This window comes from Mobula hypostoma, chromosome 20 (genome assembly GCF_963921235.1).
Source record: "Mobula hypostoma chromosome 20, sMobHyp1.1, whole genome shotgun sequence".
NCBI lineage: Eukaryota > Metazoa > Chordata > Chondrichthyes > Myliobatiformes > Myliobatidae > Mobula > Mobula hypostoma.
In genome coordinates this window covers 57,883,737-58,147,786 of record NC_086116.1, presented here as the reverse complement: position 1 = coordinate 58,147,786, position 264,050 = coordinate 57,883,737, and the positions used below count along the sequence as shown (strand labels likewise).

Sequence of the window (264,050 nt, the reverse complement as noted above, 5' to 3'; positions counted from 1 at the left end):
CACCTGTTTATATTTTCACAGATGCTGTTTGACGTACTGACTATTTCAAGCAATTCTTGTTTTTTTTTCAGCCTTTGTACTCCGGGACGCGGAGTTACTGCCTCTGCTGCCTGAGAAGATGAATATGGGCTCAAAGCACAAAATAAGCCACTATCCCCACTGCCCCCTCTCTACCTCAGAATAACCTTTGCAAGTCAGTGGAAGGTGATGCGGAAAGTGAGGAGTGGGCAGGACAGGGGTTTCTCACTCCAGACTTAGCACCGCCAGACCTACCTTGGCTTCGTTTTACGGTGTTCGCAAAAGCTCCGATCCCTGCCATCCCTCACACCGCACTGTCGACGCATGAACACAGCGGGAGCATTCTTAGGCCGTTTCCTCTGGATTGAGGGTTACCGGCCTCCATTCCACGCGGTTCCTGAGGTGGCTAACGGGGCAAGCACTCCCGCCGACTGGCAGGGGTTGAATGACTTCACTTTGCGTGGATGTGCGCGTCCTCACGCCCTCCGCCGCTTCGTCCGCACGGTCCCGCGGTTCTCAATACCACCCCGAATGTTCCTTCGCTACAGAGCGGCTGAAACTCTTCGGAGGGCTCAATTCTCGGCCATCTCACAAACAAGAGCACCGCAATATAAGAAGATGGTGGATATCTGAAATGAAAACGGGTGTGTCCGAGGAACACACATAAAAGTTGCTAGTGAACGCAGCAGGCCCCTCCCACTTTCAAACTTCAGTTCAGTTAGTCCTGACGAAGGGTCTCGGCCCGAAACGTCGACTGTACTTCTTCCTAGAGATGCTGCCTGGCCTGCTGCGTTCACCAGCAACTTTGATGTGTGTTGCTTGAAATTCCAGCATCTGCAGATTTGCTCGTGTTTGTGTCCGAGGAAGGCCTTTGCGTTGAAATACACGTATTAACCCAGTTTCTCTCAATGCGGATGCGGCCTGACTTGCCGAGGATCTTCTACACCCCCCGTGTTTATTTATTCGATAAATAAGAATCGGTTGATAATATCGATATCGGGATGTTAATGGGTGAACTTCGCAGCCGGAAAACATCAGTAGAGAGGAACAATTCTAACTAAATTGCGAAAAAAAATGTTTAAATCGGCAAAGAAAGGAGTTGCGTTTTATACAACACACAACTTCTTTCTGTGTTGCTTGGAATTCCAGCATCTGCAGATTTCCTCGTAGTTGCGTTTTATAGATGGATATCGGTGTTTTTATAACACAACCGAACTGCAGAAATAGTTTAATTTATTTTCAAGGCCTAAAGTACTCAGTTCCCTGTTTTATGTTAATAATTTAAATCTTTAAGGGATGCGGATGTAATAAGAACGCGGGAAACAAGGTCCTACAATATTACTGTATTAATTTAAATATAACCGTTAGTTAGAACCGCTTTACATTTCCACCAATGGCCGTGGAACTCATAAACGCGATAGAAAATGCGTAAACGTTTGGAATATTAAACATCTGGTGAATTTTGAGATTCCCAGCTGGCGGGCGCCCCGGCCCTATAATGCACACTGGGTTGGTTCACCTAGTTAATCCGATCATTCATATGTAGAGTAATTCGCAAGGGGCTTTAACAAAATGACAAAATCAAGGTTATTCTAAATATTAGGACCATTATTTACTTCGCAAAGTTATAAAAGCGAATCGAGGAAACGTATTTCCAGAATTAGTCAATTCCAACTCTACCTCACGGCTAAAATCTCATTTAGTTTTGATGTGATCTTATCCAACAGAGAGGGTCTTTTAGGGAAAAGGTTGTTGCTCATATTCCTAAAGCCCTTCACTTTGTGGCGATCGGTCTATAATAATTCTGTGTAACATGGTGCATTTGTTCGCTATAAAAGAAAACAGATTTCCTTCCTTCGCGAGGATTTTATTTTTATGGGAAGATCTTGTTGAAGTCGGGGCAGTGAAGATAACTCCCTGATCCCAGCATCCCTCCGAGTAAAATTGCTCACAAACTCTCCTGAGATCCCAGTCCCGGTGAAGGGTCTCGGCCTGAAACCTCGGTCTGTTTACTCTTCTCCATAGATGCTGCCTGGCTTGCTGAGTTCCTCCAGCATTTTGTCTGTGTTGCTTTGAATTTCCAGACCTGCAGATTTTCTCGTGTTCTGAGTCCCGGCTTGCAGTAAGAACAAGTGAAGAGAGAGATTTCTAACGTTTTGTGTCCAACATAGTCACTTCCTTTTACCAACACACACAAAAATGCTGGAGGAACTCAGCAGGTCGTGCAGCATCAATGGAGGGAAATAAACAGTCGACTTTTACGGGCCGAGACTTTGATCTGGACTTACTCTGTATTCGCTCAGGGAACGGGGTTATTTGCCCACTTTCTGCCGTTCTGAGCCCCGCCTTGCCGTCGACCCAAACTCGAACCTGTGGTACGCTTCTAGCGATCGTGACCCGGTGGATTGCGAGACAAATTGTTTCCAAGGCTGTAACTCCGTTTTCCAACACGTCTGTATCGACATTTGAATTAAACGATTCAAATGTCGTTCGTGTTTAAAAAAAATATTGTCGACGCTGGAATTCAAGAATAAAGTGCAAAAAATCCCAAATCCGAATCATTAACTCTGCTTCTCTCTCCAAAGATGCTGCCTGACTTGCTGGGTATTTTGTTTCTCATTCTGGGCATCTGAGTTTGGGTCCTATCACCGCTGAGAGAGACAGTTCCTGCTCTCGCCCAATATTTTATGAAGCCATCCTCGGCGAGAGAGGACCTGGAACGGGCTGCAATGGCCGAAGCCGTTGGCGGAGGGTCTTTATTATGCCTCTGCATGTTGGGGGAAGGTCTCGTCGGCTGGAAGCACCGCGTTTCTGTCGAATGACTGGCTGCTCTCCGCGGAAAGCGCCTCATGGACCGCCGTAAGTGGGCCCGTGTCGGAACTCACCTGTCCTTGGAGAGTTTAATCAGCGACAACTCCAGAGGAAGACAGGTGGCATCGATCTTTCCTCAGAACGGAGGGAAATGCTGATAAAATCAAAACGCGCCAGTTGCTGGCCACAGAGTCCTTCTGTAACAGAACACTGGAACACAAGAAAATAGGAGCAGGAGGAGACCACTCGGCCCCTCCAACCTGCTCCACAATTAAATAGCGCCATGGTGATCTTTGCTGGCATCCACTCCACTCCTGTGCTAGTTGTTCATAGCCTTCAATTCCTCAGCCTTTCAAATCGTTATCTATCCATGCCTTAAATATATATAAAAATCTGACCTTCCTGTCAGTGAGAGTAGAAACGTCTATACTTTTCAGATTTAAACGATACTCTTTATTTTGTAGGGATTGTCCACTGGTTCTTGCTTCTCCCACTGTGAAAACTTGTTTCATTTTTGAGCTGTCTTTCCCTGCCTGATTCTGATAGTATTTCTAATTCTTTGCTATTATACTAAGCAATATTTATAAAACATTCACTGAGCCAAATAATGATTATAAAGAAGCATCTTGAGTTTTTGAGATTGATTTCTGTTATTCTGTGCTGCCTCCAAGGTCTGCTCCCCCAAATCTAACACCTGCTTCTCTTTATCTGCCAGGTATGTTTCTATCCACCACATAACCTTTGGTTAAAATGCAAATCAGTTTGCTTTGAAATGAGTTCACTGCATTTAGGGAAAGTCTCTAATTTATGAGATAAGTTAAACGGAACTAGTTCCTATTTGATATCTATACTTGCTGTCCTCCCAGTCCTTGGCCATGAAGAAACCATTGCTACATAGCTTAAGATGGCAGTGCAGAGGGTAGTATTAGACTGAGCCTTTACATGTTTGTGATTCTAGTCTCACTCTGTAGACAGAGCATGATGCACTGCAATACACAGGCAGTGTGACAACAGGAAAGCATTACCTTTCTGTCTGCCCACTCACATATAAAGGACTGATCAGCATAATTTCAAGAGCTAGGAAACTGGCCCTAGTGTTCCCAACCGTGGTCACGCAAGTAGGTTTCCTGATGAAGAATCACTCATGTGCAACTTGAAATTGTTTCAAGATTAGCTTTATTTGTCACGTGTACATTGCGACATTGAAACATATGGTGAAAGGTATCATTTGCATCAAATCAAATCAGCAAGGATCGTGCTGGGCAAGTGTCTCCACACTTCTGGTGCCAACATAACGTGCTCACAACTCACTAACCCTAACTCTACGTCTTCGGAACATGGGAGGAAACTACAACAGCCGGGGGAAACCCTCACATCCACGGGGAGAACGCACAAACTCCTTACAGTGGCTTGTTTCAATCTCCCCACTCAATCACATGTTTATCTTCAGAAGGAATTGATGTCTCATTGGAGCAATTTTATGCTATGGACTCTCACTCAGGATCCTTATAGTCAAAGAAACCCATTCATCTGAGCTGAAGAAAGATATGGACAATAGACCTATATAATAGAAATACGTGGAATTATGCAGGGCACAGTTTCTGTCAAATCCCATGCGCAAAATCACTATCCTTGCTTTCTAACTACAGCTCTGCCTTCAATACTATTATTCCAAGTAAACTCATCACCGAACTCAGATGTGGGAGTCTGAGTTCTGCAAATGGATCCTCAATTTCCTGACCAACAGACCACAATCAGTAAGGACACAATTATTGCCACAATTACTCAAAACACTGGTGCTCCACAAGCTTGTTCCTCAGCCCCCGACTCTACTCCCTGCACATTTGTGACTGTGTGGCCAGATTCCGGTCTAACTCCATCTACAACTATACAGCTAATACCATTGTACTGCCACATCTCAAATAATGATGAGCTACAGAGTCATAGAGAAGTACAGCACAGAAACAGGCCCTTCAGCCCATCTATTCCATGCCAAAACCATTTGAACTGCCTACTTCCAATGACCTGCACTGGACCATAGTCCTGCATTTCCCTATTATCCATGTACCCATCCAATCTTCTCTTAAACATTGAAATCGAGCTCACATGGACCACTTGTGCTGGCAGCTCCTTCCACACTCTCACGACCCTCTGAGTGAAGAAGATTCCTCACGTTTCCCTTAAATTTCTCACCTTTCCCCCTTAACCCATGACCTTCAGTTGTGGTCCCACCCAATCTCAGTGGAAAAATTCTGCTTGCATTTAGCCTATCTATACCCCTCATAATTTTGTATACATCTATCAAATCTCCTCTCGATCTTCTACATTCTAAGGAATACAGTCCTAACCTATTCAGTCTTTCCTTATAACTCAGGTCCTCAAGACCCGGCAACATCCACGTAAATTTTCTCTGCGCTCTTTCATCTTTCACATAAGTAGATGACCAAAACTACACACGATACTCCAGATTAGGCCCCACCAAAGTCTTATACAACTTCAAATAACGTACCATCTCCTGTACATAATACATTAATTTATGAAGGCCTATGTGCCTAAAGCTTTCTTTATGATCATATCTACCTGTGATACCACTTTCAATGAATTGTGTACCTGTTTTCCCAGATCCCTTTGTTCTACTACACTCCTCAGTGCCCTACCGTTCACTGTGTAAGACCTACCCATGGTTGGTCCTACTGAAGTGCAAACCTCACACTTTTCTACATTAAATTCCATCTGCCATTTTTCAGCCCATTTTTCCAGCTGATACAGATCCCTCTGCAAGCCATGATAGCTTTCCTGCTTTCCTCACTGTCCACTACAGTTGGTGTACAGGAAGAAGGTTATTACAATATCACGACAACAGGCTTACTCAATGTCAAATAAACCAAAGAGCTGGTCAATGACTTTGGGAAGGGGTGGGGTGAAGGGGGGATATACAAATTCCTGTCTTCAACAGTACTGAGGTTGGGAGGGTTGTGAGCTTCAAATAGCAAGGAGTGAATGTAACTCCTGGTCCAACCACGTAAATTCCATGGACAAGAAAACTCACCAATACCTTCTACTTCACTAATAGATGAAATACATTTGGCATGACCCTGTCAATGTTCATCAGTTTTTATCACTGCACTGCGGAAAACATTCTATTTAGATACACAGTAGTCTGGTATAGAAACTGAAGAAACTGCAGAGAGTTATGGACACAGCTCAGCACCTCACAGGGATGATCCATGGACTCTTGCTGTCTCAATGAAAGTGGCCAGCATAACCAAAGACCCCAGCCACCCTGGGCATTCCTTCTCCCCTTTCCCATGAGGAAGAAGGTGCAAAAGCCTGAAAAACCAATTCCAATTCTACACAAGTTATTTTTCACTGGTTGATCACAGTGGACACATTAAAAGAATGAATCCACAAAAGTAACCTCGAAAGTAAAGTGAAGGAAGAAAATAACAGGAAGTTCAGAGAATGGGAGGAAGGAGAAAAGGAGGCGATATAAAGGGATAGAGAGAACTAGTAAGGAAGGCAAGGGGGAAGGTGAATAAAAGGGGAGTAAGCCAGTGTTAGGGTGGTCCTGACATGAGAAAATCTTCAAGGGTGGTCCAACTTTGGCTCAGCAGGCTTGGGTAAGCACAGGTGGAGATTGTAAGTAAGTTTCTATTATTCTTTTTAGCTACTGTGTCGAGAATGGGTCCAGAAGTAGCTGTATATTCTTTGTCTGAGATGTGGGAACTCTGGCCCTGATAACTATATCTGTACAAAGTGCATCAAGCTGCAGATCTTCAGAGACCACGTTAAGGAACTGGAACTGCAGCTGGATGAGCTTTAGCTCAAATGGGAAAATGAGGAGGTGACAGATAGGAGCTCCAGGGAAGTAGTCACCCCCTGTAGGAGGCAGGTACCTGGGTGACTGTCAGGAGAGGGAAAGGGAATAGGCGGCCAATGAAGAGTACCCCTGTGGCCGTTCCCTTCAATAATGTATACTACGTGGGATACTGTTGGGGCTACGACCTACCGGGGAAGCCACAGCAACCAGGTCTCTGGCACTGAGTCTGGCTCTGTGGCTCAGAAGGGAAGAGGGAGAGGAGGAGTGCAGTAGTGATAAAAGACTCCACAACTAAAGGAGCAGACAGCAGATTCTGTGAACGTTAAAGAGACACCCGGGTGGTGTGTTGCCTCCCAAGTCCCAAGGTCAGAGATGTCTTGGATTGGCTTCGTGGCATTCTAAAGGGGGACGGTGAACAGCCGGAAGTCATGGAACATATTTGTACCAACCGCATAGGTAGGAAAATGGAAGAGGTCCTGAAGAGAGAATGTAGGGAGTTGGGTAGAAAACCAAAAAGCAGGACCTCAGAGGTAGTAATCTCTGGTCTGCTGCCTGTGCCATGCCCCTACACAGGTAAAAATAGGATGATTTGGCAGATGAATGTGTGGCTGAACAATTTATGCAGTGGGTAGAGTTTCAGATTTCTGGATCATTGGGATCTAATCTGGGAATGTATACTCTGTACAAAAAGGACAGGTTACACCCGAACCCAAGGAAGACCAATATCCTAGCAGGCAGGTTTGCTGGAGCTGTTGGGGAGGGCTTAAACTAATTTGGCAAGGGGATGGGAGCCGGGGTGATAGGGCTGAGGATGGGGCAGTTAGTTGGTATACAACTTGATGCAGTGTGTAGTGAGACTGTGAAGAAAGACAGGCAGATGATAGGGGGAAATTGCAGTCAGTGGGATGGGTTAAAGTGTAACAGGGACCAAAATCGAAAAGGGTGACGAATACAGGACTGAAGTATACAGAATCAGGTAGATGATCCTGTGGCACCGTTAGAGATCGGCAGGTATGATGTTGTGGGTGTCTCTGAGTCATGGCTGAAAGAAGATCATAGTTCGAAGCTCAACATCCAAGAATACATTGTATCAAAAGGACAGGCAGGTAGACAGGGGAGGTGGGATAGCTTTGTTGGTAAAAAATGAAATCAAACCCTTGAAAAGAGGTGACACAGGAACAGAAGATGTAGAATCCTTGTGCATAGAATTAAGAAAAAAGGCCCTGATGGGATACAGGCTTCCCAACAGTAGCTCAGATGTAGGTTACAAATTACACAAGGAGATAGAGAAGGCTGATAAAAAGGGTGGGTGGATTTCAATAAACAGGTAGATTGGGAAAATCAGGTTGTTTCTGGATCCCAAGAGAGGGAATTTGTAAACTGCCAAGGAGCTGGATTTTTAGAACAGCTTGTGGTTGAGCCCACTAAGGGACTGGCAATTCTGTATTGTTATTATTGTTATTATTCCTTTTTGTGTCTTGTGGTGCATCAGGCGGCATTTTTTTTTGCTTCCTTAGCATTTGTCTGTTTTTTATGAGGCTGAGTTGTTCACTTGATGCTCAACCCAGCAGAGATGGAAAGCATGAAAGGAGTCAGCCAGATTCAAATCCAGTACTGATGCCACTACATCGCCAACCAGCTAATTCTGTATTGGGTGATCAAGATTTTATTAGGAAGCTTAAGGTAAAGGAACGCTTATGAGACAGTGATCATAATATGATAGAATTCACCCTGTAGTTTGAGAAGAAAAGTTCTAAGTAAGTTTATTATCAAATCAGCCAGATGTCATGGTGCACATCGGTACCAATGACATAGCAAGGAAGAGTGAGGAGGTCCCGATGAGTGAGTATAGAGAGCATGGTAGGAAGTTGAAAAGCAGGACCTCGAGGGTGGTAATCTCAGGATTTCTACCTGTGCTACGTGCCAGTGAGGGTAGGAATAGGATGCTCTGGAGGATGAACAAGTGGCTGAGGAACTGGTGTAGGGGGCAGGGTTTCAGATTTCTGGATAATTGGGACCTCTTCTGGGGCAGGTGGGACCTGTACAAGAGAGACGGGTTGCATTTGAACTACAGGGGGACCAATATCCTTTCAGGGAGGTTTGTTAGTGCTGTTGGGGAGGCTTTAAACTAGATTTGCAGGGGGATGGGAACCAGAGTGCCAGAGCTGACAGTGTGGCTGGGGTGAAAATAAATGATGTTAAAAGTTCAAGCAAATCCGCTAATAGAAAGGTTGTGAGTGGTGGTAAAAATCTTCTGAGGTGTATGTATTTCAATGCTAGGAGTATTGCGGGGAAGGCGGATGAGTTGAGGGCGTGGATTGGCAAGTGGAATTATGACGTTATAGCAATTAGTGAAACTTGGCTACAGGAGGGGCAGGACTGGCAGCTTAATATTCCAGGGTTCCGATGTTTCAGATGTGATCGAGGCAGAGGAATGAAAGGTGGGGGAGTAGCATTGCTTGTTAGGGAAAATATTACAGCAGTGCTCAGGCAGGACAGATTAGAGGGCTTGTCTACTGAGTCCTTATGGTTGGAGCTGAAAAACAGGGAAGGTATGTCCACATTAGTGGGATTGTATTACAGACCACCCAATAGTCAACGAGAATTGGAAGTGCAAATCTGCAGAGAGATAGCAGGCAACTGCAGGAAACATAAAGTTGTGGTGGTAGGGGATTTTAATTTTCCATATATTGATTGGGTCTCCCATACTGTTAGGGGTCTAGATGGTTTAGAGTTTGTAAAATGTGTTCAGGAAAGTTTTCTAAATCAATATATAGAGGGACCAACTAGAAGGGATGCAATATTGGATCTCCTGTTAGGAAACGAGTTAGAACAAGTGACAGAAGTCTGTGTAGGGGAGCACTTTGGTTCCAGTGATCATAACACCATTAGTTTCAACTTGTTCATGGACAAGGATAGATCTGGTCCTAGGGTTGAGGTTCTGAACTAGAAGAAGGCCAAATTTGAAGAAATGAGAAAGGATCTAAAAAGCGTGGATTGGGACAGGTTGTTCTCTGGCAAGGATGTGATCGGTAGGCAGGAAGCCTTCAAAGGAGAAATTTTGAGAGTGCAGAATTTGTATGTTCCTGTCAGGATTAAAGGCAAAGTAAATAGGAATAAGGAACCTTGGTTCTCAAGGGATATTGCAACTCTGATAAAGAAGAGGGAGTGTATGATATGTATAGGAAGCAGGGAGTAAATAAGGTGCTTGAGGAGTATAAGAAGTGCAAGAAAATACTTAAGAAAGATATCAGGAGGGCTAAAAGAAGACATGAGGTTGCCTTGGCAGTCAAAGTGAAGGATAATCCAAAGAGCTTTTACAGGTATATTAAGAGCAAAAGGATTGTAAGGGATAAAATTGGTCCTCTTGAAGATCAGAGTGACTAGTGGTGTGCCACAGGGATCTGTGCTGGGTCCATTGTTATTTGTCATCTATATCAATGATCTGGATGATAATGTGGTAAATTGGATCAGCAAGTTTGCTGATGATACAAAGATTGGAGGTGTAGTAGACAGTGAGGAAGATTTTCAGAGCCTGTAGAGGGACTTGGACCATCTGGAAAACTGGGCTGAAAAATGGCAGATGGAGTTTAATACAGACAAGTGTGAGGTATTGCACGTTGGAAGGACAAACCAACGTAGAACATACAGGGTTAATGGTAAGGCACTGAGGAGTGCAGTGGAACAGAGGGATCTGGGAATACAGATACAAAATTCCCTAAAAGTGTCGTCACAGGTAGATAGGGTCATAAAGAGAGCTTTTGGTACATTGGCCTTTATTAATCGAAGTATTGAGTATAAGAGCTGGAATGTTATGATGAGGTTGTATAAGGCATTGGTGAGGCCGAATCTGGAGTATTGTGTTCAGTTTTGGTCACCAAATTACAGGAAGGATATAAGTAAGGTTGAAAGAGTGCAGAGAAGGTTTACAAGGATGTTGCCGGGACTTGAGAAACTCAGTTACAGAGAAAGGTTGAATAGGTTAGGACTTTATTCCCTGGAGCGTAGAAGAATGAGGGGAGATTTGATAGAGGTATATAAAATTATGATGGGTATAGATTGAGTGAATGCAAGCAGGCTTTTTCCACTGAGGCAAGGGGAGAAAAAAACCAGAGGACATGGGTTAAGGGTGAGGGGGGAAAAGTTTAAAGGGAACATTAGGGGGAGCTTCTTCACACAGAGAGTGGTGGGAGTATGGAATGAGCTGCCAGACGAGGTGGTAAATGCGGGTTCTTTTTTAATATTTAAGAATAAATTGGACAGATACATGGATGGGAGTTGTATGGAGGGATATGGTCCGTGTGCAGGTCAGTGGGACTAGGCAGAAAATGGTTCGGCACAGCCAAGAAGGGCCAAAAGGCCTGTTTCTGTGCTGTAGTTTCTATGGTTCTATGGTTCTATGGTTCTATGGTCGGCTATGTGCGGAACCAAAGGAAATGGGGGAGATCTTAAACAGGTTTTTTGCGTCTGTATTTACTAAGGAAACTGGCATGAAGTCTATGGAATTAAGGGAAACAAGTGGTGAGATCATGGAAACTGTACAGATTGAAAAGGAGGAGGTCCTTGCTGTCTTGAGGAAAATTAAAGTGGATAAATCCCCAGGACCTGACAGGGTGTTCCCTCGAACCTTGAAGGAGACTAGTGTTGAAATTGCAGGGACCCTGGCAGAAATATTTAAAATGTCGCTGTCTACAGGTGAGGTGCTGGAGGATTGGAGAGTGGCTCATGTTGTTCCGTTGTTTAAAAAAGGATCGAAAAGTCATCCAGGAAATTATAGGCCAGTAAATTTAACGTCGGTAGTAGATAAGTTATTGGAGGGAGTACTAAGAGACAGAATCTACAAGCATTTGGATACACAGGGACTTATTAGGGAGAGTTAACATGGCTTTGTGCGTGGTAGGTCATGTTTGACCAATCTGTTGGAGTTTTTCAAGGAGGTTACCAGGAAAGTGGATGAAGGGAAGGCAGTGGATATTGTCTACATGGACTTCAGTAAGGCCTTTGACAAGGTCCCACATGGGAGGTTAGTTAGGAAAATTCAGTCGCTAGGTATACATGGAGAGGTGGTAAATTGGATTAGACATTGGCTCAATGGAAAAAGCCAAAGAGTGGTAGCAGAGAATTGCTTCTCCGAGTGGAGGCCTGTGACTAGTGGTGTGCCACAGGGATCAGTGCTGGGTCCATTGTTATTTGTCATCTATATCAATGATCTGGATGATAATGTGGTAAATTGGATCAGAAAATTTGCTGATGATACAAAGATTGGAGGTGTAGTAGACAGTGAGGAAGGTTTTCAGAGCCTGCAGAGGGACTTGGACCAGCTGGAAAAATGGGCTGAAAAATGGCAGATGGAGTTTAATACAGACAAGTGTGAGGTATTGCACGTTGGAAGGACAAACCAATGTAGAACAGACAGGGTTAATGATAAGGCACTGAGGAGTGCAGTGGAACAGAGGGATCTGGGAATACAGATACAAAATTCCCTAAAAGTGGCATCACAGGTAGATAGGGTCGTAAAGAGAGCTTTTGGTACATTGGCCTTTATTAATCAAAGTATTGTGTATAAGAGCTGGAATGTTATGATGAGGTTGTATAAGGTATTGGTGAGGCCAAATCTGGAGTATTGTGTTCAGTTTTGGTCACCAAATTACAGGAAGGATATAAATAAGGTTGAAAGAGTGCAGAGAAGGTTTACAAGGATGTTGCCGGGACTTGAGAAACTCAGTTACAGAGAAAAGTTGAATAGGTTAGGACTTTATTCCCTGGAACGTAGAAGAATGAGGGGAGATTTGATAGAGGTATATAAAGTTATGATGGGTATATATCGAGTGAATGCAAGCAGGCTTTTTCCACTGAGGCAAGGGGAGAAAAAAACCAGAAGACATGGGTTAAGGGTGAGGGGGGAAAAGTTTAAAGGGAACATTAGGGGGGGCTTCTTCACACAGAGAGTGGTGGGAGGATAGAATGAGCTGCCAGACGAGGTGGTAAATGCGGGTTCTTTTTTAACATTTAAGAATAAATTGGACAGATACATGGATGGGAGGTGTATGGAGGGATATGGTCCGTGTGCAGGTCAGTGGGACTAGGCAGAAAATAGTTTGGCACAGCCAAGGAGGGCCAAAAGGCCTGTCCTGTGCTGTAGTTTCTATGGTTCTATGGTTCTATGGTTCAAAGTACATATATGTGTCACCATATACAATGCTGAGATTAATGGGTCAAAATTTCTGTTACTGTGAATAGCTAAGCAAGTAAAAGATGACCTGATTTCCAAAAGGCATGAAGTTAAAGATGACACATTTCTTTAATATTTTAAGCAAGAAAACTTTTTTATTTCCATCTTTTACAGTTTCAAAATAACAAAAAAGGAAAAGGGCCCAAAGCAAAAGTTTGGGTACCCTGCATGGTCCGTACTTAATAACACCCCCTTTGGCAAGTATCGCAGCTTGTAAACGCTTTTTGTAGCCAGCTAAGAGCCTTTCAATTCTTGTTTGGGGGATTTTCACCCATTCTTCCTTGCAAAAGGCTTCTAGTTCTGTGAGATTCTTGGGCTGTCTTGCATGCACTGCTCCTTTGAGGTCTAGCTACAGATTTTCGATGATGTTTAGATCGGGGGACTGTGAGGGCCATGGCAAAACCAGTGTGCAAAAGACAATGAGCTGTGCAAGTACAAAAAAAACCCAGGAATAATAAATAAATAAATAATATCAAGAACATGAGACGATGAGTCCTTCAAAGTGAGTCCATAGTTTGGGAAACTTTCAATGATGGGGCAAATGAAGTTGTGTGAAGTTATACCCTGAGGGATTACTGAAGCTGGTAGTGTGAGTCCTGAGCTACCTGTTCTTTCTTCCTGACGGCAGCAGCAAGAAGAGGGCATGCCCTGGGTGGTGGGGTCCCTGATGATGGATGCTACTTTCCTGTGGCAACACTTTGTGTAGATGTGCTCAATGGTGGAGAGGGCTTTATCGGTGACAGACTGGGCTGTACCTACTACTTCCGGTAGGATTTTCCATCAAAGGCATTGGTGTTTCCATACCGGGCTGTGATGCAGCTGGTCAATATACTCTCCGCCACACACCTATAGAGGTTTGCCAGTTTTAGATGCCATGCCGAATTAGTGGTGCTGCCAGGCTCTCTTCACAATTGCACTTCCATGGTGGTCTCAGGACAGGTCCTCCAGAATAATAACACTGAGGAATTTAAAGTTGCTGACCCTCTCCACTTCTGATTCTCCAACGAGGACTGGCTCATGGACCTCTGGTTTCCTCCTCCTGAAGTCAATAAACTTGCTGACATTGAGTAAGAGGTTGTGCAGTGGCGCCACTCAGCCAGGTTTTCAAACTCCCTCCTACATGCTGATTTGTCACCATCTTTGATTCGGCCAACGACGGTGGTAGTGTCAACAAACTTGAAGGTGGCGCTGGAGCTGTGCTCAGCTACGCAGTCACAAGTGTAAAGCGAGTAGAACCAAAGGTTAATCACACAGCTTTGTGGTGCACCTCCGCTGATGGAGATTGTGGGGGAGACATGGTTGCCAATCTGAACTGTCTGGAGTCTGCAAGTGAGGAAATCAAGGATCCAATTGCACAAGGAGGCATTGAGGAAAGGCTAAAGTCAGATGTGTCATAATTACAGTGGAATAAAGGGAATTGTAGAGGCATGAGAGAGATGCTGGCAAAGTTGATTGGAAGGGACACTAGCGGGGATAATGGCAGACAGCAGTGGCTGGAGTTTCTGGGTGAAATTCAAAAGCCATAGGACAGATACATCCCAAAGAGGAAGAAATGTTCCAAAGGCAGGATGACACAACCACGGCTGACAAGGGAAGTCAAAACCAACATTAAAGCAAATGAGAGGGCATGTAATAGAATAACAATTAGTGGAAAGGTAGAGGATGGGAAAGCTTTTAAAATCCAACAGAAGATGACTAAAAGCCATAAGAAGGGAAAAGATGAAATATAAAGGTAAATTAACCAATAATATCAAAGAGAATACCAACAGTATTTTTGAGATATAAAGAGTAAAAGAGAGGTGAGAGTAGATATCAGACTGCTGGAAAATGACACTGGAGAAATAGTAACGGGGACAAGAAAATGGCTTCACATATGTAGGACACGAGCAGTTTGCTGGAAGTCTGAGGGTGTCAGGGGGCAGAAGTGAGTGCAATTGCTGTTGCTAGGGAGACGGTGCTTGGGAAGCCGAAAGGCCTGAAGGTGGATGTCACCTGGACTAGACCCCAGGATTCTGAAAGAGGTACCTGGGGAGATATGGAAGCATAGTTCCAGCGGACTGAAAAATAGCAAATATCACTCCAAGAAGGGAATGAGGTAGAAGAAAGGAAGCCTGTTAGCCTTAAATTAGTGGTTGGAAAGATGTTGGAATATATTATTAAGGATAAGGTTTTGACATATTTGGAGCCACATGATAAAACAGACCAAAGTCAGCATGGTTTCCTTAAGGGAAAATCTTGCCTGAAAAATCCGTTGGACTTCCTTGAAGAAATAACAAGCAGGACAGACAAAAGAGAGCCAATGGATGGTATTTACTTAGATTTTCAGAAAGCCTTCGACAAGGTGTCACACATGAGGCCGCTTAACAAGATAAGAGCCCATGGTATTAGAGGAAAGATACTACCATGGATAGAGGACTGGCTGACTGGTAGGAGGCAGAGAGTCAGAATAAAGGAACCATTTTCCGGTTCTCTGCCAGTGACTACAGTGTGCCAAGGGGTTGGTGTTGGGACTGATTCTTCTTATGCTATATGTCAATGATTTGGATGACAGAATTGATGGCTTTGTGGCCAAGTTAGTGGACAATAAGATAGGTGGAGGGGCAGGTAGTGTTGAGCAAGCAGGGAGGCTGCAGAAGGACATAGACAGATTATGAGAATGGGCGAAGAAGTGGCAGGTGGAATACTACATCGGGAAGTGTATGGCTGTGCACTGTGGTGGAAGGAATAAAGGCACTGACAATAAATAAAGGCAATAGATGGGGAGAAAATTCAAAAATCAGAGGTACAAGGAGACTTGCGAGTCCTTGTGCAGGATTCCCTAAAGGTAACTTTGCAAATTGAGCCGGTGGTAAGGAAGGAAAATGCGACGTCAGCATTCATTTCCAAAGAACTAGTATATAAAAGCAAGGAGGTAATTATGAGACTTTATAAAGCACGGGTGAGATCTCACTTGGAGTATTGTGAGCAATTTTGGGCCCTTATCTTAGAAAAGATGTGCTGGCATTTGGAGAGGACCCAGAGCAGGCTCACAAGAATTATCCCAGGTTGAACGGGTTAACATATGAGGAGCGTTTGATGGTTCTGGACCTGTACCCACTAGAATTTGGAAGAATGAGTGGGGATCTCATTGACACTTACTGAATATTTAAAGCCCTAGACAAAGTGAATGTGGAGAGAATGTTTCTATAGCGGGGGAGTCTTGGACCAGAGGGCACAGCCTCAGAATAGAGGGACGTCCATTTAGAACAGAGATGAGGAGGAATTTGTTTAGTTAGAGTTTAGCAAATCTGAGAAATTCATTGCCAAAGACAGCTGTGGAGGTCAAGTAAATAGAACATAGAACATAGAAATCTACAGCACATTACAGGCCCTTCGGCCCACAATGTTGTGCCAACCATATAACCTACTCTAGAAACTGCCTAGAATTTCCCTACCGCATAGCCGTCTATTTTTCTAAACTCTATGTACCTATCTAAGAGGTTCTTAAAAGACCCCATTGTATCCGCCTCCACCACCACTGCTGGCAGTGCATTCCATGCACCCACCACTCTCTGTGTGAAAAACCTATCCCTGACATCCCCTCGGTACCTATTTCCAAGCACTTTAAAACTACGTTCCCTTGTGTTAACCATTTCAGCCCTGGGAAAAAGCCTCTGACTATCCATACAATCATTGCCCCTCATCATCTTATACACCTCAATCAGGTCACCTCTCATCCTCCGTCACTCCAAGGAGAGAAGGCCAAGTTCACTCAGCCTATTCTCATAAGGCACGCTCTCTAATCCAGGCAACATCCTTGTAAATCTCCTCTGCACTCTCTCTATAGTATCCACATCCTTCCAGTAGTGAGGTGACCAGAACTGAGCACAGTACTCCAAGTGGGATAATTAGGTATATTTAAAGCAATCATTGATAGGTTCTTGATTAGTAAGAGTGTCAAAGGTTACGGGGAGAAGACAGGAGAATGGGGTTGAGAGGGAAAATAAATTAGCCATAATGCAATGATGGAGCAGACTCAATGGGCCAAATGGCCTAATTCTTTTTCTGTGTCTTATGGGCTAAAGTGATTGGGTAGGCAAGAGAATGATAGAGGGAAGCAAGATGTTGACTAATAGGAACAAGGGAGACAGGGAATAGGTAAGAATATAGAACATGCAACAGTACAATACAGACCCTTTAGCCCACAATGTTATACCAACCTTCTGATCTAGAAAACCTGTGACTCTTTTTTCTTCTGAGGTTTATTCACTCTTGGACCAGGCACAATGGAGAAAAATGTGAATAAATATGAATTGATTTTGGCATCTTCAGCTCATATTGCATGGAATGTCAGCACTTTCCAGGTCTCCATCACCACTGTGACTAATTTGAAAATGATATTTGCTACATTATCTTTGATGTTGGATGTCAGCAGGGAAAGGTAACATCCCACCTTAATGGAGGCAAGAACGTAGAGATATTGAAGCTCACATTAACATTGGAGTAAGAGTGACTTTTAACGTGGAAAAGCTGTTCATTGTCAATACATCAGTAATGCACTGTCAAGAATAAAGTGATTAATGAGGTGACTTGCCCGAGAAACATTGCAGTTTGTCTTTTCATCTATGGAGTCTGGGATCTGTGTTTGAATTGAACTAGGCTGCGGGAATGGAGGTGTGCAATGCTTTGGAATACGGGGAACTAGAGTGAGAAAGATCCAACCATTCTTTAAACAGTGTGAAAATCTCACCCCCCTCCCTCTCTAGCCTTGATTCATTCAGTATGTGGGCGTGTGCAGGGAAAGTGATACTTCACTTGGCAGTGTGGTGCTGAAGGACTGCAGTAGGACCACAGGTGTGACCAGTTAGCATGCTATCCAAGGTACATCCTAGCACGTTTCTACAGCTGTACCGTGGAGACCATGCTAACTCGTTGCATCAGCATCTGGTATGGAGGGGCCACAGCGCAGCATCGGACAAAGCTGCAGAGCGTTGTAAACTCCTGCCGCTGTCTGTAAGGAGTCTGTACGTTTTCCCCGTGATTACACGTGGTTACTATGGAGTCTGTACGTTTTCCCGTGATTACACGTGGTTTCTATGGAGTCTGTACGTTTTCCCGTGATTACACATGATTTCTATGGAGTCTGTATGTTTCCCCGTGATTACACGTGGTTTCTATGGAGTCTGTACGTTTCCCTGTGATTACACGTGGTTTCTATGGAGTCTGTACGTTTTCCCTGTGATTACACGTGGTTTCTATGGAGTCTGTACGTTTTCCCTGTGACTGCACATGGTTTCTATGGAGTCTGTACGTTTTCCTGTGATTACACGTGGTTTCTATGGGTGCTCTGGTTTGCACCCACAGTCCAGAGACCTACCGGTTGGTAGCTTAATTGGTCATTGAAAATTGCCCCGTGATTAGACTAGGGTTAGATCAGGGGCTCCTGGGCGACACGGCTCAAAGGGCTGGAAGGGCCTATTCTACACTGTATCTCAATAAATAAAGAAGTCAGCCGTCTCCATCATAGGCTCTAGCCTGTCCTGCATCGAGAATGTATTCAAAAAGCAAAGCACCATCCATCGTTAAGGACCCCCATCACACAGGGCATGATCTCTTCTCATTGATACCGTCAGGGAGGACATACAGGCCGCTGAAGACTCACACTCAACATTTTAGAAACAGCTTCAACACCTCCACCATCACATTTCTGAGCTTACAATGAAGCAACCCATGAACACCACAGGTTGTGTGTGCTGGTCAGTTCTGAGGGAAGGTTGTGTGTGCTGGTCAGTGCTTGGGGGGAGGTTGTGTGTGCTGGTCAGTGCTGGGGGGGAGGTTGTGTGTGCTGGTCAGATCTGGGGAGAGGTTGTGTGTGCTGGTCAGTTCTGGGGGGAGGATGTGTGTGCTGGTCAGTGCTGGGGGGAGGTTGTGTGTGCTGGTCAGTTCTGGGGAGAGGTTGTGTGTGCTGGTCAGTGCTGGGGGGAGGTTGTGTGTGCTGGTCAGTTCTGGGGGAAGGTTGTGTGTGCTGGTCAGTGCTGGGGGGAGGTTGTGTGTGCTGGTCAGTGCTGGGGGAAGGCTGTGTGTGCTGGTCAGTGCTGGGGGAAGGTTGTGTCTGCTGGTCAGTGCTGGGGGGAGGTTGTGTGTGCTGCTCAGTTCCGAGGGAAGGTTGTGTGTGCTGGTCAGTGCTGGGGGGGAGGTTGTGTGTGCTGGTCAGTGCTGGGGGGGAGGTTGTGTGTGCTGGTCAGTTCTGGGGAGAGGTTGTGTCTGCTGGTCAGTTCTGGGGGGAGGTTGTGTGTGCTGGTCAGTGCTTGGGGGAGGTTGTGTGTGCTGGTCAGTTCTGGGGAGAGGTTGTGTGTGCTGGTCAGTTCTGGGGAGAGGTTGTGTGTGCTGGTCAGTTCTGAGGGAAGGTTGTGTGTGCTGGTCAGTTCTGAGAGGAGGTTCTGTGTGCTGGTCAGTTCTGGGGGGAGGTTGTGTGTGCTGGTCAGTGCAGGGGTGGGAGGTTGTATGTGCTGGTCAGTTCTGAGGGAAGGTTGTGTGTGCTGGTCAGTGCTGGGGGGGAGGTTGTGTGTGCTGGTCAGTGCTGGGGGGGAGGTTATTTGTGCTGGTCAGTTCTCAGGAGAGGTTGTATGTGCTGGTCAATTCTGAGGGAAGGTTGTGTGTGCTGGTCAGTTCTGGGGGGAGGTTCTGTGTGCTGGTCAGTTCTGGGGGGAGGTTGTGTGTGCTGGTCAGTTCTCAGGGAAGGTTGTGAGTGCTGGTCAGTGCTGGGGGGAGGTTGTGTGTGCTGGTCAGTTCTCAGGGAAGGTTGTGAGTGCTGGTCAGTGCTGGGGGGAGGTTGTGTGTGCTGGTCAGTGCTGGGATGGAGGTTGTATGTGCTGGTCAGTGCTGGGGGAAGGTTGTGTGTGCTGGTCAGTTCTGAGAGAAGGTTGTGAGTGCTGGTCAGTGCTGGGGGTAGGTTGTGTGTGCTGGTCAGTGCTGGGGCGGAGGTTGTGTGTGCTGGTCAGTGCTGGGATGCAGGTTGTATGTGCTGGTCAGTGCTGGGGGGGAGGTTGTGTGTGCTGGTCAGTTCTGGGGGAAGGTTGTGTGTGCTGGTCAGTTCTGAGGGGAGGTTGTGTGTGCTGGTCAGTGCTTGGGGGGAGGTTGTGTGTGCTGGTCAGTGCTTGTGGGGGAGGTTGTGTGTGCTGGTCAGTTCTGAGGGAAGGTTGTGTGTGCTGGTCAGTTCTGAGGGGAGGTTGTGTGTGCTGGTCAGTTCTGAGGGGAGGTTGTGTGTGCTGGTCAATGCTGGGGGGAGGTTGTGTGTGCTGGTCAGTTCTGAGGGAAGGTTGTGTGTGCTGGTCAGTTCTGGGGGGAGGTTCTGTGTGCTGGTCAGTTCTGGGGGAAGGTTGTGTGTGCTGGTCAGTGCTGGGAGGAGGTTGTGTGTGCTGGTTAGTTCTGAGGGAAGGTTGTGTGTGCTGGTGAGGGCTGGGGGAGGTTGTGTGTGCTGGTCAGTGCTGGGGGGGAGGTTGTGTGTGCTGGTCAGTGCTGGGGGAAGGTTGTGTGTGCTGGTCAGTGCTTGGGGGGAGGTTGTGTGTGCTGGTCAGTTCTGAGGGGAGGTTGTGTGTGCTGGTCAGTTCTGGGGAGAGGTTGTGTGTGCTGGTCAGTTCCGAGGGGAGGTTGTGTGTGCTGGTCAATGCTGGGGGGAGGTTGTGTGTGCTGGTCAGTTCTGGTGGGGGGGGAGTGTGTGCTGGTCAGGTCTGTGGGAGGTTGTGTGTGCTGGTCAGTTCTGGTGGGGGGGGGAGTGTGTGCTGGTCAGGTCTGTGGGAGGTTGTGTGTGCTGGTCAGTTCTGAGGGAAGGTTGTGTGTGCTGGACAGTTCTGAGGGGAGGTTGTGTGTGCTGGTCAGTGCTGGGGGGAGGTTGTGCGTTCTGGTCAGTTCTGAGGGAAGGTTGTGTGTGCTGGTCAGTGCTGGGGGGAGGTTGTGTGTGTTGGTCAGTGCTGGGGGGAGGTTGTGCGTTCTGGTCAGTTCTGAGGGAAGGTTGTGTGTGCTGGTCAGTTCTGGGGGAAGGTTGTGTGTGCTGGTCAGTGCTGGGAGGAGGTTGTGTGTGCTGGTCAGCTCTGAGGGAAGGTTGTGTGTGCTGGTCAGTGCTGGGTGGAGGTTGTGTGTGCTGGTCAGTACTGGGATGGAGTTGTATGTGCTGGTCAGTGCTGGGGGCGAGGTTGTGTGTGCTGGTCAGTTCTGAGGGAAGGTTGTGAGTGCTGGTCAGTGCTGGGGATAGGTTGTGTGTGCTGGTTAGTGCTGGGGGGGAGGTTGTGTGTGCTGGTCAGTGCTGGGGTGGGAGGTTTTGTGTGCTGGTCAGTGCTGGGGTGGGAGGTTGTGAGTGCTGGTCAGTTCTGGGGGAAGGTTGTGTGTGCTGGTCAGTGCTGGGGGGAGGTTGTGTGTGCTGGTCAGTGCTGGGGTGGGAGGTTGTGTGTGCTGGTCAGTGCTGCGGGGAGGTTGTGTGTGCTGGTCAGTTCTGGGGGGAGGTTGTGTGTGCTGGTCAGTTCTGAGGGAATGTTGTGTGTGCTGGTCAGTGCTGGGGGTAGGTTGTGTGTGCTGGTCAGTGCTGGGGGGGAGGTTGTGTGTGCTGGTCAGTTCTGAGGGAAGGTTGTGTGTGCTGGTCAGTACTGGGGGGAGGTTGTGTGTGCTGGTCAGTGCTGGGGTGGGAGGTTGTGAGTGCTGGTCAGTTCTGGGGGAAGGTTGTGTGTGCTGGTCAGTGCTGGGGGGAGGTTGTGTGTGCTGGTCAGTGCTGGGATGGAGGTTGTGTGTGCTGGTCAGTGCTGGGGGGAGGTTGTGTATGCTGGTCAGTGCTGGGGGGAGGTTGTGTGTGCTGGTCAGTTCTGGGGGGAGGTTGTGTGTGCTGGTCAGTTCTGAGGGAAGGTTGTGTGTGCTGGTCAGTTCTGGGGGGAGGTTGTGTGTGCTGGTCAGTGCTGGGGTGGGAGGTTGTGTGTGCTGGTCAGTGCTGGGGGAAGGTTGTGTGTGCTGGTCAGTTCTGGGGGAAGGTTGTGTGTGCTGGTCAGTTCTGAGGGAAGGTTGTGTGTGCTGGTCAGTTCTGGGGAGAGGTTGTGTGTGCTGGTCAGTGCTGGGGGGAAGTTGTGTGTGCTGGTCAGTGCTTGGGGGGAGGTTGTGTGTGCTGATCAGTGCTGGGGGGGAGGTTGTGTGTGCTGGTCAGTTCTGGGGAGAGGTTGTGTGTGCTGGTCAGTTCTGAGGGAAGGTTTTGTGTGCTGGTCAGTTCTGAGGGGAGGTTGTGTGTGCTGGTCAGTTCTGGGGGGTGGGGAGAGTGTGCTGGTCAGTTCTGGGGAGAGGTTGTATGTGCTGGTCAGTTCTGAGGGAAGGTTGTGTTTGCTGGTCAGTTCTGAGGGGAGGTTGTGTGTGCTGGTCAGTGCTGGGGGGGAGGTTGTGTGTGCTGGTCAGTTCTGGTGGGGGGAGAGTGTGTGCTGGTCAGGTCTGTGGGAGGTTCTGTGTGCTGGTCAGTTCTGAAGGAAGGTTGTGTGTGCTGGTCAGTTCTGGGGGGAGGTTGTGTGTGCTGGTCAGTGCTGGGGGTAGGTTGTGTGTGCTGGTCAGTGCTGGGGAGAGGTTGTGTGTGCTGGTCAGTGCTGGGGTGGGAGGTTGTGTGTGCTGGTCAGTGCTGGGTGGAGGTTGTGTGTGCTGGTCAGTGCTGGGGGTAGGTTGTGTGTGCAGGTCAGTGCTGGGGTGGAGATTTTATGTGCTGGTCAGTGCTGGGGGTAGGTTGTGTCTGCTCGTCAGTTCTGAGGGAAGGTTGTGTGTGCTGGTTAGTGCTGGGATGGAGGTTGTGTGTGCTGGTCAGTGCTGTGGTGGGAGGTTGTGTGTTCTGGTCAGTTCTGAGGGAAGGTTGTGTGTGCTGGTTAGTGCTGGTGGGGAGGTTGTGTGTGCTGGTCAGTGCTGGGGGGGAGGTTGTGTGTGCTGGTCAGTGCTGGGGGGGCGAGATTGTGTGTGCTGGTCAGTCCTGAGGGAAGGTTGTGAGTGCTGGTTAGTGCTGGGGGCGGGAGGATGTGTGTGCTGGTCAGTTCTGAGGGAAGGTTGTGTGTGCTGGTTAGTGCTGGGGTGGGAGGTTGTGTGTGCTGGTCAGTTCTGAGGGAAGGTTGTGTGTGCTGGTCAGTGCTGGGGTGGGAGGTTGTGAGTGCTGGTCAGTGCTGGGGTGGGAGGTTGTGTGTGCTGGTCAGTGCTGGGGGGAGGTTGTGTGTGCTGGTCAGTTCTGGGGGGAGGTTGTGTGTGCTGGTCAGTTCTGAGGGAATGTTGTGTGTGCTGGTCAGTGCTGGGGGTAGGTTGTGTGTGCTGGTCAGTTCTGGGGGGAGGTTGTGTGTGCTGGTCATTTCTGAGGGAAGGTTGTGTGTGCTGGTCAGTGCTGGGAGGAGGTTGTGTGTGCTGGTCAGTTCTGAGGGAAGGTTGTGTGTGCTGGTCAGTGCTGGGTGGAGGTTGTGTGTGCTGGTCAGTACTGGGATGGAGTTGTATGTGCTGGTCAGTGCTGGGGGCGAGGTTGTGTGTGCTGGTCAGTCCTGAGGGAAGGTTGTGAGTGCTGGTCAGTGCTGGGGATAGGTTGTGTGTGCTGGTTAGTGCTGGTGGGGAGGTTGTGTGTGCTGGTCAGTGCTGGGGTGGGAGGTTGTGTGTGCTGGTCAGTGCTGCGGGGAGGTTGTGTGTGCTGGTCAGTTCTGGGGGGAGGTTGTGTGTGCTGGTCAGTTCTGAGGGAATGTTGTGTGTGCTGGTCAGTGCTGGGGGTAGGTTGTGTGTGCTGGTCAGTGCTGGGGGGGAGGTTGTGTGTGCTGGTCAGTTCTGAGGGAAGGTTGTGTGTGCTGGTCAGTACTGGGGGGAGGTTGTGTGTGCTGGTCAGTGCTGGGGTGGGAGGTTGTGAGTGCTGGTCAGTTCTGGGGGAAGGTTGTGTGTGCTGGTCAGTGCTGGGGGGAGGTTGTGTGTGCTGGTCAGTGCTGGGATGGAGGTTGTGTGTGCTGGTCAGTGCTGGGGGGAGGTTGTGTATGCTGGTCAGTGCTGGGGGGAGGTTGTGTGTGCTGGTCAGTTCTGGGGGGAGGTTGTGTGTGCTGGTCAGTTCTGAGGGGAGGTTGTGTGTGCTGGTCAGTGCTTGGGGGGAGGTTGTGTGTGCTGGTCAGTGCTGGGGGGGAGGTTGTGTGTGCTGGTTAGTTCTGGGGGGAGGTTGTGTGTGTTGGTCAGTTCTGAGGGAAGGTTGTGTGTGCTGGTCAGTTCTGGGGGGAGGTTGTGTGGGCTGGTCAGTGCTGGGGTGGGAGGTTGTGTGTGCTGGTCAGTGCTGGGGGAAGGTTGTGTGTGCTGGTCAGTTCTGGGGGAAGGTTGTGTGTGCTGGTCAGTTCTGAGGGAAGGTTGTGTGTGCTGGTCAGTTCTGGGGAGAGGTTGTGTGTGCTGGTCAGTGCTGGGGGGAAGTTGTGTGTGCTGGTCAGTGCTTGGGGGGAGGTTGTGTGTGCTGATCAGTGCTGGGGGGGAGGTTGTGAGTGCTGGTCAGTTCTGGGGAGTGGTTGTGTGTGCTGGTCAGTTCTGAGGGAAGGTTTTGTGTGCTGGTCAGTTCTGAGGGGAGGTTGTGTGTGCTGGTCAGTTCTGAGGGAAGGTTGTGTGTGCTGGTCAGTACTGGGGGGAGGTTGTGTGTGCTGGTCAGTGCTGGGGTGGGAGGTTGTGAGTGCTGGTCAGTTCTGGGGGAAGGTTGTGTGTGCTGGTCAGTGCTGGGGGGAGGTTGTGTGTGCTGGTCAGTGCTGGGATGGAGGTTGTGTGTGCTGGTCAGTGCTGGGGGGAGGTTGTGTGTGCTGGTCAGTGCTGGGGGGAGGTTGTGTGTGCTGGTCAGTTCTGGGGGGAGGTTGTGTGTGCTGGTCAGTTCTGAGGGGAGGTTGTGTGTGCTGGTCAGTGCTTGGGGGGAGGTTGTGTGTGCTGGTCAGTGCTGGGGGGGAGGTTGTGTGTGCTGGTCAGTTCTGGGGGGAGGTTGTGTGTGCTGGTCAGTTCTGAGGGAAGGTTGTGTGTGCTGGTCAGTGCTGGGGGGAGGTTGTGTGTGCTGGTCAGTGCTGGGGTGGGAGGTTGTGTGTGCTGGTCAGTGCTGGGGGAAGGTTGTGTGTGCTGGTCAGTTCTGGGGGAAGGTTGTGTGTGCTGGTCAGTTCTGAGGGAAGGTTGTGTGTGCTGGTCAGTTCTGGGGAGAGGTTGTGTGTGCTGGTCAGTGCTGGGGGGAAGTTGTGTGTGCTGGTCAGTGCTTGGGGGGAGGTTGTGTGTGCTGGTCAGTGCTGGGGGGGAGGTTGTGTGTGCTGGTCAGTTCTGGGGAGAGGTTGTGTGTGCTGGTCAGTTCTGAGGGAAGGTTTTGTGTGCTGGTCAGTTCTGAGGGGAGGTTGTGTGTGCTGGTCAGTTCTGGGGGGTGGGGAGAGTGTGCTGGTCAGTTCTGGGGAGAGGTTGTGTGTGCTGGTCAGTGCTGGGGGGGAGGTTGTGTGTGCTGGTCAGTTCTGGTGGGGGGAGAGTGTGTGCTGGTCAGGTCTGTGGGTGGTTCTGTGTGCTGGTCAGTTCTGAGGGAAGGTTGTGTGTGCTGGTCAGTTCTGGGGGGAGGTTGTGTGTGCTGGTCAGTGCTGGGGGGGCGAGATTGTGTGTGCTGGTCAGTCCTGAGGGAAGGTTGTGAGTGCTGGTTAGTGCTGGGGGCGGGAGGATGTGTGTGCTGGTCAGTTCTGAGGGAAGGTTGTGTGTGCTGGTTAGTGCTGGGGTGGGAGGTTGTGTGTGCTGGTCAGTTCTGAGGGAAGGTTGTGTGTGCTGGTCAGTGCTGGGGTGGGAGGTTGTGAGTGCTGGTCAGTGCTGGGGTGGGAGGTTGTGTGTGCTGGTCAGTGCTGGGGGGAGGTTGTGTGTGCTGGTCAGTTCTGGGGGGAGGTTGTGAGTGCTGGTCAGTTCTGGGGGAAGGTTGTGTGTGCTGGTCAGTGCTGGGGGGAGGTTGTGTGTGCTGGTCAGTGCTGGGATGGAGGTTGTGTGTGATGGTCAGTGCTGGGGGGAGGTTGTGTGTGCTGGTCAGTGCTGGGGGGAGGTTGTGTGTGCTGGTCAGTTCTGGGGGGAGGTTGTGTCTGCTGGTCAGTTCTGTGGGGAGGTTGTGTGTGCTGGTCAGTGCTTGGGGGGAGGTTGTGAGTGCTGGTCAGTGCTGGGGTGGGAGGTTGTGTGTGCTGGTCAGTGCTGGGGGGAGGTTGTGTGTGCTGGTCAGTTCTGGGGGGAGGTTGTGTGTGCTGGTCAGTTCTGAGGGAATGTTGTGTGTGCTGGTCAGTGCTGGGGGTAGGCTGTGTGTGCTGGTCAGTTCTGGGGGGAGGTTGTGTGTGCTGGTCAGTTCTGAGGGAAGGTTGTGTGCGCTGGTCAGTTCTGGGGGGAGGTTGTGTGTGCTGGTCAGTTCTGAGGGAAGGTTGTGTGTGCTGGTCAGTTCTGGGGAGAGGTTGTGTGTGCTGGTCAGTGCTGGGGTGGGAGGTTGTGAGTGCTGGTCAGTTCTGGGGGAAGGTTGTGTGTGCTGGTCAGTGCTGGGGGGAGGTTGTGTGTGCTGGTCAGTGCTGGGATGGAGGTTGTGTGTGCTGGTCAGTGCTGGGGGGAGGTTGTGTGTGCTGGTCAGTGCTGGGGGGAGGTTGTGTGTGCTGGTCAGTTCTGGGGGGAGGTTGTGTGTGCTGGTCAGTTCTGTGGGGAGGTTGTGTGTGCTGGTCAGTGCTTGGGGGGAGGTTGTGTGTGCTGGTCAGTGCTGGGGGGGAGGTTGTGTGTGCTGGTCAGTTCTGGGGGGAGGTTGTGTGTGCTGGTCAGTTCTGAGGGAAGGTTGTGTGTGCTGGTCAGTGCTGGGGTGGGAGGTTGTGTGTGCTGGTCAGTGCTTGGGGGGAGGTTGTGTGTGCTGGTCAGTGCTGGGTGGGAGGTTGTTTGTGCTGGTCAGTTCTGGGGAGAGGTTGTGTGTGCTGGTCAGTTCTGAGGGAAGGTTTTGTGTGCTGGTCAGTTCTGGGGGGTGGGGAGAGTGTGCTGGTCAGTTCTGGGGAGAGGTTGTATGTGCTGGTCAGTTCTGAGGGAAGGTTGTGTTTGCTGGTCAGTTCTGAGGGGAGGTTGTGTGTGCTGGTCAGTGCTGGGGGGAGGTTGTGTGTGCTGGTCAGTGCTGGGGGTGAGGTTGTGTGTGCTGGTCAGTTCTGGTGGGGGGAGAGTGTGTGCTGGTCAGGTCTGTGGGAGGTTGTGTGTGCTGGTCAGTTCTGAGGGAAGGTTGTGTGTGCTGGTTAGTGCTGGTGGGAGATTGTGTGTGCTGGTCAGTTCTGAGGGAAGGTTGTGTGTGCTGGTTAGTGCTGGTGGGAGATTGTGTGTGCTGGTCAGTGCTGGGGTGGGAGGTTGTGAGTGCTGGTCAGTTCTGGGGGAAGGTTGTGTGTGCTGGTCAGTGCTGGGATGGAGATTGTATGTGCTGGTCAGTGCTGGGGGGAGGTTGTGTGTGCTGGTCAGTTCTGAGGGAAGGTTGTGTGTGCTGGTCAGTGCTGCGGGGAGGTTGTGTGTGCTGGTCAGTGCTGGGGGGAGGTTGTGTGTGCTGGTCAGTGCTGGGGGGGAGATTGTGTGTGCTGGTCAGTCCTGAGGGAAGGTTGTGAGTGCTGGTTAGTGCTGGGGGCGGGAGGATGTGTGTGCTGGTCAGTTCTGAGGGAAGGTTGTGTGTGCTGGTTAGTGCTGGGGTGGGAGGTTGTGTGTGCTGGTCAGTTCTGAGGGAAGGTTGTGTGTGCTGGTCAGTGCTGGGGAGGGAGGTTGTGTGTGCTGGTCAGTGCTGGGGTGGGAGGTTGTGAGTGCTGGTCATTGCTGGGGTGGGAGGTTGTGTGTGCTGGTCAGTGCTGGGGGGAGGTTGTGTGTGCTGGTCAGTTCTGGGGGGAGGTTGTGTGTGCTGGTCAGTTCTGAGGGAATGTTGTGTGTGCTGGTCAGTGCTGGGGGTAGGTTGTGTGTGCTGGTCAGTTCTGGGGGGAGGTTGTGTGTGCTGGTCAGTTCTGAGGGAAGGTTGTGTGTGCTGGTCAGTTCTGGGGGGAGGTTGTGTGTGCTGGTCAGTTCTGAGGGAAGGTTGTGTGTGCTGGTCAGTTCTGGGGAGAGGTTGTGTGTGCTGGTCAGTGCTGGGGTGGGAGGTTGTGAGTGCTGGTCAGTTCTGGGGGAAGGTTGTGTGTGCTGGTCAGTGCTGGGGGGAGGTTGTGTGTGCTGGTCAGTGCTGGGATGGAGGTTGTGTGTGCTGGTCAGTGCTGGGGGGAGGTTGTGTGTGCTGGTCAGTGCTGGGGGGAGGTTGTGTGTGCTGGTCAGTTCTGGGGGGAGGTTGTGTGTGCTGGTCAGTTCTGTGGGGAGGTTGTGTGTGCTGGTCAGTGCTTGGGGGGAGGTTGTGAGTGCTGGTCAGTGCTGGGGTGGGAGGTTGTGTGTGCTGGTCAGTGCTGGGGGGAGGTTGTGTGTGCTGGTCAGTTCTGGGGGGAGGTTGTGTGTGCTGGTCAGTTCTGAGGGAATGTTGTGTGTGCTGGTCAGTGCTGGGGGTAGGTTGTGTGTGCTGGTCAGTTCTGGGGGGAGGTTGTGTGTGCTGGTCAGTTCTGAGGGAAGGTTGTGTGTGCTGGTCAGTTCTGGGGGGAGGTTGTGTGTGCTGGTCAGTTCTGAGGGAAGGTTGTGTGTGCTGGTCAGTTCTGGGGAGAGGTTGTGTGTGCTGGTCAGTGCTGGGGTGGGAGGTTGTGAGTGCTGGTCAGTTCTGGGGGAAGGTTGTGTGTGCTGGTCAGTGCTGGGGGGAGGTTGTTTGTGCTGGTCAGTGCTGGGATGGAGGTTGTGTGTGCTGGTCAGTGCTGGGGGGAGGTTGTGTGTGCTGGTCAGTGCTGGGGAGAGGTTGTGTGTGCTGGTCAGTTCTGGGGGGAGGTTGTGTGTGCTGGTCAGTTCTGTGGGGAGGTTGTGTGTGCTGGTCAGTGCTTGGGGGGAGGTTGTGTGTGCTGGTCAGTGCTGGGGGGGAGGTTGTGTGTGCTGGTCAGTTCTGGGGGGAGGTTGTGTGTCCTGGTCAGTTCTGAGGGAAGGTTGTGTGTGCTGGTCAGTTCTGGGGAGAGGTTGTGTGTGCTGGTCAGTGCTGGGGGAAGTTGTGTGTGCTGGTCAGTGCTTGGGGGGAGGTTGTGTGTGCTGGTCAGTGCTGGGTGGGAGGTTGTTTGTGCTGGTCAGTTCTGGGGAGAGGTTGTGTGTGCTGGTCAGTTCTGAGGGAAGGTTTTGTGTGCTGGTCAGTTCTGGGGGGTGGGGAGAGTGTGCTGGTCAGTTCTGGGGAGAGGTTGTATGTGCTGGTCAGTTCTGAGGGAAGGTTGTGTTTGCTGGTCAGTTCTGAGGGGAGGTTGTGTGTGCTGGTCAGTGCTGGGGGGAGGTTGTGTGTGCTGGTCAGTGCTGGGGGTGAGGTTGTGTGTGCTGGTCAGTTCTGGTGGGGGGAGAGTGTGTGCTGGTCAGGTCTGTGGGACGTTGTGTGTGCTGGTCAGTTCTGAGGGAAGGTTGTGTGTGCTGGTTAGTGCTGGTGGGAGATTGTGTGTGCTGGTCAGTTCTGAGGGAAGGTTGTGTGTGCTGGTCAGTGCTGGGGTGGGAGGTTGTGAGTGCTGGTCAGTTCTGGGGGAAGGTTGTGTGTGCTGGTCAGTGCTGGGATGGAGGTTGTATGTGCTGGTCAGTGCTGGGGGGGAGGTTGTGTGTGCTGGTCAGTTCTGAGGGAAGGTTGTATGTGCTGGTCAGTGCTGCGGGGAGGTTGTGTGTGCTGGTCAGTCCTGAGGGAAGGTTGTGAGTGCTGGTTAGTGCTGCGGGGGGGAGGATGTGTGTGCTGGTCAGTTCTGAGGGAAGGTTGTGTGTGCTGGTCAGTGCTGGGGGGAGGTTGTGTGTGCTGGTCAGTGCTGGGGGGGAGATTGTGTGTGCTGGTCAGTTCTGAGGGAGGGTTGTGTTGGTTGGTTAGTGCTGGGGGGGTGGAGATTGTGTGCTGAGCTTGGATAAAGGGAAACAAAAATCACCAAACTGGTCTGTGCAGTGTCTTGAGATCGAATTCCAATGTCACAGGGGCTCTCAGCCACAAAGCTGGTGCAGCATCTTAGACCAACCACGCAGTTCTCAACTACCCAGGAACAGAACATTACAGTTTCGATGGACAACGGGTGGAAATGTAGATTCTAACAGAAAATTGCACTGACAAATCCTGAAGTTATCAGGAATGGTGGCTTGAAGGTTATATTAATCCATAAATTTAAACAAATAATCCAAAGATGTGAACTCAAATCCCTATTATTTAATTAATCAAATATTTTAAAGGACATAAAGCTGGTCTTATGTGTGGAATTCTCATACCCTGCAATTTTTAACAAGAAAAAAAAATCATTTGGTTGACTTGTGTCTTTTAGAGATGAAAATCTGCCTCCCCTCCCTGCACAGAACTGTTGTGATTCCAATCTCACAACACCCAGGTCGCCTGTTATCTTCGAGCAGTTTAGTCACATCAAAACTGCTGCAGGGAGTGGCTGGAATCAACCAGGTTCAAACATGGTAACACCACTCTCAGCCCAATCAACATGGCAAAGTTCTCCTGATAAACACTGCAGACTGTGTTACCTAAATCAAGAGAACTTTCCCACAGGTGAGTCAAGTAACACATCCAGCACGCCAGACTCCTCCTATCACAATCCCCAGACAGATCCTGATCTTCCCCTCCCCCTCCCCAGCAGAACCGGGAATGAGTGCTCCTGGGTATCTTCACCATTGATTTCAAACCACACCAAGTTTCATAGTGACAACATCCTCTGCACTGAACAGCATAGAACTGAACAGTACCGCACAGTAGAGCCTTTGGCTCACAATGTTCTGCAGATATTTTAACCTACTCCAAGATCAATCTAACTCTTCTCTCTCACATAAGCCTCCATACTTTGATCGATCACGTGGCTCTCTAAGAGTCTCTTAAATGTCCCTAGTGTACCTGCCTGTACCACCACCCCTGTCAGGGTGTTCTATGCACTCACCACTCTGTGTAAAAGACCTACGTTTGACATCTCCCTATACTTTCCGCCAATCACTTTAAAATTGTGCCCTCGGTATGAAACACTCTGACCTGGGACAAAGCCGCTGGCTCTCACCATCTCATGCACCTCTATCAAGTCACCCCTCATTTTCCTTCACTCCAAAGAGAAAAGTCCTGTATCGCTCAGCGGCTCTTCAAAAGACGTGGTCTCTAATCCAGGCAGCATCCCGATATATCGCCTTCACATTCTCTCTAAAGCTGTTATTCTTCTAGCACAGACTAGACCACCCACAGAGAAATAAAACCACTTTAGCCTGAGGATGTAACATGAGTGCACGCTGTCTAAAAGTATAGTTACCCACTGAGGGTATAACTCTGCCCCTCCTGCTCTAACAGAGCTTTATGGACTTTGGATAGGGTCTGGATCCTTCCCAACTAATTGAATTTTACTGACTGAGAATTTAACCTGGACTCACCAGACAATTGAACAGTTCCTTTAAAATGTTATTTTGACCCTCACATCCACTAGAACTACGCACTTATATATTCATTAATATGCTTTTACATTCTAATCTTTATCTAAAATTATTGGAGTCAAAAGGTAAAACCTAGGCTTTGATAGTTAAATAATGCTCAAATGTGGGCTGTAGAAGGGACCATAAGATATAGGAGCAGAATTGGGTCATTGGCCCATCGAGTCTACTCCACCATTTCATCATGGCTGACCCAATTTTCCTTCTCAGCTCCAATCTCCTGTCTTCTCCCTGTATCCTTTCATGCCCTAGCCAATCACGAACCAATCACCAATCACAACTTCTGCCTTAAATATACACAATGACTTGGTCTCCACAACTGCCTGGCTAAAGAAATTCCTCCTCATCTCCATTCTAAAAAGATGTTCCTCTATTCTGAGGTTGTGTCCTCTGGTCTTAGACTCTCCTACCATAGGAAGCAACTTCTCCACATCCATTCTATCAAGGCCTTTCAACATTCAATGGGTTTCAAGGAGATCCCACCCCATCATTCTTCTGATTTCCGGTGAGTAGAGGCCCAGAACCATCAAATGCTCTTCATATGATAAGCCTTTCAATTCCTGAATCATTTTTGTGAACCTCCTTTGAACCCTCTCCAATATCAGCAAGTCCTTTCTTAGATAAGGGACCCAAAGCTGCTCACAATACACCAGTGCTTTGTAAATTCTTAACATTACATCTTTGCTTTTATATTTTAGTCTTTGTTTAAAATGATTGGACTCAAAATGTTATACTTGGGCTTTCGATACTTGTGTGGGAATAAAAGGATCCTTTTCTGGTTGGGGGCCAATGACTAGTGTTTTGCAGGGGTCTGTGTTGGGGCTGCTTCTTTTTATGCCGTGTATCAATGATTTAGATGATGGAATAGATGGCTTTGTTGCCAAGTTTGTAGATGATACAAACTTTGTTAGAGGGGCAGATACTGTTGAGGAAACAGATTGGCTGCAGAAAGACTTAGACAAATTTGAAGTATGGGCAAGAGAGTGGCAAATGAAATACAATGTTGGAAAATACATGATCATGCACTTTGGCAGTAGAAATAGATGTGCAGACTTTTTCTAAATGGGGAGAAAATCCAAAAATCTGAGATGCAAAGGGACTTGGGAGTCCTTGTGCAGAACAACCTAAAGGTTAACGAGCAAGTAGAGTCAGTGGTGAGGAAAGCAAATAGCACTCATTTCAAGAGGTCTAGAATACAAGAGCAGGCTTTATAAGGCACTGGTGAGGCTGCACCTTGAGTATTGTGAACAGTTTTGGGCTCCTCATCTAAGAAAAGATGTTCTGGCATTGGAGAGGGTTCAAAGGCAGTTCACAAGGATGATTCTGAGAATGAAAGGGTTATCATATGAGAAATGTTTGATGGCTCTGGGTCTGTACTCGCTGGAATTCAGAAGGATGAAGGGAGATCTCATTGAAACCTTTTGCATGGTGGGGGAGTCTTAGACAAGAGGGCACAGCCTGAAGAGGGTGGTGAATTTGTGGAATTTGTTACCACAGGCAGCTGTGGGGTCCATGTTGTTGGGTGTATTTAAGGCAGAGATTGATAGGTTCTTGAATGGCCATGGCATCAAAGGTTACGGGTAGAAGGCTGGGAACTGGGGTTGAGGAGGAGAAAAAAAGGATCAGCCATGATTGAATGGTGGAACAGACTTGACGTGGCCGCTTCAAAATGATATCCTATCTGTAAGTGGGTACCGTGCACAATCCTGATTTGATGGAGACAGACGTGAGAAGCACGGAGGAACATCTGGAGAAACATCTGAAATGCCCGCTTTGCTGCCACTGCTACTGTGCGATCGAGAATTTCTGGAAGGGAAGGCCCCAAATCCTTGGTTTTACCTATTGCCTGTTGCCCGGGCCGGGGTCAAAGCGCTCGGCAGAGATGGTGCTTGGTGCTCGGTGTCGGAGGTTCGAAGTTTTTGGACGGACTCAAGAGTCGGCTGTGCTCGGGTGCTTCCAGGATGCTGCATCGACAAGTGTGCGGCGCTGGAAGCTCATGGCAGGGAGAGTTTTCCTTCCTTCTACCGTCTGTGTGAGATGATGGGACTTTCGAGAGATTTTGAGACTTTTTTTACCGTGCCCATGGTCTGTTCTTTATCAAATTACGGTATTGCTTTGCACTGTTGTAACTATATGTTATAATTATGTGGTTTTTGTCAGTTTTTTAGTCTTGGTCTGTTTTGTGTTTCTGTGATATCATACTGGAGGAACATTGTATCATTTCTTAATGCATGCATTACTAAATGACAATAAAACAGGACTGTGTGTCCTCATAATCTAATCTAATCTAATAGCCTAACTCTGCTCCTATGTCTTATGGTCTTATGGTCTTTAATAATGTTCAAATGTGGTCTATAGAAAGGACCAATGCAAGTTCGGTGGCAGTCAGAGATTCAGAATTAAAATCAGAAGCAAGCTTATGTTCCCTGATATATGTTGTGGAATTTATTGTTTGCAATGATATACAAAATGAATGGACTGATGGCACCATAAAACATACACCGTTGAACATAATGACATACACTCAGTGGCCACTTTGTTTGATACATCTGCTTGTTAATGTAAATATCTAATCAACCAATCATGTGGCAGCAACTCAATGTATAATAGCATGCAGGCGTGGTCAAAAGGTTTTCCTGTCAGCCAGACTAAACATCAGAATGGAAAGAAATGCGATCTAAGTGACTTTGACTGTGGAATGATTATTGGTGCCAGATGGGGTGGTTTGAGTAGCTCAGACTCTGCTGATCTCTATAACAGCATAAGATATAGGAGCAGAATTAGGCCATTTGGTCCATCGAGTCTGCTCCACCATTTCACCATGGCTGATCCATTTTCCTCTCAGCCCCAATCTCCTGCCCTCTCCCTTCACACTTTGACAAATCAAGAATCTATCAACCTCTGCCTTGAATATTCATAAAGACTTGGGGCCTTCACAGCTGGCTGTGGCAACGATCTCCCGGGATTTTCAGAGACTGCAGATTCTGGAGTTTACGGAGAATGGTGTAAAATAAAATATCCAGTGGGTAGCAATTCTGTGGGCAAAATTGCCTTGTTAATGATAAAGGTCAGAGGAGAATGGCCAGACTGGTTCAAGCTGACAGGAGGGCAACGGTAACTCAAATAACCACACATTATAACAATGTGTGCAGAAGAGCTTATTTAAACGCACAACGTGTCAAATCTTGAAGTGGACGGGCTGCAGCAGCAGTAGACCACAAACATACCCTCAGTGGCCACATTAATAGGTGCAGGAGGTACCTAATAAAGTGGGCACCAAATATATATTTAGTATAAAATAGCCATTTGGTTTACATTTCATTCTACTAAGTTTATCACCCATCTTTCCGGAAGGTCAGGGTCACAGAACAAGTGAGTTTCATTAATATGGGTAACTGGGTCACGGAGTTGTTTGACTAGATATTGGTCAGTCATAGTGAACTTCTGGTCATGAGCTACAGCCCACCTGCTGAGAGTCCGATGAGAATGTCAGAGAGCAGTTGTAGCAGAGCAGACTGAAATTCGTAATCAGGTTATGAGGAAAGCAATGACAGAAGTTGATAGTTCAGTGTCTTGCTGCTGAGATCAGGGAGCTTGGAACAGAAACAAGCATCGAATGATGTTGAAATATTGATGTAATGGAATTAGGTGACTTTTGAAATGATGCACTCTCAAAACTAACAGACCATCAAGATTACATCTGCTACAAAGAGGAGAATGAGAGAGAGGGAGGGAGAGAGATATATGTACTGTATGTGTATGAGTGTGTGTGTTCATGACAGATAACTGGAGAGAAAGGCGGGAAAGAGGTGCATATACATATATAAGCCAGAGTGCCTGAGACTTTTGCACTGTACTGTAGTAATTTTATGTACTGCACTGTACTGCTGCCGCAGAAATAAACAAGTTTCATGACATATGTGAGTGATGATAAACCTGATTCTGATATGGGTCTCCATTGTGGACTGAGAGTGGGAAGGAAGCAGGGAGAGGGAATCATGGTTGGGAGAAGGGCAAAGGAAAGGGGAGGGAGTAGGAAGCACCAGAGAGAGATTCTGTAATGATCAATAAACCATTTGCCTGAAATCAGGTGACCTTGCCTGGTGTCTCAGGGCTGAGTGTGTCTGCATCTGCGCTGACCCTGCCCTTGGCACCCCTTCACTGTTACCCGTCCCACACCCCTCCCACAGCGCTCCAACCTCACCATTCCCAACATCTTTTGCTCCTGCCAGATTTACAAACTCACTCTCTGCTCCACGTTGACAAATGCAGTACTGGGCAAGTCTTAGGCACCCTATTTATTATATACCCCCAAATCAAATCATCACTGGTGCAGCCAATTGGGTTTGGAACTCACATAATTAGTTAAACGGAGATCTATATTTGCAGACCTGTGTGCAGTCAAGGTGTTTTAATTGATTGTAGTAAAAATACATGGGTATCTGGAAGGTCCAACTGCTGATGAGTCAGTATCCTGGCAAAAAACTATACCATGAAAACAAAAGAACACTCCAAACAACTCTGTGAAAAGGTTATTGAAAAGCACAAGTCAGGAGATGGATACAAGAAAATTTCCAGGTCTCTGAATATCCCTTGGAGTACAGTTAAGCCAATCATCAAGAAATGGCTGTAAATCTGCCGAGAGCAGGCTGTCCTCAAAAACTGGGTGACCGTGTAAGAAGGGGACGAGTGAGGGAGGCTACTGAGAGACCTGTGACAACTCTGGAGGAGTTACAAGCTTCAGTGGCCGAGATGGGACAGACTGCACAAACAACAACGTTACGCTCGTGAAAAAGGTTTGGAAATAAAATAAGCAACAGCTGCATGCATTGCAACTGGGAGAATATGGAGGGCAAAGTTTGGTTTTTAACCCTTAAAATATCAGTCACTTCGTTTCTTAAATTGTTTGAAAATTTGCCGGACATGAAAAGGCAGGACAGATCCAATCTGACCACCAGCCGATTCTAAAACATCATCAAAATGAGGGAAAACACTGTTGACAGAGCTGTGAAGTTGTTTTGTAGCTGGACTGGATCAGCTCGGTTACAGGGGGAAACTGTGACTTGCACTTATAAATCTCCATTTCACGTCTCCTTCCAAACAGCCCGTGGCATTTCACAGTGACGTACTTCTGAAATACTTGCATTGGCTTCCTGTGGAAATTTTTAAATTATTTGCCACATGTATATTGAAATGCATTTTTCGTGCTGACAACCAACACAGTCCAAGGATGTGCTGAGGGCAGCCCACAAGTATTACCACACTCACTGTTTACTAACCCTAACCTGTGCATCGTTGGAATGTGAGAGGAAGCAAATCCATGTGGTTACGGAGAGAACATACAAAATCCTTAGAGACAGCGGTGGGAATCGAACCCCAATCTTGCAGCCGGGGCTGTGAAGTGTTACACTGACTGCTACACTGCCATGTAGCCGTCATCATTCTTGCCAGGATGTAGCAGGAATACTGAGCTTCACCGTGTTCCCTAGGTTGAGGGATCACCAGATTTGTCTCCAGCAAACTGGTTCTGCTGACTGTTTTGTATTTGGCACCTTGTTTTTAATGACACTGTGTGCCGATTGTGGCCTGCTCTGTGCTCTTCTCAATAAGCCAGAGTTGGTCACCAAGCTTGGTGGTTGAATGGTTCCAAACAGTGAGGGTGCACAGTTCTGCTGTGGGTAGCCCGTGGCTTCTCACACATTGCCAATATTGAGATCCAGGTCTGTTCCAGCCCTCTGCAATTTGGCACAATGCTGGCAATGTCCTTATTGTGAAGACAAGAACTAGTGGCACCCATTAATACCACCAAGGACAAATGCAACTGCATTTAATTTAACTGAGAGGTGAATGAGTGAAAACAAGATTCTGGGCATTTCCTTCATTGGAGTGTCTGTGGAATTTTTTTTAGCAAGTTCATTCAAACTAATGAGAGCTAACAGCGAAACGTTTATTAAAGGCAACACGTATAAAATGCTGAGGGAACTTAGCAGGCTAGGCAGCATCTATGGAAAAGAGTAAACAGTCAATGTTTCGAGCCAAGACCCTTCTTCGGGACTCGAAAGGAAGGGGGAAGATGCTAGAATAAAAAGGTGGGGCCGAGGGGTAGGAGGCTAGCTAAAAAGTGATAGTGAAGCCAGATGGGCAGGAAAGGTAAAGAGCTGGAGAAGAAGGAGTCTGCAGGAGAGAGTGGATCACAGGAGAAAGGGAAGGAGGAGGGGACCCAGGGGGAGGTGATAGGCAGGTGAGAAGAGGTAAACAGCCTGAGTGGGAAATAGAAGAAGAGAGAAGGGGGAAGTGTTTTTTTTACCAGAAGGAGAAATCGATATTCATGCCAACAGATTGGAGGCTACCCAGACAGAATATAAGGTGTTACTCCTTCACCCTGAGGGTTGGCTCATCTCGGCACAGGAGGAGACCGTGGACCAACATGCTGGAACAGGAATGGAAACTGGAATTAAAGTGTTTGGCCACCGGGAAGTTTCGCTTCTGGAGGATGAAGAGGTTCCCCAATTTATGATGGGTCTCACTAATGTAGAGGAGGCTACCTCGGGAGCAGTGGACACAATTTATGACTCCAACAGATTCGCAGGTGAAGTGGTGCCTCACCTGGAATGATTGTTTGGGGCACTGAATGGGAGTGCGGGAGGAGATGAATGGGCAAGTGTAGCAGGGATAAGTGCCAGGATGGAGATTAGTGAGGAGGGACAAATGGACAAGTGAATCACGGAGGAAGGGGGGGGAGGGGGGGAGATAAAGGTAAGTTCAGTGGTAAGATTCCTTTGGAGATGGCAGGCGGTGTGGAGGTTGATGTGGTGGCTGCGGAGGCTCATGGGGTCATAGGTAAGGACACGCGGAGTTCTATCACTGTTAAGGTGGTGGAAAGAGGGGGTGAGTGCGAAGTTTGGGAAATGGAGACGACACGGGTGATCTCACCAATGTAGAGAAGGTCCTACCCCAGGCAGCATTCTCAAATTATACAACAGTGTCTGCTACAACAGTGTATCGAGTTCATACGTGGTACCGTTCTTAAAACTGTGTTCACACTGATGTGTACTGTACTCCTGTTGTTTCTTTCGCCACCTGCTACACGCGCAAGGTATTCCAAAAAGCAGACTCGTTGATGGATGTTGAAGCTCCTCACCCGAGATGGTCCCCACTCTGTAGACTCAGCACTCTGTCCAGCACGGAGGAGGACTAGTACTTAATTAAGGTGAAGAGAAGGAGGTTTCCATAAAACCATATGACATAAGAGCAGAATTAGACCATGCAGCCCGTCTCATTGAAACCTACTGAATATTGAAAGCAACTCACACAAAATGCTGGAGGGACTCAGCAGGAGTCCTGATGAAGGGTATCGGCCCGAAACATCATCTGTACTCTTTTCCATAGATGCTGCCTGGCCTGCTGAGTTCCTCCAGCATTTTGTGCGTGCTGCTTGGATTTCCAGCATCTACAGATTTTCTCTTGTTTGTGATTGAATATTGGAAGGACTAGACAGAGTGGACATGGAGAGGACGTTTCCTATACTGTGGGAGCTTAGGACCAGAGGGCACAACCTCAGAATAGAAGGACATTCCTTTAAAACAGAGAAGAGGAGAAATTTCTTTAGCCAAAGGGTGGTGAATCTATAGAATTCATTGCCACAGGTGGTTGTGAAGGCCAAGTTATTGGGTGTATTTAAAGCGGAAGTTGATAGGTTCTTGATTAGTAAGGGTGTCAGATGTTATGTGGAGAAGGTGGGAGACTGGGATTGAGAGGAATAATAAATCAGCCACGATAGAATGGCAGAGATGAGCTGAACGACCCAATGCACTCCTATATCTTATGGTCTCAGTCAAGACATGCAGATTTGCTAATCGTGTGTGCTTCTACTCAGTCTAGAGATTTCATTGTGATTAGCCCTGATAGTATTTTTTAAATGAATATACATTTAAACATCATAAACCAACGAGTTGTTTGTTATGTCTCACCTCTCGCTGTGAAATGGAGATACCATTTTTTTCCCTTATTACAGAGAAAGAGCCTGTGGTATGTCGAATACCGGGTGAACGAATAGTCTTTGGGGTACTGCAAGTCTGTGTCTTTGCTGTTGCTTTGCTGCACGCTTGAGTGTTCAGCGGTCAGAGCCGATGCTTTGTTTTGCTGGTGGGGGGAGGGGGGATTGTTCCTTGCTGCTGCTCACGCGCAGGAGGGTGGGGAACTGGGGTGGGGGACTTTGGGTTTCTAACATTTACTGTCATTCATTCTTTGGGGCACTCCTCTGTTTTCGTGGATGATTGTGAAGAAAAAGCATTTCAGGATGGACATTGTATACATTTCTCTGTCATTAAATGTACCTTTGACACATTTTTATAACTTTATTGGAGAGGTATTTGAACTCATGCGTATATATCATTAGTCCAGACCTGTAGATTAATGACTCAGTGACCTCACCTGAGTGATCCCCTCCCCTCGTGTCCTGTAAAAGTTCAGCACTATAGCTGTCAGTCAGGAGTAGTGTCAAGAGATCTTTCCTCTGCTCATTGTCGAGAGATCTTTACCTTTACCTAACCCCCTGTTGTTACTGACCTGAACACACTCGATACAGACGAGGTGCCTGAAATTGAAAAGATTCAATTATCAGAGACAATACCCTTCACCTTGATGATTTTCTTACAATTGTGATTTACTTAGGAGCCACGTACGTGCCATTTTTGTAATGCTAGACACAAGAAAATGATATTGCAACTCTAGCTGGGGGTGGTTTATATCAAAATGAAGTGGTTGAATGTAGTGTCACTCAGCAGGATTCAAGGCGATAGCATTCCCTTTCTAATCTGAACTTCATACATAAATAATGAAAATAGATCCTACTGCTGAATAATTTTTAGGGCTTGATAATCAGATGGAGATGGGCTTTGAAACACATGCCATTCTACTGGCTCACATCAGCAGGCGTCCTCTCAGCGCCCATCTCTGAAAGGTTTCGGGTCTTCTATCGTTCCACTTTTGGCAGCCTCCATGTACTCCCCTGTCAAACCTTCGTCTGCTCCCCCCCCCCACATAAAGTGCCTTTGTCTCCTCTGAAATCAGTGGAGTTCATCAGCACAGACAGTGTGTCACAGGAGCCTCTGTTACAGCTAGCAATCTTATGCTTTGTCAGAAGCTGATGTATCCTCAGACTAACTTCTGGATGGTTCAGAAGAAAACAGAACCATTTATATAAAAATGGCCATTTGGCCCCCACATCCTCTCCTGACCACCAAACTGTGCTAAATTCACACCTTCATTGACACTGAAGACCAGAGGTCATAAGACAAAGGAGCTGAATGAGGCCATTCAGCCCATTGAGTGTGCACTACCATTCAATCATGGCTGATGTATTTTCCCTCTCAATTCATTCTCCTGCCTAGTTCCTATTACCATTGACATCCCGACTAATCGAGAACTATCAACCTCCACTTTAAATATACCCAATGAATTGGCCTCCGCACCCACTTGAGGCAATGAATTCCACAGATTCACAACCCTCTGGCTAAAGAAGTTTCTTTCCATCTCTGTTCTAAAAGGATGTCCTTCTATTTGGAGGCAGTGCCCTCTTGTCCAACACTCCCCCATTATTGGAAACGATTTTTCCATATCCATTCTGTTCAGGCCTTTCAATATTCGGTAAGTTTCAATGGGATTTGCCTTGATTCTTCTAAACTCAAATGAGTACAGACCCAGAGCCATCAAACACTCCTCAAACATTAACTCTTTCAATCCCGGGATCATTCAGGAATATTCAAAGGTTAATATTCGATTAAAAGACTCCATAGTTTTTCCAAGATGCAAGAATGTCCAACTAATTTGTTTCAGTGATTCCGGGGGAAAGGTGAGAAGGGCGATGACAGGAGAAGGAAACAGCAAGAAGTTCCTGGACAACAATTAAAGATGAAAATGAATATTCCATGAATTTACAGTTAATCAACACTGGAACATCACTAGGCAGGAGATGTGGCCAGGATTTAAGGGCCTGAGATACTGGGAGAGTAGGACTTTATTTTTGGAGTGAAGGAGACAAAGTGTGACTTTATGGAGGTGTATAAAATCATGAGTGACATAGACATGGTGAATGCAAACTGTCCTTTTCCCAGGGAAAGGGAATATAAACCAGAGGGCACAGGTTTAAGGTGAACAGGGAAAGATTTTAAAAAGGCCCAAGGGCACACTTCAGACATCCCACCCTGCAAAAACTCATTTCAGGGAGGTAGCACCATCAATTTGCGGGAGACTTCCGGGAGAGGTGGGATGTCTGCAATAGAGTAGCTCCTTAGCAGCTGGCCAGCTAGTTTAAATAACGTTAGCTATGCTAATGAACGAATGACACCTGTTAAACTCACCTCAACATGTCTTTTACAGTCTTAACCCACCATGGGCAATAGAAAAGTCACTGTAGAGACCTGCTGACTTTTCAGTCTCTCTGGGCTGGCAGAAGGAGCAGTTGGAACAGGTATAATAACAACATTTGGACAGGTACACGGATAGGAAAGGGTCAGAAGAATATAGCCAATTGCAAGTGGATGGTTCTGGACGAGGACCTGGATTGGCATGGACAAGTTGGGCCAAAGAACCTGTTCTTGTAACAATTGGGCCACCGTTTCTGTCTCCAGCATCCAGCCCCACTGTTCATAGAACCCAACACCTCAACATTTCCCAACCCCATCCTCCATCAGTCAGTGTCTTTAACATTGATTTCTCTAACTTCCGTTAATGCCCCTCTTCCCCTTCTTACCCCATCCCCAATTTATTATTTATTTATTTGCTTATTTGCTTTTTTTCCCTTTTTTTTTCTCTCTTTCCCTCTCACAATAACCCCTTGCCTGCTCTCCATCTTCCTCTGGTGCTCCCCTCCCCATTTCTTTCTTCCAAAGCCTTCCGTCCGATGGTACTCCCCCTTCTCCAGCCTTGTATCCCTTTTGCCAATCAACTTCCCAGCTCTTGGCTTCATCCCTCTCCCTCCTGTCTTCTCCTATCATTTCAGATCTCCCCCTCCCCCTCCCACTTTCAAAGCTCTTACTATCTCTTTTTTCCATTAGTCCTGGAGAAGGGTCTCGACCCAAAACGTCGACTGTACCTCTTCCTATAGATGCTGCCTGGCCTGCTGCGTTCCACCGGCATTTTGTGTGTGTTCATTCAGGTACCAATGGCTTTCTATCCTCTTTTGGAATTAGAATTGGTTTATTTTTTGTCACATGGACTGAGATACAGTGAAAAGCTTGTCTTATATACTGTTCATACAGATCACAGTGCATTGAGATAGAACAAGATAAAGCAATAACAGAATGCAGAATAAAGTGTATAATCTATGGAGAAAGTGCAGTGTAGGTAGAAATAAAGAACAAGATCATAATGAGGCAGATTGTGAGGTCAAGAGCCTATCTTGTTGTACTGGGGGAATCATTCGATAGTTTTATAACAGCGGGGCAGAAGCTGTCTTTGAGCCCGGTGGTACGAGCTTTCAGGCTTTGTATCCTCTGCCCGATGGGAGGGGAGAGAAGAGAGAATGTCCGGGGTGGGTGGGGTCTTTGATTATGGGGGCTGCTTTATCAAAGCAGCGAGCAGTATAGATAGAATCCATGGCGGGGTGGCTGGTTTCCGTGATGAGCTGAGCTGTGTTGAATAGTTCAAATCTAGTCCACTTCTAATTTCAATGACAATCACAATCTGTGTCATAACTCCATTGCCTTCTTGCTAAAGTAATGACACATACATTTCCAATTTTACAGCAACTCTGCTTGGATCTGAAGCTGTCAATAGATATTATTGGGCTTTGCCTTGTTCAGAACAAGAAGACAAGGACCCTGCGTGGGACCAGCCATGGAGAGAAACGTCCCTAACTTAGATATTAAAATCTGAGTCGTCCTTTCATTCTCCCCTTCTCCATAAAGTGCCCTGATTGTAATCTGATCTGCAAGAGTCATTTCCCTAGTCCCAGTACCACAAGAGCTACATTGTTCAAAGTTGTTTACATTAGTTGGCTTTCCTTTTTGAGGTGTATCTAAATGGCACTTGACACAGACCCTTCTTATCTTTGCCTCTTTTCCAAAGAATTTTTTCACTCTACGTTGACTGCACTCGGCGGGTTTCAACGCAGATGCGTATATAGTGCAGGCAAATCAGTAGAGAAATTCAGGTAAATCAGTAGAAAAGTTCAGGCAAATCAGCAGAGAAATTCAGGTAAATCAGTAGGAAATCGGCTTTATAACTCCACATCAAGGTGGGAAGAGCTGAGCTAGTCTGACATTTCATCAAGCCAGTCTCACTCTGCATCTGGGCAGCAGCCCTGAGTGTAGGCTAACTCACTCTGAGTGGCCATTACAGGATCCTTGTTAACCTCACTGCTCTTGAGTTGACTCCAGAAGCTTCTCCATCAACTACTGATTGAAGAACCTTATCTTATGTTTACTGGGGTTTAAAAAAATGAGAGGTGGTCTCAACCAGACAGAAAAAAAGTCCAAAAGGGATTGATAAACTAGAGGCCAGGAGCTGACTTTTTCTTGAAGGAAAGTCTAGAAGTTTGGATCGTGATCTCAGAATGTGATTAGATTATGAGGACACTCAGTCCTCGTTTATTGTCATTTAGAAATGCATGCATTAGGAAAAGATACAATGTTCCTCCAGAGCGATATCACAAAAAAAACAGGACAAACCAAAGACTAACACTGACAAGACCACATAATTGTAACATATAGTTACAGCAGTGCAAAGCAATACCATAATTTGATAAAGAGCAGACCATGGGCACGATAAAAAAAAGTCTCAAAGTTCCGATCGACTCCCGATAGTCCCGATAGCAGGCAGCAGAAGGGAGAAACTCTCCCTGCCATAAACCTCCAGGCGCTGACAACTGCCGATGCATTGGAAGCACCCGACCACAGCCGACTCTGAGTCCGTCCGAAAACTACGAGCCTCCGACCAGCCCTCCGACACCAAGCACCATCTCTGCCGAGCGCTTCGACCCCGCCCCGGCCGCCAAGCAACAAGCAAAGCCCAGGACTCGGGCCTTCTCCTCCGGAGATTCTGGATCACACAGTAGCAGCGGCAGCGAAAAAGGCATTTCAGAAGTTTCTCCAGATGTTCCTCCATGCTTCTCACATCTGTTTCCATCAAATCAGGATTGTGCATGGCCCCTGTTTTACAAATACGATATCATTTCACCGGAGAGGCCGCACGTGCTGCGTCGTGCCGCCATCTTCTCCTCCAAATAATACTGAGAAGATGAGTTGTTTTTTTTTCAATGTGTTTTCTTTTTTTTAAAATTTTATTTTTATTTGGATAAGGAATTCACAAATATCATGTACTTTTTTCACACATATAACCTTTTCCATTTTTTTATATGTATAAAACTATAATTATTTATACATTCTTAAGTACACATTGAGATGATATAAAAGGAAATTAGACACTTAAATAGATAATTATGTACTGTGGTAATTCTAATCTATTAGGCTAAGTAATGGTATTAGTTGTTAAGAAAAATAGTAATAATAGTTTCCATATAACTCTTCTGGACCATTTCCACTGGTCCAAAATGTTGTATGTAAGCCTATGTAACAACCATTGTAGGTGTTTATATCCTAATTTGTTCATGCTTGCTCCTGCCCGCAGACATAATTATCCAATCCCTATGTACTTATTTACTTAATTTTTTTGTTTTTTATCCCTTTCCCAAATCTTTCCCTTTACTTGTGTTAATTCTCTATTTTCCAAAAGAAAACAAAAAAAGAAGACATTTAGACTAGGGGTGCTTACGTTGGCAATATTACTGTGTTGATGAGAAGAGCAGTATAAATCATTAGGAGAGTCATCTAAAGTCTGCTCGCATTGGGGTTATATATTCAATCCATTTATTCCAGATTTGATAAAATTTTTCTTTTTGAATTCTCAGGGAGTAAGTCAACTTTTCCACTTTAAATATTTCCAAGATAATTTCGTGCCAATCTTCTAAGGTATTGGATTTAGCCCCTTTCTAGTGATTGATTTCTTACTTGCCGCTAAGAGGGCCTGCAGCAACTTTATATCTTCCTTCTGTTCAAGAAACAATACATGCCCCAAATAGAGTGTCTCAAAGTTCAGAGGTATCTGGGACCTAAGTACCTTAACTAATGTTCTATGAATACCTTCCCAATATAGACTTAATTTAGGGCAATCCCAGAAAATATGAAAATGATTTGCCTCCTTGGAGCCGCACCTTCTCCAACACGTCACGTTTGTACCTTTATATTTTTCCTGATATGGGGTCTTGAAGTATCTTATAATGTTTTTCCAACAATATTCTCTCCAAGTCAAAGAATTAGTCGAGGACCATTGAAAGCTGCAGATTTTCCCCCAAGCCTCCTCTGAAAGTACCAACCCCGCTTCTTTCTCCCACTTCTCTTTAATATACAGTGTATTTACATTTTTAGCATGGGAGAGTGCATTATATAATCGAGAAACTGATTTACTAGGTATTGAACTGCAAGCCGAATTCAGAATCTTGAAAAATTCTAATTCTACTGTTGATAGGTCTGTATATCTACAACTCTGGTTAACGTAGTTTCGTACTTGAAGGTACCTAAAAAAGTCATTGTGTTCTAGGCCATGTTTGTCCTGCAGGATTTGGAAACTTTGTAATACTCCTTTATCTATAAATGAGAGGTAGGTTGAGAAGATGAGTTGTTGAACATGAGTCCTCGATGTTGAGTCTATTGGTTGTGGAATCAGTTTGGAGTTAGGGTGACTGAAGTTATCCATGTCGGTTCAGGAGCCTGATAGTTGTAGGGTTAAAAAACAGTTCCTGGACCTGGTGATGTGTGATCTAAGTGTCCTGTATCTCCTGCCCAATGGTCGCAGCGAGAGGAGAGATGTCCTGCATGATGGATGCTGCCTTCTTGTGGCTGCACTCCTTATGAATGTGTTCAGTGATGGGGATGATCTGGCTGTGCACACCACTCTCTGATTTATAAAACATTAGGTGCAACTATAGAAAACGGAGATCACTAGGGAAGTAGGCTGGACACTTGGGGTCAGTCACGATGTCACTCAATGGCAAGGCACCTTAAAGGTCTAAAGATTCAACTCCTGCTACTTACAATGTTTACAGTCCTTCCTTCATTCCTGTGTAAGCTCTCCGGTGAAGTAATACCATATGTGTAAGTAGGATGCCGTGCACAATTCTGATTTGATGGAGACGGAAGTGAGAAGCACAGAGGAACATCTGGAGAAACTTCTGAAATGCCCGCTTCGCTGCCACTGCTACTGTGCGATCGAGAATCTCCGGAGGGAAGGCCCCAGAATCCCCGGCTTTGCCTGCTGCTGGCGACCGAGGCTGGGGTCGAAGCGTTCGGATAGAGATTGTGCTCAGTACTCGGTGTCGGAGGGCTGATCAGAGCTCAAAGTTTTCGGACGACTCAGAGTTGGACTGTGGTCGGGCATGGAAGGGAGAGTTTCCTTCCTTCTCCCGTCTGCGTGAGATGTGGGACTTTCGAGAGACTTTGAACTTTTTTACTGTACCATGGCCTGTTCTTCATCAAGTTATGGTATTGTTGCACTGTTGTAACTATATGTTATAATTATGTGGTTTTTGTTAGTTTTTCAGTCTTGGTCTGTCCTGTGTTTCTGTGATATCACACCAGAGGAATATTGTATCATTTCTTAATGCATGCATTACTGAATGACAATAAAAGAGTCCTCATAATCTAATCTAATCTAAACGTACTTGTTAATCAAATTCTGGCTCTATTCAAACTAAACAATTATTTAAACAAAAACAACAACAGAATTGCTGGAAACACACAACAGGTCAGGCAGCATCTGTAGAGAGGGAAACAGAGTTAGCGTTTGAAGTCAAATGGCCTTTTTCAGACTTCCACCATCTGCAGGGTCTGCAGTTTGAACTTCTTGTGATAGAAACATAGAAAACCTACAGCACAATACAGGCCCTTTGGCCCTCAATGCTGTGCTGAACATGTCCCTACCTTACAACTACCTAGGCTTTACCCATAGCTCTCTATTTTTCAGAGCTCCATGTAGCCATCCAGGAGTCTCTTAAAAGACCCTATCGTTTCCGCCTCCACCCCCGCTGCCGGCAGCCCATTCCACGCACTCACCACTCCCTGCGTAAAAAACTTACTCCTGACATCTCCTCTGTACCCACCTTAAAACTGTGCCCTCTCGTGCTAGCCATTTCAGCCCTGAGAAAAAGCCTCTGACTATCCACACGATCAATGATCTGTGGCCATTATTACGTTCGGAGAATTGGGTATCAATTTTTCTTGGAAAGCATGCCCATGATTCTCGAACCCTAATCCATACGCCTTTAAGAATGTGGGAAGAAACCCACACAGTCCCGGGGTGAACATACCAACTCCTTACACAGGCAGTGGCGGGAATCGATCCCCGATCATTGGTGCTCTAAAGCATAGTGCTAGCTGTTACACTACCATACTGCCCCTATGTGAAAGTATTGTTCCAGCGAGGGACGAGGGAGTGAGGAGGCAGGAGGGCGGGTGAGGAACTGAGGCTGCATAGAAACCAAAGAAAATGACTTGTATATCAGTTGTGGAAGTTTCTGTGTACCCAGTACAGGATGCCAGATGAGTACTCTGAGAGCTTAGAGGCAGCAGAAGGTTTGAGAGGTGATGTTGAAAGAGAGCTACATATATGGAAACTGTCTTCTGAGTGTTGAAAAGCTACTGCACCTTTTTGTTGTGCTGTATTCTTTTAAACAGAACCCACAAACTGCTGAGCTACTGGAGGAGAACAAGGGCTAATAAAATATGGAACAGTTTAATTTCATGGACAGGTGGGTCACTGACATCTTGAACATTGGGTTCTGTAATTGGAGCCAGCCTTCCGAAGTCTTTTGTTTCCGTGTGCCTGCTTGCTGAGTCCGCCTATTCTCATAACAGAGGGTGGGAAGCTCAAATTTCATGATAACACAGTCCCATCTTGTAGTGCGACAAAACTGAGCACTGCCAATCGCATCCCAGCCCGGCAGACGCAGAGTGCAAGGTCACACCCAGCAGGGATTCGGGGAAAGGATTCTGATGGACTGCGGGAGAGTTTTCCAGAGCAATATTTGTCATTCACCAAGCGTCACAGAAAACAGATGATCTTCTCTTTATCACTACTTATTGGAGCTTGCTGTCCTACCTTACAGCAGTGGTTACAATCCTCAGCAGTTGTAAATTAGTTACGATTTTATTGAGATTGAGAATAGTTAAAGCAGAGGTTGGTGAGTTCTTGGATAGTAAGGGTGTCAAAGTTTACGGGAGAAAACAGGAGAGTAGGGTTGTGAAGGATAACACTGTAAATCGTCCATGATCAAATAGGACAGCAGATCCAATGGGCTGAATGGCCTAATTCTGCTCCTATACCTTAAACGTGTTATATAAGTGCAAGAGTTTTTTTTATTTCCTTTTTGGAGAAGAGCAGAGATATAAGTGCATATAAATATATATGAGTGTCTGCTCCCACAAACACACACAAACAGTGAAATAGTGCTCCTGGTTTATTCTTTGGATGTGAGTGCCCACGCCTTAGTCTCAGTACCAGTCTGTATGACGCGAACCTGCTCCTACCTCATACAGGATCCTAAACATTGTAACAATCTCCTTATTGTTCTGTGCCTCTGAACCAGCCTCACTGCTTCCCTGAAGCGCCTTCAGCCTGTCCCAACTAATGCACTAACCCTCAGGTAACAATCTCGCTCTGTGTCTTAACCCCGTGTCAATGTCACGCCGTATCTGATCTGGAGACAGGCAGAGGGTCGGAATGTCCTTCACCTGTCCATGGTGGTGATCCTTGGCTTTGAACAACTGGAGCCCCTGTGGAGACAGACATGCCCCAGTGGTGTTCTCTGGCAAGGTCAGTGATGAAGAACAAGTGATTTGTCCTTTCATTGGAAGCTGAAGGTGATGGTTTCATATCGCTTCTCTTTGGCAGCTTTGTTAAGTTAACCCAGGTGAGTTTATGCAGCTCCCATCTTTCTACTAAGAGATTAACCAAAGACAGCTCTCATCTTTGTTAGTACAGATGTTGGATGCCAGTATTTTGAAGGGCAGCGTGAATTCTCATAGGGCCCAGTCTGAGGTTTACACCTTACCATTACAATTCTCTGTTGCATTCCTACTCTGACCTTGGTCTCATCTGGTGTTGCAATGAATATTAATGGAAATTAGCCTCACCCTTTTTGGCATTCCAGACTTATCACCACCTGTCTGGGAGGTGGTTGAATCAGCAAACAGGAGAGAGATTGAAAATCTCTCTGGTGAATCCACAACAACAACCTCTCACTCAACGTTAGCAAGACCAAGAAGCTGATTATTGACTCCAGCAGAAGGAAACTGGACAGGGGATCTGCCATTGTGTTTTTAATACCTCAGTAATATTTGAGTATTTTTGTAAATATGTTAAGTATTCTTTGTTATTTATACAATTCTCTATGGTTATATGCAAAAATACGTGAATTGCAAATGCTGTTTACCTGGTGAAGCAGTGTAGTGGGGAACGGCTGAAAACTCCGTGCAGCACGTGTTCTTTGGAAGGGAAGACATGACAGATTTTTTTTAAAGACAGAAAATGGAAGAATGCACAGGTTGATATCACAAGCACTGAAATGGCTAGCTACGTTGGAACGATTGTCACATTTGATTACACAACAGATCACTGGGTTTTTTCCACTGAACACATTGAGCAGTATTTTAAAGCAAGTGAAATAACTATTGAGAAACAAATACCAATTTTGCTGAATGCATTGGGTTTAAAGGCAACACCAACAAAATGCTGGAGGATCTCAGCAGGCCAGGCAGTATCTACGGAAAAGAGTAGAGACGATGTTTCGGGCCGAGACCCTTTGGCAAGGTTGGAGAACAAATGCTGAGGAGTAGATTTAAAAGGTGGGGGAGGGGAGAGAAAAACACAAGCTGACAGGTGAAGCCTGGAGGGGGAAGAATGAAGTAAAGATCTGGGAAGTGATTAGTGAAAGAGATACAGGACTGAAGAAGGGGAAATCTAATAGCTGGGGATAGAAGGCCATGGAAGAAAGAAAAGGGGGAAGGAGCACCAGAGGAAGGTGGTGGGCAGGCAAGGAGATAAGGTGAGAGAGGGAGAAGGGGATGGGGACTGATGGAGGACAGGGTCTCGGATGGACCGGAAACGTCGACTGGACTCTTTTCCATAGGTGCTGCCTGGCCTGCTGAGTTCCTTCTGCATTTTTGTCCGTGTTGCTCGGATTTCCAGCATCTGCAGATTCTCTCTTGTTCAGTTTGCTTCAAAGTTTGACTGCTCCAACAGGAACATCAAGAAACTCATTGTTGCTTGCTTAAAACTTTAGGTTTCATAAGTGGAATCAAAAGATAGGAGAGTCCATTTCAGCGTACATGACTGAATTGAAGAAGTTATCTGAGCACTGACAGTTCAGTAACAGACTTAAAAGTGCATTGAGAGATCACTTAGTTTGTGGAATCTTACAAGAATGCTCCTGACTGAAGCACAACTCACATTTAAATTAGCAGTTGAAATCACTGTATCAATAGAAACAGCAGATAGAGACGCAATTGAGTTGCGGTCAGCAATGAAGGTGAGCGTGAACAAAATTGCAACAGCTAAACAGACACCAGCCTGGTCACACAAATTGTGTTACCATTGTGGCAGGGGCTCACATACATCAGACCAATACAGATTTAAAGGTGAAACTTGTAGAAAATGCAACAAAGTAGGATACATACAAGGAGCTTGTTGGGCAGACAAAAATAAGTGGACTGCACAGGGAAGAGAAAAAGCTAAAATGTCAAGTTGCATTTTCAAAAAGAGCACTAATTTGCACGCTGTTGATGAAAATTCGGATCATGATGAGAGTGACACAGGACTGGAAATTGAAATTTTCAAAATGAAAAATAATAATAGACATGCAATATGGCTTACACAATGGCAAATTAATTAGAAAGCAATTGCACACTGGCTCAGCTGTTTCAGTCATTCTGCAAAATGATTTTGAATGGCATTTCAAAGATACTGAACCGAAGCCTGCAGATATCCAACTAAGAATCTCAGGTGGTAACGAGAGGGCGTACAGGAGGGAGATGTGCCAATTAGTGGAGGGTGCCATGGCAATAACCTGGCACTCAATGTCAGTAAGACGAAAGAGCTGATTGTGGACTTCAGGAAGGGTAAGACGAGGGAACACATACCAATCCTCATAGAGGGATCAGAAGTGGAGAGAGTGAGCAGCTTCAAGTTCCTGAGTGTCAAGATCTCTGAGGATCTAACTTGGTCCCAACATATTGATGTAGTTATAAAGAAGGCAAGACAGCAACTATACTTCATTAGGAGTTTGAAGAGATTTGGCATGTCAACAAATACACTCAAAAACTTCTATAGTTGTACCGTGGAGAGCATTCTGACAGGCTGCATCACTGTCTGGTGTGGAGGGGCTACTGCACAGGACCGAAAGAAGCTGCAGAGGGTTGTAAATCTAGTCAGCTCCATCTTGGGTACTAGCCTGCAAAGTACCCAGGACGTCTTCAAGGAGCGGTGTCTCAGAAAGGCAGCGTCCATTATTAAGGACGTCCAGCACCCAGGGCATGCCCTTTTCTCACTGTTACCATCAGGTAGGAGGTTATGGAAGCCTGAAGGCACACACTCAGTGATTCAGGAACAGCTTCTTCCCCTCCGCCATCTGATTCCTAAATGGACATTGAACCCTTGAACAATACCTCATTTTTTAAATATATTCAATATACATATACTGTAATTGATTTACTTATTTATTATTATTATCTCTTCTATATTATGTATTGCATTGAACTGCTGCTGCTAAGGTAACAAATTTCACGTCACATGCCAGTGATAATAAACCTGATTCTGATTCTAAGAACTTATACTGGAGAAAAGATAACTCCTGTGGGAATGACATTTGTAACTGTGAAATACAACCACCAACAAGCCATGCGTAGTAAAAACAGGACTGCCAGCATTGCCTGAGTGAGATTGGCTGAGACAACTACAACTTGATTGGAGATCTATCCATCATTTGCATGCCACATTCTCTGCAACGAGGCCAACTGAAAGTGAATTAAAAAAGGTACTGGGTGAGACCAAAACTTTCTCCATGCTGTACACCACGAACCGTTGTCTAACAGAGGATTAACAGGTGTTGGTGCCAGTCTCTGTGCTGATAGTTGGAAAGCATATTGGACCAAGGAAGGAACATGTTGCTCAGAGGAAATGCGGAAGTGACAAAACCAGTGGTCCGACTACAACAGTTTTTGTAGGCAACATATCTGAGAAAGCTCCTGATATTTCAGTCAGGCAATTACTTGTGAAATATGGCTTGGATCTAAGGTGGAAGGGAGTTCAAAGAGTTTCAGGAGGTTGTAAGCGTTTGGCTTTTGTGAGTATAAAGAAGCAGAATCTACTTTGCCTGCATTAAGGTAATTTCACAAGCTTTGTGGGAGACAAAATGCTGCTTGTAAAAGTAGATACAAAGACCAAAGTCCAGCTGGATGAATGGAAGGCCAAAAAGAAAGGAGCCAATGGAGATACAAAGACAGCAGATTTATCAGATGATGTTGTGGATGAGGAAACCAAGAGGAGAGATCGGATCATAAAAAGAGCAATAGAAGGACTAATAAGAGAACTAAATGCACCTTTCCAAGGTCAAGATGCACAAACTAGAAGATAAAGGAAGAAGGAGGAAAGTGCCCAGAGTCAACTTCTAGAATCACCATGGAGATGGCCCCGGGACCTGGGATTGTTTCACAACCATGATACATGCGTGCCTCGCTTAAAGTAAGACGCAGTTAGATTTGCATCTCTCAGCTCTCCTGTTTTCCTTTGAATTAGCTTCATGTTTTGAAGTTACAAAACTTAACAGTAGCAACTTTAAATTCCTCAGTGTTATCATTTCAGAAGGGCCATTACAAAGGAAGCTCAGCAGTGCCTCTACTTTCTTTGATATTTGCAAAGATCTGACGTGTCTAAAACTTTGACAGACTTCTATGATGCGTGGTGGAGAGTATATTGACTGGTTGTATCATGGCCTGGTAAGGAAACATCAGTGCACTTTAACGGAAGAGCCTACAAGAAGCAGTGGATACAGCCCTGTCCATCCAGGGTAAGACTCTCCCCACCACTGAGCACATCTACACGGAGCGCTGTCACAGGAAAGCAGCATCCATCGCTAAGGATACCCACCATCCAGGCCACGCTCTCTTCTCGCTGCTGCCATCAGGAAGTAGGTACAGGAACCTCAGGACTCACACCACCAGGTTTGGGAACAGTTATTACCCCTCAACCACCAGGGTCTTCGGCCACAGGGAATAACTTCACTCGCCCCATCACAGAACTGTCCCCACAACCTACGGACTCACTTTCAAGGACTCTTCATCCCACACTTGATACTTATTGCTTATCTATCTACCTACCTATTTATTTATTTCCTCACTTTTTTATTTGCATACTTTGTTGTCTTTTGCACATTGGATGGGGGCAGTACCAGTGTATTTAATATTTCTGTAATATTTGAGTAATATTGTAAATATATTGTTAGATTAACATTCTTTCTTTACATCATTTATTATGGGTTATATGTACGAAGTAGATGAATGACGTACATCGTCACACCAACATGTCATATGTGATCGCCTCACTAAAAAAGGGGGAAAAAAATCTCACTAAGCAAGTAACTTGTCTCCTGTGTTTTTCCATAGATGCTGCCTGGCCTGCTGAGTTCCTCCAGCATTGTGAGTGCGTTGCTTGGAGATCCAGCATCTGCTGCTTTTCTTGTGTTTGTTTAGCTAACTCCTCCAACCAAGTCAGCTGAAAAGAGTTTTACAGATATCATGATATTTCTATGGAAAAGAAGTACAGAACCAATGACATATACTGGAAAAAAGACAACTCCTGTGAAAATGACATTCAGAACAGTGAAATAGAAAAACCTACAAGCCACATTGGGCTTGCATGTGGTAAAACAAGAGGGCCAGGATTCTGGAGGCATGATTGGCTGAGACAACTACAAGTTGATTGGAGATTTGCATGCCACAGCCCCTGCAATAGAGTCAACAGAAAGCGAATTAAGGAAGGTACTGGATGGCATCACAGCAGTGCTCAAGGTTGGCATTGGAAAACTCAAACTCAAACATATCAAGGGTAAAATAGTGTTAAATGAAAATGCCACACCAAGTTTTACAAAGCACACCTGGTTCCTTATACCATCCGTGATTAAGCAGCCAGTGAGCTAGATTGCATGGAGGCTGAAGAATTCTTTCCGAGGTTGAGTGGAGTCCATGGGCAATGCCACTGGTCCCAGTAGCCAAGGACGGGTCTGTCAGGATTTGTGGTAATTTTAAGGTCACAGTCAACCCTGTACTGAAAGTAGATCAATACCTTCTGCCCAGCATGGAGGATATCTTTGCAAATCTTTCTGGAGGGAAACACTTTAGCAAAGTGGACTTAGCTGAGGCCTATCTACAGATGGAGATGGAAGAAGATGCCAAAGTATTTCTCACCATAAACACTCGAGGACTTTTTCGCTCTAATAACTTATTTCTGCAGATGCACTGTGGTAGAAAGCTATGGACCAAGGGCTGCAGGGCTCTCCAGGCACTCTGTGTTACCTGGATGATATCATTGTTACCGGTGAGGATAACGAGGAACTTCTCCAATATCTCAGGATTGTGTAAAAAGGATTGGAAAGTTTATGAGCTCAGAGCATGGCACAAGTGTGAATTCCTTAAACCAAACATCACGTACTATGGTCACGCTACTGATGCACAAGCATTAACCAAGTGTGCTGAGAAAAGTCAAGCAGTGGTGGATGCCCCAAGGCCAAAGCAGATGTCACAGTTGTGATCCTTGGTCAATTACTATGACAGATTCCTGATAAACCTCATTACTGTGCTCCACCCCTTGAACTCATTACTACAGATTGGGAAGAAATGGCAATGGACAAAGCAATGTGACGTGGCTTTCCAAAAGGTAAAGGAAATGGTGATATCAGACACTGTATTCATACATTATGATTCACATCATCCAGTGAAGATGGCCTGTGATACCTGGCCGTATGGTATAGGTGTGGTCATGCCCCATGTTATGAGTGATAGATGTGAACATTGCATTGTCTATACATCACATTCCCTTACCTCTGCAGAGAAAAATTACGCACAGGTTGACAGAAAGACCTCGAGTCTGGTTTGAGGTGCAGAATATTTCAACCAGTAATTGTATGGTAGGGAGTTTACCTTCATCAACCACTGTCAGATCGCTGGCAGGTGGTAAGAGTGGGCTCCCTCACCTCCACGTCTTTGACTCTGAACACAGGAGCCCCTCAGGGCTGTGTCCTAAGCCCCCTCCTTTACTCCCTGTATACCCATGATTGTGAAGCCACCCACAGCTCCAATCTGATAATTAAATTTGCCAACAACACTACATTGATTGGCCTAATCTCAAACCATAATGAGGTGGCCTACAGAGAAGAAGTCATCTCTCTGACATAGTGGTGTCAAGAGAACAACCTCTCCCTCAATGTCACAAAAACAAAGGAGCTGGTTGTGGATTACAGGAGGAATGGAGACGGGCTAACCCCTACTGACATCACTGTATCTGGGGTTGAGAGGGTAATCAGCTTTAAGTTCCGCAGCATCCTCATCACCGAGGACTTCACGTGGTCTCTACACACCAGCTGTGTGGTGAAAAAGACACAAACAACAGCGACTCTTTCACCTCAGATAATTGAGGAAGTTTGGTATGGGCCCCAAAATCCTAAGAGCTTTCTACAGGGGTACAATTGAGAGCATCCTGACTGGCTGCATCACTGCCTGGTATGGGACCTGTACCTCCCTTAATCGCAGGATTCTGCAGAGAGTGGTGCGGACAGCCCAGCGCATCTGTAGTTGTGAACTTCCCAAGATTCAGGACCTTCACAAGGACAGGTGTGTAAAAAGAACCCGAGGGATCATTGGAGACCCAAGTCACCCCAACCACAATCTATTTCAGCTGCTACCATCTGGGAAACGGTACCACAGCATAAAAGCCAGGACCAACAGGCTCCGGGACAGCTTCTTCCACCAGGCCATCAGACTGATCAACTCACGCTGATTTGAGTGTATTTCTATGTTACATTGACTGATCTATTTAATATAAATTATTATGATTGCACGTTGCACATTTTGATGATATAACATAAAGATTTTTACTCCTCATGTATGTGAAGGATGCAAGAAATAAAGTCAATTCAATATAAAGTACACAGGACATCTTCAGGGAGCGGTGTCTCAGAAAGGCAGCGTCCATTATTAAGGACCTCCAGCACCCAGGGCATGCCCTTTTCTCACTGTTACCATCAGGTAGGAGATACAGAAGCCTGAAAGCACACACTCAGCGATTCAGGAACAGCTTCTTCCTCTCTGCCACCCGATTCCTAAATGGACATTGAACCCTTAAACACTACCTCACTTTTTAAATATATATTATTTCTCTTTTTTGTATGATTTTTAATCTATTCAATATAGATAAACTGTAATTTATTTATTTATTCTATACTGTGTATCGCATTGAACTGCTGCTGCTAAGTTAACAAATTCCACGTCACATTCCGGTGATAATAAACCTGATTCTGATCTAGGTTGGTCATAATGAAAGTGTTGGCTCGAGGCTTTGTCTGGTGGTCTGGGATAGATCAGCAGATCGAGCGGCTGGCCGTACAAAGTTCAGGATGCCAGCACGTCCAGAAGGTGCCAAGAGCAGTGCCTCTCCATCTCTGGGAACGACTGGCTTTACCCTGGCAGAGGGTTCAGGCGGATTTTGCTGGACTATTCGTGGGCACAATTTTTTTTGTTGGTAGTGGATACAGCTACAAAGTGACCGGCGTGTTCTCAGTAGCTTTGCATACTGTCGGTGTGTCAAGAAGAAGCCGCTCTCCAGGAGGGTTCCAGAACCCTTAGTCAGAGTTGATGGACCACTGTTTGTTGTCATTCCTGAAATTAAATGGAATAAGGCACATTACATCTGCACCGTACCACCCAGCTACAAATGGCTTGCCGGAAGGGTTTGTCCAGACTTCAAAGAACACGCCACACTAATACTGAATCAGAAGCTCGCCAATTTCCTCCTAGCACATCACATCGCAACAAACTCCACATGATCTACAACTTACCTGCACTGTTCCTGGATTGTCCCTTGCGCCCACACTCGGATCTGCTCAAACCCAGCCTCAGGAGGAGGATTCAGGACAAACAGTTGAGACAAACTGAGGGCTCCTCAAACAAGGAGGTTCGATGTTTCACTCCTGGACAAGCCGTCCTGGCGAGGGACCACAGAGATGATCAAAAGTGGGTACTTGGAAAGATGAAGGACAGAAACGGACCACTCTCCTACACAGTGGAGATTTTGTCTGATGTCATCTGGAGATGACACATCGGGCAGTTGAGGAGAGCGGAGTCAATTGTTGGAGAAGAGAGGTGTTTAGAGCTGTCAGAACCACTTCCTGCAGTCACAGAGTCAACTCCCACAAGCACCACAGAGGAGGCCCCAGAACCCGACATTGTTTCACAGCACAAGTCTCACCTGCCAGAGTGACCACCCCCACCCCTGTCAGGAAAGACGTTAGCCCACAAGAGTACGAAATCCTCCAGTGATTAAATATTTTGGCCTGAAGCGGACAATGTAAACCTCACAATGCAGTGGATGTCTGTTTACTGGTTGTACCATATTATATGTATTTACAGTATTTGCATATACAGTATATATCATATACACACACTATATATGGTGACTTGAGAGCAAATATGTTACGTATTTGAGTTGAGGTGCATTTTCTGTTTTATAGCTAAGCAGGGAGGAGTGATGTGTATTTCAGTAATACTGTAAATATATTGTTTCACTTAACATTCTTTGTTTACATAATTCATTATTTGCTTGTACGTGAGGTGTATGTGAATGGTATATGTCATTACGCCACATCATATGTGAATACCTTATGAAAAAAGGAAACTAAGTAGGAAGTATCCCAGCTCCTGTGTTTACCCGGATTTGGGCCGTACCCTCCAAATATCCGGACCTGCATCTCAGTTTTTTTGCACTACCTTACTTTCCATTTTTCTATTTTCTATTTGTGATTTATAATTTAAATTTTTAATATAATCCAGGGAGCGAGAAGCACAGAATTAAATATCGCTGTGATGATTGTACGTTCTAGTATCAATTGTTTGGTGACAATAAAGTATAAAGTATCTTTTGATTATTTTCTGGAGTTACAAAACATAACAGCATCATTCTTTGATACTATTGTTTTTCTTGTATTTACTGTGAATGCCTACAAGAAAATTAATCTCAGCGTTGCATATGGTGACATACATGTACTTTGACAATAAATTTACTTTGAACATCATGTTCAAAGGTCAGAGGTCATTGTGCCTTTTATTTGTACACACAAAACAACTCTCATTTATATTTTCTGTCCCTATTTTAAACGTCCTATCAGCCATTTCTTTCCCTGTCCTAATACCAGCACCATTTACCTCAGATGGACCTCTGTCATTTGGTTGGGCAGGTTAATACTTTCAGTGGTTTTTGTTTTACCCCAATTGATACCCTGTGGCCTAGAGCTGAAACACAATGCAAGTGAGGTTCTTACTCCATTTTGATGGTCCAGAACTTGCTGTAATGGTGGAGGTTGCTTCCTACAGATCCTCACGACTCTGAATGAACCTCTGGAACCCTTCCTCGTGGATAAGCTCTACTTCTGCTCAGCGGGCGCCTCCGAGGGGAAGGGCTGCATTGTGATGGGACGAGCGGTGAAAGTTTCCAGTTGACCAACTCCCAGCTCCTCATCACTGCCTCCATCCATCAGCTGCGTAGCTGCTGGAAGGCACCAGATGATGCAGACAAATGGAAGGTTATTCACAGAGGGTAACACAACCGAAGAATGAAACATGAGGATCCAAAGTCACTGGAAACACAGGGCTTGTGTTACAACTCAGTTTAGATGAGCTTTCTGTTTAATTAGCTCTTGAACTTATCTATCCATGACGTTAATGCCATCAAATTTCCCTTGTACCCTGTCACCAAGCCTCACTGGACACATGGGGGGGGGGGGTAAGGCGTTTTTTCTTTGGTCCCTGCTGTGTGGGTGCATTGCCAAAGACTGAGATAGGAGTTCACAGAAGAGAGTGACTGGAACACCAGTCTAGCTCATCTCCCCTCTATCCAACCTCAAGGACAAGCTCCCTCTCCCAACTGCCACGTCCTCCAACCCACTCAAAGACAAGCCCATTTAAAACTCTACATTCAATTAGCACAAGCTGATGGCCTCTTGTCTGGATCAGCATTGACTTATGAACCAACATCATTGAATCCATATCCCTCTGTAGTCTCATCCTTCCTGAATCATCCAGCCCTCCATCCTCACCATTTCCAATCGCTCCTCCAAATGCTTCTCCTCCAGACAGGAGGAGAAGATGGCGGCGCGACGCAGCACGCGTAGCCTCTCCGGTGAAATGATATCTTATCTGTAAGTAGGACGCCGTGCACAATTCTGATTTGATGAAGACAGATGTGAGAAGCAGAGGAACATCTGGAGAAATTTCTGAAATGCCCAGTTCACTGCCGCTGCTACTGTGCGATCAGGAATCTCCAGAGGGAAGGCCCCAAAATCCCCGGCTTTGCCTGCTGCTGGCAACCGAGGTTGAGGTCGAAACGTTCAGATAGAGATGGCGCTCGGTACTCGGTGTCGGAGGGCTGATCAGAGCTCGAAGTTTTCGGACGACTCAGAGTTGGACCGTGGTCGGGCATGGAACGGAGAGTTTCCTTCCTTCTCCCGTCTGTGTGAGATGTGGGACATTCGAGAAACTTTGAACTTTTTTACTGTGCCATGGCCTGTTCTTCATCAAGTTATGGTATTGTTGCACTGTTGTAACTATATGTTATAATTATGTGGTTTTTGTTAGTTTTTCAGTCTTGGTCTGTCCTGTGTTTCTGTGATATCACACCGGAGGAATATTGTATCATTTCTTAATGCATGCATTAGTAAATGACAATAAAAGAGGACTGTGTGTCCTCATAATCTAATCTAATTCAGTTCTCTGCCTGCAGCCACCACAGCCCTCAGCTTGAGAAAGAGCTTTGACAGATATCAGTGTGTGAAAACCTTTGCTTGTGTGCCTTCCAGGCAGGTCATGTCATACAGGAATACACTGGGGAAGCAACACGAAAACAGAATGCAAAAGATAGTCAAGCAGCCACAATGTGCAGTGCAGGCAGACAAATCCAGTGCCAGTGCCTTTGTACGTTAGACAGGGAGATTATGAGTTCATCTTCATCATATGAGATGTCTGTTCAGGAGTCTGATGCCAATAGGATAGAAAGTCTCCTTGAGTCTGGTGGTATCAAGATTTGTATCTTCTGCCTGACAAGGAAGGGCAGATGAGGGCATGACTGGGATGGGATGGGTAAACGCCATGTATGTTGGCTGAGGTAAACACCTAATATTGACCGTTTCCGTGTTGACGGATGGGATGCTGCCCAACTTTCCTACTTCCATCTTCCCTCAGCTTTGGATTTCCCTCCCTGAGCTCCTTTAACTTCTCTTTTCCACTTTGCCACTGAGAACTTAACTTCTTGGTTCAAAAGTGCTGCAGAATAACCCATCAGATCAGGCAGCATCCCTAGAAACAGTCAGTCCCACCTCTGGCTGGAAATTTTACACCAGATCTCCTGCTGCTGAGTCAAGGGTCCTAATGAAGATCACTGATCTGAAATGCTAACTTGAGAAAACTCTCTACAGATGCTGTCCAACGTGCTGAGTCTTCGTAGTATTTTCAGTGTCTGCTCTGGATAGTCAGCATCTGCTCTATCTCCTGAATGTCTTGGCCTGGAACCCTGTTTGTTTGGTGATCACTTGCAAGATGTTCTCAAACACTTTTAAAAACTACGTTAGGATACTACAACGTTCCAAGTTCAAAGTGCAAATTGCCATTGCCATTTTCTGTGCTGAGGAAGGTGATATTAGAGCGAGACAGCGAGAGACAGAGTGAGTGAGTGAGTGAGTATGTATACTTATGCATGTGGGACATTAATCTGCATTCCTGGGCTAGAGAAAGTCAACAAGCACCAGGAATTTTGGTGACAATCCTGCAGCTTCAACTACATCTTGGGACTTTAAGTATCTCTGACTGAATGAGGATAGGGTCAGACTGGGACGTGGAGACTCTCACAGTCAAATGGTCCGTGGGCATTCTGTGTCTAGGCTGGTGTATATTTGGGTACATTAATGGAGACAGCGGGGTTCAATCCTAACCTTGGGTCCTGTTTATGTGATTTGCACTTTCTGCTACTGACCATTTTGCTTTCCTCCAGGTGCTGCTGTGTCCTCCCATGCGTGGGTTGATAGATTAATTAGTTTGCAGAGGAATGGTGTGCGGCATCAGTAATACCTGGGGGCAAAAGAGAAGGAAGGAAGCTGGTGCCAACGTGGAGAATAATATTAGTGTAAATGCTTCATCCTTGGCACAGGCTCACTGGGGCAAAAAACCAAAAAGCCAGCTACCATGCCGAATGATCCTACGCTCTAAAGATCTTGCTACCAGGAGAAAGCTGATGAGTGTGATAAGGATCCCTGCACAACACCCTCAACATCAGGAGCCAGACAGCTCATTCATTCCTGGCAGTGGGACGGGTACTTTTTACAGCATCGGTATGCACAAAGACATTCCTTACTAAATGTTAGTTCAGGTTCCTTGCAGTGAGCCTGGATAATCTGAACTTCTGCTCCCTCTGCTCTCAGAAACTTGTGTTCGCCGGTACACTAGATTTTGACTGCTGTGGGATTGCACTCTTCCGTTCTCAAGGTCTGGACCAAAGTTAAAGCAAATAAGATTTAATATCAAATTTAGATTTATTGTATCGCACATACATCAAAACATACAGTGAAATGTATAGTTTGTATTATCGACCAACAGACCTAGGGGTGTGACAGGGACATAAGAACGTAAGATATAAATGAGTAGGATGCGTAATAACATAAGAAATAGGAGCAGGAGTCAGCCATCTGGCCCGTCGAGCCTGCCCCACCATTCAATAAGATCATGGCTGATCTGTCCATAGACTCATCTCCACCTTCCTGCCTTTTCCCCAAAACCCTTAATTCCCCTACTATGCAAAAATGAAAGGACAAGAGATTGCAAAATTAACTCCTGGAGGGAATTTAACCTGCCATGTGACTAAGATGAAATAATTTGAAGACTGAAATGAACTTGTGCCAGACTGGTGGAGATTTGACATTCTTTGGGCATGTTCTCATCCAAACTCAATGCACTGTAACTGCAGTCCACAAGTCAGGAGGGTAGAACTCAGTTCATTTATTGTGTTGAAAATGCTACAAAAAGCAGTGACGGAGAGAGACGTTTTAGGTTAGAAACCCTTCAAACCCAAGAAAGCTTGCAACCATTTCTCTGCCAAATTCCCTACAAATAAGATACCTTCCTGAACCACTAATAACTCTCTCTCCTTCCAGTGGTACAGTCAAATTCAAGAGCAGTGACTTTGTGGTGCGTCCATCCTCATCCTAAAGACTTGTAAATGGTGTATTAATTGGCTATCGCTACAGGCCCTTAGGGTGCCTAAGTGGTGAAATCTGGGGATTTTTTTTAATTTAGAAAGTCCAGGATTAGGGCAATGGGTGTTTGCTGGCCAGAGCCATCCTGATGGGCCAAAGGGCCTGTTTTTGTGTTACATCCGTGATGAGATTCTGAAGACCTGCTGCTGGCATGCAGCATCTTCTATTTTTATTTTGGGTTTCCAGCATCTGCAATTTTATCTTTTGTGAACAACCACAGTCAGCTAATGCAGTTTTATCATAGCAAGATCTTCTTGCTTCAGCAATCCTTCTGTTCCCCCTTTCACCCATCCTTCAAGACTTAGATGTTACAAACATCATCCTATCAGAAAACAAAAATAGTTTATTTCCTAATATTAAAAAAAACACACACAGAAGAATTCTGTGGATACTCAAAGGTCCCCTCAAACCAACCCACAACTGAGACATTACCCCCTTAAGTACAGCCTACAGCCTGTTGTCATGTAGCTTGCATATGAGCGTGTTCCCATGGCAGCGCCAGGCAACAGATACCCATGACCTCATCTCTGGGCTGCAGCAAAACCACCTGCAGACAACCTGTTTATCGCAATGCAGAGCAGGGACTGTGTATTTTGGTTGCTTACACTCTTGTATTGGTTAACCCTTTGATTGCCATGTACGTTTAAAAATAAACAGGCTGATGTCTTACCCCCATACCTCCCTCTAATATTTTGGCTGCCGTCTAATTGATTCACTGATCGAAATTCAGAATAGAAAGCAGGAATGGTAGTGTACTGCCACATCTGTGGGAGGGGATCGGGAGGCATGGGGATAAAGGCCTTCATCTCATCCACCCTACTTCAAGCCACTGTGGTATGGTGGAATTTTCCATGGTAACTTACCTATCTGATCATTGCTGGAAAGTAAGTTTGGGGTGAATATATTTGGTACCTAAATAAGAACAAGTGTGTAAATCTAGTTCTGCATAGGAACGGATTAAAGAATATTTTGGAGCCTGAAAGTCACTGGGATCACATCAGCACTCACTGTGTAAAATACAGGATGCAGATTTCACCTGCAGTGAAATGGAGATCATGTCGAAGCAGAACAGGTGAAGATTCCCCTGGGAAGTCTGACTCACCAGTGATTGTACAGGTTAGATATCACATTGCCTTTTCCCCAATGTCACTTCGCTGATGACATTCCCAGAACAAACAAATAGAAGATTGTTTGTCCTTCTTTCAATCACTAGCTGTCCCGAACTGCCAACTCACTTTGGGATTTGAGGTTATCCATATGCTAAATTAACCCCATCTTAATTTGGCTCCTCAATCTCAGCAAATCCTTTGTAATTCCTTCCTGAGCGCCCCCCCCCCCCAAGTTTAGGCACATTCTTCCTACAGTATGGCAGCACACGACAGTCCAAGTGCAGTTTCAAAGTCTTCTACAGCTGTAATATTACACAATTCTTCAGTTTGTGTACTCAATGCCCCCTCTGATGAAGACAATCATGCCATATGGCTTCCTCATCACCCTGTCACCACATTCAGACAACTATGTATGTGTTCTGTTAATGTAGAACACCTTAGACGTTTTTAGCCCGGATAAGACAAGCCAGAGACATTGCATTATGAATGCCTGGCATGTTGCAAAAATCCCTGAGATTTTGTCCAGTCCGAAGGATGAAACCAACACTGGCAGAATACAATATCTACTGTTGACCACACACCTTGTGCAGATGGGGCATTTTCTCCTTATAATTAAACACAGCACGTTTCAGAAGGGTAATCGAATATGGGGGGAACTAGTGGGGTAAGTGTGTTGCTCTTGTCAGTTTCAAGAACGCTGACCACATATGGGAGCCAGTTGGAAGTTTGGATGGATTGTGGGCTTTCTGAATAGCTGAGAGAGTCCGAGGGGAAAGAAAGTGGAATGGAAGTATAACTTCAGGTTAGCAGTGTTGTTAAGAAGGCGTATGGTGTGTTGGCATTCACTAGCTGTAGGACTGAGTTCAAGAGCCATGAGATAATGTTACAGCTTTATAAGACCTTGGCTAGACCCTACTTGGAGTACTGTGTTCAGTTCTGGTCACCTCACTACAGGAAGGATGTGGATACTATAGAGAGAGTGCAGAGGAGATTTACAAGGATGTTGTCTGGATTTGGGGAGCACGCCTTATGAGAATAGGTTCAGTAAACTTGGCCTTTTCTCCTTGGAGCGACAGAGGATGAGAGGTGACCTGATAGAGGTGTATAAGATGATGAGAGGCATTGATCATGTGGGATAGTCAGAGGCTTTTCCAGGGCTGAAATGGTTAACACAAGGGGGCATAGTTTTAAGGTGCTTGGAAACAGGTACCAAGGAGATGTCAGGGGTAAGTTTTTCCACACAGAGAGTGGTGGGTGCGTGGAATGCACTGCCAGTGACGGTGGTAGAAGTGGATACAACAGGGTCTTTTAAGAGCCCCTTAGATAGGTACATGGAGCTTAGGAAAATAGGTGGCTATGCGCTAGGGAAATTCTAAGCAGTTTCTAGAGTAGGTTACGTGGTCAGCACAACATTGTGGGCTGAAGGGCCTGTAATGTGCAGTAGATTTCTATGTTAACTACTTTGAGGGGGAAATGAGGTGTTTCCTTTGCATCCAAATCCCATTTGATCAACATCTGGCTGACTGCACCTTGCTGACAACAAAGGCATCTTTGCTGAGACTGGATGGAAGTTTAAGGCTACACAAGTGTTGCTAATGAATGATACACTGGCCCCAGATTTGCAGTTGAAAAAGCCGATGATGATGAGAGTAACACAGGACTGAGTAGCCTTGAGCTTTACAATGTGAAAACTAATAAGAGATAAGCAATATGGCTTACACCAGAAGTGAATGACAATTTCATTAAGATGTAATTGGATACTGACCCAGCTGTTTCAGTCTGTCCACAAAATGAGTTTGAACAGCACCTCAAAAATGCTGAACTAAAGCCTGCAGATATCCAACCAAGAAATGATACTTGTGAAAAGAATGATACACTGAGAATGACATTTGTAACACTGAAGTACAACAACCGATGAGCCACATTGGGCTTGGACGTGTTAAAAACAGGAGGGCTATCATTGTGGGGACGCAAGTAGTCAAGTCAACTGGAACCTGATTGGAGATCCATCCACTAATTGTATGCCACATCCCCTGCAATAGAGGTCAACAAATTAAGAAAGGTACTGGATGATGTCACAACAGTGTCAAAGGCTGGCACTGGAAAACTCAATCATATCAAGGGTAAAACAGTGCTAAATGAAAATGGCACATTCCGTTTTGCAAAGCCCTTCTGGTTCTTTATACCATTAGACCACAAGATATAGGAGCAGAATTAGGCCATTTCCAGCCTTTCATCATGGCTGATCCAATTTTCCTTTCAGCTGCAATCTCCTGCCTTCTCCCCATATCCCTTCATGCCCTCATCAAACAAGAATCTATCAACTTCTGCCTTAAATATAGATAAACTTTTGTCTCCACAGCTGCCTATGGAAAAGAATTCCACAGGTTCACCACTCTTTGGCTAAAGAAATTCCTCCTCATCCCCGTTCTAAATGGACGCCCCTCTATTCTGAGGCTGTGCCCTCTGGTCTCAGACTCTCCCGCCACGGGAACATCCTCTCCACATCCACTTGATCAAGACCTTCCACATTCTATAGGTTTCAATGAGGTCACCCCTCATTCTTCTGAATTCTAGTGAATACAGGCCTGGAGCCATCAAATGCTCTTCATTATGACAAGCCATTCAATCCTGGAATCATTTTTGTGAACCTCCTTTGAACCCTCTCCAGTGTCAGCCCATCCCTTCTAAGTTAAGAGATCTCTTCCTATCTCTTCTTTCAGTTAGTCCTGACAAAGGGTCTCAGCCCAAAACGACAACTGTACCTCTTCCTATAGATGCTGCCTGGCCTGCTGCGTTCACCAGCAATTTTTGTGTGTGTGGTTTATAGTTTCTTTTCTTTTGCCTCTATCCCTTCTTGAAGCGTGGAGTGACATTTGCAATTTTCCAGTCTTCTGGAACCATTCTAGAATCTAGTAGGTACGTCGCATCCGGAGTTTCTCTGGTTAGTGGACAATTTCCCTCCATGCCTCTCTGACGTGGTGGGGAACCATGTACGGGGCAAGTTACAACAGTGTTTTGCCATGGCCTTCTGCCAGGTGAGTTTCCAAAGAGATCACCAGCTCGTAACCCAGCACGGATGGAAAGCGTGCAGAGGAGGCGGCTGTAACTGGATTCGAACTCGGGACCTTTCGTCCCGAAGTCCGACGCTGATGCCACTACGCCACCAGCTGGGTCAGAATCTAGTAATTCATGTAAAATCATTACTAATGCCTCCACGATCTCCTGAGCCACCTCTTTCAGAACCCTGGGGTGTACACCATCTGGTCCAGGTGACTTATCTACCTTCAGACCATTCAGTTTCCCAAGAACCTTCTCTCTAATTCTGGTAACTTCATACACTTCATGCCCGCGACACCTGGAACTTCCACCATACTGCTAGTGTCTTCCTCAGTGAAGACTGAGGCAAAATAGTTACTTAGTTCATCAACTATTTCATTGTCCCCCATTCCGACCACTCTAGCATCGCTTTCCATTGGTCCAATATCCACTCACACCTCTCTTTTACACTTTATGTATCTGAAGAAACTTTTGGTATCCTTTTTAATATTATTGTTGAGCTTCCTTTCGTATTCCTTACCTTCTTAATGACTTTTTAGTTGCCTTCTGTTGGTCTTTAAAAGTTTCCCAATTCTTTAACTTCCCATTAATCTTTGCTCTATTATATGCCCTCTCTTTGGCTTTTATGTTAGCTTTGACTTCTCTTGTTTGCTATGGTTGTGTCATCTTTCTGTTAGAATATGTTTTCCTCTTTGGTACGTATAAATAGTACCCTGTGCCTTCTGAATTGCTTCCAGAAATTCCAGCCATTGCTGCCCTGTCAATATTCTTTTCTAATCAATTCTGGCCAACTCCTCTATCATGCCTCTGTAATTCCTTTTACTCCACTGATACATCTGAATTTAGCTGCTTCTTCACAAGTTTCAGGGTGAATTTGATCATATTATGATCACTTTCCCCTAAGTTTTCTTTTACCTTAAGCTCTCTAATCAATTCTGGTTCATTGCACAACCCACAACCCCCAACCCAGAACAGCTGATACTCTAGTGGGCTCAATCATGAGCTGCTCTAAAAAGCCACCTCGTAGCCATTCTAGAAACTCCCCCTCCTATAGTCCAGCACCAGCCCGATTTTCCCAGTTTTCTGGCATATTGATGTCCCCCATGATTATTGTAACATTGTCCTTTTGGCATGTATTTTCAACCTCCTGGAGTCCTGAACCTGGTGGTGTGGGATCCAAGGCCAATGAGAAGAGGACATGGCCTCGATAGCCAAGGTCCTTGATGAAGGATACTTTTTTCCTGTGGCTGTGCTACTTGTGAATGTAGAATGACAAACCCTTTTCAAACCGTGTTGGGGAGTAGGTTAGACAGAATATCCTAAATAAACTTCTGAAGCATCATTGAAGGCTAGTGATGCCAGGATGAAATCCAATACAATGGAACTCTTCCTGATCAGGGGTAGCTCACACTAAACTCAGTGTGACCCAGGAGAACTGAGAAAAACAGCCTAAACCAACCTGGAGGAAGAACAAGCCCCTTCGGAATTTATAAGTACCTTTTGTGACAGAGGAATGTTATAGAGTGCTTTACATACTTTGTCAAGTACTGTCACTGCTATAACACTGAGTAATCACATACAAACAAATTAGCAGGAGGCCAATCCAGCTGGTATTACTGCACCATCTCCTGGTGCACTGACAGTACTGCAAGGCTTTCTACATCCAGTACTGAACATTACAATATCTAGAGGCATTTAGTTTCCTCCACTTTGAGATATCCAAGTGCAAATTCACCTTTGCAGAACATTTTCATTCATTCCACAAGTGAGGCCCAAGGAAGGGGAAGGCCATAAGGTATGCGGCAGAATTAGGCCATTCGGCCCATCAAGTCATGGCTGATTTATTATCCCTCTCAACCCCATTCTCCCGCATTCTCCTCAAAATCTTTGACATCCTTATTAATCAAGAACCAATCAGGCTCTGCTTTAATTATAACCAAAGAGTTGCTCCCCTCACGCTGAAAGAACACACACAGTGGAGGGGAGCTGATTGAACACACAGATCCTCAGTGACGGGCCAGATACGGAAACTATCAGCAGCAAAAACAGTTCCTAGATGGGCGGACTGAGCCCGAGCCCAACACGAAGGCAGCATGTCAGCACCTCTGCTTCATTAGAAGTTAAGAGATTTTGATATGTACAAGACTCTTAGAAATTTCTATAGATGTACGGAGGAGAACATTCTGACTGGTTGTATCACTGCCTGCTATGAATCTCTCACTGCAAGAGACTGCAGAGGTTTGTAGTCTCAGCCAGCTCCATCATGGCACATCTCTCACCGCCCACCCCCCACTGAGGGCACCTTGAGGAGGTAACGTCCATCATTAAGGATGCTCATCAGCCAGGACCTGCCCTCTGTTTGTTACTAGCAGTGAGGAGGAGCAGGAGCCTGAAGACTCACACTGGAACAGCTCCTTTCCCTCTGCCATCAGATTTCTGAATCCATGAACACTAAATATTTTTGCATTGGTTTAGTAATATATAGACTTTTGTCTTTGCACTGTACTGCTTCCACTGTCATATATTCACACCATATATCAGTGATAACAAATGTGATTTGGATCCCCTTCTTCAATGACAGAACAATTTAAGACCAGGCTGAAATTCTTTAAGCCATATTTGGTGAGAAAAGCCAAGGGGATAAATAATCTCAGCTTCCAGCTGAAATCGCCGCCGTTGTAACGGCCAACGTTCAGGCATCATTCATTCACAGCGTGCAACATCAAGAAATGGCTGGCAGCTTAGACTCAAAAGGTTAGGGGACCAAACAACTTGCCAGTTGTAGCACTGAACAACTGTGCTCCAGAACGATGCATAAAGGTAAGAAAATTTCACTTTTTTTTCTTCTCTTCTTTATATCTGCTCAGCTGGGACAGTAGCAATGGCAGTAGAGATGGTGCAAAGTTCCCCTTGAGGGATGCGGGAAGGCAGCAAGACCTCCAGTGTCCCTGACCACTACAACTGGAGAACTGCACCCTGCTGCAGCTCCTAACAAACCGCGTTAAGGAGCTTCAGCTGGAACTGGATCAACTCCAGTCATTTGGGAGGCTGAATGGGTGATAGGACATATAGAGAGTTAATGATGCCCAAGGTGCAGGACACAGGAAATTGGCTGACAGTCAGGAAGGGGAAAGGGGTTGAGGAGTCAGTGCAGAGTACCTCTGTGGCCATCCCCCTCAACAACAGGTACATCACTTTGGATACTGTGGGGTAGGATGACCTACCAGAGCAGAATCATAGTTGTTGGGTCTATGGCACTGGGTTTGCCTCTGTGACTCACAGGAGAAAGAGGAAGAGGAAGAAAAGGCACCCTGTGGTAATAGGAAATCTGTTAGTTACAGAAAGGACTGGAAGTTCTGTAGGCGAGAACAAGTCTCCCAGATTGAATGTTGCCTCCCAAGTGCCAGGGTCCAGGATATCTTGGATCGAGTCCTCAGCATTCTCAAGTAGGAGAGTGAAAAGCTGGAAGTTGTGGTCCATATAGGTACCAATGACATGGGTAGGACAAGTTATGAGGTTCTGCATTGGGAGTTCAGGGGTTAGGTGCCAAGTTAAAGAACAGGACCTCCAGAGTTGTGATCTCAGAATTGCTACCTGTGCCACGTGCTAGTGAGGCCAAAGCTGGGAGGATTGTACAGTTTAATACATGGCTCAGGAGTTGGTATACGTTGGAGGGCGTAAGATTTTTGGATCATTGGGCTGTCTTTCAGGGAAGGTGGGACCTGAACAGAAGGAACGGTTTGCACCTGAATTGAAAGGGAACTAATATCCTAGTGGGAAGGTTTGTTAAAGCCACAGTGGGATTTAAACTAGAGTTGCAGGGGGTTGGGAACCAGAGTGCCAGAACAGTTAGTGGAGAAGTTGCGGAGACAGATGTTGGTAAGACCTCAGGAAAAGATAGGAATCAAAAAGTTGAGCGTGCTTTATCTGAATGCACACAGTAGATGGAATAAGGTAGATGAACTTTTTGCACAATCTGAGGTTGGCAGGTATGATGTTGTCATCACTGAATAATGGCTGAAAGATTATAGCTGGGAACTTAATGTCCAAGGATACACATCGTATCGAAAGGATAGGCAGGAAGGCAGAGCAGGTAGCGTTGCTCTGTTGGTAAAATATGAAATCAAATCATTAGAAAAAGGGGACATAGGGCCAAAAGGTGTTGAATCATTGTGGATAGAGCCAAGAAACTGCAAAGTTAACCATATATAATCATATAACAATTACAGCACGGAAACAGGCCATCTCCGTCCTTCTAGTCCATGCTGAACTCTTACTCTCACCTAGTCCCACAGACCTGCACTCAGCCCGTAACCCTCCATTCCTTTCCTGTCCATATAGCTATCCAATTTTACTTTAGACAACAATATCGAACCTGCCTCAACCACTTCTGCTGGAAGCTCGTTCCACACAGCTACCACTCTCTGAGTAAAGAAGTTCCCCCTCATGTTATCCCTAAACTTTTGCCTTTTAACTCTCAACTCATGTCCTCTTGTTTGAATCTCCCCCACTCTCAATGGAAAAAGCCTATCCACGTCAACTCTATCTATCCCCCTCATAATTTTAAATACCTCTATCAAGTCCCCCCTCAACCTTCTATGTTCCAAAGAATAAAGACTCAACTTGTTCAACATTTCTCTGTAACTTAGGTGCTGAAATCCAGGTAACATTCTAGTAAATCTTCTTTGTACTCTCTCTATTTTGTTGACATATTTCCTATAATTTGGTGACCAAAACTGTACACAATACTCGAAGTTTGGCCTCACCAATGCCTTGTACAATTTCAACATTACATCCCAACTCCTATATTCAATGGTCTGATTTATAAAGGCCAGCATAACAAACGCTTTCTTCACCACCCTATCCACATGAGATTCCACCTTCAGGGAACTATGCACCATTATTCCTAGATCCCTCTGTTCTACTGCATTCTTCAATGCCCTACCATTTACCATGTATGTTCTATTTTGATTAGTTCTACCAAAATGTAGCACCTCACATTTATCAGCATTAAACTCCATCTGCCATCTTTCAGCCCACTCTTCTAAATGGTCTAAATCTCTCCACAAGCTTTGAAAACCTACTTCATTATCCACAACTCCACCTATCTTAGTATCATCTGCATACTTACTCATCCAATTTACCACCCCATCATCCAGATCATTAATGTCTATGACAAATAACATTGGACCCAGTACATATCCCTGAGGCCCACCGCTACACACCGTCCTCCAATCTGACACACAGTTATCCACCATTACTCTCTGGCGTCTCCCATCCAGCCACTGCTGAATCCATTTTACTACTTCAATATTAATACCTAACGATTGAACCTTCCTAACTAACCTTCCATGTGGGACCTTGTCAAAGGCCTTACTGAAGTCCACATAGACAACATCCACCACTTTACCCTCATCAACATTCCTAGTAACCTCCTCAAAAAATTCAATAAGATTTGTCAAACATGACCTTCCACGCACAAATCCATGTTGACTGTTCCTAATCAGACCCTGTCTATTCAGATAATTATATACACCATCTCTAAAAATACTTTCCAACAATTCACCCACCACTGACATCAAACTCACAGGCTAATAATTGCTAGGTTTACTCTTGGAACCCTTTTTAAACAATGGAACAACATGAGTAATACGCCAATCCTCCAGCACCATCCCCATTTGTAATGACATTTGAAATATTTCTGTCAGAGCCCCTGCTATTTCCACACTAACTTCCCTCAAGGTCCTAGGGAATATCCTGTCAGGACCCAGAGACTTATCCACTTTTATATTGCTTAAAAGCTCCAGTGCTTCCCCTTCTTTAATCATCATAGTTTCCATAACTTCCCTACCTGTTTCCCTTATCTTACACAATTCAATATCCTTCTCCTTAGTGAATACCAAAGAAATTGTTCAGAATCTCCTCCATCTCTTTTGGCTCCACACATAGCTGTCCACTCTGATTCTCTAAGGGACCAATTTTATCCCTCACTATCCATTTGCTATTAATATAACTGGAGAAACCCTTTGGATTTATTTTCATCTTACTTGCCAAAGCAACCTCGTATCTTCTTTTAGCTTTTCTAATTTCTTTCTTAAGATTCTTTTTACATTATTTATATTCTTTGAGCACCTCATCTACTCCATACAGCCTATATTTATTTTAGATATCTCTCTTTTTCTGAACCAAGTTTCCAATATCCCTTGAAAACCATGGCTCTATCAAACTTTCAACCTTTCCTTTCAACTTAACAGGAACATAAAGATTCTGCACTCTCAAAATTTCACCTTTAAATGACCTCCATTTCTCTATTACATTCTTCCCATAAAACAAATTGTCCCAGCCCACTCCTTCTAAATCCTTTCGCATCTCCTCAAAGTTAGCCTTTCTCCAATCAAAAATCTCAACCCTGGGTCCAGACCTATCCTTCTCCATAATTATATTGAAACTAATAGCATTGTGATCACTGGACCCGAAGTGCTCCCCAACACGTACCTCCGTCACCTGACCTATCTCATTCCCTAACAGGAGATCCAACACTGCCCCTTCTCTCGTTGGTACCTCTTTGTATTGCTGCAAAAAACTATGCTGCACACATTTTATGACCTCCAAACCATCCAGCCCTTTTACAGAATGGGCTTCCCAGTCTACAGACAGACATACTTTATTGATCCCAAAGGAAATTGAGTTTCGTTACAGTTGCACCAACCAAGAATAGAGCATAAATATAGCAATATAAAACCATAAATAATTAAATAATGATGTATAAATTATGCCAGATGGAAATAAGTCCAGGACCAGCCTATTGGCTCAGGGTATCTGACCCTCCAAGGGAGGAGTTGTAAAGTTTGATAGCAACAGGCAGGAATGACTTCCTATGACACTCAGTGTTGCATCTCGGTGGAATGAGTCTCTGGCTGAATGTACTCCTGTGCCCACCCAGTACATTATGTAGTGGATAGGAGACATTGTCCAAGATGGCATGCAACTTGGACGGCATCTTCTTTTCAGACACCACCGTGAGAGAGTCCAGTTCCATCCCCACAACATCACTGGCCTTACGAATGAGTTTGTTGATTCTATCGGTGTCTGCTACCCTATCTGTGGAAAATTAAAATCTCCCACAATCTTGTGCTTACTACAAATATCTGCTATCTCCTTACAAATTTGCTCCTCCAATTCTCGCTCCCCATTTGATGGTCTATAATACGCCCCCATCAGAGTTACTACACCTTTCCCATTCCTCAATTCCACCCAAATAGCCTCCCTAGACGAGCCCTCTAATCTGTCCTGCCAGAGCACTGCTGTAATATTTTCTCTGACAAGCAACACAACACCTCCCCCTCTTGTCCCTCCGATTCTATCACACCTGAAGCAATTAAATCCAGGAATATTTAGTTGCCAATCACACCCCTCCTGTAACCGTGTTTCACTAAATAGCTACCACATCATACTTCCAGGTATTAATCAATGCTTTAAGCTCATCCACCTTTCTTATAATGCTCGTAGCATTAAAAAGATTCTGATGGGAGTTATATACAGACCCTCAAATAGTAGTAAGGATGTGGCCTCTGAATTACAAGAGAAATAGAAAATGCATGTCAAAAAGGGTAATGTTACCATAGACATGGGGGAATTCAATATGCAGGTAAATTGGGAAAATAATTTTGGTGCTGGATTACAGGAGGGGCATTTTCTAGAGCACCTACGAGATGGTTTTTCAGAGCAGCTTGCGGTTGAGTCCCTAGATGATCAACTATTCTGGATTGGGTGTTGCGCAATGAACCACAATTGATTAGAGAGCTTAAGGGAAAAGAACCCTTGGGGAAAGAGATCATAATATTACGAAATTCACCCCGAGTATAGAGTACAAATGCTACATTATCAGCTGCTTGTTCATGCTCTGTGTTAAGGGGCATTAACGTGCAGGAGATTTTCTTTCCAGCTATCTTAAACGCAGTCTGCCATTTATCACAACAATATGCTCCATCTACTTCACACAAGCAGAATAGATACAGATCATCCCAGGTACTGTTCAGGCAAACCTTCATATTATAAGAAAAACCTCACAGATCAGATTTCTACATTCCAAGTGCAGTTGCACCAGGACCACATGCTCACTGGATTACAGTCGTTGCTTACTTCAAGCTATTTACCATTGTTTGGACTTTCAAAAGGTCACCATCAGGTGCCACACCAGTGATTAAACAAGAGCACAAGGTATGGGGTTATTCAGGATTATTTAATCTATAGAAAAACAGTAGGAAGGGGTGATTTTTGGCCAGTGACCTGAAGGGTTTTGAAAGATGTAGTGCAGTAATTTAAGTTTGTTAAATATATAAAAGCCATGAGGAGAAAGTATTGGCTGCAACAGAACAGACACTATGGGAGCTGGGATAACTATGTGTACATGAATTACTGGAAACTAACAAAGGTACAAGCATTTAGGAAGGCAGATTGTCTTCATGGCAAATGTATTGAGTAGAAGTGTACAGAGAACTTCCTGCAGCAAAATGGGGTCCTTGGTGAGGCAGCATCTGAAATATTACAACAGATCTTGTCCTGAACAAGGATATATTTGTGATCAGAACACAGCAAATGCTCAGTTGAATATTTTTGAGAAGTTGGCTTGCTGTATGAGAAATAAATAAAAGCATGACAGAAATCTCAGCAAAATGTACTTAGTTAAAACTTTAGTTAAACAGGGGAAATGTGCAGGCATTCCCTCTGGATGAGGTGTTCAGGAATTTCTCTACATCTTAATCCTTCAGCCTGAGGGAATGAATCTTTTCAAGTCCCTTTCCAAGAAGGTCATAGAGATTCTGTGTATATCTAAACAAACTGATTTATTCTTGGATATTAAGGGATACAAGGCAAGAGCTGTAAAATGGTAAAGCATCAGCCATGATTTTATTATTATGCAAAGGAGGCACAAATGAAAGAAAGACACTCTTGTTTTTGTTTCATATTCTTCACTTTTCAAATTATTGCTTGGCCTTCAAAGTAATGCTCCCATCTTTGGAGGGCCTTTGTGGGAAAGCACTCTTTCCTTCTAAACAAGCAGATTATGTCCCCTCCATAGTTATTAGCACAGTACAAGAAAACTTACCTGCACTCATGCTATCAAATTTTTTAATGATGTTAACCCTTCAAGGGAATACAAGCCATCATATGTAACATACTCTCATTTCTCAGCATGCTTGGAGCACCACACACCTGTCTCAGACTAGCAGACTGGATTCTTGTCATTGAATTAACTTGGGCCTAATCTTCAGTAGCTAGGGAAATCACAGTGCAGTTATTAATTGAATTATTAATTCATTAATCTCCCTTCTTTGAGGTAGACATAATGCTTTATTCATTATCTATATAATGACCAAGATAGGAAGTAAATGCTCACAAATGGCACTTGAAAAACAATACAAAACAGATCATTGGCTTAGTGGGAGAAGCCAGAGAGTGGAAGTAGATAGTTGCTTCTCTGACTGGGTAGTTGCCCGTGACTACTGGTGTGCTGCTGGGTCCATTGTTGCTTGCCATCTTTATTAATGATTTGGATGATAATGTGATTAACCAGATCAATAAATTTGCAGATGACACCAAGACTGGGGAGTAGTGGACAGCGAGGAAGGCTATCAAAGCTTGCAGCAGGATCCGGACTAGCTGAAAAATTGCAGATGGAATTCAGTACAGACAAGTGTGAGGTGTTGTACATTCGGAGGACAAACCAAGGTAGGACTTACAAATAGGGCACTGAGTAGTGCAGTAGAACAAAGGGATCTGAGGATATAGGTCCATTATTCCTTCCAAGTCATATCTCAGATAGGTAGGGTCATAAAGTGTGCTTTTGGCACATGGGCCTTCATAAATCAGACTGTTGAGGACAGGAGTTGGGATGCTATGTTGAAGTTTGAGGCTAAATTTGAGGCATTCTGTGCAATTTTCGTCACTTACCTAGAGGGAAAGTATCAATAAGATTAAAAGAGTACAGAGAAAATTTACAGGAATAGTGCCAGGAGTTGAGGTCCTGACTTATAGCGAAAGATTGAATAGGTTAGAATTTTATTTCCTGGCATGTAGAAGAACGAAGGGAGAATTGACAGAGGTATATAAAATTGTGAAAGGCAGAGAGGGTAAATGCAACCAGGCTTTTTCCAGAGGTTGGGTGAGACTAGAGCAAGAAGTCATAGATCAAGGACAAAAGGTGAACTCAGTGTGGAATAAGCTGTCAGTAGAAGTGGTAGCTGCAGGTCTGATTTTAGCATTTAAAAGTTTGGGTAAGTACATGGATGGGAGGGCTATGATCCAACTGCAACTCAATGGAACTAGGCAGAGTAAGATTTACACGGACCAGATGGGATAAATGGCCCATTTCAGTACTGCAATGCTCATACTCCATATATTGCCACCAGCCTCCTGACAATGGTTTCAGCGTGAATAAATCCCAACATAGCTTCTCCAGTGTCATGTATACATAGATTCAGCAATAACCACCGCACTCAACTATATTACAATATGCCATATCCTGGCCATGATATTTTTTTCATCTGAATATCCTGTAGCTCTTCCAGCAGTTCCAAGTTACGTCTATTACGCCATGGACATTTACTGTGAAGTTATTGGTGGAACTCGTTTGCCTATCCAGGGCCAATGGTTTGCATGCCAATTGCTAGCACATAGAACAGGAACCGAGCCTTCAGCCCACGATGTTGTAGCTTAGTAATTCAATGCCAAAATGAACTAAATTCCATTAACAATTTGTTAAAGGTGCCATTAGCTTTGCATTATGGGACTTTTCAAATAATGAAAAAGCATTTGTATGAGCAATTTAAAACAGTGAGTTTCTCCCTCACTATATTAGGTGTTAGTTCACTCTTGGTTCCAAAAGTTGTCATAGCCAGGGTGGTGATGGGGATAAGCTCCCACTACCTATAAAGTGCTCTAAATGGCACGAGTCCACAACAGCCTCTGACAATCTCTTGGCCTTCACATGTGACTTAGCTACTAGGCCCAGTGGAACTGTTTCTACTGACAAGAGAAGGGGCAAAGGCAGACCGTTAGTCTTGTGAGACCATGAATCTGCACCGGGAAAGTCTTCACTCTCTAGGGCGCAGGCCTGGGCAAGGTTGTATGGAAGACCAGCAGTTGCTTATGCTGCAGGTCTCCCCTCTCCACGACACCAATGTTGTCCAAGGGAAAGGCATTAGGACCCATACAGCTTGGCACCAGTGTCGTCGCAGAGCAATGTGTGATTAAGTGCCTTGCTCAAGGACACAACACGTTCCCTCATCTGGGGCTCCAACTCACGACCTTCAGTCCAATGCCTTAACCACTTGGACACGTGCCCACACACTAAAGGCAGACCACTGGCACCTCAAAACCAGTTGCTTCTGACAGGCAGAGCTCATCAGCCCGCCTAGAAGAAAAACTCTGTTTTTAAACCTGAGTTTACAAAGGCCAATCAATCTACCAACTCACAATGCTGGATTCTGATTGAACTCAAAATTTACCAGGCATCTGGAGAAAAGCCCATTTTAAAAACAGTATTTACAAATATGAATGTCCACAGTAGCATGTAATAGAAGTAGGCTTTAAGGAACTTTTTATAAGAGTAATTGCAAAATCAAAACAGCGAGCTGTTGGTCTCCCCTCTTGCTGTGGAACGAGTGATAGCTCTCCCTTCCATGTCAGAGAAAGAGCCTGTGGAAGTCAAACTACTGGGATAAACAGTGGTTCGTGATGGACTCGAGATTATGGTCTCTTTAGGGTTTTGCTATTTTGCTTGCATGGTGGGTGATGGTGAGGCCAATGCTTTCTGCTGGGTTAAATGGGGGAAGGGAGAGGTGATGGTGAGGCCAATGCTTTCTGCTGGGTTAAATGGGGGAAGGGAGAGGTGATGGTGAGGCCAATGCTTTCTGCTGGGTTAAATGGGGGAAGGGAGAGGTGATGGTGAGGCCAATGCTTTCTGCTGGGTTAAATGGGGGGAAGGGAGAGGTGATGGTGAGGCTAATGCTTTCTGCTGGGTTATATGGGGTGAAGGGAGAGGTGATGGTGAGATTAATGCTTGTGTGTGGGAGGGGGAGGGGAAGGGGGACTTTTGGTTTCTGATGTTTTTCTGTCATTCATTCTTTGGGAGGTTTTCTTCATGGATGTCTGCGAAGAGTAAGAATTTCAGGTTGTATACATTCTCTGATATTAAATAGAACCATTGAAACATTAATATGGCTGCTAAATGAATCTATTCTATTTAATGCATCCAAAATTATTAAAGGACTTTCTTTTTAAATGTCACAATATATATTTAACCAATTCTTACAACCACTTGTATTTGAATTCCAAGGTCTTTTGTTCTAATATACTAATTAAGCAGGCATTTGATCTCCAGTATTTCACACCAGGGCAGTGTTAAAACATTTCTGAAATAAAAATGGTGTTGGAGACACTCCGTGGATTAGGCAGCATCTGCAGAAAGGGGAAGGTAGGATCAATGTTTCATTTAGATAACTTTTTCACCCAAATCAGTTTCACACACATACCAATCAGTCAATCACTGCCTGCACACAATGCCTTTCAGCTAATCAGCTCTGCAATACAGCATTGGTCACAGTTCTCAAAGTGCTTTACAAATCATGAATAACTACTGTTCATCAGCTATCTCGGAAAATGCAGCATCCAATGTTCATTTAATAATAATCCAAAATTAGCAATCAAAAGCCATTTTGTTTTTGTTGCAGATTGAGGAATGTTAGCAGAGTAATGCATGAATTTCATCCTTCAAGTTGTATCCTTTATAGCCTCCTGAACAACTAGAGACTCAGGGACTTCAGCAGTGAAACTGGAGATGAACTTTATGCCAATCTGAAACATGCTGATATTGCACCAACGTCTAGACAGTAAGGGTGCTGCACATTCCATTACAAAGCAAGATAACTAATTTAAAACAAAATGGACGAGCACTCCGTTGACTGCACAAGCTGAAGTATGAAAAGTTCAAATTACTTTCTGCAGTAGCCAGATTCATCTGGTCAGCCATGTCATGATCCCAGTCCATTTCACCCAGCCAAGAAATAAGAGCTGCAAGTCAGTGCAGAGATTGCACAGATCTGCTACATTTCTCATTCTTAATTCATAAGTTCAACATATCACAGCAACCAATTCAGAAATGAAGTGATGCAGCTGGTCTGTGACCCAAGTACCACCCAAAAAAGTAAGCACCAGACACCAGCCCATCACAACAGAAATACCTAATGCAGGATCTGTACAAACTAGAGAAACATACACTTTCACCTGAAGAAGAAAAACCCACCCACAATGTGTGTTTAGAACATGGAAGTCCTATTAACAGTCTGAACCTCATGTCTTACAGTCAGTGGTAATGTATACAATGCCATTGCCAACTCCAGAACTCTGCACAAATATCTGAGATTGCCACTTGAAGATGTTAGGTTCCCCTGCACCACAGGATTCATTTCTGCATTTTATAGAATTCTAAATGACTTTAAAAACAGAAAATGTGACATGCAAACAGTTTTCCTTTAACTATTGATCCTTGTAAAGACTTGCCTTAGAAATTGGGTTTGAACTCATTGTTACTTGGTAAGAAAACAAACAATTGAATGTGATGTGTTAAGTGATGATCTGGGAAATTGTGAAGTGTACTAGACAAGATACAAACCTTTCATTCGAACTTAAATCCATCTCAGCTTAACAGTGTCAATGTCACCTCAGGCTTGTGCTCCAAATAAATTGAAGCAGTTTTGATTGAAATCCCAGTTGTATGAATCTACTGCACAATGTTTTTAGTCTCAATCAAGAGATACTGATTTGTAGGAGGTAAAAGGATGTAATGGTGCAACTTCCCAATGATGTGATCTCTTAATTTGATTATAAATCAACTCAAAAATTTAATATACTGTGTTTACTTCATGGAAACAAAAATATCAGGGTAAGACAGCAGGCTATGAGGAAACAGTAGAGGTAGATGGATAGTTCCAAAGATCTGGCCCAGGCAAATTGGGTGAAATGGCTCTTCCCAAGCTCAATGTGTCCACACTTGGGAGCACTCTTTAGAAATGGTGGGTACAAAGGCATTTTACCTTGATTTCCCTATATTCCAACCACATTACAAAGACTAAGTGATGTGGGATGGTGAAGTGGCTGGAAGTGAGTGTAGATCATGAAGGAGAAGGATTCAAATCTTCTCATGTCGTATATATAGTACTTACCACAAATGGTACAAAATTCTATACCAGGGTAAAAACCATTACAATCAATTCCAAATCAACCATTGTAACAATGAAAATATACATTTTTTTTATTTTGAAATCACCAGCGAGCATACTAACTAACCCTAAATAAGTCAAACAGGTATAAGTCAGCACATAGCAATAGGCATTTAAAAAAAATCTATATCGCAAGATAGGGTGCTGGCAAGTATTCCCCCAATAATAATACAACGTGCTAATTAGAGTAATCAAGTTCACCACTACCTAGTAATTACTTAATACTATCCTTCAGGTTAAGCCACAAACACTAGGTTTTGTTTTATAATTAAATCTGCTTGACGAACCAAAGTCCTAAACAAGTTGTATTCTTCCATATCATGCCACAATAAAAAAAGGATGTTGTAATCTGTACGTCCAATTTTATTCACGAGGAAAAATAGAAACAAAAAACATGCAGAGCAAATAAAATTAGTTTTTCTTCTGCCTAGTAAACCTTCCATTGTGCTTCGATTTTACTGAAACTTTGTTCTCTCTAGTGCTGCTTTTCTGGTCAAGATATGGACAGGGTAAGCAGTTGTTCTTGCTTGCTTGATATCCTGATCTCACCAATCCGCCGCTCTTTTTTTCTTGCTCTTTTCCATTTGGGGGCCAAAATACTTATGAGTTAGGAATACCAAGGTTATGTGATAACATGCATTTGGGCCTCACATAGCTACCATTGGAATGTGGGGTAAGATGCACCTCAAGTTGGAGCAATGACCAAGGAGAGAAAAAAAAATCCAGGGCAATAATATACCAATGCTATCCATAAAAACCTGGTTTTAGTAATAAAAAAAAATTGCTCTTTTGTTTTTAAATATGAATATTATAGTCTGCTTTTCAATGGTTAGGAAATTATATAGTCTGTCTCTTTGAAAGAGGTTGGTGACACTACTACAATTCCATATCCTGGGCTTCATCTTCGGAGAAGTCAGACATGGAACTCTCTGATGAACTTTCACCAGCTCCTTCCTCTTGTTCCTTTAGTGCCTCCTCTGTTGCGTATTTCTGGATGTATTCTATTTAAGGTTTGAGGGAAGGAAAGAGAAAAAAAAAAATCAGCAACTGGCAAATCTCTCAATTTCAAATGTAACATTAGAGCAATGCAACGCATCAATTCTGGCAGAGCATTGTTTCACTTGGCAGTGTACTTATATACAATTAAGTGTTGATAAACTTGAACTTGAACCAAGCAGCAACAAAATAAATGGTGAGTTGATCTTGAAAAGTGGCATAGTTAGTTACTGATACTGCTACTGCCACGCCAGAACGCAAAGCTGACTCACATCCCTGGACTCAACACCACAGACAAAAGGTCACAACCACAGACTTTGCACTGTGATTGTATGCTTAAACCACATGTTGAGGGGTCCAAAATAACCCATCAGGTGAACATGCTTAACAGGAAATTATTCAAAATTAAAACTGAAAACTGAGCTGGAATCAGAGGCTGGTGGTCGTGCAGAGAGATTAAAAAACTAACCTGAAATTTCATCAAAAAATGCAGCATCTTTTGCTATAGTGGAGAGCAAACTCACTGCAGTTTCCTGTCAGCTATACTGAGTAATGGTGGCCGAACCAGCACCAGATGAAACTGGTGTAAATTCAGAAGCCCAACAGATTTTGAAAGAAACAGCCACATGTAAGGGACTTAAATTTATGTACAGTACAATTTTTGACTGAAATACTAAGTGCTCTATTGTTCACAAGCATTTTGTACACTTTTAAAGAATGCTTTTTTTATAGTAACATGTCAACTTTAGCTTTAAAGTTTATCAATAGCAGAGATGGATCCATAACATTGGCATGGTGTCACCGTCACCATCTAATAAAGTATGTGTGAGAATTCATTTAAGATGCTGAGCTTTGCTGATCAGTTCAGAGTTAATTTCCTTAAAGTGGTTCTTGTCCATAGACCTGTTTGAAACAGCAGCAAGTTTAATGAAGTGTTAAGCATTAAGCCATAGTCATAAAGGATAGAACAGACCTTTCAAGCTCAGCATGACATTGGGATCTTGTCCTGTTGTATACATTGGCAAGCTAGCTGCGATTGTAGGAGGCATAATCAATGTTAGCAGATAATACGAAGTCTAGTATTGTGGTCAGTGAGAAAGGTAGTCTTTGTCTACAGAACAAAGTTAATCATTTGGCAAGACTGGCAAATATATAATCCTGTTATGTGCAACAAATCTGCTTAAGGGTGACTTAAAGGCTAGGATATATAAATGATGAGACCGTAAGATCGAGTACCTTTCTATACTAATCCCAGGTCAGTCCACAGTGCTTCTCCACATTGCTCAGTTAACTGCTGAGTGTATCCATGTTCTCCACCACACACTCTCCTGGTGAGTTACAGATTACAACCTTCCTTTGGGCAAAAACAAATCCTCAAATCTTCTGCAATGTTCCGGGTCTTTACCTGAAACCATTGCCTTCACAGCCACCTCCGATAAATGGAAAAGTTGCTCTTCATGCCGCTCAATTTTGAATATCTCAATCAGGTTACCCTCAGTTTTATCTGCTCCACAAATAAATTCAGCTTGTAGAGTCAGAGTTCTATAGCATAGAAACAGGTCCTTGTCAACTAAATGCCTAACCAAACCAGTCCCATTTGAGCATTTTTGGCCTATATCCTTCTAAACCTTTACTTATCCATACATCTGTTCAACTGTCTTTTAGAAGTTGCTGTACCTCCCTCAACCACTTTCTCTGACAGCTCATTCCATATACTACATACCACCCTCTGTAAATAAAAAGTCTCACCCTACACCGATACCCTCTAGCTCTTTATTCCACGAACTGTACAGGGGAAGACCAAGTACATTTAGCCTATTTCTGCCCCTCTTGAAGATAATTTTATAAATCACTCGGTCTCCTAAGCACCAGGGAAGGAAGCCCTACCTAGCCTGTCCACACTCTCCCTAAATTCAGTCCCTCAAATCCTGGCAACATCTTTCTAGATTTTCTTTTTACTGCTCTTTCTGGTGTAGTGACATACTCATAGCAGGGTGTCCAAAACTGAGCACAATATCCCAAGTGCTACCTTACTGGTAATCCTGTTCAAGTACAACACACCTTTATCTTCTGTACTCAAACCCTCACCGTTGAAGGCCAGCATGCCGAGAGCTTTCCTCAATGCTGACTGGCCCACCCAAACCATATCCTCGTCCTCTTAGCTCCCTCCGTCCTTACCGTTCACTGTGAAAGACTTACCTGGATTTGCTTCCTCACACTTATGAGCTAAACTATTTACCAATCCTTGGCCTATTGACCCAGCTGATCAAGATCCGACTAATTCTTAATCATCTTCACTACCTACACCTCCATCTATTTTAGGGTCAGCTTTAAAGTTACTAACCATGCCTTGTACTTTCTCATCCAAATAGTTGACATATCGAAGACAAACAATGCAACCAGCACCAACTCCTGAAGCACACCACTAGTCACAGATCCCATCACTATTTGTTTCTTACCATCAAGCAGAGTGTGTATTCAATTTACTAGCGCTGCCTGGATTCTACATATGCTGCTGCTTTCTTCAAAGATCTTTAGATATGTACACTGAAGTACTCTACTTCCCACCTTTTGCTGTATGCAGAACCTGGGCTTCTGTACCTCCCTCTGCAATTGGATCCTCAACTTCCTAACCGAAAGACCACAGTCTGCGCAGATTGGGGATAATATATCCTCCTCGCTGATAATCAACACTGGCGCACGTCAGGGGTGTGTGCTTAGCCCACCTGCTCTACTCTCTATACACGTGATTATGTGGCTAGGCACAGCTCAAATACCATCTATAAGTTTGCTGACAATACAACCATTGTTGGTAGAATCTCAGGTGGTGACGAGAGGGCGTACAGGAGTGAGATATGCCAACTAGTGGAATGGTGCCGCAGCAACAACCTGGCACTCAACATCAGTAAGATGAAAGAGCTGATTGTGGACTTCCAGAAGGGTAAGATGAAGGAACACATACCAGTCCTCAGAGGGATCAGAAAGTAGAGAGAGTGAGCAGCTTCAAGATCCTGGGTGTCAAGATCTCTGAGGATCTAGCTTAGTCCCAACATATCAATGCAGTTATAAAGGCAGCAAGATAGTGGCTATACTTTATTAGGAATTTGAAGAGGTTTAGTACGTCAACAAATACACTCAAAAACTTCTATAGTTGTATCGTGGAGAGCATTCTGACAGGCTGCATCACTGTCTGGTATGGAGGGGCTACTGCACAGGACCGAAAGCAGCTTCAGAAGGTTGTAATTCTAGTCAGCTCCTTCCTGGGTACTAGCCTACAAAGTACCCAGGACATCTTTCGGGAGCTGTGTCTCAGAAAGGCAGCTTCCATTATTAAGGACCTCCAGCGCCCAGGGCATGCCCTTTTCTCACTGTTACCATCAGGTAGGAGGGTCAGAAGCTTGAAGGCACACACTCAGTGATTCAGGAACAGCTTCTTCACCCTACCATCCGATTCCTAAACAGACATTGAAGCTTTGGACACTACCTCACTTTTTAAAAAAAAAATAATGTACAGTATTTCTGTTTTTGCACATTTTTTAAAATCTATTCAATATACATAATTGATCTACTTGTTTATTTAGTATTATGTTTTATTTTATTTATTAATCATTTTCTCTCTGCTAGATTATGTATTGCATTGAACTGCTGCTGGATTAACAAATTTCACGTCACAATGCCAGTGATAATAAACCTGATTCTGTATATACTAAACTTTTAGTCCTCCCAAAAAAGTATTGCTATACATTTCAATCTGCAATTTCTTGCCAATCTTACCAGCTGATCAATTTTGTTTTGGAACCAACGATTACCCTCAATATCAATATCACCAACCTTCATGTTATTTGCTAGTTTAGCTATATTTCCTATATTCATAGTTTGTTGAATTACAGAAAGAGCAAGGACCCCAGTGACAATCCTTACAATACACCACAGGCTGCAAGTTTTGCAAAAAAAAATAAATCACCCCTCAACTATCATCCCCTTCTTCCCACTACCAAAGCAATTTGAACTGAATTGAATGTATTTCTTTCGTCCTTCACATACACAAGTAAAAATCTTTACATTGCGTCTCCACCTATATGTGCAATGTGCAACTTACAGTACTTTGTAATAAATAGTATGTACAACAGGACAGTCAATACAGCATAGAAATACAATTGTGTCAGCGTAAATTAATCAGTCTGTTGGCCTGGTGGAAGAAGCTGTCCCAGAGCCTGTTGTTCCTGGCTTTTATGCTGCGGTACAGTTTCTCAGAAGGTAGCAGGTGGAACAGTTTGTGGTTGGGGTGACTGGGAACCCCAATGATCTTTCGGGCCCTTTTTACGCACCTGTCCTTGTAAATGTCCTGAACAGTGGGAAGTTCACAACTACAGATGCGCTGGGCTATACGCACCACTCTCTGCAGAGTCCTGCAATTGAAGGAAGTACACTCCCTTCAATTGTCCAGCTATACTTGCAAGGATTGGATCCAGTATCACGCCTTCTTTAGTAGGACAATCTACACACTGGTTCAAAAAAAAAACTGAACTTGATGCACCCTTAAGAATTCCAGTTTCCCTCTAAACCATTCATATTAAAATAATCCTGTTATTTTTGAGGAAATTTGAAATCACTTATATTATTCTATAGTATTTAGACTTTTCTGATTTATCTACACATCTGTTCATCTATCCACTACTAATTGTTAGAATGTCTATAAATACATTTTTGGAAAAGCAATCACCACATTCTTGCTAATTTCCACCAAAATTCTCATTTGAAGAATATTTATATTGTCCTAGTGTCTGAGTCGACTAAGCAAGTGGTGCTGCTGGAGCTGACAGTCCCATGGGAACATCGCTTGGAAGAGGCCTTTGAAAGGAAGCTCTCCAAGTATGCAGGACTGGTCAGCAACTGTCAGCAGGCTGGATGGAGAGCGAGGTGTCTCCCAGTGGAGGTTGGTTGTAGGGGATTCATAGCCCGTTCTTTAGTTAGAGCCTTCAGCATTTTGGGCACTGAGGGAGAGAGGAAGAGGAGAGCCATCCGCAGTACCACCAATGCGGCAGAGAGGGCCTCAAGATGGTTGTGGCTCAAAAGAGGGGAGCCATGGGGTCATAAGTAGCTAGCCATCTGGACACAAGCTGGGGTCTGATCAGCCCCGGCTGGGTCACCTGGAGGAGGTTGTATGATGTTGAAAGACCCGAAACACCCGATGATTCCAGGAACATCACTGAAGATGTGTCCAGAAGCATCAATAGATGTATGTACACTGCAGTAGGACATGCTCGCTTCTGTAGTAATTAGACTCCTTAATTAGGAATGCGGAGGGGAGAGGACTCTGGATTTGATGTACACTAACGTTAAGGATGCATACAGCTCCTCTCCCCTCCCCCCACTGGGAAGGTCAGATCACAACCTGGTGCATCTAAAACCCTGTTACGTGCCTCTGGTGAAGAGTAAACCTGTAACCTCGAGGACAGTGAGAAAATGGTTGGAGGAGGCTTATGAGGCACTCCAGAGTTGTTTTGAGGTGACAGACTGGCAGGCACTCTGTGAGCCACATGGAGAGGATATTGATGGGCTCAAAGAGGGCGTTTAGAGATGGAAATAGGGAGGAGCTGAGGGCGATACAGAGAGACCTGAAAGCCAGGATCAGGGAGGCTAAAGACAGGTACAGGAGGAAGCTTGAGTGGAAACTCCAGCAGAACAACATGAGAGAGATCTGGAGGGGGATGAGGACCATCACTGGGTTCTGGCAAGCCAGCAACAGAGGAGCTGAAGGCAGTGTGGACAGGGCCAACAAACCTAACCTGTTCTTTAACAGATTTGACATTGTGGCCCCTGCCCATCCCCCACATGAGCCATCTGTTGTCGGCCCCCAACCAACACATATTCCACTCTCCCCTCCTACCCCTCCTCACAGTCTCCCACCCTGCTCTCATGACTATACCCCTTCCCCACACGTAACCACCACGGTGGGCTTCACAGCTGAACAGGTGAGAAGACAGCTGAAACGTCTCAACCCAAGCAAGGCCTCAGGACCGGATGGTGTCAGTACCAGGGTGCTCAAAGCCTGTGCCCCTCAGCTATGTGGAGTACTTCGCCATGCATTCAACCTGAGCCTGAGGCTCCGGAGGGGTCTTGTACTGTGGAAGACATCCTGCCTCGTCCCTGTGCCGAAGACGCCGCGCCCCAGCGGCCTCAATGACTACAGACCGGTGGCATTGACCTCCCACATCATGAAGACCCTGGAGATACTTGTTCTGGAGCTGCTCCGGCCTATGGTCAGGCCACATTTAGATCCCCTCCAGTTCACCTACCAGCCCCGACTAGGAGTTGAGGATGCCATCGTCTACCTGCTGAACCATGTCTACGCCCACCTGGACAAGCCAGCGAGCACTGTGAGGGTCATGTTTTTTGACTTCTCCAGAGCGTTCAACACCATCCGCCCTGCTCTACTGGGGGAGAAGCTGACAGCGATGCAGGTGGATGCTTTCCTGGTGTCATGGATTCTTGATTACCTGACTGGCAGACCACAGTACGTGTGCTTGCAACACTGTGTGTCCGACAGAGTGATCAGCAGCACTGGGGCTCCACAGGGGACTGTCTTGTCTCCCTTTCTCTTCACCATTTACACCTTGAACTTCAACTACTGCACAGAGTCTTGTCATCTTCAGAAGTTTTCGGATGACTCTGCCATAGTTGGATGCATCAGCAAGGGAAATGAGGCGGAGTACAGGGCTACGGTAGGAAACTTTGTCACATGGTGTGAGCAGAATTATCTGCAGCTTAACGTGAAAAAGACTAAGGAGCTGGTGGTAGACCTGAGGAGAGCCAAGGTACCCGTGACCCGTTTCCATCCAGGGGGTCAGTGTGGACATGGTGGAGGATTATAAATACTTGGGGATACGAATTGACAATAAACTGGACTGGTCAAAGAATACTGAGGCTGTCTACAAGAAGGGTCAGAGCCGTCTCTATTTCCTGAGGAGACTGAGGTCCTTTAACATCTGCCGGACAATGCTGGGGATGTTCTACGAGTCTGTGGTGGCCAGTGCTATCATGTTTGCTGTTGTGTGCTGGGGCAGCAGGCTGAGGGTAGCAGACACCAACACAATCAACAAACTCATTCGTAAGGCCAGTGATGTTGTGGGGATGGAACTGGACTCTCTCACAGTGGTGTCTGAAAAGAGGATGCTGTCCAAGTTGCATGCTATCTTGGTCAATGTCTCCCATCCACTACATAATGTACTGGGTGGGCACAGGAGTACATTCAGCCAGAGACTCATTCCACCGAGATGCAGCACAGAGCGTCATAGGAAGTCATTCCTGCCTGTGGCCATCAAACTTTACAACTCCTCCCTTGGAGGGTCAGACACCCTGAGCCAATAGGCTGGTCCGGGACTTATTTCATAATTTACTGGCATTATTTACATATTACTGTTTAACTATTTATGGTTCTATTACTATTTATTATTTCTAGTGCAACTGTAACAAAAACCAATTTCCCCCGGGATCAATAAAGTATGACTATGACTAATGCTACCTCCTAAATCTCTCCTCCTGTCTCCTCTGAAGATTTTAAATCCTGAACCATTGAGTTGCCAGACCTGCCTATCCTTTAACCATAACCATGATCAACATGATAGCAACAATATGAAATTAATCTCTGCCTTCAGTTAATGAAGCTTGCTTGTTAGGCTTTCTATTGAAACTAACAGCATGGGCTTACATTCCTCCCATGTGCCTGGAGACTTAGTTTTCTTTCTATAGTTGTCTGCTCTTCACATCCACCTAAATTAGTTTAAATTCTCCCTAACAGTCGCCACCCACAGCTCTAATCTACTAATTAAATTTGCTGACGATACTACATTGATTGGCCTTATCTCAAACAATAATGAGGTGGCCTACAGGGAAGAAGTCATCTCTCTGACACAGTGGTATCAAGAAAACAACCTCTCCCTCAATGTCACAAAAACAAAGGAGCTGGTTGTGGATTACAGGAGGAATGGGGATGGGCTAACCCTTATTGACAACAATGGATCTGGGGTTGAGAAGGTAAACAGCTTTAAATTCCTCAGCATCCATATCACCGAGGCCCTCACGTGGTCTGTACACGCCAGCTGTCTGGTGAAAATGGCACAACAGCGCCTCTTTCACCTCAGACGGTTAAGGAAGTTTGGTATGGGCTCCCAAATCCTAAGGACTTTCTACAGGGGCACAGTTGAGAGCATCCTGACTGGCTGCATCCTCTCTAATTATGCTCTCTGTGATTCAGGCATGCCTAATAACGGTATTGGATTACTCAGAACCATCGACCTTCCTTTCTCCATTTTTTAAATGATTGAACTTTGAATCACTTTATGATATTAAATACTATTGTAAAGCAACTCTTACCTTTTATTTTCTGTTTATACTCTTCTGGTCGATGGAGGTACATAGCTGCAGCATCACCATTTAGAGGGTCAATAGGATTTGGGTAGGCCAGAAGCTGGGGGAGGAACGACTCAAATATATTGGTGAGATCTGCATGGAAAATACATGATCCTGATTAGTCCATTGTTGAATGCCAGGACTACTGTAACATACAAACTACAACCCTGCTACACCCGCAAGTCACTGGTAGGGAAAGAGCCAAATCCAGAACCCAGAAACCTGCTTTTTCAGCAAGATATCCAAAGAATATATCATCCTGTTCAAAAATTCTAAATGTCATTGTGAAGATCAAAGCAACTGCAAATGCTGAAAATCTTTGAAACTACTAGAAGGCTGCACCTGTGAGAGGAGAATCATTATTAGCATTGCAAATCAAAGACTTCTGTCAGAACTGTTCTGTCAAAGGGTCTTCAACTGTTAACAAACTGTTTCTCTTCCCACAGATACAGCCTGCCCAGCTGGAAATTTCCAGCAGCTTTTAAACACAAATAGACATACTGTGGTTCCTATTTTCTAGAAAAAGGAACACTTCATTCAGTTACTCCAAGGAGTTCAGGTGCACATTGCAACAATCAAGACTTCAGATTCCGACAACAGATATCCACCCCAATCCACAAGTGATCGCCTCACCGACAGAGAAACACCTTCCCTCACCAGAAATGCCATGATCACTGAAATTTCCTCATCTGAAAGATTGACAGAAAGTAGATCCTGAATGGTCAAAGCTTATAAACTGAGAAACAGCCCCTTTTCCAGTTCTCCATACGCAAGGAAGCTCGACGAACACACATTAAAATTGACCAAGTACTCTCCACAAGTAGAAGGGTTTTAATTTCAAATCAGAGTTTGTAAGGTCCATCAGTTAGCCCGTATAGAGCACTGGCTCAGTGGAAGAATTCCTAATCTAAAAATATTAGATCTACTTTCCTGGCAAGATAATTATCAATAGAAGTATTGTAGAAACACTAGCACTGTTTTATTGAAGAAAGCAGCTTTACAAACTGTGCTCACCACCTACAGATGCAGAGGATTTTCTTTAGCAGTGATACAGGAGATAGGAACATTACTGGCAAGGTCAGCATCCTCAACCGATGGAGATGGTGGTAACAGAGCCACCAACTACCGCAACCTTTCTGAAAATGTACTCCCACAATGTTTTTGGGTAAGGAGCTTCTGGAATTTTTACTCAGCTATAAAGCCAATGACACATTTTCAAGTCAAGATGGTGAAAAACTTAGAGAAAAAACTGTAGATAACATTATTCTTTTGTATCAGTTACCTTTTGACTCAAGTAGCAACTGCGGAAATAGGAGATTCTGCTGGTGGCATTTATAAGTAATTGTGGTGCACCATTTTTAATGCTGGGCACTGCAGCCATGCATCTTTGGTAGAGGGGGCAGGTTCAGAGTGATGAACAAATTGTTTCATTCTTAAGTCCCTTGTTGGAGTTGCACTCATCTATGCAGATGAGTATTCCATTATATTGCTATTACTGTGCCTTCTAGAAAATGAAAAGGCTTTTGGGATAAGGATCTGAAAGTTATTTGCCAAAGAACACTTAGCTTCTGACCTATTCTGGCAGTCATACTATGTAAGTGGCTGACAAAGTTAGATGTTAGAGATGTTAATTTTTCCTCACTTATGTGGTATAACCATCTATGCCACAACGCTGCCTATTCTTGCTGCGTTCATACAAAGGCCACTTATTTTTAAGATATGAATGGCATGCCAGTAACTTAACAGGGGACTGTAAATAACCCCAAGTATAGGTGTATAGTAGTAGAATTTGTGTTAACAAGCACAAGAACATACGAACCACAAGTGAATGTGTAGGAAATAGATTCAATGTGATTATTATGAAAACGTGCATAGACCTGATGGGCCATAGACCTGCCTTCTCAGTTGTAAGGAACTAAGTTAAAGTTGCTGTCAATTGTTAAGTGCACTGTCACATTCAGTTCTTTTACCCTAATTTAGAATTAGTTTTGCTATTCTCAAAAGGGACGAGTCCAGTTTCATACATGTCATACATTTGCAAATGTTGAGAGTAGAATATAATATATACTAGAATAAAAAAACAAGGATGAAATGCTGAGATTTTAAAAGGCATTGGTCAGACCACATTTGAAGTATTAGAGAAGTATTGAGAGCAGTATTAGGCCCGTATCCAAGAAAATACGTGCTGGCTTTGGAGAGGGTTCCAGAGGAGGCTCACAAAATTTATTCCTGGAATGAAAGGGTTAACATAAGCACATTTGATGGCTCTGGGCCAGTACTCAATGGAGTACAGAAGAATGAAAGGGATCTCATAAAAAAAAATAAGAGTATTGAAAGGACTAGATAGCATGGACGTGGAGAATGTTTCCTATAGTGGGGAAGTCCAGGACCAGAGGGCACACTCAGTGTTGAGGGGTATCGATTTAAAACAGAGAAGGGGAATTTCTTTAGCCAGAGGATGGGAGTCTGTGGAATTCATTGCCACAGATAGCTGTGGAATTCATTGCCACAGATAGCTGTGGAGACCAAGTCATTGGGTATATTTCAACACACATCAAAGTTGCTTTGATGTGTGTTGCTTGAATTTCCAGCATCTGCAGAATTCCTGTTGTTTGGGTATATTTCAAGTGGAGATTGATAGGTAACAGGGAGAAGGCAGGAAAATAGGGTTGAGAAGGATAATAAATCAGCCATGATGGAATGGTCTAATTCTGCTCCTGTGTGTTAGGTCTTATTTCCAGGCACTTCATTCAAAGGGCCACCAGCTAAAAGTGCAGAGACTGAACACATGAACAGGCCATTAAACAACAGGAGTAGCACAGTGAATTCAATATGCTTCTCTCACATTTACACTGATCCAATTATCCCAACATCTTCAGGCTGAATTTTACACTTCAGTAGCTGCCTAGACAAAAATCCTACCACTAATTATTGCTCTACTCAGTAAAAATCAACTGAGGGAATTTTGAATCCATTCTTCATCAATGACATACATCAAAGTTGCTGGTGAACGCAGCAGGCCAGGCAGCATCTATAGGAAGAAGCGCAGTCGACGTTTCAGGCCGAGACCCTTCGTCAGGACTAACTGAAGGAAGAGTGAGTAAGGGATTTGAAAGCTGGAGGGGGAGGGGGAGATGCAAAATGATAGGAGAAGACAGGAGGGGGAGGGTTAGAGCCGAGAGCTGGACAGGTGATAGGCAGAAGGGGATACGAGAGGATCATGGGACAGGAGGTCCGGGAAGAAAGACGGGGGGGGGGGTGACCCAGAGGATGGGCAAGAGGTATATTCAGAGGGACAGAGGGAGAAAAAGGAGAGTGAGAGAAAGAATGTGTGCATTAAAAAGAGTAACAGATGGGGTACGAGGGGGAGGTGGGGCCTAGCGGAAGTTAGAGAAATCAATGTTCATGCCATCAGGTTGGAGGCTACCCATACGGAATATAAGGTCAATGACATTACTATTGGGTTTGATTTCACTTCAGTTTTAAATGTTAGCTGTGAAGCAGTTTGGAACATTAGGGGCATGAAAAGCACCAAGCTTGTTCCATCTTACACTGGCATGTGTAAATTTAGGAACAAACCCAAGAATGCATCAATAATATAAATTTACAGTTTAAATTCAAACTGGAAACTTGGGCTCATCTGCTGTTCATAATTGCCCGAGTTTTAGGATCTGGAAAAAAATGAACAAATAAAGATTGAGGAGATTTGTTCACTTTGCAAGGGTAAACAATGCAAGGAAAGAAATGGGGGGGGGGTGTTTTCTTCTAGAAAAGGCAATGGAAAACAAAGATGCTAGAAGAAGCCATGTATTTTAATAACATAAATTCAAGTGGCAATTAGCTTCATTTCTGGTCTTAATTGGGGGCTCAGGTACTGAAGAAGGTGAAAATTGAAAGTAAACTGAACTTGCAGGGGCAAATGAACAACTTTTTGATCACAGGATTTATTAGAAGAGGAAACAAATCCGGCCTCCCAGACACAAGCCACATTGATCATCCAGTATTTACATCCTTCATGTCCAAGGTAATATGTATATCTGCCCTCTGATGCATCACATTTCTTCCAAACTTTTTCTTTTTAATTACATTGTAAAAGGGACAACATCTGGCAGTGTTGCTCACAGTGAAAAATAAAGCGGTTCTCTACCAATCACTAACTGTGTGCCCTTATGAAGGGTCTCAGCCTGAATCATCAACTGTTTATTCTGCTCTATAGATGCTGCCTGACCTGCTGAGTTCCTCCAGCATTTTGTGTGTTGCTCTGGATTTCTTGTTATGAAATGCACATCTCCCTCTGCTGGTCGTTAGTGGTAGTGAAGGAGTATACTCCAATTTCTAATCATGCCTTCAGAGACTTTCTTCACTGCAGCCTTACCCAAGCAGATAAGACCTTGTGAAAACTTCCAACTTTTAAGTCCACCATGGAGAAAGATATGCATATAGAAAAAGAAAAACATGTTACAAATATAATCTTAAGTCTCATGTGTCTTCAGCTTCAATGCTCTTTTCAGAAAGTACCAACATATGTCCAGAATTGTGTGGGCAACTCTTAATAACTGTAGCAAATACGTACTTGGAAATGCAGGGAAACTTTACAACTCCATGAAAAGCACTACAAAGAAAGCATCTGACATCTTTTTTAAAAAATGCAATAACCCTTAAACTTCCAGAAAGTCTGACTTCTGTGGGGATATTATAGGAAATATTTGGAACTTATGAAGGTATAGCAGATTCTGTCAAAGGATAGGGTCTGATTGGCAAAACTCATATGGCATTGAGAAGTTGCAAAAGTGCACAATCCTTCATTTAATTGCCCGTGTTCATCTCACTATTCATCAAAGTTTAATTTAGTTGTACACTTAGACTTCAAGTCAGTTACAATCCTTCTCCAGATTTCCGAACTGAATCAAATGATCAGTGATGGACCAACATTGCTGAAATGGAGAGGATGACATTATAATTACAATTTTATCTCTTGGACTCTAATGCAATTATGAATTACGATTGATACCAAACTATTAAGAAATTACAACACTGAGCTGAATAAAATTAATCTCTGGGCACATGTTACAAAAAGAAATGGGGTCAGGAGTCAGGCGGCTTCTTAAGGTGGTAGTATTTAATAACTTCATAGATGATTTGCTCATAATTCACTTTCCTACACATTCCCCATAATTCAATAATCACTGCTGTCCATGCATGTATTCTGTGACTAGGTGCAAAAATTACTGCACATTGATAGAGAACCATAATTAAGATGGTGCCCATAATCAACTCATGGCTAAATGTTCATCTACATCACAAGATTCAAGGTCAATGAATGTCAAACAATAGGATACAACTGAGAGGTAGACTCACCTGTACCACTTATTGGAAGCTACCTCTAAATCTGGCTGTTCAGAAATACAACCCACGTTCAAGCACTGCTGCCAGTGCAAAAAAAATGCAACATAGATAATAAACAAGAGAATCTGCAGATGCTGGCAGTCCTGAACATCACTCACACACACACACACACAGTGCTGGAAAAACTCAACAAATCAGGCAGCATCTACGAAGGGGAATAAACAGTCGACGTTTCAGGCCGAGACTCTACATAAGGACCAATATATACTCCAGTTTTCAGAATCAGTCTTGCTGCCAAGGCCAAAATTTATCATGTATTAGGACAAGGCAGCAAGATAATGGCCCTGTTGTTCTTCCAAAGCATGGTGGTTGGGGGGGAGGGGGGGTGGAGTTGGACTGTATCCAAGACAGCAAACAAGCTTGGTTTAATACATTGCACTAAAGCATGACTTTGTATTTAGTCCCTAGTTCTGGATGTGACTTGAATACACATCTGCTGACTCAGGACTATCCAGACTCACGCAGCACAGAAACAGGTTCATCAGTGTACTGAGTTCACCCCAGCCATCATGAATCCATTTACATCAATCCCATTTCATTTTCCCCACACCCTCACCAGCTCCCTCCGGACTTCACCACCTGTATACAAGCAGACATTTAGAGGACAATTCATCTACCAACCCAAGTGTTTTTGGGTTGTAGGAGAAAAACTAATTACCCAGAGGAAAGCCACACAGTCTGAGAAACTGCAAACTTTCTACAGAAACCCAAAGTTAAGAATGAACCAAGACACTAGAATAACGTACCACTGTGCCTCCCAAGTCATCAGCCTTTATAGTTTTTGCCACACAGTATCAAGTATCCTGTTCCCCATGAGCAAAATAAAGGACAACAAAATAGTCATTTTGTCTGTGAGCCAGTAGGGTTGGTTGGTACCATCTGAAGGGAATAATGCTCATAGTGATTTTTGGCAAGGTATACATCGCTAGAGTTAGAAAATATGTGATAGCATTGTACCAGTGGTAGCTTTATTACATGGTGGGAGTTGATGACTTTCGATTTCACCATTTTTGGCACAGAAAAGGTGATACCTGAGCTCATCGACCTTGGTGGTCGATGCTTTTGGGGCACACAGGAGACATGTAAGCGCCTCCAGTTTGTCCGTCAGTTCTGGGGAGAGGTCCCATTCCTGACCCAACTCTAAGAATGTGTCCTGAGTTTCCCTGTTGCTGATCAGAAGTTTTAGGGCACTTGTCTCCCCTTTGCCTGCAAAAGCGCTTACAGTGTCACATCCTGTATATGCGTGCAACCCAATGAGAGCCCTACAAACCTCTACACCAACAGTGGCAGCAACCTTCCTGATGTCTACAAGCCTTGTACGGGTTCTCGTGCCACACTTCTGGAACAATGGGGCCTCAATCTTGTCACAAAATGCTAAAGACATGATAAAGACATCTGTGTCTTCTGAGCAGATCATGACAGATTGGTATCCCTCTCTTGCAGCATGGGCAGCATGGAGAAGTAGGCAGCCATCTGCTTCTTCTTGTTGACACTGAACAGCTGACACCTCCTCACTGTCTTGAGATGTGATTCTGTAACATTTGTCATTCACAGTTGCATACAGAATCTTCTCCTGTAGCTTTGCTCTATACTCCGCCTTCCTCCATTCATGGACTATGAAGCTAATGAGACTATTTTTGTTACTGACTTTGGTCAGGAAGCTCCTCCACTGCCTCACCATCTGTGTGCCTGTGATACCTTGCAACTCATGACCAGTCTCTTCACCCCGTAGAGATCTTTCACTATTCTTGATAGAGTTCTCCCTGTATGTGTTGAACACAACATCTGTTCTGCTACTCTGACTGCCTTCCCTCACAGCCATACCCAGGATTGTTGTGGCAACATCTCTGAAAGTAACTTGATCACCTGCTTCCTCATCTTTCCGGATTCTTGGCCGCTGTAGCTCCGCATGATAAAGCTCTGATTTGTTGCCTTGCACCATCTCCCTTAACTGTCCCAGGAATACACTGCAGTGCTCAGCTGTTATGTAGTAATGCTTGATAGCTCCAGCATTCGGGCTGAACCGTGATGTGCCTCCAGGAGTCTGTGTGTCTTTGTTCACTGTGGCTTCAATAGCCTGGTCCACAGGGATCTGCCCAAAGGGGTTGTTACTTGACAGCTGCACTGAGAATTGGCCTGTCTTGAAGGTCTCATACACAGAAGGATTCTTCTCTGGGAGCTTCATCATCTGAGCAAAGTAAGGGGACAGGTACTTGGCACAAGTCGTCTTATCATAGGCAAAGCACCATGGGATCATGAGTTCTTATAGCATGGAGGTGCAACTTCCAGTCCCCCTCACAGAAAGCTACCACCATTGCATTGCTATCACATATTTTCTAGCACTAGGGGTGTATACTTTGCCAAAAATCACTAAAAGAATTATTCCCCACAGATGGTACCAGTGGCCCAAATTTGGGGTCCTGGCTCACAAGACTAATATGCAACGTTACTTGATGAAAGCCATTAAGCAACATGAAACAGATTGTCTGAAAGGATGGGAGAAAGACATTCAACAATAAAACAAGTAATTCTCTCATGTTTCCCCACTATGGGGTAAAAGCAAAGACTGGCACCAAAGTTCAGAGTCAAATTTGTTATCAGAGTACATACAATGTCACCACATACAACCCTGAGATTTTTTTTCTGTGGGCATACGTAGCAAATCTACAGAACAATAACTAATCAGGATGAGTGGACAACAAAGTGTGCAAATGAAAATGTAAATAGCAATAAATAACAAGCATGAAACAACGAAAAGGAGTCCTTAAAGTGAGACCATCTTTTGTGGGAACACCAGAAGTAGAATGAGAATGCTCAAGAGGAGTAGTAACTGTTCTTGAAACTAGTGGTACAAGTCCTGAGACACTTGCGCCTTCTACCTGATGACAGCAGCGAGAAAAGAATATGGCCTGGGTGGTGAGAATCTTTGATGATGGATGCTGCGTTTCCATGGCAATGTTTCATGTAGATGTGCTCAATGGTTGGGAAGGATTTACCTGTAAGATATTGGGCCGAATCCACTACCTTTTGTAGGATTTTCTGCTCAAAAGCACTGGTGTTCCCATACCAGGCAGTAATGCAGCCTGTCAGCACACTTTCCACCACCACACATCTAATAGAAGTTTGCCAGGGTTTTGATGACATGCTGAATCTCCGCAGACTCCAGCCCAAGGAAGTAGAGGCACCATTGTGCTTTCTTTGCAATTATATTTATATGATGGGTCCAGGACAGGTCCTTTGTGATCGTGACGCCCAGCAATTTAAAGTTATAGTCCTCCTGCACCTCTGATGATTACTGGCTAATGGACCTCCAGTTTCCCTCTCCTGAAGTCTATCAGTTCTTCGGTCTTATTGACATAATATGGTGGAATTCTTCATTAACATGGAGAGTGACGTAGTTAATTCAGAAACAAAGGTTCTGAACTTTAAGAGGGGTAACTTTGAAGGTATGAGACGTGAATTAGCTAAGATAGACTGGCAAATGACACTTCAAGGATTGACGGTGGATATGCAATGGCAGGCATTTAAAGGTTGCATGGATGAACTACAACAATTGTTCATCCCAGTTTGGCAAAAGAATAAATCAAGGAAGGTAGTGCACCCGTGGCTGACAAGAGAAATTAGGGATAGTATCAATTCCAAAGAAGTAGCATACAAATTAGCCAGAGAAAGTGGCTCACCTGAGGACTGGGAGAAATTCAGAGTTCAGCAGAGGAGGACAAAGGGCTTAATTAGGAAGGGGAAAAAAGATTATGAGAGAAAACTGGCAGAGAACATAAAAACGGACTGTAAAAGCTTTTATAGATATGTAAAAAGGAAAAGACTGATAAAGACAAATGTAGGTCCCCTGCAAACAGAAACAGGTGAATTGATTATGGGGAGCAAGGACATGGCAGACCAATTGAATAATTACTTTGGTTCTGTCTTCACTAAGGAGGACATAAATAATCTTCCAGAAATAGTAAGGGACAGAGGGTCCAGTGAGATGGAGGAACTGAGCGAAATACATGTTAGTAGGGAAGTGGTGTTAGGTAAATTGAAGGGATTGAAGGCAGATAAATCCCCAGGGCCAGATGGTCTGCATCCCAGAGTGCTTAAGGAAGTGGCCCAAGAAATAGTGGATGCATTAGTGATAATTTTTCAAAACTCGTTAGATTCTGGACTAGTTCCTGAGGATTGGAGGGTGGCTAATGTAACCCCACTTTTTAAAAAAGGAGGGAGAGAGAAACCGGGGAATTATAGGCCGGTTAGCCTAACGTCGGTGGTGGGGAAACTGCTGGAGTCAGTTATCAAGGATGTGATAACAGCACATTTGGAAAGCGGTGAAATGATCGGACAAAGTCAGCATGGATTTGTGAAAGGAAAATCATGTCTGACGAATCTCATAGAATTTTTTGAGGATGTAACTAGTAGAGTGGATAGGGGAGAACCAGTGGATGTGGTATATTTGGATTTTCAAAAGGCTTTTGACAAGGTCCCACACAGGAGATTAGTGTGCAAACTTAAAGCACATGGTATTGGGGGTAAGGTATTGGTGTGGGTGGAGAATTGGTTAGCAGACAGGAAGCAAAGAGTGGGAATAAACGGGACCTTTTCAGAATGGCAGGCGGTGACTAGTGGGGTACCGCAAGGCTCAGTGCTGGGACCCCAGTTGTTTACAATATATATTAATGACTTGGATGAGGGAATTAAATGCAGCATCTCCAAGTTTGCGGATGACACGAAGCTGGGTGGCAGTGTTAGCAGTGAGGAGGATGCTAAGAGGATGCAGGGTGACTTGGATAGGTTGGGTGAGTGGGCAAACTCATGGCAGATGCAATTTAATATGGATAAATGTGAAGTTATCCACTTTGGTGGCAAAAATAGGAAAACAGATTATTATTTGAATGGTGGCCGATTAGGAAAAGGGGAGGTGCAACGAGACCTGGGTGTCATTATACACCAGTCATTGAAAGTGGGCATGCAGGTACAGCAGGCGGTGAAAAAGGCGAACGGTATGCTGGCATTTATAGCGAGAGGATTCGAGTACAGGAGCAGGGAGGTACTACTGCAGTTGTACAAGGCCTTGGTGAGACCACACCTGGAGTATTGTGTGCAGTTTTGGTCCCCTAATCTGAGGAAAGACATCCTTGCCATAGAGGGAGTACAAAGAAGGTTCACCAGATTGATTCCTGGGATGGCAGGTCTTTCATATGAAGAAAGACTGGATGAACTGGGCTTGTACTCGTTGGAATTTAGAAGATTGAGGGGGGATCTGATTGAAACGTATAAGATCCTAAAGGGATTGGACAGGCTAGATGCGGGAAGATTGTTCCCGATGTTGGGGAGGTCTAGAACGAGGGGTCACAGTTTGAGGATAGAGGGGAAGCCTTTTAGGACCGAGGTTAGGAAAAACTTCTTCACACAGAGTGGTGAATCTGTGGAATTCTCTGCCACAGCAAACTGTTGAGGCCAGTTCATTAGCTATGTTTAAAAGGAAGTTAGATATGGCCCTTGTGGCTACAGGGGTCACGGGGTATGGAGGGAAGGCTGGGTTCTGAGTTGGATGATCAGCCATGATCATAATAAATGGCGGTGCAGGCTTGAAGGGCCGAATGGCCTACTCCTGCACCTATTTTCTATGTTTCTATGTTTCTATGACATTGAGTGTGAGGTCGTTGTTGTTATGACACCACTCAGCCAAATTTTCAATCTCTCTCCTGTATGCTGATTCATCACCAGCTTTGACACAGCCCACAGCAGTGGTTTCATCAGCAAACTTGTATGTATGTGGCGTTGGAGCTGTAGTGCGGTCATAGGTGTAAAGTGAGTAGAGCACGGGGCCAAGTACACATACTTGTGGCGCTCCTCTGCTGATGGTGATTGTGGAGAAGCTGTTTTTACCAACCCGAACCGACTAAGTTCTGTAAGCGAGGAAATCCAGGATCCAACTGCACAAGGGGGTATCTGAGGCCCAGGTCTTGGAGTTTATTGATTAGTTTTGAAAGGATGATGGTATCAAATACTGAGCTGTAATCGATAAAGTACATCCTGATGTATGCATCTTTGCTGTCCAGATGTTCCAGGATTCTGTGAAGAGCCAGTAAGATGACATCTGCTGCAGACTTGCTGCTTTGGTAGGCGAACTGGAGCAGATCCAAGTTGCCACTCAGGTAGGAGTTGATATGCTTCAACACCAACCTCTCAAAACACTTCATCTCTATGGATGCAAGTGCCACTGGGTGACAGTCATTGAGACTGGTTACCACACTCTTCTTGAAGCCTGCTTGAAACAGGTGGGTACCACACACAGCTGAAGCGAGAGTTTGAGGATATCTGTGAATACACCAGCCAGTTGGTCAGCACTGGTCTTCAGTACTTCGCCAGGTACTCTGTCCAAACCAGAAGCTTTTCCTGGGTTCACTTGGATGTTACTCAGACAGCTGTCCCAAAAACTGGTGCAGCCATGATAGCCTGTACTGTCTGTGTAATATCATTCTACAATTGTGAGAAAACAACTATTCTAAAAAGGTTTGGAGAATGTGGTAAGCCCATAAGACAGAAATTAGCTACTGCCTAATGTAATCAACAACAAAACTGCAAAGTACTGGAGTGCTTGGTAGTCAACTAAATGAGGTACACGTCATCCTTCAACACACAATAGTAAAAACACAATAGACTTTATAGCTGCTTGAAACAATCAGACTGGCTCAAATTTTAAAAAGCTCTGCCCATAACAATCTAGGACTTTACTTCTGAAGTACAGAAGAACAAGGGGAGATTTGATAGAGGTATGCAAAATTATGAAGGGCAAATACAGCAGGCCTTTTCCACTGAGGTTGAGTGGGACTAGGACTAAAGTCATGGGTTAAGGGTGAAAGGTGAAATGTTTAAGGAGAACATGAGGGAGGGGGTACTTCTTCACTCAAAAGAAGGTGACAGTGTGGAATGAGCCACCAGTAGAAATGGTGGATGTGGGCTTGGTTTCAACATTTAAGATAAAAGTTTGGATAGGTACATGGATGGGAAGGGTACAGACAGGACATGGCAAGAGGGCCTGTTTCTGTGGTGTAACATTTTATGACAATGACAAATCTGTTTGGTGTCAAACTTTAGATTAGTAGTAACATTTTTAAAGAGCACTAATTGTTCCAATGAAAAGAGTATGGCTAAAATTAGCATCAAGTTTTTTCCACATTAAAGCACCTTAGAGGTAATTCAAGAGCACGGGGCGACGGGCACCGGCTCCACAGTACTGGCAGGGGCACGGGGCGATGGGCACTGGCTCTGCAGTACCAGGAGGGGCACGGGGCGACGGGCACCGGCTCCGAGTACCGGGGGGGGGGGCACGGGACAACAGGCACCCGCTCCGCAGCATGGGGGCACAGAATGATGGGCACCGGCTCCACAGTACCGGGGGGGCACGGGGCGACGGGCACCGGCTCCGCAGTACCAGCGGGGGCACAGGATGACGAGCACCGGCTCCGCAGCATGGGGGGCACGGGACGACAGGCACCGGCTCCACAGTACCGGAGGACACGGGTCGACGGGCACCGGCTCCACAGTACCGGGGGACACGGGTCGACGGGCACCGGCTCCACAGTACCGGGGGACACGGGTCGACGGGCACCGGCTCCACAGTACCGGGGGACACAGGTCGACGGGCACCAGCTCCATAGTACCGAGGGGACACGGGTCGACGGGCACCGGCTCCACAGTACCGGGGGACACGGGTCGACGGGCACCGGCTCCACAGTACCAGGGGGTACGGGGTGACGGGCACCCGCTCCGTAGCACAGGGGCACAGAATGATGGGCACCGGCTCCGCAGTACTGGCGGGGGCATGAGACGACGGGCACTGATTCTGCAGACCCAGAGGCACAAGAGGAACCCTGATGTTTTTAATGCATTTTAAAAATGCAAGCAGTCCAATTCTGGCAGAAATCAGCCCTTTCACATTTACTTTGCTGCTCTGTGCACAAAAACTTGAGATGTGAAGTGCTTTTTAAGTAGCTTGGGGCGGCACCATTCGGGGATTTATAACTTGCTTTTCCAGAAACAAGGTGCTCAGGATTCTGAGGCTCAGAAAGTACAAGTCAGACAACAAAAGTTGGAAATGCTCCAGTTGATAAAAAAAAGGAGTTGGATCTATTTGGATTGCTGATCCTGCTCAAGGACACGTGTATCAATTAGTTTACAGACATTTAAAGCTTTCAAAATTACTTATTGGGAATACATTAACAGTTCTCTTTTGATGGAAGTCTGATCCTAAAGTCAGGATCATTGAGTGATACAACATTAACATAACCTTTGAGCCACCAAGTCCAAACCAAAAGTCAGTCACAATGTTATCGTAATGGTTTGCTACCCATTTTTCAGGCTCCCATCAACTGCTCAAACCCCACTATTTACCTACACATTCAGAACAATTTACCGCAGCTAATCAATTTAAACAAGCTGTATGTTTTGGTGATGGGGAGGAAACCAGAGCACTCAGAGGAAACCTCTGCAGTAACTGGAACAATATGTAAACTCCATTAAAACAGCATTGCACATCAGGTTATGTTACATTATTTTACATCAACATAATCTCTTCTCAGTAGTTAAAAACTCTTTACACATTTCCAACACAGTTGTAAATTCTCTATGAGTCAGCCCCAAAGTAATCTTCAATTACCTTTTGAGCTTACTTGAATGCACCACTTTAATTGTTCAAGAGGCTTAACCCACAGATTAACATGCAGCTCTTATTGATTATAATTAAGCACCCATAAAGTGTACACATACAACAGATTAACTGATTGAAAATATTTGGCAGCATCAGTGTATGGTAAATTTACAAATACTTTTGAAAAGAAATGCCATTAATATTTGATCACTGTACAATTGTATGCATTCAATGATGCAATTTCTTACTGCTGTTTAACTTCTGTGAAAGATTATCTAGGTGTATAATTAACTACATGTACAACCATATTAATTGGTCTCTTGAAAGCATCAGTTACAATCAAGATGAATGGCATTCATTTCTGGTTGACTCATTATAGGAAGGCTGGGTAGGCTTTAGAGGGAATGCAGAGGAAATTTACCAGGATGCTATCTTAAGAGCATGTCTTAAGAGGAACAGCTGAGCAATCTTGGGGTTTTCTCTTCTCTGCTTTTCTCAAAGGAGGTTCAGAGATGACTTGATAGAAGTGTATATGATAATAAGAGACAGTGGACAGCCAGTGTCTTTCACAGGACCGAAACGACTAACACATGAGCATAATTTTAAGGTGATTGGAAGAGGGCACGGGAGGCTCGTCAGAGGTAGGTTGTTATTTTAACTAGAGTAGTGGGTGTGTGGAATGCACTGCTAAGGGTGGTACAATTACATTAGGGGGATTAAAGAGGCTCTTAGATATGCACAATGAAAACTGAAGGGCTATGCAGAAGAGAAGTGAGAAATTGATCTTGGAAAAGACTAAGAGGTCAGTGCAATATCATGGACTAAACATAAAAGCACAAGCTATGCTGTATAAATTTACTCAAGTTTGTCGTTTTGATCCCACTGCCTACGTGATCAAGACAAGAAACCAACTTCACTTAACAGGGATTATAGCTGTCTTCCAATACAAGACATCGTTATTTGCACAATGGCCACAGCTGGTTCTGGCAAGGCAAGCATTTATTGGTCATCCCTTATTTAGAACATTGGGAACAAAACACATTTTCAGTACTCACCATAAAGGGCTGTCCATGTCTGGTTAATTACATCTAGGCATACGGTTCCTGACCTGGAAAAAGTAAACAGTGACATTTGAACCAAGTTAGAGTTTAGGAACCAATGGCCCTGTCCAAAATCATGTTCAGTGGTGACTGGGAACAAAGGGTAAAAAAGTCAGACTGCCAACAGAGGAGGAACAGTTTTCTTTTTAAAGGAGTTAAATCAGTCTACAGTAATACACAAAACGGGTGGAGTGAAACCATCATTATCACTGGTAGACCCTACCGGTCAAAGTCATAAATACAGAAAGGTGCCAGAAAAGGGCCAGTATCATCATGAAGGATCCCACCCACTCTGCTCATGGATTGTCTCTCTCACTTCCATCAGGGAGGAGGCTATGTAGCATACAATCAATGTATATAGGCCATCTTATGTATTTATATTTGTGTTTTTTTTATTATGGTGTTCTTTATCTTACTTAGTTTTATTTGTGCGTCAATTATTTCATTCTCCTGCACCCTGCTGTACTGGAAATGCAACTAAACAATCTTGAAATCTTGGCCTACTAACTGCACAGTCAATTTCAGCTACAATAATTAAAGAAAATCCCTAAGAGGTTTCATTATAGTTTCTACATTGCTGTCAAAGCACAAGGCAAATTGATTATTTTAGTAGCAACATTCTTTATTCATTGCTTCCAAATACATGGCTGCCATTCACATTTATACCCCATCATTCCCTCAGTTCATTTAGCTTCATCAAGACCAATTCCTGGCTTGATGGGTTAGGAAACAAAATACTGCTGGAGGTTTTTTTTCCATACTTTCAAAAGACAAAACCAGGACAGTTACATTTTAGGATGTGAAATAAATGCTAGGCCTGCTGAATAAAAAGATCTTGAAGACAGGTTTAAAGAACAGATTTTAAAGTCAAGCTTTTGTTTTTAAAAAAAATGGCATGGTAATTAAAATAATTTTCCCTTAAAATTGTGAACATTGAGATTATGTTCTCAGCTACAAGACCTCATACCCACTGTACCAGAAAGTGTCTGGTCCCAGACATTTCCATAAAGCTAAAATAGAAATTGAAAAAAGGTCAGTGAAGGTTGTAATAGCGGATGGATTTTAAGGAAAAAGATTGCAAGTGCTTTTGCCAAACAAAAAATATTGTTTGATAATTGGAATTTGTCTTATATTACTCATGATAGCAACCCCTCTGACATAGGAAACCACTGGATTCCCTTTATTTTGTACTATTTCATGATAAGCTGTAAAGAATAAAGAACGTATGATCATAACTACAGATCCATGTAGTTTTACTATGAATTAAGGTATCTTAACAGCTCATATCTAGCCTCATCTTAACTGACATTATTTCCAGTAGGCATTTGAAAAGATTGAAGAGGTACTTGAAAGAACATAAAATGAACAGGCATTCTTGATCATAAAGTAATGCAACAGATGCATCTAAAACTCAGTCAAGAAAATGTGAGTCTGCTCCTATGAAGAATCTATTTCATTCTGATTCTGAGGCCTACAGATAGTATAGAATTTTAGATGATTTTGTATAAAAGATCCACTATTTCTAAATTAAACAATACAAAAAAATTACTCACTTCAATAATAGTACTGAAATCTTGATGATACTGTTCAATGAATGGTCTTTGAATCCACCAATAACACAAACATCTGCTTGAATTTCTTGGTCCAAACCTCTTCACTTCCCAAAATAGACTTTAAAATACTTCTGTTTCTTCCGAATTTTACAGTTACCATATGTAGAAGAGCCATAGGAATACATGCCTTAATAGATACATTTTGGCATGCACATGAAATTTAATTTTAGTGCTTTGAAGAATTAGATCAGCCCAATTTGTCTTAGTAATATGCAACCAAGGAAATCTAACAACACCTCCATCCTAACCAATAATAGTATCAAAGTGACTCTCCAGTACTTTATCTTGTCTTGTATCATTCTCATCTCACTCTTTCAGCTGCTACTGAAGACAGAGTTACTTACGCTTCATCGATGTTTGGATGGAAAATTTTATTCATGAACCCTGAAAACAAGCATATGAAAATCAGTTAACTGCTGAGAAATGGAAAGAAAAACAGCAACACATGGACAAAATTGGAGCACAAGCTATCAGATCTAGTGTTCTTTTGACGTGTGTGGAGGGTGCTGGAAACAGACAACATATTTATAAAGTAAAAATGATCTCCGCATGGCATGTTGCTCTAAATATACAGCACCTTTTCCATTATGTTAACAGCACAGATGCAATACTCCCAGGAAATATGCTGTACACCATGAACGGAATGAAACTGTATGATGTTGCTGTACTTGCTGCTAGCTTGGCTCAATTACCGCAAGTCAAAACATGTTGCATAATTACCACAGATTATCAAAACGTTTTTTGTAATGTAGCCCTGCAACTCCTTCCCAAGATTTTTCAAATGAAAGAGTAATTATGGTTACTTGTGTAAAGAATTTCCAGACTTGAGCCCTATAAATGCATAGGGAAAGGTAAATATTGCATACAGCAGGGGATAGAGCAGGAAACCCATTATCACCATGAACAGGCTTCAATATCAAGTCTACAGTGACAAAGTTGCATTATGCAAGGACATTTGGAACCATGTTTAAATTAGTAATCAGATATATCAAGCTGATAGTGTAGTTCATTTCACCATTCAAGATCACATTAATATTTAAACATAAATGCAGTGAACTTCACAAGATTGCAAGTTAGTCTCTTTATTGTCTAGGGAAAAGTCAAACAGGGCAGCAAAGTATTAGATCAGCATACTAAACGACAGTAATGATGTTATTAAGACTGACTAACCTGCTTTCAATTTTTTTAAATATAAAGTACAAACTTCACTATATTTCTCAACAACATGATAATTACTTACTTTTTGCTTTTCTTGATTGGTTCATACTCATCTGACTAAATGGCATGGACCAAAAAAACCAATCCAGCTGCCGGATGGCATTTGTTCAAAAGCAACAACAAAGCCTGATCACATCCTTACCTGTCACTTGAAGCACACTTTCCACTAAAAGTGAATAAAAGAAACAAACCTGAAAAGTTGAACCATTCCAAATGATAATCAGGCTGTCATCATCTCACTTAACACATGGACTTCCTAAAATCTCCAAAATACTCATTTAAAAAATCAAACGTATTCACAAATTCCTGTTGTCAGTTCTAACCTGCCCCACAATTTGCTGGACACAAGGGGGAGTCCCAGCTGCCAAGAGCAAACAGGAAATTAGCACAGACAGCAAATTCAAGACCAACTACCTAAGATTACAGAAAACTACCAACCGGTGCATTGATATTTGCCAACAGTTTCAACAAAATTAGGACAACTACGCGTTTTCAGGATTTGGACAAGCGCTTCACAAGCAAATGTTGAATGAATATGAATTTTTGTACAGTTACAATATATTTTATAACAATAGAAAATCATATTTTTATATCTACAGCTTTTTAAAATCATTTAAAAAAAATCAATGAATTACCTAATAAGACAGAGCTGAGCCTTTGAGGTGTGGGCATTAATCATATTCAATGGAATCAAATCACACAGTAAATTTGGTCACTCAAAATTGAGCATCGAGGTACCGTAAATCAGCAAAACTGTACACATGACAATCAGCAACAATGCAGTCTTGCAACTACTGCAGAGTATCACTGCATGCAAAAGAGCACTGAAGCAGTAGCAGGCAGAAATGAGACACCATCGCTGTGAAGCCATAATTGCAGGCTATGTGTGCTAAGCAACATAAACAAGCAAATGGACAAAGCCACACTGAGACCAGATCAAAGCTCTGCAATTACATCAGTTGTTATTATGAATAATAATGGACAATTAGACAGTTAACGACATGTGGCAACATCAAGGATGGTCATATCTAAAAGAGTGCAAAAGACAATACTGGAGTACTCATAACTACTTTCAATCATAAGTTCGGAATAGATGATTCAGCTTGGCTTCCTTCCAAGATCCCCACAGTAGCCAGTATTCAACTAATTCAACTCACTTCACACAATATCGAGAATAGTAAGTAGTTACCACTCGATACAGTAAAGGCAACGGAACTAAAGATGTCGCACTAGTGACACTGAAGACGTGCGCTACAGATCTAATGCTAAATCCAGCCAGGGTGTTCCAGTACAGAAATGCATCTGACGTTGTGGAAAATTGCCCAAGTGCATAATAATTCACCATAAGCAAGGCAAAGACAATTTGGGCCAACTGTCATCCAGTCAGTCCACTCTCAGCCATTAGTGATGGCATGTAATGTTGACTCCTACTCATTTGGACCAGCCATTGAAATACTGTGGACAAAAGAGCTTGTCAAAGATTGGGTATCCTGTAAGCAGGTAATCCACCGTTTGACACTCCAAAACCTTCCTGCCATTGACAAAGCACATGCCCGCATCTATGGAGAGAAGTACTAAAAATAAATAAAATAATCACCATTTTGGGCCAAGACCCTTCATCAGAACGCTTAGATGCTGTCTGACCTGCTGAGTTCCTCCAGCATTTTGTTATTCTGAATTTTCAGCATCTGCAGAAGCTCCTGCATTTATGAATTGTGAAAGGATTAATTTGTGAGTATACTGTTTCACAAGGCTGAAACTGACTGATGGGGAATTAACTAAAAACAGGGCAGCAATGGGCAATACCAGAGCATATCTGGTGGATGAGAGTTTAGGACAGATATTAGAGGAAGATTTTTTTTTCAAATCAGAGTGATAGGAGCCTGAAATGCACTGCTAGGGTGGTGATAAAGACTAATATAATGGGGCACATTTAAGAGACTCTTAGATAGGCACATAGATGTAAGAAAAATGGAGGGTTATTAGCTGTGCAAAGTGAAGGTTTCGATTGATGGGTTTATTATATAGGTCCGCACAACTTTGTGGGCCAAAGGGCCACTACTGAGCTGTAAGGTTCAATGTTCTATCCTTTTTAAAAATAAAATAAAATCACTTGTTATCACCAGCATTGGATCGAAAATAGTGATTCTTGATGAAAAATATGCAATTTAATTGAAGGAAAGGCAGAACTACTACAAATCAAGAACAATATTATACATTCAAGTGGTAGTGATTTAGAATAATAGTTGATTGTAGCCATTGCAGCAAGACCAGAATATGCAGGAAACCACCAATTTACACCTGTTCAGGTCATGAAAATTTGCCCTTACAGAATTCACAAATCACTATCTAAAATTTGTGATACAAAACAAAATTTGCTCTCTTGGAATTTATGAAAGCAAAGTAAGTAACTTGTTTTTCCAGCTTGTGTTTTTGGCACGTGTGCAGATGATGCAGTTTTACATTATGGAGAAATGATCACGAAGTAAACTATTTTCTAGTATCACGACCACCACCCACCCTCAACGCGAGGGTTGCCTGTATACCAGGATCTTAACATATACAAGAGATGGTCACAGACTTACTGCATTTGATAAAAATGTGGAGATAACACTATTACAGTGTAGATACCAAACAGGACCTAAAAAGTTCTATTTTAACTTCATCAGTCCACAGGACTTGTTTCCAAAATGCATCAGGCTTGTTTAGGTGTTCTTTGAACCTTTTGAATAGAACTCTTTGGCCGCTGAGCAAAAGTATGTTTGGACAAAAAAAAAGGTGCAGGGTTTCACGAAAAGAACCCCTCTCCAACTATTAAGCACGGGGGTGAATCGATCATGCTTTGGGCTTGTGTTGCAGCCAGTGGCACAAGGAACATTTAATGGTAGAGGGAAGAATGACTTCAATTAAAAACCAGCAAATTCTGGAAGCAAACATCACACTGTCTGTAAAAAAGCCGAAGGTGAAAAGAGGATGGCTTCTACAATAGGATAATGAACCTCAACACACTTCAAAATCCACAATGGACCACCTCAAAAGGCACAAGCTGAAGGTTTTGCCATGGTCCTCAGAGTCCCCTGACTTATACATCTTCGAGAATCTGTGGATAGACCTCAAAAGAGCAGAGCATGTAAGACGGCCCAAGAATCTCACAGAACTAGAAGCCTTTTGCAAGGAAGAATGGGCGAAAATCCCCCAAACAAGAAATGAGAGACTCTTAGCTGGCTACAAAAAGCTTTTACAAGCTGTGATTCTTGCCAAAGGGGGTGTTACTAAGTACTGCCATGCAGGGTGCCCAAACAGTTCATCTTTTACTCATTTAGCTATTCACAGTAACAAATATTTTGACCAGGGGTGCCCAAACTTTTGCATGCCACTGTAGGTGTAAAGGAGAATGAAATAATTGTTACTCCAGATCCAATGCAGCACAAAAAAAAACCCACAAAAGATGAAGGACACAACAATAATTTAAAAAAATAATTGTAAATACACAAGGTAGCTTACAGTGCCTATAAAAAGTATTCAACCACACCCTCCCCCCCAAAGTTTTCATGCTTTACTGTTTTACAACATTGAATCACAGTGGATTTAACTTGGCTTTTCTGACACTGATCAACAGAAAAAAAAACTGTCAGTGAAAATAGATCTCTACAAAGTGATCTAAATTAATTACAAATACAAAACAAAATCATTACACAAGTATTCACCCCCCTTGAATACAACACACCAAATCACCACTGATGCAGCCGATTAGTTTTAGAAGTCACATAATTAGCTAAATGGAGATCTGTTTTTGGAGATCCATGTGCAGTCAAGGTGTTTAGATTAACTGTAGTAAAAATACACCTGTATTTGGAAGGTCCAACTGCTGGTGAGTCCATATTCTGGCAAAAACTGCACCATGAAGACAAAAGAACACTCCAAGCAACTCTACGAAAAGGTTATTGGAAAGCACAAGTCAGGAGATGGATACAAAAAAATTTCCAAGTCACTGAATATTCCTTGGAGTACAGTTAAATCAATCATCAAGGAATGTTTAGAGTATGGCACATTCTGTCTAGAGCAGGCCATCCTCAAAAACTGAAATTAATTGAATTATTTCATACATCCTTCACATACATGAGCAGTAAAAATCGTTACGTTATGTCTCCATCTAAATGTGCAATGTGCAATTTATAGTAATTTGTAATAAATAGTACGTACAACAGGACAGTCAATATAGCACAGAAATACAATTGTATCAGTGTGAATTAATCTGGTGGAAGAAGCTGTCCTGGAGCCTGCTGGTCTTGGCTTTAATGCTATGGTACCGTTTTCCGCATGGTAGCACCTGGAACAGTTTGTGGTTGGGGTGACTCGGGTCTCCAATGATCCTTTGGGCCCTTTTTATGCACCTGTCTCTGTAAATGTCCTGAATAGTGGGAAGTTCACATCCACAGATGCGCTGGGCTGTCCATACAGAGTCCTGCGATTGAGGAAAGTACAGTTCCCATACCAGGCAGTGATACAGCCAGTCAGGATGCTCTCAATTGTGCCCCTGTCGAAAGTTTTTAGGATTTGGGGACTCGTTGCAAACTTCAACTGTCTGTGTGAAAGAGGTGCTATTGTGCTTTTTTTCCACTGCACAGTCTGTATGTACATGTCATGTGAGATCCTCAGTGATGTGTATTGCCAAGGAACTTAAAGCTGTTCACCCTCCCAATCCCAGATCCATTGATGTCAATAGGGGTTAGCCTGTCTCCATTCCTCCTGTAGTCCACAATCAGCTGCTTTGTTTTTGCGACATTAAGGGAGAGGTTGTTCTCTTGACACCACTATGTCAGGGTGATGATGACTTCTCTGTAGGCTGCCTCGTTATTATTTGAGGTAAGGCCAATCAATGTAGTATTGTCAGCAAATTGAATTAGCAGATTAGAGCTGTGGGTGGCGACAAAGTCATGGGTACACAGAGAGTAAAGGAGGGAGCTTAGGACACAGTCCTAAGGGGCACCCGTGTTGATGGTCAGAGGGGCAGAGGTGAGGGAGCCCACTCTGACATGAAGTCCAGGATCCAGCTGCACAAGGCAGGGTGAAGACCAAGGTCTCTGAGCTTCTTGTCAAGCCAGGAGGGAATTATGGTGTAGAATGTTGAACTGTAGTCCAAGAACAGCATTCTCACATAAGCATCCTTCTTCTCCAGATGTGTAAGGTCAGTGTGCAGAGTTGTGGCTATTGCATTATCTATCGATTGGTTCGATTGGTAGGCAAATTGTAAGGGGTCCAGTGTGGGTGGCAGCAAGCTGCAGATGTAATCCTTGACCAGCCTCTCAAAGCATTTGCTTATTATTAAGATGAGTGCAACACGATGCCAGTGGTTCAGACATGTTACCTTGGTCTTTTCATGTACAGGGACAATGGTGGATGTTTTGAAGCAGGAGGGCACTCTGCATTGGGAGACAGAGATATTAAGTGTGTCTGTAAGCACACCTGCCAGTTGCGCCGTGCACACTCTGAGTACCCACCCCGGGATGCCATCCGGTCCCGCAGCCTTGTGACTGTCCACCCATTGGAAAGATCTGCGTACTTCAGGCTCAGAGATGACCAAGGTGCCGGTCACTTCAGCGGTTCTCCTCGGGGGCTCAGTGTTGGTGACATCGAACTGAGCTTCAAAATGATTTAGCTCATCTGGGAGAGAGGCAGCAATGTTGGCAGCACCACTGCGCGTAGCTTTGAAGTCTGCGATGGTGTGCAGACCTTGCCATAAGATGTGACCATGCAAGGAGGAGACTAGTGAGGGAGACCACCAAGAGAGCCTTTGACAACTCTGGAGGAATTACAAGCTTCAGTGGCTGAGATGGGAGAGACCGCGCATATAACTACTGCCTGGTTGCTTCACCAGTCACAGCTTTCTGGCAAACAGAAAGCCACTGTTGAAAAGAAAAACTCACATGAAACTTCGGCTACAGTTTGCCAGAAGGCACGTGGGTGACTCTGAAGTCAACTGGAAGACAGTTCTATGGTCTGATGAAACAAAAATTGAGCTTTTTGGTCTTCAGACTAAATACTTTGTTTGACCTAAGCCAAACGCTGCACATCAAAAACACATCAAACCATGAAGCATGGTGGTGGCTGCATCATACTGTGGGGATATTTCACTGCAGCAGGCCCTGGAAGGCTTGTGAAGGCAGAGAGTAAAATAAATGCTGCAAAATACAGGGAAATTGTGGAGGAAAACTTGATTCAGTCTGTAAGACTTGGGAGAAGATTTGTCTTCCAGCAAGACAACTACCCCGAGCATAAAGCCAAAGCTACACAAGAATGGCTTAAAAACAAGAAAGTTGTATGTCCTGGAGTGGCAAGTCAGAGTCCAGACTTCAATCCAATTGAGAATTTGTGGCTGGACTTGAACAGAGCTGTTCACTCATGTTCCCCATGCAATCTGACAGAGCTTGGGCATCTGTGTAAAGAAGAATGGGGGGAAATTGCAGTGTCCAGGTGTGCAAAACTGATAGAGACCTATCCACACAAACTCAAGGTTGTAATTACTGCCAAAGGTGCATTTACTAAATACTGACTTAAATGGGGTGAATATTTATGCTTTCAATTATTTTGTGTTTTATATTTCTAATTAATTTAGATCACTTTGTAGAGAACAATTTTCACTATGACACAGAGAAACTTTTTCTGTTGATCAGTGTCAAAATAAAACAAATTAAATCCACTGTGATTTGATGTTGTAGAACAATAAAACATGAAAACTCTTTATAGGCACTGTACATACAAGTATGTCCATAAAGTGACACTAGACTCTACATGTGACTGACAGGAAATAATAAAGTAGTGGAGTTAGTGGGTGGAGGTGTTGATCAGCGTTACTGTTTGGAGAAAGTAACCTTTTGAGTTTGGTGGTCTTGGCGCGGATGATACGTAGCATCCTTCCTGATGGGAGTGGACAAACAGTCCATGCGCAGGGTAGGTGGGATCCTTCATGATGTTACTGGTCCATTTCTGGCACCTTTCTGTGTGTGTGCATGCAATATTACAATACAAATTATGTAAAAAAAATTATGTACACACACGTACTTTTCAAAAATCTAAATAAAATCCAACATGAAACAACCTTAAGTTTATTAAATACATTTAGATTTTAAGTTGGCTATTCAGCCCAAAAGATCTGTGCTTGTATTTGTGCTCCAAAATAAGCCTCCTCCATGACTTCATAACTCCACCATGGACAGTGCCAAGCCCAGCTGTAAAAGGAGGACTGGGCAGAGGGCTAGCAAACCATCCCATAAAAATCCAGTGCTACAATAACACCAACAGAAACATCAAAAACCCTATCCATGGGAGAGGAAGGATATTCGAAGATGGGCAACATCTGAGGTAACTTGAAAGACAGAGGATTCTAGTAAGTTGCTAGCAGCAGCTGATGCCCCAGGAGTGATGGGTTCAAGAAGAACTTTACTTCATCTCCCCTAATTTTCAAAGTAGTTAATGAGTTTTTCTAACCATCGCACTTCATGCAAACTCACATTAATTCTATCAACTCCTATTGTGCTTGCCAATCTGAACAGTTTGTCACTTGTTGGTTACTATGGAATTCAGAAACACTGAGGTTTTAAAAATTGATCCAAACACAATAGGGGAGCAGTTAAACTGGCTGCCAGGTGCCTAATCACAGACTTGCAAGGTCACGCTGCTCTGGCCTCACTAATACAATAGATGGAACATGACTCAACAAAGTGGTCACAACTGAGATAATGGGTTAGAACATCCTAGTCTGGTACTGCCCATCCAGAATCATCACACACATACACTGATGCAATGTGGAGGGTTCGCCTTGCTAGTCAAAGGCATCATGACCTCCCGTGCTGTGGTATAGACAGTGGCAGGCGGTCGAGGTGCACTGAGGCCTCCTGATGCAGAAAATTTGTTAGCCAGTAAGCCCTGCCCAGCTCAGAGATGTTTATCAACTACTGAGTAATTAAGGGGAAAAGGGTCAACTAAACACATAAAACAAGTGATTAAATAAAGGTTAAAGACACATCCATTCGATGCCCATTGAACAGAACTGGATTAATCTGGCAAAGAATCTGAAAGGCAATTCTCTAGCATGATCACATGAGGAAATCTGCAGATGCTGGAAATTCAAGCAACACACACAAAATGCTGGTGGAACGCAGCAGGCCAGGCAGCATCTATAGGAAGAAGTACAGTCGACGTTTCGGGCCGAGACCCTTCATCAGGACTAACTGAAAGAAGAGATAGTAAGAGATTTGAAAGTGGGAGGGGGAGGGGCAAGATCCAAAATGATAGGAGAAGACAGGAGGGGGAGGGATGGAGCCAAGAGCTGGAAAGTTGATTGGCAAAAGGGATACAAGGCTGGAGAAGGGAGAGGATCATGGGATGGGAGGCCTAGGGAGAAAGAAAGGGGGAGGGGAGCCCAGAGGAAGATACAGAGCAGGCAAGGAGTTATAGTGAGAGGGACAGAGGGAGAAAAAAGAGAGAGGAAAAAAAGGAAAAAATAATAAATAATAAATAAATAAGGGATGGGGTAAGAAGGGGAGGAGGGGCATTAACGGAAGTTAGAGAAGTCAATGTTCATGCAATCAGGTTGGAGGCTACCCTGACGGAATATAAGGTGTTATTCCTCCAACCTGAGTGTGGCTTCATCTTTACAGTAGAGGAGGCCGTGGATAGACATACCAGAATAGGAATGGGATGTGGAATTAAAATGTGTGGCCACTGGGAGATCCTGCTTTCTCTGACAGAGAGAGCATAGGTGTTCAGCGAAACGGTCTCCCAGCCTGCGTCGGGTCTCGCCAATATATAGAAGGCCACATCGGGAGCACCGGACGCAGTACATCACCCCAACCGACTCACAGGTGAAGTGTCGCCTCACCTGGAAGGACTGTCTGGGGCCCTGAATGGTGGTGAGGGAGGAAGTGTAAGGGCATGGGTAGAACTTGTTCCGCTTACAAGGGTAAGTGCCGGGAGGGAGATCTGTGGGAAGGGATGGGGGGGTGGAATGAATGGACAAGGGAGTCGCATAGGGAGCAATCCCTGTGGAAAGCGGGGGGAGGGGGGGAGGGGAGGAAAGATGTGTTTAATGGTGGGATCCCGTTGGAGGTGGCAGAAGTTACGGAGAATTATGTGTTGGACCCGGAGGCTGCTGGGCTGGTAGGTGAGGACATGGGGAACCCTATCCCTAGTGGGGTGGCGGGAGGATGGGGTGAGAGCAGATGTGCGTGAAATAGGAGAGACGCGTTTGACAGCAGAGTTGATGGTGGAGGAAGCCCCTATCTTTAAAAAAGGAAGACATCTCCTTCGTCCTGGAATGAAAATCCTCATCCTGAGAGCAGATGCGGTGGAGATGGAGAAATTGCGAGAAGGGGATGGCATTTTTGCAAGAGACAGGGTGAGAAGAGGAATAGTCCAGGTAGCTGTGAGAGTCTGTAGGCTTATAGTAGACATCAGTAGATGAGCTGTCTCCAGAGATAGAGACAGAGAGATCGAGAAAGGGGAGGGAGGTGTCGGAAATGGACCAGGTATACTTGAGGGCAGGGTGAGAGTGGAGGCAAAGTTAATGAAGTCAACGAGCTCAGCATGCGTGCAGAAAGCAGCGCCAATACAGTCGTCGATGTAGCAAAGGAAAAGTGGGGGACAGATACCAGAATCGGTTTGGAACATGGATTGTTCCACAAAGCCAACAAAACAGCAGGCATAGCTGGGACCCATATGGGTGCCCATGGCTACACCTTTAGTTTGGAGGAAATGGGAGGAGCCAAAGGAGAAATTATTAAGAGCAAGGACTAATTCTGCTAGACGGAGGAGAGTGATGGTAGAGGGGAACTGGTTAGATCACCCTAGCATGATGTTTAATAGCCTTTCCTAATGTCAGCATTAGTCATTATGAGAAAACAAGAACCTCACGTGTTTAAAGTGCAAGCCAAGTTTGGACACAGATCTCACCCAAACAGAGTTTTCTCTCTACATAGATGCTCGTAACCCTGCTGTATTGGAGGCTTATTTTAATAACATTTACTTTAATGCAATAACATATTTCCCTCAAGAGTAAACTCTACTGCTTTCCCTGATAGATTGGCACCTCTTGTGGCTTCTCATACTCAGTAATTCACCTCATTCTCTGCCTCAAATTCATTGTCCTCCATTCCTTCATAATGGCTTTCCTCAAATATTCTCAATCCTTTGACCTTGCTGTCAGTATTATAATTCCATTGTCTTAAATTACCAACAGTATCATTTGTGATTAGTATCTTTGTATTCCACCATATTCCTTAAACTACTTTCTGTACTGCCACTGGAAAAACACTCACCTGCTTCAATTACGCTTGTACTTCCAAAACCTCAACCAGCTAAACACCAGTATCCCAATTATCACGGTATTTTTGTCATTATTGATCTTTCAAATAAAAGCCAACTACCATCTTTGATATTCTAATCTCGATTTAAATTACTCCCTCATGCCAGCTGCTGCCCAATCCTATTAAAATCAGCAATTAAAAGAACTTCTCTTCCTGCTGCTTAAATTAGGTGGCACGTTATGAAGTCAGAGTCAAAGTAGTACAGCACAGAAACAGGCCCTTCAGCCCATCTGGTCATGCCAAAATCATTTAAACTGCCTACTCCCATCGACATGCACTGGGACCATAACCCTCCATACACCTACCATCCATGTACCTATCCAAACTTCTCTTGATCATTGAAATTGAGCTTATATGCACCACTTGTGCTGGCAGCTCATTTCATACTCTCATGACTGAGTGAAGTTTCTCCTCATGTTCCCCTTAAACTTCTTACCTTTCACCCTTAACCATGACCTCTGGTTGTAGTCCCACCTAACCGCAGTGGAAAAAGCCTGTTTGCATTAACCCTGTCTATACCCCTTAATTTTGTATACCTCTGTCAAATCTCCTCTCAGTCTTCTCCATTCTAAGGTATACAGTCCTAACCTATTCAATCTTTCCTTTCAACTCAGATCCTCCAGACCCGGCAACATCCTTGTAAGTTTTCTCTGTACTCCTTCAACCTTATTTACATCTTTCCTGTAGGTAGGTGACCAAAACTGGCCAGAATACTCCAAGTTAGGCCTCACCAACATCTTATAAAACTTCATCATAACATCCCATCTCCTGTATTCAATACATAGGTATGTGAAGGCCAATGTGCCAAAAGCTTTATGGCAGTATCTAACCATGATGCCACTTTCAATGAATTATGAACTTGTATTCCCCAATTCCTTTGTTTTACCACACATCTTACTGCCCTGCCATTCACTGTGTAAGACCTACCCTGGATGGTCCTACTGAAGTGCAAAGCATCACACTTATCTTCATTAAGCTCCACCTGCCATTTTTCAGCCCATTTTTCCAGCTGATGCAGATCCTCCTGCAAGCCATGATGGCCTTCCTCGCCATCGACGACACTGTCACCTGCAAATTTGCTGATCCTATTATCTGTTCTCAACTAGTGTCCCCCTTCTGTTTAAATCTGCAAAGCAGAAATGGCAGATTATCACTCCACCTCCAACTTCCTTTGCTTTGACATATTAGCACCCTCAAATGTGTGCTCTTTCCCAAACTTTTGCTCTGAACCCCCAATCAACCTATTGTCACTGTTAATCAACTCATCCAGCTCTAGTAAATGTCACTACTTACAACTTGTTTTTGCAATGATTTAGAGTGCCACATTCTTCCTCCAACTCCCCATTGTAAGCTTTCCAGGTAATACAACACCCATTTGATTCTAATTTCACTTTCATCTGCTGCCAAAAAACATTAGCAATGGCTTATCTTTTGCATGCCTCCACTGTTGCCCCTCTCAAGGAACAATCCTCACCTCCATTCTATTCCACAATCATCTACTGACTCTTGGCAAATACATATTAGTTAGCATATAGCCAATGACACCTAACTTTTACTTCAACACCTGGCTTAACCTTTTCATTGTCTCTGGATTACCACGTTTGAATATCCAGCATTAAATGGGAAGCAGTTTTAAATTGGCTGGAATCTGCCTTGACACGAGGAAAATGCAATTACAAAGGCAGCATGGCACAGAAACAGATGGAAGCAACCTTACAAATTACATAAACAAAGCAGTGACTATACTTCATCAGGAGTTTGAGGAGACTTGGTATGTCACCTAAGAGGTACTGTAGAGGGGTCACAAGATGGGAAAAGGCTGCAGTAAATTGCAAAATCAACCATCGCCATTATGGTCATTAGCCTTCCCAGCAGAGGACACCTTCAAAAAGTGATGCCTCATAAAAGGTGGCATCTGTCATCAAGGACCCATCACCAAGGACATGCTGTCCTCGCATTGCTACCATCACAGGAGCCTGAAAACACACAATTAACATTTTAGGAACACTCTTTTCCCCTCCACCATCAGATTTCTGAATGGACAATGAACCTATGAACACTACCTCACTATTTTGTTTCTCTTTTGGCTCTCTGTTTGCACTAATCTTATACACTCACATAAACACACATATACATCATATTGTTATTTATAGCTTTTATTAGGTATTGCAAGTACTGCTGCTCCAAACATTTCCCAACATATACCAATGATATTAAAACTACTTCTGACTCTGATTCATTTGACCTTGAATTTCTACCTCATTTCAGTTTAAGTCAGGCTACACACAGTCCTGGTTGCCAGTTCATTCCCGGCTGGGGATCTCTCTGCTTCTTTCCATAAAGTGGATTTAGAAGTATGGTGCCCATATAATTACCCTCTTACACCTCTGTCAACCTAGAACCCACTGAAGTCCTGGAACAGAAGCAAAGTTAAAATTCTCATCCTCATGTTGAAATCGTCATCACCCCCATTTCACTTCTCCTTCCTCTCTAATCTCCTTCCAGTTCCAAATTTCTGACTTGTTCAATCTTCACACTATATTGTAGAATTCACTTTTTAAATCCTTTACCATTAAAACTGTCCAATTTAAGGAAATTAGAAAATTATGAAACCCTATATTTCATTTGAATTATGAAATATATCTGAGTTATGCATATAAGGTGTTATTTCTGTACTTGCTGGCAGGGAACTTAAATCTTGAAATACTTTCTTTCATACACATAAAAGCTTTCTCCTTATGTATTAAAAACAACCATTATTACTTTTCTGCCATTTGTCACCAACTCTGCAGGTCTGGATTTCAGAGCCCAAGAGTTGTGATATTACGCACTGCAGATGGTTTTCTTTGCAGTGCCAGCATGCAATTACATCAATTTCATTACTTAAGTGAGAATAATACTGCAGTGTAAAGTGCAGCTATGCCAACTCTCAGAAGGAATAAAGAAAGCAAGTCAAGTTAGCTCCTGTATGGAGCAGGAAAGGAGAAAATGCTTTGCAAAATGGGATTCAGTCCTGATGAAGGTTCTCAGCCCAAAACGTCAACTGTTTACTCTTTTCCATAGATGCTGTCTGGCCTGCTGAGTTCCTGCAGCATTTTGTGTGTGTTTGTTACACGCACCAATATCTGATGACTTTTCATAAATAGAGATGAACAGGCATTGACCCTTCTCATGTATATATTGAAACTGCATGTCAATTCCGATTGTTATAAGGCAAATAAAGATAGTTGGACTACTTAGTGCCCCGTACAATTCCAGCCGATAAGAGTTCAATTTCTACCAACTTCAATTATACTTAGCTCCTTGACACCATCATCAATATGGTCTTGTCAAGTCGGTCACACTCACCTTGTCAATGGAATTTCTTCCCCAACCCCTAGCAGATCTTGAGTACGGTAGTCTTGGAAAAGCCCATGCTAGTGGATGAGACTATCTACGTTGGATTTATCCTCTGTTTAATCATTGAAAAATCTAATCAGCCAACTCAATCCAACTGCATATCACCCATGTAATGCTCACCTGTGGCTGCACTGAAACCTATCGAATATTGAAAGACCTAGACAAAGAGAACATGGAGAGTAGCCGAAGAGTCTAAGACCAGAGGGCACTTTCTTGGAATACGAGGATATTCCTTTACAACAGAGATAAGGTGGAGTTTCCTTGGCCAGAATATGGTGAATCTGTGGAATTCGTTACCACAGATGACCGCGGAAGCCAAGTCATTTGGTACACTTAAAGCAGAGGCTGAAAGGATTTTTGATGAGTAAGAGCGTCAGGAGTTGAGGAGCAGGCAGGAGAATGGAATGGAGAGGGCCAAATGTTACTATTTAACCACTTCACATTTCTAATTTCCTCTGGTTATCCAAGCTACTGAGATCTTTAATTATGGCCCTTTACATACCCCATTTTAAAATCACTTCAATGGGCACATAGCTGTACTGCTTATTGTAGAATTTTCCTATAACAACTACCCTCTTTGTTTCAATTATCATCATGGAATATATTTTGGCATTTTACTCTGTTTAAATCACTACATAAATAGAAACTGTCATTCATTTAAACTCTGAGCACACTGTTATTTTTCACTCTCAGAGAGGCAACAGATACATAGCTCTTTCTCTTTCAAATCCATCCCAAGACGTACCTCCTTTCCATCCCTTATCTACCAACAAAGCAACAGCGACTGCTTTGCTTGCATCTTCGGAAACAGCTCTAGTTCCATCTTTAATATCTTTATTTTTTCCTTTCAGGGTTCTTTTGAAGACCCTGACCTGGAGCTACACGCTGACTGAAATGGGACCTCCTCTCGGGATTTTATGACTGGCCGTTATTCGACATGCCAAGGATGCAGCCTAAGAGCCCAGCGTGCCTTCAGGGCTCCGAAATTTTGTGGCTCTGGAGACAGGATGATTGAAGGTTGGTGTCCCAGCAGGAGATCAGTATGTCGTGGGAGTTGGAAGATCTCTGGCTGTGTACCCAGAGATCTGAAATCTTTGGGCCCAAAGCTCAGCAAAAGTGACGCAACGGACTTCTAACATCGCAAACCGGCGAGTTGTTTGTTATGTCTCCCCTCTTGCTGTGAAACGGAGATACCACTTTCTCCCTTATTAGGGAGAGAGAAACCTGTGGTATGTCGAATATCGGGTGAATGAGTAGCCTTTGGGATAACTGCAAGTCTGTGTTTTTGCTGTTGCTTTGCTCATGCTTGAGTGCTCGGTGGTGGGTGCTGATGCTTTTTTTTTGCTGGTGGGGGAGGGGGATTGTTGCTTTGCTGCTGCTTACGTGAAGGAGGGGGAGCTGGGGGGGCTTTGCAGTTCTAACATTTAACTGCCATTCATTCTTTGGGACACTCCTCTGTTTTCGTGGATGGTTGCCAAGAAAAAGCATTTCAGGTTGTATATTGTATACATTTCTCTGACTTTAAGTGTACCTTTGAAACTTTTATTAAATCAAATTAGATACCAAGGGACTGCACAAGTAGTTTTAAGGACAGACTTTGAAAAGTTAAGCTTGCTCAGTGGGAAAGATTCATGGAGGGAATTCTTAAGTAATGCAGGAACAACCATAAACATTGCAGTATGTTCAGAAGCAATGGGGCTGAGGGAGGGTGGGAAGAGGAGACAAAATGGATACGCAGAGATATCCTGCAGGAAATACAAGACTGGGGGACACTGCACAGATACAGAATGGCTAAGCACTACAGGATTTGAAAACAAGACTAATAATTTTAAAAATCAAGGTATGACTTAACCACAAAAAGAAACAGGAATTGAATATGCTTACTTTTATTACTCAAAAATTCTGGCTTTTACAATATCTTTTACTTTACTTTTCAATCCCTACATCTTTCAACTCTGGCACCTCAAAATTTTGATCAATATCCATCTTCAACATTATCTAAAAGTGAGCATTTGCAGGCCTTTTGAAGGAGAAACTCCCAAAGGTTCTTAACCAAATGATAAGTTATTCCATTAATTAATTTCCATTTTAAAGTTCTGCAAACATAGGAACCAGTTACTCAGCCTCTACCATGGTAAACCCTTTAAATACCTCAAGTTTCAGTACAAGTTGTCTTTCCTATAAATTTCTACTCAAATCACTTAGGATAACCACTTATCTCTTAAATCAATCTGGTGTATTTACTCTGCACCAGCCACAGCCTATCCTTGGATATAGAAACTATTTGCTTTAATATTTCTTTACTTTTTAATCTAAACTCAATAAAGGCTAAATACTATGTTGAGGAAGACAAAAATTTGTTTTACCTGCCTGTTAACTTCCTACACTTTAGAAACTAGCACATTTAAATTCTTCCATATACCAATACATATTATTCACCATTTAAAGGGTAGTTTTTCTTTCCTTCCTGCCAGATTAAACAAGTTTACATTTCCTCACATGCAACCTACCAGCCCCCTGTACAACCTTTTGCAATTTCCCTTAAATTTGCTTTCTCAATTTATCTTTGCAATACCAGCAAATACATAAACACCTACAAGGAGAAAATAACATAGGGATAGTGAGAGCATAGAACTTAGGAAACTGGCAGCAGATTTTTCAATGACCTCATTTTAAGTAGAGTATCTGGACTTAGAGGTTAGCCCATCATGCTTTAAAGCATTGAGGAATAATATAGGTAGAGATGAAGTTTTTTTGGAGATGGACTGAAGCAGGACAAAGTTAAGACAATTATAAATGGGCATTCTTAATGGTGGTGTGAATAAATGATCCGAGACCAATCCAAGTTCAAATATGATACCAAGGTTGAAAAAAAGTACCCCATTTACCTTCCTTCTCCAATATACTGTTGCCAGGGTGTCAGATCAAGTCAATACATACAGCTTAGAAGTTCTTGGTGAGAACCACAGTGCTTGCACTTTTCATTATTTAATTGGAGAAAGTTTCTTTTCATTGAATACTGTATATCAGAAAGGCAAGACTTAACAAATTAGGGACAAGGGAGAAGTCAAATGAGATGAAGGCCAAACATGAGATTCCCTAACCCCACCCCACAACCACTCACCATTGAAAATAGATTTTATCCTCACTTTAATATTGACATGCATTTTCAGGTCCTCATGCATCATTCCAGAATTTTGTCTGTACATTTCTGGACATGAATTACCTTTACCTGAGTGTTGAGAATGCCAGCCATTGAAACATTGCTGGATGAACTTCTAATTAAGCTTGCATCATTCTTCACTCCAAAACAACTAATCCTTTGCAAGTGATAAAATTAGAATCCCCTATCTTCAGATCCCTTTCTCACATTTGATCCTTCAACCTTCCAGTCACAGGGTGTTCACAATGGGGAAAAATCTGCAATTGGCTTACTGCACTCAAATACATCAAAATCATAATCAGATTTAATATCAGTGTCATGTTGTGAAATTTGCTGCTTTGTTGTTTTGCAGCAGCAGTACATTACAATACATAAAAACTACAAATACTATTTTCCAGATGGTGCAGTAAAGTTTCAAAAGATATACTTTGATTTTCTATATAAATGTATTATACAAGTAAACAAAAATGACAAATCACAATAAAAATATATATAAAAATTAGATTAAGTAGCACAAAAAGAGAAAAATATGGAGGTAGTGTACATGAGTTCATTGTCTATTCAGAAATCTGATGGCTGTGGGGAAGCTTTTCCTAAAACATTGAGTGTGTATTTTCAGGCTCCTTTACCTCTTCCTTGATGGTAGCAATAAGATGGCATATCCTGGGTATTTTGGCGGCGGGGGGGGGGGGGGTCCTTAATGACAGATTGAAGGTGTCCTCAATGCTAGGGAGGCTATTTCCCATGATGGAGCTGGCTGACTTTACAACTTTCTGCAGTTTTTTCCAATCCTGCGCAGTGGCCCCTCCATGCCAGGCAGTGATGCAACCAGTTAGAATGCTCTCTGCGGTGTATCTGTAGGAATTTGCTAGAGTCTTTCCTCAGACTCCTCTTGAAATATAGCCACTGTCTATAATTGCAATATATTCTGGGCCCAGGATAGATCTTCACAGATGTTGGCACCCAGGAACTTGAAACTGCTCATGTTTGGGTGTCAATATATATGCATACACTATTTCTTTGGAGACACTATCGGTCACAGCATAACTGCAGGAAGATTGCTGTTGCTAGTAATTCACTGGTTAAAAAAGGATTATTCCAAACAGAACTTGACAAATGTGATCAAACACTGAAGAAACCTTTTGAAGTGGATGCTGTGATCAATGTTGAAAAGTCAAGGAAGACTAGGAGTTTTGTTTTTGTCGTAATCACATCGAATGCCAAAAGTGAACTACTTGGGTCTAATACAAGGACAGTGATTGAAAAGAACAAGCAGCACTAGAAATTTAGTACATATGTCCTAGGACCAACCACCTTCGGCTGCTTCAACAATGACCTTCCTTCCATCATAAAGTCAGAAGTGGGGATGTTCGCAGATGACTACACAATGTTCTGCACCATTCATGACTCCTCAGATAGTGAAGCAGTTCACACACAAATGCAGCAGGACCTGGACAATATCTAGGCTTGGGCTGACAAGCAGCAAATAACATTTGAGCCACGCAAGTGCTAGCCAATGACCAGCTCCAACAAGAGGGGATCTAACCATCGTCCCTTGACACTCAGTGGCATCACCATCACTGAGTCCCCTATCAACGTCCTGGGGGGTTACCATTAACAGGAAACTGAACTGGTCTAGCCGTATAAATGCCATGGCTACCAGAGCAGGTCGAAGGCTAGGAATCCTGCCATGTGAAACTCACTTCCCGACTCCCCAAAGCCTGTCCATCATCTACAAGGCTCAGGTCAGGAGTGTAATGGAATACTCGCCACTTGCATGGATGAGTGCAGCTCCATCAACACTCAAGGAGCTTTACACCATCCAATGCGAGACAGCCCACTTGATAGACCTCCTTCTACAAGTATCCAATCCCCCCACCTTCAATGAACAGTTGCAGCAGTGTGTACTATCTACAAGAGGCACTGCAAAAACACAAAGTTCCTAAGGCAGCACCTTCCAGCCCCACAACCACTACCATCTAGAACAGCGGTCCCCAACCACCGGGCCGCCAAGCATGTGCTACCGGGCCTTGAGGAAACGATATGATTTGGCGATATGAAACCATATGAGTCAGCTGCATCTTTCCTCATTCCCTATCAAGCACTGTTGAACTTGAACACCACCACCACCACCAACCCCCCCACCCCCCATCGGCTGGTCCGCAAGAATATTATCAATATTAAACTGGTCCACGGTGCGATAAAGGTTGGGGACACCTGATCTAGAAGGAAGAGAACAGCAGATACTTGGGATCACCACCACTTGGAAATCATCACCATCCTGATTTGCAAACATATCACCATTCCTTCATTGTTGTTGGGTCAAAATCATGGAATTCCCTCCCTAACAGCACTGTGGGTGTATCCTCACCTCAGGGACTGCAGCGTTTCAAGGAAGCAGCTCTTCACCATCTTCTCAAGGGCAACTAGGGATGGGCAATAAATGCTGGGGATGCCCACATCCCGTAAATGAGTAAGAGTGAAAATATATATATTAAAAAGAGTAAAACCTAGTTAATTGACACCAAGATGGTACATTATACATTCGTAGCTTCCCGATTTTTTTATTTATATACATATAATGTATAAAGTACCATAGTGGTGTCAATTAACTAGGTTTTACCTCTTTTTAGCCTCAATAGTTCCTTGTGTTTCAAACCCAGGTCTTTGACAGGAAAGATTGCTTAACATCTGAAACTATTTCATGCATCATAAAAAGAAGATTTAGGATGGCGTAGGAGCACAGCTTGTTTGCCCCAATTACTACATTACAATTGAAAGCAAATATCATTAATGTGAAATGGATGGATACTGGGTGCTTCCAAATCCAATCCATCAGAATTAAAGCTAATTTATACACAGCAGGGTATCTTCAATGCCAAAATCAACATTAATCTCAATTAACCTAAGAAACAAAAGGCAAGAACTCATTGCAGTCCTCTCCAAATTAACACTGCTACAAAGATACACCCAAGCTCTTGCTAACACATAGGCTGTTTCAGGTCAGCATTAGAAACATACCCTCTTGCACTGATTACAGGGACACCGAGGCACCATAGTACACCTTAACGCATAAGCATGCTAGGTGTTCAAAGAACCAAGGAAAAATGGCAGGACTCTGTCCTTTTATCTCAAGCATTTTTCTCCAAAAAGCCAGAAATACCTTGCAAGGAACAGTTCAGAGTTGCAATTACACTCTAATAAATGGACCTATTGGCTCCAAACCAAGAACAAGTTCCAACATGCAACTTAATTCTATCTGATCCCCATCCTGATCTCACCAGCTCATCCATACAAAATTCTTCAAGCAGTGCTCTACATAGAGGATTTAATTTTTCAACATTACATGATTTGTTCATCGGATAAATCTTAAAATCAAGGAAACCTTCATGATTCTCTATATACAGTGTTCTTTGATTTAATCACTTGGACATAAAAGACAATAAGTTCTTACCTATGGAAGGAGATTTGAAAGGATATTTGTCTGGTAGGTCCACTCTAACTTTCCATACACCACCTTCATAGGGAGCTAAACAAATTAAAAAAGAAATAATTTAACTGCAGACAAGTTAATACACAATAAACCCTGAACAAACAGATGTTTAGAAACAAACAGCTTGGATCAACATGCAAGAATTATGCTGTTTGAATACATTCAATCCAAATTCCCTTTGTAGATTTTGATCTATTGCTACAACACAAGATCTATTACAAATTAACAGATTTCCCTTGTTTTTGGGTAATAACGTAGTTTTTGCCAGTATCCCAGGTAATGCAGAAATTTTTAATAAAGCTTACATACAGATAAAATGTTGTAAGTAGTCAAAAATTGACAATTACAGGATTCTTTTGATTCCAACCCATCATTATCCAATTAACATTTAAAGAGATATCAGCCTCCATAAACACCATAAAAGTCTTGGAATTCATTCCTCCAATTTGGTTAACTTTACTAAAAGAAAAGCAGTGGTGTTAATTTAATAGTAGGGACAGAGGGAAAAAAGCAAAATCGACAGCATTTAGATCCCTGTTGGTTATCTAACAACTGGAAACACTTGTGAACATGCTGTAGATGTTGGGCAAGCAGGTTCTGTTGTGATGGTTTCAACAGCCTTCCAGTATACATCCTGAACAGAGGGAACATATCATCCAGCAAATAGTGTTACTCCCAACAAGTAGAAATAGCCTTTTTAAAATTTGATGTAGTAATGGGTGGAGTGACAGGCAAATGTTGTCATAGAAAGAGACCTGGGTTGTAGACAAATATTGGAACAGGAAAAACCATTAGGACAGCAGTGGTGAGAAAATTTCTTTACATACTGCAAGATACTTCGCAGCATAATCAATGCAAAACCAAAAATGAGGCAGCTTCCTAAAAATCTTAAAAACCTGGCAAGAAATGCCATCAAATACTTTAGAAATGGCTGAAATGAAGAGGAAAGTTGTAATGAATCAGAAAGAGGATATGATTTAATACAAACCTCTTGCTACTGAAATTGTTTATGCTGTAACTTCTTTGGAGATAGGGCCAACACCAATATTATTACATAGCCAATGTGTAAAGACTCATGCAGGTCACGCTGAAATTAGCAAAGCCTTTTCGCTTTCAGAAACGTACAACATACTTACCTGTTTCTATAGTAAAGGGCACTGGATTTTTACTGCTGACAAACTGAAGTGACAAGTAGTGAAGGCGTCTGATAAACTTGCCTTCATAAGCTGAGGCACCAAGAGGGACATTGTATTGTAACAGGACAAAACATTGGTTAGATGACACTTAGAGAATCATGAAGAGTTTTGGTCACCACAGTACAGCAAGGATGTGGTAGCAATGAAGTGAACAGAGAAGCGATTCATCAGGATGTTGGCTGGAATGGAGGACGCAAGTTATGACAGCAAAACACAAATAGCTGGAGGAACTCAGCAGGTCAAGTAGACTCTATAGAGGCAAAGGGACGAACAAGTCAAAATCTTGCATCAAGACAGAACGTAGATGGGAAACAGCAGTTTGAAGAGGGAAGGAAGGGGTCTGGAAAGGGATAGGTGGAACAAGATAAATGGTGGATGGACAGATGAAGCTTTGTTGGGGAGAAAGAGGGGTGGTGGGACTGAGTAACTGTGGCAGGTTCTTAATAGGTACAAACAGATTTGAAGAGAAGAGAGTGGGAGGAGCTGGAGATAGAGACAGGAGCTGCAAGGTGATAAGTGTAGTCACAAGAAGCTGCAGATACTCAAATATGATAAAGCGGAGATGGAGCCAGTCTTGGTGTGGATGGGGGTGGGGGAGGGGTGAAGACAGAGGACCGGAGACCCAGTAGGTTAAGTATTTGGGTAATAGGCAGGTGGAAACAAGTGACGGAGTGGAATAAAGCTAGGTAATTGATGAGCCTCACCTGCTTCCATCTGCCCTTTATCAAAGACAGACAGAAAACACTTAGAACTTTCTAACTATAAAACTGTGGAGAGGGAAATAAAAGGAAAATAGGTATGCAAGGTGCAGTACAGTGCTCATGAAGTTCTATTTAGCAAAGATCAGTATAATTCTCTGCCTCTACAATAAACTGCTTCTATGATGGCAAAAAATGAGCAATTATTGGTACCTTAAGAATGAGTAAAAAAGATAACTTGTTTCTTAATTATCCTCAAGCAGGTAAAAGCACGCCACCTTAAACTGATGCAATCATGGTGACATGTTCAATGACGGGAGGCAGGGAGTTCTTAGATTTTTCAGGTGGTGATGGTTACAGGTTTTGGAGACGTTGTGGAAGTAGCTTTGGCCTACTCCCACAGTGCAGCCTAAAGGTTTTGTAGTGTTCATGGTGGCTTTATTTTTTTTATATATTATATATATATATATATAATTTTTATTGAGTTTTCAAAGTAAATACAAGAGAAAAAAAAATATCTACCCTCCTCCCTCCCCTTAACCCTCCCCCCCCGATATATACTACTACCTAAAGAGAAAAGAAAAAAAAGAGAAAAAAAGAAGAACCGCCTGAATATTGGAAGGTTTCCACATGCTCCATGGGATTAAAAATAAATTTAATATATATTTGTTACTTTCCCCAAGGAACCAAGATCCTTATCATATCTAAATCATTACTTAGCTTCTCAACTCTCAGAGTTCCCTGGGAAATCTCTTTGAACTTCACCATGTTGCTATGTGTTTCCCTCCCGATCATCCAGGCAAAAAGAAAAAAAATAGATGAGATACAAAGAAAGAAAAAACAAAATACCCCCCCCCCCACTAATGTTGTGAATGAAAAGATACACAACACTACCCCCCTCCATTTTGCGGGTCGTGGCTATTGCCACGTTTGCACACATGAATAACATAGCGATTGGTCAGTGTTTCTTCCAGCTCCCCCGTAACAAAAAATTGTATATATATAAAAAAATTAATGTCATTATTCCCAGCTAGTATTCCTCAAATTTTAACCTTTCTTCCCCTCCCTCATATAATTAATAATATATTTATATATTCATCCGCCTAAAAATCCAACAGGCCTATTCCTTGATCCAGTCTTCATCTTCAATCCATCTCGCTCCCCTGGGTTTGTTCTTGTATCTGGTGAATATTCAAAGAATCTCGCACAAACTCCTCCGCTTTCCGGTAATCATCAAAAAATCTTTTTTCTCCACCAGTCAAAAAAATCTTCAAGGTTGCAGGATAACACAATATAAATTGATAACCGTGATCCCACAGGGCTTTTTTCACTGGATTAAATTTCTTCCTTTTCTTCAAAAGTTCATAACTTATGAACTTCTGGGTAGAAAAAAATTTTCTTCCCTTCTATCATCAGTGGCCCTTTTCTCTTCTTGGCAGCTTGGGCAGCCGCCTGTAGAGTCCTTTCTTTGCCTTGAAATCTTAAGAATTTTATTAAACTTGATCGTGGATATTGGTCATCTTGTGGTTTTGGTCTTAGAGCTCTATGTACCTGCTCAATTTCAATTGATCGGTCTTCCTCTTTCATTTGCAAGGTTTTCAGGATCCATCTTTGAAAAAATTCTATTGGATTATCTCCCTCTATACCTTCTTTAAGACCAACAATTTTAATATTATTACATCTACTAAAATTTTCCAACACATGCACTTTCTCCAAGAGTCCATTTCTTTCCGTGTTCCAGACGAGCACATCATTTGCTGCTTTTTCCACTCTATCGTTAATATGCTCCATTGTTCTTTCTATCTTCTGAAGTTTCTTATCCATTTTATCCTGTCTTTTCATAGCTTTATCATAGCACATCTTCACGTCTCTAAGCTCTGTTCTTAATTTTCTAAGTTCAGCCGTTAATTGCAATAAAGCCTTTCTTATGTCTCCATTGTCTCCTTTACTTCCAATCTCTTCCAGTTCTTCCTCCTCTTCTTCATCTGTATTCTCTGCGGAATCCAATTCTGACTCTGAGTCACTTTCAGTTGCAGTGGCCGTCGGTTCTTGTAGTTTAAGTTGTGTCGATTTGTGCATGCGTACTTCTTTGCGAATGCGCATTTCCGGCATCTTCTTCCAAGAGACCGTACCGCCGCCATTGCTCCCTGTTCTTCTACGCCAGAGATAAAATGCGTCTCCTCCGAAGGAGATCCAACTTGAATCCGAGGCTCCATCGCTGCAGTAGGCCCTTTTTTCTTCCCATCTCGCGGCGACTTCACAACAACAGACTTCTTCTGTTGCGGTTTACAAGGCATATCATAGAGTAGTCTTACGAAGTTTATAAGTAGTTTTGGAAACTATTTATTAACTTTACTTTGTTTAAGCGGTACTTTGCTGATTTTTTACGGGAGAGCTGGATTTACACGTCTCAATCCGTCATCACGTGACGCCCCCTATTTTTGATTTGCCGAAAGAAAGCAACTCTTTCAACCTTACTGTTCATCATCATCAGGTGCCGTGCCCAGTTTGAGCTTTGACTGCCATGGCCCATACACTCCTGTTTCAGGTCAAGTGGATCAATTCATTGGTATTCATTTCTAGTTCTCTGGCTGCTGTCTCCATCATCATTTGTCTTCGCCTTCCTCTTGCTTTCTTCCCTTCAATCTTTCCCATAATTACCGTGCATTCTAACTCCTCTTTCCTAATCACATGTCCAATGAAGTTACGTTGCCTTTTCATGATCTCATACATTATTTCTCTTTTTGTGTTTGCTCTGTTCATGACATCCTCGTTAGATATTCATTTCGTTCATGATATCCTTTGGATCCTCCTCAAAAACCACACCTCTGCTGCTTCAATTCATTTCCTCATGTTATTAGATATTGTCCAACATTCTGAGCCACATAACATAACTGGATAAACGTAACATTTCAGTACTTCAAGGCAGGTTGTCATGTTTAGTTTAGTATTGGTCAGTATACTCTTCATTCGCATAAAGGTGTCTTTTGCCATCCCCATTCTTCTTTTGATGTCCATGTCGCACCTGCCATCTGATGTCACCCAGCTTCCCAAGTAGCAAAAGTTCTGTACTTGTATTATGTCTTCCCCATTTATTCGCAGCCTGCAGATAGGATTCTCCTTCTTTTTGGATTCTGTAATACGTTCTGTCATATTGCAATTGATAGCTAGACCCATTTTTGCACTTTCTTCAACAATTATATCAATTAAGTTTTGAAGTTTTTCCTCCGTACTTGCAATTAACACAGTGTCATCTGCATATCTGGAATTATTGACGTTTTCACTGCCAACTTTGATCCCCAAGATGTCTCTTATTTTTTGTAATATTGTTTCACTGTACACATTAAATAAGCCAGGGGAGAAAACACACCCTTGTCTAACACCTCTCTTGATTTTCATAAACTGACTCACTTCTCCGTCTATTCTTACAGCGGCAGTTTGCTCCCAGTACAGATTTCTGATTAGGCGGAGGTCTTTCAAATCTTGATCTAGAGTTTTCTGTAATATTTCAAATAACTTATTGTGCTTCACTTTATCAAATGTTTTTGTGTAGTCGATAAAATAAACAAACAATTTTTTTTGCATTTGAATAGCTTGCTCTGATAGTATCCTTAACATCAATATTGCGTTTCTTGTACCTTTGTCTTTCACAAAACCACATTGTTCTTTACCTATTTCAGCTTGTATCTTACTTTTAGCTCTCGTCATCAAAATTCTTAGAAGTATCTTGGTGATATGACTCATTAAACTTATGGTCCTATGTAAATCATATTCTATTGCACCAGATTTCTTAGAAAGAGTGACAAAGAGCGATAGCACCAGTTGCAGCTTAGAGTCATAGCCAGGACCTGCTTACTGTTCACAACAGCAAAATGGTGTCATTGCCAGGTGAAAATTGAGCAGACTGTTTCAATCCTGATTTAGTATGCCCTCAGCAGACAAAAATGAGATCAGAGTATCTTTGGCCAAAATTCTCTGAGAAAAGGGATAAATACTGATCTCTGCTCTTAAGAAATAACTTGAGATTTTCTTTAAGAACTCAAGCTTTTAAAAGGAATGATTTTGATGTAACATGTAAGCGCACAGGGACATACCGTTATAAGATAAACTATCTTCTAAAGTACTTGTTCCTCAGAACTCCCCTCAATTTTTCCTTTCTAACCTTAACCCTGTGCCTCCAGTTTTAGAGTCTGTCCTAGAAAAAAAATGACTATCCTATGTCCCTTAAATTCTTAGTCAACCTCAATCCCCCAACATAGAAATTTACAGCACATTACAGGCCCTTCAGCCTACAATATTGTGCCGACCACGTAACCTACTCTAGCGACTGTCTAGAATTTCCCTAGCGTATAGCCCTGTATTTTTCTACGCTCCATGTAACTATCTCAGAGGTTCTTAAAAGACCCTTTTGTATCTGCTTCCACCACTGTCGCTGGCTGTGCATTCTACACACCCACCACTCTGTGGAAAAACTTATCCCTGACATCCCCTTGGTTCCCATTTCCAAGCAGCTTAAAACTATGCACCCTTGTGTTAGCCATTTCAGCCCTAGGAAAAAGCCTCTTAGTATCCACATGATCTATGCACCCCATTATCTTATACATCTGTCAGGTTAGCTCTCATCCTCCTTCGCTCCAAGGAGAGAAGGTCAAGTTTACTTAACCTATTCTCATAAGGCACGCCCTCGAATCCAGGCAACATCCTTGTAAATCTCCTCTGTACTCTCTCCATAGTATCCACATCCTTCCTGTAATGAGGTGATCAGAACTGAACACAGTACTCAAAGTGGGGACTGACCAAAGTCTTGTATAGCTGTAACATTACCTCACAGCTCTTTTTACTCAGTCCTACAGTTGATGAATGCCAACACACCATACACCTTCTAAACAACACTGTCAACCTATGCAGCAGCTTTGAGTGTCCTATCGACACGGATCCTGAGATCTCTCAGATCCTCCACACTGCCAAGAGTCTTACCATTTATATTATATTCTGTCTTCAAATTTGACCTACCAAAATGAACCACTTCACACTTACTGGGTTGAAGTCCATCTGCCATTTCTCAGCCCAGTTCCGCATCCTACTGATGTTCCACTGTAACCTCTGACAACCCTCCAGACAATCCACAATACCCGCAACCTTTGTGTCATCAGCAACTTACTAACCCACCCTTCTATATTCTAATGAAAATAAAATAGCCTATCCAATCTCTTCCAACTCCAGCTTCCATTCCAAGCAACATCCTGGAGAACCTCTTCTGCACTCTCTCCATTGCAACCACATCCTTCCTGTAGAATTATGTACAATGTGCTAAGTGCACTCATATCAACAAACAGTCCAAGGTAAACAATTAAGTTGCCTTGAGATCAAAAAGGAAAACAAGTTCTAAAACACTTTCTTACTCAAGAACAAGTTACAAATCCAATATTGATGTCATCATGCTAGTCAGAAAATTTCTACATAATGAATCTTTTGTTATTTTCGTCAGGATTGAAGGCTGATGGCACTATAATATTAGAAGCATAAGACACGAGTTAGGAATGCCTGATACACTACCAATGAGCTCCCATCATATTATTAAATATACAAGTCTGACGTACGCATGTTGGCTCCTCTTCCCACTCTTAAATTGTTGTTTCCTGCCAGTCTTCTGTGCTGTTGTACAATTCAATAATGTAAAGGAACTGTTACTATGCAGTGATTTGTGTACTTTCTGGCTTGTGTGAAATTAGCTTAGGATGTCTGTAATAACAAACTCATTTGTTAGCAGAGACAGGCTGGGTATTGAACATCAAGCCTTCCAGCAATTAACCCAAAGATAGAATGACGCATGATACGCTGAAGCCAATGACCCCCATGTAAGGTTTAAGGATACAATGTGCTGGGCTGCATACTAGACTATTTATGCTCCCAGTAACCAATGAATTTTGAAAGAAGCATTTTGTAATAACGTATGAAAGTACAAGTTGTTCAGGCAGTAGTACAATAATATTAAACAATTAATTATTTGGGTATTAAAAAGTAAAAGCCAATAATTAAGACATTTCCCTGATGTCCTGGAAAGAACATCTCAGCATCCAAACTCCCGCACAAATGCAATAGCCTCAAACTTGGCAGATGAGCTCTGCAGATTTTCTAGATGTACTCTGTCTGAATAATAGAAACCTGCTGAAATTTCTTAACTTTTACATTACAGACTTTGCTCTAGACCTGGCAAGTGGGCCAACAGAATCATTTGAATAGTAATGTTATAGCTGTGAAAGTGTCAAGTCCACTTTAAAATTGTGTTTGACATTTTAAAAACATTGAGGTTATTTATAATAAAACCTCAATTTATTATAATAAAACTATAGAAATGTGTTATTTCATTGCCTGAATGTTAGGTACACAAAACATTTACTAAAACTCCTGTGTTTTAACAGATGGCATTTCTGGAGGCATGAGTTTGCCGTCTGTCAGAGGTTTCCAGCTGAGCGTCATAGGCATGGCTCATTCTGCACTTGATTCTGCTTGGCCCCAGGACTGCTGTGCCAGCAAGATTGCTCAAATGAGGGGCACGGACAGGGTCAAAAGCAAGTATTCCCACAGCAGTACTGTGTATAACTAGAAGTCAGAGATTTAAAGTATGGAATAGGAGATTTCAAAAGGAATTTAAGAAAGAATTTTTTTCTAGTGTGGTTGGAATGTGGAACAGATTGCCCAAGGGTGATGACAGGTACTCAAAATGTACTTCAAAGAGCACTTAAATGTCCTATGACAGAAGGCTGTAGGCTGAGTTCTGGAAATCTGATTAATATTACAATAGTTTGCAGTTCTGGTCACCATACTATAGGAAGGAGGTCATAGGTTTAGGGTGAAAGGCAGAATACGTATTTAAGGGGAATATGAAGGGGAACTACTTCACTCAGAGGGTGTTGCAAATGTGGAATGAGAAGCTAGTGGAAGCACTAGTGCTCCGCCCATATGCCCAGACAGTGTGCCCCAGGTAACTCTCTCTCTTAAAAAAGATGCCTCAAATATCCTTTAATTTTTTCTCCACTTCTCATTTTAAAGCTACGACCTCTAAAGTAGAAGATATTCAATTGTCAGTTTTTCCTTGAGGGAAAGGGGAGACTAAAACTAGACTGCGTAAATTGAAGCAGAGGGGGAAGATTTAAATGGGATCTAAGGGGCAAGTTTTCTTACCTACACAGAAGGTAAAGGACTTATGGAATGTGCTGCCAGAGGAAGTGGTAAAAGCTGGTACAATTACAGAGGTTAAAGGTTCGTGGACAGGAAAAGATTTAGAGTGACATAGCCCAATGCAGAAAAACACACCAAGTTGAACCAAAAGACCTGCTTCCAAGCGGTTTAACTATGACAGACGAGTACTTGATGGCCACAAAAACAGCAAGTCAAAAGGACTGCTTGCAAGCTGTATGACCATCTCAAAGTATATCCAATTAGATTTAATCAGATTTCCAAAATTAGATTTAAACCGAAAATCAGGATCATGTCAGCATACACTACCCCGACAACAGGTAAATTGGTTCTAACATGTAACAGAAAAAGACTCTTGCAAGTCCTCTGCAATTTTATTTACTCTTTTTCCAATATTGAACATGCAACCTCAACATCATGCTTTGTAGGCAGATTAATCAATTACACAAATTGCTGTGGTAAAAGGTGGCTTAGAACCGGATCAAAAGAGAACTGAGCTTTGAGTTCACAAAGTTACAACATTTAGTTTTCAATATCATGGACATGGATACAAGTTGCTGGATCTACAATTAATGATCCACCTCAACCCTTCAAATTAAGTTTTATAAAATAATCGTAAGTCTCTGCTTCAGTTGTACAGTATTGATTGTGAATACTAGTTTAATTATTCATTACAGAATAAAAAAGTTAAACTTAAAACTGACAACTGACTTGTTTCACATATTAAGAGTACAATGACTATTTGTTGGTTGTGGCAAGGATGCAAGACATAGCCACCTGCACTCATGGATTTTTTGCCCATTTTTCATGTTAATTTTCTCCCCCTGGAGGTGTTGACATTCAGCCAAAGTGTATTTCCACAGCTGCTAGTCTCCATCACCTTGGCCTAGTGAGCATTCTTCATGCCCAAGATTTCACTCAATCTCATTTGATACAATAGGCTGAAGAGTGCAGCTGCAGGCATTCAAAATACATTGGGACTTAGTGTAGCACCTAATGTAGAAGAAGTTTCAGTTTTAAAATTATCACTTTTAACAAGGACTAAAAACTGCACTTTTTTCAAGAGGTTTTGTAAGAATATGATAAATTATGTAAAGAGAACCTCTTCCTATAATAGCCAAAAAAAAGTTTCTATTAGGAGGCACTACAAAGAGATACAAGTTTCAAACAGTTGATGAAATGTTGTACTATTCGTCTTCAGACTGGATAAATTTTGACTGAGGAAATATTAATTGTATAGACACAAGTATGTGGGTCTAAACAAGTTCTTCATGTAGTACAAGTTAACAAAGCATAATACCCTTGTATCATTCAAAAGTTGTATATTTATCTGTCCAACCCCTCCCATCACCCAGTAAGGTGCAAGTCATTGGCATAACTTTGTTATAAATTGCAAATCTACTTACTTCCTTGTGGTCCATAAAACTTGACTACAAATTCATTCAGCCCACCGAGTATGGTAACTTCATGCTTGCTTTCAATACTGAAAAACGTCAAGGAAGCACAAGAAACTGAACAAACAACTTACAAATAATCCACCAGAGGATCTTGACTGAATTATATATTTTTTAAAATAACAAGTAGAAATGCAATGAATTATACTAGGACTGAACAAAATAGTCTGAGCCATGCAGAAGGCAAATAGAAAATCCCATTAGCACTCAGCAGGTGAGTCACAATCTGTAGGAAAAAAACAATTGAGATCAAGTCCTAGACCCCTTGACTGGCCTGAAGCAGATTTCTTTCCACAGGTATTGCCTTACATGCAGTGCATTTCCATCATTTTTATATATAATTCAGCCTTCCAGCATCTGCAGTTCTTTCTAATGAATATTGTAGGGTATTACAATTTGGTTAAAAACAGCTTCAAGTGTTCAGAATAAATCAGATTCTGATCCCAACTTTATTCTACCAAACTAATATACTGCTCCCTGGGGTGTTCAGGGAAAGGTAGCACCTCTGGTAAAAGGGCTTGCCGTGTCCATTCTAGGATAGTTCACTCACCATTGGATCCCCAAGGAGACTCAGCTCTCACCTTTGGCTCCAAGTAGCTGCTTGCATGTGACAGCAGCCACACCCCAACGGGTAGGCTAAATCAGATGAAGGCAGCTGGCTGGTCTCGTACCCTGGTGAGACAAGGACATGCCTTAGCATGTGAATTCAGCTCCAGTGGTCGAGGCAGATGAAAACAGTGAGATCCAATAACCAGGAAGGCAGTTCTACAAAGCTTCAGGAGAGTGAAGACATGACAAGGCACAGACAAAGTCATGGTCATCCACTGCAACCAAGGAAGACCCCTGTTTGTGACAACTACTCATACCACTGGACCTAGATTTCCAATATCAAGAGAGCAGAATCTCAGTGCAACAGCTTTTCCACTTTTTTAAAACTCTTCCACACAGGTCTCCTGCCATTATTGGATACGACAGACAAGCAATAATATTTTGCGGCTAAATTGCACAGAAAATTTTCATTTTCTTCCCAAACTTCTATTTGCTCCTCACATAGCATCATCCCATCCCCTTTAACAAACTTCGGTGCACAGTTAATGCTGAAAGATGTCAACTAATTGACTGGGAATTTGACTTCCCAGAAGGACCAGGGTCAATGAGGTTGGAGATTCTGGAAGACAGGAAGAGGAAAAAAAAAGGTTTTGTGTGTATGTGCATGAATGCATTGGATGAGGGGTGGGTACTCATGATGATAGAGTTTAGAATGGAGTTGATTTAGAGATGGAGAGGAAATGAAGAAATATATAGCGAGAATAGAAGAATACGTTTTATTGTATTATTTTAGAAAATAATGCACCAAGATGGGAAGTCAATAAAGATCTAAAAGAAAAAAAATTGGGGGGATTCAATAAGTGTCAACATCAAGTGTATAATCTACTTATTTTTCTATCAGCATGATGTCTAAGTGTGCACTGGAACTATAGAGGATAAACGAAAACAATAAAAACAGAAGCTAGACAGGTTGAAACTGTCCTCACTGAACAGCAAGAAACCAAAACTAAAACCCAGAGTCCAACAGTAAAGGTTCACCACTGGTGGCAAGTACTTTATGGTACAGAATTTTCAGTATATTCTACCAGGAGTTTAGAATAACCTCAACGCCAGTGAGGTTGGATTGTAACATTACAGAAATCTGCATTCAAAATTGGACTGCTTATTTGTACTTTTCTGTAGTAAAGTTCACCATTCTTGATAAGCTACAAGCTTTCCTCAAACTCCCTACTGTATCACCTTTACCACAGAGGTGAAACTCTCAATTGCTCTAGCTTTATATAGCACTGTTGCAGTTACCATACTTAGTGGGGATCACTGTTTGGGTGAATTCCCAAAATTACAACAAGCATGAAGGAAACAAAGTAGAAAAAGCCATTGCTCATGAAAAAAGAGGTTTGCTTGTCCTTCCATTAATGTGATTAATCCACTAAGACATCAGTAAAATAGGATGGATATAGAGAAGGGTGGCTATGTTCAAGGAGGGGAGCAGGGAAGAAAGGAAGTAATAACTTTGTATGAAACACCTCAGTTATTTTACAGAAATTGCTCAGTTTGGGCAATTACCATCTAGTCGCAACCTCGAGAAAATTGGTAAAAATATTGTTTATGTAATGACCAATACCTGGGGAGACACATTGAGGGAGTACAGGGTTGTATGCAATCAGGACAAAATTTGTCTTCTGTAATGCAATCACATGGTATATTATCTTCTGAAACTGACAAAAGTTGCAGCAAAATTTAAAATCAAGTCTTAGCTCTTCCAATGTCTAGCAACTTCTTCAGCTTTCTCCCATTCTAAAAATAGTTTCTTCTCCACTCTATCCTCCCAAAATAGTGATCCAGTAGTAGCACCAATCTAAGAACTCATTATTGTATGTGACAAAATTCATGGTACCCCACTCCCAAATTCCAACTTTAGGCCAGGTTCTGCAACACAAAAAAATAAAAATGACCTACTGGGTACAAACTGGGAATGAACATTTAAGAAATTAGAGGAAATCAGGAATTGGGCGTTTAAGTAATAGTGGCAGAATAAAGTATCACACTCAAAATGCAGGAGGAACTCAGCAGGTCAAGCAGCATCTCTGGAGAGGAATAAACAGTCGATATTTCCAGTCAAAACCCTTCATCTTGAAGGATGAAAACGTCAACTGTTTATTCCTCTCCATAGATGCTGCCTGACCTGTCGAGTTCCTCCTGCATTTTTAAGGATGAGGTTTCAGGATACTTGGAGATGCATGACAAAACAGGCCAAAATCATCATGGTTTCCTTCAGAGGAAATCCTGCCTGACAAATCTTTTGGAATTCTTTGAGATAATAACAGGCAGGATAGACAAAGGAGAGTCAGTGGATGTTGTTTACTTGGATTTTCAGAAGACCTCTGACAAGGTGCTGCACATAAGGCTGCTTAACAAAAGAGGAATCAAAGGTATTACAGAAAACATACTAGCATAGATAGAAAATTCGCTGATTGGCAGGAGGTAGAGGCAGAATAAAGGGGGCCTATTCTAGTTGACTGCCAGTGACAAGTGTTCTGCAGGGATCTGTTTTGGGATCACTTCTTTTCACCTTATACGTCAATGATTTGAATGACAGATTTGATGACTTTGGGGCCAAGTTTGCAGATGATACTTTATACTTTATTATCGCCAAACAATTGATACTAGAGCGTACAATCATCACAGCGATGTTTGATTCTGCGCTTCGTGCTCCCTGGAGTACAAATCGATAGTAATTATTAAAAATTTAAATTATAAATCATAAACAGAAAATAGAAAAGGGAAAGTAAGGTAGTGCAAAAAAAACCGAGAGGCAGGTCCGGATATTTGGAGGGTACGGCCCAGATCCGGGTCAGGATCCATTCAGCAGTCTTATCACAGTTGGAAAGAAGCTGTTCCCAAATCTGGCCGTGCGAGTCTTCAAGCTCCTGAGCCTTCTCCCGGAGGGAAGAGGGACGCAAAGTGGAAAGAAGATAGGCGGAGGGGAAGGTCGTGTTGAGGAAGAAGGGAGTCTGCAGAACGACTCAGATTGGGAGAACAGACAAAGAAGTGGCAGGTGGAATACAGTGTAGGGAAGTGTACAATCATGCACTTCACTAGAAGGAATAAAGGCATAGACTATTTTCTAAGTGGGAAGAATATTCAAAAATCAAGGGTACAAAGGAACTTGGAATTGCTCGTGCATGATTCATTAAAGGTCAACTTGCAGGTTGAGTCAGTGGCAAGGGTGGCAAAATCAACGTTAGCATTCATTGAGAAGACCAAGAATACAAGAGCAAGATGTGATACTAAAGCATTATAAGGTATTGGTCTGACTGCAATTGGGAGTATTCTGAGCAGTTTTGGACACTTTACCCAAGAAAAGATGTGCTGGCATGAGAGATGGACCACAGGAGGTTCACAACAAAGATTCTGGGATTGAAAGGATTAATACACGACTGTTTAATGTCTCTGGGTCTGTACTCACTGAAGTTTAGAATAATGAGGGGGAAATCTCATTGAAACCTATTGAACGCTGAAAGCCTAGACAGAGTAGATGTGGAAAGGATGTGGATGTAATAAGTGAGTCCAGGATCAGAGAGCACAGACTCAGAATAGAGGGACATCTATTTAGAACAGAGTTGAGGAGGAATTTCCTTAGCTAGATGGTGGTGAATCTGTGAATTTCATTGCCATGATGGCTGGAGGCCAAGTCATTGAGTATATTTAAAGCAGAGGTTGACAGGTTCTTCTTTAGTCAGAGTGTTAAAGGTTAGGGGCAGAAGACAGAGTAATAAATCAGCCATGATGAAATAGTAGAGCAGATTCAATGGTCCCAGTAGCTTAGTATCTTCATAACCAGTGGCAATAATGACAAAATCCAAATTGAACACTAGGCATCACAATCCACCATACAAGCTGGAGTGGGGTCAATTTAATTCATTACTTGTGCGGCAGACAATCTTGCGTTAAATGAAAACCTAATTTGAGGGCATCCAACTCTAGCAAGTTGAGAAAGAATGGTAATGTTAATTTCTTGATCAGTTCAAACAGATGAGGTTTTTCCTGGAGTTATTTTCCAACAAGTGAGATCTCTAGGACCCATGAAATACATTTAGTAGTTTTCACCAATGAAGGAACTATTGATTTTCCACATGCCACAGATACTCTATTTTGTGCATCAGGTAGATTTGATGTTTGTAGTCTTGCTTTACAAATGACAAGCAAATAGTCACCAGTGTCTTTTAAGGTCAAGAAAAGGCAAGTCATGCTGGAAAGGTAATGGGGTACTACTACTACGTCGACTCAGGCCTAGGGGGCCGGCACTGGGTAATGGGGTGAAGTTGAAAAAGCTTACTATTCACTACTATTGCACTATTCACAAAGCTATGGGTAAGGTAAGATCTGCAGAATCCAGCAGCTCATGCAGCTTGATACTGGCATTAGAAGTTGTTACTGGAATAGATATTTCCTAAAGAAGAACAGGGAGCGAGTGGCATGCCAAGGAAATATTTTATTCAATAGGGCTAAATGCTTAAAATTAGGACAAGAGAAAGAAATTGTTCTTGTACAGGCTTTACTACAGTACAAAGTCTATTTCTCAAGAGTGTAATGGAAAGAAAATTAAATTGATATTACTCAATTACTTCAATTAATTAGAAATGTACATTTGCCTCATTACTCCAGTGATTTGAATGTGGCCTCAATCTAGAGTGCAATTTTGCCCACTATATTACTCTTTCAGTAAGTAACTTTGCCAGGACCATTACAACAAACTCAAATTTATAGTTTCCTGCTCTGTGGCCCTGGGCCCAACAACTCAGGGACCACCTCCGTGTGATTGATACCCAGCTTATGGTTAGCTCAGGTTGTGCCATGCCTCTGAAAAGCACAGGAATGATGTAATTCTCAATTTTAAATTTAACTGAAGTTATTCGAGAAAAAGAAACACACAAGTCTTGTCACTGATCTCTAATCCGTAACCAATACAAGGAAATTCATACAGATACCAGGTATACACAGATACAGCTAAGATTCTTCCTCACAAACCAGTTTAGCCTGACACTGTCCAGGTAATTACAATCATTATTGAATGTAGCTTGAGAATTACTGGAATGTGTGGAACTGTTATTTTGTTTTCAACAGATTAAAGAACAATTTACAAGAATTTCAACAACATGCTATTTGGTGATAACCAGGCTGTAAAAATAGGGGACAAGCTCTCCTCTACAATCACTCTGAGCACCGGTGCCCCACAAGGCTGTGTACTCAGCCCCCTGCTGTACTCACTGTACAGCCATGATTGTGTAGCCAAGTTTCCATCAAACTCAATATACAAGTTTGCTGATGACACAACAATTGTAGGCCATATCTCAGGTAATGATGAGTTTGAGTAGAGAGACGAAATTAAGAACCTGTTGGCATGGTGCAAAGACAATAATCTATCCCTCAACGTCAGCAAGACAAAGGAATTGGTTGTTCACTTCAGAAGGAGTAGTGGTGGTGCGCAAGTGGAACAGGTCAAAAGCTTTAAGTTCCTCAGGGTCAATATCACAAATGACCTGACTTGGTCCAACCAAGCAGAGTCCACTGCCAAGAAGGCCCACCAGCACCTTTACTTCCTGAGAAAACTAAAGAAATTTGGCCTGTCCCCTAAAACCCTCACTAATTTTTACAGATGCACCCCCGTAGAAAGCATTCTTCTAGGGCGCATCTCAGTCGTAACTTCACGGCACATACTTCACTTCCCTGACACTCTTGAATGTCCGGTATACTGCAGATGTCTTCCACCGCGAAGAATGATGCAAAATACGCATTCCGTTCCTCTGCCATCTCTGATTGCAATATCTCTATTGGTGCTATATCTACCCTCAACTCTCTTTTACCCTTTATATACTTAAAGCAGCTTTTAATATCTTCTTTGATATTAGTTGCCAGCTTCCTTTCATAATCCATCTTCTCCTTCCTAATAACCTTCTTAGTTTCCTTCTGCAAGTTTTTAAAAGCTTCTCAATCCTGGACCTTGCCACTAGCTTTGGCTTCATCGTATGTCCTCCAGCTTTTACTTTGGCTCTGACTTCAATTGTCAGCCACAGTAGTGTTCTTCTTCAATTCAAAAATTTCTTCTTATTTGGAATATATCTGTCGTGCACATCCCTCATTTTTCGCAGAAACTCCAACCATTGGTGCTCTGCTATCCTTCCTGCTAGTGTCCCCTTCCAGACAAGCTTGGCCAGTTCCCCTCTCATGCCATTGTAATTTCCTTTTTTCCACTGAAATACCAACACATTGGAATTTAGTCTCAAATTTCAAAGTGAACTCCATCATATTGTGATCACTGTTCCCCAAGAGTTTCTCAACCTTAAGCTCTCTTATCACCTCTGGATCATTGCACAACACCCAATCCAGCAGAGCCGATCCCCTAGTGGGCTCAACAACAAGCTGTTCTAAAAAGCCATCCCTCAGACATTCGACAAATTCTCTCCCTTGAAGTCCAGTACTGGCCCGGTTTTCCCAATCCACTTTCATGTTAAAATCCCCAATTATCATGACATTGCCCTTCTGACACACCTTTTCTATCTCCTGCTGTAATTTGTAATCCACATCCTGGCTGCTGTTGGGAGGCCTGTAAACAACTGCCATTAGGGTCCTTTTACCTTTGCAATTTCTTAACTCAACCCACAGAGACTCTACACCTTCCGATCTTATGTCATCCCTTTCTAATGATTTAATATTATTTCTTATACACAGGGCCACACCACTCCCTCTGCCTACTAACCTATCTTTCCGATACACCGTACATTCTTGGACATTCAGCTCCCAATGGCAGCCATCATTTAGCCAAGTTTCAGAGATGGCCACAACTTCATACTTCATATCTTGAATTTCAAGATCATCCATTTTATTTCTTCTGCTGCGTGCATTCAAATATAACACTCTGTCAGTCCAGTATTTGTTGCTTCCGGTTTTAACCGCATCACGCCTCTATTACCCTGTAACTCATCCCACTAGCTGTGATTATGCCTCATCTCCTGCTTGTCCTTTCTATCATCTCTGTTGCACGCCATCTCTGATTTATTTCTGTTTTCCCCTTCCTCAGTCCTATCACTCCAGTTCCCATCCCCCTGCCAAATTAGTTTAAACCCTCCCTAACAGTTTTATGAAACCTGCCTGCTAGGATATTGGACCCCTTTATCATACAGATTGGCTAGGTATGCCACATCTCCATGTAGAAGTTCAATCTTATCTCCCAAGCTCGTCGATGCTGAGCAAAGATTCATACAGTGTCAAAAAGATCAAAGAAACGTTTTAAGCAGCAGCCTTTTGACAGGTAAGGCACTTCAGTGTGAAGAAGTGTTCAAACTCTTCGTTATCTTAGCTTAACTAGTAAAATATTCTATTTAATAGATGAGCTTTAATTTTGTTGATAGCAGATATTACAAGAGTCAAACTTGAAAAAGTCGCTGGCTGCGGTTTTTTGGCTACAAAAAGCTGACGATGAATTACACAAAGGATTGCAAACAGACATGGAATTCCTTTTTTCATAAGTGCCAATAAACCAGCAGAGTGACTTGTCATATATGGTGCTCCATCTGTTGCACAAAAAAAATCATGTTTTATCCTCAATATACATTTTGAGCTCGTCGTAGATTGATTCTCCATCGATATTTAACTGTTTACAAAAGAGAATCTCTTCATAACTTCCATTTTTGATAAACCATACATACACCATTAGCAATGCCTCATTGTCTTGCACAGTTGACTTGTCTAGTTGTACCACAAATTCTGTTTTTTTTAAGCTCTGTGCATGGCTGATACTCAATGCCTTCACTCATTTCTTCAAAATCAGAATCAGGTTTATTATTACTGGCCTATGACAAGAAATTTGTTAATGTAGCAGCAGCAGTTCAATGCAATACATAACATGGAAGAAAACAACAAAATAATAATAAATCAATTACAGTATATGTATATTGAACAGATAAAAATCGTGCAAAAATAGAAAGACTATATATTTAAAATATGAGGTAGTGTCTAAGGGTTCAATGTCCATTTAGGAACCAGATGGCAGAGGGGAAAAAGCTGTTCCTGAATCGCTGAGTGTGTGCCTTCAGGCTTCCGTAACTCCTACCTGATGATAACAGTGAGAAAAGGGCATGTCTTGGGTGCTGGAGGTCCTTAATAATGGACGCTGCCTTTCTGAGACACCGCTCCTTGAAGACATCCTGGGTACTTTGCAGGCTAGTACCCAAGATGGAGCTGACTAGATTTACAACCCTCTGCAGCTTCTTTCGGTCCTGTACAGTCGCCGCCCCCCCCCCCCCCATACCGGACAGTGATGCAGCCTGTCAGAATTCTCTCCACGGTACAACTGTAGAAGTCTTTGAGTGTATTTGTTGACATGCCAAATCCCTTCAAACTCCTAATAAAGTATAGTCACTGTCTTGCCTTCTTTATAACTGCATTGATATGTTGGGACCAGGTTAGATCCTCAGAGATCCTGATACCTAGGAACTTGCAACTGCTCACTCTCTCCACTTCTGATACTTCTACGAGGATTGGTATGTGTTCCTTCGTCTTACCCTTCCTGAAGTCCACAATCAGCTCTTTCATCTTACTGACATTGAGTGCCAGGTTGTTGCTGCGGCACCATTCCACTAGTTGGCATATCTCACTCCTGTACGCCCTCTCATCACCACCTGAGATTCTACCAACAATGAATGCATCTTCAGCAAATTTATAGATGGTATTTGAGCTATGCCTAGCCACAGAGTCATGTGTATATAGAGAGTAGAGCAGTAAGCTAAGCACATATCCCTGAGATGCACCAGTGTTGATCATCAGCGAGGAGCAGATATTATCACTAATCCACGCAGATTGCGATCTTCCAGTTAGGAAGACGAGGATCCAATTGCAGAGAAAGGTAAGGAGGCCCAGGTTCTGCAACTTCTCAATGAGGATTGTGGAAATTATGGTATTAAATGCTCAGCTACAGTCAATGAACAGCATCCTGACATAGGTGTTTGCGTTGTCCGGGTGGTTTACAGCCATGTGGAGAGCCATTGAGATTGCATCTGCTGTTGACCTATTGTGGCAATAAGCAAATTGCAATGGGTCCAGGTCCTTGCTGAGGCAGGAGTTCAATCTAGTCATGACCGACCTCTCAAAGCATTTCATCACTGTAGATGTGAGTGCTACCGGGTGATAGTCATTAAGGCAGCTCACATTATTGTTCCTAGGCACTGGTATAATTGTTGCCTTTTTGAAGCAAGTGGGAACTTCCACCTGTAGCAGTGAGAGGTTGAAAATGTCCTTGAGGGCCGGCTGGTGGCGCAATGACATTGGCGCTGGACACGGGAGTAGAGGTTCCCGGGTTCGAAACCAGTCCGGTCCGCGCCCAAGTACGCTTTCCATCCATGCCGGGTTGAGTCGAGATCACAACTCAACCTCATTAAATAAAGGGAAAAATACTGTGAAAATGTCTGTGTGAGGAGTGGCGTGCCCCGCAGTCTCTCGCTCGCTCCGCGCCTTGCAAAAGCCATGAAAAAGACATCGTCACGGACCCACGCACGCAGACGCACAGACTTGCATGCACTCAGGCACACGCCAAAAAAAGAAAAGAAAATGTCCTTGAATACTCCCGCTAGTTGGTTGGCACACATTTTCAGAGCTTTACCAGGTACTCCATCAGGACCTTCTGCCTTGCGATGGTTCACTCTCTTTAAAGACAGCCTAACATCAGCCTCTGAGACAGAGATCACAGGGTCATCAGGTGCAGCAGGGATCTTCACAGCTGTAATTGTATTCTCCCTTTCAAAGTGGGCATAGAAGGCATTGAGTTCATCTGGTAGTGAAGCACTACTGCCATTCATGCTATTGGGTTTCGCTTTGTAGGAAGTAGTCTTGCAAACCCTGCCAGAGTTGTCATGCATCTGACAATGCCTTCAAACTCATTTGAAATTGTCTCTTTGCCCTTAAAATAGCCCCCCGCAAATCATATCTGGTTTCTGGTACAGGCCTATGTCACCAGACTTGAATGCCACAGATCTGGCCTTCAGCAGATGACATACCTCCTGGTTCATCCATGGCTTTTGGTTTGGGAACATACAGTAAGTCTTTGTAGGCACACACTCATCAACACAGGTTTTAATGAAGTCGGTACAAATGCAGCATGCTCATCCAGGTTCGAAGATGAATCCCTGAATACAGTCCAGTCCACCGATTCAAAGCAGTCTTGTAGGCGCTCCTGTGCTTCCCTTGTCCATACCTTCTTGGCCCTCACGACTGGTGCTGCAGTCTTCAGTCTCTGCCTGTACTCAGAGTAGAAGTACAGCGAGGTGATCAGACTTCTCAAAGTGAGGGCATGGAATAGCACAGTAGGCATTCTTGACTGTGGTGTAGAAATGGTCCAGTGTGTTGTTTCCCCTAGTATTGCAAGTGATCTGTTGATGGTAGTTGCTTAGTGATTTTTTCCAGACTGACCTGGTTTAAAATCTCCCAAAGCAGTGGTGAAAGTGTAAGGATGCGTTGTTTCATACATGTTGATCCCATTGCTCAGATCATCTGAAGCCTGATTGACATTGGCCTGAGGTGGAATGTATACCACTACCAAATGACACCGGAGAACTCCAAAGGTAGGTAAAAAGGATCGCATTTAACTGCTGGATATTCCAGGTTTGGTGAGCAGAACTGGGACAGCACTGATATATTTGTGCATCAAGAAGAGTTGATCATGAGGCATACTCCTCCACCTCCACTTTTGAGAGACTCTGTTGATCTATCCTGACAGTGTATAGTAAACTCGTCGATCTGAATCGCTTATCCAGTATGGAAGGGGTTAACCAGGATTCTGTGAAACAAAGGATATACGCGGTCCTAATGTCCGTCTGATTCAGCACCCTAGCTCTGAGATCATCAATTTTATTCACCAGAGAGTGCAAATTTGCCAGCAAGATTGTCAGTGTTGGGAGTTTAAAAACTCCATTTCCTTAAACGCACTTGTATCCCTGACCTACAGCTACGCTTCCTCCGTGGACGCTTCCGACCACAATCGGTGTTGTTTCTGTCAGCTTTAAGCAGCAGTAGTTCATTTAAATGCATTAAGACATCTTTGTTGACTGTACTGACCTTGGAAGCAGTTGTGCTTTTTAGCTGTATCATGCTGAAATGAGAATATTTAATCATATCCATTGAGAGTACTGTTGCTACTCGAGTCGACCCTAGGCACCCCAGAAAAGCTGCAGAGGAATTGATTTTAAAATACCGGTATTCGCTTTGAGAACAGTGGTGAGCATTTCTAATACAACAGGCATTATTTACCTTTCACCAATTCTATGAGATTTTCCACACTTTGGTTTCATTTTAGAAATGCTATTAAAAGCAATGAGACCACTATCAAGGTCATTTTTAGCAAATGACTCGAGTGTGCAATGGTTTTGAAATGCTTCTTTCATTTTCTGGAGCTGAGTAATATCATTTGTAGCCTTGTCAGGGTGTGTTTAATGGAAGTGTTCCTGCAACCTTGATGGTTTCATGGCCTCATCAGACAGTACAGCATTACAAATAAGACACATGGGGTGTTGCTGATCTGGAGTCAGTGAGCCAATGGAACAGTGGCCCTATTTCACTGTTTGGTTCCAGCCAGCGCTGTATTGACCTGTTTTCTTGTAGATCTGTAGAGAAAGTTGAGAGGGCGCACTTGACTTACCAACTGTTAAATCACATGAACTCATTCCATGCCGCGAGTCAAAGGGATCTGTTGGCCACCCAGGCTGCTAAGTTAATGCACCCCCAACAATGTCTGTCTGGCTGGTAAGGTTAATGAGATTGTCGCGTTTCCGATGTATTGTGATGACAAGTGTTCACTGCCGGCAGAACTATGGTTCTTCCTGTGTTCCAACGCCTCATCCTTTTTTTGGAAGTGGTTGACACAAAAAAAAAACACACAATTGGCCAGGTCTTGTGCCTCAAGTTAGGATGCTGCTTACCAGCACCTCCCCCCCACCCCCAGGAATCTTGGAATATCCTCCGACAACCTCTATTTCTGCTAACATTCCTTTAGGACACATAACCGCCCCCTTGGGGAGCGGGAGGGAATTGGTACTGCCCTCATTGGAAATCACTGCTCTAACTGCAAAATTTCAATTTTTCAGTTGTCTCATGGGGCTTTGATTTTAAAAAGCATCTTCAAATATTACTACAGACATTTCAATCTACAAGCAAATGAGTTCCAATGAATCTAAGAACACTCACATCAAAACAAGCAAGTTAGTTTTCCCTTTCTTGGCCCATTTACTCTCTTTTATAGTGCTGACTATACACAACCCTCACAGCCACCTCTTTCATTCTTGAATTTAGACGGTAAGCCTGGGACATCACAGAAGTGGATGCTGCAGACAGGAATCAATATTAAACATAACACATGACTTTCTATTCCTAAAGTTATGCTTCCACTTGATGTTTCATATCTGATTCAGTAAAGAACTTCAGCATTTCAGAATTTCAGGACACTGACAAGAGCTTTTGAAGTCCACCTTTCACACTTGGGGAAGGCAAAGGGCAACTGCTGGTAGGGCAACTCAGCTCTCAGTCGCATTCTCACTGCCCAACAAAAGATTTGACAATCACCAGTGTTAACACTTACTACAAGAGCTCATACTGTAAAACTTTCCACTGGATGAAGTAATCTGGACCTAAGTGGTTACTCTCAAGTATTACTAGCCAGAGTTCAGGAAACATCACCAAAAGCTTTGGTGGCACTACTAATAATTATTCTGTATGGAATGAGTCAAAATTATTCATGGCTTGTATGTGACGAACCTCTGAAGGGTGATCAAGTCATCTAAATTGGGGTGATAAATGTACTAGCAATTTATGATTGGGAAGCAAGAAAATCATGCAACTATATTTTATCCAGAGGACAATCAGCATCAGTATTATGCAACATTAATGGATTAATCTTGGTTCAGTGGTAACAATCATTGGAATCAATATGTTGAAGACTTCTCTCTCTCCAGGGACTTGAGTAGATAATCTAGATTCAGGCTCTAATGCAAATGAGATAACTGCAGACAAAGCAAGTATGGAGGTTACAGTAGCGCAGTGGCTAAACTTCTAGCCAAGCACCCAGTGCCTTGACTATTGAAGAAAATTTGTATTACACCAGTGGCTGTTAGATTAAATTCAAGTAATTATATCAATTTGGAATCAAAATGCAGGTATCATTAAAAACACCATTAGCTTCAAACAAAGAAGACAGTCTTCCCATCAGGTCTAACCGATCTTAACTATTTTCTGAAATGCCCAGAAAACTACTCAATTCCATAGAAATGGTCAATAAAAGCTTACTATTTGATTAGCTTGATAATTACTGCCAGGAACACAAAAGCAAATCACCCTCAACTCTGAAGAGCTGTCCGAGGATGGTAGCAAGTTAAATAATATCACAACCATGGCAGAGTTATTTTTAATGGTCACAGGAATAATAAACTTCAATGGAAGGGTCAGAAAACCAATTTATAATCTACAATTGGGGAAAAAAAAACTCATCCATTCAGAAAGATGTACAGCAGGAAGTGCTCAAACGACATGCATAAGATATTGAAAAATATAAAACAAGAGGTACTGAGAGACTCTCTTCACCAATACTAGGCATCTTTCTGGTTATAAACCAGCATCATCACTAGTAATAAAAATTTCCCATCTTGGAGCTTAATATTTTGGTCCAGCATAACTGTTTTCAGTAGCTGATGGACCACAGTGTGGTGAATGAGTGGGACAATGGGTCAATTCAAAATCTTAAATCCCAATGATAGAAGAACTGCAATAGTTTCTTTGAAATCTTTGAAACTCCCATCAATCCTGTCAGTAACCTGTTTGAGAATTCCCACTCTAATTTGCAATACTTGCATTCCCAATTTTTTGCCCAAAATTATGAATATGACCCCAAGTATTTAAATTTTTGCACCAATAGACCAATAAAATCCCATCATTTTTTATTTTCATTCTTCAATTTGATTGTGAAAGAACCAATATTTATCAGGTTTATCTTTTCATGAGCCACTCCCTTAAGTTTCAAAGCCATTAGTTTTGCAATAATTATATCAAATTATTACTACAAATTCCATTAAATAGTTTACCATTGAAACTGCTTTCAACACAAACTTGTCATTGACCATGTTCAATAATATTGTAATTTAATCACCAGCTCATAACAATAGGACTGGGAGGAGGCATACATCATTCAGTAAGATTGTAAATGACCTGACTCCTCAGTCTTAATTGAGCCTCAACAGTTCTCTGGAGGAAAGAATGTCCAAGATTCATGACCCATAGAAGAAACTCTTACACCTTTTTTCTAAATATATGACTACTTGTTTTAAAACATTTGTCCTGGATTCCCTCAGAAGGGTAAACATCTTGTCTGAATCAGCCCTGCTATGCCTCTTCAGCATCTTGTGTTTCAACAAGATAAATTACTCTCTCATCTCTCATGATAAATTACTATCAGTGAACTTTTCCCTCATAAAACTCCTCCCTCCCAGGCATCAACCCACTACACCTTCTCCGAATTACCTCCAATACAAACTCATGCCCCCTTAATTAAAGATGTCCAAAACTGCTGTCTACAGATGGTCCCACCAACATCTTATATAATTGGAGCAAGATTTTCCTACCTTTATTCTTCACTCCTCCTTGCCTACTTACTTACTAAATCTACATGTTAAATTAATGGGGATACCCACATTCCTCTGGATTGAAGCAGTCCAGGAAATCGATCCACTTAAATATTGTGCTGTCCTATTCTATCAAAGTGGACGACTTCCTATTTCTCCTCATACTTTCTGTGAAACTTTCACCATTGAATTAACTCCTCTATCCCCCTTTACAGGTTTGGTGTTCTCACTAATTGATCACCTTCCTTTCTTTGTATGTTCTGCAAATTTGACCGCAATACAAATCTCAATTATTGGGCCACTTGGCAACTTCAAAATGATACCTTTCAGTTGACAATTTTCCTGTTATTTAGCTAATCCTCTATCAATAATTAAACATTAAGTAGAAACATTTACTTCAGTTTCTACCACAGGAACTGTGGTGTAGTTCATGGCATTTTGTTTCACATTACTTTGGATTTGTCTTAAAGACAAGGACCAAGAAAGAATCTCCTGTCCATTCACCACCTCCCTCAGCTCCATTCAGGGCACCCAAGTCCTTCACCTGCAAGACTACTGGAGGTGTCTACTAGATCCGAAGGTCCTGATGGAGCCTCTTTTACCTTAATGAACCCTGATGCAGAATGGGAGATTGCTCTATTAACCACCTTTGCTCTATCCTCAACAAGCAGGACTTCCCAGGGGCCAAACATTTTAATTTCAGTCTTCATTCCCATTCTGACGTGCCAATCCATGGCCTCCTCTATTGCCATGATGAACACCTCATATTGTCTGGGTAGCCTCCAACCTGATGGCATGAACATCGATTCCAAATTCTGGTTATTTTCTCCCTCGCCTCTTGTTCTACTCCCCACTCTGGCTCCCCTCTTCTCTTCACTTGCCCATCACCTCCCCCTGGTGACCCCCCTCCTCCTCTTTCTCCCATGGCCACTGTCCTCTCCTATCAGATTCCTTCATCTTCAGCCCTTTATCTTTTCCATCTTTCATCTCCCAGCTTCTCACTTTAGCCCCCCCTCCCCTATCCACCTTCCCCCTCCCCTGGCTTCACCTATCACCTTCCAGCTTGTACTGCTTCCACTCCCCCCCCCATCCTCATTCTGGCTTCTTCCCCTTTCCTTTCCAGTGCTGATGAAGGGTCTCAGCCTGAAACATCAACTCTTTATTCTTTTCCATAGATGCTGCCTGACTTGCCAAGTTTCTCCAGCATTTTGAATGCGTTACTCTGGATTTCTAGCATCTGCAAAATCTCTTGGACTTACAATTTTCTGCCTATATTGTTGTTATTGGATCTTAGTTTAGTCTCATAATTGGCCACAGTACAACATGGGTTTGGTCAGGGATATAATACTGACTGAATACAGTTAGTGCATTCAAGGACATGAACCAGACTGATCCCCTGAGCCCTTACCAAAGACTGTTCATACATGAATGAGATAGTGTAATGCAATCAACAGCTCCGAACCTTTCACCACACCCCGTCATATTTCTGGTCTCAAACAGAACATCAGGGGTCTTCCTCTCCATACTTGAAAGACTAGGCAAGGAAATTACTACAATGTTATCTTGCACATTATGCACACACACATAAAAGAAGCAGTCTCTACGGTCCTGGAACATAGTGGCTTGTCATTAACAATGGAGAGAATCTAAATGGTTAAGAACCTATGGTGAAAAATGACACAATTTCTCTTAAGCCATACAAATCTTTTAAACTTGTATCAGAATGAAAAAAAAATCCTGAAGACAAGAGCAAGTGCTCTTTAGAAACTCTTGGCTCAAAACAAAATCAATTACCTCACTTACTACAGTTTAACAAAGGCTTTACAATAGTGTACTGATTTCACCCGCTATCCAAAGGTAGAGCGTTCTTATGAAACGGTTCATAAGCCGGAATGTCGTAAAGTGGATAAGCAATTACCATTTATTAATATGGGAAAAAATTTTGAGCGTTCCTAGACCCAAAAAATAACCTACAAAATCACGCCAAATAATACACAAAACCTAAAATAACAGTAACATATAGTAAAAGCAAGAATGATATGAGAAACATACAGCCTATATAGAAATACTTTTCTGCAGCACTGTCTAGCGCGGTGAAAATCTTGCGGAAGCACTCTTGGCAAAAACACGGCGCAAGCGCTCTCAGCAGAAACACCCTCTCCAGCAACCTTCAAGCTATGAAGCTGCCAAATCATACCAAATAACATAAAAATACACAGCCTATATAAAGTAGAAATAATGTATGTACAGTGTAGTTTCACTTACCGGAATCAGGACGACTCCAATAAATTGCAGTTTTGTCAGAGTTAAACACTTGCTTATATGAATAACCACCTGACGCAATCGGCAATCGCCTCTGATCTGGGCCGAAATTTACGTGCCGGGCGGCACCTAATTAATTAGCTTGTTTATTTCAGCTTTTTTCTTAAAGATGTGCTGCGTGCATTCCAACTACCACTGCACCACCGCATTCATCGCAGCAATGTATCGGTCAGCGGCCCGGAGGTTGGGGACAACTGCTTAAATTATGAAGCTGCCCTCGCCTCAAAAACCGATCAAACCACCCATGACTAACTTTAAATTCCACTTTCATCACTATTGTCCAGTGCTTTCTGTTTCAGCTTATTAAAAGGTATCCGGAGGGTTTGTTCATTACAGCCCGGGACTTTAACCAGGCCAACCTCAGAAAGGCGCTGCCAAATTTATACCAACATGTCTCCTGCCCCACTAGAGGCCCGAATATACTTGACCACTGCTACACAGCAGTCAAGGATGCCTACCGTTCTGTCCTACGACCTCACTTCAGAAAATCGGGCCATCAGGCCGTACTCTTCCTCCCGGCTTACAAACAGAAACTGAAGCGGGAGGTCATGGTGTCAAAAGTAGTGCCACGTTGGATGGAGGAAACGGATGAGGTCCTCCATGACTGCTTTGAATCGGTGGACTGGTTAGTATTCAAGGACTCGGCAACTAACCTTAATGAGTATGCCTCAGCTGTCACGGACTTTATTTGGAAATGCACGGAAGACTGTGTGTCTTGCAAGACAATACAGGTATTCCCTAACTGGAAATTTTGGATGAATTATGAGGTCAAGTCCCTTTTAAAGGCTAGAGCTGCGGCTTTTGGGTCTGGGGATACCAGTCGCTACACGGAATCCAGGCGTGAACTCCGGAAAGCCATTAAGGGTGCCAAGAGGCAACGTCGAGCCAAGTTGGAAGCCCAGGCCAACCAGAGGGTTGCCAGTAGACTATGGCAGAGTCTAAATGAGATCACTGGGCACAAAGAAAAGGCTGGGAATATCAATAACTGTGGCGTTTCTCTTCCTGACGAACTTAACGTATTCTACGCAAGATTCAAACAGAAGAGGAGCGTCCCGCTCCCTCCGGATGAACCGGACCTGGTGGCATCAAGATTCATCGTCACTGAGGAGGACGTTAGAAGGGCCTTCATGAAGATAAATCCAAGGAAGGTGACGGGCCCAGATGGCGTCCCAGGACGGGTTCTTCGGGCCTGTGCAAGTGAGCTAGCTGGAGTGTTTGCTGACCTCTTCAACTGCTCCTTGCTTCAGTCTAAGATCTCCTCGTGTTTTAAGAAGGCAACAATAATCCCAGTGCCGAAGAGCAAGGTGGCATACCTGAATGACTATCGACCTGTGGTTCTGACATCAATTGCTATGAAGTGCTGCGAGAGATTGGTTATGGCACACATCAACCACAGCCTACCGGTCAACCTCGACGCTTTGCAATTCGCCTACCGGAGCAACAGGTCAACAGCAAATGCCATCTCTCTGGCCCTACATTTCTCTTTAGAACACCTGGAGAATAAAGATGCATACATAAGGCTCCTTTTCATTGACTACAGCTCTGCCTTTAATACCATCATTCCAAATAAACTGATTCCTAAGCTCCGGAACCTGGGCCTTAGCACTCAGATCTGCAGCTGGATCTTCAACTTCCTCACAGACAGGACCCAGGCTGTAAAAATAGGGGACAAGCTCTCCTCTACAATCACTCTGAGCACCGGTGCCCCACAAGGCTGTGTACTCAGCCCCCTGCTGTACTCACTGTACACCCATGATTATGTAGCCAAGTTTTCATCAAACTCAATATACAAGTTTGCTGATGACACAACAATTGTAGGCCGTATCTCAAGTAATGATGAGTTTGAGTACAGAGAGGAAATTAAGAACCTGGTGGCATGGTGCAAAGACAATAACCTATCCCTCAACGTCAGCAAGAGGAAGGAATTGGTTGTTCACTTCAGAAGGAGTAGCGGTGGTGCGCAAGTGGAACAGGTCAAAAGCTTTAAGTTCCTCGGGGTCAATATCACAAATGACCTGACTTGGTCCAACCAAGCAGAGTTCACTGCCAAGAAGGGCCACCAGCGCCTTTACTTCCTGAGAAAACTAAAGAAAATTTGGCCTGTCCCCTAAAACCCTCACTAATTTTTATAGATGCACCGTAGAAAGCATTCTTCTAGGGTGCATCACAACCTGGTATGGAAGTTGTCCTGTCCAAGACTGAAAGAAGCTGCAGAAGATCGTGAACACGGCGCAGCACATCACACAAACCAATCTTCCGTCCTTGGACTCACTTTATACCGCACGCTGTTGAAGCAGTGCTGCCAGGATAATCAAGGACACGACCCACCCAGCCAACACACTTTTCGTCCCTCTTCCCTCCGGGAGAAGGTTCAGGAGCTTGAAGACTCGTACGGCCAGATTTGGGAACAGCTTCTTTCCAACTGTGATAAGTCTGCTGAACAGATCTTGACCCGGATCTGGGCCGTACCCTCCAAATATCTGGACCTGCTTCTCAGTTTTTTTGCACTACCTTACTTTCCATTTTTCTATTTTCTATTTATGATTTATAATTTAAATATTTAATATTTACCAATTTTTACTATTTTTAATATTTAATATTTGTAATCCAGGGAGCGGGAAGCGCAGAATCAAATATCGCTGTGGTGATTGTACATTCCAGTACCAAATGTTTGGCGACAATAAAGTATAAAGTACATTGCTGAATCACAGATGTCCAAGCTGCCACAATCCTCAATGAAACCAAAAGTCTATACTAATTTCCTCTCTTCATTTTCGACAGTAGGACCAACAATCTCCCAGGGCAATATATTATGGCATTACACACCTTTGTTTATAGTGTCATAGAACCCTGCAGTACAGAAACTGGCTCTTTGGCCCATCTAGTCCATGCTATATACTTAATCTGCCTGAGCCATCAAGCTGCACCTGGCTCATAAGCCCTCCATACTCTTGCCATCACCCCCTCTGCTGCCGTGATGAGACCACACTCAGATTGGAGGAACAACACCTTATATTCTGTTTGGGTAGCCTCCAACCTGATGGCATGAACATCAATTTCTCAAACTTCTGGGAACTGACCACCCCCTCTCCTCCCCCATTCCCATCTCCTTACCTGACCATCACCTCACTCGAGAGCTCCTTCCCGTTCCTTTCTTCCATGGCCTTCTATCCTCTCTTATCGGATTCCCCCTTCTCCAGGCCTTTAATCTCTCATCAAATGACTTCCCAGCTCTTTGCTTCACACCTCCCTCTCCCGGTGTCACCTATCACTTAATACCTCATACTTTTCCTCCCCTCCGCCCACCTTCTTACTCTGACTTCTCATCTTTTTTCTCCAGTCTTGATGAAGGATCTCAGCCCAAAATCTCGACTGTTTACTCTTTTCCATAGAAGCTGCCTGGCCTGCTGAGTTCTTCCAGCATTTTGTGTGTGTGTTGCTTGGATTTCCAGCATCTACAGATTTTCTCGTTTGTGATTTACCTATCCAAATTTTTCTTATATGTTGATATCAAACCCACATCCACCACTTCCACTGGCAACTTGTTCCACTCTTACCAACATCTAAGTGAAGAGATTCTTACTGAGAGTTTGACCAACAGTCGTTTCTCAGGATGCTAAATAAAGTTGCAATGCCCTCGTCAACCCTTACCGACTGTTTTTTAAAAATCTATGCTCTGGAGGAAGCATTCCACTTGGATGCATTACAACTTTGACTGGCAACTGCTCTGCATGAGACCATAAGAAACTGCAGAGCTGTGGACAGAGCTCAGCACATTACAGAAACTAGCCTCCCCCTCCACAGAAGGCTATCGTTTCCAAAGCCTCTGTAAAGTAGCCACATAATCAAAGACCTCACCTACCTCACTCATTCTCACTCCTATAGGACTGAATATACGAAAGCCTGAAAGCACCTATCACCAGACTCAAGGACAGCTTCTACCTTGCTTCCCTGGTACAATAAAATGAACTCAAACTACCTCATATCTTTTTTCTCTGCAACCACACTTTCTCTGTTGCTGTATGAACGATATGCAAGCCAACCTTTTCACTGTATTTCAGCACTTGACAATAATAAACCAAGAATTCCAATAATTGGAACTCACACTGGCTAGTGCACCATGGACTATTAAATAGAAAGGTTATATCCACAGTGGATACCATCTCAAAATGTTGCAACATTCTGAATGAAGTGTGGGATGGTTTGGCATGTCACATTATTGATGTCACAATTTATTCTGAACTCAGATCAACCACTGAACGAAAACCCAGATGCACTGTATCAAGCTATCATGGGTGACAAATTCATAGAAGAACTCTAAACTTCAGTGAAAAAAGGATTCTAAAATTGTGAACTAAACTACAGTTTATTTCAAGTGTCAGCCAGTATAAGGGACTCCGGCAAGCTGCTGTCTGTGGCCAATGCCCCAGCAGGGTTGAAGGGTTTAAGACATCGTAGCCATTCTGCACATTGCAAGACACCACCAACAGCAATGAGAACAATAAGAGGTTAAATGTCACTTATAGCAGCAACGTGAGGCAACAATGGCTGACAGCATAAAAGCAAAAGTGAAGTTATTCAATATAGCAAAATGATTGAGAATTTTGGAAATCTTAAAAATAACAGGAGGAACCAAAAAAGCAATGAGAAAAAGATGAAGTATGAAGGTAGCTAGCCAAAAATATAGAAGAGGATACCAAAAGTTGTTGTTCAGATATACAAAGAATAAAAGACGCACGATTGGATAATGGACTGCTGGAAAATGACGCTAAAGAGGTAGTAATGGGAACAAAGAAATTGCAGACGAACTGAATAATACTCGGTGTCAGCCTCCACTGTGGAAGACACCACAACATGCTAGAAATTCAAGAGTGTCAGGAGGCAGAATCAGAATCAGAATCCTTTATTATCGCCAAGTATGTGGACACATACAGGGAATTTGATGCTGGTTTCCCTGAGCTCTCGCTGTACAGAATCAAAAAGCAAACAATAGTGCAAATAATCGTGAACTATATACAGTGAGGTATACCTGTGTATCTATAGGTGGACTTGGTTTATAATAGACTAAAATTCAAGTGTTCATAAGACTGATGGCATACGAAAATAAACTGTTCTTGTACCTATTTGTCCTGGCATACAGTGATCTAAAGCGCCTACCAGAAGGAAGGAGTTGGAACAGGTGATGTCCAGGGTGTGATGGGTCTACAATAATGCTGCTTGCTCGCTTCCTGACTCTAGATGCATAGAAGTGAGAGTAGTTGCTGTAACTAAGGGAAGGTACTTAGGAAACTGGCAGGTCTGAAGGTAGATAAGCAACCTGGACAAGATGGACTCCATGCCACAGTTCTGAAAGAGGTAGCTGTGCAGGCCTTAGTAACCTTTCAAAAATCACTAGATTGTGAAGTAGTTCCAGATGACTTGAAAACTACAAATGTCACTCCACTCTTTTTAAGAAGAAAGGGAAGCAAAAGACATGGGATGATTGGCCAGTTAGCCAGCTTTCAGTGGTTGGGAAGATGTGGGATTCCAGTAGTAAGGATGATGTTTTGGGGTACTTAGAGGAACACGATAAAATAGGCAGAAGTCAGCATGGTTTAAGGGGACTTGTTGCCTGACAAACCTGTTGAAATTCTTTGATGTAGTAACAAGCAGGATAGACAGCAGATATTGTTTACTTGGATTTTCAAAAGCATTTGACAAAGTGCTACATATTAGGCTGGTGAACAAGAACCAATGGTATTACAGCAAAGATTCTAGCATAGACACAAGTTTATGGCCGACTGGCAGAAGACAACATTTAAGTAGTAAGAATAAGTGGGGCTTTTTCTGATTGGCAGCAGGTATCGCTGTTGGGTCTGCTACTTTTCATATTATATGTTAATGATCTGGATGAGGAAGCTGACGGATTTGTGGCCTACTCTGCAGATGATGCAAAGCTGGAGGGGCATGTAGTGTTGGAAGCAGGGAGTTTGGAGAAGAACTTGGGACAGGTTAATAGAATGGGCAAAGAGGCAGATGGAATACAGCACAAGGAAGTGTATGGTCATGCACTTCGGTAAAAGGAAAAAAGGTGTAAACTACTTTCTAAAGGCTGGCAAATTCAGAAACCTAAGATACAAAGGGACTTGGGAGTCCAAGTAACAGTACAGGCTTCCCTAAAGGTAATTTGTAGGTTGAGTTGATAGTAAGGGAAGCAAATGCAATGTTCACATTCACTTCCTGAGGGCCAGAATGTAGAAGCAAGATGTAATGTTGAGGCTCTGAGACGTTGGTCACACCATATTTGGGGTATTATGAGCAGTTTTGGGTCTATATCTGAGAAAGGATATGCTGGTATTACATAGAATAGTTAATGTATGAGTAATGTTTAGTGACTCTGAGGCTATACTCACTGACATGTAGAATAATGAGGGTGGATCGCATTGAAGCTTATTGAATATTGAAAGACTTAGATAGAGTGGATATGGAGAGGATGTTTCCTATCATGAAGAGATTAGGGCCAGACAGCACGGACTCAATAGAAGGGCACCCTTGTAGAACAGATTAGGAGGAATTTCTTTATCCATAATTTAATGGAATTCATTGCCACAGACGGCTTTGGAGGTAATGTCACTGGGTATATTTAAAGTGAAGGTTGATATGTACTTTATTAGTAAGGGTGTTGAAGGTTATGGGGAGAAGGCAATAGAATAGGGTTGAGGGGGAAAATAAATCAGCCATGATCTCATGGCAGAGCAGACTTGATGGTCTGAATGGCCTAATTCTGCTCCTGCATTTTATGGTCTTACTTCACTCATTAGCTTTTGAAAAGCAAAGCTACTTATCTAAAGCTCAAATGCAAGCAACTGAGCAGTATTGTCAGAAGTGTCAGCTTACAAGCAAAAAATGATCAAAGTACAATTATTCTAATATATATATATATATATATATATATATACACACACACACACACAAAAATCAACTACAGCCTCCAAAATTCTGAGGAAAAACCTATACACTAATGAGATCCAACTGTTTATTGATATTAAAAAATTATGAATAACTTCAATGTCCTCTTTTGCAATACATCCAACTATCTAGCTGGGAGGATTTTTGTTTTGCTGGGGATCTGCTGAAGAACTATTTTTGCAAAGTTGAAGGATTTTCTTCTATTTAATCTGATTACAATTCATTTTCATACATGGATATTACTGCTAGGATTAGTGACCTGTACAGCACCAAATAACTGTCTAATTAATAAACGATTAAAACAATACTGGAAAGCCTAAAATCCCGATGAGTCTGACATAAAAGATGAACTATTTCTCTCTACAACTGCTGCCTGACCTGCTACATCTTCCGTCATTTTGTTTTTATTTCAGTTTTTTTTAAAAGAATCAAAGTTCATGATTGGATTGGAGTCAAGTACAAGTCAGGCATAAGAAGGCCAACTAAATGAGTTTGCAATTAATGAAGCGTCCCATTTGTTACATAACTTAAAAAAAACTTCTTCAAAGGGGATTATCAAGTTTATTGTAGTAATATTCAAGTTTAATTTAAAAGCAACCTTGGCAGAGAGTTGGTATTTATTTCTTGTCTCTCTCAACATTACTCAAAAGGCATGTAGACATGACAGCAAAATCAAAACGAACTTTTCTCACAGTGTACCAAGGCTATGTGGAAATATATCTGTAACCCTGAAGTCTTCATGAATTTCTAAGTTTTGTAAAATGTAATGTGACAAAAATGCAACCCATGAAATCCCAAGGTGTTTTGCTGGTTTGGATGGGAGGCTTACAAGACTGGGTGTGGTTTATGATAGGAAGCAGTATGTTTTTTTTAAATGACAGGAGATTTGTTTTAATGGCTTGGGGTGGGGATGGGGGATGTTTTGACAAAAAGAGGTAAACAGGCTAGAGCTTCTAAAGAACAAATGTCAGAACCAGATAAGGATAAAGATAACGGAGGAATGTCATGGAATGGAACAACCTAATAACTGTTCAAACCTTGTTTGAGACACAAGATCGAAAATGTTTTCCAGGCAATACTTGGCTGGAACATAGAACTATCTTTGCAAATAAAATAATAAAAGCACTATAACATGATCCACTCTGAATGTGTTGTAGCTTGTTACTTTATATTAGAAGACACAGCTGAATGGCACATGACAATTAGTATATTCCTCCACTATGGCAAAGTAACTGGACTTGGCTCTGAATCAGTATTGAGTTAAAAAGGATCTGCATAGTGACATAGTTCAAGCAAATGGTAAGCCATTTCTTCAAGAGGTTCTAGAAAAAAAATTAGCATTCAGCCTCTTCAAGATACTTCAACATTCAAGAACTCTCCAGAACCAATGAATTGTCCTTATGAATTTTGACATGGCCTGGATTGACAGTTAGCAAAATAAAAGGGTGTATATAGTGACCCAGAACATTTTTTTATAGATAGTACAAGGATCCTCAGCAGAGTTTATCAGAACATAGGTGTTCACCTGCATTAAAACAACAACACTTCAAGAAAACCTGCAAATTTCATTGGGAAGTGCAGAAATATCAAACAATAAAATTTTGGAGTCCTCGTCACATTTCCAAATCCATTGGAAAATTGATATACTAATACATAATGTTTTAAAAAGTGAAATGGAGTGTTTGAATAGAGTAACACAGTTTCCATGGAAAATCTGCAAGTCCAGCAAATCCCAAGGTATCTATTATAGGAGTTCTATTGTACAAATGCAAGCTTTTTTTCTTGCCTTTTGTACAGAAAGCTAGATTACCCCTCAGCTTAATGCCTTATTCAGAAACCATTATAGGCAATGCCCAGGTTATGCAATTGTCCTTTCTGTAAGCCAATTCTTTCTGCAAGTCAGAAATGTACATTTTCTATATTAACTGATAGCATATAGTTCTGCCTACACATTATAATTGAAATCCTTATTCACTTTAATGATACCCATAATTAAACTAATCATAGTCATACTTTATTAATCCCTGGGGAAATTGGTTACATATATGTATTGGGAATGTAATATATACTGCATCCTGTCAGTAATGCAGACCACAAATAGTTTTATTAACAGCAAAATACAAGATGTTAGAAGACACAAGTAATTCTGAAGATGTCGGAAATCTGGAGCAACACACACAAAATGTTGGAGGAACTCAGTAAATCAGGCAGCATCTATGGAGGGGAAGAGGTCAATTTTTCAGGCCAAGAAACTTCATCAGGACTGGAAAAGAAGGGAGCAGAAGGCAGACCAAGAACATCGGGAGAAGGGGAAAGAGAACAAGCTGGCAGATGATAGGTACTGGGGAAGGTGGGGTGGGGGTGGGTGGTGGAGGAGGATAATGTGAGAAAATGGAGAGATTTGTGCAAAAGATAAAGGGCTGAAAGAGGAATACAACAGGCCAGCAGTGAACTATGGAATAGAGGAGATGGGGAAGCCGAGGGAGATGATGGGCAGGTCATGAGGTGGAGGAGGAAAAGAGGAGTGAAAGAGCCACCAGAATAGGGGGAAAAACCAAAAAAGAGGGGAAACCAGATAAGAATATTTACTGGAAGTTAGAAAAATCAATGGTCATGACATCATGGTGGAGACTAACTACTCAGACAGAATATGAAGTATTGTTCCTCCAAACTGTGTCTGGTCTCATCATGACAATATAGAAGGCCATGGACAGACATGTTGGTGTGGGAATAGGGAGCTGAACTGAAATGAGTAACCACCAGGAGATCCTGTTTGTTGTAAGTACAAGGATTTTAATTTTTCTTTGGAGAGTATTACTGTCTGAAATGGTGCCAGCTTTCTGATTTGGCTTCAGTGCTATATAATGGTGAACTGAAAATGTAGTACAATCAACATCAATAAATTTATTCTTTAATGAAGACATGTCATGGAATTTGGTCTCCATCAGAAGTGGAGTAAATGCCTAGTACATTTTGGGACTATGTTGATAACTTGGTCTGATTATGGAACACAGGGAAACCCCTCCCACCCCTCATTGTAACAATCTGATTAATAGAAATTTGCCCTTACAGAACTCAAATCTCTACACTGATTTGAAATATGGAATAAAATATTCTTTTCAGAACTTTAATGAAAAATAAAGTGTGCACTAATGACATGTGCTAATGACAGAAATTGCAATACAGAACTTTTTCTAGAAACATGACTCACTCTCATAACGAGGTTATTGGTGTATGTATGACATTAGCTCCAGATGTGACATTTTGAAGTGGATCATGAAAAATTATCTTTAGTTTGAAAGAGTTTGTGTAAACCTCGTCTTCAGATTTTGATGAAAACTTAGTTGCTTCTATAATGAAGGAAGGCCTTCAGTAAGTGGGAACATACAAGGATATTTTAGTGATGGTAATTAGGAACAAAGAGGTGACTAGGTATTTATCTAGCATGTGACAGAACGTATATAGCCTAATCAATCTAATATTGCTCGCAATATGTTTAAGATTACTATTGTCAAAGCAAAGGAACGTTGTACTGGAATTCTATTCCAAAATGCTCTGCAAAATTCTTAAGGGATATGGAGGACTCCTGGATCACAAGACTACAAGACATAGGAGCAAAATTAGACTATTCAGCCCATCTATTCTGCTCTGACATCCCATCATGGCTGATTTATTTTCCCCTCTCAACCTCGTTCTCCACACCCTGACTAACCGAGAACTTACCAACCTCCACTTTGAATATACCCAATGATTTGCCCTCCACAGTCATCTGTGGTGATAAATTCCATTGATTCACCACCTCTGGGTAAAGAAATTCCTCTTCTGAAGGGATGTCCTTCTATTTTCAAATAGAAAATTGTCAAATGTGATTATAGATTAACATCTGCCGGACGATGCTGAGGATGTTCTACGAGTCTGTGGTGGCCAGTGCTATCATGTTTGCTGTTGTGTGCTGGGGCAGCAGGCTGAGGGTAGCAGACACCAACACAATCAACAAACTCATTCGTAAGGCCAGTGATGTTGTGGGGATGGAACTGGACTCTCTGACGGTGGTGTCTGAAAAGAGGATGCTGTCTAAGTTGCATGCCATCTTGGTCAATGTCTCCCATCCACTACATAATGTACTGGGTGGGCACAGGAGTACATTCAGACAGAGACTCATTCCACCGAGATGCAGCACAGAGCGTCATAGGAAGTCATTCCTGCCTGTGGCCATCAAACTTTACAACTCCTCCCTTGGAGGGTCAGACATCCTGAGCCAATAGGCTGGTCCTGGACTTATTTCATAATTTACTGGCATAATTTACATATTACTATTTAACTATTTATGGTTCTATTACTATTTATTACTTATGGAGCAACTGTAACCAAAACCAATTTTTCCCGGAATTAATAAAGTATGACTATGACTATGACTAGTATTTCATTTAGAGATACAGCGTGGAGTAGGCCTTCCCAGCAGCCCCGGCAACCGGCAATAAACCCAATTAACCCTAACCTAATCATGGGACAATATGTAATACCCAATTAACCTAGCCAGTATGCTTCTGCACTGGGGGAGGAAACCAGAGGGCCTGAAGAAAACCCATGTATTCCACAGGGAGGACATACAGAGACTAATTACAGAACGGCACAGAAATTGAACTCTGAAGTGCCTTGAACTGCAATAGTATTGTGCTGCTATGCTACTGTTAAACCACTATGTCTTAATTAGAAAACTGTGGGCACACGACAGGTCACCAAATATGTTAAGTTCAAGATCAAGTGTATTGTCAAGTATCACAACTTGGTATGGAAGCTGCACTGCAGCAAACAGCAGGATTCCTATAAAGGGTAGTCAAAACTGCCCAACGCAAAATGAGCACCAGCCTATTGCTATCAAGGACATATATACAGAAGGGTGCCGGAACAGAACCAATAACATCATGAAGGATACCACCCACCCCGCTCTTGGACTGTTTGTCCCACTCCCATCAGGGAGGAGGCTACCACACTCCATGTCAGGACTACCACACTCAAAAACAGTTACTTTCCTCAAACAGCAAGACTGATCAATACCACCCCACCCCCACAACCCACCAACTCCATCACAACTACTTCCTATTAGTCACCTTATGTACAGCCTGGCTGTCACTTTATGGACATATAATCAATCTACGTATATAAGCAATCTTTCATTTTACTTTGTGTTTTATTATTATATTATGTTCTTTATCTTTCTTGGCTTTTTTGTGCTGTATCAGATCCATAGTAAATTATTTCATTCTCCTTACAGTTGTGTACAGGAGATGACAAGACAATTTTGAATCTCATAATTCACCTGTGTACCTGGCTGGTCGCAGGGAGCTCAGCAGTCTCACACCCTGGGGTGGGAGAGGATAGGTAGAAGCTGTTCCTCATCCTAACAATCCTTGTCCGAACGCTATGGTACCTCCTGCCTGATCATAAGGTGGGTGGGGGGCAGGCAACGAGATTATGGGATGGATGGTTGGGATCCTTGACAATGCTAAGGGCCCGTGTACACAGCGCTCCTAACATCTTAAAGTAGCCCTTGAAATATCCAGGTAGAGGCACATAGAGATCAGGAGGAGGCAAGGCAATAGAAGTGAAGTATATGCCCCTTTCCCACGCTCCCCACCCCCATGTCTATCCTGTGACCCAAAAGGGCCTTGAGTTCAGGGACAGAATACTTCGTCAATATCAGGCCCACTCATTTTCATTTCTGGGTATAGCTGCACTCTTAACAGCATACACTAGAATACATTATTGAAGGTTACAGTTTCTTAGTACCTCCAACTGTAATTTTTTAAATCTCAGAATGGCACACGCACAAATGGCTTTAAGATTCTGTTGTACTATTATTCCTACCAATCTCTGTGCCATATTTTATTCTACTTGAAACTAAGTTTATTAATATGAATGATTTCCAGCTAAACATGGTGAGAGGTACAATGAAGTATATGGACAGGGAAGATCTGGTGTCCATTGTTCTGACTTCAGGAAGTTGAAAAATTTACCCCCACCCCTAAGAAAGAGGCAAAAACTTTTTTTTTGTGTATAGTTCCAACTGGTTTGGAACATCAATTTTACAGTTTACCTCTGAATAGACATCTTTGCCTCAGGACCTCCTCAGAAGCCAGGTGACTGTTGACTAGACAATCCACCACCTGAGATACATTCAAAATTTAAAATAAAAAGGATGGTGGATGTTCAAAAGCAAAATACTACAGATCTGGTCATTTAAATGAGATGGGAAAATGAGGTGCACAGCAAAGCAGATTAGCAGGAGGTTCACATTGCCTACTCCCATTGATATTTGGTGGTTCTTGCCTTATACCATTTACATCATTCCTTTCTTTACTTTAAGATCTCTATTTTTTGCTTTGTTTTACTGGCTTCATTTTTAAACATACAGCATCAAGTTTTCTTCAATAAAAGATACCAATATCAAATGTAACCTGTTGTTGAAGTACTATACACTGCCAAATCAAACCCAAAGGTGCGCCAAAATTTATCCATTTTTCAAAACCTCATTGGAGAACATTTCTTTTACAGCAACACAATATCTGTGATTACTAACAGAATTATCAGTAGCTCTGATTTGAGTATCAGTTCATGAAACATGATCCAAGGTAAATAAAAGAACTATAAAGTAGCATGCCAGAACCCCAAACTACTCTTCCATAATAGCAGCTAATCCAAGGATTTGGAGAGAAAAAGCAACAGCATCAAGACACTGGCAGCACTACTAAATTCCAAGAAGACATATCATGCTAGCACTTAATCAAGCAGCAGACCACGAATGAGTAATGTTTTGAGCTGATGAATTGCAAATCCTGTCCAAAAAATAACGAGTTGGGAGAAGAATCTGAAAAGTAATTACACAATCCATTCAGAATCAGGTTTATCATCACCAGCATGTGACGTGAAATCTGTTAACTTAGCAGCAGCAATTCAATGCAATACCTAATCTAGCACAGAGAAAACATAATAAAGAAAACATAATAATCAACAAGTAAATCAATTATATACAGTGAATAGATTAAAAAACATGCAAAAACAGAAATATTTTTTTAAAAAGTGAGGTAGTGTCCAAAGCTTCAATGTCCATTTAGGAATTGGATGGCAGAGGGGAAGAAGCTGTTCCTGAATCACTGAGTGTGTGCCTTCAGGCTTCTGTATCTCCTACCTGAGGGTCACAGTGAGAAAAGGGTCAAGACAGAGAGAACTAACAAAATTCTCCAAGAATTTTCAGACTACCAGATGAAAATTGACCAAACCACAAAGAAATAACAAGACAGATGACTGAAATTTTGAGAACATGATGAGCTCAACACAAAATAATAACTCTTTTCTTCCCTGACCTGCTGAGTATTTCAAGTGTAGATTTCAAGCAACGGCCTTGAGGACAGAGGAGAAAAACAGAGGGGTTTTGGTAGGAAACCACAAAGAATATAGATCTCTGGTAGCTATAGAAATACCCTTCAATAATGGAGGGAGTACATGTGGAGATGTACAAGCATTTAGAACTAGAAAGTGCACCTTAGTGGTTGTTCAGTAAGTTCGGAAGGGCTTGGTTCAGTGGTGACAGACTGCCTAAGAATGAAGTGTCAGCCTAGTGAGTTGCAACACGGGTCATGCCGAACTAAAACCATACTCGATACACATAGCTGAGATATTACACAAGTCAGATCACAGCTCTGTAGTCACAGAGCACAAACAGCACAGATAAAGGCCCTTCAGTCCAACAAATCCACATTTTAAAAAAATGACACTAAGGTTGGTAGACAGCACAGAGGATTATTGTAGGATGCTGCACCATCCACTTACGTAATGTAACCAATTAATCTGCTAACCAGTATGTTTTAGAGATGAGGGAGAACAGAGCACCTGGAGGAAACTCACATGGTTATGTGGAGAACACGCAAACTCCTTTTAGATAACAGCAGGAATTTAACTCATATTGCTAGCACTTTAACAACAATACACCAACCACTATACTACTAGCCTGCACTTAAGGAATCTACTGAGGCTAAGGTAGCAGGGAATCTTCCGTGAAGCCAAAAAGGGAATATTAAGACAATCAGGATGCCATACAAAAAGAACAGCACGATACCTTCTGCCAAAGTATTCATGATGCATTTATATTCAAAAGGGGATTCGTTTATTATTCGATTATGAAGACACGTAGTCCCCTTTTATTGTCATTTAGTAATGCATGCATTAAGAAATAATACATTATTTCCTCCGGTGTGATATCACAAAAACACAGGACAAACCAAGACTGAAAAAGTTGACAAAACCACATAATTATACATACAGTTACAACAGTGCACAATACCATAACTTGATGAAGAAGTCCGTGAGCACAGTAAAGTTCAAAGTTTCTCAAATGTCCCACATCTCAGGCAGACGGGAGAAGGAAGAAAAACTCTCCCTGCCATGCCCACCACAATCTGACTGAGTCATCCGAAAACTTCGAGCTCTGGTCAGCTCTCCGACACCGAGTATTGAGCGCCATCTCAGTCTGAGCGATTCGACCTCTTTCTCGGTCCCCAAAAGCAGGCAAGGCCAGGGATTTTGAGGCCTACCCTCCAAAAGATTCCCCACCACACAGTAACGACAAGCAGCGGATGGGCATTTCAGAAATTTCTCCAGATGTTCCTCTGTGCTTTCACGTCTATCGCCATCAAATCAGAAGTTGTCCACAGCCCCTATTTAACAGATACAACATCATTTTTCACCGGAAAGCTGCGCACGCACGGTGCGCTGCCATCTTCTCCTCCCGCCCTTTTCTTTTCTTTTGCCAAATTTGCAGGGAATCTGCAAGATGCAGGGAAGTGCTCCTTTATGTTTCAGCCTCATGAAATTGGTTCCAACTCATGAGAGTTCACACTTCTACTACAATCACATTGAAACTTTGTTGCTTGCTGTGAATTAATGGTGAACAGTAGTTTGGGGCTCTGAATCCAAACCACTATGAACAGTATTAGTTTTAAGACGACATTATAAAGCCAGGACACACTGATCCAAAGAAAGAAATCAAGAGGTTTTAGAGAAGAAAGAATGGTATTCAAACCACTACACTTCAGTTCCTAATTTTGTTCTTGCACATACTAACTTCATTTCACTTTTTATTGGATGTGAAGGGGGTGGGGTAGGAGGAAAGCGGAAAGGGAAAGGGGAGAGATCTCTGCATGACTGACATGGCCAGCATTCATTTCCCATACCAAACTGTACTTCAACCAAGTTCTATCTCTTGCTCTATGGAAATGGTTAATTTAGCACTCAATTACTAGTCCAGCAACTTAACCACTGTTATCATTGTCACCATCATCCCAAAGAATATTCTCCCAAAGGTTAAATATAAGCATTCATAAACATAATTCCTTTAACTGTATGCAGTGTACTGCCTGTTACTTCGTGGCATGAATTTGTAACGGTAGCAAATTACACAGCCTTCACACAAACCAGGCTTGAGGTGGGAGAGGCATCTCAATCTCACAAGTTTGGCGATACTGGTGTGCCTTCCCCAGACTCATGCAGCCAAGGAAGCTAGGGAGTTTCATATAGTTTTTTTTAAACAAATACTTAAGAAATGAGCAAACAAACATGCTACTTAATGATGAAACTTGATCACTAGTTGCCACCAACCTTCCTTTTCCCTCAGATTTTAACCACCATCTTCCCCATTTAGTACGAGCAACTCCCTGGCTTTAATCAAACCATGACATTTCTCTAAAATTTTATTGGCACCTGCACAAAGCAAAACTCAGTTCTTTATTCCTCTCCACCCACCCCGCCCCCAAAAAAGTGTAATATGACCACATAGCCCAGATTTGCATTAACATTAGCAGATATGAATTATTATGGTAGTGCTCTCAACTGCACATCACTTCCTACTTTGGACTGCATCAATGTCATTTCCCAGGGAGAACATGCAGTCCCCAGGTTACTCAAGGGTTTCATTTCCAAGAATTGCCTTTAAGCCTGAAACCTATATTCTATAACCATATCATATTGCTCTACACACAAAATTGTTCTAGTTCATTTCATTGAATAATCACCTTGTTAGTGGAGTATATACTGTACCCAGTCATTAAAGGATGTTATTGAACATTATTACTAGCTTTATACATAATTTGTATCGTTTATTAAGTCAGATCATTTGTAACCCCTGTACCTCTTAAATATTCCTGCAACACAAATGGAGATATTTTGTCATTAACTGTATGGATCCACAACACATCTCATATCTCCAGTCTTTCTCAGTAGATTTAAAGATTGCTTGCACAATAATCCATCCCCTAGCCAGGGGCTTAGCAATATGATCTCATCTACAACATTTACTGAAGCCTTTGTTCTAACCTTTCATTAAAACTCTCAAGAGATGTCATTGAAAATCAATGTGCAAACTCTTCAAACATTTCATAGTTGAATGGATGTCACAGGTTACAAACAGAGCCAGACCGGAAAGGTTGGAGGCTCACTTCCTGGAATGTGCCAAGGGAGATGAAGCCTGTTGCGCTTTACTTAGAACAAAGAGCTAAAGCTGGAATAAAACTGCACTTTGATCCAACCAGCTACAAAATCCAAGCAAACATTTTGAGTATGCTGTATTGGCACACGAACGCAGGCCTCCAGCATATCCTTCGGTTGTGTTGGTTGTTAACAAAATGACTCATTTCCATAAGACATGGGAGCAGAATTAAGCCATTTGTCCCACAGAGCCTGCTCCGCCATTCCATCATGTATACTTATCATTCCTCTCAAACTCATTCTCCTGCCTTCTCCCCATAACCTTTGACAACTTTACTAATCAAGAATCAACCGTCACTTTAAATATACTAAATGACTGGGCCTCCACACCTGTCAGTGGCATTAAATTCCACAGATTCTCCACCCTCTGGCTCAAAAAAATTCCTCTTTGTCTCTGTTCTAAAGGGACGTCCTTGTGTTCTGAGTCTGTGTCATCTGGTCCTGGACACTCCCACTACTGGAACAACCTATCTAATGTCCACTCTATCACTGTTTCGATGTGCATGTGTTAAATAAACGAATCCAGATCAAAATAATCAAACCAACTTTACACCATTCCTGCTGGGGAGCCTACTCAAACATTTTTCTAATATCATTTCAGTAATTCTGACCAGTTCAGGGCCAGGTCTTCAAGATGTGTGCAGTTTTGGGCTTCTTATTTTAGAAAGGATGTGCTGACATTGGAAAGGGTTCAGAGAAGATTCATGAAAATGATTCTGGGAGTGAAAGGGTTACTGCATGAGGAACGTCTGGCAACTCTTGGGCTGTATTCCCTGGAGTTCAGGAGAATGAGGGGGGGGATCTCATAGAAACATTCAGAATGTTAAAAGGCCTGAACAGATTAGATATGGCAAAGTTATTTCCCATGGTAAGGGAGTCTAGGACAAGAGGGCATGTCTTCAGGATTGAAGGATGTCCTTTTAGAACTGAGATGCAGAAAAATTACTTTAGTCAGAGGGTGGTAAATCTGTGCAATTTGTTGCCACAAGCTGCTATGGAGGCCAAGACATTGGGTGTATTTAAGGCAGAGATAGATAGGTTCTTGATTAACCAGGGCATCAAAATGTATGGGGAGAAGGTAGGGGTGTGGGGATGACTGGAAGAATTGGATCAGCCCATGGTTGAATGGCGGAGCAGACTTGATGGGCCAAGTGGCTTGCTTCTGCTCCTATATCTTATGGTCTTACGTGCAACTTTCAGCAGCTTCCCAGTATCTAAACCTTTCTGTTGTACATGAATGGGATCAGACTACTACTTATAGTTTTGTTTTTGAACAGCAGATACTGGTAGTGATTCTAACACTACTAGCATTTATTTTCATCTCGACCAGAGTTCTCTTCTACCCCACCAACATATGAGCTTCAACCCAGTACTGGATTGCTCAGAAGAGCAACAGTAAAAGAATCACTCCAGCCAGTCTTACAACAAAGGAAGAAAGACATTGTGGGGGAGGATACATTGTCATGACTTGACTGATTTCCTAGATAAGAAATAGGAAGGGTGAAGCTAGTATGTTGCAGTGAAGTCTGCCTGGGCCTTCATCTGCCACACTTGTGTGCATTGCTCTGCATGCTGCCCTTCCTCTTCCTTGATACGCACTGCTACACTGAGTGAGTGCAGAACAGTTGGCTGGGATGACAGCAATCAATCTATTTGTTCGTTGGTGCATCTGCATCCTTCCACTGAATGAGCTAAATGATGGATTTATGCCAATTTCTAAAACAGTTTATTCAAAAGATAAAAATGGAGAATACTGAAATCACACAGTATATTATGCTGCATCCAAGGACTGGGAAAGTCGTTTCAGGTCAGGAAACTTCGATCATGGGAGTCCAGTTTAAAACACAACACCCTGTCACTTTGCTTAAAAAAAGTTGCCATTTTACTGACAGCACTTGTGCCAGGAACCTGGCACATATCCCTGCCCCACCTGGTACTAAACACGATACCAGAAACTTCACGGAGGGTTCAGGTTTCTGCTGGCAGTCTCACATTGAAACAGTTCAACTACTCTTATTGCCACATGCATAAAAAGGCAGTGATGAAAGCCAGCTTGTGAGACTTTTTTTTAATAAAACTAGACAGTACACAGATTTAGGTCAAGGAGCAACTGACAACTAGTCCCCCACTCCCAATCCTGCCCAACTGGGTTCAGACACTACAGGTTTGTAAAATATTGATTTAGATCCAACTTTTAATAGAATTAACAGCAGAGGCTGGAAATCTGAAATGACGTCAGACAATGCTGTACATACTCAGTTGGTCAGGCAGCATCTGTGGGGAAAAATAATAATGTTTCAGGTCAAATTCCCTTTATCATAACTGGGAAACATACAACCAAGTTCCCAACAGAGGAAGTGGAAAGGGAAGGATAGAACAAAGTGAATATCTTTGCTAGAGAAGCAGCAGAGGGATAAACTGCATAAGTTACCCAGTCGATGGCTTAATGGAGAAAATAAGGAGGAAAAAAGTTAAAAACGGTAAAATGGGGACAGCTAAAGAATGCAAAGGAACTCAAAACGTTGTTACACACAGGACTCCAGATCACACCCTGCAGTTCAGCCTGTGCTAATGGAGAAGGAAAAAAATAAATTTATCACAGACTTATGACCTACTGCAGAAATCCAGTTCCAAACAATGAAAGCAAATTGCCCAAAGCTGTAGAATTCAATATAGCCCAGAAGATTACAATGTGCCTATAATCACAAAATGAGATGAAGTTGTGCATTGTTGTTACCACACAGGTGATAGGTTACAATGGGAAATGGAAAGAAGGATTAAAGTGGGAGGTCAGGGAGAACTCCAGGTCACTCCTACAGACTGATGAGTGCATTACCTGTAGTCAAGTACAATAGTAGAATATTGTAGACACTGAATAGTGAATGCACACTTGATTGGAAGAAATGCAAGTGAAAAACTAGTCAACTTGGAAGGACAGTTCGGGTATCTGAATGATGGGATGGAAGAGATAAAAAGAACTGCTCCAACATCTGTCATTGTTGAAGGTGGGGCTTGCAGTGTAATTGAGGTTGTTATTACTTAGCAAAGGATGATTTGTTTTAATGCTGTCGTGTTCTGACACCATGAGTGAGGACACTAATGAAGTTTACCAATGTTTTGTTTGTCTTATCTCCCCTTGTTTTGTGTGATAAACACTTGATTACATTACTCCTGCTATCTACGGTATCACAAATCTTGCCCATGTTCTACTTCGTAAAACTATTCTAGATGTAACAAGTTTAAACAAGTTCAAACCAAAATTACAAACCCAAGTATTTTATCCATGATACATGCTTAGCTTGCCAAGAACTTTGAGCACTTTCTATTATTTGGTACATGACAGGTTTTGCTGTTTGTTATATGGTCAAAAACAAAGCAGCAGATTTCTTAACATCTGATCTTTGCAAGCTGTGAAATTTCACTCTTTCAGAAAACAATATTATAAGATAGTGTTCCAAAACCCTCTTATTGAAGAAAAGTACATTTGGCAATATCAAGTTCATGCTGCTAAGAACATCAGAATAGAAACACCATTGCCAGCTTTAAATGCTGATACATTCCATTACTAAACAGCTTAACAGAAAAAAATCTGGATTCTCAAAAAAATAAGTGTAAGAAGGTGTGGTCAAGTCTGGAGAGAATAAAAGTAAAACTTAATGCAGACCTGAGCAGTTTGGAACTGAATATTTAGCGCAAAACGGTGTCTCAACAAATACTGACACTCATACAAACATTAAATCCATCTAATAAATACAAATGGTGTTGTTTTGTGAAGTACAGGGGCTTACAGTTTCACAGATAGCTAAAACTGACTATGCCAGTAGTGTCTTAAGAAAAAAGATGTGGAATCATAACCAATGCCTAAACAAAACAGAGCCAGTTCTTTCTCCTTTGTCTTCTGGGATTTTACATAGAATAGGTAAGTGGCAAAGTAAGGAGTCTCTAAAAGAGATTTTTCAGGACCTGGAAGTGAGTGAAGGTTTAGCTCTCAGAACCACAAGTGCCAAATCAAATTCAATGTTGGTGTAATACATAAACAACAGGAATTCTGCAGATGCTGGAAATTCAAGCAACACACATATTATTCTCCGTAACTTCCGCCACCTCCAACGGGATCCCACCACTAAGCACATCCTTCCCTCCCCCCCGCCTCTGCATTCCGCAGAGATCGCTCCCTACGCAACTCCCTTGTCCATTCGTCCCCCCCATCCCTCCCCACTGATCTCCCTCCTGGCACTTATCCGTGTAAGCAGAACAAGTGCTACACATGCCCTTACACTTCCTCCCTTACCACCATTCAGGGCCCCAAACAGTCCTTCCAGGTGAGGCAACACTTCACCTGTGAGTCGACTGGGGTGATATACTGCGTCCGGTGCTCCCGATGTGGCCTTTTATATATTGGCGAGACCCAACGCAGACTGGGAGACCGCTTTGCTGAACATCTACGCTCTGTCCGCCAGAGAAAGCAGGATCTCCCAGTGGCCACACATTTTAATTCCACATCCCATTCCCATTCTGACATGTCTATCCACGGCCTCCTCTACTGTAAAGATGAAGCCACACTCAGGTTGGAGGAACAACACCTTATATTCCATCTGGGTAGCCTCCAACCTGATGGCATGAACATCGACTTCTCTAACTTCCGCTAAGGCCCCACCTCCCCCTCGTACCCCATCTGTTACTTACTTTTATGCACACGTTCTTTCTCACTCTCCTTTTTCTCCCTCTGTCCCTCTGAATATACCTCTTGCCCATCCTCTGGGTCCCCCCCCCTTTCTCTTTCTTCCCAGACCCCCTGTCCCATGATCCTCTCGTATCCCCTTTTGCCTATCACCTGTCCAGCTCTTGGCTCTATCCCTCCCCCTCCTGTCTTCTCCTATCATTTTGGATCTCCCCTTTCCCCTCCAACTTTCAAATCCTTTACTCACTCTTCCTTCAGTTAGTCCTGACGAAGGGTCTCGGCCTGAAACGTCGTCCGCACCTCTTCCTACAGATGCTGCCTGACCTGCTGCGTTCACCAGCAACTTTGATGTGTGTTGGTGTAATACATATTATGCCATTTGTTAAGAACAACGATTTTGCTCTCAGTTTAGACCAGCCAGCTCCAAACTGAGAATATTAAACCTGAACCCGACCTGGGTACAATAAAACCAAACTATATTATATAATCTGAAACCCATGTTAGGATCAAACCAGTTGAGAAAACAACTCCAAGTACCAATCCAATCTCCATAATACCCTCCCAGTACAAAATTTAACATGTTTTTTTGAATATCTCCCAAGCAGGTATACAGAAGCCTGGAGGAAAGACAAATACAAAGTGGAAAGTGCGATATAAACTTCCTTTCTCCAATCATAAAGGAAGATGTGGAAAACTGGCCAGTAAAGTTACACAAATCAGCAGGCACAGTAACACCTTGGAGCTGCACTCAGCAGCTCAATAAACAATTCTACAAAATTAGACAAAATGCAGTCAAATGAAAGGAACGTACTCTACATTTAAGTAACTACACCACAAGATTTCTAAAGAATAGCATGTTCAGACTACAATGGGTGACTATATCATTCTTTTTACTGAAATTCCAATTTCATTTTTCCACTTCTTGGCGTATAAACCTACAAGGATTATAATTAGCTTTCCCCACTTGAGCTTCTCCTCCAATCTGCAACATCTGACTGGGTCACCAATGGGACTGAGCCGTCACTTAATTTTTAACAGAAGTTCCAATTTACTTTTCAGTGGAAACTATAACCCTTCTGTAAAACAAATGTATGATTAAGGTATTGGCTCAATTTCCTGTTCAGAATCAGTAAGTTCACCGTGTAAATTACAAAAACCCATCATCTTATTTATCAATGTACGGTTTCTAGAATCTTGCACTTACAATCTTCTCAATGCTTCCTATATTATAATTGTGATCCCATTTCAAAACTACTTGTTTGAGTCAAACATTTTTGGGGGTCCTGGTTTTATGAAAGTTACTGTACAAAATCAAATTATTTTCTTCAGTTAATACTACTAATTTGATATCTTCTTGCTAACTCCTTGTCTCTATCCACTTAATTAGTCCACTTAATCCACACAAGTAAGCCTTACAAAATATAATACAACCCCTATTATGTTCGTTATACCCTTTACTTTATTGTCGCCAAACAATTGATACTAGAGCGTACAATCATCACAGCGATATCTGATTTTGCGCTTCCCGCTCCCTGGATTACAAATCGATAGTAAATATTAAATATTTAAATTATAAATCATAAATAGAAAATAGAAAAGGGAAAGTAAGGTAGTGCAAAAACAAAAAAACCCGAGAGGTAGGTCCGGATATTTGGAGGGTACGGCCCAGATCCAGGTCAGGATCCGTTCAGCAGTCTTATCACAGTTGGAAAGAAGCTGTTCCCAAATCTGGCCGTACGAGTCTTCAAGCTCCCGAGCCTTCTCCCCGAGGGAAGAAGGACGAAAAGCGTGTTGGCTGGGTGGGTTGTGTCCTTGATTATCCTGGCAGCACTGCTCCGACATCGTGCGGTGTAAAGTGAGCCCAAGGACAGAAGATTGGTTTGTGTGATGTGCTGTGCTGTGTTCACGATCTTCTGCAGCTTCTTCCGGTCTTGGACAGGACAACTTCCATACCAGGTTGTGATGTACCCAAGAAGAATGCTTTCTACAGTGCATCTATAAAAATTAGTGAGGGTTTTAGGGTTCCTAACACACCCACCATGATGAATGGAGAGAAAGAAATTTTACACACCATTCTCCTTAAATTTGCTTCACCTGCATTCTTGCATGAATTATTTTTGAATACCACACTAATGGGCTTCTTTCCCAAAATTATTCTTCCCTGTAATCCTTTCCCTTTGACATCTCTTTTACTTTGGCCTTCATAATCCAATGGAAAAAAATGTTAGATTTAAGCCATTGCATTGAGAAACAGAAAATCATAAAAACGTTCAAAGAGTTTGCATGCCAACAAGTAGAGAATGGTTATGAAGATCAGCACTTCCTTTCTCTCCTTGGGAGTTTTGATGTGCCACATACAACCGGGACAGATTCTAAAGAATAAGTTTGTTTTTGTGAGTTATTGTTTAATCCCACTGTAAAGATGAGGGGCAAGGACCTTGTTTTTAAGCATCAAACATTGCTTTCAACTTACAACTTATAACAGCATTGTCGTATTGGTCAAACATTAGATGGATGTCAGCTGGCAGCACTTCAGTTAAAAGATTCTAGTGGGAACTGAAGTCAAATATAAAACCCAAATGATTACTGGTAATCATATTACATGAAATATGGAACATTGAAAAAAATTCTATTAAACACATTGCACTGCAATGCAATAGCTTTCTGAAGTAATTGTCTTTCAAATCAAAGCCTACAGTGGTAGCACTGGCAGATCATTGAAATGCAGCAGATATCACAGCAAAAATCACAGTGTCTTCAAGAAAGACATATATACATTCCAGTGGGCATGGAATAGAAAGAAGTAGATTTAGTTAGTTTTCTTTCCTCACTCCAATTGTTCACAATTCCAAACACTTCTGTAGTTTCACACTGAACAGTCAAATGGAAACCAAGTTCAATAACACAAGTAGCCACTCTGATGTAGATTTGACCCACTGAGTCAATATTGGCTTTCAGAGAAATCCCATTCACCCTCTTACTTCCCCATAACATTTTTTCGTAGGAGCAACAGCTTCAACAATTCTCCTGTTACCCACCTACATTTTAAGAGATTAGCTTTGTCACATGTATAACTGAAGCGCACAGCAAAATGTATTGTTTGCGTCAGACCGAGGCAATTTACAGCCACTAATTAACCTACCAACCCATGCATCTTTAAAAGGTGGGAGAAATGTTAGAGCACATGATCATAGGAAGAATATGTAAACTCCATGTCAATAGCAACCAAGGTCAAGACCGATACTTGTCACAAGAGCTGCAAGACAGTAGCACAACATGTTGCACGAATTACTGGCTGATGGTTGGGTATCTCAATTCAGTCACTCAACCACTACAATCCAATGACTGGTTTTTAACATTAGATGCAGTTTCTCTCTTGGAATTCATGGAAATTCAAGGAAAACATGTTGCACAATTTGTGCTCTTTATTGATCGTGGGAACAAAGCAAATTAAAGTCAAAGTTTAGAAACTGAATGCTTACTAGCAATTGAAATCACCCAAAATATGGAAATTGGAAAAAATAAAAAGCCCCCTTTAATATGGTGATGCATTTTGATCAATTCTTCCCTGACAAACCCAGATCACCTCCAACCAAACACTGCAATCTTCTAATATGTTGCACAGATTAACAAGCCATTCAGGTTCCATTGCATAATAACTACATTTGTAACACTGTGCAAAGAGGTGCATTACTTAGGGAAATAGTTCACTGTGTGTTATTGATAGGGATGGAACATTGGCTGGATATTAGGCAATGGAGCAAACAGTTTCTGATTGGGACGATCGAACAGAGCAGTCTGTGCCAACCATAATTCCAATTTCAACAACACAGCTGCCTGCATGAAGTCAATCTCAATTTATGCCTATTCATATGTTTAAATACCTTTTCAATAATGCTGTTGCATCTGCTTCTGCACTTTCCCTGGTAACATGTTCCAGGTATCCATCACTGTATAATCGAAACAACTACTATTCAAGTCTGCTTCAAACATTCTCCTCTCACCACAAGCTATGCCCTTCAGTACTTGACATTTCAAGCCTTGGGCAAAGATTCATTATTTTCAAATTTCTACTAGGTCACACACAATCTCCAACACACAAACAATTCAAATTTGTCCAACCTTTCTGTATAGCTAATATTCTAATCTAGACAACATCCTAATGAACCTCTTCTGCACTTTGGTCAAAGTCTCCATATCCTTCCTGTTATGCAGAAATGTGATCAACTCCATGAGGCCAAACCACAGTTTACTAAGGCTGCAACCCCAGCAACCTGACTGAGAAAAGCAAGCATTCAGTATGCCTTCTTTACTACCCATCTACTTGCATAGTCACTTTCACAGCTACGGACCACAAGACCATGAGACACCAGAATTAGGCCATTCAGCCCATTGAGTCTACTCCATTCCATCATGGAATATTTATTATCCCTTTTAACCCCATTGTCCTACCTTCTCTCTGTAGCCTTTGACACCCTTACTAATCAAGAACCTATCAACCTCTGCTTTAAATGTACCCAAGACTTTGTCTCCACTGCTGTCTGTGGCAATGAATTCCACAGATTCACCTTCCTCTGGCTCAAGAAATTCCTCCTTATCTGCTGTATGGACTTGCATCTCAAGATCCCTTTATACAACAATTCTTACAGGGGTCCTGTTATCTACTGTATATTTTCCTTGTACATTTGACCTGCCAAAGTGTAACAAATTTCACTTCCAGATGAATGCTCTTGATCAGAAATTTCAATTGTCAATTTCCCTCCATGGGTGGTGTCTTACCTGCAGAGTTCCTCCAGCGTTTTGTGTGTTGCTCCAAGCTCCTGCATCTACAATCCCTTGTCTTCGAGAATTCTTGCTTCTCTAGATTAAACTCCACGTATCATTTCTTAGCACACATATCCAACTGGCTTGTATCATGCTGAATCCTGGATTAATGAGCGATTGGGCAGAGATCAGCAATTATAAGTGTTTTGGATAAAGGAAGGGACTGAAGGAACAGTTCCTAAGTTTGCTTACGCTAATGTAACAAAAATAGGCAGGAAAGTATATTGTGAAGAAATAAAAAAAGCCTACAGTAGAATATAGATTATGACTGGACAAATATCTGCCATTTTGAAGAACATATTGAGAAGGTGAAAAGTTGTCCATTTACAGCAAGAAAAATAAAACATTATCTTGATGCTGAGACTACAGAGCTCTCAGGTGCAAAGGGTCAGAGTGATCTACAGCCTGTAAATAGGAAAACTAACAAAATGGTATTGGAGCAGAACACAATACATAAGTGGGAGGTCATCCTGATACAGGAGATCACATCTGGAGTACTACATGCAGCACTGGCACCCTTATTCAAGGAAGACTTAAATGACTGACACCTCAAAAGGTCAAGTCAATTTTTGGAGGAAACACAGGCCCAGCTAATCTCTATTGTACTGTCTGCAGAACAGCTTCATCTTTTAGTATGGTGACCAAAATAGTGCAATACCCACAAATGTGGGCTAAACAGTATGCCCTGTATATTTTTATTCCACCTCCATTGTGCTTTATTTACTATAAAAGCAAGATTGCCATGTCTTCTTCACCAACTAACCTTGAGCCCCAAAGTCCCTCTGTTCATCCACATTCCTCAGCACCCCACCATTTATTGTACATGTACAACTGCAATTTGACTTTGGAAAATCTAGAACTAAATGTCAATTTCCTAAAATAAGAGGCTGTTCATTTAAACCCTATCCCAGAAGGTCATGATCTTTCAAACTCTTTCTTAAAAGGTGGTGGAAGCACAATCTTTGCAATATGTAGATTCTTGATAAGCAGAAAAATGAAAAGTGAGCAGGAGAAATCTGAGGTACAAACATATCACAGCATTATTCAGTTGTGGAGTAGGCCTAAGGAGCTGAGTCTTTCTCCCAATGTATTTGTTTTTAAGTGTTCAATCATTTTTTGACAAAATAGCAAAGAATCTTTTAGCTGATACGAAGTGAGCTTAACAACGGTGAGATGACTCATACTGCAAACATTGGACCAATTTTCAGAGAACACAGTGCCCTCCAGTGCCAGGAACAGGCCCTCTGGCCCATCCCGCCTGCACCAACCATGATGCCAATCGAAAGTATTTCTATGTGCATGCACACAATCTGTATGACTATTCCCTGTTTGTGTCAAAGAGCCTCTTAAACATTGCTATTGCAGCTTCTGCCAGCTACCCTGGCTGCATGTTTCAGGCACCCATCACTGTGTTGAAAGGTTCCCTTGCAAATCTCCTTTAAATTCCTTCCACACCACCCACACCCCCTATCTTAAACCCATGTCCTCTGATATTCGATATTTGGGAAAAATTTCCAACCATTCACTCAATGCCTCTTGTCTTATTATATACTCTTATCACCTGGACATGCCCTGATACTTGTGAATCAGATCCCCAGCTATGGATAAATAGCCCCACTGCCTTGTCGTCAACCTCAGGAGAGACAAGGGCTATAGGAGTAAACCCAGACAGCAAATCCGGAGTGGAGCCCCTGAGGCAGCTGGACAACACTGAACATCCTTCCGGCAGCTCCTGCAGCCAAGCTGATGCCAAACGTATTGCTTCATAAGCTTTCCTTTGGACTGCACTGATGAGGCCGAAAGGGGGATCTTGACGACTGGGCATCTCAGGATCTCCACACTTTCCGATCAGGCTTGTGATGATGATTACCCATTGTCTTTCAAGACAGAGAAATGCCAACCTTATCAAGTAACCCCTCAGTCTCTGACACTCCAGACAAAACAAAGTGTGTTCACCTTGCCTTATAGCTAACACTCTAATTCAAACAACATCCCATTAAATCTCTTCTGAATCCTTTCAAAAACTCTACATTCTTGCTGCAATGTGGCAACCAGAATTATACACAATACTCCAAATGCAGTCTAAACAGAGTTTTATATAGGTTCAATTACTTTTATATGTCAATTTTCTTGCAGGCATTTACAGGAAAATAAATACAGTATTGTGCAAATAAAAGAAGTACTTTAAAGTGAGTCAGTAGGTTATGTAATCAGTTCAGATTCTTTGCTTCATCCCTGCTGGTTCAGGAGCCTGTTCCTAACCCTGGTGGTATGGGATCCAAGGCTCCTGCACCTCGGGCTAATAGTAGGAGTAAGAAAACAGCACGGCCTGGATAGTGGGGGTCCTTGATAAAGGATGATGATTTCTTGTGTGAGTATTCCTTGTAAACGTGCTCAATGGTAGGGAGGACGTTGCCTGAGATGGACTGGGCTGTATCCTCTACTTTATGTAGCCTTTAACATTCCTGGCTTTGGTGTTTACATACCTAAGCCGTGAGCAACCAGTTAGGATACTCTCCAACTGGGCATCTAGAAATTTATCAAAATGTTTTAGCTGAAATGCGAAATCTGTGCAAACTTCTAAGAAAGTAAAGGTGCTGTGTGCCACCTTTGTTATGGTACCTACATGCTGGTCCCAGACAGATCCTTTGATATTACGATGCCAAGGAATTAAAAGGTACTAACCCTCTCCACCTCTGATCCCCGATGAATACTGACTCAGACTACTGGCTTCTTCCTCCCATTATCAACAATCAGCTCTTTGGTTTTGCTGATGTTGAGTGAGAGGCTGTTGTTGTGGCACAGTTCAAGCCTATTTCCAATCTCCCTTCTATATGCAGATTCGTCAACACTTTGATTCTGTCAACAGCAGTGTCATCAGTAAAATTAAATATGGCATTGGAGCTGTGCTTAGCCACAGAATCATAAGTATGAGCACAGCTAGGGACTAAACACACAGCCTCGTGGTGCTCCTGTGCTGATGGTGATTGTAAAGATGTTGTTGTACTGACTGGGGTTTGCAAGTGAGGAAATTAAGGATCCAGTTTAACAGGAAGATATCAAGGCCTCAGTCCAGAAAGCTTAGTGATGAGTTTCAAAGGGATGACAGTGTTGAATGCTGAGCTGTAGTCAATGAAGAGTATCCTGATGAATGCATCTTCACTGTCCAAGTGTTCCAGAGCCAAGTGAAGGGTCATTAAAATGGCATTTGATGTTGACCTGTTAAGGAGGTAGGCAAGTTGAAGAGGATGCAGGTCACTCCTCAGGCAGGAGTTGATGTGCTTCATGATCAACTTCTCAAAGAACTTCATCACTCTGGATGCAAATGCTACTGGGTCGCAGTCATTCAGACAAGTTATCACATTCCTCTTGGGTACTGGTATGACTGAAGCCTGCTTAAAGTCAGTGGATACCTCAGAATGCTAAAGCGAGAGGTTAAAGATGTCCAGCCAGTTGCTTAGCAGGTTTAGCATTTAATCCTTGTGTTAATGAACTTTCTAAACAGTGCTGTACTGTTCATAATGTGTAATTTACCACATTTTATGCTGAAAATCTCTAAAGTAAAGGAACACCTGTCTGTCTTCAGTCTTCCCGTCCTCCTAAAAGTCACTAGTCCTATATTTATCAGTTAGCAGATCTGAACACAAACCTAGAGAACTTTGCCATCCCAGAATCACACCAAACAAAAGCAAGTAGCAAGCTGGAATTCTGAGATAATAAATGTGGAAACATAACCAATCTTGAATACAGCAAAACTCCTCCCCCAGCACCTCCAAATAACTCACTGAGGGTAGATGCTGTTGGACAAGGCACTAGAGGCCTTCTGTCATTACTGGTTGGACAATTTAAGGCAAGGCCACACATATCCATAGGGATTCATAGTGCTCCATGAGTAATGTTCTAGATGATGCACTGAAACAAAGAACTAAAATATAAATAAAGTTTTAAGACAGACATTAGCTTTTTTCAGTTTTTATTACTATTGTTGAAAGTTTTATTTTAGCCCACAAAGCAATCTCACATACTTGAATATACAGATCAGTTTCCTATTTAACTGAACATTGAAATGCTAAACTTATTAGACTAGGACAGATCAAAGCAACCTCTTCCCTCTTTTTAAAAATTAAATACTACCTTCACAAGCTGTGCGCTTAACAGGTCAGATCAGCTGCACCCTAAAATTGGCAAACCTTGCAGCCACCAATCTAAAACTTTTTTTTTGACACACATTGCCTTTCAAAGACATTCATCCCTTCCCCTTCCTATCACTTTGTTAGACATACTCAATTTCCAACACCCTTGGTTTTATGATATACTCAGGTGCCTCTTCTAAGCCAATGTAAGCAAGATCATTTCCTGTTCTCTCCCAATTCAGAGAAACAGTGTTGCCATTCTGTGAACCTAGAATGCAAATTTGTCTCAAAAAATTCACATTACAGGAGGTTCTCTGCAGCCAAATCTGCAAGTAATAAAGCTTTATAAAATCAGTATCTGAGATTGTTCCTAATTAATATATCAATCAACTCAGAATCAACATTAAAATTACCTTTGGCTTCACGTTTACGACTAGCAAATCTAAGCAAGGGTCCTACTCGTGATGATGCCCATTCTCTACTGGTAACTCATCAGCAGGGCTCTCATCACTGCTATAATATAGCCTCACCAACTCCTGCACAACCGCAGAGGAATCAGATAGCTTTCTGACACATGATCCAGGTCAAGGCTCACATGAATAAGACAGCCGATATACAAGATAATATGCAACAAATAACTTCTAGCAAAGTCAACCTTTCAGAACCAGGAAGCGACAAGTCTAAGACTGGAGCAAAATAAGGCCATCAAGTCTAGTCTACCATTCCATCATGGCTGATTTATTGTTCCCGCATCAACTCCATTCCCTGCCTTCTCCCTGTAACCTTTGATGCCCTGACCAATCAAGAACTTACCAACCTCTCCTTTAAATATACTCAAGTGACTTAGCTTCCACAGCTGTCTGTGGTAATGAATTCCGCAGAATCACTACCCTCTGACTAAGTAAATTCTTCTTCCTCTGTTCTATTGAAGGACATCCCTCAATTCTGAGTCTGTGCCCTCTGGCACGCTGGAAAACATCTTCTGTAAGTCTACTCTACCTATGCCTTTCAATAGGTTTAAGACTGTTTAGTCATTTCCTGTACACCAGTGTAAAGGAGAACAAATAAATGTTAATCCAGATCTGATGCAGCAAACCAACCCAAAAATACCAAGAACACAATAAATAGCAATAAATACAAACGCATTAGACAGCTTATATACATATGATTGCATGCCCATAAAGTGTCGCAAGGATATACACAAGATGACTGACAGGAAATAATAAAGTAGTGGGGGAGTTAGTGGGTAGAGGTGTTGATCAGCCTTACTTCTTGTGGAAAGTAACTGTTTTTGAGTCTGGTGGCCCTGGTGTGGATACTACATAGCCTCCTCCCTGATGGGAGTGGGACAAACAATCCATGAGCAGTGTGGGTGGGATCCTTTTTGATGTTATTGGTTCTTTTCCAGCCCCTTTCCATATACATGTCCTTGATGGTGGGTAGGCTGGTGCTAGTGATGCATTGCACAGATTAGATGACCTATTATCTATTATTCAGTAGATTGCAATGAGATCTCATTAGTGTTACTTCAAAACTCTGGCATGTACAGGCCCTTGTACGTAAACCTTGTCATTCTGGATCATTCTCATGAGCCTCCTTTGGACTCTGCAATGCCAGCACATCCTTTGTGATAAGGAGTCCAAAAGGATAGTATTACAGTTTAGGGTGTAAGAGGTTGGAATTCAATTCTGTCATCATCTGTAAGGAGTCTATACACCTTCCCCATGGAATGCATGGATTTTCTCCAAACTCTCCAGTTTCCTCCCACACTCCAAAGACATACCAGTTAGAAGGTAAATTGTAGGTTAGTAAGAATAGGGTTCCTCTTGTCCTCCCCTACCACCCCAACAGCCTCTGGGTCCAACATATATTCTCCGCTACTTCCGCCACCTCCAACAGGATCCCACCACTAAGCACATCTTTCCCTCCCTCCCCCCCCACCACTTTCCGCAGGGATCGCTCCCTACTCGACTCCTTTGTTCATTCGCGCCCCCCCCCATCCCTCCCCACCAATTTCCCTCCTGGCACTTATCCTTATAAGCGGAACAAGTGCTACACATGCCCAAACACTTCCTCCCTCACTACCATTCAGGGCCCCAGACAGTCCTTCCAGGTGAGGCGACACTTCACCTGTGTGTCAGCTGGGGTGATATACTGCGTCTGGTGCTCCTGATGCAACCTTCTATATATTGGCGAGACCCGACGCAAAATGGGAGATTGTTTCGCTGAACACCTACGCTCTGTCCGCCAGAGAAAGCAGGATCTCCCAGTGGCCACACACTTTAATTCCACATCCCATTCCCATTCTGTTTTGTCTATCCACGGCCACCTCTACTGTAAAGATGAAGCCACACTCAAGTTGGAGGAACAACAGCTTATATTCCATCAGGGTAGCCTCCAACCTGATGGCATGAACATCGACTTCTCTAACTTCCGTTAATGCCCCACCTCCCCCTCATACCCCATCCATTATTTATTATTATATATGTATTCTCTCTCTCTCTCCCGCCTTTTTCTCCCTCTGTCCCTCTCACTATACTCCTTGCCCATCCTCTGGACTTCCCCCTCCCCCTTTTCTTTCTCCCTAGGCCTCCTGTCCCATGATCCTCTCATATCCCTTTTGCCAATCAACTGTCCAGCTCTTGGCTCCATCCCTCCCCCTCCTGTCTTCTCCTATCATTTTGGATCTCCCCCTCCCCCTCTCAAATCTCTTACTAGCTCTTCTTTCAGTTAGTCCTGACGAAGGGTCTCGGCCTGAAACGTCGACTGTACCTCTTCCTAGAGATGCTGCCTGGCCTGCTGCGTTCACCAGCAACTTTTATGTGTGTTGCTTGAAATTCCAGCATCTGCAGATTTCCTCATGTTTGAGTAGGTAAATTGTTCTGTGATTAGGTTAGAGTTAAATTGGGTATTGCTGGGCATTACGGCTCGAAGAGCCTATTCCACATTGTATCTAGAAATAACTACAAATAAACTACTGACAACACTTCAAATTCCCTCTGATCAAGGAGCTATAAAACCTTAGCATCACGTCCTTGCTTTTGGGTTTACCCCTGTTCAGGTTTAAGATGTCGCCGGTGTGACATAGTGACGCCTTACTGGCAGCAAACAAATCTACTAACTGCAAACAACAGGAATTCTGCAGATGCTGGAACGCAGCAGGCCAGGCAGCATCTCTAGGAAGAGGTACAGTCGACGTTTCAGGCCGAGATCCTTCGTCAGGACTAACTGAAGGAAGAGTTAGTAAGAGATTTGAAAGAGGGAGCGATCCAAAATGATAGGAGAAGACAGGAGGGGGACGGATGGAGCCAAGAGGTGATTGGCAAAGGGGATATGAGAGGATCATGGGACAGGAGGCCCAGGGAGAAAGACAAAGGGGGGGGGAACCCAGAGGATGGGCAAGGGGTATAGTCAGAGGGACAGAGGGAGAAAAAAGGAGAGTGAGAGAAAGAATGTGTGTATAAAAATAAATAACGGATGGGATACGAGGGGGAGGTGGGGCATTAGCGGAAGTTAGAGAAGTCGATGTTCATGCCATCAGGTTGGAGGCTACCCAGACGGAATATAAGGTGTTGTTCCTCCAACCTGAGTGTGGCTTCATCTTTATAGTAGAGGAGGCCGTGGATAGACATGTCAGAATGGGAATTGGATGTGGTATTAAAATGTGTGGCCTCCTGTCCCATGATCCTCTCATATCCCCTTTGCCAATCACCTGTCCGGCTCTTGGCTCCATCCCGCCCCCTCCTGTATTCTCCTATCATTTTGGATCTCCCCCCCCCCACTTTCAAATCTCTTACTAACTCTTCCTTCAGTTAGTCCTGACAAAGGGTCTCGGCCTGAAACGTCGACTGTACCTCTTCCTAGAGATGCTGCCTAGCCTGCTGCGTTCACCAGCAACTTTGAAATCTACTAACCGCTCTATTAAATCGCCTTTTTCTGGATAACCACTGCAATCAATAGCCTGTTACTTCCCTTTCGGCACAGTGCTTTTGAACCACCTGTAAATCCTGGCATTTTGGTGGTGTGAACTGAAGTCTCCAAGGTGCAGGATGGTTACATGGTTGCCGGGCCCAAGAGGAGCAGCAAGCCGATGTCTGACCGATTTAAACACCAGGTCAGACTGGAAAGGTTGCAGTGCTGGGGCCGGAGGTGCGGGACTGATCAGTGTTCAGCTCACTGCTCCACGAGGTTTACTCATCTTTGTGCTGAACTGAGGCTGCAGCCTGCAACTAAATGACTCCTAGACTAGCTGAAGTGATGACTAGCTTCGCAGCTCTGAACTCACTTTTGTGAACTTTAGTTCTGAATGTTATTTGCCTTCTTTTCATTGTTTGCATGATTTGTTCTTTTCCTTTTGCACATTGGGTGTTTGAGGTTCTTTTTTTTAAATGTGTTCTATTGGGTTTCCTTGTTTTGTAACAAGACGAATCTCAAGGTTGTATATAGTAAACATACTTTGATAATGAATGTACTTTGAACTTAATATTCTGGTTCCCTCAAAATGAATATTATCATTACATTTGCCTTCTTTACTATCAACTCACCTTGCAAGTTAACCTTAAGAGAATACTGCACTAGAATTCCCAAGTCCCTTTGCACTTCCGACTTCTGAATCTACTCCCCATTTAGAAAATAGTTAGACCACAGCTTTATTCCTTCTACCAAGTGCATGACTGTGCACTTCCATCTGCCACTTTGACAGTTAGGAGAACTGGCAAAGTTTAAAAACCATCAGAGCACAAACTATAGTGTTTCAGAGACTCCCAAAATTCTAGTAAGCATCTTATCCACAAAGACCTCTACGTGCACTTACTTATGGCTTGACTTGCAAATTCAAAAAAAAAGCTGAAAGCAAGGACACAATCACGTCTAATGACAGTCTTTAAAATATTTAATATCAGAATTCTTGGGATCAGCTTTGTATTTATCTAATTCTTAAGATTGATATCAGACCTACATGTATCAGACTTCTGAAAACTCAACAGTCTAGCTACTTTTCCTCCATTAATATTTACAAATGAGAAAAGAGACACTCTTAATTAGAAGGTCATTGTCAGAAACTGTACAACGAGGTGCACAAATCATAACAGTGGTAACATCTAGCAACTAGGCACAATGCTTATGTAACAGATTAAAAAGGATCAGTGCCATAGATAAGACTTTTAAATCAAAGTTCTCTTATTTCAGTCTAATTATTACTGATTTACTTCAATAGATAACCAGTCCAATGCTGTTGAGAGCAGAAAAGATATTCAAATTTATGCACTTGGTTACGCATCCTTCTGTTATTGAAAACTCTTACTGTTGACTGAAACGGCTTTAATTCTTCCTGCATACTACTTACTTCCTTTGTACTTTAAATGGATAAACTCTAGACACCAGCAAATAAGATCTGTGCATACAATTTAAAACAATTTAAAACTCAAATGATGACGGTAATCTAACTGTTAGGAAACAAGTAACGCAATACTTCTCTCTGATCTGTCTATCTAAAATGTTAACGTAATCGCTTCATCTGATTTTCAGAAATTAATTTGGAAGAATTTTGCAAGAGGTACCTCTGATGCTTTGAAGTACACGATATCCGTGCCACATACACGACTTCCCGTCAATGATCATGCTGGCAAAATAGCCTTTCATTAGGTGTAACACACACAACCTGCTGGAGAAACTCAACAGGTTAGGCAGCATTTATGGAAGGGAATAAAGAGTCAACGTTTTGGGTCGAGGCCCTCTGGATGAAGAGCCTCGACTCTACTCCTTTCCATAGATGCTGTCTGACTTGTTGAGCTCCTCCAGTGTTTTGTATGTGTTACTCTGGATTTCCAGCATTTTCAGAATATTTTGTGTTTATGATTGCAACAGGTGTGCAATTCTAGTTTGCATCCTCTTCCTTGGAATGGCCAAAGCTGGATTAGTCGTTATAAGAAGAATTCTATTTTTTCCAGGTCTTGTGTGGAGCTTTACTATAAATTGGCATTGACTGGCAGAAGGAGCAGGATGGTGGACATCTACAAAACATTCAACAAGGCCTGAGAGACAAAGTCAAATCATTACAGAGACTGGACCTCCAATTGAGCATACACAAGCATCATCTGTGTACTGCAAGTTTGGAATATTCTTTGTTCTGCAGTGGAGGCGATGTAGATTGAACAGTTTTTTTTCTCCTGTAGATCAACTCCAACAGCAGATGAGATGTAGCACTGGGTGCTATGGCAGCATAGCAGTTAGCACAATGCTCTTACAGCCAAGGCCATTCAGAGCTCAGAATTTAATTCTGGTACCGTCTGTAAGAAGTTTGTACGCTCTCCTTACGAGTTTCCTCTGGGTCTTCTGGCTTCTTCCCACAGTCCAAAGATACACTGGTTAGTTGGTTAATTAGTCACTGTCAATTGTCCTTTGATTCGCTGGGGTGATATAGGTGGGTTGCGGGATGATGTGGCCCAATGGGCTGGAAGGGCCTATTCCACACCCCATCTCAAAATAAATTTGTAAAAAACTTGTGATGAGGCAATGATACAGTGGTACTCAACTACAGTCTGCACTTAAGATTGTGATCTATGTGAATAGTGATTACAATCAATACTCGCATAACTTCAGACACAGGCTGGAGATAAATTTCCAAGTGTGGTGAAATATCTCATTTGACAAAGTTAAAAGTTTTGAGATCAAAAGTCCATGAAAGTCCAGTTGATGCTACTTCCTATTCTTCCCCTTGGAGCTAACACAGCTAACATATCCACCAGGCATCAAAGTGAAGAAAAACCACATTGCAATAAGAGGAGAAACGTTTTGATCACAGAAGATGAAGATCAGGATGATGCTTACAATGGTTTTTCCCTTTGGCTGACAGAAGAAAGAACTCTTAGATTTATATCAGTCTTGAAGGTGGTCTTCTCACATGTCCGCAACAGGAGGCAAGGCCATCAATTTGGCCAAGTTGGAACTTCTGCAGGGTCAATGTCAGTTTCAGGTCTTCTTGTTTTTTGAATGACCTACGATTTTTGATTTCTTGTCCGCCTGGACCAGATAAATTAATGTGGAATGAAGTCAAAAGCAGCACATCAGTGGCAGAGTAAATGGCCAAGGAGTTTAAAGAAACATTTTTAAAAACACTGTTTTCATTGGAAATCTAAAATGAAAACACAAGATGCTAGAAAAACTTGAGCAAAGCAGCATCTGTAGAAAGATTAAGTTCGACTCGCTGAGTTATAACCAGCAGTTTCTATTTCCCAGTGGTCACTGACTATTATTGAGAAGATTGGATCTCAGTAGTTTGGGTCCTTAAATGTTTCAAAAGTGGCGAAGAATCCATGTCATCACTACACATTTCTTTCCTCTTGGTGCATGTTTGAGTTGGCATATATGAAAAAGCATTACATTTTGGATTTTTCTTCATCATTCTCATCACTTCAGTCCCAGTGGTTTCTATTAAAAATAAACAGCATCTCATGCTAATTACAGCACGCTTCTGGGCCATCCAGACGCAGGCACAGACACTGACACTCTGGCTCCTGGTAATTAGCTTTGTCAGCCTGTCTGCCAGGTGCTTGAGGTTTGAGGAAAAACAATGGGACACTCAACTATTTTCTTGCAACAGAGCTCTGGAAAATGAGGTTATTTGACCATTTTATCCATATCATTTCCTTAACACGCCAGTAGAGAGTAGCCCATTTACAGTCACCTCAAATAGGATTCAAATCAACAACCTGCCACAGATCAGCAAGGCCACGATAGCCTCCTATTGATCTGCAAACAGGTAATGGGATGATTAATCTGAGAATTAAAACGTTTATTACATCAAAATAAATAACTCCTGAAGATAATGGGATGATTAATCTGTGAGCATTCATCAAGACATTCATTACATTAAAATAAATTACTTCTGAAGAGTAAAACTCCCATAAATCAAACCTCATTTTTAAATTAACATTCTCTGTACTTCCTGACAAAGGACAACCTTTTATTGTTTCACTGCACTTAAAGTGTTGGTAGTGATGGAATACTTATCAAGAAATCAAGCAAATGACCAAAAACCAGATCATAAAAACAAGAGGTCAAATGAAAACACCTACATAACTTAACAGCTGTCTTTTCAAAATAAACGACAACAAAAAATCTTAATCTCATGTACCTTCAGGAGTTTTGTTAACTGGAGATAGGGGAACTCATGTTTTGCAATTGCAACCAGACCACAAATACATTACAATAGTTCTCAAAGACAAGAATAAAATAATATTCAACTGCTGAAATACAAAAAAAAAGATGCAGCTGCTGGAAATCTGAAGTAATAGAAAATGCCAAAATACTCAACAATAGGGATGCATCTGTGAAGAGAAACAATTAACATTTCAGGTCAATGATGATCACAGACCTTTTGATGAGAGAAAGGAGTTGAAAGGTTAACTATTTCCTCACCCTACATTTTGCAGTTAGTATTAACTTTACTGCAGCAACATTTTGTACAATTTAATATGAAACAGGAATTGGGCAATTGGCCCCCATGCCTGTCCCACTATTTAATGAAATCAAGGCAGATACATTAACACTTTCCTGCAGCAACCCCATCTCCCTGGACATCGTTAATATCTGAAAATCTATTTGCTCTTCAATACAATCAGTGTGTTAACCTCCATAATTTCTTGAGTAGATAATTCCAAAGATTCACTATCCTCTTGACACAAAGTTGCTTCTCATCATTGTCACTGAATTTTTTTAGTTTTGAGATTGTACATTTCCCAGGTTCAAGATACCTCAGACCAGACAGACATCATTTCCATGTCCACTTTGTCAAGCCATGCAAGAAATTGATCGTTTCAATGTAATCACCACTGATTTTCTAAGCAACACACACAAAATGCTGGTGGAATGCAGCAGGCCAGACAGCATCCATAGGAAGAAGCACAGTCGATGTTTTGGGCCAAGACCCTTCATCAGGACTAAATGAAAGAAGAGATAGTAAGAGATTTGAAAGTGGTGGGGGGGGGAGATCCAAAATGATAGGAGAAGACAGGCGGGGGAGGGATGGAGCTAAGAGCTGGAAAGTTGATTGGCAAAAGGGATACAAGGCTGGAGAAGGGAGAGGGTCATGGGACAGGAGGCCAAGGGAGAAAGAAAGGGGGAGGGGAGCATCAGAGGAAGATGGAGAGCAGGCAAGGAGTTATTATGAGAGGGGCAGAGAGAAAAAAAAAAGAGAAAAAAAATAATAATAAATAAGGGATGGGGTAAGAACGGGGAGCATTCACAGAGATTAGAGATTTTCTAAGTATGGGCCCAATTCATTGAAGCTTTCCCCTCCAAATCCCAGTAATCAACATACCGAGTGTTTATTGCACTCAATTACAGTAAGTACTATATTCTTCCTTAGGCAAAGAAAGCACATTTGCTCGCAATATTCAGTTTGCAATCTTATTGTACATAAAGGTCCCTTTAGTATTGTACAAAAACCTGTTTGCAATAAGGCCTATCATACTGTGCATATTTCTTGTACCTGTCTGTATGCCATCCTTCAGTGATTTGTGAACTAGAATCAGCTTTTTTATAATCATTGACATATGTTGCGAAATCTGTTGTTTTGCAGTAGCAGTATATACCCAGATCTCTCTTTACAACAAGATCTTTCAAGCTCTCACCATCTCTGCTTTGCTATTAAAGTGGATAAAAGCCCCATATTACATCTCTCAACTATGTTGTCATTACCCACTCACTAAACCTGCCTCTTTCCGCTTGGAGTTTCTCTCCTCGTCCTCCTGAGTTACACTGCTACTCAGCCTGACATCAGCAACAAATGCAAATGCATTACACTTGTGCCCGCTCCGCATTTCAATACCACTTATGTAGGCTTCTGAACAACCAAGGTCACTGCAGCAGCCCACAAATCCCGCCTCCTAGTTCAAGTATGACTCAGTTGTCCAATAACCAATCCTCAATCCACACACGATGCCACTAATCCTCACTGTTCTATTGTACAACAAAAGGCCTTCTGAAAATCTAATCCTTTCTTCAAACTTATGTTACCACTTAAGAGATTCCAGCTATTTCTCTCTTACTGGTGTCAGACTAATGGATCTATAGTTCCTGATTTTCCCCCTCAATTTTGTTTAGTAGTGAGGACCTAATTGTTAACTCCCGATCAGTGAAAATGGTTCTAGAACTTACTTACAAAATTTTGGAGAGCTGCTAACCAGATCCTGGTGCCCAAGCGAGTTTCACTCTATTTTCTCAAATACTTTTGAAAATATTCAAATCATTTTCCTTCACTCTTTCTTGGAAGTCTGTGTCTTCCATGAAAAAATTGATTATTGTGTTTCATCCACTTTTTACAGGCAATCTTCTGATTTCCTTAATATTCAATCTCAACCTTAAATGTAGAATAGCCACTATATTTTCCATAAATAATTTTCTTACTTCAGTCCTAAACAGTCAATTCTTCATCTTCACATCACCTTTTATTATAGATTCTCAAACCGGACTGTCAATCTTGTCTGCCTCCAAGATTCACTGCACTCCTTCCCGTTGCACCTATTTTCCCAACTAAAAGCAAGAGTTGACCACCAATGAAGCACAAGCCTTGAGCAAGTTAATTAACAAGAAGCAATTTGTAATGAAGACTGATCCTGCTGCATTCATGTTTTGCCACATTGATCCAAAGAATCACACACAAAATGCTGAAGAAACTCAGCAGGCCAGGCAGCATCTATGGAAAAAAGTACAGTTGACATTTCATTTAGGCCCAAAAACGTCCACTGTACTTTTTTTTTCCCCCATAAATGCTGCCTGGCCTGCTGAGTTCCTCCAGCATTTTCTGGGTGTTGCTCAAATTTCCTGCATCTGCAGATTGTCTCGTTTATGATTTGATCCACAGTATGATTGATCTAACACGTTACAGACTTACCCATAATAAAATTTAACTTTTGGATAGTATTCATTTACAGCAGCAAAACTTCAATAGGCAATTTTTCAGATAAAAAATTGCCAATTGTTTAATAGGCAAAAAGGGAGAATCACAATGGAGTTGACACCAAGGTTCAAAGGTTCACTGATTATCAAATTATGTACACAGTATACAACTCTGAGATCTGTCCTCTCCAGATAGCCATGAAACAAAGAAAACCATGGAATTTGTTCAAAAGAAAACATCAAACACACAACCCTCTGGCAACGTGATCTTTAACCACCCCCCAGCCCCCTCCATGCACAAAAAACCAACAAAACAAGGCTGAATTTTTCAGTAATCACTTCAAAACAACATTTATGAAACCTTATGAATAGTGACTGTACATCTTACAGAATAAACATACTTCCTGAAGTGAAAAGATATTTGGCTACTTGAGAGCACATTAGCATGTACACCAACACCAATAAGATGGGGCTATCCTTCCAAAAAAATACAAACAGCAGCCAAAATACTTACAATGTGAAAACAATCAAAACTACTTATACTTAAACACAAAAAGCCATATTTCCATCTGTCAATTAACAGCAATTAAGTTGTCACTTGAATAGTAGTTATAATAGCAGTTCCAAGCAGCTTCAGAGTTTTACAGTACACCAGCAAAATGGCAACTGTAGCCAAGTTGATATGCAAATTTGTGAGAAAATAATTTAAAATTTGTTGATACAATTACTTTTTGAACTGCATGGTCACATTCTTGGGCAAATACAGTGACCAATCCACAGTACATCATCCTCTCAGACCTACACTGAAATTGGAACCTAAACCATGGCCTCAAGTCAAATCTCAGTCAGCTGCCTGTACTATGTAAAAGATTACAAACTTAATTAGTACGGTAATCAGAAGCAATATTATGCATAACTGTGATTGTTTTTAATGGGTTCTATCCCTCTATGCAGGTTTAGTCACCGTCTTATCTGAACCCTCATGCTGTCTTTCAACCTTGCATTACTTCATTCAGAAACCACACTTTGTTTCTATTGGGCAGGTGCATTTTTATTGAAATAGTTCCTTCTCTCTTCCACCAATTCCTATGTTTTCTATTTAAAACCATTGAGGAATTTAAAGCTAAAATTGGGTTATCAAGATCAATGTTATACAAAATTCCTAATTCCATTACTTCTAACAAATACAGGAAAGATATTTAACACTTCTTCACCACAATATAAACAAAACCAGACATGAAATTGATTGCCCAATTCATCCAACAAGCCCAGCTATCACAATGAAGTTGTGCCTATCTAATCTATTGCTAATATCAACTAAACTAAACTCTTAACAGCCAAAGTAACTGTTGAATCTAGTGTTAAAGGTTCCTCCATGACTCAACTATTATTTTAAGTTATTCATTCAAGAGATGTGGGCTTTGCGGACAGAGCCAGTGTTTAAATGCCCATCTCCAACTGCCTTTGAGAAGCTGGTACAGTAATGTGGTTCTCACAGCACTACCGTGCTTAAGATGGGGGGGAATGCACAATTCTGTTAGGGGGAAGAGTTCCAGGATGCTGACACAATGACAGTGAAGGACTGATGGTACATTTCCAAGTCAGGATTTGTGAGTGTCTGCATTGCACTCTGGAAATGATACAGATTGCTGTTACTGTGGATTAGTGGTAGAGTGAGTGAATAGGGTGCCAATCAAGCAGGCTGTTAGTCTCAGTCATGCAAATGCCATATAGACGAAAAGCACCAAGTGTGTTTATACCTTGGCTACAATTGGGAAAGACACTAAAGTGACACGTCATTGTTTTTTTAAATGTAAATTGCCAATGACCTTGAAGAAAAATAAAGTTTACATTTCAAGCCAATAAATTCAGATGAAGTTAAATGACAAAATGTTAAGTTTTTCTATCCTCCAATGTTGCCTGACCCATTCACTGTCTGCCTCCAACCGGCGTAGATAACTTTGCTCATCTCAACAGGGAACTGACACCACTCCTATGGACTCACTCTGCAACTCAGGTTATCAGTATTTATTTATTAATTATGACTATCTGTTTTTTCTTCGTATTTGCACATTGGTTATTTGTCAGTTTGTGTATAGTTTTTCACTGATATTTATTGCATTTCTTTGTTCTACTGTGAATGCCTGCAAGAAAAGGAATCTGTATATAGTAACATATACATACTTTGATAATTTACTTTGAACACTGTGCCTTTATAGTCTGATCTGCAGCATCTCAAAGAAGATAGCATCTTCTTTCCTTTAAGTTACATAAGCATTACCTAGATTTAGCTTTTAGTATTCATGTATCATAGGGAAAAGTCTTAGTTAAAATACATATTTCAGTATTAATGGTAATGGTTTCCTACAGACTTTCACCCATCAATACAAGTTCTAGCCAGTTCTATGTAACAGTTAGAACTACCAGAATTTCATTCTAGACCCAAGCTCTCTCTCCCAGAGTTCAAGTTCAGAAGGATAGTGAAATCCAAACAGGCAAGAATAACTTGTTTAAGTTTTTACAGAAGCAGGCTTGATGGAGCATGTTATACAGACATTGAATGAGCTTTGGTAATTTCTTTAATCAACCAAATCCAAACTGCAAACGAACTGGCATATAATTAACAAAATCAGCAACTGATGCTCTGATAAATTACATTCTTCAATAAGACAACCGTGTTTTCAATGCTCAATTATTTTCCTACCTTGATTAGGTCAAGAGCAGAATAATATTCTCGGGCTCAGTTTTGCCAAATTAATTGCACAATCACTCAAAAGAATGATTAATCCACTGTACAGCCAGTTCCATTTTTACAGTGCATTTCAAATTTAGATAGATCACTTTTAGTTCCTTTTTAAAAACAGATTGGATTAAATTAATAAAGACAGATAAACAGTCTTAGATTCAGTTACATATGGGTGTAATTTCAATCCAAATGCACCCTGCAAAAGTAGATCTTCAAAAGTTTAACACTTCCCTGAACCTTATCATACAACTTCATGCACGGCACTTTGATTAATGAGAATATCCAAACTCAATTACGGAAAATGTTTGCATTGACTGCTCTCCCCAACTTCAATCATCAAAACTCATGCTAATTCTTCTTTCAATATTTTCAACCAAATCAAGCTTGAATCCTTTTCCCATTTTCTGGAAACGTTTTAGTGAATTAGTCGTGATTTCAAAGCCTTGTTTACAGGGCATGCTAGAGATACCAACAGTAATTTAACTGCAAAAGTGATGGTGGTAGAGGCAAGTACATTAGAGGCTTTGTAAAGGCACAAGGACCTTGCACAGACACATTGCCCTTTAAAGGTCAGAGTACCTGCATTTAAAATCCAGCTTGTAAACTGAAATCAGAATGAAAGGGACGTAGTGGAGCTGTGAACTTGAGGATATCAGCTGGGACAATTAGTTTCAAAAAGACGCTCACTAAAGGATTAATACTAAATGACAAAAAATATCATCATCCCCCGCGCCCCCCCCGCCGCCCAGTCTCCATCTCATTTCTCCTTGCCCTCACATTCAGGATGGATAAGTAATGTAGTATTAGTTCAACAGGTTTGAGGAGAGGTTTGTGAAAACATTCAACTCCTACTCTCAAGGACAAAAGCTGTCAGGCCTAACCAAGTACCAATCCATCAAATTCAGCTTCTTGTGAATGAATTTCCCCCACCATCCCCACCTAATGTTTTCCTCAATTCAACACTGTCACAAAACACCAGTTTTAGATCAGATATGTCCATGGTGCACAGGTTATTTTAATCAAATTCCACTAATTATAGGAACTACATTGCATTCTGACAGAAGATCTTACGTCATCAAGCAGTACAATGCTAATATTTGTATAATGCTACCAGTTTAAATGCAAATACAAATCAGACAAAGCTTGAAAAAACATGCCAGGTGTAACTACCTTCCTGACAACTGCAGAAGAAGAAACAGTGACACCAAATATTAACCTGGGTGCCTCTGTGCATTGCACTATACACCAGCTTCTGACAAGGACAATGGCAGCCGAAGAATACCCTGCACGTTTGTCCTCTTGGGCTGCAATGGTCAAATAATAGAAAACACTGTGTCAAGCTGTACAAATGATTGCATGGTAAAAATGGAATAGTCCTTACTGATGCTTAAAAAAGGGATTTTCTTTAAAAGATACTCACGTAGCCATTGCATACGTTCGAAAGAGCCAAAAAATAATTTAGACATGAACCCAGATTTAGTGGTTTTTTCTCCCCAAAAGGGTGGCTAAACTTCCAAATTTTTCCTCCAATTACATGCACTACTGACCTTCCAAACCGTAGATAGCTCGGAATAAGTAATCCATTATACAGAATTAAACAAACTCTCTGAACTAAGCGGCCACTTGTCACATAAGTAACTTGTGGATTAACCCCTTTTTTTTGGGGGGGAATGAATTTTGTAATGTTTTAAAAGTAGCTGACATTTTGTGGTTAATAGTGGTAAGTAAGGGGAAGCCAAAATAGTTATTGGTACCAATCTACAGCCATTTGCGTTTCTACCTTCAACTATAGAGTTAGATGTCTAAATCTTTCCTTTGAAGCATCGGCTGGAGTGTTTGTGTGTTAAAACAAGCTCCTCCTCCAACCCAATTCCGGCTGGTAACAGCGCAACCAATCGCTCTCTGCAGCTCACTTTAGGACCAACAGTTGCTGTCCAACGAGTTCCAGCAGGTAGCACCATTAAAAACAAGGCCAAAATGGGCGAGGGGCTAAAACACATTTAAAAATGTAGCATTTACCCACCCTTCCAAAGAGAAATTAAATTTATTCCATACATTTTAAATAACGAAAGCGACAAGCTGGCACTTCAAAACAACAGGAAACACAAAACTCAAAATTATTCACAAGACCGATAAATAAAACAATAATTAGACAGCAAATATTCAAGGAAGTCACTTTGCCCCGCAGAATGCGCATATGCATGCATAAATGTGATCTGGTTAAAACTGATTGCAATCGGCGATCAAATTCCTTTAGTTTTTCTCTTTTTCTCCCATCCCCCTCTCAACTAAACCTGGACTGATCAACAAGCCAAAAATACCCTGCAAATAAACGACGTCAGACAATCCCCAACCTCTGAAAACATAACACACACGGTTTCATGAGATATGACCGTGCTTTATCATCATAAACCGTCTGCTGAAGCATTACATCTGCTTTTCCAACGACAGAACAAAATAAGGTTTTGTCTCCCCCCCCCCCAAAGATACAGGCCCAACAGGCATCAGAACAATTTGACATTACGACCAAATACCGCAGATTCAGAACTACACACCACTCATTTAAATAAACATTCCTAAAATTCCAATTAAATGCTTTCAACAAAAAAAGGTTGACTTCTAGAGTATTACAACTTTAAAATATAGGGGGACGCCTTAAAAGCCGTCTCCATTTGAACGGTAACAGTTTTTCATTATGAACCATTAAGCATCCCGAAAAACTGACAAACGGAACCTCAAAAAAAAACTCAACCATCATGTCAGTTGCGTTTTCATAACTGGAGATATATGATCAGATATTACGATTTGCAATGATGGGCTAAACCTGCGGTGCAACATGAAATGGAAGATTTAACACAAACAAACGGCGCAGTTGACACGACAATTAACAGGCGAGACAAAGAAGACAGGGAGAAGGAGGGGGAAATAAGGGAGAGGGAGCAAAATGAAGCCCCTTTGCTTGTCTGAAGGATACAGTTTGACCACATCGGTGTCCATTCGTCTCTTCCCAGGACTTGGGGATGACATGTCCGTGCTGTTGAGGGGGTGACGGCAGGCGAGTTGGCTTTTAAATCCTTCCCCGGGCCTGTCTTCCTCCAAACCCCCGAGAGCACAACACAGAGGAAACAACCAAACTCTCTCAGGTGTAATCGAGGCACGAAATTCCTCTCGATGGGGGTGCAAAGAGGAGAAAAAAATGTCTATGTGTGTGTGTTCATTCGGCCAGCAAGGCGGAGGAGGGCTGGCGGTGCGTGCCCCACTCGGCACTCCTCAGTCGGACGCTGCTGCCACTTTGTCCTGCTCAGCCGGAGCTGCCTCTCCGCCAGTCTGCGGGGCTCCCTTCACTCCGCGCTCTGGCTGGCTGTGATGGCGGCTGTTTGTTTTGGCCTCGCTCCTCACACGGTTATCCTCACACCAGCACCAGCGCCAGCGCCGCCACCCCTTCCTCCTCCGCCTCCTCCTCTGCCTCGTCGGCTTCCCTCCCTCCCTCACTCGCTGCCTCCGTTAGCCTCCGCCGGAGCTTCCTCTCACTCCGATCCTGAACCTTCTCTCCAGCACTCGCCCGTGACGTTGACGTTGTTGTTTGTCAGCGTCGTCCTCCACGGCGCCGGACGTGCTCCTGACGTCACCGCTCGCCCCGCCTTTCCCCCGAAACGCCTTCTGGGACATGTAGTCTTACGGGTTGACACACGTCAGTAATTCTGTTGTTATTATAAAATTTAGCTAGACTTCTTGTCCCTTTATTTTTAAAAAAAAAATCACATTTACTTTATACGCACGTATTGGGGAAGATGGGTGGTTTTCCAAATACCAAAGTGGCGAAGATAGGCGTTATCCAAATGAATGAGTCGATAGTGCGTATGTAATTGTGTGGTAAAGGATGACGGGAGTTGTAGTTCGGTTATTCGAACTGGCTATTAATTGAGAGAAGATAGTGAGGGCAGCAGAGAATTACGTTAAAGAGATGTGGTAAGGATATATGCTTTGGAACGATGTATTAAAATTAGCATTTAGAAAGGCCTCAGAAATAGAAACGTATTTGAACTAACGAGGAAAGTAGCATTGATGGATGTGATTCTGGGAGATGAGCCAAGCTCAGTGAATCAGTTTATCAGTGCAGAACATCTGAATACAATGATCATAAGTTTTAGAACAGCAATCGAAAAGGTTAACAACTACTCTGCGGTGAAAAGAATTAGACTGGAGAAGGGCCAGTTTCAATGGAAAGAGAACAGAACAGAATTGCTGAAATGTTCTCCAAACTTGGCACACAAAGCTTCAGTTGAACAATGGGAGGCCTTTAAAATTGAGATGGTTTAACAATAGTCTAGATCTTTTCTCCTCAGCTTCATCTTCCCCCATACTTTCTGTCACTCTTCAATTCTCAGAGCTGTAGAAGATCTTTGTTTTGCCACAAACCCCTCTGTATATTTAAAAATTCCTCAAGATAAACTTCTTTCACCTCAGATAAAACATTTTTTCAGCAGTCTGAGAGGGCTCTTCCCTCTTTGATTGCCTGGTCCAATCTTTCATCTCCAGCAGTGCCCACCCATTCACACAGTAATTGCATGCCATTTTAATTCTTCATCCCACTGCTGCTTTGAGCTCTTCAGGACTTAGCACACATAGAGTCATACAACATAGAAATAGGTTGGTTAACCCACTGAGTCCGTGACAATCATCAAACACCCAATTACACTAACCCATTGACCATGTGCTCCATTGAGTACATTTACAAAGAGCGCTTGTCACAGGAAAATAGCATCCATCGTCAAAGAACCGTATCCAAGCCATGCTCTCTTCTTGCTACTGCCATCAGGAAGAAGGTACAGGAGCCTCAAGTCCCTCAACCATCAGGTTCTGGAACCAGAGCAGATATCTTTACTCAACCCAACGCTGACCTGATTCTACAACCTATGGATCCCCCTTAAGGACTATAGAACTTGTATTCCTGATATTTAATGCTTATTTATTTATTTTTGCATTTGCACAATTTGTTGTCTTTTGTTTGATTGTCTTTCCCTATATGTGTGGTTTTTCATTGATTCTACTGTGTTTCTTTCTATTTATCATGAATGCCTGCAAGAAATGAACCTCAGGGTTGTAAATGGTGACATATATGTACTTTGATGATAAATTTACTTTGAAATTTTAACTTTGAACACTTCCCACACTCTCATCAACTCTCCCCAGATTCTACCAACCACACTCCAGCAACGATCTACAGTGGCCAATTAACCTACCAACCCAAATACCTTTGGAATCTGAGAAGAACCCAGAGCACCTGGAAGAAGCCCATTAGGTCTCAGGAAGAATGTGCAGACTTGACTCAGGTTGCACCAGAGTTCAGGATTGAGTCCAGGTCACTGGAGTTATGAGACAGTAGCACTATGAGCACTGACATCAATAATAGGTACATCATCAGATATTTCATGTTTCCAGTATTCACCTCCTTTGCCATTTCAGGCTTCATCCATCTCTTGCTATTAAATTCCAGTGGACATTTTGTCCTTCGGCATCCTCTTTCAGCCAGCACCACCACCGATATCATATTGGTAAATGAGCTTATTATTGGCCCATGTACTGAAGTGCAGTGAAAACCATGTCTTATGCCATTCTTACAGATCTATTCATTACAACAGTGAGACAGTACAGATAAAACAACAGCAGAGTGCTACAGTTACTGCAGGAAGACAATCAGGTGCAAGGACATAAAGAGACAGAACGAGGTCTTGAGTCCATCTTCTCATACGAGCGAACTGTTCAATAGTTCTCTGATGGTGAGATAGAAGCTGTCCTTGAGCCTGGTGGTGCATGCTTTCAGACTTGTGCACCTTCTGCCTGATGGGAGGAGAGAGAAGAGAGAATGTCTGGGATGAGCATATTACCACGATAGCAAGACATGTAGAGAGCCCATGAAGCACGAAGGGGAGGCTGTAACCTACAATCTGCCACAGATCTCCCCATTTGTGCTCTTGTGCTCCTTCCTTTCTCTGCAAATGAAAAGGTATTTCAGTTCTACAATAGCCTCCAACCTGATGGCATGAGCATCGATTTAAGCTTCTGGTAAACAACTTCCACCACCCACCCACCCCCATTTTTCTCTTCCCCATTTCCGCACTCTGACCTTTTACCTCTTCTCACCTGCCTATTACTTCCCCCAGGTTAGCACCTTCTAGCTGGTCCTCCTTCCCCTTCCCCCACCATTTTATTCTGGCATCTTCCCCCTTCCCTTCTAGTCCTGAAGAAGGGTCTCAGTCTGAAACGTCAACTGTCTTTTCATTTCCATAGATACTGCGTAACCTGCTGAGTTCCTCCAGTATTTTGTGTGTGTTGCATCAGCTCTGACTTTTCCTGGTTCTCGTTAAGTTCAAAGTCAATTTATTAACAAAGTATGCATGCTACCTTGAAATTCATTTTCTTGCAGATGTTCACAGTAGAACAGAGAAATATGATAGTCAATGAAAAACTACACACAAATATGGATGACAAACGGCCAATGTGCAAAAGAAGACAAATTGTGCAAATGAAAAGAAATGCTGTCAGTAAATAAGCAATCCTGAAAACATGCGTCCATAGGTTGTGGAATCAGTTCAGAACTGAGGTGAGTGAAGTTCTCCATTCTGGTTCAGGAGGCTGATGGCTGAAGGGTAATAACTGTTCTTGAACCTGGTGATGTGGGACCTAAGGCTTCTGTACCTCTTTCTCAATAGCAGCAGCAAAAAGAGACGTTGGCCTGGATGGTGAGGGGCCTTAGTGATGGACGCTGCTTTCTTGTGACAATGCTTCTTGCAGATTTTCTCAGTGGTGGGAAAGGCTTTGCCTGTGACGGATTGGGCTGTGTCCACCCCGTGTTGTAGGCTTTCCTGTTCACTGGCATCGGTGTTTCCATACCAGACTGTGATGCAACCAGTCAAGATACTCTCCACTGTGCACCGGGAGAAGTTTGTCAAAGTTTTAGATGATATGCCAAATTTGTGCAAACTTCTGAGACAGGAGAGGAATGGTACTGCTTCTTTGTAGTGGCACGTGTGTGTCAGTCACAGCACAGATAATCTAATATGATAACGGCAAGGAATTTAAATCCCCAAATGAAATCTGGCACCAGGACCTCCGGTTTCTTCCTCCAGTTACCATAAACATTGACTGTTTCTCTCTCCATATCCACCTGGTCTGTTTCTTATTTTCATGTTTTTTCAATATTTATTTTCCTTTCTTTGCTCCTTTGACATCTGATCAGTCGGCTTCATTCATGATTTAGAGGCAGAGCAGTGTACATATGAAGATCCGTAGCTCAGTAGGCCAGCTTCACCACATGTACTGCCTCGATAATATTGTAAACTGAATGTAAGGCAGAAAGCCAGTTCCCCACAGTTCACAGAGCAGGAAAAGTGAATTTCCTTCTCCCATAATTACACTGAGTTTAACTCATCAGTCCCTCCCTCTATGTAGGCTTAGTGTTAGGGCAGAAGGGAAGTAAGTCACTTGGGAGGTGTATGAATATAGATGTCATGAGCTGTGAAAAATGTATATATAAAATGAATATAAAATACATGCAGGTACTTGCTTAAAGATTATAAGGGTGTGTTCTCTCTTTAGTCTAAACGGTCATTTGCCTTCCATTTGCTGATAGTGTAAAGCAAATAGATCATGAACAGTTTATGTCATTGCTTATCAGTGCTACCTTCTTGTGCTGCAAATGATCAGCGAACTGTGCTCTCATATCTAAGTAAGAAGCTTGTAGATTCGAATTGTGCTCCTGAGACTTGAGCAGAAAGCTCTCGGCTGATGTCCCAGTGAGGGTGGTCTTACCCTTCGTGAGAGATGTTAATCTTTACCTCCTTCCTCTAGCTTATGTGAAATGTCTCATGGCATGATCTTAAAGAAAAGCAAGGGAGTTAGTTGTGACAATCGGGCCATGTTTACCTCTAATTCCCTTGTTCTCCGTTATTATAAAAACATAATAAAATAAATCATACAAACAGATAATCAGGTCTTCAATATATTGCTGTGTTTCGTTCATTAGCTCAAGGATTACATTTCAAATTATTGTTAACCATAAATCAAAGTTCAGCATTCAAAGTAAATTTTATTATATCAGACATCCCACCTCTCCCGGAAGTTCCGGGAGCCCCCCCGCATATTGATAGTGGCTCCCTGATGCCCGCAAATTATGTACAATATCCCGGAAATCGATTTTTTTTGAGAGCGAGCGAAAGAGAGATCATGAGAGAGAGACAGCAAAAGAGTGCATGAGAGAGCGAGAGAGAGAGTGTGAGAGTGCAAGAGAGAGAGCGTGTGCGCAAGAGAGAGCGCCATGGCAGAGTGTTCCAAAAAAAGAAAATATAAAACGTACTTCACCCCAGAGTACACTAAAGTGTACCCCTGCCTAATAGGGGTCAAAAATAATGACAGTGTTGCTCGCTGCACTGTTTGCAACAGTGACTTTTCCCATGGTGGGTTAAGACTGTAAAAGACATGTTGAGGGGAGTTTAACAGTCATTCGTTCATTAGCATAGCTAACGTTATTTAAACCAGCTGGCTAGCTGCTTAGGAGCTACTCTATTGCAGACATCAGTGGAAAAATCCTGCTTGCATATACTCTATCTATACCCCTCATGCTGATACAGTTTTGAGGGTGCACTGTGATTTAGGTTTTCATGGAGTTACTCTTTGATAGAATTAGGCTGAAGAGGTTTCAGCAAGGAGGCACAGGTGGGATCAGTTATGATTTTATTTTTCTCTTCATCCTTAGCACTTGGCTCAGTGTAGGTAAATGGCAGTTAGGGCAGTGGAATGATCTTGCAAGACGTGGCGACTCAAGAAACCTCACAGTCTCCCTGATGACTACGTTTATGGGAAGTGCCTCCAGGTGCAGATCCTGACCAACTGGGTAAAGGAACCGGGGCTGGAGCTGGATCACCTGGGGTGCTGAGAGCATCATCGACGCTCTTTCACTGAGGTGGCCACTCCCAATATACGGGTTTCAGATAGATGTGTGACCAGCAGGAGAAGTATGTGTGGGGTTCTCCTGTGGCCTTTCCCCTCACTAAAAGGTATATCTCTTTGGATACAGTGGCTGGGGATGATCCTTTAGGGGCTAAAAGTCAGGGAAGGGTGCATCAATTTCTCCAACATCTGGTAATTCTCCCCCCTTCCCCTTCTCTCTCCTTTCATTCCCCATTCTGTCTCCCCCTCTCACCCCTTCCCCTCACCTCCCTCTGGAGCCCCTCCTCCTTCCCTTCCTCCCAAGTCCACTCTTCTCTCCTATCAGATTCCTTTTTCTTCAGCTCTTCACTTATTCCACCCATCACCTCTCAGCTTCTTTCTTCATTCCTCCTCGCTCACCCACGCACCTTCCCCCTCACCTGGTTCCACCTATCACCTGCCATCTTGTACTCCTTCCACTCCCTCTTCTCATTCAGGTTTCAGTCCCCTTCCTTTCCAGTACTGATGAAGGGTCTCAGCCCAAAATACTGAATGTTTATTCCTCACTGTAGATGTTGTTTAACCTGCTGAGTTCCTCCAGCATTTTGTGTGTGTGTTGCCTGGAAAAGGTTGCGGTCAAACAGACTGTTAGTGAATGGGACAGTCAGGAGATCCTGTGGCCATACTCGAAACGCTAGGATGTTGCGTTGCCTCCCAAGGGCCAGAGCAAATGCTATTTCTAAGCAATTGCAGAACATTCTCAAGGAGAAGAGTGAAAAGCCAGAGGTTGTTGTGCACTTTGGAACAAACAATATCAGTAGAATGAGGGATATAGTCCTGTGGAATGAGAACAGGGAGTTAGGTAAAATGTTATGAAAACCTTGAGGGTACTGTTCTCTGGATCATTCCTGGTGGCATGTGCTAACGAGGTTATAGATAGAACGACAGGCCAGACGAATGTGTGGCTGAGGAGCTAGTGCAGGGGCCGGGGAGTCAGGCTCTTGGATCTTTGGGATCTCTGCTGGCGTACACGAGGCCTGTACAGGAGGAGGAGGTCGCACTTCAACTGGAGGAGGACCAGTACCCTTGTGGGGAAATTTGCTAGTGCTACTAGGAGGGTTTAAACTGGATTGACTGAGAAGAAGCAGGTCATGGGATAAAAGAGTAACCAGCAAAAGCAATTTATGTAATTAGTATGGCCAGAGACACAGTAATTTATTTTATTCTGAGAACAGTGCCGAATAGGCCCTTTTGGCCTTTTGAGCTGTGATACCCAGCAACCCCCGATTTAACCCTAGCCTAATCACAGGACAATTTACAGTGACCTTCTGACCAGTACATCTTTGAGCTGTGGGAGGAAACCGGAGCGGCTGGGGGAAACCCACACACACACGGGGAGGGACATACAAACTTGCTTACAGAGGATACCGGAATTGAACTCTGAACTCTGAACTCCGACACCCTGAGCTGTAATAGTGTGGTGCTAACCGCTATGCTGCTACAGTGCCCCGCAGTAAAGAGAGGGAAAACTCAGTGAGGCTACAGTTATTTCAATACACAAGGCTTAACAGATAAGGAGGACAAATTCAGAGCATGGATTGGCTCTGAGGTCTGAGGTATTTTTGCCATTTGCAGAAACATCCTGAGAGAAGAGCAGGACTGGCAGATTAATGGCCTGCGATACAGATGCTACAGGAGTGATAGGGGTGCAGGAGAGCAGGGAGGGGCTGTAGCCATTTTGATAAGGAAGTGCTTAGAGCAGTGCACGTCAGGACCACTAGATTCAAAAACAGTTACTTTCCCCAAGCCATCAGGCTGATCAACTCCTCCAGCTAGTAGTGAACACAGTCGCTGTCCTACTGTGTTTTCATAAGCCATGCTGCTACCTAGCGGTTCTTCTCGCCAAGAGTCTTTTTGTCACTTCACCATCTCCTGTCTGAGTCACCTAGGTATAGATACTCCTGCACCTCGTGTTACTTTACATATATACAATCAGTCGAACATATAAACTATTCCTACACCTTTGTATATACAGTGTAGTTTCTAAGTTCACCCCCCCCCCAACAGTCATCAGGAACTTGAGCAGGTGTGTAGGAAATTGTTGTAAGAATAATAGGGTTGTATTAGTGGAAGATTTTAATTTTCGGCCCATTGCACCACTGGCGTTCGGGGCAGCAATGAAGGTCCTCCATCTCTGGAAGTGTTCACGGTTTCCTTCATCATGTCAGCAGCTTCCTCTCGGTTTTCACTACTGTCAGTCATGCAAGTCCTGGTGGAGACTCAGGAATACCGTCACACTCAGTTGTAGAAGGATTCTTCATTGCTGTTTCTGTAACTTTTTTGTTTTACCAGTCAGAGTTGTTAGCCCTGAGCTGAACCCCGGAACACAGAGAACCGGTGGGCCACTCTCAGTCTGTCCTCTACCCTTTGACCTGTCTGGCTTGGGTGACTCTACCCAGAGCCAAAGCATAAAGCCCTGACTCCAGCCAGCAGAGCACTCTGTGTCATTGTGGCACGCACGTCTCCAAACCCTGTGACAAAATTGTGGTTGTTAAGGACCTAGACAGGGTGGAATTCATGAACTATGTTGAGGAAAGTTTCAAGAGTCAACATATAGAGGGCCTTACTTGGGATGGGGCAATACTGGACCTTCTCTTAGGAAACAAGGCAGGGCAAATAACTGGAGAAGCAGTTAAGGAGCACGTTGGCTCTAGTGATCGTTGTTCTATGAGTTTTAAGGAAGTGATGGAAAAGGATAGGGCAGATGCACAGGTTAGGGCCCTAAACTGGAGCAGAGCCTATGTTGGAGGAGCAAGTAAGATTCAGCTGAGGTCACTTGGAAAGCCAGTTTGAAGGGAAATGAACAAATGCAAGTGGGAGGCTTTTAAGAGTGTGAAATCAAAAGTCCAAGGGCAAAGTTCAAAGTAAATTTTATTATCTAAGTACTTATATATTACCATATTCATCCCTGAGATTCACTTTCCTGTGGGCATACTCAACAAATCTATAGAACAGTAACTATAACAGAATCAATGAAAGATCAACCAGGATGCAGAAAACAACAAACTGGGCAAATGTAAATATAAATAAATAACAATAAATAACGAGAACATGAGACAACACGATAAAGAGTTGTTAAAGTGAGATCATTGGTTGTGGAAACATTTCAATGATGGGGCAAGTGAGTGGAGTTCAAGAGCCTGATGGTTGAGGGGTAGTAACTGTTCTTGAACCTGGTGTTCAAGAGCTTCATCCTGTGGCTCTTGCACCTTCTATCTGATGACAGCAGTGAGAAAAGAGCTTGATCTGGATGGGTGGGGATCTCTAAAATGGACGCCGCTTTCCTACGACAGCATTTCACATAGATGTACTCAATGGTACTGAGCCAAATCCACTACCTTTTGTTGGATTTTCCTGTTAGGGAGAAGATAAGTTTAGGGAACCTTGGATGATGAGAGGCATTGAGGCTCTGGTCAGGAAAAAGAAGAAGGCACACTCTGGGTTTAGAAGATCTGGGATGAGTGTATCCCTTGCTGACTATAAATAGATTGAGAATACATTTAACAGGGAGCTCAGCAGGGCAAAGAGGAGGTATCAGAAGGAGCTGGCAGGTAAGGTTAAGGAAAGTCATAAGAAGTTCTACAGCTATACTAAGAGTAAAAGGCCCCTCAGGAGTTCAGCAGGGGCTACCTCTGTCTGAAGGGTGAGACTTCACAAATACTTCTCCTTGGTGTTTACTGAGGAGAAAATCATGATTGCTTAAGAGATAAAGGAAACGAGTAGAGATTTTTGAAGGACGTTTATTTTACCAGGGAGAAAGTATTAGCAGCTTTACAGTGCATTAGAGCAGATAAATCCCCAGATGCATCTTTGGACCTTGTGGGAGCCTGGAGAAGAAATTGCGAAGGCCCTTGCAGAGATACTTGCTTCATCATTAGGCATTTCCCAAAAAATGGAAGGTGGTTAATGTAATTTCATTGTTTAAAAAGAGTAGCAAGGATAAGCCAGGGAATTACAGGCCAATCAGCCGACATCAGTGATGGGGAAGTTACCAGAGAGAATTCTGAGGGACAGGATATACCAGCATTTGGATAGACAGCGTCTGATTATGAGGAGCCAGTGTGACTTTGTGTGTGGAAAGTCATGTTTGATTAATCCTTTAGAGCTTTTTGAAGAAGTAGCCAAAAGGGTGGATAAGGCTAGGGCAGTGGGTGATGTCTGTGTGGATTTTAGCAAGGCCCCCAACTGGTCCCAGTAGGCAGGCTGGTCTGGAAGGTTAGTTCCTATAGAATCCGGGAAGAGCTAGTTAGGTAGATTCAAAACTGTTTGGATATAGGAAGCAGAGGGTGGTGGTTGAAAGTTGTGGAGGCCAGCGATCTGTGGTGTGCCATAGGGCTTGATATTGGGACCCTTGTTATTCATTATTTAAACAAACAATTTGGATGCAAATGCACAAGGCTTGATCAGTAAGTTTGCTGATTGCATGGGGACCTCAATCACTTAGGAAAGTGGGCCGAGGAGGATTTCAATACAGATAAGCATGAAATGATGCATTTTGGAAAGTCAAACCAGCAGAAGACTTGGCAATGAATGGTAGGGCCTTGCCAGTCCTCCAAGAGGACCACAACCTTGTCATGGTTTGGAGGCCTGCGTGCCTCAATGACCCGGAGAGCTCTGCTGGCTGGAGTCTGGGCTTTATGCTTTGGCTCTTGGTAGGGTCACCCATGCCAAACAGGTCAAAGGGTAGAGACAGGACCAAGAGTGGTCCACTGGTCCTCCCAAGTTCAGGGGTTCAACTCAGGGCTGACAACCCTGACTGGTAAAACAAAATTACTATGGAAACAGTAATGAGGAAAATTTCTTCATGTGAGTGACCAAGGACAGGCAGAGAGAGAGGACCTTCACTGCTGCCCTGACTGCCAGCGGCGTAATGGGCAGTAAATAAGTGACCTTGCCAGGAACTCTCAGGTGCTGAGAGATGAATAAATTTAAAAAGTTCAAATTTCAAACTGATTCCTTAACTCTCATTGAGGCCACTGTAGTCATGCTCTCTTCTATGTATCACACGTAGAATTGTAGATCAGGACTGCATAAAGAATGCCATTTGATATTTTTCAATTCAATCAGGTACTCATTTTTGTTGCTTTTTAAAAAAATCTAACCACCTTAAACCTCTAAAGAAAATTGAACCCATAGCCCTTTCAGATCACTAATTCAAGGCTTACCTTATCCTATCCTTTACTTTGTTCCATATTCAGTGCTGATGAGCACCAGGGGTTGTGAATCTTTGCATTAATAACTGAACGAAAATAAAATTCTCAGCACGCCTGAGCGACTTTTAATTCAGCAATGCAACATCATTTAAGCATTAAATAAGAGGAGGGGAAATGAGGTTTTGATAAAAGGAGAAAATCCCATGAATTGATTTCAGAACTGGGGAGTGAAACAGAACTTTGGGATGAGTGCATGGAAGCATCGATAGTTAGAGTCTTCTCTCTGCCAGGGTCCAACGTGAATGGGTCCTGGCAGAGACAATGGAAGATTGTGCCGAATGAGCCCTGAAGAAAGATTCAGTTAAACCGTTAACTGAGAGATAAACAAGATGTGTGATCAATATTTCATGAAATGAGGGAGAAGCTGCAGGTCAAATAAAATACTACACGTGGAAGAAATCTGAATTTAAACCAGAAAATGGCAGTAGTATTCAGCAGATCAAGCTGGTAGAGAAAGCAAGGTGTTTTTGATGTACACAGATCATCCCAAGGTGTTTCTAGCTAATGATCTACTTCCTGAAGTGCCGTCATATGGCAGCACAGTAGCCAATATGGCACAGAGGAAGGTATCAAAACAGCAGCGTGATTGGGATTAGATCATCTGTATGAGGGAGGAAAGCAGGGTAAATGATTCAGAATAATTATTTTTCTGTGGAAGTGGATATTTGGTGGGTGATAAATTAATACCTTATCCCATCTGATATTTACCTGTTGATAGGGGATTGCAGTCAGCTTATGTTCACTGCAAATGATTGAGGTTCTTTTTGTTTACCAACTAATGCAGAAGGGCCTTGAGTAACATGCAGAAAGAGAAGTTTAACACCTCCTCAATTTTCTGAGAATTACAATTATTTCTGCAATTAAGTTTCACAATACTTTCTAGTTCTCAGCTATTATATTGCCATATTTACTGCAAAAATATATTTAGTGACCACTTTATTTGGTACCTTCTATACCCAATCATCTGCCTGTACTATAGCAGTTGTCATTTGAGGTCTTAGCTCATCCACCTTCTCTGTCATAAGTTCAGTTACTGAACCTGCCGGATCTGCCGTTGGCCTTTGCTCGTATCCTGAGCAGGAACCCTTGCAGGTGCTACTGTTCCGGGTCAGAGAAATGGCGATTTCTTTAGTTCGCCCAACAGTAGGCAATAGCAAACCACCGGTGCTAGATACTAGGTTTCCTAGAATCTATTTACTGAGAAAACCATGGTCAAACTCACAAAATGTATCACACAACAACAGCGTCAAGAGGATCTTCAAGACAACTCCGAAGATGCTTCGCTCAGTAGGGTTGATTCTGGCCAGCAGGGGATCCCCGACCGTCATCAAGCTACTGCTCTTAAAATTCAAGTAACACAAAAGAAAATTATTGCCACTTGGGATCTAAGAACCCTATATCAAGCAGGAAGATTGGACAATGTGATAAATGAAAGACTAAAGATTAACATCATGGGAATTAGTGAAGTTCATTGGACAGGTGTTGGAACATGTCAGATTAGAAATAAAACATTAATTTATTCTTGTGGAACATCCCATGCTAATGGAGTAGGAATTCTTGGGGAAAGAAATGAACAAGGTGAGAAATGGGTAGAATGGTGCAAGATGTATAATCGGGTCATTATGAATACCTACTCCTCATGACTGTGTTGGTTTCCTTTGGGTGTTCTGGTGTCCTCCCACTGTCCAAAGATGTACCAGTCGGTAGGTCAGTTGGTCCCGTGATTAGGGTGGGATTAAATCGGGAGATTTAACGCTGGGCAGTTGGTCATTGTAGTTTGTCCCGTGATTAGGGTGGGATTAAATCGGGGGATTTAACGCTGGGCAGTTGGTCATTGTAAATTGTCCCGTGATTAGGGTGGGATTAAATCGGGGGATTTAGCGCTGGGCAGTTGGTCATTGTAAATTGCCCCGTGATTAGGGTGGGATTAAATCGGGGGATTTAGCGCTGGGCAGTTGGTCATTGTAAATTGCCCCGTGATTAGGGTGGAATTAAATCGGGGGACTTAATGCTGGGCAGCATGGTTGAAGGGCTGGAAGGGCCTGTTCCATGCTGTGAAAAACAAAACAAATTTCACATGATTTCGCAGTGATAGTAAACCGGATTCTGATTCTGATCTGCATAAAAAAGGAGAAGAAAATGGCTACAATAGGTTTGATTGCAACATTTAATTCTCAACCCTAGAAATGGGAGGAGTGTTACAAAATACCACATGTTTCTTCAACGCAAACAATATCGATGATGAAAGTTGGTGCAGGTCGATCTGAATTAAAGTGCTAAGTGTCCTCATGTGGAGTTTGATGTGAAACTCTCTTAGCCCAAGAACATGTAAAAATTAAAATAAAAAAAGGTTTTGTGTTCTTGAATAAGTATATTAACCTAAGGCCAGGTGAGATTGTGAAAAGATATAAGTCTCATTCACATTGAAGAAATCCAAACAAAACTGCGACAGATTTAAAGCGAGATGCAAGTCATTCTGGCTGTCCCAAGTAACAGCAGGCACAAAGGACAAGTGGCAAAACACCGTCTTCAAACAAACTGAATGTTTTTTTGAGAAAGATTTTAAACAATGGCTGTTCCACTATTGCGTGAAACATATGCCATTTGAATGTTGGTTCGAAAAGGTAAAAACGGTCATGTATGTAGCTTAAAAGGCCACATTACTCGAGCAGCTGGGAATAAGCACAATATTGAGCAAACATAATCAAAGGAAGATGCTCAGAATTTCCAAATTATGGACCATCCTTTATCAAGAAAAGGAAGCAAAGACACATAGTAACTCAGAGGAGCTGCTCAAGATAATTTATAAGAAGAGGTTAATTAACGAAGATGTCCTGATGAAGGGTCTCAGCCAGAAACACCGACTGTCTCTTCATTTCTATAGATACTGCCTGACCTGCTGAGTTACTCCAGCTTTTTGTGTGTGTTGCTCTGGATTTCCAGCATCTGCAAAATCTCTTGTGTTTCCAGCCAAGGCAGAACCACTAACAGTGTCATGAAGATGAATGGCAGGGATGTGACGTTATACTGAGAATGCAGAGTTATACTGATGAACCAGACGGAGCAGACAACACAACTGAATTTAAAAATGCATGTGGCTGTCCGAAAACTTGTACTGGTGAAACTATTGAAGAAATTGGAGTTGCTTACATGATAATGAAGTACACAAGACAGATTAAAGAATCATAACTGTGAGATATTGCAGGCTCCAGATCGAATCTGTTGGAAAGAGGCTCACTGAAAGTAATTCCCCTGGATGGAGGAGTCTACATCACTTTAAACTGATGAGGCTAGATCATCACAGAATGTATTAGAGACACATGAAGCAACTACTGGACACTTTGAAGAACTTGCTCCTAGTATGTAGATGGTGATGGAATCTGGGGAGATTTGATGCATGTGTGAGGAAAATATAATGGGCCTAGCATAGGTCTCCCCAGATCACATGGGCGGGATGACACTCCCCAGATCACTATCTACCACACACGGGGGGGGGGGGGAACGCTCCCCAGATCACTATCTACCACACCCGGGGGGGGGGTGACACTCCCCAAATCACTATCTACCACGCACGGAGGGAGGGGGTGACACTCCCCAGATCACTATCTACCACACCCGGGGGACGGGGGGGTGACACTCCCCAGATCACTATCTACCACACACGGGGGGAGGGGGTGACACTCCCCAGATCACTATCTACCACACCCGAGGGGGGGGTGACACTCCCCAGATCACTATCTACCACACCGGGGGGGGGGTGACGCTCCCCAGATCACTATCTACCACTCACGGGCGGGGAGGGGGGGACACTCCCCAGATCACTATCTACCACACCCGGGGGGGCGGGGAGGGTCAGGACACTCCCCAGATCAGTGTCTGTTTTGAATGATAACTTGGTTAATGGAGTCGGTGGCATGAGCACTTGCAGAATCTGGAAGTAGGGGTGAACTGACTGGAAAATACAGGTCTATGTTTAAAGAAGAGTAAACAAATTTTCTTGGCAAATGAAGTATAAAAGTTGGCTGCACCCAGTTCAAGAGAAGGTAAATGCTGTTTTACATGATCTGCTCCAACTAGTGACACTAAACTGAGGCACATCTGGGATTGTGAAATTATTTAACTAATTCTTGCTAAATCCAGCAGCTGTCCTCGTTTCAATGCATCAATTACTGCAAAGAATGTGAAGTGGAGCTAGACTGGAGCTGAAGAAAAGGATTTTGTGTTTGTCATGTGTCAGTAAATTACTTAACCAGCAAAAGGTTAGACTTAACGTGTAACTAATGACCGTACGGTGTGGTCCCATGGGGATGGGAAACTATTCTTGAAAAGCTGATACAGTTTGTCCTGGATGCTGACAGAAACGGGAAAAATAGTTCTCTCAGCTGGTTCAAGTTCTCAGTAAGGGTTGTGTCTGTGATGTGTTTTTAGTAGGCTTCAATAAAATAAATTTCTTAAAGGACATAACTCAGGCCTTTGTTTCATAACCTGCGTATTGAAGGCAATCCCACAGTATAAGTGCCCCACTCAGGCCTACTCTCATCCTCCCAACTTGACATTAAGAGGTTTATTTCTTCTTCTCCAAAAGATCCTTGGGGTGGGGGCAAAGCTTTGCCCAGCCCTGCTTTTTTTCTTCATGTTACCTCACCTTGACGTGCAGACCTGGATTGGCCTACGTGTGACTTCACCCCTACTTTAACGTCGATCGCTGAGGAAATATCCAACAGATCACAATTTAATGCATGGTTTCTATTTTAGCAATTGTTAACACATTTAAACAGTTTTAAGGAGTCAAAAAAGGTTTTCTTTTTGTTAAATCATTAAGCATGCTAAAACCTAAAGAGTGTGATGGATTTCCATAGGCACTTGACTCATTATTCTCTAATTAAACTGCCTTGCTTGGGAATTGAGTGTCTATTTCAAAATCTTCCTGCAGCTCTCCACGACCCAGGCGCCAGCTTAGAATCAACGGTTCGGCATGAAATTTACATTTAGCTCCAGTGTTTACGAGGATTAATTGAAAAAACACAGCTGACCTTCACTCATCCCCAGAGCACGTTGTGTTTACGATGTAAAAGCAAACCATAAAGAAGATAAGAACAGCAGTAGGTGTGTGATTTGGGTATGAGGTCTAGTGTTTGAGAAGTGAGACATAGACCATCTTATCAACATTCAGGCGACTTTGTGAATTGAGAACCTGATCTTGATAATGCTAAATAATTGTTGTTGGTAGAAGGCTCAAATGCTGTAAGCAAACAACTGGCCTTCCAATATCTCAAAGGGCTATTGTTTTGTCACGTTCTTGTACCATGCAGTTTTTCTCTGTTCCATGAACAGACAAATGTCAGCATTGGATGAGCAAAAGGTTTTCCAATTTTAGGCAGAATTTGGATTTATCTTCTGTAGAAACTGACTGTCCTGTGTTTCTCCTTGGTTCACTCCCTCCGATTGCAAAAGCAGAGGAAAGTCGTAATGAAGGGTCTTGGCCAGAAATATCGACTGTTTACTCTTTTCCATAGATGCTGCCTGGCCTACTGAGTTCCTCCAGCATTTTGTGTGTGTTGCTTAGATTTCCAGCATCTGCAGATTTTCTCTTGTTTGTGATTGGAATCACAAGTCATTGAGTCTAAGTACAAAGAGGTCCGAGGATGTGTTAAGCAACATGAAATGAGGAATATTTTGACCAAGTGAGGAGAGCCTCACTTTTGGAGGGTGGGACAGTGGAATTTTGGGTGCTTCGTGAAATGGTTCCTTCATGTTGCATGACTACTTTATGCAAGACTAGTTACACTGGGTTTGATAGGTCTTTGGACAAGCACTAACGGTGATGGAAATAAACAATCTTTATTATGACTGCAATGGAAAATATGGAATTAATAAAACTGAATTATGATCAATTGGGCAGCTATATTGTTTATATCCAGTCTCTGATAAATAGTACACACTGAGCAGGCTGGACCAATTGCCTTCAAAGTTCAAAGCAAATTTATTATCTAAGTACATATATGTCACCAGATACTACCCCGATTCATTTTCTTGCAGGCATTCACCATGGAACAAAGAAATACAATACAATAGAATCAAAAACCACGCACAAGGACTGACAAGCAACCAATGTGCAAAAGAAGACAACCTGTGTAAATACAAAATAAGTAAAGAAATTAAAAAAGGGGAAAGGTAAATAAATAAGTAATACTGAAAGCATGAATTGTAGTGTCCTTGTTCAGTGATCAGTTCAGTGTTGAGGTGAGGGAAGTTATCCCTGCTAGTTCAGGAGCCTGTTGGTTGAAGGGTGTTAACTGTTCCTCAACCTGGTGACATGTTGTATAATCATCATGGACTGAATTAATTTCCTTACAGCAAAGAGCAGAGAGGCTGTGCATTATTCTAGGATGGACAGTGAAATGGAGTTGTATTCACAGCTCAGCTCAGAGACTGTGAATCAGACATCCCACCTCTCCCGGAAGTTCCGGGAGTCTCCAGCATGTTAATAGTGGCTCCCTGATGCCCGCAAATTATATACAATATCACGGAAATCAATTTTTTTGAGAGCGAGCGAGAGAAAGCAAGACCCAGCATCTGCAGATTATTTTGTGTTTGAGAGAAAGAAAGAAAGAGCGCGAGAGCGACCGCGTGAGAGAGCAGGAGCAAGCAAGCGAGAACGCGCGAGAGAGAAAGCAAGCAAGAGCGCTTGAGAGCGCGCGAGTGACCACGAAAGAGAGAGAGCATGAGCGAGAGCACGCCATGGCAGAGTGTTCCAAAAAAATATATAAAACGTACGTCACCCCAGACTACACTCAGGATTGAGTTCTGCAACAGTTCTGCAACACCCAATAATTTTCATACCTACCTAGGAATATATCTTTACCTCCCCTTTCTGCAGGGATTGCTCCCTCCGCGATTCCCTTGTCCATTCACCTCCTCCACCCTAATCTCCATCCGGGCACTTATCCCTGCAGGCAGCCCAAGTACTACACCTGCCCATACACCTCCTCCCTCACCTCCGTTCAGGGCCCTAAACAGACCCTCTGGGTGAAGCAACACTTCACCTGCAATTCTGCTGCGGTCGTCTGTTGTGTAGATGAGCAGAAGTGGAAGGGATGTTTCCCATGGTGGGGGAGTCTAGGACAAGAGGGCAGAGCCTCAGGATAGACGGGCACCCTTTCAAAAAAGAGATGCGGAGAAATTTCTTTGTTGCCACATGCAGCTGTGGAGAACATAACATAGAACATAGAACAGTACAGCACAGTACAGGCCCTTCGGCCCACAATGTTGTACCCACCCTTAAACCCTGCCTCCCGTATAACCCCCCACCTTAAATTCCTCCATATACCTGTCTACTAGTCTCTTAAACTTCACTAGTGTATCTGTCTCCACCGCTGACTCAGGCAGTGCATTCCACACACCAACCACTCTCTGAGTAAAAAACCTTCCTCTAATATCCCCCTTGAACTTCCCACCTCTTACCTTAAAGCCATGTCCTCTTGTATTGAGCAGTGGTGCCCCGGGGAAGAGGCGCTGGCTATCCACTCTATCTATTCCTCTTATTATCTTGTACACCTCTATCATGTCTCCTCTCATCCTCCTTCTCTCCAAAGAGTAAAGCCCTAGCTCCCTTAATCTCTGATCATAATGCATACTCTCTAAACCAGGCAGCATCCTTGTAAATCTCCTCTGTACCCTTTCCAATGTTTCCACATCCTTCCTATAGTGAGGTGACCAGAACTGGACACAGTACTCCAGTGTGGCCTAACCAGAGTTTTATAGAGCTGCATCATTACATCACCACTCTTAAACTCTATCCCTCGACTTATGAAAGCTAACACCCCATAAGCTTTCTTAACTACCCTATCCACCTGTGATGCAACTTTCAGGGATCTGTGGACATGTACCCCCAGATCCCTCTGCTCCTCCACACTACCAAATATCCTGCCATTTACTTTGTACTCTGCCTTGGAGTTTGTCCTCACACTTCCCCAGGTTGAACTCCATCTGCCACTTCTCAGCCCACTTCTGCATCCTATCAATGTCTCTCTGCAACCTTCAAGAATCCTCTGCACTATCCACAACACCACCAACCTTTGTGTCATCTGCAAACTTGCCAACCCACCCTTCTACCCCCACATCCAAGTCGTTAATAAAAATCACGAAAAGTAGAGGTCCCAGAACCGATCCTTGTGGGACACCACTAATCACAACGCTCCAATCCGAACGTACTCCCTCCACCACGACCCACTGCTTTCTGCAGGCAAGCCAGTTCTGAATACACCTGGCCAAACCTCCCTGGATCCTATGCTGTCTGACCTTCTGAATAAGCCTACCATGTGGAACCTTGTCAAATGGCTTACTAAAATCCATGTAGATCACATCCACTGCACTACCTTCGTCTGTATTAGATTATGAGGACACTCCATCCTCGTTTATTGCCATTTAGAAATGCATACATTAAAAAATGATACAATGTTCCTCCGGTATGATATCAAGGAAACACAAGACAGACCAAGACTAAAACTGACAAAAACCACATAATTATAACATATAGTTACAACAGTGCAAAGCAATACCGTAATTTGATAAGAGCAGACCACGGGCACGGTAAAAAAAAATCTCAAAGTCCAGATAGCCCCAACATCTCATACAGAAGGTAGAAGGAAGAAACTCTCCCTGCCATGAGCTTGCAGCGCCGCAAACTTGCCGATGCAGCATCCTGGAAGCACCCGACCACAGTCCGACTCTGAGTCGTCCGAAAACTTCGAGCCTCTGACCAGCCCTCTGACACCGAGCTCCGAGCACCATCTCTGCCGAGTGCTTCAACCTCAGCCCCGGCCGCCAGGAAGCAGGCAAAGCCGAGGATTCGGGGCCTTCCCCTCTAGAGATTCTGGATCACACAGTAGCAGCGGCAGTGAAGCAGGCATTTCAGAAGTTTCTCCAGATGTTCCTCCGTGCTGTCACGTCTGCCACTATCAAATCAGAATTGTGCACGGCCTCCTACTTGACAGATAACAGATATTCATCACTGGAGAGGCCACACGCGCTGCGTTGCATTGCCATTTTCTCCTCCTATATGCCTGGTCACCTCCTCAAAGAACTCTGTCAGGCTTGTTAGAGATGGCCTGCCCTTCACAAAGCCATGCTGACTGTCCCTGATCAAACCATGATTCTCTAAATGCCCTTAGATCCTATCTCTAAGAATCTTTTCCAACAGCTTTCCCACCGCAGACGTAAGGCTCACTGGACTATAATTACCTGGACTATCCCTACTACCTTTTTTGAACAAAGGGACAACATTCGCCTCCCTCCAATCCTCCGGTACCATTCCCGTGGACAACGAGGACATAAAGATCCGAGCCAAAGGCTCAGCAATCTCTTCCCTCACCTCGTGCAGCAGCCTGGGGAATATTCCGTCAGGCCCCGGGGACTTATCCATCCTAATGTATTTTAACAACTCCAACACCTCCTCTCCCTTAATATCAACATGCTCCAGAACAGCAACCTCACTCGTATTGTCCTCACTATCATCAAGTTCCCTCTCATTGGTGAATACCGAAGAGAAGTATTCATTGAGGATCTCGCTCACTTCCACAGCCTCCAGGCACATCTTCCCACCTTTATCTCTAATCGGTCCTACCTTCACTCCTGTCATCTTTTTGTTCTTCACATAATTGAAGAATGCCTTGGGGTTTTCCTTTACCCTATTCGCCAAGGCCTTCTCATGCCCCCTTCTTGCTCTTCTCAGTCCCTTCTTAAGCTCATTTCTTGCTACCCTATATTCCTCAATAGACCCATCTGATCCTTGCTTCCTAAACCTCATGTATGCTGCCTTCTTCCACCTGACTAGATTTTCCACCTCACTTGTCACTCATGGTTCCTTCACCCTACCATTCTTTATCTTCCTCACCGGGACAAATTTATCCCTAACATCCCGCAAGAGATCTCTAAACATCGACCACATGTCCATAGTACATTTCCCTGCAAAAACATCATCCCAATTCACACCTGCAAGTTCTAGCCTTATCGCCTCATAATTTGCCCTTCCCCAATTAAAAATTTTCCTGTCCTCTCTGATTCTGTCCTTTTCCATGATAATGCTAAAGGCCAGGGAGCGGTGGTCACTGTCCCCCAGATGCTCACCCACTCAGCAATGTAGAGGAGGCCGGGTCATTGAGTGTAGAGAGATTGATAGATTCTTGATTGGACGTGGCATCAAAGGTCACAGGGAGAAGGCGGGGAACTGGGGTTGAGGAGGAGATTTTAAAAAAAAGGATCAGCCAATAGACAATAGGTGCAGGAGTAGGCCATTCGGCCCTTTGAGCCAGCACCGCCATTCACTGTGATCATGGCTGATCATCCACAATCAGTATTCAGTTCCTGTCTTATTCCCATAACCTTTGATTCCACTGTCTTTAAGAGCTCTATCCATCTCTTTCTTGAAAGCATCCGGAGCCTTGGCCTCCACAGCCTTCTGGGGCAGAGCATTCCATATATTCACCACTCTCTGGGTGAAAAAGTTTTTCCTCAACTCCGTTCTAAATGGCCTACCCCTTATTCTTAAACTGTGGCCTCTGGTTCTGGACTCACCCATCAGTGGGAACATGCTTCCTGCCTGCAGCATGTCCAATCCTTTAATAATCTTATATGTTTCAATCAGATCCCCTCTCATCCTTCTAAGTTCCAGAGTATACAAGCCCAGTCGCTCCAATCTTTCAACATATGACAGTCCCGCCATTCCGGGAATTAACCTTGTGAACCTACGCTGCACTCCCTCAATAGCAAGAATGTCCTTCCTCAAATTTGGAGACTAAAACTGCACACAGTACTCCAGGTGTGGTCTCACCAGGGCCCTGTACAGCTGTAGAAGGACCTCTTTCCTCTTATACTCAAAGCCTGCTGTACTTGCAAGCTTGCTTTCAGTGACTGATGTACAAGAACACCTAGATCTCATTGTACTTCCCCTTTTCCTAACTTGACTCCATTTAGATAATAACCTGCCTTCCTGTTCTTACCACCAAAGTGGATAACCTCACATTTATCCACATTAAACTGCATCTGCCCACTCACCCAGACTGTCCAAGTCACCCTGCATTCTCATAACATCCTCCTCACATTTCACACTGCTACCCCTCTTTGAGTCATCGGCAAATTTGCTAATGTTACTTTTAATTCCCTCATCTAAATCATTAATATATATTGTAAACAGCTGCGGTCCCAGCACTGAACCCTGCGGTACCCCACTGGTCACCACCTGCCATTCTGAAAGGGACCCATTAATCGCTACTCTTTGTTTTCTGTTAGCCAGCCAATTTTCAATCCATGTCAGTACTCTGCCCCCAATACCATGTGCCCTAATTTTGCCCACTAATCTCCTATGTGGGACCTTATCAAAGGCATTCTGAAAGTCCGGGTACACTACATCCACTGGCTCTCCCTTGTCCATTTTCATAGTTACATCCTCAAAAAATTCCGGAAGATTAGTCAAGCACGATTTCCCCTTCGTAAATCCATGCTGACATGGACTGATCCTGTTACTGCTATCCAGACTGACTGGCGGAGCGGACTTGATGAGCCAGATGGCCTAATTCTGCTCCTATGTCTTATGGTCTTATGGTGTCTGGCGTTCCTGATGCGGCATCCTCTACATTGCTGAGACCCAGCATAAACTGGGGGACTGCTTTGTTGAGCACCTCTGTCCCAACCACCAAAAGCAGAACTTCCTGGTAGCCAAGCATTTTAATTCCAATTCCCATTCCTGTTCCGATGTGTCGGTCCACGGCCTCCTCTTGTACCAGGAAGAGGCCACTCTCAGGGTGGAGAACTGACACCTTTCATTCCGACTGTGTACACTCCAACCTGATGGCATGAATATCGATTTCTCCTTCCGGTAAACAAATTCCACTCCCTTCCTCTATTCCCCAATCTGACCTTTCCGCCTATTACATCCCCCTGGGTCCCCTCCTCCTTCCCTTTCATTTATGGTCCACTCTCCTCTCCTATCAGATTCTTTGTTCTCCAGCCCTTGACCTTTCCCACCCACCTGGCTTCACCTATCACCTTCCAGCCAGCCTCCTTCTCCTCCCCCCACCCTTTTATTTTGGCATCTTCCCCCTTCCTTTCCAGTTCTGATTAAGTGTCTCAGCCCAAAAGGTTGACTGTTTATGCGTTTCAATAGATGCTGCCTGACCTGTTGAGTTCCTCCAGCATGTTGTGTTTATTCCATAAGCTTTGTGTTGCAGTATTGGTCTCCTTATTTTAGAAAGGATATATTGACATTGGAGACGGTTCGGAGAAGATTCACGAGAAAGATTTCAGGAATGAAAGGGTTAACATATGAGGAACATCTGGCATCTCTTGGGCTGTATTCCCTGGAGTTCAGGAGAACAAGGGAGGATCTCATAGAAACATTCCCAATGTTAAAATCCCTGAACAGATTAGATATGGCAAAGTTATTTCCCATGGTAGGGTAGTCTAGGACAAAAGGTCACGACTTCAGGATTGAAGGACGTCCATTTGGAACAGAGATGCAGAGAAATTACCTTACTCAGGGGGTGGTAAATCTGTGGAATTTGTTGCCACGAGCGGCTGTGGAGGCCATGTCATTGGGTGTATTTAAGGCAGAGATAGGTAGGTTCTTGATTAGCCGGGGCATCAAAGGGTTTGGGGTGAAAGCAGGGGAGTTTTGATGACTGGAAGGATGGATCAGCCCATGATTGAATGGCAGAGCAGACTCGATGGGCCAAATGGCCTACTTCTGCTCCTATACCTTATGGTCATAACTTTTATCCAAATCGTGTGGATTTGCTTTATCTTCTTCACAGGCGGCCCTTCGGATTTGAGGATGACTTGTGAGGAGTGGAAGGTGCAGGTGCGAGTCTTCCTTTTAACATGGGCTGGTTGTTATGCACCAGTAACACATGGATTCAACAAGATGAGATCCTGGCCCAGTGGCAAGGAGGTTCAAGATGATTTGGGATCAGAGGCTCTGCGAAACACGCTGGACTTAGCACCCACACATACCAAGTCAGATATCCTAGACCTATAAGCCCACTTGGACCACATCGTCAGAACTGCTCTTCTCCTTGCATTTTCCAACCACCTACAATATCCTCTCCTCAGACTCCCTACTCTATCACCTTTTTTCTAATTGCCTCAGTCAGTCTGACCCCATCCCTTGTAAATGGTGGAAAAGCCTTGGAATGCAATCAAAGCAACCCAGCCTCTGCCTTGCTCCAGAATTTGTGTGCTTATCCATTCAAGTCTGTTTAACAGTGTCTTACAAAATATCAATAGTGATGATTCATTGAACGTCAAAAGGAAGTGGTTAGACTTCATCATTATGGAAATAGTAACCGCAGTGGGGCAAAGGTGCTTCAATATCTGAGCTGCTGCAAATGGAACTTAACACTGTCATTCTCTCCGAATATTTTATTTTTAATTTATTGACATACTGCGCGGTGTAGGCCCTCCTGCACTGCCCAGCAAACGCTGATTTAAACCTAGCCTAATCAGGGAACAATTTACAATGACCAATTAACCTACTGGCCCTGACGTCTTTGGACTGTGGGAGGAAACTGCAGCAAACCCACATAGTCACGGGGAGAACAGAAGCAGGGATTGAACCCGGGTTGCTGGTACTGTAAAGCATTGTACTAACCACTATGCTACCATGCCACCTATCCGGAAATCTACCCTTCTGACAGATACTTAATCATGGTGATCGGCACACAGTAGCCCGATTAGACTTGGATGTAACATAGTCCTTCTGATGGACACCCCGGTTGCACTTCCTCTAATTACCGATAGCATCAGCACCAAATTGAGGGAGCTGAGGAAGAAGTGATATTTTTGGGTTAAACTGTCGTTTTTGCAACAGTTTTGTGATCCTACTGATACCTCACATTGTTAAGGAGCAATTATCTTCTGCATATATTTCTACCTTAACATTGTGCTTCATGCCATGGCAGGCAGTGGTTAGCACGACGCTACTAAAGCTCAGGGCGTTTCGGAGTTCAATTCCGACACAGTCTGTAACGAGTTTCTATGTTCTCCCCATGACCGGGTGAGTTTTCTCCAGGTGCTCTGCTTTCCTCCCACAGTCCAAAGTACCAGTTAGTAGGTTAATTGTCATTGTAAATTGTCCTGTGATGAGGCTAGTGTTAAACAGGTGAGCTGCTGGGCCGGAAAAGTCTGTTTCACACTGTATTTGCTAAATAAGTAAAATGAACTCAATAAAAACGCTTCATCTAACCACCATACAACTGCACACGAAGCCTCTAGAGAGCAGAATGAAGTCAAGCAAAGTCGCTTACATTTGTGATCTGGCAATAATTAGTTACAGCTTTGGGCTAAAGTCCTTCAAACAACTGCCTGGAACAGCACTGCTTTTTACATCATTGTTGCAGTTAAGTATTTATTATACATTAGGGCAAAGATTTGCAAGATTTATTATTGTCATTTCTAATATTCTCACTTTATTCCAACAAAGCCAGGCTTGGTGGCACCTGATCATTGCTTCCCGATTTAGCCCACAGTCTAAGACCTATGAGAAAATCATGCAATAATCCTTCTAAATAGCCATTCCTTACTGGGTAAACTGGCAGCAAGTTATTTGACTGGGGGCGACTTCTGTATTACAGATCAATCCAAAGATCAAGACCCTTCCAGGGTCACTGTATGATGAGAAGAATGGAATTTCTTATGCTAATCAAAAAAACATTGAGCTCAATTGTTCCGTCCTAGACTCTGCCTCTCTGTAATTTAACATTGTACTGTTGTAAATGTGCCTAACAGCGCTTTCAACACTTGGCATGGAGACTCCCTAGGTTTATAACGGTATTTACATTCCACAAAAGCCTCTGATCACCTCTATTCATCTCATCCTCCCTCCCCCATGTGCTTATCCAGATTTTCTTAAATGAATCATTTTGCACCCACACAGTAAATGTAGCCTGTACTAGGGCATGTCAAGAACAGAGTAGTCAATAGAAAGTTAGGCTGTGGGGAGACAGGGTAAGATTGAGGATTCTCACAGCAATCTGGACTATACCTATTCCTACCCTGTCACTTGAAAAAAAAAATGCCATCCCCTTCTCTCAGTTCCTCCATCTCTGCCATGTCTGCTCTCAGGATGAGGCTTTTCATTCCAGACCTGAGATGTCCTCCTTCAAAGAAGGGGGCTTCCCTTCCTCCACCATCAACGCTGTCCTCATCTGCATCTCTTCCATTCTGTGCACATCTGCCCTCACCCCATCCTCCCACCACCCCACCATGGGTAGTGTTACTCCAAAGAGCGCTATATGAGGTCATTCTTACCCTCGGCCATTAGCTCTATAATGAGTCATCCTACAGCCGGGGAAGTGATGACCCCTTCCCGTTAGACTGTTTGAGGTACCTTATTTTTTAAAATTCTTTTTTACTTCTCTTCTAATATTTGTATATCTATGCAGTTGTAATGCTACTGGGACACTGATTTCCTTCGGGATCAAAGAAGTATCTATCACCAACCACCCCACTAATCTTCACGTCCAGCACATAATTCTCCATAACTTCCACTATCTCCAACAGGATCCCACCACCCCAATCCCCTCCACTTTCCGCAAGGATCATTCTCGTGATAGCACTCACATGCCCTCTAAACCAGGCAGCATCCTGGAAAACTCTTCTACACCCTCTCAAAGCCAAATCATTCTTCCTGTGGTGGGGTGACCAGAACTGTGTGCAATCATCCAGGTGTGGCCTAATCAGCGTTTTATGAAGTTGCACCTAACCTCTTGACTTTTGAACTCAGTGCCTCAACTAATAAAAGAAAGCATGCCATAAGCCTTCTTAACAACCCTTTCAACCATGTAGCCGCTCCCAAGGAGTGGTGAAATTGGATCTCAGGATCTCTCTGCTCAGCAGCACCATTAACGGTCTTGCCGTTAACAGTGTACTGTCTCCTTGCATTTGCCCTACCACGGTGCAAAACCTCACATTTATCTAGTTAACCTCCATCTGCCGTTTCTCTGCCCATATCTGCAACTGATCAATATCGCACAAGGTCAGTATCCAACCCAGGTCTCGGTGAAGCAGCAGCACCAACTGCTGTGCAACTCAGTTTGACAGCAGCAAGGATGCTTCTATAAATTCAGGACATATGAGGAGGGCAGCAAAGGGTTCTGGTTCCTATTACTCTAGTGAGGGTTCTCTCATGACTGGGTTGTGTAACCGATCTCAACATTGAAACTATTCAGGAGGTTCAAAGGACATTGTAAAAACAGCTGATGAACTCAGGATGAACTTTTGCTGTCAATAGTCTCCAAAGGGTTTCAATTACAAATCAGTTTTCTATTTAGTTTAAAAATACTTTTAATTTATTTTTTGCAGGGAGAGGTCACGTTCAAGTTCATGCTGTGAAGTTTGCACCGGGGGAGGCAGTACAGACCACTAGGACATCGGGGTAACGAGGATTACTGGAGAACCCGTGATTGTTCTTACAGCAGCAAATAGTGAGACGGGATTTTCCAAAAACAGGCAATATTTGACCAAGTAACAAAACAGGTGGAACGGTCAGAAGCCAGGTACTGATGTAAAAAAAAACCTTGTGTTTAAAATTAAGTTGTTATGATCAGAAGTGTAGTGTGGAAATGGTGGTGAAAGTAATTTGAATAGCAATTTTCAAAAGGGAATTGGAAAAAATATTTACATGGAAACGTTTACAAGGCTACAGGGAAAGAGCCAGCAAAGGAAATAATCAGATAGTTCTTCCTGGCAGAGTTACAATGGGCTGATACACTGCAAAGTTCAATATTCAGTAACATGGTTGTGCTACTGGCAACCATATCAAATTCCTTTCTCCTCATATTTCCCTGCCTTGTTCCCTTCTAATTGGAATGTGGTTTTGATATCCTAAACTCCACCAGTCTTTTCTCCATCATTAAAACAGCATTTTTGTGACTCATATGGTGGTGGTATGGAGAGGGGAGAGGAGAGTGGGGGAGTTACTCAGCCTTTATTCCACAGTCTTGTCCATGTCAAAATGATGCTGTAATGGGATAGGATGTGGCATTAATTAGTCTGGGTTTTTTCTAAACTTAGTATTATGACTCATCTGCTTTGTCAGCTCTGATGTCACTGAATGGCAAAATGTATTCAAGGGACAGAATGATTTTGGTTCTCCATTCTTAAAATTTACCATCACACCCAGACCAAATTGTGTTTGATGTTCATGCCACATCATTTCCCTCACAAGGCAGTACAGGAACATTTAATTGGATTACAGACAATATTAGTTAAGCCCATCACCCCCTCCTGGTGATAGATTGCTGACAGCAGTTCGCCAGTCTTTTAGGTTGCCCTTCTTCTTGGTCACAAACAAGAAAAAATCTGCAGATGCTGGAAATCCAGAGCAACACACACAAATTGCTGGAGGAACTCAGTAGGCTGAGTCTTGATGAAGGGTCTCGGCCAGAAACGTTGATTGTTTACTCTTTTCCATAGATGCTGCCCGGGCTGCTGAGTTCCTCCGGCATTTTGTGTGTGTTGCTCCCATCTTCTTGATATCAGCTTCTCTCCTCTCCTAGGGGTGAGGTCTTTGGAGCTTCTGTCAGCGTTTCTGTAGCTTTTGGTTTTCACGGGATGGGGTTGTCCAACCCCTCTTTCACAGCCGGGGTTGGGACCATCCATGGTGGAGTTAACAGACAGTATTAAGGAGTAATCACAATATTTATCACAGAATTAATTCATCCCAGACCACACAAAACAAAACCAAAAAAGTTTTTATTTATACTTAGCACAAACTGTTGTGGCATTTTAATTTATGCAAAACATAGCAAAAAATGAATCAGAGACATGAATCAGCAAAGATGGCAACCTTTAACTGAGCAAAGGACATGATACACATGGACCATTCCCTCTTCTGTTTAGCAGGTTTTGCTGTTTTATTTGAAAAGATCTTTGTGGGATCTTATGAACCGGGAGTTCACATATCTTTTGGTTGGTACAAAGATATTTCAAGCCTGTCCTGGCTGTAAGCATTCAAAAGTGCCATCAACCCAATCCATAGGAAATGGAAGGAGACAAAACCAGGCAAAGGTTAAACATTTCTTTCTTGCTTTTTCTGTTCAGGACGCTGCACTTCCAGTATCTTTAACGGATGACACCAGCTATAGCGAACGTGGGACTTGCCACTGTCGGAATATCCGAAACACCTTGTTCGATTTTTCTGAAAGAGACTAATCACAAAAAAAAAATCATAAGCAGGGCTTGTTGACCAGGGGCCAAATGGCCTCCTCCTGAACTATAATGCAGCATTTTCCTGAAAGGCTGGTTACCCCATAATTGATAAGCATAAGAAAGGTCAGCACAGAATTTCACGGCATCTCTCATCAGTTGCAGAGAGAAATGTCGACCTGTCCGGTGATTAGAAACACACTCATGCAGAGGAAGGAGAATGCCATCCCCATGGGTGGGGGTGTGCTATCCTCCCCCTTATCCTCCACAGAAGACCAATGAAAGCATCATATTCTCTGCCACAACAGGGTCTCTTCCAACACAAGAGATTTCTTTTGGATGTTTATTCAAAAGATTTCTGTTTATTCCTTTCCAAACATGCTGCCTGACATGCTGAGTTCCTCCAGCATTTTGTGTGTGTTTCTGTTGAATGCTTCAAACTAGGTTCAAACTGTCACCATTCTGGAGAGCAGCCTCACATCAGCCATTACTGTCTGGTTGGTGCAACGTCCTCTCACAGTGTATCAAACTACAGCGAACTGTCAGGTCATTGGCTGCAGTCTACCATCACTGCAAGATTTGTTCATGTCCAGGACAAAGAAGTGGGACGGTAAAAATCATTACCCACCCAGCGAACCTGCCTTTTCCAAACACTATATATACAGCTACTACAACAAAAACTTCACACCATCTTCCCCCAGGCAGTTAATCTGATCAACCAAGCTAGTTAGCCCCCTCCACCCTCTTCCATCTATTACCCTCGTTTCTGCCCTGCACTGTAAACACTTTAAACCACTTTATATAATGTTACCTACATTGCAAATACATGCTGGTATTTATGTATATTTTATTCCATACCCATAGTTCAAGTTCAAACTTTTTTTTTGTATCTTTTCTTTCTAATTGTTGAATTTGTTGTTTTTTTTGTTGTTGTCACACCAACATGCCACAGAAAATTCCTAATACATGTAAATACGAATGGTGAATAAAGCTGATCCTTGATCCTTGAAATGAATGGCAACCTGAAGGATAACTGTGGGCACAAATGCACCATCCTATCTGAATGAACAGGCAACACTGAGCCATCTGGCTCTGGTACCGATCTCTGCAGCTTCCCAGAATGCAGAAGGAGACCAAAGCAGGCAAAGGTTAAACATTTCTCTCTTCCTCCTCCTGTTAAAGCTTGACAAAAGGTTCCAAGTCCTGGCATCCAAATTAAGCAGCTCTTTAAAAAGGAGACTGGCAACAGGCCACAGCATGCTGCCAGCGTCTGGGAAGGGAATGGAATGGAATGGATACTCAGGCCAGACCTCAGAATGCTCAGAAGATGCACAAATTAGAGGAAAAGTAAAAACAGGCACTGTACCGATTTTCTGCCACAAGATGTCACCAGTACTAATTAGAACAGCTTATTTAAATCTCCATTTATTTATCCTCAACTCCAATCACTATTTAGGATTCCTGTCAATTGAACCACAATCTGAAAGGAATTAATCCTTTTGAGGAAACAGGAGAAAGAGGAACATGAACTGCCTGCTAAAGAGCAAAACTGGGTACTTACAAAACTGTCCAAGCCCTCATCTGGGCTGGACGGTCCTTTCAACAATAACAGGACGTCAAGTACTGCCTTCCACCCTGCCTCTGTCTTTTCAGGTGACCCAAGGGTCAGGCCCTGTTCCTCAGGCTGTGGGCTGTGTAGCTTATCTTCAGGATTTAGTCCTCTTCTAATCCAGGGACACCAATCCCTGTGCTGGGAGACAGGGTTAAAGTATGCCCGGCTGCTATCCTGTAAAATAGTTAAAAATGGAATCAAACAAAACCTCCCTGAATAGCCTGCTTAGAGTTAACCACCATATCTTCTAGACTTACAGATCTCCTTTACATCCACTTACCCTCTCAGAAATGTTCCTCGGCACAGTGTAATTCCGTAAACTATGAATACTTACCTTGTGCCAAATTAAATGGTCATTATTATGCCAGTTTCATAGAGTTATGGCATTTCTGCCCACTACCTCTATTTGCTGGTCAGTGAACTGACTTTAGGATAAACGGTGCCCATTTAGCACATTCTTATTCAATCAGTTCACAGTTCACCTGCACCTAGTTCATACGCCTGCCTTGGCTCTATATGTTTTGTACTGTTTCCTAACGAATCTCTCTCTAAATCAGCTAACGCTCAGTAGTCACAGTTACCCCACACTTTTTCCTCTAATGCGATGATTGCTGGTTATGCCCCTGATTATCATTTCTGGAACTTCACTGAGGTTAAACTGACTGCCAAGCAGTTATTTTGTTTAACTGCACACCCTGCAATTCTGCAGTCAGAATGATACATCACAGAATCAGACCCTTCAGTCTGCCATGGCCATCCGCGCCGATCCGACTGCCTCACATAACCACAGTATCCTTCTACTTAATGCCACTTAAACAATGTAGATGTACCTGATTCATCTCCCTCCGCTGGCAGCAAGATCCAGATATCAACCGCACTTGACAGATTAAAAACGTTCTCCTTGGATTCTCTTTAAATCCCCTCCTTCTCACCTTATTATCTATGCCCTCTAGTTTTTCATAACCTTAACAGGGGAAAAAATTTGAGTATTGATCTCATCTATTCCTCTCATAATCTGTATTTTATTTTATTGTGATACAATGCAAAACAGGCCCTCGCAGCCCCTTGAGCCACTCTGCCCAGCAATTCCGATTTAACCCCAGCCTAATCATGGGACAATACACAGCTTGGACTGTGGGAGGAAACCGGAGCACCCGGAGGAAACCCATGCAGTCACGGAGAGAACATACAACCTCCTTGCAGGCAGCAGCAGGAACTGAACCCGGGTCGCAGGTACTGTAAAGCATTGTGCTAACCACCATCAGGTCACCCCTTAGCTGGTAAATTACTATCACTTTTTATGTCTTGCTAAAGCTGCTACACAAAACAAAATTCACGACATATGCCAGTGATAATAAACCCGACTCTGATTCACTCCAGGGAAGGTCAGCCCAATCTATCCAATCTCTCCCTATTACTAAACCCTCTATTACACACAACATCGTGATGAATCATTTCTGCATCGTCTCCAGAAAATCATATTCTTCCTGTACCGTGGCAACCAGAACAGCAAACAATACCCCAAGTGTGACACAACCAGTGATATGCAGAATTGTAGTAGAACATCCCAGCTCTTGAATTCTGTGCCGTTACCTATCAAATGCCTTCTCCACCACTCTACCTACCTGCGTTGTCACCTTCAGAGGACTATGAACTCAGAGCCCAAAGTCTCTCTGTTCCTCAATTTCACCCTGCTAATTATTGTACAAGTCCTACTGCTATTTGACTTCCCAACTTGTACTTGTTGGGATTAAATTCCATGGACGCTACTCCTGAACCTACTATTTACTTTTCTTTAAGCTGGAAGACACGGCCTCTGTAATAACCTCCCTTACTTCCCTCAGGAACCTAGTATGCATCCCATCTGGGCCACAAGAGTTATGTCCACAAGACACAGGAGCAGAATTAGGCCATTCAGCCCGCTGAGTCTGTTCCGCCATTCTATCATCACTGATCCCAGATCCCACTCAACCCCATACACCTGCCTTCTCGCCATATTCTTTGATGCCCTGACCAATCAGGAAACTATCACCTTTTGCTTTCAATATACCCATGGTCCTGGTTTCAACAGCTGTCTGTGGCAGAGCATTCCACAGATTCACCACTCTTGGGCTAAAAAAAATTCCTCCTCACTTCTGTTCTAAAAGGTCGTCCCTCAATTTTGAGGCTGTGCCCTCTAGTTCTGGATACCCTCATCATGGGAAACATCTTCTCCACATCCACCCTATCTAGTTCTTTCAACATTCGGTAGGTTTCAATGAGATCCCCACACATTCTTCTAAATTCCAGTGAGTACGGGCTCAAAGCTGCCAAACGCTCCTCATATGTTAACCCCTTCGTTCCCAGAATCATCCTAGTGAACCTCCTCTGAACTCTCTCCAATGACAACACATCCTTTCGGAGATATGGGGCCCAAAACTGTTGACAATACTCCAAGTGTGGCCTGACTAGTGTCTTATAAAGCCTCAGCATTATCTTCTTGCTTTTATATTCTATTACCCTTGAAATAAATGCCAACATTGCATTTGCCTTCTTTAGCACAGACTCAACCTGTAAAGTAACCCTTTGGGGAGTCTTGCATGAGAACTAAGTCCCTCTGCACCTCTGATGTTTGAACCTTCTCCCCATTTAGATAATAGTCCGCACTATTGTTCCTTTTACCAAAATGCTTTATCATACATTTTCCAACACTGTATCCCATCTGCTACTATTTTGCCCATTCTTCCAATTTGTCTAAGTCCTGCTACAATCGCATTGCTTCCTCAGCACTACCTACCCCTCCACCTATCTTCGTATCATCTGCAAACTTTGCCACAAAGCCATCAATTCCATTATCTAAATTATTGACAAACAATGTGAAAAGTAGTGGTCCCAATACTGATCCCTGAGGAACACTACTAGTCACCGGCAAGAAAAGGCCTCTTTTATTCCCACTCGATGTCTTCTGCCTATCAGCCATTCAGCTATCCATGCCAGTATCGTTCCTGTAACTCCATGGGATTTTATCTTGTTAAGCAACCTCATGTGAGACACCTTATCAAATGCCTTCTGAAAATGTTCTGATGAAGCATTACGAGCTGAAACATCAGCAATTCCTCTGCCCTCCACCACTTCACAGATTCTGCTTGAACTACTGAGTTCCTCCAGCAGATTGTTTGTCACTCCAGTCTTGTATGCATTTAACATACAGCTAACTTTTCCGGCACCTATATTATCATTAATTTTTTAGCCTACCAGAATCTCAGTCAGATCATTTATTGTTGAAAATCAAGTATTGTCTTCCTTGTTAAAGATTTAATTCAAATATTCGTATGGTATCTCAGCTTCATGAACTGCATCAGCCTCTACCTTCATGAACCTATTTCTTAATTGGACGCTGAATGGCCTCACCTCTTGTCCGCAAAACTTTTTCTGCTTACATACCCAGGAGAATGCCTGTGTATTTCTTTTATATTTGCTGTCAGGTTTTCAAATGTTACCTCTGCCGCTTTTTAAGTCAAACTGGTTCTTTGTCATTTGCTCTTTTCTTTGGATACTTTTTGCCACACAGGCAATCCTGGCTTTACTGTTCCTGTCCCACTTCCTTATGGAAATGTACCTAAACTGTAGCTGAAACGCCTCCATCTTAAACACCTCCCACAATCAATTTCAGCTTTGCCTGCCAAGCCAAATTTACTCAGGTTGAGGCAACACACATCAAAGTTGCTGGTGAACGCAGCAGGCCAGGCAGTATCTCTAGGAAGAGGTACAGTCGACGTTTCAGGCCGAGACCCTTCGTCAGGACTGAAACGTCGACTGTACCTCTTCCTAGAGATGCTGCCTGGCCTGCTGCGTTCACCAGCAACTTTGATGTGTGTTGCTTGAAATTCCAGCGTCTGCAGAATTCCTGTGGTTTGCGTTTACTCCAGTTGATCTGTATTTGTTCCATTTAAATTGGCTCTTTTTCAGTGAGCTATTTTTAACCATGAAGCAGTCTACATCCTTTTTTGTGTATATTCTAAACCTCTGACGGTAAATAAAATTCAACATTGTGTCATTCAAGCACAGGTGACAGACTGGGCCGAAGAGGTAAGTTTTAAGTTTCCTCATGGAGAGGGAGGAGAGAGATCAAGCAACTTATTGAAGAAATGTTTGAGCCCAGGGCCCAGCCATCTGAAGACATGTCTACCAACAGTGGACTGCAGAGGACCGAAATGAAAGAACTTTAGAATCAGGGGTGTGACCGTGAGTGAAATGACTCTGATATGTAGTTCTGTTGCTAACACTGCCGAACGGTTGTGGTTTGTTGTGGATCTGCCAGTACAACAAGCTCTAACCTCACGCTGCTACTTACAGAGCTGGTGGATGAAGACAGTCGCGGACGCTTGGGCCTCCTCTGAGGGCTGGAAGGCACATCGCCCTGCCCCATGCTTCGCGTCACAGGCCGCTTGTTCCGCTGGTGTGGACTGATGCTTTCTGGTTCACCTCGATCAACTAGGGTTGGGCTGTGGGCGTCTCGACTCCGAGTCCGTGCCCCGATAGGCAAAGGACTGGTTTCATGCTGATTAAAAGAAAAAAAATATATAGTTTTAGTAAAGGAGTGTGTGAACATGATAGGATTAAACTAAAGCAAAGATTATAGTACCAGTTCAGTGCCCTGTATCTGGGCAGCGTCCTGACTCCGTGTGACCATCCTGCGGGGAGATGTGGCAGGGGGAGTTGGCGTTGATAATTCTGACTTGCTCTCCCGTGGAGAGGTACCACACACAGGGGTGTCAGGATCAGTAGCCGAGGAAACGGCATCGATCTGCTGAAAGCTCCACAGGCCCACTCTCCTCATGCAGTAGGAGCAGGTGATAACAGGCAGTTGATGTAAATCGGAGGACGGTCTAGCAAATGGGAAATAAAGCTGGGATAGTTACATAAATGTGATTCTGATTCCCCACACCATGAGCCCCTCAACCTCTTCAGCTGGGAGATGTATCATGTAATACGGAATACAAACAATCCTTTTTATATGAAATTCACTTTTCACATCACAATACATAGTCACAGCCTGGTATTTTGTATCCATAATTGGATCAACACAATTTAGGACAAATTCCAGCATGGTCTATATTACTGGTTGTCTGATGTCAAACAGTGACATGTGCAGATGGAAACGATCCCATGGCACTACTACACCTTGTACTTTGGAGAGCTCCCCTAGATATTATTCATCCCTCTATCACATTTGCATATTTCTTTTAGTGGGAGTGTTGTTGTTCCTTTTCATGCCTTGTGGCATATCGGGCAGCAGTTGTGCAATTTCCATAGCATTTGGCTGTTTTTTACGAGGCCGAGTTGCTAGCTCGACACTCGGTTGGAAAGCGTGCAAGGAGCTAGCCGGATTCAAACTCGGGACCATTCCCCTCAAAATCCGGAGCCGACTCCAGTGCACCACTGGCCAGCTTATTTGGTGGGAGAAACACTCAAGACATTTTTTGAAACACTTGCTGGTCCTATCTATCCATGCTTGAGGAATGGCTAAAGTGTTGCGTGAAAGAAGATAATCATTGTCTACGGAACTGTATTTTGCAGTCATAGTTATATTTGGCCCATCTAATCCGTGCTGAACTATTATTCTGCCTACTCCCATTGACCTGCACTAGGACCATACCCCTCCCATTCAAGTACTTATCAAAACTTATCTTATCTCCAGTACAAGAAGGACGAGACTGCGCAGGCGCGTGACGTAGACAGGACAGCGTGGAGAGTTTAAAAAGGAGACCACCCTATACAGTGGGCAGCGGAGTGAGTGGCAGCAGAGTGTAGGGCTTTGGCTCAACGAGCTTAGGTGGTAACGGGAAGAGGCGTGAGTGAGGCACCAACCCTTTTTTGCCCCTTGGCGAATCGGCCCGGACAGACAGGAACAGCAGGGCTCTCACAGCTAACGGTACGAGCTAACGGTTTGAAAAGTTTGTGTGTTTGGCAAGGTAAGTGGGTGAGTAGACTTATTTTTCCTGTTTCATTCCTGTAGAATTAGGTAGCATGTCTGCAGGGTTAGTGCTTTGTTCAGGGTGTCAGATGTGGGAACTCTGGGACACCTCCAGCCTCCCTGATGGCCACATCTGCACCAGGTGCACTGAGATGCAGCTCCTCAGAGACCGTGTTAGGGATCTGGAGCTGCAGCTTGATGACCTACTGCTTATCAGGGAAAGTGAAGAGGTGATAGACAGGAGCTATGGGGAGGTAGTCATCCCTAGGCTACAGGGGTCAGAAAACTGGGTGACTGTCAGGAGAGAGGAGGATAATGCCCGGATAGTGGAGAGCAGCCCTGTGGCTGCCCCCCTCAGCAACAAGTATCTCGTTTTGGATGCTGTTGAGGGGGATGACCTGACAGGGGACGGCCACGGTGACCGGGTCGCTGGCACTGAGCCTGGTGCTGTTGTGCAGGAGAGAAGGAGGGAGAAGAGGAATGCGGTAGTCATAGAGGATTCCATTGTCAGGGGAACGGACAAGAGATTCTGTGAGCCTGATAGAGATACCCACATGGTGTGTTGCCTCCCAGGTGCCAGGGTACGGGATGTTTCAGATTGGGTCCAGAATATTCTGAAGGGAGAGGGCGAGCAGCCAGTTGTCTTGGTACATGTTGGTACCAATGACATAGATAAGGGAAGGAAGGAGGTCCTGAAGAGAGATTTCTGGGAGTTAGGAAGGAAGCTGAGAAGCAGGACCTCCAGGGTAGTAATCTCCGGATTGCTACCTGTGCCATGTGCTAGCGAGGGCAAGAATAGTAGGATCAGGCAGATGAATGCGTGGCTGAGAGACTGGTGCAGGGAGCAGGGCTTCAGATTCATGGATCATTGGGATCTCTTCTGGGGGAAGTATGACTTGTTCAAAAAGGACGGGTTACACCTTAACCCGAAGGGGACCAATATCCTGGCGGGAAGGTTTAATAGAGCTGTTAGGGAGGGTTTAAACTAATTTGGCAGGGGGATGGGAACCGGAATGATAGAGCAGAGGAGGGGGAAAACAGAAATAAATCTAAGATAGTGAGCAGTAAAAATGTCAGGAAGGACAGGCAGGTGATGGGCAAATTTGCAGCCATTGGGATGAGTTGCAGTGCAATCAAAGCAAGAAGTACCAAATACTGGACTTAAGGTGTTATACTTAAATGCACGCAGCAAAAGTAATAAGGTGGATGATCTTGTTGTACAGCTACAGATTGGCAGGTGTGATATTGTGGCCATCATTGAGACGTGGATAAAGGATGCATGTCTCTGGGAGCTGAACGTCCAAGGATACACGGTGTATCGGAAGGGTAAGCAGAGCGGGTGGCTGGCTTTATTGGTAAGAAATGATATTAAATCATTAGAAAGAGGTGACATAGGATCGGAAGGTGCAGAATCTTTATGGGTTGAACTAAGAAATCGCAGGGGTAAAAGGAGCCTGTTGGCAATTATATACAGGCGTCCAAACAGCTGCAGTGATGTGGACTACAAATTACAACAGGAAATAGAAAAGGCTTGTCAGAAGGACAGTATTATGATAATTGTGGGGGATTTTAACATGCGAATGGATTGGAAAAATCAGGTCGGCACTGGATCTCAAGAGAGAGAATTTGTGGAATGTCTGCGAGATAGCTTGTTGTTGAGCCCACTGGGGAATCAGCTGTACTGGATTGGGTATTGAAAAATGAACCAGAGGTGATTAGAGAGATTGAGGTGAAGGAACCCTTAGGAGGCAGTGATCATAACATGATTGAGTTCACTGTGAAATTTGAGAAAGAGAAGCCGAAATCCGATGTGTTGGTATTTCAGTGGAGTAAAGGAAATTACAGTGGCATGAGAGAGGAAATGGCCAAAGTTGACTGGAAAGGGACACTGGTGGGAAAGATGGCAGAGCAGCAGTGGCTGGAGTTTATGCAAGAAGTGAGGAAGGTGCAAGACAGATATATTCCAAAAAAGAAGAAATTTTCGAATGGAAAAAGGATGCAACCGTGGCTGACAAGAGAAGTCAAAGCCAAAGTTAAAGCAAAGGAGAGGGCATACAAGGAAGCAAAAATTAGTGGGAAGACAGAGAATTGGGAAGTTTTAAAAGTTTACAAAAGGAAACTAAGATCATTAAGAGGGAAAAGATGAACTATGAAAGGAAGCTGGTAAATAATATCAAAGTGGAATCAGCAGTTGGTCTGCCACCTGTCCTCAGGAGAAAGAGAGATAAGGAAAACAATGGAGCAGCATTTGGAGATGTTAATGAAGAGACGGGAGAGCTGTCAAGACCGGCTCCTCTTTGAACCCTGAACTGTTTGAAGTGATGGACAGGTGATACCCCAGCAGGGGGATAAAAAGGGACAGGTTTGCTAAGGCAAGACACACACGACACCACGAGGTAATGAGACCCTGGAAGCGGTGCGCCTCCCACAAGTCGGTGGGAGTTTTGGAGGGCTGATCGCGAGACCAAGCCATAGACGCACAGGGTGGAAAGGTACAATCGGCGGGAACCTGGTGTGTGTCCGCCCTTGCCTGGGTGCCAGGTTCACCACAGAGAAACGATCGTACCTGAAAATGGAGGGGTCACAGTCAGTGACCTCAGAAGACATTACAAAGGGCTCGCCCGAAAGCTGACTGCGAAGAATATCGAAGGTCTGTGTGGAAGCCGTTTGAATATTCATTCGCTTTTGCTCTCTCTCTCCTTCCCCCACCCCACCCCCGTCCATCACCACGGCAGTGATTACTGTGAACTGAACTGAACTCAATTGAACTGAACTTTGCATCACTTTGAAACTGGTCATTTACCCCTAGACAACGATAGAGCTTGATTGATCCTATTACCCTAGTTTCTGTGTACATGTGTGTTTATCATTGCTGAACTGTTGTATTCATTATCCTTTTGATTAGAGTACTGTGTTGCTTATTTCTTTAATAAAACTTTCTTAGTTCCAGTAATCCAGACTCCAACTGAGTGATCCATTTCTGCTGGTTTGGCAACCCAGTTATGGGGTACGTAACATAAGTGGGGTTCTCGTCCGCGATTTTGAACGCTAAATCTGGGACGGAGTAAATTGATTGGGTTAAAATTCCCGAAAGAAAGAAAAGACAAACAGCAGAAATGGAGATTGAGGAATTTCTAAAGGCACCGACCTTGGAGGCATTAGAGGATGCCAGGAAAGCGGAATTGGCAGCTGTGGCCAAACGGTTGAATCTTGTTAAGGGAAGTCGACAACGAGGAGAGAGGAGATACACAGAGCTATCGTAGAGCACTATGTATCTAAAGGTGTGTTTCCCCAAGGAGAGCTGGAGGTGGTGCCTATTGAAAAACCTGCTGGAGACGTGGTACAGGTGCAGCTTGGAAAAACTGAGACTCGAGCACGTTTTAACCTTGAACACGAAGAGAAGCAGTTAGAAAGGCAGGAGAAAGAGAAACAGTTAGAAAGGCAGGAGAGAGAGAGAGAGAGAGAGTTAGAAAGGCAGGAGAGAGAGAGAGAGTTAGAAAGGCAGGAGAGAGAGAGAGTTAGAAAGGCAGGAGAGAGAGAGAGAGTTAGAAAGGCAGGAGAGAGAGAGAGAGAGAGAGAGAGAGACAGTTGGAGCGAGAAGAGAGGCAGTTGGAGAAACAGAGGGAAAGGGAATTTGAGCTGGAGAAGTTAAAGATAAGGGCAGAGCAGGGGCCCATGCCGAACCAAGGTGGAGGGTTCAGGGCGACCCAGGAGGTTAGGCTGGTTCCCCATTTGACGATACCGACGTGGATCGGTACTTTCTCCATTTCGAAAAAGTTGCTACAAGTCAGGACTGGCCGAGGGATAAGTGGGCTGTTTTACTTCAGAGTGGACTGAAAGGGAAAGCCCAACAAGCTTACTCAGCTTTGTCCGCAGAAGATGCCCAGAGGTATGAGGTGGTGAAAGAGGCAATCCTCAGGATTTATGAGTTGGTCCCGGAGGCATACCGGCAGAGGTTCTGGAATGCGAGGAAGCAGTGGGACCGCACGTATTTAGAGTTTGCCCGTGAGATGCAGACATATTGTGAGCGTTGGTGCGCCTCGAAGGGGGTAGAGGGGGGATTATGACAGACTGCTACAGCTGATCCTGATTGAGCAGTTTAAAGGTTGTGTCCCTGAGGGTGTGAGACCCTACCTAGATGAGAAAGAGGCAGCCACGTTAGCCGCAACTGCTAAGTTAGCGGATGTGTACGCGTTGACGCATAGAATGAAGTTTGCCCCAAGTAAAGGCTACCAGAAGGGTAGTCAGGACAGCGGGGAGAGTCCGCCAGAAAAGTCAGAAAGTAAGCCGGGGACTAGTGAGAAGGATAAGGTAGACCGGAAGCAGTCTGGTAGAAAGTCTCCTGGGGTCGTCTGTTATAATTGTGGGAAAGCCGGACACTTTGCGTCCAGGTGCTTTGCCCCAAAGAAGGAGCCGGGAAAAGGAAAAACGGCGATTTTGACTGGCTGTATCGAGCTGGTAAACGAACCGCTAGGAGAGGACAGGTCTGCCAAAGTTCAGGAAGGGCGCGAGAGGTTTATCTCGGCCGGTTTGGTGTCAGTGAAGGAGGGGCTAAACCCAGTTCCAGTGCGGATCTGGAGAGACACGGGAGCGTGTCAGTCATTGATATTGAAGAGTGTATTAGAGTTTAGCTCAGAGACCCAGACTGGGGAGGTCAAGGTCAAAGGTATTGGGGAAGGGACAGAGGCAGCCCCTTTGCACCAGATACACCTACAAAGCAACTTGGTCTCTGGACTAGTCACGATCGGGGTGAGGCCCGAATTACCGATGAAAGGCGTGGAAGTCTTGCTCGGTAATGACCTTGCCGGGGGAATCGTGTTCCCAGCCGTGAGATTGACAGGTCAGCCTGCCAGCATTGAGGCCCCGCCCATGGACTCACAGGTTCATCCTGGGACTGCCGAAGTAAATTTAGCTGAGACGTACCAGGAGGAGGTAGAAAGTGAAAAGAAGGTGTGTAGTGAAACAAGAGGTAGTGAGGGAGCTGAGACAGGCTTAGCAGTAGCCAGGAAGGAATTTGTGCAGGCGCAGGAGCGAGACGAGGGGCTGATGGTTTTGGCGGAGACAGCTCTCTCTGACGCAGAATTAACAAGGGGGCCAGTAGGCTATTGTGTGGAGGAGGAAGTGCTGAGGAAGACAGGGAGACCATGTACCGTACCCGCAGATGAGGAATGGGGGGTGGTGCAAAAGAGTTATGGGGATGAGATTTTTAACCTGGCCCACAAGGTACCCCTCGGTGGACATTTTGAGGTGCTGGAGGAAACAGTTGGTGGAATCATGAAAGAGGTTTACCGGCTGCACAGGAGGAAGGATGTTATTGATTATGGCAGACGCGAACTGAGACGGTCACAGGCTTTTGATATGCTAACAAACCTAATCGGTGTTAGCGCGGAAATCAATGAAGCTAAGGTCTCCCGATAAGAGAAAAAAACCATTTTGAAAAGATGAGTATGGTATCGACCAGATGGGAGAAGGCTATTGTTTTGGCCAGCTCTGCTGATAGGGTCTCTCCCCTAATCCCCGAACAAAGCGACTCTTTAGGAGAAGTAATTAAACGGCTCGCACACGTGTGTTTGATTTTCCCGAGGCGATGCAAAGAACTGGGACGTTGGGTGGTGTTTGTTACGCTAGGTCAGCCTAGTGAACAACACCCCTATAGAATGAGTAATTCAGTGACGAAAGGGCTGATGAACACAGGGGTGTGTATTGGCGATGTAATACGGCTGTCTGAAGCCAGCTTGATAGTGAACCTTGAAAAAAATGAGTTCGGCCACACGAAGGTCACTTATCTGGGAATTGTGGTAACATAGGGGCAGCTGGCAGCGATGCAAGCTAAAGTGCGGGCTATCTCTGACATCCCAACCCGACAGACAAGAGGGCCCTCAGAAGGCTCTTGGAGATGGTGGGGTACTGTAGGAAGTTTTGCAATAACTCTGCTGTTACTACCCTTCCCCCTCCTACTAAGCCCTTGCGAGAGAAAACTAAGTCGGGATGGGACGACCCTTGTTATTGTGGTCCGGGACGAAACCCAATGAGAGGTTACATTGATCGCAATTCATCAGTGTTTTTGGCCACTATGAAGTTTGCTAAGTTGGAGCCTGGTTTAAGGGATTATTAATAACACATATAAAAGGAACAGAAAATGTGATTGCTGACTGTCTGTCAGGTGTTGACAACTTAAAATTTGCTGTATTAGCCAAATAGCTGATAAAGATGTATATTTGTGTGTATCAAATAATGTATTCATGTTTGTAATTTTTACCCCGGTAAAAATCCTTAAAGGTGAGGGGTGTGACGAAAGTACACATAGACTAAGATGTTAACTGTCCCGTGCTGGCACCAGTGGAATCAGCAGTTGGTCTGCCACCTGTCTTCAGGAGAAAGAGAGATAAGGAAAACAATGGAGCAGCATTCGGAGATGTTAATGAAGAGACGGGAGAGCTATCAAGACCGGCTCCTCTTTGAACCCTGAACTGTTTGAAGTGATGGACAGGTGATACCCCAGCAGGGGGATAAAAAGGGACAGGTTCGCTAAGGCAAGACACACACGACACCACGAGGTAATGAGACCCTGGAAGCGGTGCGCCTCCCACAAGTCGGTGGGAGTTTTGGAGGGCTGATCGCGAGACCAAGCCATAGACGCACAGGGTGGAAAGGTACAATCGGCGGGAACCTGGTGTGTGTCCGTCCTTGCCTGGGTGCCAGGTTCACCACAGAGAAACGATCGTATCTGGAAACGGAGGGGTCACAGTCAGTGACCTCAGAAGACATTACAAAGGGCTCGCCCGAAAGCTGACTGCGAAGAATATCGAAGGTCTGTGTGGAAGCCGTTTGAATATTCATTCGCTTTTGCTCTCTCTCTCCTTCCCCCACCCCACCCCCGTCCATCACCACGGCAGTGATTACTGTGAACTGAACTGAACTCAATTGAACTGAACTTTGCGTCACTTTGAAACTGGTCATTTACCCCTAGACAACGATAGAGCTTGATTGATCCCATTACCCTAGTTTCTGTGTACATGTGTGTTTATCATTGCTGAACTGTTGTATTCATTATCCTTTTGATCAGAGTACTGTGTTGCTTATTTCTTTAATAAAACTTTCTTAGTTCCAATAATCCAGACTCCAACTGAGTGATCCATTTCTGCTGGTTTGGCAACCCAGTTACGGGGTACGTAACAGGATACTAAAAGCTTTTTCAAGTATATAAAGAGTAAAAGACAGGTGAGAGTAGATATAGGACCGATAGAAAATGATGCTGGAGAAATTGTAATGGGAGATAAGGAGATGGCGGAGGAACTGAACGAGTATTTTGCATCAGTCTTCACTGAGGAAGGTATCAGCAGTATACTGGACACTCAAGGGTGTCAGGGAAGAGAAGTGTGCACAGTCACAATTACGACAGAGAAAATACTCAGGAAGCTGAATAGTCTAAGGGTAGCTAAATCTCCCGGACCAGATGGAAAGCACCCCCGTGTTCTGAAGGAAGTAGCTGTGGGGATTGTGGAGGCATTAGCAATGATCTTTCAAAAGTCAATAGATTCTGGCATGGTTCCGGAGAAATGGAAGATTGCAAATGTCACTCCGCTATTTAAGAAGGGGACAAGGAAGCAAAAAGGAAATTATAGACCTGTTAGCTTGACATCGGTGGTTGGGAAGTTGTTGGAGTCAATTGTCAAGGATGAGGTTACGGAGTACCTGGAGGCATATGACAAGACAGGCAGAACTTAGCATGGTTTCCTTAAAGGAAAATCCTGCCTGACAAGCCTATTGCAATTTTTTGAGGAAATTACAAGTAGGCTAGACAAGGGAGATGCATTGGATGTTGTACATTTGGATTTTCAAAAGACCTTTGACAAGGTGCCACACATGAGGCTACTTAACAAGATACGAGCCCATGGAATTACAGGGAAGTTACATATGTGGATACAGCGTTGGTTGATTGGCAGGAAACAGAGAGTGGAATAAATGGATCCTATTCTGGTTGGCTGCCAGTTACCACTGGTGTTCCACAGGGGTCCGTGTTGGGACCGCTTCTTTTTACATTGTAGATCAACGATTTGGATTATGGAATAGATGGCTTTGTGGCTAAGTGTGCTGATGATACAAAGATAGGTGGAGGGGCCGGTAGTGCTGAGGAAACAGAGAGTCTGCAGAGAGACTTGGATAGATTGGGAGAATGGGCAAAGAAGTGGCAAATGAAATACAATGTTGGAAAGTGTATGGTTATGCATTTTGGCAGAAGAAATAAACGGGCAGACTACTATTTAAATGGGGAGAGAATTCAAAGTTCTGAGATGCAATGGGACTTGGGAGTCCTCATGCAGGATACCCTTAAGGTTAACCTCCAGGTTGAGTCCGTGGTAAAGGCGGCGAATACAATGTTAGCATTCATTTCTCGAGAAATAGAGTATAGAAGCAGGGATGTGATGTTGAGAGGTGCTGGTAAGACCTCACTTGGAGTACTGTGACATACATCAAAGTTGCTGGTGAACGCAGCAGGCCAAGCAGCATGTATAGGAAGAGGCGCAGTCGACGTTTCAGGCCGAGACCCTTCGTCAGGACTAACTGAAGGAAGAGTGAGTACTGTGGGCAGTTTTGGGCTCCTTATTTAAGAAAGGATGTGCTGACGTTGGAGAGGGTTCAAAGAAGATTCACTAGAATGATTCCGGGAATGAGAGGGTTAACATATGAGGGTGACCTCATAAAAACATTTCAAATGTTGAAAGGCATGGACAGAGTGGATGTGGCAAAGTTGTTTCCCATGTTGGGGGAGTCTAGTACGAGAGGGCATGACTTGAGGATTGAAGGGCGCCCATTCAGAATAGAAATGCGAAGAAATTTTTTTAGTCAGAGGGTGGTGAATCTATGGAATTTGTTGCCATGGGCGGCAGTGGAGGCCAAGTCATTGGGTGTATTTAAGGCAGAGACTAATAGGTATCTGAGTAGCCAGGGCATCAAAGGTTATGGTGAGAAGGTGGGGGAGTGGGACTAAATGGGAGAATGGATCAGCTCATGATAAAATGGCGGAGCAGACTCGATGGGCCAAATGGCTGACTCCTGCTCCCTTGTCTTATGGTCTTAAATTCTGTAATTGAATCACTTCTTCTGGAACATCATTCCACACTCTCACCACCCTCTGTGTAAAGAACTTCTGCTTAAACATTTCCCTTTTCACCCTTAACCCATGACCTCAACCTTTGAAGAGATGGGAAAGGAGGAGGTGATGAAGTTGAAAGGTCGTGGACAATATGGGTGATAAACCACTGGATTCTCTGTCTGAGAAACAAATTGTGTGGTGAGGGGTAAAGGAGGCAGTAATGAAATGTTGCTTCAAGATCTAGTCAGTGATTCCAGGTAACCAATGGGTCCCTGAAGGTGTCCAGAAACTGCTAATTTATTTTGGATTCTTACCCAGCAGTCCAGCCAGACAGAGCAAGGATACAGGCTGAAACATGGACTGAGAGGACATCTCCACTGCTCTTCAGCACAGAACTGTCACCTGTAGTGTTACACTTCAAATCATCTTCTACCAACTGCAACAGGACACTGATGGTTTCTTCCATGATGGTCTGTTTGAGAGGAGAAGGAAGGTCAGCACTGAATCTAATGAACTGTCACTACTGAATTTAAAAAAGTCACTCTGGTATAATTCCTAGCAATAATGGACTCATAATTCGCCATTGTTTTATCCAAGACCAGAACACCAATCAATTTGGTAACATAAACACAGGAGACAAGTCATCTAAATCCGGGAATTTCACTATCACAATGAATTTGAGGAGCATATATGTCAGTGAGTCAAGTGTTAGAAAGAACCCCTGTCTGGCAACCAGCCCTAAATGAGCTGCAGAAGAACACTGTTCCACCACTGAAATAGGACAAGAAGTTACTAAATATATTAAAGATTTGAATCTTCTTGCTCTCTGAATCAAAATTAAAACTCATTGTGTTCTGTACGTTCCAATACTAACATGATCTTCACTGCATCATAGAGTAATGCATAACAAATTCAAAGGCCTTTTGGGACAAGAAATCCATGCTGACTACATTGTCCACCTAGCTAGTTGCAATTTCCTATGGTCAGCCCTTATCACTCCAGCCCCCATCCTCCCTCCTCCCCACGTACTTATCCAAATCCTTCTTAAACAATACTATTGTACTTAGCTCAATCTCATTTTCATGTACTCAACACCCGCTGCTTGAAAGTCACCTCTTAGGTCCCTTTTGATTATTTCTCCTCCCACCCTGAATCTATGTCCCATAGTTTGGCACTCACCTACCACTGTTACTGTCCAATTTCTCTATGCCTCTCATAATTATGAACACTTCTATAAGGTCGCCCCTCATTCTCCCACGTTCCAAGGAATATGGCCTAGTCTGGCCAACCTCTCTCTCTAATTCAGGCAACATTCTCATAAATTCTTTCCAGTTTAATCGCCTATTTCCTATACCAAAACTGTACATAGTTCTCTAAGAATGGCCTCACCAATGACTTATACAAGAGCACATAATGACCCAACTTCTATACTCAATACCCTGACTATGAAGACCAGCATGCTAAACAACTTCTTCCACTGTCCTGCCTACTTGTTATGCCACTGTCAACGAACTACACACTTGTATTTGTTGGTCCCTCCGTTCCGTCACATCTCCTAGTGTCTACCATTCATTGTCCTATGCTGGTTTGACTTTCTAGAGTAACCTACAGTGGGATTTTCATCAGCTCTTTTCCAATACCTTTGTAACAGCGGCATGGTAAATCTGAAGTACTGCATCTCACTTTGATCTCTCAGAGAAAAAATATTTAGCTCAAAGGATATCTATCTATCCATCTATTTATCGGGATATAGCACAGAACAGAACAGGTCCTTCTAGCCCTTCGAGCCACTCAATTTAATCCCCCAAGCAATCCCCCAATTTAATCTGGGCCTAATCACAGGACAACTTACAATGACCAATTAGCCTACCAACCAGTAGACCTTTGGACAGTGGGAGGAAACCAGGGCACCTGGAAGAGACCCACGTGGTCACAGGGAGAACATGCAAACTCCTTACAGGCAGTGGCAGGAACTGAACCTGGGTCGCCTGTACTCTACAGCGTTACGCCAACCACTACGCTACCATGCTGCCCGTTTAGCACAAGTTACATTTACTGTCTATTATTCCTCTGTGCTCAGTGTGGAAAATTCTCTCCAGCTGTGTTAACAATGCATGCAGTCACTTCATCTTCCTGTAACCTGGAAAAGTCATTTATTTTAACCAGTATCACTGCGAATAAGATGAAAAATAAATGAGACCTTATGTCAAAACTGCTGCCTGTCATCAGCATCGAGGCGAAAGCAGCATAATGAAGGGGATCCCGCGGCCCATGGAATGATACCCCAGCAGGTTTGGGTGGGTGGTTGATCTGTTGAACTCTCACCATATCTTTGAGGTCATCCTGCTTGAGGACTGGTAACTGGATATCCAGCAAGCACAGACTCTTGAACCTCTCCGCCATCCCGTGAAGTAGAGCCGCCGGTTCATTTAGAGGTAAAGCCCAGAAATGATCTGCCAGTAAAATGGAAGGAAAATGGAGTGACCCTCATAGACATCATCCAACTCTTGACCGACTTCACTTAAAGTCTATTAATAAGGATAAGGTTTCGAGGTACTTGGAGACGAATGATAAAATAAGTAAGTCAGCATGGTTTCTGTAAAGGGAAATCTTACCTAAGTAAGGGTAGGTCTTCAGTCCAATTGGCACTCAATAAGATTGTGGTTGATCTTCCATCTTAATTACCTTTGATCAAAAGTTCATTCATTATAGGGGGGAGAAGATGGCGGCGCGACGGCAGCGCACGCGGCCACTTCGGTGATGAATGTCTGTTATCTGTTAAGTAGGGGACGGTGCACAATCCTGATTTGATGGAGACAGACGTGAGAGCACAGCAGAACATCTGGAAAACTTCTGAATGCCTGCCTTGCTGCCGCTGCTACTGCGTGGTAACCAGAATCTCCAGAGCTGAAGGCCCCGAAATCCTCGGCTTTGCGTGTTTCAGCGGCCGGGGAGAGGTTGAAGGCACTTGGCAGAGGATGGCGCTCAGGAGGATGTATCGGAAGCTCGGAGTTTTCGGACGGATGGACTCAGGGTCAGCTGCTTCCAAGGTATCGGCAAGTTGACGGTGCTGGAGGTTTATGGCAGGGAGTTTCTCCCTTTTGCCGCCTGCTATCAGGGACTCGGGAGTCGATCGACTCGGGACTCTGAGACTTTTTTTTTTACTGTGCCCATGGTCTGTTCTTTATCAAATCATGGTATTGCTTTGCACTGCTGTAACTATATGTTATAATTATGTGGTTCTGTCAGTGTTAGTCTTTGGTTTGTCCTGTTTTCTGTGATATCACTCTGGAGAAACATTGTATCATTTCCTAATGCATGTATGCATTTCTAAATGACAATAAAAGAGGACTGAGTGTTCTCATAATCTAATCTATATCAAGACAGAGTAAAACTGCTGAGTATCCACTGATGTCTAGAACAGAGAATTTCATTCTCTTTGGGTGAAGATTTTTTTTCTCATTGCAGTCCAAAGACGAATTATTTATCTTGAAACACAATTTTGAACACCAACCATGGAAAAGTCTCTCAATAGCTACTCAATCAAATTATCCCCAAATTCTGTTTTGATAAATTTAGCTCCAGTTCTTTTAAACGTGGAAACATTTTCAATTCAATCAGGACAAACTTCTTATGACAGATTTTAAAAAATTCATTCATTACCCAAAAGACAACGAAAGAGGCTGTCAAGCAAAATGGGAAAGAGGCAAAGTGAATGCTCATCTAGGAATACCACATTCAGCTTCAATGAAATAAGATGGTTATTCTTAAGACTTTAAGACCAAAGTTTGAGATTATCAAGGTACATTCCAGGACAAGAAAGTAAGTAGGAGATGAGCAAAAATAGATTGAAAGTATTTGCAGATACAAGCCTTATAAGCACAGTGAGGAACACAAAAGATTTAACATATTCAGAGCAACAGACACAAAATGCTGAAGGAACTCAGCAGGTCAGGCAGCATCTATGGAAAAGTTCATGTTTTGAGTCGAGAGGGGAATCAGGACTGGGAAGGAAGGGAAAGAGTACAAGCTCGAAGGTGACAGGTAGGTGGGGGACAAGATGAAGTAAGAAGCTGGGAGGTGATAGGTGGGAAAGGTAGAGGACTGGAGAAGAAGTAATCTGATAGGAGAGGACAGTGGACCATGGGAGAAACAGAAAGAGGATGGGCACCAGGAGAGGTAAGAGGGGAGACAGAGTGGGGAATGGAGGAAGAGGGAAGGAGGAGAGGCGAAAATGATGTTTACGATTTAACACACTTCCTCCCACCTCACCTGGACAGGGACTGTCAGGCCAGAAGCAGAACTTCTCATGTGCCGTTTTCAGACTATCCTGCAGCACAGTTATCCTTTCTTTATCTTAAAGGTAAAGGTTGGAAAAACAAATGAATGAGGCACATTTTATGTAAAACTACTCCTCAGCATAAAACCAGCTGAGGAAAGCTCTGAACAACTGATTGCTCATCGCAACTTTAATACAACAGGTAGATGTCACTATCTGAGGACATAGGACACTAAGGACATGGCAGATGCCAGGACCACCAGTCTAAAAAACTTACTTTCCCCAAGTAGTAAGGCTGATCAACAACTCCACCCACTAATCCATCCCTCTACACCCCCAAGACTACTTTATTATTTCCTTTCAGATTCACCTTAGGTACAGGCACTCCCGTGCCTAGTACATTTATGGACATACAATTAATCTCTGTATATAAGCGATCTTATGTATTTAATTTTACTGGTTTTTAATTATTGTATTATATATTTTATAGCATTTTTTGTGCTGCATCAGATCTGGAGCAATAATTATTTCATTCTCCTTCACACTTGTGTACTGGAAATGACATTAAACAATCTTGAATCTTAGAGACACAAGGGATTGAGGGAGTAGAATGGAAAAGATATATTCTGCACAATATATCAAAAGAAGAATAGGGATGGCAAAAGACACCTTTACGAGAATGAAGAGTATACTGACCAATACTAAACTAGACATGACAACCCGCCTCAGAGTACTGAAATGTTACGTTTATCCAGTTATATTATATGGCTCAGAATGTTGGACAATATCTAGTAACGTGAGGAAATGAATTGAAGCAGCAGAGATGTGGTTTTTGAGCAGGATGCAAATAATATCATGGACGAAACGAATATCTAACGAGGATGTCATGAACAGAGCAAGCACAAAAAGTGAAATAATGTATGAGATCATGAAAAGGCAACGTAATTTCATTGGACATGTGATTACGAAAGAGGAGTTCGAATGCACGGTAATTATAGGAAAGATTGAAGGGGAGAACGCAAGAGGAAGACAAAGACAAATGATGATGGAGACAGCAACCAGAGAACTGGAAATGAATATCAATGAATTGATCCAATTGACCCGAGACAGGAGTGTGTGGGCCATGGCAGTCAAAGCTCAAACTGGGCACAGCACCTGATGATGATGATGATGATGATATTGACATTCTGCACAGCTCTCATCTCCATTTTCAGGAGAGTCATGAACGGCATTAGAATGGCAAAAAAGGAAATAGTAAAGAGTGAAAATGCTGGAGGAAGTCAGCAGGCTGGGCAGCGTCTGTAGAAAAGAGTAAACAGTTGACGTTTCGGGCTGACAGCCTTCATCAGAACGTGGTCTTAGGTCGAAACATCAACTGTTCATTCTTTTCCAGAGATGCTGCCTGTCCTGCTGAGTTCCTCCAGTATTCTGTGTGTGTTTCTTTGTATTTTCAGCATCTACAGATTTTCTTGTGTTTGCAAAAAAAAAAGCTCTAATGTGATAACTCTCTAGAAAAGCCAAACAGCTTGTTGTTCCCTTCTCTGTAAAGTAGAAAACTAAGGCGTGGCCTAATTAAAAATATGGAAGAGATTGAAAAAGACACCTGTAGAGATGTGGTTTCCAATTGTGCACCATTCCAGGAATGGAGGCCATAAATATGAGAAAGCCAACATGAGTTTCAATAAGGAATATACATTACAAATTTACTTAACAATTTAATCTCACACAGAGGATGCATTTAAGAGAAATACAGTTAGACCCAGGGGGAGAAAGGGAATCTGGCTGATTGGGTTGAAATGAATAAGGTGAAACCTAACAACTGACATGGTCCTGCTGGGTTCAATGAGATGTTTTCCCCTGTATTGTTATTTTTGGAAATAAATATTTCTGGGGAGCTTAATCATACAGCATTGAATGGGGGCAGAGTTTAGCTAACGATGGGCAAAATCAGACCCAAATATTCCGTGGTTTCTACAGTTTCTACGCTTTCAACAAAACACAAACACTTCCAAGAGGACCACAACCTTGTCATTGGATTTGGAGGCTTGCGTGTCTCAGTGACCCAGAGAGCTGTGTTGACGGGAGTCAGGGCTTTACGCATTGGCTCTTGGCAGGGTCATCCATGCCAAACAGGTCAAAGGGTAGAGGACAAACTAAGAGTGGTCCAGTAGTCTTCCAGGTTCGGGGGTTCAGCTCAGGGTTAACAGCCCTGACTCGTAAAATAAAATTGTTAAGGAGACAGAAATGAAGAATCCTTCTACATCTGAGTGTGATGGTATTCCTGAGTCTCCACCCAGGACTCGCATGACAGACAGTAGTGAAACTCGAGAGGAAGCTACTGACATGATGAAGGAAGCCCTGAACACTGTCAGAGTTGGAGGACCTTCATTGCTGCCCTAAACACCAGTGGCGTAACAGTAAGTGAAACACAAACAAGCATGTGTGTTTTGTGATAGAGAAAAGAGTGAACTGGGAGGTGAAAAGGCAAATAATGACAATTTTAAAAGGAGTCAATATAAAACATACATCTTACATTTATTGATGTCCAATAAAGGGTGCAGGGTTGCACACAGGAAGGCTTGGCAGCTGGAACACTTCAACGTATCACACTCAACATTAGTCCAGCCATACTTAGCACAGTGCAAAGGGGACAGCTCAAACGCCATGCCAGCCCATTTGAATGAGTATCTTTGTCAAGAAAAAGTGTGCTTAGTCCATTCATCAAGAAGCTTTTTCAACTTGGTGCACAACATTCCCGCTATGTTAATTTATCCTCACTTCCTCACTCTGTCATAACATTAACGGCCATTAATGTATGTAGAGTGGGAGGAGCATGTTTTTAATCCCATATAATCAGGCATGGGGGGCGGTGGGAGTACACTTCTCATCAGCTGAGTTTGGTAGAACATTGCTAGCTCTAGCTCCTTCCACAACTATATGCAAAGGGAACTGGGAAGGAAGAGCTGGAGACCTGAAATTGTGCAGTTTGTCCAAAGTTTTTCTTTCTGTTCCCTCACAGATTCTCTTTCTCACACTCTATGAAGTTGTTGACCCATTGCACCTTTCAGAAAAATTAAATAAATGTTCATTCATGTGCACCTACATATTGGTAGGGACAAGCAATCCAACCGTCTGCGGCACTGGAAGTGAATCAGATTGCAGTTTTCCAGATAAAAGAAGTCTGTTCAGCTGCCACCACTGGCCTGTCACCCAATATAGCACAGGAGTTCACAAGTTCATGAATCACTAGTGGAAACTTGGCTCTTTTGAGTACTGTTATGCAGCACTACATTACCTCCTAGCATTTAATATTCAATTTCATGTTAACATTTCTTCTAGCTATAAATTAATTCCCATAGTCACATCATTCTACAGATATGCTACTTTGAGCACCCTAACAAGCTGCATCACTGCTTGGTACAGAAACTGCACTGCAGCTGACAGGATTGCTCTGCAATGGGTGGTCAAAACTGCCCAACGCATCGCTGGCACCAGCACCAGCCTACCCGCCGTCAGGGACATACATATATACAGAAAGGTGCTGGAAAAGAGCCAGTATGCATGAAGGACCCTACAAACCCTGCCCATGGACTATTTGTCCCAGGAGGCTACGTAGCATCCCCACCACCAGACTCAAAAACAGTTACTTTCCCCCACGCAGGAAAACTGATCAACACCTCCACCCACTAACTCCAGCACTACTTTAGTATTTCCTGTCAGTCACCTTATGTGTAGACTAGCAACACTTTATAGGCATACAATCAATCTGTGTATAGTATACAAGTTATCTTATGTATTTATACTTATTGCATTTTAAAATTATTATTGTTTATCTTTTGTAGGGTTTTTTTTTCTACTGCATCAGATCCAAAGTAAAAATTATTTCATTTTCCTTACACTTGTGTACAGGAAATGACATTAAACAATCTTGAACCTTTACCTTGTGAAAACAAGAGACTATCAACCAGGACGCAGTCATTTTGCTGTTCATGTCTGCCCTGGTCATATCCCTATAAATATCTGGAGCTGTCTGACCACTTTCTCTTTTAAATTGTCTAATAAATCAATATTTATATCATAAAAGCATTACTGCACTGAAACTGAAATTCAATATCTCGAAGTTGACCTAGAATGTGTCAGCATTATTGCTTCACTTTGCCACTACCTGGTATAGGAAATATTCTACTGTAGAATTGGGTATTACTGTTTGCAAAACTGAACAGAGATCTTAGATGCGTGTCTCTGAGTACGTAACAACTTTGAAGGATATTGTGAAAGTTTCAACCCGTGAGAAAAAAGCTTCTTTGTTAGTCGAATCACAAGGAACTGGCAATCCCGGTAAATCACTGTCATCTGGTGATTCAAGGATGGAAGTTGACTGATCACTAGGAAACAAAGATTAATAACACTTGGATATCAATATCATAAAGATCAATCTACTACTAGCAGAGCAAAGGAAGTAACAAGTTTATTCTTGGGCAATGTGTTTGTGATCATTGAAATTCCACTCCAGAGTTTTGAGCATATAAGCCAGGTTGACACACCAAAGAAGATGGTAATAGCATACAGGAAGATGCATACATAACATTTCATCTGCCATCTATCTGTTGGTGGAATATGCAAAATCAAACTGGCATCAGAAGCAGGTTATTAGTGACTGATGGCACTGTCAACAAAGTCTTCTATCACTGATGTTAAAAGTAGACTGATTGTGGGGTAATTGGTTGCATTGGATTTGTTCTTCTAAGAGCAGGACGTATTTGGGGATGTTTTCCACATTGTCAAGTAAATGCCTATTTTATAATTGTTCCAGAGCAGCTTGCTTCTGGAGGTTTTGGAATGTAGGTGTTCAGTACTCTGACAAGGAAGTGCTGAGTAGGCCTTGCTGCACCCAGTGCTCTGTTATTCCACTTGGCTTCACACCTCACCACAGTTTTGTTTCAAACATTAATACAAGAGTGGAATTCCAGAAGTGAGGCAAGACTGCTGCTGTCGACATAAAGGTAGTGTTTGAACAAGCTAAATGACAAGACAGCCTGATATAAATGAAGTTAATCAGTATCAAAGGAAAAACAATCTAATGGCTGAAGTAGGCATCACTGCATAGTGTCCAAATCTGTTTATAAGTCTTCAGTAATGAATCAGTCCATTCCTACACTTCTGCGACACGTCACAAATCTGTTCCATTTTCTATGAACTGTAAGTCAGGACTATAATACCAGTCTCCTCCCACAGTCCAAAGATGTACCGGTTCATAGGTTAATTAGTCTTTGTAAACTTAGGGTAAAATTGGATGTTGTATTGTGATGTGAATTGAAGGGCTGTATGTCTAAATAAATAATGCAGATAGCAAGGCTTTGATGATACAGTATTTAACTACAGGCTGATAAGCAACAGTAGTATTTGTGTCATAGAACTATCAGACATACTGTATGGACTCACTCTTTGTCACATGGTCAAGCCACCTACCCTTAACATTCAAGGCCATTGTCATTGTTCAGTCCCCTACCATCAGCACCACAGATGACCTTTGAAAAAAAAACTCAATGGGATCATATCAGACCAGACAAGGCCAGAGGTTTGCTTCCTGATGTCCCCAATCTGTTCTACTTTCCATGAGCACAAGTCAAGAGTATAATGTAATACTTTTCCTTCCCCTTTATCAGTTCACAAAATGCACTACACCAACGCTATTCCAAGGGCACCCGAGACCTTTGACCTTTTGGCACCAAGTAGTATAAGAACTGTAGATTCCTCTCCAAGCCACACACCATCGGGAAATGAAAGACATCAAATTCTGGAACTCCTCACCCAACATTATTGTGGGAATACCTTCACAAGTACGATTACTGCAGATCAAGGCGGCAGCTCAGCTCTACATTCTTCAGGGCAATAAATACTTGGCCAGCAAAGCCCAGAGCCCAAAACCTGAATTTAAAAAGTTATTAAAATAGGTACAAGAACAGAGATATTTGGAAGTTTGTATGCATAGTTTGTTGAAAGTAGCAAGATAGGCTGACAAAGTACTTAAAGTACAAGCATCCTGAGATTGACAGAGAGAGACAGAGTTCAAGAAAAAAAAATCTTAATAATTTTTTATAAAGCAGAAAACAGCTCCAGGCACTGCACTTTAGGAAAGGCACAGAAGTTTTATCTAGGGTGGAGAATTAGTTAACCAAAGTGATTTCAGGACTTGAGGATAAACTATTCTATTTGAAACAACGGCTACAAGGCAATCTGATAAAAGTATATAAAATTATTAAGGATATAGACAGAGTACATTAAGCAAAATTGTTGGTGTGTCAAGACCAGGGAATATTGTACAGAACTAGAGAAAATAAATTCAACGAATAGTATTCATCTAGAATGTAGTGCCCGAAGTAGAAGTGGAAACGGATACAATCGTGATATTCAAAAAGAGCTGAATAAGTATAAGAAAGAAAATTGCAGGAGAATCTGATTAGCTGAATTGCTTACTCAATAGATTGAAGGGCCTCCTGTGCCTTAACAATTCAAATATCCTGCTTAAAAAGCATTTCACTGTTAAAAGTGCCATTCTATACGAGCTGTTAACTGAATGTCTAACTATCCTACGACGATCATGTGACACCAACTTGCAGAGGGACATGGCCTCTATTCCCTGGCCAAGTAAACAAAGGAGAAAAATTATAATTGGACATCAATGTGCTATTGAACTACCCCTGAATAACAGCACTGGATTATACGATGAAATCTCTGGATTGGAATGAACTCACAAGCAAATTACTCAATGGTACGATTGGTATGGGGATGCACACAGAGATCCAGGACTGTAACTGGGTATGCTGCTCGTTTTTGCAGCTACTTCACACTGGTAACCGTTAAAAACGGATTGTCCTGAACAGTTTGCAGTGAGGAACAATCCCCAGACATACATGTCGGAGACGGAGTACTGACGCTGGGCCCATTCATTCCCATGCCCAGAAGGGCACCGCGCGCAAATACCATCGGTAAGAAGCAATAACCCCAAGGTGCATTGAAATTACGTCTCTGCGATGCTGTCGGACAGCAGTTGCCGCACTTTCTGCGGAGTCTCAGCCACACTTTTGGTGCTTGGTGAAGGATGATCACATTCACTCCCGGGTGTCGCCATCTTTGATCCCACGGTGATCAGCGTCCCACCCACAACAAACTCCTCACAAACGTTCCGGGCCGGAGCTCCCGCCCCGATCAAACAGGTCGGCAAAGCACACCTGAGAGACGCCCGAAACGCTGGAGAGCGACGAGCAGCATCAAAAGCGGTTTAGATGGAGTATTACTTCCCCTGCAAATGACAGAGTCACATCAACAAAATGCTGATTTAACGTCGCGCAGACAGTGAGTCAACCCACCGAGAGCAAGCCGGTGCGGAACTAATTTGGGCTACATTCCTCCTTCACTTGTCGAAGAAGGAAGTTGGCTTTATTTCTTTATTTCTTATTGAGTTCTTTGGAAACGCCGTTCTCTTTTCATCCCAGCAAAGAGATGTGCAGATTAATCTCTGGGGCATTTTGTCCAGCGACCTAGGAGGGAAAAAAATCAAGTAGTTTTTTTAAAAAAATTTGCTTTCTTTGGAAACTTTTATTAGTTAAAAAAATAAATGTTATTTGACAGTCGTGTAATTATCGTATGTTTAGTTTGAATTAGACATTAGCAACCCTGTCAGACTGTCATGGATAGAAGAGAACTCATATAAAGTACAGAAGAAATGCAGGCAAGTTTTCCTTAGTGTCTTGATCAACATTTCTCTCTCAGTCAGTATCAGAAAAACAGATTTGTTGCATTGCTACGTGCGGGTGTGTGCTGTGAGCATAATGGCGGTTGCAGTTGCCGTATTAAAACACCAACTACACTTATAGCATATTGTTGTACATGTTTCAGAACTTCCTAAGGTCATGAAAAGTCTATTTAATAGCAAGTGATTTTTAAGCCAATGCGTTCAGGGACATTGTTGATGGTACCAAATGTGACTTAGCAAGTGTCAACAGAGTTATGTCAGAGTTAAGTCCTGACAAAGGGTCTCGGCCTGAAAGGTCGACTGCACCTCTTCCTCGAGATGCTGCCTGGCCTGCTGCGTTCACCAGCAACTTTTATGTGTGTTTCCAGCATCTGCAGAATTCCTGTTGTTAACAGAGTTATGTTAGTAGTTTAGCAATCCTATGTTCGTGACTTCAGATCCTTCCTTGGCAAGATGTATAAACAAGATTTTGTGTACAGTCTCTGGTTTCCTTCTTCTAGGAGTTGTGCCCTCTTCATTTCCAGTGCTGATGAAGGATCACGGTCCAAAACATCAGCTGTTCATTTTCCCCTGTTGATGCCGCTTGACCTGCCGAGTTCATCCAGCATTGTGTAGGTGTGCTGATCCCTTCATCTCCGCATGCGTTAGACTGAAACGCCGATATTTCAACCAACTTGGCTTTGCAAATCATAGTGTTGCTGTTTAAACTACCCTTATCAAGGGCACTGATGGAGTATTGGGCAGAATAAAGAGCCACATTTTAAGAAGGATGACAGGAAAGGTAATACAGGACTAATTCAGCAGGATTTTGCTTGCTGTGGAAAAAAAAACATGCTTAGTTGCAGAAAGCTGACGCTATTTTAT

General features: G+C 43.2%; 2 protein-coding genes and 1 long non-coding RNA gene across 4 annotated transcripts; 1 reads left to right on the top strand and 2 right to left on the bottom strand.

Annotated features, from left to right (window-relative positions):
- Positions 1-79,481: 79,481 nt before the first annotated feature.
- On the bottom strand, positions 79,482-205,667 carry ube2h (ubiquitin-conjugating enzyme E2H (UBC8 homolog, yeast)). Its single transcript, XM_063073018.1, has 7 exons — positions 205,059-205,667; positions 139,739-139,815; positions 129,200-129,274; positions 107,946-107,985; positions 105,944-105,996; positions 90,800-90,928; positions 79,482-82,428 (listed from the first exon to the last, which is right to left on the bottom strand). The coding sequence occupies exons 1-7, from the start codon at positions 205,109-205,111 to the stop codon at positions 82,304-82,306; spliced, it is 552 nt and encodes a 183-aa protein (XP_062929088.1). The 5' UTR covers positions 205,112-205,667; the 3' UTR covers positions 79,482-82,303.
- Positions 205,668-206,022: 355 nt separating this feature from the next.
- Positions 206,023-232,699, top strand: LOC134359460 (uncharacterized). Its single transcript, XR_010021119.1, has 4 exons — positions 206,023-206,053; positions 208,512-208,688; positions 222,325-222,459; positions 232,642-232,699. It is a non-coding gene; the product is annotated as an uncharacterized LOC134359460 (long non-coding RNA).
- Positions 232,700-234,052: 1,353 nt separating this feature from the next.
- On the bottom strand, positions 234,053-262,604 carry zc3hc1 (zinc finger, C3HC-type containing 1). Of its 2 annotated transcripts, XM_063073014.1 has the most exons (10): positions 262,456-262,604; positions 259,701-259,815; positions 257,964-258,114; positions 255,424-255,507; positions 253,477-253,604; positions 251,466-251,623; positions 240,723-240,966; positions 240,432-240,638; positions 236,048-236,272; positions 234,053-234,488 (listed from the first exon to the last, which is right to left on the bottom strand). In XM_063073014.1, the coding sequence occupies exons 1-10, from the start codon at positions 262,560-262,562 to the stop codon at positions 234,420-234,422; spliced, it is 1,488 nt and encodes a 495-aa protein (XP_062929084.1). In that variant the 5' UTR covers positions 262,563-262,604; the 3' UTR covers positions 234,053-234,419. The 2 variants fall into 2 exon arrangements, with proteins under 2 accessions (XP_062929084.1, XP_062929087.1); XM_063073017.1 differs by lacking the exon at positions 255,424-255,507.
- Positions 262,605-264,050: the final 1,446 nt, after the last annotated feature.

Bases quoted from the DNA above. Each gene is read 5' to 3' on its own strand.
- ube2h (XM_063073018.1), bottom strand. From the start codon at position 205,111: ATGTCATCCCCAAGTCCTGGGAAGAGACGAATGGACACCGATGTGGTC. The intron at 129,275-139,738 runs GTAAGTAGATTT...TAATTTGTTTAG, and splicing joins GTTTTATGGACCACAAGGAA to CTCCCTATGAAGGTGGTGTA. The intron at 90,929-105,943 runs GTGAGTACTGAA...TTTTCCATGCAG, and splicing joins GACATGGACAGCCCTTTATG to ATCTCACCAATATATTTGAG.
- zc3hc1 (XM_063073014.1), bottom strand. From the start codon at position 262,562: ATGGCGACACCCGGGAGTGAATGTGATCATCCTTCACCAAGCACCAAA. The intron at 258,115-259,700 runs ATATCCTTCAAA...TGACAAAGATAC, and splicing joins CACGGGTTGAAACTTTCACA to TCATTCAAATGGGCTGGCAT. The intron at 240,967-251,465 runs GTAAGAATCCAA...CCCATTTGCTAG, and splicing joins CTGTCTGGCTGGACTGCTGG to ACCGTCCTCCGATTTACATC.